This window comes from Bufo gargarizans, chromosome 4 (genome assembly GCF_014858855.1).
Source record: "Bufo gargarizans isolate SCDJY-AF-19 chromosome 4, ASM1485885v1, whole genome shotgun sequence".
NCBI lineage: Eukaryota > Metazoa > Chordata > Amphibia > Anura > Bufonidae > Bufo > Bufo gargarizans.
This window is the reverse complement of record NC_058083.1, coordinates 532,240,498-532,461,199: the sequence shown is the minus strand read 5'-3', so window position 1 is coordinate 532,461,199 and position 220,702 is coordinate 532,240,498. Positions and strand designations below refer to the sequence as shown.

The 220,702-nt window shown below is 45.9% G+C and overlaps 2 protein-coding genes and 2 long non-coding RNA genes across 4 annotated transcripts; all 4 read right to left on the bottom strand.

Moving 5' to 3' along the window:
• Positions 1 to 19,445: 19,445 nt before the first annotated feature.
• LOC122935561 (zinc finger protein 84-like) lies at positions 19,446 to 129,897 on the bottom strand. Its single transcript, XM_044291328.1, has 12 exons — positions 129,845 to 129,897; positions 114,420 to 114,564; positions 74,160 to 74,327; positions 73,955 to 74,078; positions 73,741 to 73,838; positions 72,638 to 72,695; positions 66,793 to 68,161; positions 58,855 to 58,936; positions 26,596 to 26,635; positions 26,382 to 26,479; positions 24,802 to 24,859; positions 19,446 to 20,966 (listed from the first exon to the last, which is right to left on the bottom strand). Exons 2-12 carry the CDS (start codon positions 114,525 to 114,527, stop codon positions 19,732 to 19,734), a joined length of 3,438 nt encoding a protein of 1,145 aa, XP_044147263.1. The 5' UTR covers positions 114,528 to 114,564; positions 129,845 to 129,897; the 3' UTR covers positions 19,446 to 19,731.
• LOC122934851 lies at positions 27,445 to 36,779 on the bottom strand. Its single transcript, XR_006388708.1, has 3 exons — positions 36,722 to 36,779; positions 32,434 to 32,578; positions 27,445 to 27,486 (listed from the first exon to the last, which is right to left on the bottom strand). It is a non-coding gene; the product is annotated as an uncharacterized LOC122934851 (long non-coding RNA).
• A 15,318-nt stretch (positions 129,898 to 145,215) lies between the features above and the next one.
• LOC122934746 (oocyte zinc finger protein XlCOF6-like) lies at positions 145,216 to 169,129 on the bottom strand. Its single transcript, XM_044290424.1, has 5 exons — positions 169,108 to 169,129; positions 168,901 to 169,024; positions 168,687 to 168,784; positions 161,972 to 162,029; positions 145,216 to 147,107 (listed from the first exon to the last, which is right to left on the bottom strand). Exons 2-5 carry the CDS (start codon positions 168,983 to 168,985, stop codon positions 145,216 to 145,218), a joined length of 2,133 nt encoding a protein of 710 aa, XP_044146359.1. The 5' UTR covers positions 168,986 to 169,024; positions 169,108 to 169,129.
• Positions 169,130 to 169,746: 617 nt separating this feature from the next.
• Positions 169,747 to 189,969, bottom strand: LOC122934863. Its single transcript, XR_006388721.1, has 3 exons — positions 189,799 to 189,969; positions 169,904 to 170,047; positions 169,747 to 169,791 (listed from the first exon to the last, which is right to left on the bottom strand). It is a non-coding gene; the product is annotated as an uncharacterized LOC122934863 (long non-coding RNA).
• Between the last annotated feature and the right edge of the window lie 30,733 nt (positions 189,970 to 220,702).

Sequence of the window (220,702 nt, the reverse complement as noted above, 5' to 3'; positions counted from 1 at the left end):
GGTTCCCCCTCTCTCACACAGACCGCTCCCCATGGTTCCCCCTCTCTCACACAGACCGCTCCCCATGGTTCCCCCTCTCTCACACATACCGCACCCCATGGTTCCCCCTCTCTCACACAGACCGCTCCCCATGGTTCCCCCTCTGACACAGACCGCTCCCTATGGTTCCCCCTCTCTGACACAGACCGCTCCCTATGGTTCCCCCTCTCTGTCACACAGAGCGCTCCCCATGGTTCCCCCTCTCTCACACAGACCGCTCCCCATGGTTCCCTCTCTCTCACACAGACCGCTCCCCATGGTTCCCCCTCTCTCACACAGACCGCTCCGCATGGTTCCCCCTCTCTCACACAGACCGCTCCCCATGGTTCCCCCTCTGTCACACAGACCGCTCCCCATGGTTCTCCTCTCTCACACAGACCGCTCCCCATGGTTCCCCCCTCTCTCACACAGACCGCTCCCCATGGTTCCCCCTCTCTTACACAGACCGCTCCCCATGGTTCCCCCTCTCTCACACATACCGCACCCCATGGTTCCCCCACTCTCACACAGACCACTCCCCATGGTTCCCCCTCTCTGACACAGACCGCTCCCTATGGTTCCCCCTCTCTGACACAGACCGCTCCCTATGGTTCCCCCTCTCTGTCACACAGAGCGCTCCCCATGGTTCCCCCTCTCTCACACAGACCACTCCCCATGGTTCCCCCCTCTCTCACACAGACCGCTCCCCATGGTTCCCCCTCTCTCACACAGACCGCTCCCCATGGTTCCCCCTCTCTCTTCAGCATGTCATGTGACCCTGTAACGTCACAAGGTCCCTTGGATCGATATATACAAACTAAGAAGACAGGGTGGCATTAGCAGGAGGTGCTCAAACCCACATGCAGTCGTGCATATATACAGGGGAGCAAATCCTGCACTTGTGGCCCGTTGCTAATGGCGATCCCCAGCAAAATGCATACGGTGGAGGATGCCCGCGGCGAACCACAAGTACCACAATAGACATCTCACACAAGGTAACAAGTGCGCATGTCATAATCAATATAACAATATAACAAAGCAATAACAAATACAGGTGCACTCTGCAGTCTCACTAAACCCTCAAACTGATTTTAAAATTGAGAGATTAGTCAACATGTCCTACGGTGTAGAACATGTCTAAGCCCGGGCACCACGTCAAGGTTTCTCAAGTAGCCCGAGACCCTTGGATCGATCCTGTAGTCACTAGGAAATAAGAGCTACAGATAAGTTAGTGTAGTCTCCTCCAATATACAGCAGAGACTAGAAGGAAATGGGCAAAACTGTTCTCCATGGTTCCCCCTCTCTCACCCAGGCCGCTCCCCATGGTTCCCCCTCTCTCACACAGACCGCTCCCCATGGTTCCCCCTCTCTCACACAGACCGCTCCCCATGGTTCCCCTCTCCCACACAGACCGCTCCCCATGGTTCCCCCTCTCTCACACAGACCGCTCCCCATGGTTCCCCCTCTCTCACACAGACCGCTCCCCATGGTTCTCTCTCTCTCACACAGACCGCTCCCCATGGTTGCCCCTCTCTCACACAGACCGCTCCCCATGGTTCCCCCTCTCTCACACAGACCGCTCCCCATGGTTCCCCCTCTCTCACACAGACCGCTCCCCATGGTTCCCCCTCTCTCACACAGACCGCTCCCCATGGTTCCCCCTCTGTCACACAGACCGCTCCCCATGGTTCTCCTCTCTCACACAGACCGCTCCGCATGGTTCCCCCTCTCTCACACAGACCGCTCCCCATGGTTCCCCCTCTGTCACACAGACCGCTCCCCATGGTTCCCCCTCTCTCACACATACCGCACCCCATGGTTCCCCCTCTCTCACACAGACCACTCCCCATGGTTCCCCCTCTCTGACACAGACCGCTCCCTATGGTTCCCCCTCTCTGTCACACAGAGCGCTCCCCATGGTTCCCCCTCTCTCACACAGACCGCTCCCCATGGTTCCCCCTCTCTCACACAGACCACTCTCCATGGTTCTCCTCTCTCACACAGACCGCTCCCCATGGTTCCCCCTCTCTCACACAGACCGCTCCCCATGGTTCCCCCTCTCTCACACAGACCGCTCCACATGGTTCCCCCTCTCTCACACAGACCGCTCCCCATGGTTCCCCCTCTGTCACACAGACCGCTCCCCATGGTTCTCCTCTCTCACACAGACCGCTCCGCATGGTTCCCCCTCTCTCACACAGACCGCTCCCCATGGTTCCCCCTCTGTCACACAGACCACTCCCCATGGTTCTCCTCTCTCACACAGACCACTCCCCATGGTTCCCCCCTCTCTCACACAGACCACTCTCCATGGTTCTCCTCTCTCACACAGACCGCTCCCCATGGTTCCCCCTCTCTCACACAGACCGCTCCCCATGGTTCCCCCTCTCTCACACAGACCGCTCCCCATGGTTCCCCCTCTCTCACACAGACCGCTCCGCATGGTTCCCCCTCTCTCACACAGACCGCTCCCCATGGTTCCCCCTCTGTCACACAGACCGCTCCCCATGGTTCCCCCTCTCTCACACAGACCGCTCCGCATGGTTCCCCCTCTCTCACACAGACCGCTCCCCATGGTTCCCCCTCTGTCACACAGACCGCTCCCCATGGTTCTCCTCTCTCACACAGACCACTCCCCATGGTTCCCCCCTCTCTCACACAGACCGCTCCCCATGGTTCCCCCTCTCTCACACATACCGCACCCCATGGTTCCCCCTCTCTCACACAGACCACTCCCCATGGTTCCCCCTCTCTGACACAGACCGCTCCCTATGGTTCCCCCTCTCTGACACAGACCGCTCCCTATGGTTCCCCCTCTCTGTCACACAGAGCGCTCCCCATGGTTCCCCCTCTCTCACACAGACCGCTCCCATGGTTCCCCCTCTCTCACCCAGACCGCTCCCCATGGTTTCTCTTTTCTTGCACAGACTCATGGTTCCCCCATGATATTGAGGAGACTAAACTGGCTCTTGCAGCTTCTGCTGCTTATGGGAATGAAGATGGCCTCCCTTTCAGACGCACTGGTTGCAGGAATCTGCATCAAGCTGCTTATACAGTATTTCCTGGTAATAAGGTAATTTTGCCTACCTCTCTGCAGGAGGAAAACATTCCCCAAATTTGCTTTGGTAACGAGGATCTAAAAGCATGGCTATCAAGTAATCATCAGACTGCTTCATGTCAATGATATGCCTGTCAGTATGCAAGCAAGCAAGGATACAGCTCGCCCATTCTGGCCAGTGTACCCAAGGACCCAGTTCTTTCCAGCTCTGCCCGCACTGAGATGATTGGGTGTGTGGTCAGTGTCATCATCATCATCATCCTCCTGCTGCTACAACCTCCATGAGGTTTTCTTCTTGTGGGACTCCAACAGCTACAGGGCAGGCATCAAGATGCATTAGCTCGCCTTGAAAAGTAGTGGCGGCTGGGCACGACGTACTGTGGGACAGCCACCGCCATAAGGCTTTTAAAACTATCCGTCTCCACCAGACGGAATGACAGCATTTCAAAGGCCAGTAATTTAGAAATTCTGGCAGTCAGGGCTAGGGATCGCGGGTCGGTAGGGGGGTACTTCCTCTCCAGCGTTTGGGAGATGGAGAGCTGAACGCTTCTGTGGGACATTGTGGAGATGCTTACTGACGCAGGTGTTGGTGTTGCTGGCAGATCCTCTGTTTGCGGGGTGACAGGTGGCACTGTCACTCCAGAGGTGGATTAAGAGGCTAAGACTGCAGCAGAAGAGGAAGCAGGAGGAGCCAGAGACCTTTCTTGGTTTTGAAGGTGTCTACTCCACTGCAGCTTGTGCTTTGCACTTAAATGCCTGGTCATGCAGGTTGTGTTCAGGTTGAGAACGTTTATGCCTCACTTCAGGCTCTGATTGCACATCGTGCAAACCACTCGTATCTTGTCGTCGGCACATTGTCTGAAGAACAGCCACGACAGGAAACTCCTTGGAGTTGGCTTTGGTGTGCTCGGTCCCTTGCTGGGCAGTAGCAGGCGTACTGTCTAGAGGACGGCTGCTCCGCTTTTGCACCCTGCTCCCTCTTCTGCTGTGCTGGTGGCTCTATGCGACCACCGCCTCTTCCTCCAAACTACATAGGTCACTCGCATGACCTTGATTCCATGTGGGGTCGAGGACCTCATCGTCCTCCACATCATCTTCCACCAAGTTTTCCCCCCTGCCTTCCTTGCACCTGTGTTTCGTCATCATCCGAGACGTGCAGCGATGGTCCTCCCATGTACTCATCTTGAAAGATAAATGGTTGGGCATCAGTGCACTCAATCTCTTCCACTTCTGCGGCAGGGCTAGGTGGATGGCCCTGGGAAACCCTGCTAACAGAGTCATCAAAAAGCAGAAGAGACTGCTGCATGACTTGGGGCTCAGACTGCTTGGCTGATTTGCAAGGGGGTGAGGTGAAAGACTGATGGACATCGGCTGCAGGTGCCAACTGTGGTCTTTCAGCAGGACACTGGGTGGGAGACAATGTGAAGGAACTGGATCCACTGTCAGCAACCCAATCTACTATCGCCTGTACTTGTTCAGGCCTCACCATTCGTAGAGCCGCATTAGGCCCGACCAAATACTGCTGCAGGTTCTGTCTCCTACTCGCACCTGAGGAAGGGGTTTCACTTGTGCGTGTAGCTGGCACAGATCGACTACGTCCTCTCCCTGCAACAGGAGCTCCACCAGCAGCACCACGACCTGGGCCACATCCATTATTTGACGCTCTCCTCATATTTCTCGAATTTAGGATCTTGCCCTAAATGGGTGTTTAATTAATAGTAGAATAGGATGACAGTATGTAAAGGGAAAGAAGTTAAATCTGATCAAATAAGAATAATTTTGCCATTTAACAATGAATATAAAAAGATTCAGGGGATACTATGCAAACATTGGCATATTTTAAAAAAGGATAAAACTATAGGTCCCCTAATCTCAACTAGTCCCTGCATTTCGTTTACTAAAGCCCGAAACTTGGCAAATATTGTGGCACCTACAGTTAAAAGGGATAATAACAAGAAAAGTGTACCCACTGTACAAAGTTGGATTAATATGGAGGGATTCTATAGGTGCGGACACTGTGGAAATTGCAAAATCACTACATTTCCACGAAAGATAGGAGAGATTATATCAACAACGAATAAACATAAACATGTGATAAAAGACTTCATAACATGCAGCTCCGAAAATGTAATATATATTATAGAATGCCCATGTGGGAAACAGTATGTGGGGAGGACAAAAAGAACCCTAAGGAAACGCATCTCGGAACACATAGCAAATATCAAAAAAGGTCTAGAAACACATGTCCTGTCAAAACATTTTAAAACAATACATAATCAAAATCCATCGGGCATGAAATTTGTTGCAATAGATAAGGTTACTAAAGAATGGAGGGGGGGGAGACCACATAGGTAAAATGTCGAGACTGGAGACGCAGAGAATATATGAACTGAATACACTCATACCAGGCGGACTGAACGCAGAGTTCGAATTATTTGGATTCCTGTGAGATAGGTGGGTGCCCGCCGCTGGGGGTCAGACCCCTTCCAGTAACTATATGTCTGGGGGGGTCCGGCCCTTTGCGGTGGACATCCACTGGTCCTTCTTGTTCATGATCCGCCTAATTCATATATGAACCGCGTATCCATATACATACCTCTCCCCTATGCAACATATATGGCAAAACCAAGACTGAAAACATGTAGAAAATATGAATGAAAAAGATCTAACAATAATTATGAAGGGCTATGTGTTTTCGCACATGTGGATTCCCATATATTGAGAAAGAGGAAGAGAAGGTATTATAGAAATATCTCTGAGAAGGGCAGACTACATAAAAATATAAAGTATAAGGCCGCATGAATAATGCAGGTTTTTATCAAGGGTGCGGTTACCTCTTGATCACATACTGATGAGACTACCAGCGGATCTGTCATTTAGTATATCTCTTTATATATATATATATATTTATTGGTAACATGAATTTTGCATGTCTTTTTAACTTTGTAACTATTGGTATAAATTATAATGAAATTTAGAAGTCACAGAATATAATGTTTTAACGCTGCTAATTTAGATGGATGTGTAAGCAAATAGCCACTGGGAATCCAAACCAGGATTTGGGGAGGAAGAAAAAAAAAAAAAAAAAAAAAAAAAAGCTGCACAGCAGGTTTGCAAAATCCAATTAAGAATAGACTTTATAAGGAAGGCTACAAGGGGGAGTCATTACCACTGAGGAAGGGGTATTAACACCCCGAAACGCGTTTGGTGCAAAAAGACCCCCTGACGGACGTCAGTTTTACTTGCGGTGATACCTCCAGTGCCCACGTATATCCCAGGACGCGCATCTACAGAGGACTTGGACATAGAAGCACGAGACACCAAACACACGTGCAAACAAAGTCCAAGCGCGGAGTGCCGGCTCTTACATCTACGGAGCGGCAGTCACAAGGGATCGTGAGGATCAAGAAAAGCACGAGTGAGGACCAGACACAGACATCCAGTGTACCGGAACACCAGCAAGATAAAGCAACTTAACTTGAATCAAACAGTGAGTATAGCGGGACGCCGCATACCCATCACTGTAACTAAATCACCAACTGATATCCTCTGATAGCAAGAGGTTTTAACATTAGGATCGCATATCTCAAAGAGATTGCACTGCTGCACTTTTCCACAGACTTTGTGAACATTTTAGGACACCTACAACCCAAACATCTGGCGGTATTATACTGCTTTTAAAGTCAAAATTCCGGATTTTCCACTGTATGATTTATGTGTCATTTTAAGTGTTGTATGCATTCTATATAATATATCGACATACAGAGTGTTATAGTTAGATATTGTATCCATATTTAGTACACTGTTACTATAGTTAGATATTGTATCCATTTTAATATACTGTTATTTTAAACACTATCTAATTAAACGATGTGGTTTCACAGCTAGTGAGAGTGCCCAGTATTTTCTATTTTCTATATATTATATCTTGAGAGGAAGGGTGATTCCTCTTGTACTGTGAGCACCTCCACCAGAGATTTTGTCAGCCCTGTGCGCCACATATTACCTATATTAGTATGTAAAGGGTGTATCTCACACGGCCTGACCCACAGTAGGCCTGAATTAAAGATTTATTTGTCCAAAATGGCTGTATTTCAAATGCCTGAATCAAACCCCTGTCTGTAAAGGGTGTATCTCACACGGCCTGAACCAGTGTAGGCCTGAATTAAAGATTCCCTTACGTCTTACCAGCAGCACAGATGGGGTTAACTGCCCCCCCCCGTGGACTGGTAGGACCGGTGGAATTTTTAATGAGCCCAAAGAATAACCAATAGAAGAACTCAAGCTCCCTTAAGGGGAGAGGTTCGACCCCCAGCCCATCGTGTTATTTTCTGTCTTTTGGACAGGTGGACTGGCGAAGCTCTCCCTTTTTTGGGATCTGGAGACCATTATCACTATGTCTGTTTGGTCTCTCTTCTTTGTCACTTTTTCATCTTGCGCCTATATAGTTGCGCTTATTCCTTTCTATTTTTCCCCCCAGTCAGCTTCCATAGGCGTTACCTGGGGGCAATGTGTTCCTTTTTGTGCACTGGCTCCCCTCCTGTATGCTTTGGTTCGCCGATCCGGCGTGGTATGGGCGCCGCCATGACCGGAAGTGACCTACTTATGTACTATGTTACTATGTTATTGGCGGCGTCACTTCTGGTTTTTCTGGCTAATCTCGATTTTGTGGCTTTAAGCAAATCAGTCAGGCAGCCGGAGGGGTTATTCCCACAGGGAGTGGGGGCCATTGTAGGGCAGATTAAATGCCTTTCTTTACGTCTGCAAGGTTTTAATGCAAAGTGGCTTCACAGGGACTCCTGGGAGGGCTGATAACTGGCCCCTCCCCTGGCTGGAGCTGTTCACCTACTTAAGCTCCACAGTAGCTTCATTCTGTCTCTGGCTGCACTGCTTTAACAAGCTAACTACCAGAGTCTCCTGCGTTTAGTGAGAGATATTGCTATCATCCGATTGCTTTCTATTTCAGCTTTATCATTGTGCTTGACTTCTCCTCTGGTTTGTGCCGCTAGTTAATGTATTTCTCTCCCTTATTTTTAGGGATGCTTTTAAATTTTCTTCTTTCGTTTCAGCTATGGCTTCTCCTAGGGAGTCAGATCAGCAACGGAAGTCAGCGGCCAAGAGGCAAACACCTGGCCTGTTACGACTGCAACACGCCTCTGGTCGAAAATTGCCCCTTTTCCAGGTGTGACAGCTGCCGTACCGCCACTGCTACAGAACCTACTATGCAGGACATGTACCAGTGGGCAAAGACTTACGTAGACGACTCCATTAAAGGGGTCGTATGTCTTCTAAATGAGAGGTTACCAATTCCCTCTCAAACTCTTATGGAGGTGGTCGCCCCCACTGATAGACCAATGCCCCTTTCTGTGAGGTCATCTTCCTCTGATGAGGAAGAAGCAACTTCATGTTTCTTTCCACCCGAAAAGACACAAAAGCTACTAAAGTTCATCAGGTCGGGGGACCATGATGTTGACGTAGGGGAGTCTTCCGATCCCGCCTGCCGGACCCAGCGGGTCTTTAAGGCAGATGAGACCCTTCTCTCTGTGAGGCACACAGAGTGGAAAAAGCCGGAGAAAGGTCCAGTCCTTACCCGGAAATTTAAATTAATGTTTCCGATGGCTAAACCCTTAGTGGAATCATGGGGTTCCATTCCTAAGGTGGACATGGCGATAGCCAAACTGTCCAGACGTACTCTGGTTCCTGCAGACGATGGGTCTAGTCTGCAGGACCCTCTAGATTGGAGGGCAGAATGTACCCTAAGAAGGAGTTATTTGGCGGCCGCAGCCTCGGCCTCGACATCCATTGCAGCCACAGAGGTCTCTTCCTTTCTTAGGTCTAGATTGAACCAGATCCAGACGGATGTCGACCAAAGTGTCTCTCGGGACGATATCCTCGCCGCCTTCAAAGCCGTCAATCTGGCCATGGACTTCCTATGCGACACATCCCAGCTCCAGCTGAAGTTGGCGGCCAAAACTATGGCTCTAGCGTCTTCCGCTAGGAGACCTCTGTGGCTAAAGCCCTGGAATGCAGACAATGCATCCAAGTACAACCTCTGTGGGCTTCCCTTTGAACCGAACCGTCTATTCTGTTCAGAACTAGACACCATCATGGAGGGTCTCTCAGATAAAAAGGGGAGGAGTCTCCCTCAACAGCCCTTTCGGGGTAGGGGTAGACAAGCTTGCGGGGGCCGACCAGGACAGCAGGCTGGACGTAGAGACTGGGGGGGGCCATCTAGAAAGTTTTCTAGACGCTCCCGCAAACCCACCAGGGAGGCGAAGCCCTCCTGACTATGGGCCTCCCAGAGGCTCTTGGATAAACCCTGTTACCCCTGTCGTTACGCCTCTAGATTTTCCCGTACCCCTCCCTCACCTCCCTGTAGGGGGCGTCTTTCTTTCTTCAAACACGTATGGCCCCAGGAAGTCTCAGATCCCTGGGTCCAAAGTATAGTAGCTACAGGCTATCTAATAGACCTCGATTCTCTCCCCCTAGAAAGATTCATTGCTACGCACAGTTTTTCGCCGGCCAGACAAAGGGTCATAGAATCCTATATCCAGGACTACCTTTCCAAGGGAGCCCTGGAGGAGGTACCGGCAGGGGAGAGGGGTCTAGGATTTACTCTCCAGTATTTCTGGTACCCAAAAAGACAGGAGATCTTTGGATGATTATAGATTTGAGATTCCTCAATCGTTTTGTAAGGAGAACCAGGTTCTGCATGGAAACCATAAGGTCAGTCACCCACCTCCTCAGTCCTGGGGATGTGATGGCCACTCTGGACCTCAAGGATGCTTACCTCCACATCCCGATCCATCCTTCCTCCCGGAAATTTCTCAGGATCGCGGTCCAGATTTCAGGAGTGCGCAGGCATTTTCAATTTGCCGCCCTTCCCTTTGAAATCTCATCTGCCCCCCTTATCTTCACCAAGGTGGTAGTATCGGTGGTGGCAGCTCTGAGACTCCAGGGTCTGACCATTGTTACTTACCTGGATGATTGGCTTTTTCTAGCCTCTTCAGTCCCCCTACTTTCCCATCATCTTCATGTCGCAATTTCCTTTCTGCTCCGCCTAGGCTGGATTATAAACTGGCAGAAGACGAACGTGAGCTCTTCAACTTCTATCCATTATCTAGGATTCGTAATCGACTCTCTGGAGATGTCCCTCCAGTTGACACCAGAACGAACAGCGCGAATTCAGGACCTGGCAAGGTTCCTTTACGTACCACGACGAGTCGCCATATGGACCCTCATGAAGATGTAGGGGCTCATGTCAGCGGCTGCGGATGCAGTCCTTTGGGCTTTATGGCACCTCCGACCTCTTCAGTCGGAGGTCTTAAACAAATGGAACGGCAGCCCTGCGGGGCTAGATTCCTTGTGCTCCCTATCCAACCAAACCCGGAATTCCCTCAGGTGGTGGTTCCATCTGCCAGCAGGAAAGTCTATGACCCAACCAGTTTGGCTCATATTGACTACGGACGCGTCCCTTGTAGGCTGGGGCGCCCATTTAGACGGATCCCCAGTTCAGGGATCTTGGTCTCCTCAGGAGCGGCATCTTTCTTTGAATCTCTGCGAGATGCGTGCTATCCGGCTAGCCCTCCTTCACTTCGCCCCTCAGATTCGGGGCAAAGCAGTGAAAGTCCAGTCAGACAACATGACTGCCGTGCTCTACATAAACAAGCAGGGAGGCACAAGATCCTTACCCCTTCTTTCAGAGATTGGGGTAATTCTGCGGTGGGCAGAGCTGAACCTTTCCCATCTATCTGCCACTCACATTCGAGGCTCCCTCACATCATTGCGGACGCCTAAGTCGCGGCCTACCGACCATTGAGTGGTCACTGCATCCGGAGAACTTCAAACAGCTAGTCCTCAGATGGGGTATGCCAGAGGTGTATCTCATGGCAACCAGGTTCAACGCCAAGGTGCAGAGGTTCTGCTCCCTATACAGGGAGGACAACCCCCTGGCAATAGATGCTCTGAAAATACCGTGGAGGTTCAGGCTGGCGTACATCTTCCCTCCTTTTTCCATGATTCCGAGGGTATTGATGAAAATCCGTCAGGATCAGGCCTCGGTAATAGCCATCATACCATTTTGGCCCAGGAGATCCTGGTTTACCCAGCTCATTCAGATGAGTTGGGGACAATATTGGAGACTCCCCCCGGAGCAGACCCTGGTGTCGTGGGACACTCACCTCTGCCCAGATCTGCACAGATTCAACCCGACAGCCTGGAGGTTGATTAGTCCCTTCCTAGAGTGGATGGGCTCTCTGAGTCGGTCCTGAGAACTTTGTCGCATTCCAGAGCAGAGTCTACCAAGAAGGCCTACTCCCGGATTATGAGGATCTTCACCTCTTGGTGTAACTCCAACCAGGTGGCGTCTGCAGATCCGCCCCTCTCAGCGATTTTACAATTCCTTCAGGAAGGGATAGACAGAGGTCTCTCCCCATCTACCCTGAAGGTCCAAGTTTTTGCCATCTCGGCCTGTCTCAACAGGCCATATTCTCGGGACCCGCTCATCAAACGCTTCCTTAAGGGAGCGGAAAGATTGAAGCCTACAATACTGAAACCCGTTCCTCAATGGGATTTGTCATTTGTTCTCAGGGTGTTAGCATCTCCCCCCTTTGAACCTTTAGAGGAGGTAAGCTTTAAATTTCTAACTCTCAAGGTGGTCTTTCTTCTGGCAATAACCTCGGCCAAAAGAATTTCGGAGCTGCAAGCTTTTTCCGCTTTACACCCATACACCATTTTCCTACAGGATAGGGTCCTAAAATTTCTACCTTTTTTTAGACCTAAGGTTCCAACCTTTCAAAATATCAATCAGGTAATCTCTCTACCTGTATTATTCTCCGCCTCCTCCTCTGATGTTCCAGTCCGACATCCACTGGATATATCGAGATGCCTCCAGATCTATGTGGATAGATCCAGAGAATTCAGGATAGATGAGAACCTCTTCATCCTGTTTGCCGGTAAGTCTAAAGGCCGTAAGGCGTCTAATACTACTATTAGTCGCTGGATCAAGGAAGCCATTAGGGAAGCTTTCACCTCCCAATCCTTAGATCCTCCAGAGTTTGTGAGGGCCCATTCTACAAGGGCTGAGCGCTGCGATTGGCCAGCGCTACAGCATGGGAGAATGAGACGCCGGCAGGTTCCACTAAGTGGAGCCTAACTATGAAGATACCGGAGGCTATACCGGGAGAACGGAGCGGCGCCCAGGTATAACAGTAAGTGCAGGGAGATCCCTGGGCGCCGCTCTCCATGTCTGTATAGTTAGTTTAGATGTTTTGTTTTAGTGAAAGGTCCTCTTTAAATTGCACACTGATTAATCCAGATGTATATTGCCCAAAAAAATATGATTTTCAATGTCGCAAAAGCTCAGATGCAGTGCTGGTGCACTGAGCTTGCATAAAATGGCCGCCGCTGCCCACTTAACTGACTTATTAAAGTTATTTTTTTTCGGTAACTGGGCTCAGGGCAGGATAAAAAAATTGGGCCCTGCACCCACAAAACACAATGTATGTAGATCGCTGAGTTAGATTCTGATTTTGAACAAAGAGTCTCTCCTATTCTCTCCCTGAAATCACCAGCAGCATCCTCTCCCTACACTTAGCACAGCAGAGTGACGTGCAGCGCTACGTGACTCCAGCTTATATACAGGCTGGGTCACATGCTGCACTGGCCAATCACAGCCATGCCATTAGTAGACATGGCTGTGATTGCTTCTAAGGTCAGACAGTTAACCGCTTGTTCATTGGCTGCTCTGCAGCCTTTCAAAAAGCGCCAAGAAAGCACCGAACACAAACTTTTACTGAAATGTTCGGGTTTGGGTCCGGGGTCCAAAAATCCTAAAGTTCGGTACGAACCCGAACTTTACAGTTCGGGTTCGCTTAACCCTAGTCATACACACCCCAAAATGGTACCAATCAAACAGTCATCTCTTCTCGCAACAAATGAGACCCTACTTAAGACAATCACCCAAAAAATAAAAATAAATATGGCTTTTAGAAAATAAGGACACTAAAACATGATTTTTTTTTCCTTTCAAAAATGCTTTTATAGTGTAGAACTGAAATACATTTAAAAAAAGTATACATATTAGGTATCACCACGTCCTTTACAACCAGATCTTTAAAAAGATCACATGGCCTAGCCCCTCAGGTGAACACCATAAAAAAATGAAAAATTGTACCAAAAAAATTATTTTTTGTCACCATACATCACAAAAAGTATAATTCCAAGCGATCAAAAAGACATATGTACCCCAATATTGTACCAATCAAACAGTAATCTTTTCCCGCAAAAAATTAGCCCCTACATAGGACAATCACCCAAACGATAAAAAAATAGAGCTTTCAAAAAAATGGAGACACTAAAACATGATTAATTTTTTTCAAAAATGCTATTATAGAGTAAAACTGAAATACATAAAAAGAGTATACATATAAGGTATCGCCGCGTCTGGAAAAACCTGCTCTATAAAAATTTCACATGAACTACACCCTCAGTTGAATGCTGTTAAAAAATAAATAAAAACTATGCCAAAGTAGCCATTTTTTGTCACTTTTCCCCCAAAAAGTGTCATATTGAATTATCAAAAAATCATACCAATAAAAATGTCAGCTCTTCCTGCAAAAAAAGATCCCCTGCACAAGATGATCAGCAGAAAAATAAAAGAAATGTAGCTTTCAAAAAATGAAGACACAAAACATTATTTTTGTTTTAAAAAATGCTTCATTATGGAAAACTGAAACAACAAAAAAAATACACATATTTGGTATTGTCGCGTCTGTATTAACCTGCTTTACAAAATAAACACATAATCTATCCTGTCAGGGGAACTCCGTAAAAAAACAAAAAATAAAAACTCTGCCTCTACCTTGACTCACAAAAGCGTAATATCGAGCAATGAAAAATCATATGTACCCCAAAATAGTACCAATAAAACTGTTACCTCATCCCGTAGTTTACAAGATGGAGTCACTTTTTGGGAGTTTCTACTCTAGGGGTGCATAAGGGGTAGTGATGGACGAACCTCGGAAAAAAAAGTTTGCAAACCGCAAGTTCAGGGCGGGGCCCATTAACTTTAATGGCAGGCGAACCTGAAAAACCTTCAGGTCATATTTGCAGCCACCAAATACTTAATAGAAGTGCACAAATAGTCCCACAACATGGACAGTGACATACTACAGGGGGATCAATGACAGAAATTACCACAAAAAATATGTATTTTAATCATGGGCCATTTTTATGCATCTTAAAGGGAAATTCTCAAAAATGTGCCCTGCTGGAGCCTAGAAAATTAGGCATTCACCTGACATAATCACAATTCTTTTATGTGGCTGGAGGTACATTATGCGGTCAATGGATAAAAGTTTTACTGGAGCCTACTGGAGCACAGGCCCCAAACATTAGGCATTCACCGTACAGAAAAGATGAAGTGATTATGTGGCTGGAGGTATATTAGACGGTCATTGGACATCAATTGTACTGCAGGCGAGTACGAAATACATGTCAAATACATATGTTTAAAAGAACAAAATATATAAATTGGCTTGAAAACTTGGCTAACGAAATCCCCCCTCTTGAATAAACTCCAAATGATAATAGGTGATATTCGATAACACGTGGATGTCACAGGTGTTAAATTCCTCTGAGGCCCCAACAATTAGGCATTCACCGTACAGAAAAGATCAATTGATTATGTGGCTGGAGGTATATTAGACGGTCATTGGATATCAATTTTACTGCAGGCCATCGGAGTACAGGCCCCAAACATTAAGCATTCACCAGACAGAAAAGGCCTCTTATGCCGCTGCATTTACATAAGACAGGGACCATTCATGTTCTGGGTGGTGGCAGATATGTGTGGCTGGCATTAGGAAATTCAATTAAACGTGGTCATCACAGGTGTTGAATTCGTCAGAGATCCATGCCTCATTCATTTTTAGAAATGTGAGATAGTCCACACTGTCATGAGCTAGGCGAGTGCGCTTATCGGTCATGATCCCCCCACGGCTGCGCTTAACGCCCTTTCAGACAGGACACTCGACGAGAAGCAAGCCAAGAGTTCTATGGTAAATTGTGCCAGCTCTGGCCACAGGTCAAGCCTGCACACCCAGTATTCCAGGGGTTCCTCGCTTCTCAGAGCATCAACATCGGCCAATGTACTCGGACAACACGTCTTCAAACCGCCCTCTGCTTGCATGCGCGGTAGGATTGGTACCCGCAACTGTTTCTCTGTGGGTGGAAATTCCTCTGCCAGCGCCCGCAACAGCAAAATGCAGCATCTCTCACAGCAAGGCCTGGAAATGCTGCATTCTGACAGCCCTCTGTGATGCTGGTAACATATCCGCCATTTTGTGTTTGTACTGGGGGTCTAAGTATGTTGCCATCCAGTACTGGTCCTTGCCCTTCATGCATTTTATACGGGGGTCCCTCTTCAAACACTGGAACATCAAGGCCCCCATTTGCACTAATTGGAGTGCCCTGGCTCCTCCTCGTCACCCAGGACAATGTCGTCTTCGGTCTTCTCCAAGGCCCTCAATCAATATTTGGTGGAAGCCGGTATATCAATCCCCTCAATCAGTATCTTGTGGAAACAGGTATATAGAACCCATCAATGAGTATTTGCTGGAAGCTGGTATATCAAACCCCTTAATCAATATTTTGTGGAAGCTGGTGTATCACACCCCTCAATCAGTATTTTGTGGAAGCAGGTATATCACAACCCTTAATCAGTTTTTTGTGTGGCAACAGGTATATCACACCAGTTGCAATTAGTCATTCCAATAGCGTTTGTCCCTCTATCTAGCTGCGGTATCTCAGCTGAACCGTACACAACTGCTGTACAATACAAATGAACTATAACATACTTTCTATGTTAGAAAGTATATTATAAGTATATCACACCCCTCAGTATGTCACACCTATTGATAGCACACCTATACTAGTCCTTAAAAATACTTTTCTGGTCCTATTAGCTAGCGTTTGGTGTCCCTAACAGTCTGTCCCTGCTCCACAAAGCAACCTCTCCCTACACTGGCAAAAAGCAGAATGTAAAATGGCTGCCAGATCGGATTTAATTATAGGGTGTGTCCATGTGCTAAAACGTCTAAATTGGCTGTCCTGTCCCCTCTGATGGATAAGTCATGGGTCAAAGTTTGGCACTATGCAAAAAAATATGGAGCGTGCAAATATAGCCATATGTTTGCATGTTCGGCGAATCGCGAACAAGCAAAATTGCCGCAAAACGACCACCAGGCGAACTGCAAGTCCATCTCTAATAAGGGGGTCTTCAAGTGTGACATGGCAACTTAAAATGATCCCAGTGAAATCTTCCCTCCAAAACCCATATGGCCCTCCTTTCCCTCTACGCCCTGCCAAGTGCCCGTACAGCAGTTTACAACCACATATGGGGTGTTCCTATAAACTGCAGAATCAGGGTAATAAATATTACGTTTTATTTGGCTGTTAAACCTTGCTGTGTTACAGGGTAAAATAGATTAAAAAGGAAAATCTGCAAAAAAAAATGAAATTTTGAAATTTCACCTCCATTTTCCTTTCATTCTTGCAGAACACCTAAAGGGTTAACAAAGTTTGTAAAATCAGTTTGAATAACTTGAAGTGTGTAGTTTCTAAAATGGGGTCATTTATGGGTGGTTTCTACTATGTAAACCTGACAAAGTGACTTCATAACTGAAGTGGTCCTTAAAGTGGGTTTTGGAAATTTTCTTAAAATTTTTATGAATTGCTTCTAAAATTCTAAGCCTTCCAACGTCCTAAAAAAATTAAATGACGTTTACAAAATGATGCCAATATGAAGTAGACATCTGGGAAATGTACAGTAAAAACTATTTAATAGGTATCACAATCTGCTTTAAATGAAAAGACATTCAAATTAAAAAAATTGTGAATTTTTCAAATTTTCTGTAATTTTTTTTATTTTTTATAAATAAAGGTGAAACATATTGACTCAAATTTACCACTAACATGAAGTACAGTATGTCACGAGAAAACAATCTCAGAATCGCTTATATAAGTAAAAGCGTTCCAAAGTTACTACCACATAAAGTGAAACATGTCAGATTTGCAAAATGCGGCTTGGTCCTGAAGGTAAAAACTGTCTTGGTCTTGAAGGGGTTAAGAAACCTGACAACAAAATATACCATATTTTTCGCCCTATAAGACGTACCGGCCCATTAGACGCACCTAGGTTTTCGAGGAGGAAAATAAGGAAAAAACTATTTTTAACCAAAAGGTCTGCTTTTGGTGGGTTTTGAACTAATGGTGGTCTGTGCATGACACTATTATGGGGGATCTGTGGAGAAGGCACTGTTATGGAGGGGATCTGTGGATGGCGCTGTTATGGGTGGAATCTGTGGATGGCACTGTTATGGGGGGGATCTGTGGATGGCAATGGGGGGGATCTGTGGATGGCACTGTTATGGGGTGGGGATCTGTGGATGGCACTGTTATGGGGTGGGGATCTGTGGATGGCACTATTATGGGGTGGAGGATCTGTAGATGACACCGTTATGGGGGAGATCTGTGGATGACACTGCTATATATGTGTCACCCACAGATCTCCCCCTGCCGCTCACGGCAGTATTTCTTGTAATCACTACTCTAGTAACAGTAATCCTTAACCTCTAAAGTGTAACTAAAGTTGCACTCTCCCCTGTATCAGCAATTACTAACAAGCATCCGGAACAGGCAGAGCGGCTGGCACCGTTACGTCATTTACCGACTTTGCACGCCTGCTTCATTCATAAAGTGGGAGGAGCAAGCACACAACGTCAGTGAGTGACGTAATGCTACCAGCCGTTCTGCCTTATCCGGATGCTTGTTAGTAAGTGCTGATACAGGGGAGAGTGCAACTTTAGTTAAATTTATTAAGAGGTTAAGGATTACTGTTACTAGAGTAGTGATTACTAGAAATACTGCTGTGAGCGGTGAAGCCCGATGTAAGAGTACAGTGACTGCACCGGGCCCTGCCACAAGTTCCCGAACACCAGCCCCTCCTCCCTCCCCGCTGATACATCGCAGACTGCAATGTAAAATGGCAGCATTCGCCCCATAAGACGCAGGGGCATTTCCCCCCCCACTTTTGGGGGAATAAAGTGCGTCTTATGGGGCGAAAAATACGGTACATCACATTTAATAACTAGAAATATAATGGAACAATATGGAATGATCGCTCTTAATATCTTATGACATGATTATCCCATAGGAAGGAAACAGGATGATCATTACAGAGGGAAACTCAAGTCAACATTGTGAGTCTCTTCATCCACAAAGAAGGAACCTTCATCATGGGCACCAAAATACTTTCTTTCATATACGGTAGTCTGTTCTGTGAACTGGAAATGAGGGATTCAATTTGGTAATATTAAGAGTGGGATGTAAAAATGTAAATCCTCATAAGAATTGTGAACAATCCACAAAATGAGGCACATTAGCAGTCATACTGGGTCCTAGAATTTGACCATTCTGTGGTAAGAGCTTGTAACTCAGTAAATTAAATTCCATGTTAAGAAAACTTGAGATATTTAATGACAGATCAAAGATGAAAAATTATCTTTACTACAGCAGTACTTTCCCCCTTTAGTTGAGATTTTTTTATTTTTCTCAGACTAAACACTCATGAACCATTTGTTTGAAAAATTTACATTCTGATAGTAGGGTTCTCCACATCTTCAGCTCTATAGATCATATCTGTAATTCAAGTAGCCATTGATAAATCACTTCCAGTATAAGTGGTTGTGATGTGACAGTCACCTGTTATGGCCACGATGACAACACCTTTAGCAGCAATTGACAGCACCAGGGAACCCTGCCGATCAGCTCAGGTAAGCCTTGCGTCTGCTTTCTACGCCAACCGTCTCATTTATAATAATAGAATAATAAAATGTATTTATATAGCGCCACCATATTCTGCAGCGCTTTACAAATTCATAGGGTTCATGTACAAAACAAAAGTAACTGGCTAATATGCAACTGAAAAGACCTTACAATCTATGAGGAATTGGGGATGATACATAAAGGTAGTTGATTGTGATATGTAGGATTTGAGCCATTTTTGAACTGACAGGAGTGATGCCAGACGATCTGCTTTGGCTTTGGGACTACTAGAGGAACGAGTTTAGGCCAGAGGAGTTGGTGGGGGAAAGGTTTAGTCTGGGAAAAGTCATTTTAGCTAGCTTGATAAGCCTGCCTGAAAAGATGTGTTTTTAAGGCACGTTTGAAGGTGGAGAAGTTGTGAATTGACCTAGTATTCCGGGGCAGAGTATTCCAGAGGGTAGGTGCAGCTCGAGAAAAGTCTTGAAGATGGGAGTGAGAGGTACGAATTATGGAGGTTATGAATCTTAGGTTGCTAACAGAACGGAGAGCACGAGTAGGGTGGTAGATGGAGATAAGCGAGGAGATATATGGAGGTGCAGCACTGTGGAGAGCTTTGTGGGTGAGGGTGAAAAGTTTGAACTGTATTCTGTAGTCTCATTCATCGTTAATATTCCCTAGAAGCAGCTCAGTGATATTGAAGTGAATGAGACTGAGTTGCAATACCGAGCATTGGAAAGCATTGTGCTTTGTAAGCTGCAAGGAGGCCTCCTCAAGAAGCTAATCAGTGGGGGTCTCAAGTTTTGAAACACCCCCAATCTGATATTGATGACCTATCTTGAAGAAATGTCAGACGTCTCTCCTGTGTGAGCTCTCTGATGCCGAGTTAAACTCGATTGAAGGAAAAAACATATCCCACATACTGAACATGAAAATGGCTTCTCTACTGTGTGAGTTTTCTGATGCCTAATTAAAATTGAATTCCTACTAAAACATTTTCCACATACTGAACATGAAATTGGCTTCTCTACTGTGTGAGTTCTCTGATGCCTAATTAAAATTGAATTCCTACTAAAACATTTTCCACATTCTGAGCATGAAAATGGCTTCTCTCCTGTGTGAATTCTTTGATGTAGAACAAGTTCTGATTTAGTACTAAAACATTTTCCACATTCAATACATGAAAATGGCTTCTCTCCTGTGTGAATTCTTTGATGTGGAACAAGATCTGATTTATTACTAAAACACTTTCCACATTCAATACATGGAAATGGCTTTTCCCCTGTGTGAGTTCTCTGATGCTTAATTAAACTTGGTTTCTGATTAAAACATTTCCCACATTCTGAGCATAAAAATGGCTTCTCTCCTGTGTGAAATCTTTGATGTAAAACAAGCTCTGATTTATTACTAAAACACTTTCCACATTCAGGACACAGAAACGGCTTCTCTCCTGTGTGAATTCTTTGATGTGCTGCAAGGATTGATTTCACACGAAAACACTTCCCACATTCAGGACACAGAAACGGCTTCTCTCCTGTGTGAATTCTCTGATGTCTCACAAGACCAATTTTCTGACTAAAACATTTCTGACATTCTGTACATGAAAATGACTTCTCCCCTGTGTGCATATTCTGATGTTTCTTTATAGAGCATTTCCACATAAAACCTTTTCCACATTCTGAACATGAATACGGCTTCTCCCCTGTGTGAGTTCTCTGATGTCGAACTAGAATATATTTCCTGGTAAAAGATTTTCCACATTCAGAGCATGAAAATGACTTTTTATCTCTGCAATTTCTCTCATGTAAAGAAAGATTAGATTTCTTCTTAATAGGTTTCCCATGTGAAATATTTTTTCCACGCTTCTGTTTAGTTCTTGTTTTGCCAGTCAGTGATTGATACGATGAAGGCTTCTTGTGACCAGCAGTATCGGTGGATAGATCCCCACTCTGAAGGACTGAGGTTACATTAGGAGTTATTGAATTAGCTTGTGTGGTATTGTTATCTTCTGCTTTATCATAGGAAGATAAATGAAGATTCTTATGGTATACTCTCATCCCGTTTTCACCTAGAAAATTAAACAAAAGTAATTTTTTTTCCCAAAGCAAATTATTTTTTTATTAATCAATCAAGCTTTTTTGAAACAATATTAAGCCATAAAACATAAAATAAATAAGACATGTAAAATAACAGTATAGTGTAGAGTTTCAGTAAAGGTAGATTTAAAGGAACCAATAATCGCCTTAATTATCTGGAATGACAGTTCCTGCGAGCGATATTCCCGATAATCTCGCCATCTAAATGTGCCGCTGAGCACCCGATAAACGATAGCAAAACACTTGTTCATCAGGTGATCCTGCTGTTCATGCAGGCACCACCAATCATCGTTTCTGGACAGCAGATCGTGTGGTCTAAACAGCGATCTGCTGCCCAGAAATAATGATTCTGTATGAGGATGAGGGATCTCTATAGCATAGCGATCCCTCGTCCTCATACTATGAAAGAGTTCGCTGCTTGAAAATGCAGAGTTCTCCTTCACTGAGCGAGCAGCCAGCTGTCCGGAAAGAACGCTTCCTTCCTGACAACCAGTCGATCTATCAGCCCGTCTGATCTCGTCTTAAGTTTTTGGGAGTTTTTTGTTGTCCAAGAATATAATCCCTTGTAGAGAAGATGATAGATGTTTCTATGCAGACCATACAGTCCAATACATCCCAATGTCAACAGACAACAAAAGTTCCAGAAATTACAGATACTACAAAAAAATGTATATAATAAATATCATGAGAGGAAGTAAATTCAGCATGAACATGTACACACCACCTGTGTATACGCTTAATGTATGGCCCTATTTGCTTTACAAAACCATATCTCACCCAAGTGCGAATTATCAAAACTAGAGCTTCCAACTATAATAGGACAACCTTTTGGAAAATTAAATATGTGATTTGATTGGTTGTCATGGGCAGCAACTCCATTTTCCTTTCAACAAGCTCTGATACATCTTCTCCTCCTTTTGTTTTGATCGCTGTTGTGCCCTATTTGTGCTTTACATATTATGGCAACTTTCTTCTTTATTTTTCTTACTCCTTTCCTTTTTCCATTCTCAGCCCTGGTATCCCCCTTAACCCCTTTTTTTCCCTGTTGTTCCATTGCTGCATCTATATTTACTTGCAATTTTAGGGCACATACAACTTAATTATTTATTTTTGTTAACTCTTTTTGGGTGGGAATGTGAAAAAACAACAGCAATTCCACCACTGATTTTTGCATTTTACAATGTTTACCAAGTGGCATAAAAAATATGTTTGCTTTAGGCTTCATGCACACGGCTTAGAGGCGGACCCATTCACTTCAATGGGGCCGCAAAAGATGCGGACAGCACTTCGTGTCAAGTCCGCATCCGTTGTTCTGTTCCGTGGTAACCTATTCTTGTCCATTTTGAGGACAAAAATAGGCAGTTATATTAATGGCTGTCCGTGCCGTTCTGCAAATTGAGGAACGCACACGGATGCAATCCGTGTTTTGTGGATCCGCAATTTGCGGACCGCAAAGCACTCAACGGTCGTTTGCATGAGACCTTATTCTGCAGATCAGTATGATTGCTCGAATACACTTAAATAGGAAAAAGCCGTCCCATAGAAGTGAATAGGATGGCTTCTTGTAATTACACTGCTCACTGCTGCGATGTCGACGACAAGCGGGTAAACAATGAAAGGAAGGCAGCACTTGCACGAAGCGCGGCCTTCTCTTCAATCAACTGATTGGTGGGGGTGCCAGATGTCGGACCCCCGCCAATATGATATTGATAAACTAACCTGAGGATAGGTCATCAATATTAAAATCCTGGAAAACCCTTTAAGCTCCTGAACCCTGATCATGACGGTTGGATGGCAAAACATGTAGAGGAACTTTGGTCTTTGCTTTAACGTAAATTCAGAAAACTTGAGAATAAATAAGCTTATGCAGGCTAAGTGAATAAATATATTTACTTAATGTGATAAAAAATGTAAAACAGACAAATCATATACAGAGTACTAAAAGTAAATAATCACTGGCCTGTAACACTATACAATATGGGGGGGGGACTCCTGTCGCCATGTAGTCGCACATGGCCGACACCCCATGGTGATAAGAAACAGAGACAGATCTACAACATTCTACCTGGATGATGTTCAATGGAGTTCCCATTAACTGTCCTTCACAAGGTTTATCCCTTTCAGCCTCTCCCCCTAAGGACGTCCAGTGTGCGGCACGCAGGGCAGAGATAATGTGCGGCACGCAGGGCAGAGATAATCACTCAGGAATGCAGCCTTCTCAGTACAATGGGGGATACGTGCATGTTATCTAACGATCCCTGACTCACCACATTACAATAAATATCATTGCAAAAAGGGGATATAATATTTAGAGGGGACAGAACCAATCAGTACTTCATTATGTATGTAAAATACAATTACTTTAAAAAAAACATATTTTCTCTTACTGTCTGATATCATTGGCGGTGTTGTACTGCAGGCGCCCTGTCACCAGCCATATAGCCAGGACTGTGAGTGAAACAATTAAAGGGGTTGTGCAGCAATATATATTAATGATCTATCCTCAGGTCATCAATATCAGATTGGCAGGGGTACGACCGCCGGCACCCCCACTGATCAGCTGTTTGAAGAGGAGGCAGCTGCAAGTGAATGGAGAGAGTACCTGTCATTACACTGCGCCGCCCAAACTTTCAACATGACAGGCAGTATAATGAAGAAAAGCAGCGCTCCTCTACTAACAGCTTATTAGCGGGGGCACCGGGTGTCAGACCCCCGCCAATCTGATATTAATGACCTATTCTGAGGATGCAGGTAATTTTGAAAGGATAGGTCTCAGATTCAAATTGGATCCATGTTAAAACTGCTTCTTTATTGGAACATCATGTAGACATGACAAAATGCCACTTGGTACAACAGAATAGCGTTGACGCGTTTCGGGTACTAAGACCCTTAGTCGTAACGTAAGGATCAATAATATGAATTGCTGCATAACCCCTTTAAGAAAGTGATGGCATTCTGGTCTATTATATGAAATAGGCTAGGGTACTGATCGGTGACATCGGTTCAGAGTCAGATATGACGAATACACAGATAATGATTAGATAGTGATCGGCTCCCGGTTTTGGCGCTCTCAGGTGCCATTGTCACATTTGACCACAGCATCTGGGAGAGCTAAAACTGGGAGCCGCGAGCTTCCCGGACTGGGCCACCGTCCCCTGGCTGAGATCAAGGAAGGAGTCCCATACTAGTAATAGGCCCGAGCCTTCACAAGGCTTCCAGCTCAATTACTAGTATATTCCAATGCTGGCCTGCAGGAGGCAGCATTGCATTGCAATATATTGCATCTTGTATATGCATAGATATCCATTACGGAATAGAAGTGGCAATTTAATGATTGCTTGTTATAGTTACTTTGGGTGATTTAAAAAAAGTTTAAAAAGTTTTACAAAAATAAATAAATTTTAAATTCAAATCACCTGCTTCCCTTAGAATAAAAAAGTAATAAATTAAAAAATGAAACATCATGGGCATCACCGCGTCCAAAAACACCTGTACTATTTAAATAATACAAATACAGTGCAAATAACACCTAATAATAATAATAATAACACCCCATGGGTCCATATACTACAGGATTATAACTGAGGCCTATCGTATCATGTGACCTTTACTCAGAAACGGCATTTACCCTCCAGTCTTTTTGTAATTGTTTCTGTCCATATTGTGTCACATTGTACCGGTGCCGAGGAAGATAATGAATATATTGGGGCACTATATCCAGGAGGAGGAGGTTTCTCTGAATTTCCGATCAGATTTCCCATTAATAAAGACATTTACAGTCAAACGAGATTTATGAAAGGTTCTTACCATTCGCGGACACTGATCCGGGTTTTTTGAGCTCACTCGTCGTACCACCAGAACTTTCCTGCAGTAAAGATCCCACATTAAAGACATGAGAAAACAGAAAACTATACTGCACTGCTAGCTTATCTTATATCCAGGCGAAGATCAAACTCCCCTAGAAGACATGAACCTTTCTGCCCTGAAGAAGAAGGATCTCCTCACGTGGTGATCAGACAGGATCAACATTCAGACAAGTATCTTACACATATGAAATGTGACATTTTTCTGCATGAAATGACCTGATCCTATCCTGGAGAGGACGCTGAGCTCATCACCTCCAGTTCTTACATTACTGTATGGTAAAAAGCCTGTCATTGCTTCTGGAGACTGAACCTTATATCCACTTGCTCTCGTCCTTTGTGGTGACCTGATTCTAGATGAGAAGGTAATAATGTTTTGCAAAAGCAGGAAGATTCTGTACCTGATGAGTCAGTCACTGACTGTTAATACAGGACAGTATCTGCTGTAGATGCAGCTGACTGGCATTGTGCTGTCATTTAGGCTACTTTCAGACTTGCAGCAGAGTGATCTGGCAAAACGTATGCCAACTAATGGCATTAGTAAGACTTAAAAATACCTGATCAGTCAAAAAAATTGTTCCGGCATTTATTTTTTTCACCTTTTTTCTCGGTCTGCACCTGCGCAGACTGGAAGGACGGATCCGGTATTCCGGTATTTTGAATGCCGGATGCGGCACTAACACATTCCTATGGAAAAAAATGCCGGATCCGGCATTCAGGCAAGTCTTCAGTTTTTTTCGCCAGAGATAAAACCGTAGAATGCTACGGTTATCTCTATTGCTTCATCAGTCAAAATGACTGAACGGAAGACATCCTTATGCATCCTGAACGGATTGCTCTCCATTCAGAATGCATGGGGATAAAACTGATCAGTTCTTTTCCGGCATTGAGCCCTTTTGACGGAACTCATTGCTGGAAAAGAAAAACACTAGTGTGAAAGTACCCTTAGTCTATGACTTACATCTACTCTGCAGGACTTTACTTTTACCCACATTGAATCTCAGCTGCCAAGTGGATGCCCAAACAGGAGAACATTTAATACAATCTTTATGACACCAGAAACCATTTGTAGCCAATAACAAGATGCAATAGAGCCTACAGTATACTCCACTGCTGCTGGGGTTCCGGCATATAAGGAAGCAAAGAAAATCAGCTGTGGAAGCAGCAAAGAGCGATGGCCCCAAAGTAACCCAGAATGTCTGTAAGTGACAGTGTGTGTGTACTGTATATACTGTATAAATCCCATGCACCTTAAGGATCCTCTGATGTCACGGGGTCACATGACATTCTCAAGTGACGTGACTATGAAGCAGGTGCAGGCTTATGTGGCAGGAAGACCCTTTCATACACTTAGGAGGAGATTGAGCCGGGGCTTTTTTAAAGCCTAAATTTGTGTGTGGAGAGATGGCAACAGACGGCGACCTGTGTACTGGTGGGGGTTGGAGGAGATTCCAAGCTGCCATTTCTAGTTATGCCTCTGACATCAGTCTGTAGAGGATAGGTAGAAACCTCAGCTGCACTTACTTGATAATCCAGTGGGACATTCTGCTTTTCCTGTGGACAGTCCTGGGAATACAGAGGACTGGGACATCTCTCTGGTGGATTTCTCTGACTGGATCCATCTGTAGAAAATACACACAGCGACTGAATACATTGTCTATATGTGAAGATCAGATGATGGGGAATCTGACTCTCAGAACTGTTCCTATCTCTACAGTCATGGAAGGTCTCCTCTTACCTGGTGATGTGAGGGACTGGGGATTCTCCATCATGACGTCCTTGTACAGATCCTTGTGTTCTTCTAAATACTCCCACTCCTCCATGGAGAAATAGACAGTGACATCCTGACACCTTATAGGAACCTGACAACACAAGGACACAGTCATTACCAGACCCCTCCCTTGGCGTTATTGTATAATGTCCCAGCATTCCCTGCAGCGCTCACCTCTCCGCTCAGCAGTTCAGTGATCCTGGTGGTAAGTTCTATGATCTTCTGCTCATGCATCAGGGAATGAGGTGGAGGCCCGATGATGGGGCTCTGAGTCCTGCTCCATCCTCCTGACACACGGGGTGTCACACACTCACCAGACGACTTCTTCACTACTGTGTAATCCTGTGTACGGGGAGACGCCGATCACTACAGAGATTCTAAGAATCCTTCACCTTTCCAGTCATTTCCCTGTTTTATTACTAGAGATAAGAGTGATGTCATGTGAGACTCTCACCTCTCCAGTTATCAAGGAGATGATTTCCAGGGTGAGGTCTAATATCCTTGCAGCCATGTGGTCTCTGTCCTTGTACAGATCCTTGTGTTCTTCTAAATACCCCCACTCCTCCATGGAGAAATAGACAGCGACATCCTGACACCTTATAGGAACCTGACAACACGAGGATACAGTCATTACCAGACCCCTCTCTTGGTGTTATTGTATAATGTCCCAGCATTCCCAGCAGCGCTCACCTCTCCGCTCAGCAGCTCAGTGATCCCGGTGGTAAGTTCTAGGATCTTCTCCTCATGTATCAGGGAATGAGGTGGAGGCTCGGTGATGGGGCTCTGGGTCCTGCTCCATCCTCCTGACACACAGGGTGTCACACACTCACCAGACGACTTCTTCACTACCTTGTAATCCTGTGTATGGGGAGACGCCGATCACTACAGAGATTCTAAGAATCCCTCACCTTTCCAGTCATTTCCCTGTTTTATTACTAGTATCAGCGGCAGCTAGTGCTGATTGACACTATATTTGTTAGAATGGCTGTAAAGCCAATCCGGGCCGGCTCTTACTGGGAGTAGCCAAAGTGTTGGGTGGGTGGCTTCTCCCCACGCTCCAGGCCGGGTCTTTATTGGCCTATATAAACCCAGCCAGCAGTCTCAGCTGGGTGTGTTTATCCTTCATCTGACAGGGAAGCTGTAGAGACTCTGGTTTGGGATCTGTGAATTGGTGTGCTAAAGGCTTGGAAGCTACATGCTGGAAAACAGGCCCCTAAAGCCTGCTGTGGACGGCTAAGGAAAAGACTGCTAACCAGGTGAAGATTTTGTTCTATGGACATTGCATGGTGTGAACAAACACCAAGACTGTGAACGGTCATTTTGTGTTTCCTTATGTGTAAATAAACACTGAACTGTTTAAGTTAAAGACTTTGTGATTGCCTCTATACTGCGTCCGCTAGCCTGTCTATCAGAGCAAAACCCAACAATTGGTGTCGGATGCGGGCAAACGCAGTGAGGAAAGCCTGGCGAGACTGGGGGTAAATTTACAGCTCCGGGCTCAGCGGGTGCACCAGTGGGAATTTAACTCGGCTGAACCCGCCAGACCACAATATTATGACCTGCTATAGCGGTTGCAGAAATGGTTGCAGCCTGACATATTGACTCCCACTGCAATGCAGGACCGTCTGTTGGAGGATGAGTTTTGGAGGGCTTTGTCGTACCCTCTCCAGCACTAGATCGGCCAACCGTCTCCTGGTAATGCCTTAGAGATGGTCGACCTGATGGAGCGCTACAAGGCCACCAGAAATCTGCAGGGAGGTTCTTGCGGGAGGGGGCAAGTCAAATTTCCACCCCAGACCCGGCGGCCGGTGCCAGCCAAACCCGCCCGGGACGTATCCCCTGCAGACCCAGCCCTGGTGGTTTGCTGGCAGTGTCATGAGCCTGGACACATAAGGGCCGACTATCCCCATCGGGGGGAACCCATGGATACCAACTATGGCTACCGCCACTCATTGTATGCCAGGAAGCTGTTTGCCACAGGTACCTCCGAGACTGTAGACAATAGCCACCTGTGCCAGGTGAAAGTGGGGGACACTCTGGCGGTGGCACCTCTGAATTCAGGGAGCCTGGTGTCCCTAGTAAGAGCTTCCCTGGTGCGGCCTGTCGAGTATCCTGGCCGAAAGGTCGGCGTTGTGTGCATTCATGGGGTCTTAAAACTTAGACTATCCCACCGCCCTGGTTTCTCTATTAACGGTGGCCGGCAGGTGGACTAATGATTTGGCCATTGCCACAAAGTTACCGTATGAACTAATAATTGGGAGAGACTTCCCCGGTTTCCCGGCACTGTGGCCGGATATGAAAGTTATCGATACCCGTGAGACAGATATAACCGTAGCAGAGTGGCCCGGCTCAGGGGGGAGACCAGAACCCTGGGAACCTGAGTCCAAAGGGCCAGCGGTAGGGGTGACCGCCGCTTTGGTGGAAGAGGGGGAGACAACACCGCTAAGTGTGATGGTGGGAGACAGGGAGGACTTGCCGCCAGGTCCGGAGCTAGCCGACTTCAATGTCTCCGGGGATAATTTTGGTACTGCACAACATCGGGACCCAACCCTATCCTGAGCCTTGGAAAATGTATTAATAATAGATGGGGAACCACAACAACTGGGGGCAGAGTCGGTGTTTCCCCATTTTGTGGTTCCTCAAGATATGTTGTTTCGGGTAAACCAGCTGCGAGGTGAATCCATTGAACAGTTGGTGGTGCCTCAGGCTTATCGCAAGCTCGTGATGGAGTTAGCCCACCAGCATGTTCTCGAGGTTCATCTGGGAATGCAAAAAACGCAGGACCGGATTCTACAGCGGTTTTACTGGCCCAATGTGTTCAGAGAGGTAGAAGAATATTGTAAGTCTTGCCCAACCTGCCAGATAACCAGCCCCCAGCCACATTTCCGTAGTCCCCTGGTACCCCTCCCGATTATCGAGGTCCCATTCGAGCGAATCGCTATGGATCTCCTAGGCCCGGTACCGAAGTCTGCTAGAGGACACCAACACATCTTGGTCGTCCTCGACTACGCCACTCGGTACCCGGAGGTGGTGCCACTGCGGCATACATCAGCCAAACTCATAGCTAAGGAGTTAATGGAGATGTTTTCTCGCATGGGTCTGCCTAAGGAGGTTCTGACTGACCAAGGGATCCCGTTTATATCCAAGGTCATGAGGGAACTCTGTAAGTTGCTCCACATAAAACAGTTACGGACGTCCGTGTATCATCCACAAACGGATGGCCTGGTAGAGAGGTTTAATCAAACATTAAAAAATATGCTAAAAAGAGTGGTGTCTAAGGATGGGAGGGGTGCCCCAGGCCTCTACTGGGTTCTTGCCCTTTGAACTGCTATACAGCAGACGTAGCTAAAGAGGTGTGGGAACAACAACCCACACCGCACAAAAGTGTTGTTGAGTATGTCACCCAGATGCAAGGACGGATGGAAACAGTTTTACCTCTGGTTAGGGAGCATATGGAGGCAGCACAGCGAGTCCAGAGTAGGATCTATAATAAGCAGGCTCGGGTCCGGACCTTTAACCTGGGTGATGGGGTATTGGTTCTGGAACCAACCATAGACAGTAAGTTCCTAGCTAGGTGGCAGGGGCCCTATGAGGTGCTTGAAAAAATTGGAGAGGTAGATTACAAGGTACACCAGCCAGGGAGGTGTACCATGTGAATCTCCCCAAACCCTGGAAAGATAGGGAAACTTGTACTGAAGACAGCCCACGTCCAGGGTTCCCAGGGGAGGCGGTTTTGGCCCCTCTGTCTGAAGTAAGGGAAGCAGCAGACACAGTGAAAAGTTCTGACAGCCTCTCCTCTAAACAGGCTCAGGAAGCCAGGGAGTTCATTAGTTCGAACATGGATGTGTTCTCGGACCTTCCTGGTCGCACTTCCATACTCCGACATGACATTATCACTGAGCCTCAAGCAACAGTCCGGTTAAAACCATACCGGGTACCCGAGGCTCTGCGACAAGCCATCACGGAGGAAGTGCAACTAATGCTCCAGCTAGGTGTCATCGAGGAGTCAAAAAGTGAAAAGGGCTAGTCCGTTAGTCTTGATACCCAAGCCGGACGGGACATTACCGTTCTGTAACGACTTCCGCAAACTGAATGAGGTGTTCAAGTTTGATGCGTATCCCATGCCCCGAGTGGATGAGCTTATTGAGAGGTTAGGCCAAGCCCGGCATTTTTTTGTGTTGGACCTCACCAAAGGGTACTGGCAGGTACCCTTGACGGAGGCTGCCAAGGAAAAAACGGCTTTCATCACGCCAGAGGGGGTGTATCAGTACAAGGTATTACCCTTTGGTCTACATGGCGCTCCCACCACGTTTCAAAGGCTAATGGACATTGTACTCCATCCACATAGTTGGTACGCTTCGGCGTACCTGGACGATATCATTATCCACAGCACCGACTGGGAAAGTCACCTACCTAAAGTACAGGCTGTAGTGGACTCCCTTAGGAAGGCTGGCTTAACTGCTAATCTGAAAAAGTGCATGACAGGGTTAAGAGAGACCAAGTACCTGGGGTATTTTATTGGGCGCGAAATTATCAAACCTCAGGTAAACTAAATTGAGTCAATTAGGAATTGGCCCCGACCTGTCATTACTCGGCAAGTAAAGTCGTTCCTGGGTATGGTGGGGTACTATATGAGGTTTGTCCCCCACTTTGCTACAGTCGCCACACCATTGACAGGCTTTTTGAAGGGACGCAAGTCAGTGACGGTTCAGTGGAATGAGCAGGCGGAAAAGGCTTTCTCCGCTTTGAAGTCTGCTCTGTGTGGGTCCCCAGTATTGGTGATGCCTGACTTCAAGAGGGAGTTTGTGGTACAGACCGATGCCTCTGAAGTAGGCCTCGGAGCTGTACTCTCTCAGGACATCAATGGGGAGTAACATCCTGTTGTTTTCCTAAGCTGGAAGCTTACCCCAGCCGAGACTAGGTACAGTATAGTGGAGAGAGAGTGCCTGGCCATCAAATGGTCACTCGAGACTCTCCGCTATTATCTGTTGGGGAGAAAGTTTTGTCTGGTGACCGACCACTTCCCTCTCAAGTGGATGAGCCAGGCCAAAGAGAGGAATGCTCGGGTTACCAGGTGGTTTTTGTCATTACAAAACTTTTAATTTTCCATGGAACATAGGGCAGGCAGGTTACAGGGAAACGCAGATGCCCTGTCCCGGGTACACTGTCTGGCGGGTGTTTACCTCCTCCAGGGTTGAACAAAGGAGGGAGGTATGTAGGAAGGCGCAAGGAGCCGTCATTGACGGAAGGTATGTGTCACCGAGGTTCCTGGCCTCGGTGAGGTAAGAGCTGGTAGTTTTAAGTGTCAGTGGCAGCTAGTGCTGATTGACACTATTATTTGTTAGTATGGCTGTAAAGCCAATCCGGGCCGGCTCTTACTGGGAGTAGCCACAGTGCTGGGTGGGTGGCTCCACCCCACGCTCCAGGCCGGGTCTTTATTGGCCTATATAAACCCAGCCAGCAGTCCCAGCTAGGTGCGTTTTATCCTCCATCTGACAAAGAAGCTGTGGAGACTCTGGTTTGGGATCTGTAAATTGGTGTGCTAAAGGCTTGGAAGCTGCATGCTGGAAAACAGGCCCCTAAAGCCTGCTGTGGACGGCTGGGGGAAAGACTGCTAACCAGGTGAAGATTTTGTTCTATGGACATTGCATGGTGTGAACAAACACCAAGACTGTGAACGGTCAATTGTGTTTCCTTATGTGTGAATAAACACTGAACTGTTTAAATTAAAGGCTTTGTGATTGTCTCTATACTGCGTCCGCTAGCCTGTCTACCAGAGCAAAAGATATCATGTGAGACTCTCACCTCTCCAGTTATCAAGGAGATGATCTCCAGGGTGAGGTCTAATATCCTTGCAGCCATGTGGTCTCTGTCCTTCTCCATCCTTGGTGGGTCATTGATGGAAAGGACCATTGTCTTTCAAAAGAAGAGAGTCCTGAACGTAAGGAACCTGAGGGAAACAAGTGAGTGCAGGTTAGGAGTGCACAGTCAGTGACTTGTAGGTCAGGGACGCCTTGTAGATTAATCTGGCACACCGGCTATGGGCATTTCTCTGTTTGATTAACTTAAAGGCAGACTGTTTTACTATGTTATTTTATGTTTTATTATTTGTAGATTATAACCTGGACGTGCGGAGAATATAACTGATATAATCTGCTGATCTTCTGATTTGTTATCCTTTTAACCTCACTACACTAAAAAGGAAGCATATGTGGATTTCTTATTCTACAATAATATGGAGATCTGCTGGTCAGTTTTGGCTTGGACATTTCTGGTGTTGGAATTGAGCTTTATAATGTAATCTACTTATTTACATGTGTAATTTTATGTGTTTCTGTTTTGATTTTTGTACCTCATTGTCCCCTGATGAACCAATAGTATTGAGGAAAAGTGTTGGGACCCAGAGGAGACCTCGTGGCTCAGTTAGTCATGTAGGTGTATTGGGATCTCCACTGGGGACATTGATGATCTTATGGTCATCACTGGGATCTTTATGAATACACTTTCACACTTGGTGTTTTTATTAGTGTTGTGTATATCACCGATACATCTTGTGTTTTATATTTATTATTTATTTATTTATTATTAAACCCCCACTGAAATTGAGTGTTTTGGCCCGTTTGACATTGATTTTGATCATTTCAGTCATCTTGTTTACAATTAAATCAAAGAGGCCCTTGTAAGTCAGACAAATATAATATAACATTTATAATGAAATAACCACAAATGTCTTTTCTGTGCTCACATCATTATCAGTTTTATTTAACCCCCAAGTGACATTCAATCTTAGTACTTAGTACAACATCCTTTTCCAGTTATAGCAGCTTTGAAACGTGAAGCATAGCTTGACACAAGTGTCTTGCAGCGATCTACGGGTATCTTCGCCCATTCTTCATGGGCAAAAGCCTCCAGTTCAGTCACATTCTTAGGCTTGCCCGCTGCAACTGCTTTCTTTAAGTCCCACCAGAGGTTCTCAATCGGATTTAAGTCTGGTGACTGCGATGGCCACTTCAAAATGTTCCAGCCTTTAATCTGCAACCATGCTTTAGTGGACTTGGAGGTATGCTTGGGATCATTGTCCTGTTGAAAGGTCCAACGTCTCCCAAGCCTCAGGTTTGTGACGGACTGCATCATAATTTTCATCCAATATCTCCTGGTACTGAAGAGAATTCATGGTACCTTGCACACGCTGAAGCTTCCCTGTACCTGTAGAAGCAAACAGCCCCAAAGCATGATTGACCCCCCGCCATGCTTCACAGTAGGTAAGGTGTTCTTTTCTTCATAGGCCTTGTTCTTCCTCCTCCAAACATAGCGTTGATCCATGGGCCCAAACAGTTCTAATTCCACAGAACACTATCCCAAAACTTTTGTGGTTTGTCCACATGACTTTTGGCATACTGCAGTCGACTCTTCCTATTCTTTGGAGACAGCAAGGGGGTGCGCCTGGGAGTTCTGGCATGGAGGCCTTCATTACGCAGTGTGCGCCTTATTGTCTGAGCTGAAACTTCAGTACCCACATCTGACAAATCTTTTTTTCAGTTCCTCACCAGTCACACGGGGTCTTTTCTCCACTTTGCGCTTCAGGTAGAGCACAGCAGTCGAAGTCAGCATCTTCTTTCTGCCACGACCAGGTAGCGTTTCAACAGTGCCCTTTGCCTTGAATTTGCGAATGATGCTTCCTATGGTGTCTCTTGGTATGTTTAACATCTTTGCAATCTTCTTATAGCCATTGCCCTTCCTGTGAAGAGAAATCACCTCTTCTCTTGTCTTCCTGGACCATTCTCTTGACTTCACCATGTTTGTAAACACACCAGTAAATGTCTAGAAGGAGCTGAGCATCACAGTCCTTTTAAATCTGCCTAATTGGTGCTTATTATGCTTGATTGCTGCTCCTGATATCCACAGGTGTATTTAATACCTGATCGAAAACACTTGAATGAACCTCTGTTCTTAAGAGTGGTAGTCTTTAAGGGGTTGAATAATTGTGTCAATAAAGAAATCACAAAAAAAACATTTAATACTGTATTACAAAAACAATTGATGTCATTTTAGTTGCATTTGGTTCTTTAAAAAGTCCTTGTAAGATTTCATTCTGAACACAATTACAAATGTACACTAAATTCCTTAAAACCCTTTACAGCATTGGGGGTTGAATAATTTTGAACACAACTGTATTTATTGGAGGGATTCTTCTGCATTATGCAACGTTCACCATGATCTGTGTTTAGCAGATGGCTTATAGTCCGTATCTCTGTAACCTGTAATCAATTTACATAACAGTCCCAGATATTGTCGGCTGTTCAGGAAAGACTGCAGCGTGTCCCAATACGGACGCAGATACGGTAGTCATATGAAGAGAAATATAAAAAAATAAATAAAAAAAAGCAGTGTCTCCAGAAAGGCTGGTAGTAAACAAACAAAAATGCAGAAATGGAAAATTGCAGGTTACTGAAGGGGTTAATGTTTAGTAATACAATCAGCCCCATTACATGTCTATGGACACACAGGTATATAGATCCTTACACTATAGCGGTCTACACACCTGTATTATATAACTACAGATACACAGATAACTAGCGTCACCAGCGCTGGAAATAGTCATCTATGGGGGAAATAACCTGGGGGTTCTGATTAACCCCTTAATGATCTGACAATTTTGGGCTTTCACCTGTCAATTTTTTCGTCCTCAATTTATAAAATCCATAATGTATATATCACATTGTAAATGATTCTGTGGAATACAATGATTGCAGCGATACCATGGATATTTTTTCTTTACAGTTAAGACACTTTCTGGAAAAAAAAGAGTTTGTTTTTGTGTCTCTTTGTACTGAGAACGACGACTTATCTGTTCTTCCATAAATAGAGCAGTGGGGGGGGGGGGGGAGAGTTGATGGTATCATGGGTACCATTCTGGGAAGATGACCTAAAAACAGCAATCCTGGCATTATGTCATCGGAAGACGGTTCCAAGCAGAGCACCTTCCGTTTCTCTCCACCATTAATAGACCTCGCTGTTGTCAGCCATGTTTCCATTACATTTCCTGGGAAAGAAATAACTGAAACCTGATAAAACCGACACAAACCGAGCGCAACTGACGCTCCGAACAACTCATCCAGACAGAGCAGAACTGAGGAGACGAGCCCTTATGTGTGACACGTTGGTCGCTGCGGTCACGGTGATACAACCACAGACAACACTGATTGACCTTGTGTGTAAAACCATCCGTTTTCTCAGTTCCTGACACAATCCGTATCGCTCGTGTGAAATAAGCCGAATACAGACGGACTCCTGCTGATCTCACAAGTGCATCGACCGCAGCCACCAGATCCACCAATATGTCCATCATCAGCGCAGGTCAGGAAGGAGATGAAGAGAAGTCCTGTCCCCGTCCTGTCAGTCGCCTCTTTCCTCTAATCGCTGGTGTTCTGCTCCGGGGCCAGTGATGGATCCGGGGTTTGTCCTACTGCTCGCACAGCTGCAGGTTTGTTACTATCACATGTGTGTGCAATTAGTTACCCCCAACTGTGCAAACCCCAATCCCTGCGGCCATCACTGAACCCCCAATATCACCAGCATTAAAGGGCTATTCCCGTCACATAACGTGAGGTTCTATCGCTAGGACTCGTCATCAGTGTGCGGTAGGTGGGGGCTCGTCTCTATCAGGACCCCACTAATCCTGAGAATGAAGGGGCTGCAGAGCTGCTTTACTGCTGAGTCTCCTCCACAGTCCCTGCTCATTAGAGCTCCGGCCTCCGCTGTGCAGGGACAGTGAGGAGAGGACACAGCGCTGCAGCCCCTTCATCTAGAAGAGGTTGTCCCCACCGATCACACACTGACTCCATATCCTAGTGACATCACAGAACAGTGTGTGATGGAAGACCCCTCTAATCCAGGAGAACAGCCCCTCTTACAGGGGTCTGGGGGGTCTCCTAATATTCCAGGGGGGGAGCAGACATGTCTGAAGAGAACTCCCCTCCTGTGAGCAGAGACTCTCTATGGCCGGTGCTGCCCCCTGCTGGCTGGACCTGCTATATATCACCTATAGAACCGCTCCATTCTAATAAACCCAGAACCAAGTCCAATAACTGACCTGCAGATCTCACCTCCTGGGGCTGCAGGACCTGCGATGACGTCACACTGGTCACATGACAGGAAGTGCTCAACTGTGAAAAACCTCCACTGCTTTACTCCTCCCCTCATGTGACTGATCACATGACCATGACATCATCAAAGGTCCTGTAGGGTAATGTCTAAACTCCATGCTGGGTAGAGACGAGGGTTGAGCGTATCGAGCTTCAGATTACTAATTTCATATGTTTTTAAAGATTCAGAAATGAAAACCGAATTAATTCACCAAAGTCTCACGTGACTTCAGGTGGAAAGATTTTTGGCTCCACGGAGACGGCATTAAAATCGAAGACCTTCTGATGTCTTACCACAGCACATGGGATGGAGATATGACCCTTCTGCTACATTCCAAACCCATGTGACTTTAGCATGTCATGCAGACATCCCAACCTGCAAAAACTCATTTCCGGGAGGTTTTCTTTTTTTTTTCTTTCACAAACTTTTTATTACATTTTCCAAACATATGCAGTGTCTGCACACTTTGCTCTATGGTGTGTGTGGAGGACTGGGCTCATTACCCTGCCCCAAATTATCATATTTATGTATATGATTAAAGCGATTCTGTCCCCACCTATAAGCCCTGTGAGCTAAACATCTGCTCATGTCCAGGGTAGCATTCTGATTTCTAAGGTGGCCTTATAAAAGCTTTATTCTGCGGAAAAACAGGTTTTACTAACCTGTCAATCATTGAATTAAGGTGCCCAAGCAGGGGAGGTCTGTGGATGCATGGTGCCCGGCCGCACGCATCGCCGTTCGTGCCCAGCGCCGCCTTCTACTCCTCAGTGCCGCCTCTCCCTCCCTCCCCCTCCTCCCGCTTTGAGATCCCGCGCGTGCGCACAGGCTCAGCCTGATGCGCCGTTGCAGACTGCTGGCATCGGCTTCTTCTTGCACTGTGCACACGCGCCGAGAAGGGGACACTGCTACAGGTTGCCGGAAAGGTTTACTGCGAGTAAACCTTTCCGGGTAATATTGTTTCACATGCGGGCGTCAGGGAGCCGCTATCTAATAGCGGGAGAGTCCCTGAATGTCCGGGAGACTTGAGATCCCTGTGTCATGTGACCCTGTAACATCCCAAGATCCCTTGGATCGATCCTGTAGTCACTAGGATATAGGTTCTACAGATAAGTTAGTGCAGTCTCCTCCAATATACAGCAGAGACTAGAGGGAAATGGGGAAAACTGTTCCCCATGGTTCTCCCTCTCTCACACAGACCGCTCCCCATGGTTCCCTCTCTCACACAGACCGCTCCCCATGGTTCCCCCTCTCTCACACAGACCGCTCCCCATGGTTCCCCCTCTCTCACACAGACTGCTCCCCATGGTTCCCCCTCTCTCACACAGACCGCTCCCCATGGTTCCCCCCTCTCTCACACAGACCGCTCCCCATGGTTCCCCCTCTCTCACACAGACCGCTCCCCATGGTTCCCCCTCTCTCACACAGACTGCTCCCCATGGTTCCCCCTCTCTCACACAGACCACTCCCCATGGTTCCCCCTCTCTCACACAGACCGTTCCCCATGGCTCCCCCTCTCTCACACAGACCACTCCCCATGGTTCCCCCTCTCTCACACAGACCGCTCCCCATGGTTCCCCTCTCTCACACAGACCACTCCCCATGGTTCCCCCTCTCTCACACAGACCGCTCCCCATGGTTCCCCCTCTCTCACACAGACCGCTCCCCATGGTTTCCTCTCTCTCTCACACAGACCGCTCCCCATGGTTTCTCTTTTCTTGCACAGATCGCTCCCCATAGTTCCCACTATCTCACACAGACCGCTCCCCATGGTTTCCTCTCTCTCTCACACAGACCGCTCCCCATGGTTTCTCTTTTCTTGCACAGATCGCTCCCCATAGTTCCCACTATCTCACACAGACCGCTCTCCATGGTTCCCCCTCTCTCACACAGACCGCTCCCCATGGTTCCCCCTCTCTCACACAGACAGCTCCCCATGGTTCCCCCTCTCTCACACAGACTGCTCCCCATGGTTCCCCCACTCTCACATAGACCGCTCCCCATGGTTCCCCCTCTCTCACACAGACCGCTCCCCATGGTTCCCCCTCTCTCACACAGACCGCTCCCCATGGTTCCCCCTCTCTCACACAGACCGCTCCCCATGGTTCCCCCTCTCTCACACAGACCGCTCACCATGGTTCCCCCTCTCTCACACAGACCGCTCCCCATGGTTCCCCCTCTCTCACATAGACTGCTCCCCATGGTTCCCCCTCTCTCACACAGACTGCTCCCCATGGCTCCCCATCTCTCACACAGACCGCTCCCCATGGTTCCCCCTCTCTCACACAGACCGCTCCCCATGGTTCCCCCTCTCTCACACAGACCGCTCCCCATGGTTCCCCCTCTCTCACACAGACCGCTCTCCATGGTTCCCCCCTCTCTCACACAGACCGCTCCCCATGGTTCCCCCTCTCTCACACAGACAGCTCCCCATGGTTCCCCCTCTCTCACACAGACTGCTCCCCATGGTTCCTCCTCTCTCACATAGACCGCTCCCCATGGTTCCCCCTCTCTCACACAGACCGCTCCCCATGGTTCCCCCTCTCTCACACAGACCGCTCCCCATGGTTCCCCCTCTCTCACACAGACCGCTCACCATGGTTCCCCCTCTCTCACACAGACCGCTCCCCATGGTTCCCCCTCTCTCACATAGACCGCTCCCCATGGTTCCCCCTCTCTCACACAGACTGCTCCCCATGGCTCCCCATCTCTCACACAGACCGCTCCCCATGGTTCCCCCTCTCTCACACAGACCGCTCTCCATGGCTCCCACTATCTCACACAGGCTGCTCCCCATGGTTTCTCTTTTCTTGCACAGATCAATCCCCATGGTTCCCCCTCTCTCACACAGACCGCTCCCCATGGTTCCCCCTCTCTCACACAGACCGCTCCCCATGAGTCCCCCTCTCTCACACAGACCACTTGTCACAACCAGACAGCTGAGAAGCTCTGACAGAGGCCTTTCAGAACCTCCTCCTTGAGTTTCTGTGTTGTGGTATTCAGCTTCCTCCTCTCGTTAGCCTCTCTCAGCTGTCATGTGTTGGACTAATTGCTTCCCTTTAAATTCTTCCCCAGAAGGCTTTTCTGGGCGGCTTATACTACTTCCTGGAGTGTGTGTGCACGCTGACTCTGTCCTCCTGTTTGCTTCAAAGCTAAGTGTTGTACCTTTATCTGTTATTTTCTGTTTGCTGGATCCCAGGTGACCCTGACTCCCTCCGTATCTTGTGTAGGGAGCCGGTGGTCGTGTCCCCTCACTATTGTAGGGTGCTCAGTGCTTTATAGTCAAGGTTCATGGATATGCAAACCTCCACCATTCGGATCTTTGCATAGGCTGAGCAGCCAGGGAAAGTGCCAGGTCTTCTGCAGGGGTCTCCCTTGGTTCCTTAGTTTTTGGATCCAGCGAGTCGTTTATACATGTTGCTTTGCCTTGTTTCCTGTACACCGTCCGTGACACCACTCCCCATGGTTCCCCCTCTCTCACACAGACCGCTCTCCATAGTTCCCACTATCTCACACAGACTGCTTTCCATGGTTCAACGTCTTAACCTTCTCTATGAAATCAACACATGATCTATCCTGTCAGGAGAACTCCGTAAAAAAATAAAAATAAAAACTGTGCCGCAACAGCCATTTTTTTGGTTACCTTGACTCACAAAAGCGTAATATCGAGCAATCAAAAATCATATGTACCCCAAAATAGTACCAATAAAACTGTCACCTCATCCCGTAGTTTACAAAATGGGGTCACTTTTTGGGAGTTTCTACTCTAGGGGAGCATCAGGGGTAGTCCGGGACGATTCGCGAACACAAAAAAAAGTTTGGGATCCGCAAGTTCGAACCTGCAAAACCTTCAGGTCATATTTGCAGCCACCAAATACTTACTAGAAGTGCAGAAATAGTCCCACAACATGGACAATGACATACTAGAGGGGGATCAATGACAAAAATTCCCACAAAAAATATGTATTTTAGGCTACATGCACACATGTTTTTTGTGGTCTGCAAATTGCGGATCCGCGTTCCTGTTTTTTTTACATCCACATCCTTTCCGTTTGTCCGCAAATTTTGTAGGTTGTGTTTCCTAATGTCTTCAGGTTTTTTTTGCTGTCCGCCCAAAAAAACCTGAAGGCTGTAATTCTTGAAATTTTATATATACAGGTTTCCCAGCAACCATCCGCAAAAAAAACAGATGCGGATACATTAAGATGGCTTCCGTTGGTCATCCAAATTTTTTTGCGGACCTATTGACTTCAATGGGTCCGCAAAAAACGTTTATTGCGGACAAGAATAGGACATGCAATACTTTTTTTGCGGACGGGAAACACAGACAGGGGACGCGGAAAATAAATGGTTGACTACACCGCAATTTTAACGGCTCCATAGAAATGCATGGGTAAGCATCCGATCAGCAAAAAAAAAACGGAATGGACGCAGAGAAAAACAACTGTCGTGTGCATGTAGCCTTAATCATGGGCCATTTTTATGCGTCTTAAAGGGAAATTCTCAAAAATGTGCCCTGGAGCCTAGAAAAATGTTATTTTAGGCCACGGGAGTACGGGCCCTAAAAATTAGGCATTCACCTGACATAAAAGAAATTGTGATTATGTGGCTCGAGATACATTATGCAGTCAATGGATACAAACTTTACTGTAGCCTACTGGAGCACAGGCCCCAAACATTAGACATTCACCGTACAGAAAAGATCAAGTGATTATGTGGCTGGAGGTATATTAGACGGTCAGTGGATATCAATTTTACTGCAGGCCAGTGGAGTACAGGCCCCAAACATTAGGCATTCACCGGACAGAAAAGGCCTTTTATACCGCTGTATTTACATAAGACAGGGACCATTCTATGTTCTGGGTTTTGGCAGATATGTGTGGGCTGGCATGAGGAAATTCAATAAAACGTAGTCGTCACAGGTGTTGAATTCCTCCGAGATCCATGCTTCGTTCATTTTTCGCGAGCTAGGCAAGTGCACTTATCGGTCACGATCCCCCCTGCTGCTCTGAACGTCCTTTTGGACAGGACACTCAACGAGAAGCAAGCCAAGAGTTCCATGGCAAATTGTGCCAGCTCTGGCCACAGGTCAAGCCTGCACACCCAGTATTTAACCACTTTAACCCCGCTAGCTAAAACCCCCTTAATGACCAGGCCACTTTTTACACTTCTGCACTACACTACTTTCACCGTTTATTGCTCGGTCATACAACTTACCACCCAAATGAATTTTACCTTCTTTTCTTCTCACTAATAGAGCTTTCATTTGGTGGTATTTTATTGCTGCTGACATTTTTACTTTTTTGTTATTAATCGAAATTTAACAATTTTTTTGCAAAAAAATGACATTTTTCACTTTCAGCTGTAAAATTTTGCAAAAAAAAACGACATCCAAATATAAATTTTTCGCTAAATTTATTGTTCTACATGTCTTTGATAATAAAAAAAATGTTTGGGCAAAAAAAAAAATGGTTTGGGTAAAAGTTATAGCGTTTACAAACTATGGTACAAAAATGTGAATTTCCGCTTTTTGAAGCAGCTCTGACTTTCTGAGCACCTGTCATGTTTCCTGAGGTTCTACAATGCCCAGACAGTATAACTACCCCACAAATGACCCCATTTCGGAAAGTAGACACCCTAAGGTATTCACTGATGGGCATAGTGAGTTCATAGAACTTTTTATTTTTTGTCACAAGTTAGCGGAAATTTATGATTTTTTTTTTTTTCTTACAAAGTCTCATATTCCACTAACTTGCGACAAAAAATAAAGAATTCTAAGAACTCGCCATGCCCCTCACGGAATACCTTGGGGCAGGGGTGGCCAACCCGCGGCTCGCGAGCCGCATGCGGCTCCTCGGACCTTCACTTGCGGCTCTCAGAGGAGCGCGGTCTCCTCTACATATGCGGCTCACAGGGGAGCGGGCCAGGGATTTCGCAGGTTTTCAAAATATTAGCAGCACGGGAGAAGGAAGAAGAAAGCAGTCCCCTCCTCCTCCCTGCACTGCTGCCACCAATGAGAATGAAGAGGGGAAGAGGAGGGGAGGGGCTGTTTCCACTGCCACCAATGATGTTAACTTACTCATTTATTCAAATACAGGAGGCGGGTTCTGGCTGCAAAATCATATAGCCCGCACCTGAGAGGTTAAGTGCCGGGGAACGCAGCATAGAGGCCAGGTGTCGGCTATGAGATTCTACCGGCACCCGCCCCCTGTATCTGTATTAAAGGTTGTCATTGGTGGCGTAGTGCACCCCTCCCCTTAATACATGCAGGCCCGCGCTCTGACCTGACGCTGTGCACGTCAGGTCACTATGGAGAGGTCGCCACAGTCTTCAGAACAGCGGCAGCAGAGGTAGGATAAGCCTCCATAGTTTTATTTTATTAAAGTACTGATCTGGGGGTCTTATCTGACATGGGGGTAGTATGAGCTCAGATAAGACCCCCAAATCCTCATCAGACCCACAAAATAAGCCTCTGCGGTGCTCACATAAGACACTAAAAATCAGACACCTCATGCTCACATCTCCCCTATGTCAAATCACCCCTGAGCATCTGAGCATGGGGCGGTCATCTGATAATAAGGCGGTCATCTGAGCATGGGGTGTCATCTAAGCATGGGGTGTCATCTGAGCATGGGGTGTCATCTGATAATAAGGCAGTCATCTGAGCCTAAGGCGGTCATCTGAGCATAAGGGTGTCATCTGAGCATGAGGCGGTCATCTGAGCATAAGGCAGTCATCTGAGCATGGGGCGTCATCTGAGCATAAGGGTGTCATCTGAGCATAAGGCGGTCATCTGAGCATAAGGCGGTCATCTGAGCATAAGGGTGTCATCTGAGCATGGGCGGTTATCTGTGCATAAGAGTGTCATCTGTGCATGGGCGGTCATCTGTGCGTAAGGATGTCATCTGTGCGTAAGGGTGTCATCTGAGCATGGGCTGTCATCTGAGCATAAGGGTGTAATCTGAGCATGGGCGGTCATCTGTGCATACGGGTGTCATCTGTGCATGGGGTGTCATCTGAGCATGGGCGGTCATCTGAGCATAAGGCGGTCATTTGAGCATGGGTGGTCATCTGAGCATGAGGCAGTCATCTGAGAAATCTTGAAACACATTGTGAAAAACAAAGATTGCCAGAAGTCTCACTAAAGCTGTCTACATTACAGGTAGGAAAGGTGGTTTAAATGCACTTTTAAATGTTTGATAATTCAATTGCAGTAATATTGTCGTGTGCACGCATATTTGTGTAAACGGATAGCTTGTGGCTCTTGGCAGTCATAAGATTTTTTTTTTGGCTCTTTGTGTCTGTAAGGTTGGCCACCCCTGCCTTGGGGTGTCTTCTTTCCAAAATGGGGTCACTTGTGGCGTAGTTATACTGCCCTGGCAATTTAGGGGCCCATATGTGTGAGAAGTAGTTTGCAATCAAAAGATGGTACCCCTTGCCGAATAAGGGTGACACCAAGTCCCAGACTGTCTTCCCACTGCTCCCCAGGTTGTCAGGGCAACCGACCGGCTCCAGGGTCTGATCTTTTCCCTCATAGACATGAAATTTGTGGGTATAGCCTGTGGCCCTTTCACAGAGCTTATACAATTTGACCCCATACCGGGCGCGCTTGCTTGGGATGTATTGTTTGAAGCCAAGGCGCCCGGTAAAATGTATCAGGGACTCGTCTACGCAGATGTTTTGCTCTGGGGTATACAAATCTGCAAATTTCTGGTTGAAATGGTCTATGAGGGGCCGAATTTTGTGGAGCCGGTCAAAAGCTGGGTGGCCTCTGGGACGGGAGGTGGGGTTGTCGCTAAAGTGCAGGAAACGCAGGATGGTCTCAAATCGTGTCCTGGACATAGCAGCAGAGAACATGGGCATGTGATGAATTGGGTTCGTGGACCAATATGACCGCAATTCATGCTTTTTAGTTAGACCCATGTTGAGGAGAAGGCCCTAAAAAAAAATAATTTCGGAAACTTGGACTGGTTTCCACCGGAAAGGCTGGGCATAAAAGCTTCCCGGGTTTGCGGTTATAAATTGTGTGGCATACCGATTTGTTTCTGCCACAACTAAGTCTAAGAGCTCCGCAGTCAAGAACAGCTCAAAAAATCCCAGGGCCGAACCGATCTGAGCTGTCTCAACCCGAACTCCAGACTGGGCGGTGAAAGGGGGAACTACAGGTGCGGCTGAAGTTGGGGACTGCCAATCAGGGTTTGCCAGCACCTCAGGGATTCTAGGGGCTCTACGGGCACGTCTTTGCGGTGGCTGCGACGGGGTAACTACTGCACGTGCCACCGTACCAGCTTCAACTGCCCTTCTGGTGCTCGCTACTTCACCATGTTCTACGGCAGTGCTGGTACTAGGTCCAGGAAGGTCTGCGCTGCTGGTGTATGCCTCACCACGTAATCCGACAGCACCAGCCCCACTCTGCTGCTCTTGAAGCGGATCCTGCGCAACCTGCGGTCTAGCGACACGGGGCCGGGTACGCCTGGTGCTATCAGGGACCTCAGCCTCCTCGTCCGAACTTTGGGTCAGAGAGCCACTGCTTTCTACAGGTTCGTATTCTGACCCGCTAGATTCATCAGATGAGGGTTCCCATTCCTCATCCGACTGGGTCAGAAGCCTGTAGGCCTCTTCAGAAGAATACCCCCTGTTTGACATGTGGGCAACTAAATTTAGGGGTATTCCCTGAGACTACCCAAGAAAAAAAGCAAGCCTGTCTTACAAATGGGAGGCTAGCGAAGTACCGGAGGCCGCTGCGGTTGATAAAAAATATCAAAACTGATTTTTTTATCGCCGCAGCGCGTGTAAAGTGAATGTGCAGTGATCAAAAAATATATATTTTTTGTCACTGCGGTGGGGCGGGCGTGGGCGAACGCACGTGTGGGCGACCGATCAGGCCTGATCGGGCAAACACTGCGTTTTGGGTGGAGGGCGAACTAAAGTGACACTAATACAATTATAGATCTGACCGTGATCAGTTTTGATCACTTCCAGATACTATAAAAGTACAAATGCTGATTAGCGATACGCTAATCGGCGAATAAGGGACTGCGGTGCGGTGGGCTGGGTGCTAACTGATCCCTAAACTACCTAACCAAGGGGCCTAAACTATACCTAAAACCTATCGGTCAATACCAGTGAAAAAAAAAAGTGACAGTTTGCACTGATCACTTTTTTCCTTTCACTAGTGATTGACAGGGGCGAACAAAGGGGTGATCAAAGGGTTAATTGGGGTGCAGGGGGGTGATCTGGGGCTAAAGTGTAGTGTTTGGTGTACTCACTGTGAAGCCTGCTCCTCTGCTGGATCCAACCGACGAAAAGGACCAGCAGAGGAGCAGGCAGCCATATAACAGATCATATTTACTAATATGATCTGATATATGGCTTCTGATTGGATTTTTTAAAAATCAGCAACCTGCCAGCCGCGATCATTGGCTGGCAGGTTGCTGACGAAATGCTCCTTTAACTTTTGCCGGCCCGCGATGCGCATGCGCGGGCCGGCTGTGACCGAAATCTCGCGTCTCGTGAGATGACGCACGGATGCGTCCAGGAGGAATGAATCAACCACCTTCTGGACGCATCCGTGCGTTGAGGTGGTTAAGGGGTTCCTGGCTTCTCAGGGCGTCCACATCGGCCGTTAACCCGATGTAGTCGGACACATGTCGCTCTAGGCGTTCCCTGAGGCTGGATCCGGGGGGCAGCTGTCGATGGGTTGGCTATAAGAATGATCTCATATCCAAAGTGAACAACACATCTTCAAACCGCCCTCTTCTTTCATGCGCGGTAGGATTGGTCCCCGCAACTGTTTCTCTGTGGGTGGAAATTCCTCTGCCAGCACCCGCAATAGCAGAATGTAGCATTTCTCACAGCAAGACTTGGAAATGCTGCATTCTGCCAGCCCTCTGTAATGCTGGTAACATGTCCACAATTTTGCGTTTGCATCGGGGGGTCTAAGTACGTTGCCACCCAGTACTGGTCCTTGCCCTTCATGCATTTTATACGGGGGTCCCTCTTCAAACACTGGAGCATGCAGGTGCCCATTTGCACTAAATTGGAAGCGGTGGAGCTCCCTGGCTCTTGCTCTTAGCCCAGGACAATGTCATCCTCGGTCTCCTCCCCCCATCCATGGACAACACCAGGGATCCCAGAAAAGTTTAAAGCCTGCTCTTCTTGCTCCTACTCCTCCCCCGAAGGCACCATCCTCCTCTGACTCCTCTTCAGACTCCTGCTGACTTGTCTCAGATAGAGTAGCCCCCCCTGGGAATTCATTCAGCATTGCGACTTCCTCATCTTCAAGCTCCTGCTTCTCGAAGGCTTGATCAATGACACAACGCAATGCACGCTCCAGAAAGAAGGCGTAAGGTACTATGTCACTGATTGCACCCTGGCTGTGACTGACCAGTTTGGTGATCTCATCAAATGGCTGAAGAAGTTTCAATGTGTCGGGCATGAGCAGCCACTGGCGTGGTGAAAAGAAACCAAGCTCCACAGAACCTGTCCTGCTGCAGAGTTCATACAGGTAGTCGTTAACGGCACGTTGCTGCTGGAGCAGCCTATCAAGCATATACAAGGTGGAGTACCAGCGTGTCCGGCTGTCACAAATCCGAAGTCTGACGGGCAGGTGGTGTCTCCGCTGAACGTCAGCAAGGCAAGCCATGGCAGTGTAAGATCTTCAAAAATGTTCCTGGTTGGCCGCAAGACGTCCTGGACCCCGGGATATTTGGCAACGAATCTCTGCATGACTAAGTTCAGGACGTGTGCCATGCACAGCACGTGTCATTTTGCCCTGTTTCAGCACACTCAGCAGATTGGCACAATTCTCGCACACCACTTTGCCAACTGTCAAATTGAGCGGGGTTAGCCACTGATCGGTCTGTGACCGCAGAGCTGAAAGCAGTGCAGGACTGGTGTGGCTCTTGGCTTCCAGGCATAACAGCTGCAGCATAGAAACATAGAATGTGTCGGCAGATAAGAACCATTTGGCCCATCTAGTCTGCCCAATATACTGAATACTATGAATAGCCCTTGGCCCTATCTTATATGAAGGATAGCCTTATGCCTATCCCATGCATGCGTAAACTCCTTCACTGTATTTGCAGCTACCACTTCTGCAGGAAGGCTATTCCATGCATCCACTACTCTGTCAGTAAAGTAATAATATTACAGCATGGCAATGTCTCACCTGGAACGTCGAAAAGGTCCTGGGGAGCTTGGGGAATGCAGTGGAAGAGGCGGCAGCAGTGGAAAAGGAGGAGTCAGCCGAGGAGGAGACGGAGGATGGAGTAGGAGGAGGAGAAGAAAAGGCAGGCCTGCATGCAATCCATGGGGGTAACACCAACTCCACACGGGGGCCACGGGTTGCATGCTTGACAGCCGTCAGAAGGGTCACCCAGTGGGCAGTAAAAGTTATGTACCTCCCTGCCCATGTTTGCTAGACCACGTGTCTGTGGTCAGATGTATCTTGGCACCGACACTGTGTGCCAGAGATAAATTCGCTTGCCCCTGAATGTGGCCATATAGCTCTGGGATGCCCTTTTGGGAGAAATATTTCCTTTCGGGGATTTTCCATTGCGGTGTGCCAATGGTCACAAATTTTCTAAAGGCCTCCGAGTCCACCAGTTTATATGGCAGTAGTTGGCAGGCTAGCAGTTCCAACAAGCCAGCGGTCAGCCGATGGGCAAGAGGGTTATCCGGCATCATCAACTTTTTACGTTAAAACATTTGGGCCACGGAAGCCTGCCTTTTGCCAGATGAACTCAACAACGGCACGGTGGAAGGTGGAGTGAAGGACAAATGGGAGGAGAAGGAGAAGAGGCAGGACATGGAGCGCCGGGAGTGTGGCTTTGTGGGTTCTGACAGTGTTGCTCCCTCTGGGCTCGATGATGGGAAGCCAGGTGCCTTCTAAAGGCGTTCATCCCTGAATGAGTGTTGGGCTTACCGTGACTTATGCTTTCACAGCACTGGCTACAGATGGCAACACTACTGTTAGCAGCTGACACTTTAAAAAAATCCCACACTGCGGAGCCATATGCCAGCATCCTGGGAGCGCAAGATGTGACCGTGCATGGTGGATGGCTCGCTCCAGATACATTTGCAGTCTGCTTTTTGCCTCCTGTACACTGCGAGTTCTGCCTGCTTCTCTTCCTTCTAACCCCTATCTGCTGCTCTGTCTCTCCCTCTGAACTCCCATCCTCTTCCTCTCTAGTGATGAGGGGCAATATTCGAATTCACAATATATCACTAATATTCGCCAAATATTCGTGCTTTCGTGATATTCTTTTCGCTATTATGCGCTCACACGTACACACGATTAGCTACATAAGTGCTGAAAATGGTTGGCAGCAACTTGTGAGATAGTGAGGAAGAACTCCTGATCACGGTAAGTAATTGTACATTACAGCACTGTTTTAGATTAAAATTCCATGCATGTCATAGCAATAGCTTTATATGCAGATAGAGTTTTTCAAAGTATTCGAGATCGCGCAAATTGCCACTATTGATTCGAATATTTTAGTGCAATACATACAACGTCACCTTTAATCAGGTCTGACAACATAATACTGATTGTTGAACTTAGCATTGTTGCGACATCACAGCACACAGCATGTATGTAGGGACAGCAGAGAAATCTCTCTCACATGCACATTTATTTTCCTGCCACACACTATAACCTATATACAATCTAACACTAACTATCTGGATTGTATATGTCAGCTAACTATCTCTATAACCTACACTACACCCTGCACTGGACCCTATCAGCTATTCAGCTACACAATTGCCTATTACTATGTAACACTAACTATCTGGAATATTTATATGCGATTTGGAATGTAATTTGAAAAAGCACAGCACAGTATTCAAGCTCCTCTCTCTCTCTCTTTCACATGAAATTCTACAAAATGGCTGCTGGGGAGTGTCTTAATTTATATAGTAAAGGGGTAGGCAACTTTTCATTTGGTTGCTAGGGATGTTGCTAAGCTGTCACAAAGCCTTCTCATTGGCCCACAAGCTAGAAGAAGGGAGGGATGATCACCTGATATGTACTGTGTCCAAAAAAAAAGAATATTCGTCATTACGAATATATAGCACTATATTCTAAATATTCGCGAATTCTCGAAGTGCCGATATTCGCGATAGAAATTCATAATATGAATATTCGCGCTCAGCACTATTCCTTTCTTGTGGGCACCCACATGACATCCATCGACACGTCATCATCATCACCTTCACCACCACTGACATTAAAGATCTCGGAGTAGGCCCAACAGCGGGGACCTCCGTCCTTGGGCTGATCTGGGTACTGTCGTCAGACAGCTGGGTGGCGGCCGAGGCTACCTCTTCTTCCTGATTTGACGCCAAGAATGGCTGCGCATCGGTAAAGTCTGGGAATGTATGGAAAAATAATTCCTCTGACTCAAGTGGAGGGTCTATGGTGGTGGTTGTGTCTTTGGGGGTGCACACAGCAGAGAATGAGAAGGGTGCAGATACAGAGGATGAGGAGGGTGTAGAAGCGGAAGGCACGCACCTTCTTCAACTTCCCACATAGGCTCCAACCTGGTGCACCTGCCCAACCCCTACCACCCCTGCGGAATGGCCTGCCTCTTCCTCTGCCTGTCATTTTCAAAATGACCCTGTGACACAGTCCCTATGGAAGAGCAGTATTTGTGGAAGAAGGTATATTGCAGGCCTCAATCAATATTTGGTGGAAGCCAAAATATCAATCCCCTCTATCAGTATTTTGTAAAAACAGGTATATAGAACCCATTAATGAGTATTTGTTGGAAGCTGGTATATCAAATCCCTTAATCAATATTTGGTGGAAGCTGGTGTATCGCAGGCCTCAATCAATATTTGGTGGAAGATGTTATATCAATCCCCTCCATCAGTATTTTGTGGAAACAGGTATATAGAACCCCTTAATGAGTATTTGCTGGAAGCCAGTATATCAAACCCCTTAATCAATATTTAGTGGAAGCGGGTATATCACAGGCCTCAATCAATATTTTGTGGAAGTCGGTGTATCGCACTCCTCAATCACTATTTTTTGGAAGCGGGTATAGCGCAACCCTTAATCAGTTTTTTTTGAGGCAACAGGTATAGTTGAAATTAGTTATTTTAATAGTGTTTGTCCCTCTATCTAGCTGCGGTATCTCAGCAGACCCGCACACAACTGCTGCACAATACAAATGCACTATAATATACTTTCTATGTTAGAAGGTATATCACACCCCTCAATGATTTATTTTTTTTTGGGGGGGGGGGGGGCAACAGGTATATCCCACCAGTTGCAATTAGTTATTCCAATACCGTTTGTCCCTCTAGCTAGCTGCAGTATCGCAGCAAAACTGCACAGAACTGCTGCTAAATACAAATGCACTATAATATACTTTCTATGGAAGAAATTATATTATAAGTATATCACACCCCTCAGTATGTAACACCTATCGATAGCACACCTATACCAGTTCTTAAAAGGACTTTTGTGGCTCTATAAGCTAGCATTTGGTGTCCATAACAGTCTGTCTCTGCTCCACAAAGCAACCTCTCCCTACACTGGCAAAAAACTGAATGTAAAATGGCTGCCAGATCGGATTTATTTATAGGGTAGGGGGTGTGTCGATGTGCTGAAACGTCTCAATTGGCTGTCCTGTCCCACCTGATGGATGTGTCATAGGTCAAAGTTCGGTGCTATACAAAAAAATATGGAGCGTGTGAATATCGCCATGTTCGGCAAATCACGAATGAGCAAAGTCCGCCGCGAAACAACCGCCAGGTGAACCGCAAGGCCATCTCTAATAAGGGGGTCTTCAAGTGTGACATGGCAACTTAAAATTATCCCAGTGAAATCTGCCCTCCAAAACCCATATGGCCCTCCTTTCCCTCTATGCCCTGCCAAGTGCCCGTACAGAAGTTTACGACGACATATGGGGTGTTTCTGTAAACTGCAGAATCAGGGTAATAAATACTGAGTTTTATTTGGCTGTTAAACCTTGCTGTGTTACAGGGCAAAATAGATAAAAAAGGAAAATCTGCAAAAAACATTTTTTAAAATTTCACCTCCATTTCCATTCTTGCGGAATGCCTAAAGGGTTAACATAGTTTGCTAAATCAGTTTTGAATAACTTAAAGGGTGTAGTTTCTAAAATGGGGTCATTTTTGGGTGGTTTCTACTATGTAAGTCTCACAAAGTGACTTCATAACTGAAGTGGTCCTTAACCACTTCAACCCCCCTAGCTGAAACCCCCTTAATGACCAGGCCACTTTTTACACTTCTGCACTACACTACTTTCACAGTTTATTGCTCGGTCATGCAACTTACCACCCAAATGAATTCTACCTCCTTTTCTTCTCACTAATAGAGCTTTCATTTGGTGGTATTTCATTGCTGCTGACATTTTTACTTTTTTTGTTATTAATCGAAATTTAACAATTTTTTTGCAAAAAAATGAAATTTTTCACTTTCAGTTGTAAAATTTTGCAAAAAAAACGACATCCATATATAAATTTTTCGGTAAATTTATTGTTCTACATGTCTTTGATAAAAAAAAATGTTTGGGTAAAAAAAAAATGGTTTGAGTAAAAGTTATAGCGTTTACAAACTATGGTACAAAAATGTGAATTTCTGCTTTTTGAAGCAGCTCTGACTTTCTGAGCACCTGTCATGTTTCCTGAGGTTCTACAATGCCCAGACAGTACAAACACCCCACAAATGACCCCATTTCGGAAAGTAGACACCCTAAGGTATTCACTGATGGGCATAGTGAGTTCATAGAACTTTTTATTTTTTATCATAAGTTAGCGGAAAATGTGGATTTTTTTTTCCTTACAAAGTCTCATATTCCACTAACTTGTGACAAAAAATAAAAACTTCCATGAACTCACTATGCCCATCACAAAATACCTTGGGGTGTCTTCTTTCCAAAATGGGGTCACTTGTGGGGTAGTTATACTGCCCTGGAATTTTAGGGGCCCAGATGCGTGAGAAGTAGTTTGAAATCAAAATCTGTAAAAAATGACCGGTGAAATCCGAAAGGTGCTCTTTGGAATGTGTGCCCCTTTGCCCACCTAGGCTGCAAAAAAGTGTCACACATCTGGTATCGCCGTATTTAGGAGAAGTTGGGGAATGTGTTTTGGGGTGTCATTTTACATATACCCATGCTGGGTGAGAGAAATATCTTGGTAAAAGACAACTTTTCCCATTTTTCTTATACAAAGTTGGCATTTGACCAAGATATTTATCGCACCCAGCATGGATATATGTAAAATGACACCCCCAAAACACATTGCCCAACTTCTGCTGAGTACGGCGATACCACATGTGTGACACTTTTTTGCAACCTAGATGCGCAAAGCGGCCCAAATTCCTTTTAGGAGGGCATTTTTAGACATTTAGCTCCCAGACTTCTTCTTACGCTTTTGGGCCCCTAAAATGCCAGGGCAGTATAAATACCCCACATGTGACCCCATTTTGGAAAGAAGACACCCCAAGGTATTCAATGAGGGGCATGGCGAGTTCATAGAAAAAAAAATTTTGGGCACAAGTTAGCGGAAATATTTTTTTTTTTGTATTTTCTCACAAAGTCTCCCTTTCCGCTAACTTGGGACAAAAATTTCAATCTTTCATGGACTCAATATGCACCTCACGGAATACCTTGGGGTGTCTTCTTTCCGAAATGGGGTCACATGTAGAATATTTATACTGCCCTGGCATTTTAGGGGCCCGAAAGCGTGAGAAGAAGTCTGGAATATAAATGTCTAAAAAATGTTACGCATTTGGATTCCGTGAGGGGTATGGTGAGTTCATGTGAGATTTTATTTTTTGACAGTTAGTGGAATATGAGACTTTGTAAGAAAAATAAAATAAAATATCTATTTCCGCTAACTTGTGCCAAATTTTTTTTCTAAATGGAGCCTTACAGGGGGTGATCAATGACAGGTGGGTTATCAGGGAGTCTGTATGGGGTGATCACCCCCCTGTCATTGATCACCCCCCTGTAAGGCTCCATTCAGACGTCCATATGTGTTTTGCGGATCCGATCCATGTATCCGTGGATCCGTAAAAAACATACGGACGTCTGAATGGAGCCTTACAGGGGGGTGATCAATGACAGGGGGGTGATTAGGGAGTCTATATGGGTGATCACCCCCTGTCATTGATCACCCCCCTGTAAGGCTCCTTTCAGACGTCCGTATGTGTTTTGCGGATCTGATCCATGTATCCGTGGATCCGTAAAAATCATACGGACGTCTGAATGGAGCCTTACAGGGGGGTAATCAATGACAGGGGGTGATCAGGGAGTGTATATGAGGTGATCACCCCCCTGTAAGGCTCCATTCAGACGTCCGTATGTGTTTTGCGGATCCGATCCATGTAGCCGTGGATCCGTAAAAATCATACGGATGTCTGAACGGAGCCTGACAGGGGGGTGATCAATGACAGGGGGGTGATTAATGACAGGGGGGTGATCAGGGAGTCTATATGGGGTGATCAGGGGTTCATAAGGGGTTAATAATTGACGGGGGGGGGTGTAGTGTAGTGGTGTTTTGTGGTACTTTACTAAGCTACCTGTGTCCTCTGGTGGTCGATCCAAACAAAAGGGACCACCAGAGGACCAGGTAGCAGGTATATTAGACGCTGTTATCAAAACAGCGTCTAATATACCTTTTAGGGGTTAAAAAAAAATCACATCTCCAGCCTGCCAGCGAACGATCGCCGCTGGCAGGCTGGAGATCCTGTCTCTTACCTTCCGTTCCTGTGAACGCGCGCGCCTGTGTGCGCGCGTTCACAGGAAGTCACGGCTCTCGCGAGATGACGTGTATATGCGTCACTCTGCGCAGAGCTGCCACCTCCGGACCGTAGATCTGCGTTAGACGGTCCGGAGGCGGTTAAAGTGGGTTTTGGAAATTTTCTTAAAAAATTCAAGATTTGCTTCTAAAATTATAAGCCTTCTAATGTCCTAAAAAATTAAATAACATTCACAAAATGATGCCAACATGCAGTTGACGTCTGGGAAATGTACAGTAACAACTATTTATTAGGTATCACAATCTGCTTTAACCCCTTAAGGACCAGGCTCATTTTCACCTTAAGGACCAGGCCATTTTTTGCAAATCTGGCCAGTGTCACTTTAAATGCTGATAACTTTAAAACACTTTGACTTATCCAGTCCATTCTGAGATTGTTTTTTCGTCACATATTGTACTTCATGACACTGGTAAAATAAAGTCAAAAAAATAAATTTTTTTGCATAATAAAATACCAAATTTACCAAAAATTTGAAAAAATTAGCGAATTTCAAAGTTTCAGTTTCTCTACTTCTGTAATACATAGTAATACCCCCAAAAATTGTGATGACTTAACATTCCCCATATGTCTACTTCATGTTTGAATTATTTTGGGAATGATATTTTATTTTTTGGGGATGTTACAAGGCTTAGAAGTTTAGAAGCAAATCTTGAAATTTTTCAGAAATTTACAAAAACCCAATTTTTAGGGACCACTACAGCTCTGAAGTCACTTTGCGAGGCTTACATAATAGAAACCGCCCAAAAATGACCCCATTCTATAAACTACACCCGTTAATGTATTCAAAACTGATTTTACAAACTCTGTTAACCCTTTGGGTGTTGCACAAGAGTTATTGGCAAATGGGGATGAAATTTGAGAATTTCATTTTTTGCCTAATTTTCAATTTTAACCCATTTTTTCCACAAACAAAGCAAGGGTTAACAGCCAAACAAGACTGTATCTTTATTGCCCTGACTCTGCCGTTTACAGAAACACCCCATATGTGGCCGTAAACTACTGTACGGCCACACAGCGGGGCGTAGAGTGAAAGGTGCGCTGTATGGTTTTTGGAAGCCAGATTTTGCTGGACAGTTTTTTTGACACCATGTCCCATTTGAAGCCCCCCTAATGCACCCCTAGAGTAGAAACTCCATAAAAGTGACCCCATTTAAGAAACTACACCCCTCAAGGTATTCAAAACTGATTTTACAAATTTTGTTAACCCTTTAGGTGTTGCACAAGATTTAATGGAAAATAGAGATACAATTTCAAAATTTCACTTTTTTGGCAGATTTTCCATTTTAATATTTTTTTTCCAGTTACAAAGCAAGGGTTAACAGCCAAACAAAACTCATTATTTATGGCCCTGATTCTGTAGTTTACAGAAACACCCCATATGTGGTCGTAAACTGCTGTACGGGCACACGGCAGGGAGCAGAAGGAAAGGAATGCCATACGGTTTTTGGAAGGCAGATTTTGCTGGACTGGTTTTTTGACACCATGTCCCATTTGAAGCCCCCCTGATGCACCCTTAGAGTAGAAACTCCATAAAAGTGACCCCATCTAAGAAACTACACCCCTCAAGGTATTCAAAACTTATTTTACAAACGTTGTTAACCCTTTAGGTGTTGCACAAGATTTAATGGAAAATAGAGATACAATTTCAAAATTTCACTTTTTTGGCACATTTTCCATTTTTATATTTTTTTTCCAGTTACAAAGCAAGGGTTAACAGCCAAACAAAACTCATTATTTATGGCCCTGATTCTGTAGTTTACAGAAACACCCCATATGTGGTTGTAAACTGCTGTACGGGCACACGGCAGGGCGCAGAAGAAAAGGAATGCCATACGGTTTTTGGAAGGCAGATTTTGCTGGACTGGTTTTTTGACACCATGTCCCATTTGAAGCCCCCCTGATGCACCCCTAGAGTAGAAACTCCCAAAAAAGTGACCCCATTGTAGAAAGTACAGAATAGGGTGGCAGTATTGTTGGTACTAGTTCAGGGTACATATGATTTTTGGTTGCTCTATATTACACTTTTTGTGCGGCAAGGTAACAAGAAATAGCTTTTTTGGCACGTTTTTTTTGTTATTTACAACATTCATCTGACAGGTTAGATCACGTAGTAATTTTATAGAGCAGGTTGTCACGGACGCGGCGATACCTAATATGTATACAATTTTTTTTATTTATGTAAGTTTTATACAATAACTTCATTTTTAAAACCAAAAAATTGTTTAGTGTCTCCATAGTCTAAGAGCCATAGTTTTTTCAGTTTTTGGGCGATTATCTTGAGTAGGGTCTAATTTTTTGCGGAATGAGATGACAGTTTGATTGGCACTATTTTGGGGTGCATATGACTTTTTGATCGCTTGCTATTACACTTTTTGTGACGTAAGATGGCAAAAAATAGCTTTTTTTACACAGTTTTCTTTTTTTACGGTGGTCACCTGAGGGGTTAGGTCATGTGATATTTATATAGAGCCGGTCGATACGGACGCGGCAATACCTAATATGTATACTTTATTTTTATTTATGTATGTTTTACACAATGATTTTATTTTTGAAACAAAAAAAATTATGTTTTAGTGTTTCCATAGTCTAAGAGCCATAGTTTTTTCAGTTTTTGGGCGATTATCTTGAGTAGGGTCTCATTTTTTGCGGGATGAGATGACGGTTTGATTGGTACTATTTTGGCGTACATGCGACTTTTTTGATCACTTTTATTACCTTTTTTGGGAAGTAAGGTGGGCAAAATTTCAATTTCCTCATAGTTTTTATTTTTTTATTTTTATGGCGTTCACTGTGCGGGGAAAGTAACATGACTGTTTTATAGATCAGGTCGTTACGGACGCGGCGATACCTAATATGTGTAGTGTATTTTATTTTTTTAATTTTTATTCAGTGATAAATGTATTTTTTTTTTATCTTAACTTTTTTCACTTATTTTTTAAATTTTTTGACCCAGACCCACTTGGTTCTTGAAGATCCAGTGGGTCTGATGTCTGTAAAATACAGTACAGAACCTATATAGGTTTCTGTACTGTATTTTACTTACACTGAACAGATCTATGCTTTCAGCACAGATCTGTTCAGCACCATGGACAGCAGGACGCCTGAGCAGGCGTCCTGTTGCCATGGGAACCTTCCCCGTCTGCCACAACTTTGCAGACGGGGAAGGGTGAGGACGGGGCTTCGGGGGGCTGTCTGGGGGCTCTCTCCCTCTCCCATCGGGGGGCTGCAAAGGCACAGCAGCCCCCCGATCGGAGAGGGAGGGAGCTCCCTCTTACTGTTAACTCTTTCCATACAGCGGTCCGTACGGACCGCTGTATGGAAAGGGTTAAACGGCTGACATCGCATCAACGATGTCAGTCGTTTATACCAGGGTGCCAGCAATGTGCTGGCACCCTGGTATACCCACTGTACACCAACGATTATGCAATGGGAGGCGGGCGGGGGATCGCGATCCCGCCTGCCGCACCGCCCGCCTCCCGCAACGCCCCCACCGCCTGCGACACCCCCCCTGCACCACCCGCCGCCATAAAATCGTGCAGGGGGAGGTGTACAATATTGATTTTAGGCACCCTGAAGTTTCTGATCCCCGCGGTCAGGGACCGCGGGGATCAGAAACTGCAAAAAGCGCAGCAAACCGCAGGTCTGAATTGACCTGCGGTTTGCTGCGATCGCCGACACGGGGGGGGGGGGGGTCACATGAACCCCCCCTGGCGTTTTAACAGGATGCCGGCTGAATGATTTCAGCCGGCATCCTGTTCAAATTAACCCCTGGGGCGCCGGAATGCCGATTTTAAAGTTAGGACGTACCGGTACGTCCTTGGTCCTTAAGGACTCGGGAAATAGGGCGTACCGGTACGTCCTATGTCCTTAAGGGGTTAATAGTAGAGACATTCAAATTTCAAACATTTTGAATTTTTCTAACTTTCTGTAAATTTGGGAATTTTTTATGAATAAAGGTGAAACATATTGACTCAAATTTACCACTAACATGAAGTACAATATTTCAGGAGAAAACAAACTCAGAATCGCTTATATAAGTAAAAGCGTTCCAGAGTTATTACCACATAAAGTGAAACAAGTCAGATTTGCAAAATGCAGCTTGGTCCGGAAGGTAAAAACTGTCTTGGTCTTGAAGGGGTTAAAAAACCTGACAACAAAATATACATTACATTAAATAACTAGAATTTAATAAAACAATATGGAATGATCGCTCTTAATATCTTATGACATGATTATCCCATAGGAAGGAAACAGGATGATCATTACAGAGGGAAACTCAAGTCAACATTGTGAGTCTCTTCATCCACAAAGAAGGAACCTTCATCACGGACACCAACATAGTTTCTTTCATATAATCTGTTTTGTGAACTGGAAAGGAGGAATTCAATTTGGAAATATTAAGAGACAGAATGTAAAAATGTTAACCCTTATAATAATGGTGAACAATCCACAAAATCAGGCACATTAGCAGGCATACTGGGTCCTAGAATGTGACCATTCTGTGGTAGGAGCTTGTAACTCAGTAAATGAAATTCCATGTTAAGAAAACTCGAGATATTTAATGACAGATCAGAGATGAAAAATGATCTTTACTACAGCAGTACTTTCCCCCTTTAGTAGAGATTTTCTTATTTTTCTCAGACTAAGAACCATTTGTTTGAAAATTAACATTCTGATAGTAGGGTTCTCCACATCTTCATCTCTATAGATCATATCTGTCATTCAAGTAGCCATTGATAAATCACTTCCAGTATAAGTGGTTGTGATGTGACAGTCACCTGTTATGGCCACGATGACAACACCTTTAGCAGCAATTGACAGCACCAGGGAAACCTGCCGATCAGCTCAGGTAAGCCTTGTGGCTGCTTTCTACGCCAACCGTCTCATTAATAATAATAATAATATGTATTTATATAGCGCCACCATATTCCGCAGCGCTTTACAAATTCAAAGGGTTCATGTACAAAACAAAAGTAAGTGGCTAATATGCAACTGAAACACTAGGAGTCAGGGCCCTGCTCGCAAGAGCTTACAATTTATAAGGAATTGGGGGTGACACATAAGGTAGTTGATTGTGATAAGAAGGATTTGAGCCATTATTGAACTGACAGGAGTGGTGCCAGCCGATCTGCTTCGGGTTTGGGACTACTAGAGGAATGAGTTTAGGTCAGAGGAGTTGGTGGCGGAAAGGTTTAGTCTGGGAAAATTCATTTGAGGTAGCTTAACCACCTCCGGACCGCCTAACGCACATGTGCGTTCCGGAGGTGGCAGCGCTGCGCACAGTCACGCATATACGCGTCATCTCGCGTGACGCGAGATGACGCGAGTATGCGCCCGCGCGTGCGCAGTTCGCGCCGGCATTTCGTTCAGGACCATTTCGTCAGCAACCTGCCAGCCAATGATCATGGCTGGCAGGTTGCTGATTTTTAAAAAAGCCAATCACAGAGCCATATATCAGATCATATTTGTAAATATGATCTGTTATATGGCTGCCTGCTCCTCTGCTGGTTCTTTTCGTCGGTTGGATCCAGCAGAGGAGCAGGCTTCACAGTGAGTACACCAAACACTACACTATAGCCCCTGATCACCCCCCTGAACCCCAATTAACCCTTTGATCACCCCTTTGATCACCCCTGTCAATCACAAGTGAAAAGAAAAAAGTGATCAGTGCAAACTGTCACTTTTTTTTTTCACTGTTATTGACCGTTAGGTTTTAGGTATAGTTTAGGTCCCTTGGTTAGGTAGTTAGCGATCAGTTAGCGCCCAGCCCACCGCACTGCAGTCCGTTATTCGCTGATTAGCCTATCGCTAATCAGCATTTGTACTTTTATAGTATCTGGAAGTGATCAAAACTGATCACGGTCAGATCTATAATAGTACTAGTGTCACTTTAGTTCGCCCTCCACCCAAAACGCAGTGTTTGCCCGATCAGGCCTGATCGGTCGCCCACACGTGCGTTCACCCGCACCCGCCCCACCGCAGTGACAAAAAAAAAAATTATTTTTTGATCACTGCACATTCACTTTACACGCACTGCGGCGATAAAAAAATCTGTTTTGATATTTTTTATCAACCGCAGCGGCCTCCGGTACTTCGCTAGCCTCCCCTTTGTAAGACAGGCTTGCTTTTTTTTTCTTGGGTAGTCTCAGGGAATACCCCTAAATTTAGTTGCCCACATGTCTAACAGGGGGTATTCCTCTGAAGAGGCCTACAGGCTTCTGACCCAGTCGGATGAGGAGTGGGAACCCTCATCTGATGAATCCAGCGGGTCAGAATACGAACCTGTAGAAAGCAGTGGCTCTCTGACCCAAAGTTCGGACGAGGAGGCTGAGGTCCCTGATACCACCAGGCGTACCCGGCCCCGTGTCGCTAGACCGCAGGTTGCGCAGGATCCGCTTCAAGAGCAGCAGAGTGGGGCTGGTGCTGTCGGATTACGTGGTGAGGCATACACCAGCAGCCCAGCCCTCCCTGGACCTAGTACCAGCACTGCCGTACAACCTGGTGAAGTAGCGAGCACCAGAAGGGCAGTTGAAGCTGGTACGGTGGCACGTGCAGTAGTGACCCCGTCGCAGCCACCGCAAAGACGTGCCCGTAGAGCCCCTAGAATCCCAGAGGTGCTGGCAAACCCTGATTGGCAGTCCCCAACTTCAGCCGCACCTGTAGTTTTCCCTTTCACTGCCCAGTCTGGAGTTCGGGTTGAGACGGCTCAGATCGGTTCGGCCCTGGGATTGAGCTGTTCTTGACTGCGGAGCTTTTAGACATAGTTGTGGCCGAAACAAACAGGTATGCCACACAATTTATCACCGCTAACCCGGGAAGCTTTTATGCCCAGCCTTTCCGGTGGAAACCAGTCCAAGTTTCCGAACTTAAAACTTTTCTGGGCCTCCTCCTCAACATGGGCCTGACAAAAAAGCATGAATTGGTCCACGAACCCGATTCATCACATGCCCATGTTCTCTGCTGCCATGTCCAGGGCACGTTTTGAGGCCATCCTGCGGTTCCTGCACTTTAGTGACAACACCGCCTCCCGTCCCAGGGGCCACCCTGCTTTTGACCGGCTCCACAAAATTCGGCCCCTCATAGACCATTTCAACCAGAAATTTGCAGATATTTATACCCCAGAGCAAAACATCTGCATAGACGAGTCCCTGATACATTTTACCGGGCGCCTTGGCTTCAAACAATACATCCCAAGCAAGCGCGCCCGGTATGGGGTCAAATTGTATAAGCTCTGTGAAAGGGCCACAGGCTATACCCACAAATTTCGGGTCTATGAGGGAAAAGATCAGACCCTGGAGCCGGTCGGTTGCCCTGACTACCTGGGGAGCAGTGGGAAGACAGTTTGGGACTTGGTGTCACCCTTATTCGGCAAGGGGTACCATCTTTATGTGGACAATTTTTACACAAGTGTGGCCCTCTTTAGGCATTTGTTTCTAGAACGGATTGGCGCCTGTGGTACCGCGCGAACTAGTCGCGCGGGCTTCCCCCAACGGCTCGTTACCACCCGTCTTGCAAGGGGGCAGAGGGCCGCACTGTGTAACGAAGAACTGCTCGCGGTGAAATGGAGAGACAAGCGTGACGTTTACATGCTCTCCTCCATTCACGCAGACACGACAATACAAATTGAGCGAGCAACCCGTGTCATTGAAAAGCCCCTCTCAGTCCACGACTATAACCTCCACATGGGAGGGGTCGACTTCAATGACCAGATGTTGTCTCCGTATTTAGTTTCCCGACGCACCAGACGCTGGTATAAGAAGGTGTCTGTATATTTAATTCAATTGGCTCTGTACAATAGTTTTGTTCTCTACAGTAAGGCTGGGAGAACTGGATCCTTCCTCAAATTTCAGGAAGAGATCATCGAGAACCTCCTGTATCCAGGAGGTTCCGTGGCCCCAACCACCAGTGTAGTTAGCCGTCTACACGAGCGACATTTCCCCAATGTCGTTCCTGGTACCTCAACCCAACCGTCACCCCGAAAAAGATGTCGTGTCTGTAGCAGGAGTGGAATAAGGCGTGACACCCGCTATTTCTGTCCTGACTGTCCGGACCACCCTGCCCTATGCTTTGGAGAGTGTTTCCGGAAGTACCACTCACAGGTACACTATTAGCATAGGGATCATCTCACCAGGATAGGCACACAGGGCTATTAGGGCCCATTCACTCACTGCTGCTGCAAACGTCTCCTTTCACATGGGACAAAGTGCATAACGCACTTCGCCACATCTTTGGGCGATTTGCTCTTTGCACATTGTCCCATGGGGAAGGAGAGGTTTGTTCTATAAAGGTAAAAAAACAAAAAAAAAACAAAAAAAAAAAACAGGTAAGCAAACAGGTTAATGTTTAGTTCCAAAAGTTAAAGTTACATGTTCTGTTCCAAAGTTAATAAAATTATTGCGTTGTGGCCTGGTTTTTTTTTTTTTTGTTTTTTTACCTTCCAGGTGGACCAACCGATCGACCAGCTGCAGCACCGATGTGCATTCTGACAGAAGCATTGCGCTGCTGTCAGATTACACGCAAGTCGGTGTATGCGGCGTTGCAAGACGGGATTTTCTCCTCTGCAGTGACAGATACGTTTGCCGAGGCATACGAGCTGAGGAGGAGGCGGCGTTCCTATGCTTTGGCAAGCACTTTGTATATATATATATATATATATATAAATAAAAAAATCCCGGCAATGATTTATTCATCCACATCGATTGATGTGAATGGAGAAATCTGGTTTGCCAGGGCATACGAGCTAAGTGGGTATGGATGTAGGGCGGAGCTCCTATGTCCTGGCAGACGCCTTTCCCCTCCATTTTTTTTTTTTTGCAGAGATTTTTTCATCCACATTGATCGATGCGAATGAAGAAATCTGTGCCGTTCATTTTTTTCTTTCAGCCCAGAGGCTGAACGGAAAAAAAAATCTCATTACCTGTATGCTCAATATAAGGAGAATAGCAGAAACTCCTAATGCTGGCCATACATGTAATGATTGCGGAGACCCTCAAATGCCAGGGCAGTACAAACACCCCACAACTGACCCCATTTTGGAAAGAAGACACCCCAAGGTATTTGCTGAGGGGCATATTGAGTCCATGAAAGATTTAAATTTTTGTCCTAAGTTAGCGGAAAGTGAGACTTTGTGAGAAAAAACAAAAAAAAAAATCAATTTCCGCTAACTTATGCAAAAAAAAAAAAATTTCTATGAACTTGCCATGCCCCTCATTGGATACCTTGGGGTGTCTTCTTTCCAAAGTGGGGTCACATGTGGGGTATTTATACTGCCCTGGCTTTTTAGGGGCCCTAAAGCGTGAGAAGAAGTCTGGGAGCCAAATGTCTAAAAATGCCCTCCTAAAAGGAATTTGGGCACCTTTGCGCATCTAGGCTGCAAAAAAGTGTCACACATCTGGTATCGCCGTACTCAGGAGAAGTTGGGCAATGTGTTTTGGGGTGTCATTTCACATATACCCATGCTGGGTGAGATAAATATCTTGATCAAATGCCAACTTTGTATAAAAAAATTGGAAAAGTTGTCTTTTGCCAGGATATTTCTCTCACCCAGCATGGGTATATGTAAAATGACACCCCAAAACACATTCCCCAACTTCTCCTGAGTACGGCGATACCAGATGTGTGACACTTTTTTGCAGACAAGGTGGGCAAAGGGGCACATATTCCAAAGTGCACCTTTCGGATTTCACCGGTCATTTTTTACAGATTTTGATTGCAAAGTTCTTCTCACACATTTGGGCCCCTAAATTGCCAGGGCAGTATAACTACGCCACAAGTGACCCCATTTTGGAAAGAAGACACCCCAAGGTATTCCGTGAGGGGCATGGCGAGTTCCTAGAATTTTTTATTTTTTGTCGCAAGTTAGTGGAATATGAGACTTTGTAAGGAAAAAAGAGAAAAAAAAAAAAATCATCATTTTCCGCTAACTTGTGACAAAAAATAAAAAATTCTAGGAACTCGCCATGCCCCTCACGGAATACCTTGGGGTGTCTTCTTTCCAAAATGGGGTCACTTGTGGCGTAGTTATACTGCCCTGGCAATTTAGGGGCCCAAATGTGTGAGAAGTACCTTGCAATCAAAATGTGTAAAAAATGGCCTGCAAAATCTGAAAGGTGCACTTTGGAATATGTGCCCCTTTGCCCACCTTGGCAGCAAAAAAGTGTGACACATCTGGTATCGCCGTACTCAGGAGAAGTTGGGGAATGTGTTTTGGGGTGTCATTTTACATATACCCATGCTGGATGAGAGAAATATCTTGGCAAAAGACAACTTTTCCCATTTTTTTATACAAAGTTGGCATTTGACCAAGATATTTTTCTCACCCAGCATGGGTATATGTAAAATGACACCCCAAAACACATTCCCCAACTTCTCCTGAGTACGGCGATACCAGATGTGTGACACTTTTTTGCTGCCAAGGTGGGCAAAGGGGCACATATTCCAAAGTGCACCTTTTGGATTTCACCGGTCATTTTTTACACATTTTGATTGCAAAGTTCTTCTCACACATTTGGGCCCCTAAATTGCCAGGGCAGTATAACTACCCGACAAGTGACCCCATTTTGGAAAGAAGACACCCCAAGGTATTCCATGAGGGGCATGGCGAGTTCCTAGAATCTTTTATTTTTTGTCGCAAGTTAGTGGAATATGAGACTTTGTAAGAAAAAATAAAAAAAATAAAATCATCATTATTTTCCGCTAACTTGTGACAAAAAATAAAAAGTTCTATGAACTCACTATGCCCATCAGCGAATACCTTAGGGTGTCTACTTTCCGAAATGGGGTCATTTGTGGGGGTTTTCTACTGTTTGGGCATTGTAGAACCTCAGGAATCATGACAGGTGCTCAGAAAGTCAGAGCTGCTTCAAAAAGCGGAAATTCACATTTTTGTACCATAGTTTGTAAATGCTATAACTTTTACCCAAACCATTTTTTTTTTGCCCAAACATTTTTTTTTTATCAAGGACATGTAGAACAATAAATTTGGCGAAAAATTTATATATGGATGTCGTTTTTTTTGCAAAATTTTACAGCTGAAAGTGAAAAATGTCATTTTTTTGCAAAAAAATCGTTACATTTTGATTAATAACAAAAAAAGTAAAAATGCCAGCAGCAATGAAATACCACCAAATGAAAGCTCTATTAGTGAGAAGAAAAGGAGGTAAAATTCATTTGTATGGTAAGTTGCATGACCGAGCGATAAACGGTGAAAGTAGTGTAGTGCCGAAGTGTAAAAAGTGCTCTGGTCATGAAGGGGGTTTCACCTAGCGGGGCTGAAGTGGTTAATAAGCCTGTCTTATTAGATGTGTTTTTAAAGGATAACTGTCACACTTAGACCCTAATTTCAATTTTCATATATGTAGTTACTAATAACAGGATATTCCAGAATCAGTTACTATTAGACTGACTTACCCCATATTTAATAAGATTCAGCCCTTAGCAACCAGTCTGCATAAAACTGCAATTTCACTATTCAGTTAAGACGGCCGCCAGTGCCTTTACCCTGAGGCTAATCCCGCCTGCCCTCACTAGCCAGTAACAATAGCCCCCCAAAAGTGTCAGTAACCAGAGCCCTTCCCCCTAAAGGGTTAATCTCCTGCAGCACAAAGGGATCCTCTTACCACATGTTGCTTTCATTTATACACTGAGCAGACGGCAGATCTCACTTCCCTGTTGTGCGCTTATTCGGCTCTGCATTGTCCCAGTCTGCTGAGTGAGGGAGCGTCTGCCAAGCGCAGGGACAGGGAGAAGTGCACACAGCCCAGGCACTGTTATCAGCTGCTGGGGAGGACCTTGCTTTAATCATTTACTTACAGTCCCTGGCTGTCTTTAATCTGACCTTGCAGGCTGCGTGCTTCTGCGTCCTCCGTCCTTCAACACAGAGGACGGACCATGCCTAGCAACCCTATTTTAAGCACAGGTAAAAGTAGGCAGTACAGGGAACAAAACTGTGGAATTAAGGGGTAATTGAATACACAGTGAAAAGTTGAAATAGGGCCACCAAGGAGATATTAATCACCACAATCCAATACTCCAAAAAAAAATAAAAAATAACAGTTATACTTTAAGGCACGTTTGAAGGTGGAGAAGTTGTAGACTGAGCTGCAATACCGAGCATTGGAAAACATTGTGTTTTGTAAGTTGCAAGGAGGCCCCCCGGTGGGGGTCTTGAGTTTTGAAACGCCCCCAATCTGATATTGATGACCTATCTTAAAGACAGGTCAGACTTCTCCCCTGTGTGAGCTCTCTGATGCCGAGTTAAACTTGATTGAAGAAAAAAACATATCCCACATACTGAACATGAAAATGTCTTCTGTCCTAAGTGGATTGCTAGATGTTTCACAAGACCAGATTTCTCACTAAAACATTTCCCACATTCTGAGCATGAAAATGGCTTCTGTACTGTGTGAATTCTTTGATGTACTACAAGCTTTGCTTTCATACGAAAACACTTCCCACATTCAGGACACAGAAACGGCTTCTCTCCTGTGTGAATTCTCTGATGTGTAACAAGATCTGATTTATGACTAAAACACTTCCCACATTCAATACATGAAAATGGCTTCTCCCCTGTGTGAGTTCTTTGATGTTTAACAAGATCTGATTTATGACTAAAACACTTCCCACATTCAATACATAAAAATGGCTTCTCCCCTGTGTGAGTTCTCTGATGCTTAATTAAACTTGATTGATGGGTGAAACATTTTCCACATTCTGAACATAAAAATGGCATCTCCCCTGAGTGGATTCTTAGATGTCTCACGAGATCAAATTTCTGACTAAAACATTTCCCACATTCTGAGCATGAAAATGGCTTCTCTCCTGTGTGAATTCTTTGATGTTTAACAAGATCTGATTTATGACTAAAACACTTTCCACATTCAGGACACAGAAACGGCTTCTCTCCTGTGTGAATTCTTTGATGTTCTGCAAGGATTGATTTCACACGAAAACACTTCCCACATTCAGGACACAAAAACGGCTTCTCTCCTGTGTGAATTCTCTGATGTCTCACAAGATCAGCTTTCTTACTAAAACATTTCTGACATTCTGAACATGAAAATGGCTTCTTCCCTAAGTGGATGTTTAGATGTGTCACAAGATTTGATTTCAGACTAAAACATTTACCACATTCAGGACATGAAAATGGCTCATCTCCTGTATGAATTCTTAAATGTGTCACAAGAACAGATTTCTCACTAAAACATTTCCCACATTCTGAACATGAATACGGCTTCTCCCCTGTGTGACTTCTCTGATGTCCAACTAGAATTAATTTCCTGGTAAAAGATTTTCCACATTCAGAGCATGAAAATGACTTTTTATCTCTGCAATTTCTCTCATTTGATTTTTTCTTAAAAGGTTTAACATGTGAAAATATTTTTCCACGCTTCTGTTTAGTTCTTGTTTTGCCAGTCAGTGATTGATTAGATGAAGGTTTCTTGTGACCAGCGGTATCGGTGGATAGATCTCCACTGTGAAGGACTGAGGGTACATTAGGAGCTATTGAATTAGCTTGTGTGGTATTGTTATCTTCTGCTTTATCATAGGAAGATAAATGAAGATTCTTACGGTATACTCTCATCCCGTTTTCACCTAGAAAATTAAACAAAAGTTTTTGAAACAATAGTAAGCCAGAAAACATAAAATAAATAAGACATATAAGATGACAGTATAGTCTACAGTTTCAGTAAAGTTAGATTTAAAGGAACCAATAATCGTCTTGATTATCTGAAACGACAGTTCCGGCAAAGATCTTCCCGATAACCTCGCCGATAATATGCCTGATGAACGAGCAAAACACTTGTTCATCAGGTGATCCTGCTGTTCATGCAGCCACCACCAATCATCGTTTCTGGACAGCAGATCGTGTGGTCTAAACAATGATTCTGTATGGGGATGAGGGATCTCTATAGCGATCCTTCGTCCTCATACTGTGAAGGAGTTTGCTGCTTGAAAATGCAGCTTTCTCCTTCACTGAGCGAGCAGCCAGCTGTCCGGAAGGAACACTTCCTTCCTGACAACCAGCCATCCTTCCTGACAACATCCATCAGCCCGTCTAATCTTGTCTTGAGGTTTTAGGAATTTTTGGTTGTCCAAGAATATAATACCTTGTAGAGATGATGACAGATGTTTCTATCCAGACCATACAGTCCAATACATCCCAATGTCAACAGACAACAAAAATTCCAGAAATTACAGATACAACAATAAATGAATATAATAGATATCATGTGTGTAAGGAAACTCAGCATGAACATATACACACCGCTGTGTGCATCCGCCACTGTATGCATTTTTGCTGGGGATCGCCATTAGTAATGGGCCACAAGTGCAGGATTTGCTCCCCTGTATATATATATATATGCACAACTGCATGGGTTTGAACACTTCCTGCCTGTTTAACACCACACCATTTTTTCAGTTTGTTTGTATATAGAGATGCCTAGAGGTGTATAAACTCCAAATTTAAATGAGCCTGTTTTCCATCCGCAGGCTACATTTAGGTGCACCTGCGAGGCCTGGGCCATATCATCCACTCTTCAGTGGGACTTGCAGACTCCTTCTCCTCCCATTGCTAGCATGGTTACATGCTGGAGGTAACTGGTGAGTTGTCTATGAGTCGGACCTCACACTCCTGTAATTCGCCCACTGGCACCTAGTATTGCCCATACGGCTCAGGTAGGTGAGTGTTAGGACCTGAACTACTAGAGAAACCTTGTTGCTGGGCTCGGGCTCAGACATGTCCTCCACAGTAGTATATGTTGGCTAATCTCTCAATTTTAACATCAGTTTGAGGATTTAGTAAGTCCGCAGAGTGCACCTGTCTTTGCTATTATTAACATGTACACACCACCTGTGTATACGCTTAATGTATGACCCTATTATGTGCTTTACAAAACCATATCTCACCCAAGTGCTTAATGAGCTTTGAGGAAAATTATCAAAACTAGAGCAGGTGGCCACCATTCAGATTCCAACTATAATAGGACAACCTTTGGAAAATTAAATAAGTAATTTGATTGGTTGTCATGGGCAGCAACTTCATTTTCCTTTCAACAAGCTCTGATACATCTTCTCCTCCTTTTGTTTTGATCGCCGTTGAGCCCTTTTTGTGCTTTACTTATTATGGCAACTTTCTTCTTTTTTTTTCTTACACCTTTCCTTTTAACCCCTTTTTTCCTGTTGTTTCATTGCTGCATTCTATATTTTTTAATTGCAATTTTAGGGTAAATACAACTTAATGATAATGTAAAAAAACAACAGCAATTCCACCACTGATTTTTGCATTTTACAATGTTTACAATGTGGCATAAAAAATATGTTTGCTTTAGGCCTCATGCACATGACCGTTGTTTTAGTCCGCATCGGAGGCGCAGTTTTTGCGGCTTGGATGTGGACCCATTCACTTCAATGGGGCCGCAAATGATGCGGACAGCACTTCGTTGCTCTGTTCCGTGGTCCGCAAAATAAATATAACCTGTTATATCAATGGCTGTCCGTGCTGTTCCGCAAATTTCGGAACGCACACAGACGCCATCCGTGTTTTGCGGATCCGCAATTTGCGGACTGCAAAACACACAACGGTCGTGTGCATGAGGCCTTATTCTGCAGATCAGTATGATTGCTCGAATACACTTTAATAGGAAATAGCCGTCCCATAGAAGTGAATGGGATGGCTTCTTGTAATTACACTGATAACTGCTGCGATGTCGACAGCAAGCGGGTAAACAATGAAAGGAAAACGTGCTGCTTTCTCTTCAATCAACTGATTGGCGGGTGTGCCAGGTGTCGGACCCCTGCCAATATGATATTGATGACCTAACCTGAGGATAGGTCGTCAATAATAAAATCCGGGAAAACCCCTTTACGCTCCTGAACCCTGATCATGACGGTTGGATGGCAAAACATGTAGGGGAACTTTGGTCTTTGCTTTAACGTAAATTCAAAAGACTTGAGAATAAATAAGCTTATGCAGGCTAAGTGAATAAATATATTTACTAAATGTGATAAAAAAAATATAAAACAGACAAACCATATACAGAGTACTAAAAGTAAAAAATCACTGGCCTGCAACAGTATACAATATGGTGACAGGAGTTCCCCCCATATAGTCGCACATGGCTCTCAGATGCCATTGTCACATTTGACCACAGTATCTGGGAGAGCTGAAACTGGGAGCCGCGAGCTTCCCGGACTGGTCCACCGTCCCCTGGCTGAGATCAAGGAAGGAGTCCCATACTAGTAATAGGCCCGAGCCTTCACAAGGCTTCCAGCTCAATTACTAGTATATTCCAATGCTGGCCTGCAGGAGGCAGCATTGCATTGGAATATATTGCATCTTGTATATGCATAGATATCCATCACGGAATACAAGTGGCAATTTAATGATTGCTTGTTATAGTTACTTTAGGTGATTTTAAAAAGTTTGAAAAAAATATTTAAAAAAATTAAATTCAAATCACCCGCTTCCTTAAGAAAACAAAAAGTAAATTTAAAAATGAAACATCATGGGCATCACCATATCCAAAAACACCTGTACTATTAACCCTTTCAACCCCAGAGTTTTTTTTGGGTGTTTTTGTTTTGCGCACCCTGCCTTCCCAGAGCCATAACTTTTTTATTTGTCTGTTTACATAGCCATATGAGGGCTTGATTTCTGCAGGACAAGTAGTACTTTACGCCATCATTTAATATTGCATATGATCTTGTGGAAAGAGGGAAAAAAAACAATTTAATGGGGTGCAATAGCAAAAAAATAAATAAATAAAGCAATTCAACTACAGTTTTAAGTTTTTTTTTATTTATGACGTTTGATGTACGATAAAACTGACTGTTTACTGTTACTTTTATTCTACAGGTCAGTACGAATCCGACGATACCTTATATGTATAGTTTGTATTGCGATTTGATAGTGATAAAAAAAAATTTAAGTGGAAAAAAATCTGTTTTATTTTGTTGTCCCAATTTTTTGACCCCTATAACTTTTTTGCAATTATGTGTACTCATTTTTTGCGGGGCTACCTTAACTTTTCATTGATCGTATTCTGGGGTGTGTATGACTTTTAGATCACTTTTTATAAAAAAAATTGTAGAAAAGGAAACAACCAAAAACGGCTAATCGGCCATTTAGAAGCTTTTTTCTATTTTGCCGTTTTTCATATAGGGAATATATTTTTATATTTTTATAATATGGGCGTTTTCACACATCACGACACCCATGATGTGTAATTTTTTTAAAAAAAATTTAGTTTTTATTTTGGGAACGGTGGTGATTTGAATTTTTATGTTTTTTTATTTTAAAAAACTTTTTTATAGTTCCCATAGGGAACTATAACATGCAATCAATAGATTGCTATTCTTATAGACTCCAATGCACTTGCTTGTTTCCTATGGAGCCCTATTACAGGCAAGGGCTCCGTAGGAAATACTATGCAGCAGTCATTCACAAAGACAGGGGCTGTTGCACACAAGCTCAGGGTTCTCCGATCACTGCACGGGGGAGCCGGAGCATCACCAGAAGCGCGTGCTTTGTGTTTTCAGCTCGCTCAGATGCCGTGGTCAGGATTGACCATGGCATCTGAGGGGTTAAATGTCCGCGATCGGCATTACTGACGGTTTCGGACATTGAGCCGTGGGAGTCTGCTATAAGAAGCAGGCGGCCACCCCCGGCTATGGCGCCTGCAGCGTTTAGGAGCAGGCACTATCTTTTAAGACCCGCTAGGCACCGTACTATTATGGCGTTGGTCGGGAAAGGGTTAAAATAATACAAATACATTGCAAATAACACCTAATACTAATAATAACACCCCATGGGTCCATATACTACAGGTTTATAACTGAGGCCTATCGTATCATGTGACCTTTACTCAGAAACGGCATTTACCCTCCAGTCTTTTTGTGATTGTTTCTGTCCATATTGGGTCACATTGTACCGGTGCCGAGGAAGATGATGAATATATTGGGGCACTATATCCAGGAGGAGGAGGAGGAGGTTTCTCGGAACTTCCGATCAGATTTCCCATTAATAAAGACATTTACAGCCAAACGAGATTTATGAAAGGTTCTTACCATTCGCGGACACTGATCCGGGTTTTTTTAGCTCACTCATCGTTCCACCTGAACTTTCCTGCAGTAAAGATCCCACATTAAAGACATCAGAAAACTATACTGCACTGCTAGCTTATCTTATATCCAGGCGACGATCAAACACCCCTAGAAGACATGAACCTTTCTGCCCTGAAGAAGAAGGATCTCCTCACGTGGTGATCAGACAGGATCAACATTCAGACAAGTATCTTACACACATGAAATGTGACATTTTTCAGCATGAAATGACCTGATCCTATCCCGGAGAGGACGCTGAGCTCATCACCTCCAGTTCTTACATTATTGTATGGTAAAAAGCCTGTCATTGCTTCTGGAGACTGAACCTTATATCCACTTGCTCTCGTCCTTTGTGGTGACCTGATTCTAGATGAGAAGGTAATAATGTTTTGCAAAAGCAGGAAGATTCTGTACCTGATGAGTCAGTCACTGACTGTTAATACAGGACAGTATCTGCTGTAGATGCAGCTGACTGGCATTGTGCTGTCATTTAGTCTATGACTTACATCTACTCTGCAGGACTTTACTTTTACCCACATTGAATCTCAGTTGCCAAGTGGATGTCCAAACAGGAGAACATTTAATGCAATATTTTATGACACCAGAAACCATTTGTAGCAAACAACAAGATGCAATGGAGCCTACAGTATACTCCACTGCTGCTGGGGTTCTGGCATATGAGGAACCAAAGAAAATCAGATGCGGAAGCAGCAAAGAGCAATGGCCCCAAAGTAACCCAGAATGTCTGTAACTGACAGTGTGTGTGTACTGTATATACTGTATAAATCCCATGCACCTTAAGGATCCTCTGATGTCACGGGGTCATATGACATTCTCAAGTGACGTTACTGTGAAGCAGGTTCAGGCTTTTGTGGCAGGAAGACCCTTTCATACACTTAGGAGTTTGAGCCGAGGCTGTTTTGAAGCACAAATTTGTGTGTGGAGAGATGGCAACACATGGCGACCTGTGTACTGGTGGGGGTTCGGGGAGATGCCAACCTGCCATTTCTAGTTATGCCCCTGACATCAGTCTGTAGAGGATAGGTAGAAACCTCAGCTGCACTTACTTGATGATCCAGTGGGACATTCTGCTTTTCCTGTAGACAGTCCTGGGAATACAGAGGAACGGGAAATCTCTCTGGTGGATTTCTCTGACTGGATCCATCTGTAGGAAATACACACAGTGACTGAATACATTGTCTATATGTGAAGATCAGATGATGGGGAATCTGACTCTCAGAACTGTTCTCATCTCTACAGTCATGGAAGGTCTCCGCTTACCCGGTGATGTGAGGGACTGGGGATTCTCCATCATGACGTCCTTGTACAGATCTTTGTTTTCTTCTAAATACTCCCACTCCTCCATGGAGAAATAGACAGCTACATCCTGACACCTTATAGGAGCCTGTCAATACAAGGATAGTAATTACCAGACCCCTCTCTTGGCGTTATTGTATAATGTCCCAGCATTCCCAGCAGCGCTCACCTCTCCGCTCAGCAGCTCAGTGATCCTGGTGGTAAGTTCTAGGATCTTCTGCTCATGTATCAGGGAATAAGGTGGAGGCTTGATGATGGGTCTCTGGGTCCTGCTCCATCCTCCTGACACACAGGGTGTCACACACTCACCAGACGACTTCTTCACTACTGTGTAATCCTGTGTATGGGGAGACGCCAATCACTACAGAGATTCTAAGAATCCTTCATCTTTCCAGACATTTCCCTGGTTTATTACTAGAGATAAGAGTGATGTCATGTGAAACTCTCACCTCTCCAGTTATCAAGGAGATGATCTCTAGGGTGTGGTCTAATATCCTTCCAGCCATGTGGTCTCTGTCCTTCTCCATCATTGGTGGGTCATTGATGGAAAGGACCATCGTCTTTCAAAAGAAGAGAGTCCTGCACGTAAGGAACCTGAGGGAAACAAGTGAGTGCAGGTTAGGCTACTTTCACACTAGCGTTCGATCGGATCCGTTCTGAACAGGTCCGATCATATTAATGCAGACGGAGGCTCCGTTCAGTACGGATCCGTCTGCATTAATTACTTAGAAAATTTTCTAAGTGTGAAAGCAGCCTGAGCGGATCCGTCCAGACTTTCAATGTAAAGTCAATGGGGGACGGATCCGCTTGAAGATTGAGCCATATTGTGGCATCTTCAAACGGATCCGTCTTACATTGTAAGTCTGGACGGATCCGCACGCCTCCGCACGGCCAGGCGGACACCCGAACGCTGCAAGCAGCGTTCAGCTGTCCGCCTGTCCGTGCGGAGGCGAGCGGAGCAGAGGCTGAACGGCGCCAGACTGATGCAGTCTGAGCGGATCCGCATCCATTCAGACTGCATCAGGGCTGGACGGAAGCGTTCGGGTCCGCTCGTGAGCCCCTTCAAACGGAGCTCACGAGCGGACAGCCGAACGCTAGTGTGAAAGTAGCCTTAGAAGTGCACAGTGAACTACACTGGGGAGAATAATAATCTTATGGTCATCACTGTGATTTTTATGTATACATTTTCACACTTGGTGTGTATTTTTAGTTTTTTGTTAGTGTTGTGTATATCTCATATATATAAAAATGAATTTCTGTCTGTCTAGACGTTCTTTATGCGCGACCAAACGACTGGACCGATCTTTACCAAATTTGGCAAACAGGTACATTAGGTGTCCGGGAAGGTTTTAGTTCGGGTCTGAGCTCTCTAGGGCGTACCGTTCCTGAGATATTCCCCAAAATGACCCACATTAGCCAATACAAGCCTGCAAGTCTTTCTCTTCAAATCCCAACTGCCATAAACACAGTTTTACTCCAGGTTTCCATATCAACCCTGCCGTTTTTCTTTACTGCTTAAAGGGGCGGTGTCACAGCAGACAGGATACAAGATACACAGGATATAAACAAACAAGTGTCTAGGCAAGAAGCTGGGGATAGAGGTCACCTCCTGACAAATCCCTACCAGCTCTCCCTAGACTTCTATGCCCAAGTTCAGACCCTGAAAATGGGAAAAAACATGTCCTCGTGCCTAGGCTGAAGATTCTCTAGAATCCCTAAGATGGTGAAAGGGGGAAAGAGGAAGCCTGCTCCCCCAGGACCTTGTGGGGGCAGGCGTCTCTCTAACAGCCTAGACAGACAACCACAAGAAAACAAAACCAACTTATCTTTACTGAGCAGGAACAGCAAATCCTTTCTTCATTTCTCTGAGCCAGACAGAAGCTATAACCCGCACAGGACACTGGGAGTGGGCGTAATTTAACGACCCCACCCAGTGCACCTGAAGGGAGGCGGATATAGCTCAATTTTAAAACAAAAACAAAAAGGCTACACGTGCTGCTAACCTGGCAGACCTCCGCACATAGCCTGAGCAGGGCATGACAGACGGGCACTGTGGAGGTCACTGTTAAAAGGGGCAGTCACTGTTAAAGGGGAGGTCACTGAAAATCACTGTTAAAGGGGCGGTCACTGTTAACCTCTTCCGGACACATGACGTACATGTACGGCATGTTTTCCCGGTACTTAAGGACACATGACGTACCGGTACGTCATGTGTATTTCCGATCACAGCTGCATACTGGATGTTTTTCCCTTTTCACACCATTCTTTGTAAACCCTAGAAATGGTTGTGCGTGAAAATCCCAGTAACTGAGCAGATTGTGAAATACTCAGACCGGCCCGTCTGGCACCATGTCACGGACGGTGTACAGGAAACAAGGCAAAGCAACATGTATAAATGACTCGCTGGATCCAAAAGCTAAGGAACCAAGGGAGACCCCTGCAGGAGACCTGGCACTTTCCCTGGCTGCTCAGCCTATGCAAAGATCCTAATGGTGGAGGTTTGCATATCCACGAACCTTGACTATAAAGCCCTGAGCACCCTACAATAGTGAGGGGACACGACCACCGGCTCCCTACACAAGATACGGAGGGAGTCAGGGTCACCTGGAATCCAACAAACAGAAAATAAACGATAAAGGTACAACACTTAGCTTTGTAGCAGACAGGAGAACAAGGTCAGCATGCAAACACACTCCAGGAAGTAGTATAAGCCGCCCAGAAAAGTTTTCTGGGGAGGAATTTAAAGGGAAGCAATTAGTCCAACACATGACAGCTGAGAGAGGCTAAGGAGAGGAGGAACTGAATACCACAACACAGAAACTCAAGGAGGAGGTTCTGAAAGGCCTCTGTCAGAGCTTCTCAGCTGTCTGGTTGTGACACACCAACAACCATGCCACGCTCAAAATGGCTTAAATCACCTTTCTTTCCCATTCTGACATTTAGTTTGGAGTTCAGGAAATTGTCTTGACCAGGGCCACAACCCTACATGCATTGAAGCAACTGCCATGTGATTGGTTGACTAGATAATCGCATTAATGAGAAATAGAACAGGTGTTCCTAATAATTCTTTAGGTGAGTGTATAATGCTCTTACTCACTTTCTTTCAGCAGTTTCTTCAAAAAACAGACTTTTATAATATGTAAATGAGCTCTCTACCAGCAAGTCGGGTGGCTACTTGCTGGTAGCAGCCGCATCCTCCTGTCATAAAGACGCCCCCTCCTCATGTTGATTGACAGGGCCAGCGAACTCGATCGTCCTCTGGCTGGCCCTGTCTGCGTTCAAAATCTGGCGCCTGCGCCGTACCTGTCTTCAGTCGGCCCAGGCGCACTGAGAGGAGGACGCTCGCTTGGCCGCTCCATCCTCAATGCGCCTGCGCCGATGACATCACATCTACACCCGGCGCAGGCGCACTGAGGAAGGAGCGGCCGAGCAAGTGTCCTCCTCTCAGTGCGCCTGCGCCGACTGAAGACAGGTACGGCGCAGGCGCCAGATTTTGAACGCAGACAGGACCAGCCAGAGGACGATCGAATTCGCTGGCCCTGTCAATCAACATGACGAGGGGGCGTCTTTATGAATGGAGGATGCAGCTGCTACCAGCAAGTAGCCACCCGACTTGCTGGTAGAGAGCTAATTTACATATTATAAAAGTCAGATTTTGAAGAAACTGCTGAAGGAAAGTGAGTAAGAGCATTATATATTCATATATCGCAGTATAAAGAATTTAACTAGCCCAAAAAAAAATAATAATGACTTTAGTGGGGTGACAGAAGCCCTTTAAAGTTATCACCACAAAAAGTGGCACTGGTCAGATTTACAAAAAATGGCCCGGTCCTTAAGGTGAAAATGAGCCCGGTCCTAAATGAGTTAAAGGGGCAGTCACTGTGTGTGAAGGTCACTGTTAAAGGGGCCTTCACTGTAAAAGTCACAGTGAAGGCCCCTTTAACAGTGCGGTCACTGTGGAGGTCACTTTTAAAGGGGCAGGCATTGTTAAAAGGGCAGGCATGCTGAAGGTCATTGTTAAAGGGTCGGGCACTGTGGAGGTCAATCTTAAAGGGGCGGGCACTGTATAGGTCACTGTTATGGGGAAAACTGTTAATATCTTTTTACGACACCCGGAAACTCATATATATATATAAAAATGATTTTCTGTCTGTACGTTCTTTATGCACGACCAAACGACTGGATGGATCTTCACCAAATTTGGCACATAGGTACATCAGGGTCTCAGCTCTCTAGGACGTTCCGTTCTTAAAATATTCCCAAAAAATGACCCACATTAGCCAATAGAAGGTTGCAAGTCTTTCTCTTCAAATCCCAACTGCCATAAACACAGTTTTACTCCAGGTTTCCATAACAACCCAGCCAATTTTCTTTACTGCTTAAAGGGGCGTTCACTGTGAAAGTCACTGTTAAAGGGGCGGTCACTGTGAAAGTCACTGTTAAAAGGGCGGTCACTGTGAAAGTCACTGTTAAAGGGGCGGTCACTGTGAAAGTCAGTTAACCTCTTTAGAACACAGCCTTATTTCACCTTGAGGACCAGGCCATTTTTTGCAAATCTGGCCAGTGTCACTTTAAGTGGTGATAACTTTAAAATGCTTTGACTTATCCAGGCCATTCTGAGATAGTTTTTTCGTCACATATTGTACTTCATGAGACTGGTAAAATGAAGTAAAAAAAAAAACATTTTTATTTATAAAAAAAAAAAATTACCACAAATTTTTTAAAAATTGCAAATTTCCAAGTTTCAATGTCTCTACTTCTATAATATATAGTAATACCTCAAAAATAGTTATTACTTTACATTCCCCATATGTCTACTTCATGTTTGGATCATTTTGGGAATGATATTTTATATTTTGGGGATGTTACAAGGCTTAGAAGTTTAGAAGCAAATCTTGAAATTTTTCAGAAAGTTTCCAAAACCCCAATTTTTTGTAACCAGTTCAGGTCGGAAGTCACTTTGTGAGGCTTACATAATAGAAACCACCCAAAAATGACCCCATTCTAGAAACTACACCCCTCAAGGTATTCAAAACTGATTTTAAAAACTTTGTTAACCCCTTAGGTGTTCCACAAGAGTTATTGGCAAATGGGAATGATATTTGAGAATTTACATTTTTGGGCAGATTTTCAATTTTTATTAAAAAAAATTCCGGTAACAAAGCAAGGGTTAACAGCCAAACAAAATGCTATATTTATTGCCCCGATTCTGTAGTTGGCAGAAACACCCCATATGTCGCCGTAAACTACTGTACGGGCACACAGTAGGGCGTAGAGGGAAAGGTGCGCCGTATGGTTTTTGGAAGGCAGATTTTGCTGGACTGGTTTATTTACACCATGTCCCATTTGAAGCCCCCTGATGCACCCCTAGAGTAGAAACTCCATAAAAGTGACCCCATCTAAGAAACTACATCCCTCAAGGTATTCAAAACTGATTTTACAAACTTTGTTAACCCCTTAGGTGTTGCACAAGAGTTATTGGCAAATGGGAATGATATTTGAGGGGTTAGTTTTTTTTTTTATAGAGCAGATTCTTACGGAAGCGGCGATACCTAATATGTCTACTTTTTTGTTAGTTATTTATGTTTTACACTATATTATCTTTTTATAAACAAAAAAAAAGCATTTTAGTATCTCCATAGTCATTTTTTTTTTGTTTTTAGCCGATTATCTTAGGTAGGGGCACATTTTTTGCGGATGAGAGGACGGTTTTATTGGCACTATTTTGGGGGGCATATGACTTTTTGATCGCTTGCTAAATTTTGTGATGTAAGGTGACAAAAAAAACTTTTTTTTGCACCGTTTTTATTTTATTCTTTTGAACGTGTTCATCTGAGGGGTTAGGTGGGGTGAATTTATATAGAGCAGATTCTTACGGACGTGACGATACCTAATATGTCAACTTTTTTTATTTTTTGTATTACTAAATAATATTTTTTTGTTTTTAGTATTAGTGTCTCAATTCTGCGAACCAGTTTTTTATCCGATTGTCAGTGGCTAAATTGGGATATAAATTTAGTACTCCATGGAAGTGTGGTACTCCCTGAAGCAACCAATAATGCAGAGGCGTGGTGTCCTTCCGTATCCCCCTCCTGTGACACACTCTGCACCTTTTTGGGGTCCGTCCCTTCTTTCTAGTATGGGGGACCACACCTGGAAGTGTGTTGGCCAGAGACAATCCGGGTGCCTCCAGTTCCCGAGGTCCTCCGGCCTGCTCTTTCCCGGTCAGAAAAGATCAGGTCCTTGAGGTCCTGATTTTGTACAGGCGGTCATAGGCAGGTTCACCTCGGGGGGGGGGACATGCTGCATTATCTGAATAATGCAGGCATTTTTGGATGGCCTCAAACCGGGAGCGTGTCATGGCCTTACTGAAAAGTGGGATCTGGTAGAGGACGTCCCCACTCTAGTAATGCCTGACACTAGGTTTCTTGACTAGGCCCATGTGCAGCACGAGGTCCCAAAACGTCCTCATCTCGGCTGCACTGACCGGGGTCCAGCCAACGGGCCTAGCCAAAAAGGAGCCCAGGTGTTGGGCGTACAGGTTCGTCTGCTCCACCATCAGATTTACAAAGTGGTCACTGAAAAAAAGACTAAAATAGTCATATTCAGTGAAGCCCACTGTGGAAATCTGGATTCCTGGTTGGCCTACAAAATCAGGAATCACGGGCTCAAATCTCTCTGGGGTACACCAGACAAGTTTAGCGGCAGGGGGCTCCGGTGGATTTAACTGGTGGGCCGGAAACCAGTACGAGCCCCAGAGCTGCTCGTACTAGAGTGGGCCACTGGTTCACTAGCATAGCGGTCCCCTTGCTCCGCCTTGGGGGCTTATCATCATCGCTAGATGATGAGGAGGATGCGGATGACAACTGGAAAGTGGGGTCATCCTCTTCCTCACTGGGACTCTCGGACTCGGAGGCAAGCTGGGCGTATGCCTCCTCGGCAGTGAACATCCGGCGGGCCATAGGGAAGTGTGTGTCTGCGTGTGTGTGTGCGTGTAAAACTTTATTCAGTGTGCGTGTGTGTGGGGGCACGGGTGTTCGCGAACTCACCCTAAACCGAACAGACAAAAAGACTAACTGAAAAAAGGTCAAAAAATGAGAAAAAATAATAAATACAAATTTCAAAATCGCTGATCAACGGTCCGAAGTTGATCAGTGGTGAGGTGTGCGATGCGCTAACAGTGGCCAGACGCTAAGAGTGCCGGCCACAGTCAGCGTATACACAAAAAAATGAAAATAGCTGCTTGTGCCCAAAGACACCCAATTTAGGGTGATGCAACAAAGATTAGTTTTTGTTTTTTTCCCTCACTAACTTTCCCTGAACATCCCTGCCTAACCAAACCTTTCCCTAAATACCTGGGGGGTGCTGGGGTGCTGCCTGGAGATGGCTCAGCTCTGGATCCGACGTGCAGCGCTCCTCTCTCCTCGGCTCCCGGACACAAAAGGAGGAGGAGAGGAGCGCTGCAATAATTTGAAATAGCCGCCGGCCCAGCCTACCAATGAGAACGATCCTGAGAGGTGATGTCACCATCACCTCTCAGGATCGCAGAATGCTGATTGGTGGTGTATTATCACACCACCGATCACCATCCTGTTCCGGGTTATCGGGTCCACAGAGACCCGAATAACCCGGAAACGCAGCAAATCTGCGATCGCCGACATAGGGGAGTCACAGGACCCCCCGGCGCATTTAAGTACCAGGACAACATGCCGTACCGGTACGTCATGTGTCCGGAATAGGTTAAAGGGGAGAACACTATGAAAGTCACTGTTAAAGGGGCGGTCATTGTGAAAGTCTCTGTTAAAGGGGCAGTCACTGCAAAAGTCACTGTTAAAGGAGTGGTCACTGTGAAAGTCACTTTTAAAGGGGCAGGCACTGTGGAGGCCTTTGTTAAATTGGCGGGCCTTGTGAAGTACACTGTTACCAGGGGTGGTCACTGTTAAAGGGGCGGGCACTGTGGAGGTCACTTTTAAAGGGGCTGGTACTATTAACGGGACAGCACTCTGAAGGTCATTGTTAAAAGGGCGGGCACTGTGTAGGTCATTGTTAAAGGAGCAGGTACTGTAGAGGTCACTGTTATGGGGGAAACTGTCTATCTTCTTACGACACACGGAAACATAAAATGAAATAGATGAAATATACCCGTGCGAAGCCGGGTCCTTCTGATGGTCTCTTATATATATAAATATGTTTCTGTCTGTCTGTCTAGACGTCTGTCTGGACGTTCTTTATGCGCGACCAAACGGCTGGACCAATCTTTACCAAATTTGGCACACAGGTACAACAGATGTCCAGAAAGGTTTTAGACTGTCACTGTGAAAGTCACTGTTAAAGGGGCAGTCACTGCAATTCACTGTTAAAGGGGCGGGCACTGTGAAGGTCACTGTTAAAGGGGCGGTCACTGTGAAAGTCACTGTTAAAGGGGCGGTCACTGTGAAAGTCACTGTTAAAGAGGCGGTCACTGTGAAAGTCACTGTTAAAGGGTCAGGCACTGTGGAGGTCTCTAGTAAAGGGGTGGGCACTGTGGAAGTCACTATTAAAGGAGCGGCCACTATTAAGGTCACTGTTAAAGCGGTGGTCAATGCAAAAGGGGCAGTCAATGTTAAAGGGGCAGTCACTGTAAAAGTCACTCTTAAAGGGGCGGTCACTGTGAAAGTCACTGTTAAAGGGGCGGTCACTGTGAAAGTCACTGTTAAAGGGGCGGTCACTGTGAAAGTCACTGTTAAAGGGGCGGTCACTGTGAAAGTCACTGTTAAAGGGGCGGTCACTGTGAAAGTCACTGTTAAAGGGGCGGTCACTGTGAAAGTCACTGTTAAATGGGCGGGCACTGTGAAAGTCACTGTTAAAGGGGTGGGCACTGTGAAAGTCACTGTTAACCGCCTCCCGACCATGTAACTCACGGATGCGTCCGGGAGGCGGTTGATTTATTCCTCCTGGACGCATCCGTGCATCATCTTACGAGACGCGAGATTTCGGACTGAGCCGGCCCGCGCATGCGCATCGCGGGCCGGCAAAATTACCATTTCGTCACCAGCCTGCCAGCCAATGATCATGGCTGGCAGGCTGGCAATTTTTTAAAAATCCAATCAAAGGCCAGATAACATTTCATATTAGTAAATATGATCTGTTATATGGCTGCCCTGCTCCTCTGCTGGTCCTTTTCGTCGGTTGGATCCAGCAGAGGAGCAGGCTTCACAGTGAGTACACCAAAACACTACACTTTAGCCCCAGATCACCCCCTGCACCCCAATTAACCCTTTGATCACCCCTTTGATCGCCCCTGTCAATCACTAGTGAAAGGAAAAAAGTGATCAGTGTAAACTGTCACTTTTTTTTTTCACTGGTATTGACTGTTAGGTTTTAGGGATAGTTTAGGCCCCTTGGTTAGGTAGTTTAGGGATCGGTTAGCGCCCAGCCCACCGCACCGCAGTCCCTTATTCGCTGATTAGCCTATCGCTAATCAGCATTTGTACTTTTATAGTATCTGTAAGTGATCAAAACTGATCACAGTCAGATCTATAATAGTATTAGTGTCACTTTAGTTCGCCCTCCACCCAAAACACAGTGTTTGTCCGATCAGGCCTGATCGGTCGCCCACACGTGCGTTCACCCACGCCCGCCCCGCCGCAGTGACAATTTTTTTTTTTTTTTTTATCACTGCACATTCACTTTACATGCACTGCGGCGATAAAAAAAATCAGTTTTGATATTTTTTATCAACCGCAGCGGCCTCCGGTACTTCGCTAGCCTCCCATTTGTAAGACAGGCTTGCTTTTTTTCTTGGGTAGTCTCAGGGAATACCCCTAAATTTAGTTGCCCAAATTTCAAACAGGGGGTATTCTTCTGAAGAGGCCTACAGGCTTCTGACCCAGTCGGATGAGGAATGGGAACCCTCATCTGATGAATCTAGCGGGTCAGAATATGAACCTGTAGAAAGCAGTGGCAGTCTGACTCAAAGTTCAGACGAGGAGGCTGAGGTCCCTGATAGCACCAGGCGTACCCGGCCCCGTGTCGCTAGACCACAGGTTGCGCAGGATCCGCTTCAAGGACAGCAGAGTGGGGCTGGCGCTGTCGGATTACGTGGTGAGGCATACACCAGCAGCGCAGCCCATCCTGGACCTAGTACCAGCACTGCCGTACAACATGGTGAAGTGGCAAGCACCAGAAGGGCAGTTGAAGCTGGTACGGTGGCACGTGCAGTAGTTACCCCGTCGCAGCCACCGCACAGACAGGCCCGTAGAGCCCCTAGAATCCCTGAGGTGCTGGCAAACCCTAATTGGCAGTCCCCAACTTCAGCCGCACCTGTAGTTCCCCCTTTCACCGCCCAGTCTGGAGTTCGGGTTGAGACAGCTCAGATCGGTTCGGCCCTGGGATTTTTTGAGCTGTTCTTGACTGCGGAGCTCTTAGACTTAGTTGTGGCAGAAACAAATCAATATGCCACACAATTTATAACCGCCAACCCGGGAAGCTTTTATGCCCAGCCTTGGTGGAAATCAGTCCAAGTTTCCGAATTAAAAAAAATTCTGGGCCTTCTCCTCAACATGGGTCTAACTAAAAAGCATGAATTGCGGTCATATTGGTCCACGAACCCAATTCATCACATGCCCATTGTCTCTGCTGCTATGTCCAGGACACGATTTGAGACCATCCTGCGTTTCCTGCACTTTAGCGACAACACCACCTCCCGTCCCAGAGACCACCCAGCTTTTGACCGGCTCCACAAAATTCGGCCCCTCATAGACCATTTCAACCAGAAATTTGCAGATTTGTATACCCCAGAGCAAAACATCTGCGTAGACGAGTCCCTAATACATTTTACCAGGCGCCTTGGCTTCAAACAATACATCCCAAGCAAGCGCGCCCGGTATGGGGTCAAATTGTATAAGCTCTGTGAAAGGGCCACAGGCTATACCCACAAATTTCGTGTCTATGAGGGAAAAGATCAGACCCTGGAGCCGGTTGGTTGCCCTGACTACCTGGGGAGCAGTGGGAAGACAGTCTGGGACTTGGTGTCACTTTTATTCGGCAAGGGGTACCATCTTTATGTGGACAATTTCTACACAAGTGTGGCCCTCTTCAGGCATTTGTTTCTAGAACAGATTGGCTGCTGTGGCACCGCGCGGGCTTCCCCCAATGGCTCGTTACCACCCGTCTTGCAAGGGGGGAGAGGGCTGCCTTGTGTAACGAAGAACTGCTCGCGGTGAAATGGAGAGACAAGCGTGACGTTTACATGCTCTCCTCCATTCACGCAGACACGACAATCCAAATTGAGCGAGCAACCCGTGTCATTGAAAAGCCCCGCTCAGTCCACGACTATAACCTTCACATGGGAGGGGTGGACTTCAATGACCAGATGTTGTCTCCGTATTTAGTGTGCAACAGAACCAGACGCTGGTATAAGAAGGTGTCTGCATACCTAATTCAATTGGCTCTGTATAATAGTTTTGTTCTCTACAATAAGGCTGGGAGAACACGATCAAATTTCAGGAAGAGATCATCGAGAACCATAAAGGTAAAAAAACAAAACAAAAAAAAAAAATCACCATTAAGCAAAAAGGTTAATGTTCAGTTCAAAAAGTTAAAGTTTATATGTTCTGTTCAAAAGTTAATAAAATTATTGCGTTGCGGCCTGATTTTTTCTTTTTTTTTTTTTTACCTTCCAGGTGGACCAACCGATGGACTAGCTGCAGCACTGATGTGCATTCTGACAGAAGCATTGCGCTGCTGTCAGATTACACGCAAGTCGGTGTATGCGGCGCTGCAAGACGAGATTTCTCCTCTGCAGTAAAAGATACGTTTGCCGAGGCATATGAGCTGAGGAGGAGGCGATGTTCATATGCTTTGGCAAACACTTTGTATATAAAAAAAAAATTAAAAAAAATCCCGGTAATGATTTATTCATCCACATCGATTGATGTGAATGGAGAAATCTGGTTTGCCAGGGCATACGAGCTAAGTGGGTATGGATGTTGGGCGGAGCTCGTATGTCCTGGCAGACGCCTTTCCCCTCCTTTTTTTTTTTGGCAGAGATTTTTTCATCCACATTGATCGATGCGAATGAAGAAATCTGTGCCGTTCATTTTTTTCTTTCAGCCCAGAGGCTGAACGGAATAAAAAAATCTCATTACCTGTATGCTCAATATAAGGAGAATAGCAGAAACTCCTAATGCTGGCCATTCATGTAATGATTGCGGAGACCCTCAAATGCCAGGGCAGTACAAACACCCCACAAATTACCCCATTTTGGAAAGAAGACATGAGGGGCATATTGAGTCCATGAAAGATTGAAATTTTTGTCCCAAGTTAGCGGAAAGTGAGACTTTGTGAGAAGAAAAAAAATCAATTTCCGCTAACTTATGCCCAAAAAAAAATATTCTATGAACTCGCCAGAAGTAGTTTGCAATCAAAATCTGTAAAAAATGGCCTGTGAAATCCGAAAGGTGCTCTTTGGAATGTGTGCCCCTTTGCCCACCTTGGCTGCAAAAAAGTGTCACACATGTGGTATCGCCGTACTCAGGAGAAGTTGGGGAATGTGTTTTGGGGTGTCATTTTACATATACCCATGCTGGGTGAGATAAATATCTTGGTCAAATGCCAACTTTGTATAAAAAAAATGGGAAAAGTTGTCTTTTGCCAAGATATTTCTCTCACTCAGCATGGGTATATGTAAAATGACACCCCAAAACACATTCCCCAACTTCTCCTGAGTACGGCGATACCAGATGTGTGACACATTTTTGCAGCCTAGGTGGGCAAAGGGGCACACATTCAAAAGTGCACCTTTCGGATTTCACCGGTCATTTTTTACAGATTTTGATTGCAAACTACTTCTCACACATATGGGCCCCTAAAATGCCAGGGCAGTATAACTACCCCACAAGTGACCCCATTTTAGAAAGAAGACACCTTAGGGTATTCCGTGAGGGGCATGGCGAGTTCCTAGAATTTTTTATTTTTTGTCACAAGTTAGTGGAATATGAGACTTTGTAAGAAAAAAATAAAATAAAAAAGAAATCATCATATTCCGCTAACTTGTGACAAAAAATAAAAAGTTCTATGAACTCACTATGCCCATCAGTGAATACCTTAGGATGTCTACTTTCCGAAATGGGGTCATTTGTGGGGTGTTTGTACTGTCTGGGCATTGTAGAACCTCAGGAAACATGACAGGTGCTCAGAAAGTCAGAGCTGCTTCAAAAAGCAGAAATTCACATTTTTGTACCATAGTTTGTAAACGCTATAACTTTTACCCAAACATTTTTTTTTTATCAAAGACATGTAGAACAATAAATTTAGCGAAAAATTTATATATGGATATCTTTTTTTTTTCAAAATTTTACAACTGAAAGTGAAAATTTTTATTTTTTTGCCAAAAAATCTTTAAATTTTGATTAATAACAAAAAATGTAAAAATGTCAGCAGCAATGAAATACCACCAAATGAAAGCTCTATTAGTGAGAAGAAAAGGAGGTAAAATTCATTTGGGTGGTAAGTTGCATGACCGAGCAATAAACGGTGAAAGTAGTGTAGTGCAGAAGTGTAAAAAGTGGCCTGGTCATTAAGGGTGTTTTAGCTAGCGGGGCTGAAGTGGTTAAAGGGGCGGTCACTGTGAAAGTCACTGTTAAAGGGGCAGGCACTGTGAAAGTCACTGTTAACCCCTTAAGGACTTAGGGCGTACTGGTACGCCCTGTTTCCCGAGTCCTTAAGGACCCAGGGCATACCGGTATGTCCTAAGTTTAAATTTATATTGCGGCGCGGCAGGGGTTAATAGGAACAGGATGCCCGCTGAAATCATTCAGCAGGCATCCTGTCACAACGCCGGGGGGGTCCCATGACCCCCCCCCCGTATCGGCAAACCGCAGGTTAATTCAAAGAATACATATTTGATATCGCCGCGTCCGTATTGACCGGCTCTATAACAATATCACATGACCTAACCCCTAACTTTTTTGTCACCTTACATCACAAAAAGTGTAATAGCAAGCGATCAAAAAGTCACACGCATCCCAAAATAGTGCCGATAAAACCGTCATCTCATCCCGCAAAAATCATACCCTACCCAAGGTAATCGCCCAAAAACTCTTATGGCTCTCAGACTATGGAAACACTAAAACATGATTTTTTTTGCTTATGTAAAACTTACATAAATAAAAAAAAGTATACATATTAGGTATCGCCGCATCCGTGACAACCTGGTCTATAAAAATATCACATGATCTAACCTGTCAGATGAATGTTGTAAATAACAAAAAATAAAAACTGTGCCAAAACAGCTATTTCTTGTTACCATGCCTCACAAAAAGTATAATATAGAGCAACCAAAAATCATATGTACCCTAAACTAGTACCAACAAAACTGCCACCCTATCCCGTAGTTTCTAAAATGGGGTCACTTTTTTGGAGTTTCTACTCTAGGGGTGCATCAGGGGGGCTTCAAATGGGACATGGTGTCAAAAAAAATCAGTCCAGCAAAATCTGCCTTCCAAAAACCTTATGGCATTCCTTTCCTTCTGCACCCTGCCGTGTGCCCGTACCGCTGTTTACAACCACATATGGGATGTTTCTGTAAACTACAGAATCAGAGCCATAAATATTGAGTTTGGTTTGGCTGTTAACCCTTGCTTTTTAACTGGAAAAAAGATTATTAAAATGGTAAATCTGCCAAAAAATCTCTATTTTCCATTAATTCTTGTGAAACACCTAAAGGGTTAACGACGTTTGTAAAATCAGTTTTTAATACATTGAGGGGTGTAGTTTCTTATATGGGGTCACTTTTATGGATTTTCTACTCTAGGGGTACATCAGGTGGGCTTCAAATGGGACATGGTGTAAAAAAAAAACTGTCTTCCAAAAAACGTATGGCATTCCTTTTCTTCTGCGCCCTGCCGTGTGCCCGTACAGCGGTTTACGACCACATATGGGGTGTTTCTGTAAACTACAGAATCAGGGCCATAAATATTGAGTTTGGTTTGGCTGTTAACCCTTCCTTTGTAACTGGAAAAAAATATTAAAATGGAAAATCAAAAGGTGAAATTTTGAAATTGTATCTCTATTTTCCATTAATTCTTGTGGAACACCTAAAGGGTTAACAAAGTTTTTTAAATCAGTTTTGAATACCTTGAGGGGTGTAGTTTATAGAATGGGGTCATTTTTGGGTGGTTTCTATTATGTAAGCCTCGCAAAGTGACTTCAGACCTGAACTAGTCCCTAAAAATTGGGTTTTTGAAAATTTCTGAAAAATTTTGAAAGATTTGCTTCTAAACTTCTAAGCCTTGTAACATCCCCAAAAAATAAAATGTAATTCCCAAAATGATCCAAACATGAAGTAGACATATGGGGAATGTAAAGTAATAACAATTTTTGGAGGTATTACTATGCATTATAGAAGTAGAGACATTGAAACGTGGAAATTTGCAATTTAAATTTTTTTGGGGTAAATTTTGTATTTTTTTTATAAATAAAAATGAATTTTTTTCACTTCATTTTACCAGTGTCATGAAGTACAATATGTGACGAAAAAACAGTCTCAGAATGGCCTGGGTAAGTCAAAGCGTTTTAAAGTTATCAGCACTAAAAGTGACACTGGTCAGATTTGCAAAAAATGGCCATGTCCTTAAGGTGAAATAGGGTTGAGTCCTTAAGGGGTTAAAGGGGCGGTCACTGTAAAAGTCACTGTTAAAAGGGCAGTCACTGTAAAAGTCACTGTTTAAGGGGCGGTCACTGTGAAAGTCCTTTTGAAAGGGCCGGGCACTGTGGAGGTCTCTGTAAAAGGGGTAGGCACTGTGGAAGTCACTGTTAAAGGAGCAGACACTATGAAGTTCACTGTTAAAGGGGTGATCAATGCAAAAGGGGCGTTCACTGTTAAAGAGGCAGGCACTGTGGAGGTCAATGTTAAAGGGGCGGGCACTGTAGAGGTCACTGTTATGGGGAAACTGTCTATCTATTTACGACACACGGAAACATAAAATGAAATAGATGAAATATACTCGTGCAAAACCGGGTCCTTCTGCTAGTCAATAATAAATCTTGTGTTTTATATTTCAGAACAGCTCGGTGCCTCTGGTATTTATTGGCGGGATTCTTCTGTGCCTATAGTCCAATTATCTTTGCATTATGCAACGTTCACCATGATCTGTGTTTAGCAGATGGCTTATAGTCCGTATCTCTGTAACCTGTAATCAGTTTACATAACAGAACCAGATATTGATTTTGATGCGGATTAGATGCAGTTCTGCCACAGATCTCGCACTTCATTGGAAAATGGTGAAATCCGCAGTTATAACTGCAAACATTATTGACATTCTGCGGATTTGGAAACCTGCGCGGCAGATCAATTCCCGCATGGAAACAATCCGCAAACTGTACATGAGATTTGGGTCACCGCATCCGTGTTTGGCTGATCTGCAATTTGCGGAGCGCAAAACACCCAGCGGTCGTGTGCATGAGCCCTTACTGTGAGAAGGTATGACTACTGAGTGGTGCACTAAGGGGAGTAACTACTGCGTGTGTTACACTGGTGTTCTGTGTCCGCCGCTGCCCCGCACTTCTTTTTCTTCAGCATTGGCATGATGTCATCGGAGGACGGTTCCAAGCAGAGCACCTTCCGTTTCTCTCCATCATTAATAGACCTCGCTGTTGTCAGCCATGTTTCCATTACATTTCCTGGGAAATAAATAACTGAAACCTGATGAAACCGACACAAACCGAGCGCAACTGACGCTCCGAACAACTGATCCAGACAGAACAGAACTGAGGAGACGAGCCCTTATGTGTGACACGTTGGTCGCTGCGGTCACGGTGATACAACCACAGACAACACTGATTGACCTTGTGTGTAAAACCATCCGTTTTCTCAGCTCCTGACACAATCCGTATCGCTCGTGTGAAATAAGCCGAATACAGACGGACTCCTGCTGATCTCACAAGAGCATCGACCGCAGCCACCAGATCCACCAGTATGTCCATCATCAGCGCAGGTCAGGAAGGAGATAAAGAGAAGTCCTGTCCCCGTCCCGTCAGTCGCCTCTTTCCTCTAATCGCTGGAGTTCTGCTCCGGGGTCAGTGATGGATCCAGGGTTTGTCCTGCTGCTCGCACAGCTGCAGGTTTGTTACTATCACATGTGTGTGCAATTATTTACCCCCAACTGTGCAAACCCCAATCCCTGCGGCCATCACTGAACCCCCAATATTACCAGCATTAAAGGGCTATTCCCGTCACATAACGTGAGGTTCTATCGCTAGGACTCGTCATCAGTGTGCGGTAGGTGGGGGCTCGTCTCTATCAGGACCCCACTAATCCTGAGAATGAAGGGGCTGCAGAGCTGCTTTACTGCTGAGTCTCCTCCACAGTCCCTGCTCATTAGAGCTCCGGCCTCCGCTGTGCAGGGACAGCGAGGAGAGGACACAGCGCTGCAGCCCCTTCATCTAGAAGAGGTTGTCCCCACCGATCACACACTGACTCCATATCCTAGTGACATCACAGAACATTGTGTGATGGAAGACCCCTCTAATCCAGGAGAACAGCCCCTCTTACAGGGGTCGGGGGTCTTCTAATATTCCAGGGGGAGAGCAGACATGTCTGAGGAGAACTCCCCTCCTGACCTCCAGACTGTGTGAGCAGAGACTCTCTATGGCCGGTGCTGCCCCCTGCTGGCTGGACCTGCTATATATCATCTATAGTGGGCATGCTCAACCTGCGGCCCTCCAGCTGTTGCAAAACTACAACTCCCATCATTCCCGGATAGCCTACAGCTATCAGCTTACAGAAGGGCATGGTGGGAGTTGTAGTTTTACAACAGCTGGAGGGCCGCAGGTTGAGCATGCCTGATCTATAGAACAGCTCCATTCTAATAAACCCAGAACCAAGTCACACATCCCCCGACCAATAACTGACCTGCAGATTTCACCTCCTGGGGCTGCAGGACCTGCGATGACGTCACACTGGTCACATGACAGGAAGTGCTAAACTGTGAAAAACCTTTACTGCTTTACTCCTCCCCTCATGTGACTGATCACATGATCATGACATCATCAAAGGTCCTGTAGGGTAATGTCTAAACTCCATGCTTGGTAGAGACGAGGGTTAAGCGTATCGAGCTTCAGATTACTAATTTAATATGTTTTTAAAGATTCAGAAATGAAAACCGAATTAATTCACCAAAGTCTCACGTGACTTCAGGTGAAAAGATTTTTGGCTCCACGGAGACGGCATTAAAATTGAAGACCTTCTGGTGTCTTACCACAGCACATGGGATGGAGATATGACCCTTCTGCTACATTCCACAGCTGCTTCACACCCATGTGACTTCAGCATGTCATGTGACCCTGTAACATCACAAGGTCCCTTGGATCGATCCTGTAGTCACTAGGAAATAAGAGCTACAGATAAGTTAGTGTAGTCTCCTCCAATATACAGCAGAGACTGGAAGGAAATGGGTAAAACTGTTCTCCATGGTTCCCCCTCTCTCACACGGACTGCTCCCCATGGTTCCCCCTCTCTCACACAGACTGCTCCCCATGGTTCCCCCACTCTCACATAGACCGCTCCCCATGGTTCCCCCTCTCTCACACAGACCGCTCCCCATGGTTCCCCCTCTCTCACACAGACCGCTCCCCATGGTTCCCCCTCTCTCACACAGACCGCTTCCCATGGTTCCCTCTCTCTCACACAGACCGCCCTCCATGGTTCCCCCTCTCTCACACAGACCGCTCCCCATGGTTCCCCCTCTCTCACACAGACCGCTCCCCATGGTTCCCCCTCTCTCACACAGACCGCTCCCCATGGTTCCCCCTCTCTCACACAGACCGCTCCCCATGGTTCCCCCTCTCTCACACAGACCGCTCCCCATGGTTCCCCCTCTCTCACACAGACCACTCCCCATGGTTCCTCCTCTCTCACACAGACCGCCCTCCATGGTTCCCCCTCTCTCACACAGACCGCTCCCCATGGTTCCCCCTCTCTCACACAGACCGCTCCCCATGGTTCCCCCTCTCTCACAAAGACCGCTCCCCATGGTTCCCCCTCTCTCACACAGACCACTCCCCATGGTTCCCCCTCTCTCACACAGACCGCTCCCCATGGTTCCCCCTCTCTCACACAGACCGCTCCCCATGGTTCCCCCTCTCTCACACAGACCGCTCCCCATGATTCCCCCCTCTCACACAGACTGCTCCCCATGGTTCCCCCTCTCTTATACAGACCGCTCCCCATGGTTCCCCCTCTCTCACACAGACTGCTCCCCATGGTTCCCCCTCTCTCACACAGACCGCTCCCCATGGTTCCCCCTCTCTCACACAGACTGCTCCCCCATGGTTTCTCTTTTCTTGCACAGACTCATGGTTCCCCCATGATATTGAGGAGACTAAACTGGCTCTGGCAGCTTCTGCTGCTTGTGGCAATGAAGATGGCCTCCTTTTCATACACACTGGTGGCAGGAATCTGCATCAAGCTGCTTATACAGTATTTTCTGGTAATAAGGTAATTTTGCCTACCTCTCAGCAGGAGGGAAACATTCCCGCATTTTGCTTTGATAACGAGAATCTAAAAGCATGGCTATCAAGTAATCATCAGACTGCATTATGTCTATGATATGCCTGTCAGTAAGCAAGCAAGCAATGGTACAGCTCGCCCATTCTGGCCAGCGTGCCCAATGACGCAGTTCTTTCTAGTTTTGCCCCTCATTGAGATTATTGGGCCAGTGTCATCATCATCATCCTCCTACACCTTCTCCAGTGACAGTTCCTCACCATCCTCCATGAGATTTCCTTCTTGTGGGACTCCAACAGCTACAGGGCAGGCATCAAGATGCATTAGCTGTTCTTCTTCCACCATCGTCCCCTGTTAAGTGAGCATATGTTCTAGGATAAATTTAAGTCTAAGTTTATCACATGCACTATGCAGGGAGCATGCGCTTTTCCCCCCAGGTTCAGCGTGGCCACTATTCTGTGGCTATAGTCACTGACCACCTTGTCCAGTTGAAGAGAGACAGCCAGCAGGAGGTTTGCTGCTTAATGCACTTTAGCAAGTGATCGGCTGTGCAGCCACAACACTGCATGGCAACACCTGACTTTACATATGTGATAGGAGGGAGGGGGAGTGGGAGCAACACTCTTCCCTGTGGTTGTTGGGTAAGAGAGGATGTCCATGGAAAAGTTCATTGGCAATATCAATCTTAGAGAGGACTGTTCTTCACCCATGGTCATCTCTCCAACTGACATATAAGTCCAGACTCCTGGACCTGAGGACAACATGATCTTTGCCTCCACAGACCATTGGAATGTCTATATGAGTATGTACCTCTTCTCACAACTTGACTGCATCCATCTGCACCTGCTCAGATACAAAAGTTGGTATAGCATGAAATAGAGTAGATGGTTTCTAGTTAGTAAGGCTTGATGATAAAGACTTCTCTTACTTGCCACCTCCTTGGCAAGCTCCCAGAAACGCAAGTCACTCTGGGTGTCTAAGGTTATCAGGCCACCTAGAGACATAAAAATATCTCGATCCGCCATCTCATCTTTAATATGTCCTGAAAGACCATCCCTAGAAGGCCACAACCAACACTTTTTCATTCCAGGCCATCTCTGAGGCCAAGGTTCGGAACTGTATAATGTACTGGTTGACTGTGAGAGCCTTGGTAAAAGGCCAAGTAGTGCAGAGGCCACCACAGTAGAATAATGACTTAGTTCCTCAAACAGCTTCCGAATTGAGCTAATTGAGAGTTTCAAATCTCTTGTGATTGATCCATTTCTCTCCCATACAGAACCTGCCCAGGCTAGTGTGTCTTTAGTTAAATGAGAAATAATAACACTTTAGTTGGATCAGATAAGAATTGATGAGAGAACAATTCAAAATGGATGATGCACCGATTTAATAAGCCATGGCATAACTTTGGGTCTCCATCATAATGTGGAGGAGGAGATAGTCTTGGACCAGAACCTCTAGTAGATGTAGCTTGCGGAGTAGGAACAGGAGCTAAGGCGGTAGCAGGTGACTGTTGAAATAACCTCTGGGCAAGTGGAGACATCATATAGAAATCAGCAGGATTCATGGCCTCAGCTTACTGTAATAGACACTGAGTGTGGACCCACTGTGCCAACTAACCGATTTGGCTACAGGTTAAACTGGAAGGGCGTTGTCCTGGTGGTACCCTGGTATTCACCATTTAACCCCTATATAGAGATCTTGAATTTGCAGAAATATTCCTGTATGCTGTTTGTGGCAGCTGACTGAAGGCGATCAGAGACACCTGTGCAAAGCACTTAAGAAACAGCAGTGCTCCAGACAAAATAAAATCTCAAGGAGCCATTGGCTCCTAATCTGAAAAATTTAGGAGCCAAATTAATTTTTTAGTCGCCAAATGTAAAATACATATAATTATAATAAAAAATAAAAGACTTGTCTGGCTACAGTGCGGGGACAGCGGACTGGGGTGACGTTACGCAGTCAGGCATGCTGCCCAGGTGTTGCATGGCACAGTAGGGCCCATCCCTTGCGGCTCTTCAGCGTACGGGGCCCCAGTGAACACTGAACAGACGTGTCCACTCTGGGGTTCACCTGAACCCCTACTTCTTTGGTTTAAGAGCGGCTCAGTCAGCCCCAACTCCGGCCCCAGCTGGCTAAGCAAGGCCTTCAGCTGAGCCCATAACCGGTAGTTATCCAGGCAGTTAAAGGGAAGGGCAGACTTCATGGGCCCCCTCGGAGGGAGGCTTCCAGTAGGGCCCCTTGGGTTTGTAGTAGGGGGGCTGTAGCCGGTAAGTGGGCCCATAGTTTGGGAAGGGCGGATAGGGAGGGTGCATGATCAGAGTCCTGCAAGGAGCAGGTGGGCTGTGCGGCTGCCCCTTATATCAGCCTAACGTTACTTTAACGACCGGCAGACCTGCAGCCTTAAAGGGAACCTGTCACCGGGATTTTTTGTATAGAGCTGAGGACATGGGTTGCTAGATGGCCGCTAGCACATCCGCAATACCCAGTCCCCATAGCTCTGTGTGCTTTTATTGTGTAAAAAAACCTATTTAATACATATGCAAATTAACCCGAGATGAGTCCTGTCCCTGACTCATCTCACATACAGGACTCTTCTCAGGTTAATTTGCATATGTATCAAATCGTTTTTTTTACACAATAAAAGCACACAGAGCTATGGGGACTGGGTATTGCGGATGTGCTAGCGGCCATCTAGCAACCCATGTCTTCAGCTCTATACACAAAATCCCGGTGACAGGTTCCCTTTAACACCTTCACTGCCAGCCACAACTGAGCTTCCCCAGCGTGGTGGCATCTCTGCATCGTAGGCTGTACAAACGGCGGAGTGCTCCCGCATACTGCTGCACGTGCGCCAACTGATGGAACTGGTCACAATCGCACTTATCAGGCTCACACCAGAAAAGGTTCCCCCCCACTTCAGCATAAAATAGGAGATGCGCAGAGAAAGTTAGGTAGGTAGGCGGGGGGGATACTGGGCAGCAGCAGCCATTAGCAAGTGGTGAGGTGATCATCAGTCATCTCACCACTTGCTAATGTTAAGTATGTAAAGGGTTATTAGGAGCCCCGCGCTGGTCAAGACACTAAAAAGCCAGTGAACCATATCTCTTTCAAAAGTCTGTGCTTAGTAGGAGGGGAGGTTATCTCCTCCTACTAATCACGATTATTGAAAGAGATATGGTTCACTGGCTTTTTAGTGTCTTGACCAGCGCGGGGCTCCTATTAACCCTTTTATTCCCTTATTAAGAATGTTTGTGAGCCCAGGCAGGGAGCTCACACGGAGCTCCAGCAGCGGCCCCCTGAGTGTTATCAGGGTTGTAAAGACGATAAGGATTAGCCTTTATCAGCGGCAGCGCAGGGGTGACTGTGACAGTCTGTTTGTGGATTGTTAAGTATTCGGTTCTCAAGCTAACCTCTGTTCTATGGCTCCCTGTCTTCATAACTCTGAAGATCAAGCTGCTGCTGTGTTCAGCGTGGGAGAATGGGGGGTGAGAGGAGCAGCCAATGGCAGGGCAGCCCGGGGGATACTATCACCAATCAGCAGCCTCCTCTCTAATAACAGAGCTCTATACTGTGCGGAGCTCTGTTATTGGATTGCTGCCTGCCTGCTGTATGAAATCCCGTTCTTCTTAAAGCGGCAGAGCAGCGGAGGGTCTAGGCGCAAATGGCGACAAGACTACAAAGTCTTGTCGCCATTTTGCAATTCTAAGTGGCATTGGCGACCATTTTGGTCGCCATCTGGAGCCCTGAACAGGCAATATGTGTATTCAGGGCAAGCAGTGTGCTAGTGTATACTAGAAAGCAATCCAAAGTTAGGACAGACAACATTCGTACGTATCCGAGAAAGCAATCCAACGTCAGGGCAGGCAGTAAAGAATCAGAGTTGAGAAACAGGCAAGTTTTGTATACAGGATGGCAGACAGATCCACAGGTCCACACTTTGTCTAAAACTGGCCCTGCCTTGGGCATTTTGTCCAGAGAAGTTCAGATCCTTGTATACAGGTTAAAGAATGAATACCAGACATTTCTCTTTATTTCACACCGGGTTTTAACCAGTGCTAATTGGATTGCAGCTGGGAGGGCCCACTGCTAGGATTAGCTAAAGCTTTTCGGACCACCCACTGCAGTTTCATGGGACATACAGTCATGTGAAAAAATTAGGACACCCTTTGAAAGCATGTGGTTTTTTGTAACATTTTTAATAAAAGGTTATTTCATCTCCGTTTCAACAATACAGAGAGATTAAAGTAATCCGACTAAACAAAGAAAACTGAAGAAAAGTCTTTTCAAGATCTTCTGTAAATGTCATTCTACAAAAATGCCTATTCTAACTGAGGAAAAAGATAGGACACCCTTGCCCCTAGTAGCGAGTGTTACCTCCTTTGGCTGAAATAACTGCAGTGAGACGGTTCTTGTAGCCATCTACCAGTCTTCGACATCGGTCTGAGGAAATTTTACCCCACTCCTCAACTTTTTCAGCTGTGAGATGTTTGAGGGGTTTCTTGCACGTACAGCCCTTTTCAAGTCACCCCACAGCATCTCAATGGGATTCAAATCTGGACTTTGACTTGGCCATTCCAGGACTCTCCATTTCTTCTTTTTCAGCCAATCTTTGGTTGATTTACTAGTATGTTTTGGGTCATTGTCATGTTGCATGGTCCAGTTCCGCTTCAGCTTTAATTTTCTAACTGATGGTCTCACATGTTCTTCAAGCACCTTCTGATACACAGTAGAATTCATCGTGGATTCTATGATGGTGAGCTGACCAGGTCCTGCTGCAGCAAAGCAGCCCCAAACCATGACACTTCCACCTCCATGCTTCACAGTTGGTATGAGGTTCTTTTCTTGGAATGCTGTGTTTGGTTTACGCCAAACATGTCCTCTGCTGTTGTGTCCAAATAATTAAATTTTGGACTCATCTGTCCAAAGAACATTATTCCAGAAGTCCTGGTCTTTGTCAACTTTATATCTGGCAAATGTCAGTCTGGCCTCGATGTTTCTCTTGGAAAGCAAAGGTTTCCTCCTTGCACACCTCCCATGCAAGTTAAACTTGTACAGTCTCTTTCTGATTGTAGAGGCATGTACTTCTACATCAACAGTAGCCAGAGCCTGCTGTAGTTCTCGAGATGACACTTTAGGGTTTTTGGAGACCTCTTTTAGCATCTTGCGGTCTGCTCTTGGGGTGAACTTGCTGGGGCGACCAGTCCTGGGCATGTTGGCAGTTGTTTTGAAAGCCCTCCACTTGTAGACTATCTTCCGGACAGTGGAATGGCTGATTTCAAAATCTTTTGAGATCTTTTTAAATCCCTTCCCAGACTCATAGGCTGCTACAATCTTTTTTCTGAAGTCCTCTGACAGCTCTTTTGCTCTCACCATGGTGCTCACTCTCACTTCAACAGTCAGGAGCACACCAAACTAAATGTCTGAGGTTTAAATAGGGCAAGCCTCATTCAACATGCAGAGTAACGATCTACTAATTATGTGCACCTGGTGTGATATACCTGTGTGAGATCTGAGCCAATTTAAGAGGGAATACATGTGAGGGTGTCCTATCTTTTTCCTCAGTTAGAATAGGCATTTTTGTAGAATGACATTTACAGAAGATCTTGAAAAGACTTTTCTTCAGTTTTCTTTGTTTAGTTGGATTACTTTAATCTCTCTGTATTGTTGAAACGGAGATGAAATAACCTTTTATTAAAAATGTTACAAAAAACCACATGCTTTCAAAGGGTGTCCTAATTTTTTCACATGACTGTATGTCCCTCCTGGACTTTACCTAGACCCGCTCTTACAGATGCTAGATTGCAAAAAAATATAAATTCTTTACATATAAATTTTAGGGATTCATCCTGTGTTGTCATGTATGAGGACAAACTGCAGGTCCTTAGCATCTCTATGGACTTTTCCTTCTATGGACATATCTGGCTGGTCAGTTTTCTACTAGATTTGAGGTTTCACACAAATACTACTACAATTTCATCACAGTTAGGCCGAATGCACACGGCCGTGTTCCATGGCTGTGAGCGGTCCGTGGTAACCCAGCCTGGATTCCTGCTGAGAGCAAGAGCGCACGGCCTCCTTGGTTGCTATGACGCCGTGCGCTTCATGCCACCGCTGCACTACAGTAATACACTCGTATGATCTATACGAGTGCATTACTGTAGTGCAGCGGCGGCATAAAGCGCACAGCGTCATAGCAACCAATCACGCCGTGCGCTCCTCCTCTCAGCAGGAATCCAGGCCGGGTTACCATGGACCGCTCACGGCCATGGAACACGGCCGTGTGCATTCGGCTTTATATGGACATTCATTTTTTATATTTTCTTTAAGAAACCTGACAACAAAATATACAATACATTTAATAACTAGAAATATAAGGGAACAATATGGAATGATCGCTCTTAATATCTTATAACATGATTATCCCATAGGAAGGAAACAGGATGATCATTACAGAGGGAAACTCAAGTCAACATTGTGAGTCTCTTCATCCACAAAGAAGGGACCTTCATCATGGACACCAAAATACTTTCTTTCATATAATCTGTTCTGTGAACTGGAAATGAGGGATTCAATTTGGTAATATTAAGAGACAGAATGAAAAAATTTAAATACTCATAAGAATTGTCAAATATCCACAAAATCAGGCACATTAGCAGGCATACTGGATACTAGAATTTGACCATTCTGTGGTAGTAGCTTGTAACTCAGTAAATGAAATTCCATGTTAAGAAAACTTGAGATATTTAATGACAGATCAGAGATGAAAAATGATCTTTACTACAGCAGTACTTTCCCCCTTTAGTAGAGATTTTCTTATTTTTCTCAGGCTAAACACTCTTGAAACATTTGAATGAAAATTAACATTCTGATAGTAGGGTTCTCTACATCTTCAGCTCTATAGATCATATCTGTCATTCAAGTAGCCATTGATAAATTACTTTCAGTATAAGTGGTTGTGATGTGACAGTCACCTGTTATGGCCATGATGACAACACCTTTAGCAGCAATTGACAACATCCTGCCAATCAGCTCAGGTAAGCCTTGTGGCTTCTTTCTACGCCAAACATCTCATTCATCGTTAATATGGCCTAGAAGCAGCTCAGTGATATTAAAGTGAATGAGACTGAGCTGCCATACCAAGCAAATCTGCTATCCCATGGAAAGCATTGTGCTTTGTAAGCTGCAAGGAGGCCTCCTCAAACAGCTGATCGGTGGGGGTCTCGAGTGTTGAAACCCCCCCCAATCTGATATTGATGACCTATCTTGAAGACAGGTTAGACTCCTCCCCTCTGTGAGCTTTCTGATGTCGAATCAAACTTGATTGAAGGATAAAACATATACCACATTCTGAACATGAAAATGTCTTCTCTCCTAAGTGGATTCTTAGATGTTTCACAAGATATGATTTCGCACTAAAACATTTCCCACATTCTGAGCATGAAAATGGCTTCTCTCCTGTGTGAATTTTTTGATGTACTACAAGCATTGCTTTCTCACGAAAACACTTCCCACATTCAGGACACAGAAACGGCTTCTCTCCTGTGTGAATTCTCTGATGTTTAACAAGATCTGATTTCTGACTAAAACACTTCCCACATTCAGGACATTGAAATGGCTTCTCCCCAGTGTGAGTTCTCTGATGCTGAATAAAACTTGATTGACGGGAAAAACATTTTCCACATTCTGAACATGAAAATGGCATCTCCCCTGAGTGGATTGTTAAATGTCTCACAAGACCAGATTTCTGACAAAAACATTTCTGACATTCTGAACATGAAAATGGTTTCTCCCCTAAGTGGATTTTTATATGTTTCTTAAGATTTGATTTATCAATAAAACATTTCCCACATTCAGGGCATGAAAATGGCTTCTCCCCTGTGTGAGTTTTCTGATGCCGAATAAAACTTGATTGACGGGTAAAACATTTTCCACATTCTGAACATGAAAATGGCTTCTCCCCTGTATGAATTCTTAAATGTTTCACAAGACCAGATTTCTGACTAAAACATTTCTGACATTCTGAACATGAAAATGGCTTTTCCCCTGTGTGACTTCTCTGATGTCCAACAAGGTGTGATTTCAGACTAAAACATTTACCACATTCAGGACATGAAAATGGCTTCTCCCCTGTATGAAGTCTTAAATGTTTCACAAGAGCAGTTTTCTGACTAAAACATTTCTGACATTCTGAACATGAAAATGGTTTCTCCCCTGTATGAATTCTTAAATGTTTCACAAGACCAGATTTCTGACTAAAACATTTCTGACATTCCGAACATGAAAATGGCTTCACTCTTGTGTGTGTTCTCTCATGTTTCTTTTGAGAGCATTTCCACATAAAACATTTCCCACATTCTGAACATGAATATGGCTTCTCCCCTGTGTGACTTCTCTGATGTCCAACAAGCTGTGATTTCAGAATAAAACATTTCCCACATTCAGGACATGAAAACGGTTTCTCCCCTGTATGAATTCTTAAATGTGTCACAAGAACAGATTTCTGACTAAAACATTGTTGACATTCTGAACATGAAAATGGCTTTGCCCTTGTGTGAGTTCTCTGATGTTTCTTTCGAGAGCATTTCCACATAAAACATTTCCCACATTCTGAACATGAATACGGCTTCTCCCCTGTGTGAGTTCTCTGATGTCCAACTAGAATACATTTCCTGGTAAAAGATTTTCCACATTCAGAGCATGAAAACAACTTTTTATTTCTGCAATTTCTCTCATGTAAAAAAAGATTAGATTTCTTCTTAAAAGGTTTCCCATGTGAAAATATTTTTCCACGCTTCTGTTTAGTTCTTGTTTTGCCAGTCAGTGATTGATTCGATGAAAGTTTCTTGTGACCAGCTGTATCGGTGGATAGATCTCCACTGTGAAGGACTGAGGTTACATTAGCAGTTATTGAATTAGCTTGTGTGGTATTGTTATCCTCTGCTTTATCATAGGAAGGTAAATGAAGATTTTTATGGTATACTCTCATCCCATTTTCACCTAGAAAATTAAACAAGTTATTTTTATTTTTTTTACCCAAAGCAATATTGTTTTTATCAATCAAGATTTTTTTAAACAATAGTAAGCCAAAAAACTTAAAATAAATACGACATGTAAGATAGCAGTATAGTGTACAATTTCAGTAAAGGCAGATTTAAAGGAACCAATAATTATCAGTTCCTACGATCGATTTTCCAGATAATCTTGCCATCGAAATGTGCCGCTGATTACCTGATGAACGAGCAAAACGCTTGTTCATCAGGTGATCCTGCTGTTCATGCAGCCACCACTAGTCATTGTTTCTGGACAGCAGATCGTGTGGTCTAAACAGCGATCTGCTGCCCAGAAACAATGATTCTGTATGGGGATGAGGGATCTCCATAGCGTTCCTTGATACATCTTCTCCTCCTTTTGTTTTGATTGCTGTTGTGCCCTATTTGTGCTTTACATATCATGGCAACTTTCTTTTTTCTTTTTCTTAGACCTTTCCTTTTTCCATTATCAGCCATTGAAACACCTTAATTCATTTTTTACTGTTGTTCGATTGCTGCATTCTATATTTTTTAATTACAATTTTAGGGTACATACAACTTAATCATTTATTTTGTTAACTTTTTTTGGTGGGAATGTGAAAAATCAACAGCAATTCCACCACTGATTTTTGCATTTTACAATGTTTAACATGTGGCATAAAAAATATGTTTGCTTCATTCTTCAAATCAGTATGATTGCTCAAATACACTTGAATAGAGATGGGCACGAATATTCGAATCACAAATTTTAATCGCGAACATTGCCACTTCGAGAATTTGCGAATATTTAGAATATAGTGATATATATTCGCAATTTCCGAATATTCTAGATTTTTTTCATCTGAACCCATGATCCCTCCCTGCTTCTTGCTTGTGGGCCAATGAGAAGGCTGCAATGTCTTTGTCTGAGCTTAGCAACATCCCTAGCAACCAATAGGAAAGTTGCCTACCCCTTACTATATAAGGACCTCCCCAGCAGCCCTTGTATGCAGTATTTTGCAGATCTTAGAGAGACAGCAGTGTTATTGCTGTGCTCTCTGCTTTCATGTGTCATTACATTAGATAGTTAGCATATATATATATATATATATATTTATATATATATATACGGGTATATTTCATCTATTTCATTTTATGTTTCTGTGTGTCGTAAAAAGATAGACAGTTTCCCCCATAACAGTGACCTCTACAGTACCCACCCCTTTAACACTGACCTTCACAGTGCCTGCCCCTTTAACATTGACCTCCACAGTGCCCTTCCCTTTAACAATGACCTTCACAGTGCCCGCTTCTTTGACAGTGTCTGCTCCTTTAACAGTGACCTCCACAGTGCCCACCCATTTAACAGTGACCGCTCTTTAGCATTGACCACCCCTTTAACAGTGACCGCCCATAAAACAGTGGCCGCCCCTTTAACTGTCACTTTCACATTGACCACCCCTTCAACAGTGACTTTCACAGTAACCACCCCTTTAACAGTGACTTTCACAGTGGCAGCCCCTTTAACAGTGACTGCCAATTTAACAGTGACTTTCACAGTCGCCGCCCCTTTAACAGTGACCGCCCCTTTAACGGTGACTTATACTGTGACCGCCCCTTTAACTGTGACTTTCACAGTGACCGCCCCTTTAAGCAGTAAAGAAATATGGCTGGGTTGTTATGGAAACCTGGAGTAAAACTGTGTTTATGGTAGTTGGGATTTGAAGAGAAAAACTTGCAGGCTTGTATTTGGGGGTGGAACTCATTTTTTAGGAATATCTCAGGAACGGTACGGTCTAAAACCTTCCTGGACACCTGATGTACCTGTGTGCCAAATTTGGTAAAGATAGGTCCAGTATTTTGGTCGCGCATAAAGAACGTCTAGACAGACAGACAGAAATTCATTTTTATATATATAAGATATATATGTATATATATATATATATTACAGATAGTGGGAGATAGTGTAGGTTAGATAGAGATATAGTGTAGCTGCTGTCCATACATACATGCTACAGACATAGTGCTGTGATGTCACAAGTTCACAACAATACTTGTGCACCAATCACTAATACAGTTGCAAGAAAAAGTATGTGAACCCTTTTGGAATGATATGGATTTCTGCACAAATTGGTCATAAAATGTGATATGATCTTCATCTAAGTCACAACAATAGACAATCACAGTCTGCTTAAACTAATAACACACAAAGAATTAAATGTTACCATGTTGTTATTGAACACACCATGTAAACATTCACAGTGCAGGTGGAAAAAGTATGTGAACCCTTGGATTTAATAACTGGTTGAACCTTCTTTGGCAGCAATAACTTCAACCAAACGTTTCCTGTACTTGCAGATCAGACGAGCACAATGGTCAGGAGTAATTCTTGAACATTCTTCTTTACAGAACTGCTTCAGTTCAGCAATATTCTTGGGATTTCTGGTGTGAATCGCTTTCTTAAGGTCATGCCACAGCATCTCAATCGGGTTGAGGTCAGGACTCTGACTGGGCCACTTCAGAAGGCGTATTTACTTCTATGCTTTGGGTCGTTGTCCTGTTGCAACACCCATCTTCTGTTGAGCTTCAGTTGATGGACAGATGGCCTTAAGTTCTCCTAAAAAATGTCTTGATAAACTTGGGAATTCATTTTTCCTTCGATGATAGCAATCCGTCCAGGCCCTGACGCAGCAAAGCAGCCCTAAACTATGGGATAAGGTTTTGATGTTGGTGTGCTGTGCCTCTTTTTCTCCACACATAGTGTTGTGTTTCTTCCAAACAACTCAACTTTGGTTTCATCTGTCCACAGAATATTTTGCCAGTACTGTTGTGGAACATCCAGGTGCTCTTGTGCAAACTGTAAACGTGCAGCAATGTTTATTTTTTTGGACAGCAGTGGCTTTCTCTGTGGTATCCTCTCATGAAATCCATTCTTGTTTAGTGTTTTACGTATCGTAGATTCGCTAACAGGGATGTTAGCATATGCCAGAGACTTTTGTAAGTCTTTAGCTGACACTCTAGGATTCTTCTTCACCTCATTGAGCAGTCTGCGCTGTGCTCTCGCAGTCATCTTTACAGGACGGCCGCTCCTAGGGAGAGTAGCAGCAGTGCTGAACTTTCTCCATTTATATACAATTTGTCTTACCGTGGACTGATGAACAGCAATGCTTTTGGAGATACTTTTATAACCCTTTCCAGCTTTATGCAAGTCAACAATTCTTAATCGTAGGTCTTCTGAGAGATCTTTTCTGTGAGGCATCATTCACATCAGGAAATGCTTCTTGTGAAAAGCAAACCCAGAACTGGTGTGTGTTTTTTTATAGGGCAGGACAGCTGTAACCAACACCTCTAATCTCATCTCATTGATTGGACTCCAGTTGGCTGACTCCTCACTCCAATTAGCTCTTGGAGATGTCATTAGTTCACATACTTTTTCCACCTGCACTGTGAATGTTTACATGGTGTGTTCAATAAAAACATGGTAACATTTAATTATTTGTTTGTTATTAGTTTAACCACCTCAGCTCCCCTAGCTTAAACCCCCTTAATGACCAGACCACTTTTTACAATTCTGCACTACACTACTTTCACGGTTTATTGCTAGGTCATACAACTTACCACCCAAATAAACTTTACCTCTTTTTCTTCTCACTAATAGATATTTCATTTGGTGGTATTTCATTGCTGCTGACATTTTTTAATTTTTTAGATCAAAATTGACTGAAATATTTGCAAAAAAATGAAAATTTTCACTTTCTGTTGTAAAATTTTTCAAATAAAACTACATTTCTATATACATTTTTCTCAAAATTTATTTTTCTACATGTCTGATTAAAAAAAATGCAATAAGTGTATATTTATTGGTTTGGGTAAAAGTTATAGCGTTTACAAACTATGGTGCAAAAAAATTAATTTACGCACTTTGACTTTCTGAGCACCTGTTTCCTGAGGTTCTACAATGCCCAGACAGTAGAAACACCCCACAAATGACCCCATTTCGGAAAGTAGACACCCTAAGGTATTCGCTGATGGGCATAGTGAGTTCATGGAAGGTATTATTTTTTGTCACAAGTTAGCAGAAAATGTTTTTTTTTTTCTTACAAAGTCTCATATTCCACTAACTTGTGACAAAAAATTTAATTTTACATGAACTCACCATACCCCTCACGGAATACCTTGGGGTGTCTTCTTTCCAAAATGGGGTCACATGTGGGGTATTTATACTGCCCTTGCATTTTAGGGGCCCTAAAGCGTAAGAAGTAGTTTGGAATCCAAAAAAGTTGGGACAAGTAGCAATAAGAGGCTGGAAAAAGTAAATTTGAGCATATGAAGAGCTGGAAGACCAATTAACACTAATTAGGTCAATTGGCAACATGATTGGGTATAAAAAGAGCTTCTCAGAGTGGCAGTGTCTCTCAGAAGCCAAGATGGGTAGAGGATCACCAATTCCCACAATGTTGCACAGAAAGATAGTGGAGCAATATCAGAAAGGTGTTAACCAGCGAAAAATTGCAAAGACTTTGCATCTATCATCATCAACTGGATGCCCGTGATCTCTGGGCCCTTAAACGACACTGCACCACAAACAGGAATGCTACTGTAAAGGAAATCACAGAATGGGCTCAGGAATACTTCCAGAAACCATTGTCAGTGAACACAATCCGCCGTTGCCAGCTGAAACTCTACAGTGCAAAGAAGAAGCCATTTCTAAGCAAGATCCACAAGGCGTTTTCACTGGGCCAGGGATCATTTAAAATGGAGTGTGGCAAAATGGAAGACTGTTCTGTGGTCAGACGAGTCACGATTCGAAGTTCTTTTTGGAAATCTGGGACGCCATGTCATCCGGACCAAAGAGGACAAGGACAACCCAAGTTGTTATCAACGCTCAGTTCAGAAGCCTGCATCTCTGATGGTATGGGGTTGCATGAGTGCGTGTGGCATGGGCAGCTTGCATGTCTGGAAAGGCACCATCAATGCAGAAAAATATATTCAGGTTCTAGAACAACATCTGCTCCCATCCAGACGTCATCTCTTTCAGGGAAGACCCTGCATTTTTCAACAAGATAATGCCAGACCACATTCTGCATCAATCACAACATTATGGCTGCGTAGGAGAAGGATCCGGGTACTGAAATGGCCAGTCTGCAGTCCAGATCTTTCACCTATAGAGAACATTTGGCGCATCATAAAGAGGAAGGTGCAACAAAGAAGGCCCAAGACGATTGAACAGTTAGAGGCCTGTATTAGACAAGAATGGGAGAGCATTCCTATTTCTAAACTTGAGAAACTGGTCTCCTCAGTCCCCAGACGTCTGTTGAGTGTTGTAAGAAGAAGGGGAGATGCCACACAGTGGTGAAAATGGCCTTGTCCCAACTTTTTGGGGATTTGTTGACACCATGAAATTCTGATTCAACATATTTTTCCCTTAAAATGGTACATTTTCTCAGTTTAAACTTTTGTTCCGTGATTTATGTTCTATTCTGAATAAAATATTAGAAGTTGGCGCCTCCACATCATTGCATTCAGTTTTTATTCACGATTTGCATAGTGTCCCAACTTTTTGGGAATCCGGTTTGTATATTAGACGCTGTTAACAAAACAGCGTCTAATATACTTTTTTAGGGTTAAAAAAAAAATCGCATCTACAGCCTGCAAGCGAATTATCGGTGCTGGCAGGCTGTAGATTAAGTTCTCAGCCGCGCGTCGCTGTGAACGCGCCGATGCGTCCATGAGGAATAAACCGGCCGCCCGCCGGACGCATCCCTGCGTTAGGCAGTCGGGAGAAGGTTAAGCAGACTGTGATTGTCTATTGTTGTGACTTAGATGAAGATCAGATCACATTTTATGACCAATTTGTGCAGAAATCCATATTATTCCAAAGGGTTCACATACTTTTTCTTGCAACTGTATGTAGTCAGACCTGTTAAAATGTGAAGTTGCACGTATTGCGCCAAAATATTTGCATCATTAGTGCCGAATTCGCAATCGCGAATATATTGGAGCACTCTATCTGCATATAAAGCTATTTCTGCCGTGCCAACCATTTTCTCCAGTCTCAGGAAACTTCTAGCAGCTTGAAAAATTTAGCTATAGTGACCCACGCCTGTATTGTGAGCGTATTACGTGCATATTACATTGCTGATTTTCGCAATCAAGACCATATTCGCAAATTCTCGAATTTGCCAAAATATGCCGAATATTCTACCAAATATTTGCGAAATATCGCAAATTCGAATATTTCCCCTGCTGCTCATCACTACACTCGAATAGGAAGAAGCTAAGGAGCTGTCTCATAAAAGTGAATGGGATGGCTTCTTGTAATTACACTGCTTATTGCTCCGATGTCGACAGCAAGCGGGTAAACAATGAAAGGAAGGCAGCAGTTGCACGAAGCGCGGCCTTCTCTTCAATCAACTGATTGGTCGGGGTGCCAGATGTCGGACCCCCGCCGATATGATGTTGATGACCTAACATGAGGATAGGTCATCAATACTAAAATCCTGGAAAACCCTTTACGCTCCTGAACCCTGATCATGACGGTTGGATGGCAAAACATGCAGGGGAAATTTAAGTTTTGTCTTTGTTATAACGTAAATACAAAAGACTTGAGAATAAATAGGCTTATGCAGGCTAAGTGAATAAATATATTTACTAAATCTGATAAAAAATATAAAACAGACAAATCATATACAGAGTACTAAGAGTAAATAATCACTGGCCTGCAACACTATACAATATGGGGGAACTCCTGTCACCATGTAGTCGCACATGGCCGACACCCCATGGTGATAAGAAACAGACAGATCTACAACATTCTACCTGGATGATGTTCAATGGAGTTCCCATTAACTGTCGTTCACGAGGTTTATCCCTTTCAGCCTCTCCTCCTAAGGACGTCCAATGTGCGGCACGCAGGGCAGAGATAATCACTCAGGAATGCAGCCTTCTCAGTACAATGGGGGATACGTGCATGTTATCTAACGATCCCTGACTCACCACATTACAAGGAATATCATTACAAAAAGGGGATATAATATTTAAAGGGGACAGAACCAATCAGTACTTCATTATGTATGTAAAATACAATTACTTAAAAAAAAAAAGTATTTTCTCTTACTGTCTGATATCATTGGCGGTGTTGTACTGCAGGCGCACTGTCACCAGCCATATAGCCAGGACTGTGCGTGAGAAAATTAAAGGGGTTGTGCAGCAATATATATTGATGATCTATCCTCAGGGCATCAATATCAGATTGGCAGGGGTACGACAGCCGGCACCCCCACTGATCAGCTGTTTGAAGAGGAGGCAGCTGCAAGTGAATGGAGAGAGTACCTGTCATTACACTGCGCCGCCCAAACTTTCAACATGACAGGCAGTGTAATGAAGAAAAGCAGCGCTCCTCTACTAACAGCTTATTAGCGGGGGCACCGGGTGTCAGACCCCCGCCAATCTGATATTAATGACCGATTCTGAGGATCAATAATATATATTGCTGCATAACCCCTTTTAGAAAGTGATGGCATTCTGCTCTATTATATGAAATAGGCTAGGGTACTGATCGGTGACATCGGTTCAGAGTTAGATAATACACAGATAATGATTAGATAGCGATCGGCTCCCGGTTTTGGCGCTCTCAGATGCCATTGTCACATTTGACCACAGCATCTGGGAGAGCGAAAACTGGGAGCCGCGAGCTTCCCGGACTGGGCCACCGTCCCCTGGCTGAGATCAAGGAAGGAGTCCCATACTAGTAATAGGCCCGAGCCTTCACAAGGCTTCCAGCTCAAGTACTAGTATATTCCAATGCTGGCCTGCAGGAGGCAGCATTGCATTGCAATATATTGCATCTTGTATATGCATAGATATCCATTACGGAATACAAGTGGCAATTTAATGATTGCTTGTTATAGTTACTTTGGGTGATTTAAAAAAAAGTTTGAAAAAAGTTTGAAAAAATATAAAGAAATTTTAAATTCTAATCACCCGCTTCCCTTAAAATACAAAAGTAAGCAATTAAAAAATAAAACATCATGGGCATCACCGCGTCCCAAAACGCACGTACTATTAAAATAATACAAATATAGTGCAAATAACACCTAATAATAATAACACCCCATGGGTCCATATACTGCAGGTTTATAACTGAGGCCTATCGTATCATGCGACCTTTACTCAGAAACGGCATTTACCCTCCAGTCTTTTTGTGATTGTTTCTGTCCATATTGTGTCACATTGTACCGGTGCCGAGGAAGATGATGAATATATTGGGGCACTATATCCAGGAGGAGGAGGTTTCTCTGAACTTCCGATCAGATTTCCCATTAATAAAGACATTTACAGTCAAACGAGATTTATGAAAGGTTCTTACCATTCGCGGACACTGATCCGGGTTTTTTGAGCTCACTCGTCGTTCCACCTGAACTTTCCTGCAGTAAAGATCCCACATTAAAGACATGAGAAAACAGAAAACTATACTGCACTGCTAGCTTATCTTATATCCAGGCGAAGATCAAACACCCCTAGAAGACATGAACCTTTCTGCCCTGAAGAAGAAGGATCTCCTCACGTGGTGATCAGACAGGATCAACATTCAGACAAGTATCTTACACACATGAAATGTGACATTTTTCTGCATGAAATGACCTGATCCTATCCTGGAGAGGACGCTGAGCTCATCACCTCCAGTTCTTACATTATTGTATGGTAAAAAGCCTGTCATTGCTTCTGGAAACTGAACCTTATGTCCACTTGCTCTCGTCCTTTGTGGTGACCTGATTCTAGATGAGAAGGTAATAATGTTTTGCAAAAGCAGAAAGGAGTCTGTCACCAGATTTTGACCTTATAGACAGCTTACATAGCGCTCTAGCATAGCAGTCTATGATTCTAATGGTACCTTTGATGTTTTCTTGTGAAGTTCCCCCAAGGCAAAAACTGACTTTTATTCATATGTAAATTAGGGCTCGCAAGTGCCCAGGGGCGGCGTTCACCTCGTTGGTGCCCAGGCTGTTCTGCCTCTTTTTGTCATATCCCCACCTCAGCCTCTTCCTCTGCCCGTCCCGCTCTTCCTTTGCGTCCTCCTTCTTTGCAGCGAGATCCCACGACTGCACTATCCATAGCTTTGCTGGGGCATGTGCACTGCGATGCCCATTGTGGGCACGGCATCGCAGTAGGTATTGCGCATGCCCCAGCCAAGCAATGGAGAGCGCAGGCGAGGGATCTCGCTGCAGAGAAGGAGGACGCAAAGGAAGAGCGGGGCGGTCAGAGGCTGGGGCGGGGATATGACGAAAAGAGACAGAACAGCCTGGGAACCAACGAGGTGAACGCCACCCCTGGGCACTTGCGAGCCCTAATTTACATATGAATAAAAGTCAGTTTTTGCCTTGGGGGAACTTCACAAGAAAACATCAAAGGTACCATTAGAATCATAGACTGCTATTAGAATCATAGACTGCTATGCTAGAGCGCTATGTAAGCGGTCTATAAGGTCTGGTGACAGACTCCCTTTAATACAGGACAGTATCTGCTGTAGATGCAGCTGACTGGCATTGTGCTGTCATTTAGTCTATGACTTACATCTACTCTGCAGGACTTTACTTTTACCCACATTGAATCTCAGCTGCCAAGTGGATGTTCAAACAGGAGAACATTTAATACAATCTTTATGACACCAGGAACCATTTGTAGCCAACAACAAGATGCAATGGAGCCTACAGTATACTCCACTGCTGCTGGGGTTCCGGCATATGAGGAAGCAAAGAAAATCAGCTGCGGAAGCAGCAAAGAGCGATGGCCCCAAAGTAACCCAGAATGTCTGTAAGTGACAGGGTGTGTGTACTGTATATACTGTATAAATCCCATGCATCTTAAGGATCCTCTGATGTCACGGGGTCACATGACATTCTCAAGTGACGTGACTCTGAAGCAGGTGCAGGCTTATGTGGCAGGAAGACCCTTTCATACACTTAGGAGGAGTTTGAGCCGGGGCTGTTTTGAAGAAAAATTTTGTGTGTGGAGAGATGGCAACAGACGGCGACCTGTGTACTGGTGGGGGTTGGGGGAGATCCCAACCTGCCATTTCTAGTTATGCCCCTGACATCAGTCTGTAGAGGATAGGTAGAAACCTCAGCTGCACTTACTTGATGATCCAGTGGGACATTTCGCTTTTCCTGTGGACAGTCCTGGGAATACAGAGGACTGGGACATCTCTCTGGTGGATTTCTCTGACTGGATCTATCTGTAGAAAATACACACAGTCACTGAATACATTGTCTGTATGTGAAGATCAGATGATGGGGAATCTGACTCCCAGAACTGTTCTCCCCTCTACAGTCATGGAAGGTCTCCTCTTACCCGGTGATGTGAGGGACTGGTGATTCTCCATCATGACGTCCTTGTACAGATCCTTATGTTCTTCTAAATACTCCCACTCCTCCAAGGAGAAATAGACAGTGACATCCTGACACCTTATAGGAACCTGACAACACAAGGACACAGTCATTACCAGACACCTCCCTTGGCGTTATTGTATAATGTCCCAGCATTCCCAGCAGCGCTCACCTCTCCGCTCAGCAGCTCAGTGATCCTGGTGGTAAGTTCTAGAATCTTCTGCTCATGTATCAGGGAATGAGGTGGAGGCTCGGTGATGGGGCTCTGGGTCCTGCTCCGTCCTCCTGACACTCGGGGTGTCACACACTCACCAGACGACTTCTTCACTACTGTGTAATCCTGTGTATGGGGAGACGCCAATCACTACAGAGATTCTAAGAATCCTTCACCTTTCCAGACATTTCCCTGGTTTATTACTAGAGATAAGAGTAATGTCATGTGAGACTCTCACCTCTCCAGTTATCAAGAAGATGATCTCCAGGGTGAGGTCTAATATCCTCGCAGCCATGCGGTCTCTGTCCTTGTACAGATCCTTTTGTTCTTCTAAATACTCCCACTCCTCCATGGAGAAATAGACAGCGACATCCTGACACCTTATAGGAACCTGACAACACAAGGACACAGTCATTACCAGACCCCTCCCTTGGCGTTATTGTATAATGTCCCAGCATTCCCAGCAGCGCTCACCTCTCCGCTCAGCAGCTCAGTGATCCTGGTGGTAAGTTCTAGGATCTTCTGCTCATGTATCAGGGAATGAGGTGGAGGCTCGGTGATGGGGCTCTGGGTCCTGCTCCATCCTCCTGACACACGGGGTGTCACACACTCACCAGACGACTTCTTCACTACTGTGTAATCCTGTGTATGGGGAGACGCCGATCACTACAGAGATTCTAAGAATCCTTCACCTTTCCAGTCATTTCCCTGTTTTATTACTAGTGTAGGAAGGCGCAAGGGGCCCTCATTGACGGAAGGTATGCGTCACCGAGGTTCCTGGCCTCGGTGAGGTAGGAGAGGGTAGTTTTAAGTGTCAGTGGCAGCTAGTGCTGATTGATACTATTATTTGTTAGTATGGCTGTAAAGCCAATCCGGGCCGGCTCTTACTGGGAGTAGCCAAAGTGCTGGGTGGGTGGCTCCTCCCCACACTCCAGGCCGGGTCTTTATTAGCCTATATAAACCCAGCCAGCAGTCTCAGCTGGGTGTGTTTTATCCTCCATCTGACAGAGAAGCTGTGGAGACTCTGGTTTGGGATCTGTGAATTGGTGTGCTAAAGGCTTGGAAGCTGCTTGCTGGAAAACAGGCCCCTAAAGCCTGCTGTGGATGGCTGGGGGAAAGACTGCTAACCAGGTGAAGATTTTGTTCTATGGCCATTGCATGGTGTGAACAAACACCAAGACTGTGAACGGTCATCTTGTGTTTCCTTATGTGTGAATAAACACCGAACTGTTAAAATTAAAGGCTTTGTGATTGTCTCTATACTGCGTCCGCTAGCCTGTCTACCAGAGCAAAACCCATCACTAGACATAAGAGAGATATCATGTGAGACTCTCACCTCTCCAGTTATCAAGGAGATGATCTCCAGGGTGAGGTCTAATATCCTTGCAGCCATGTGGTCTCTGTCCTTCTCCATCCTTGGTGGGTCATTGATGGAAAGGACCATTGTCTTTCAAAAGAAGAGAGTCCTGAACCTAAGGAACCTGAGGGAAACAAGTGAGTGCAGGTTAAGAGTGCACAGTCAGTGACGTGTAGGTCAGGGACGCCTTGTAGATTAATCTGGCACACAGGATATGGGCATTTCTCTGTTTGATTAATTTAAAGGCAGACTGCATTACTATGTTATTGTATGTTTTCTTATTTGTAGATTATAACCTGGACGTACGGAGAATATAACTGATATAATCTGCTGATCTTCTGATTTGTTATCCCTTTAACCTCACTACACTAAAAAGGAAGCATATGTGGATTAATCTTTCTACAATAATATGGAGATCTGCTGGTCAGTTTTGGCTTGGACATTTCTGGTGTTGGATTTTAGCTTTATAATGTAATCTACTTATTTACATGTGTAATTTTATGTGTTTCTATTTTGATTTTTGTCCCTCATTGTCCCCGGATAAACCAATAGTATTGAGGGAAAGTGTTGGGACCCAGAGGAGACCTCGTGGCTCAGTTAGTCATGTAGGTGTATTGGGATCTCCACTGGGGACATTAATGATCTTAGTGCCACTAATAATTGGTCCTTGGGACCTGTCTGCGTCTTTTTTCATGTGCCGTTCTTTATTTAAAACTTCACTTTTATTTATATACTCTCAGTGGCAACAGATAATCTCCCTCTCTTGATCAGCAAACTTCCTTCACAGCAGCGTGCTCAAATCTGTTAATCAGTAGCAGCTTCAGCCTCAAGCGCTCCGGCTGACAGTCTGTTCCTACCTAGCTATATTGCTATACTTGCTGTAATTTTACTCCTCTTACGGAGCTCCCTATCTGACTGCTACTGATACTAAAAACACACACACATATACATCCTGCCTCCCGACATGTTTTGCTGGACACCCAGCGTCTTCAGGGGATCATGCAGGTATGTGTGTTGGGGGGGGGGGGGGGAGACCATCCTTTAAAGGTTCGGTGTCAAATGACATACCTTTAATAACCTATCATACTGCTTCTTTTGTGTCCACCTCTCTGTCATTGTGTTCGTCACCGGCTCTAATAGGTTAGAATATCTAAAGATCACCACTAGAGTTGAGCGGACACCTGGTTGTTCGGGTTCGACGGGTTCGGCCTAACTTCACAAAAAAGTTTGAGTTCGGGACCCGAACTTGACCCCGAACCGGAACCCCATTGAAGTCAATAGGAACCCAAACTTTTGAGCACTAAAATGGCTGTAAAAAAGTCATGGAAAGGGCTAGAAAGCTGCAAAAGGCAGCAAAATGTGGTTGAGAGCAGGGCAAGTGCTCTGCAAACAAATGTGGATAGGGAAATGACTTTAAATAACATAAAATACATAAAAATAAATAAATAATAATCTTGATCTTGGAGGAAGAGGTCCATATGGAGTAGGAGGTTGAGGAGGCAGTGGATGTGGTGGTGTAGGTGGAAGCGGCGGTAGAGGAGGAGGTAGCCTACACTGCTTTTTGCCTAAATTTTTTTTAAAAAAAATTGTTTAAATTAGGGTACACCCCAAAACATTGGGAAACATAACCTGTGATAACCAACTCCAGCCGTGCTAAACACACGTTCAGACAATACACTGGCTGCAGGGCAGGCCAGCACCTCCAAGGGGTAAAGGGGAAGCTCAGGCCATGTGCCCAATTTGGAGACCCAGAAGTCAAAGGGGGCAGACCCATCAGTCAGTACGTGTAGGCATGTGCACACATACTGCTCCACCATGTCGCACGCCCCCGTGATGTCCACGATCCAATTGGATATCTGCTCTATCAACTTTCGATGTTCTTTTCTGCGCCTATCATGTTGATCACGGTTAGCGGCGAATCAGGGTTCCACGCCGGAGAGGGAGCGTGAGAAAGGGAGACCACATCCAAGGGAGGTCAATGGCTGCAACGTGATCGAGCGGAAATGTGGGATAAGTTATTAAAGCAGAAGGATCGAATGAAAGGGCCAATTAAAGATGAATTTTAAAAATTTAGGTCCCTGTCACCTATGCAGAGCAGGGGTTTATTCACGGCAAAAATTGTAAAATGTCACCCAAGAATGTAACAGAAAAATTTGTGAAATTTATTAACCTGTCTACTAGGTAGAGCAGGGGTTTATCACATCCAAAAATTGGTGAATGTCACCCGAAAATGTAACAGACAAAGTAAAATGACATAAAATAAAATGCGTACAAATTAAAAAAATTATAATCTTGACCTAGGAGGTGGTAGTCCATATGGAGTAGGAGGTTGTGGATGTAGCGGTGTAGGTGAAAGCAGCGGTGGAGGAGGACGAGGTAGCCAACACTGTTTTTTTGTTTTAATTATTATTATTTTTTTATTAGGGTACACCCCAAAAGAGTGAGAATTATCAAAAATACAACAATGAGCTATTGCGCTGTAGTATAACAAACGCTGGGTAAGGCCGGTATTCATGTCTATTCTGCACAAGGTACAGACAAGTCCTGTGGGATCCATGCCTGGTTCATTTTAATGAACGTGAGTTTGTCCACATTGGTTGTCCTTGTAATGGGGATCCAGCAGCGTGGCCACCCAGTAATCAGCACAAATTAAAATGTGGGCAACTCGGCGGTCGTTGTGGAGACACTGCAGCATATAATCGCTCATGTGTGCCAGGCTGCCCAGAGGCAACGACAAGCTGTCCTCTGTATCCCCCCAGCCATGCACCAGTGATGGCCATAAGCTGGTTTGGGTGCCACCCTGCTGTGAACACGGTTCCTCCTCCTCCATCTCTTCCTCCTCATCCTCCAGAACTGTGCCCTGGCTGGACAAATGTGTACCTAGTGTTTGTGGGTGCAGGGACCCAGGAAGGTGTTATGCTGACCGGGTGAGGAGGCGGTAGAGGATGAGGAAGCGAAGTAGGAGGAGGCAAACTGAAGTGTCCTGCAACCCTTGGTGGTGGAAAGACATGCGCCAAACTGCTATCCACCTGAGGCCCAGCCGACACTGCATTTACCCAGTATGCTGTTAGGGATATATAGTGTCCCTGACCGTGCTTACTGGTCCATGTATCCGTAGTTAGGTGGACCTTGCCACAGATGGCGTTGCGCAGTGCACACCTGATTTTGTCCCTCACTTGGTTGTGCAAGGAAGGGATGGCTCGCCCGGAAAGTAGTGGCGGCTGTGCACGACGTACTGTGGGACAGGCACCACCATAAGGCTTTTAAAACTCTCCGTCTCCACCAGACGGAATTACAGCATTTCAAAGGCCAGTAATTTTGAAATGCTGGCATTCAGGGACAGGGATCGCGGGTGGGTAGGGGGAAACTTCCTCTTCCACTCGAGTGTTTGGGAGATGGAGAGCTGAATGCTTTCGTGGGACATTGTGGAGATGCTTGGTGACCCAGGTGGTGGTGTTGCTGGCAGATCCTCTGTTTGCGGCGTGGCAGGTGCCACTGTCACTCCAGAGGTGGATGAAGAGGCAGAGACTGCAGCAGAAGAGGAAGCAGGAGGAGCCAGAGACCTGTCTTTGTTTTTGAGGTGTCTACTCCACTGCAGCTCGTGCTTTGCACTTAGATGCCTGGTCATGCAGGTTGTGCTCAGGTTGAGAACGTTTGTGCCTCGCTTCAGGCTCTGATTGCACAGCGTGCAAACCACTCGTGTCTTGTAGTCAGCACATTGTCTGAAGAACTGCCACGCCAGGGAACTCCTTGGAGCTGGCTTTGCTGTGCTCGGTCCCTTGCTGCATTGGGCAGTAGCAGGCGTACTGTCTAGGGGACGGTCGCTCTGCTTTTGCACCCTGCTCCCTCTTCTGCTGTGTTGGTGGCTCTGTGCGACCACCGCCTCTTCCTCTGAATTACACAGGTCACTTGCATGACCTTGATTCCATGTGGAGTCGAGGACCTCATCGTCCTCCACATCATCTTCCACTCCGTCTTCACCCCTGCCCTTCTTGTCAGTCTGAACACTGCAGAAAGCCACAGCAGTTGGCACCTGTGATTAGTCATCATCCGAGACGTGCTGCGGTGGTCCTCCCATGTACTCATCTTGAAAGATAAGTGGTTGGGCATCGGTGCACTCAATCTCTTCCACTTCTGGGGCAGGGCTATGTGGATGGCCCTGGGAAACCCTGCTAGCAGAGTCATCAAAAAGCAGAAGAGACTGCTGCATGACTTAGGGCTCAGACTGCTTGGCTGATTTGCAAGGGGTGAGGTGAAAGACTGATGGACATTGACTGCAGGTGCCAACTCTGATCTTTTAGCAGGAGACTGGTTGGGAGACAATGTGAAGGAACTGGAGGCACTGTCAGCAACCCAATCTACTATCGCCTGTACTTGTTCTGGCCTCACCATTCGTAGAGCAGCATTAGGCCCAACCAAATACTGCTGAAGGTTCTGTCGCCTACTCGCACCTGAGGAAGGTGTTTCACTTTTGCGTGTAGCTGGCACAGATCGACCACGTCCTCTCCTTGCAACAGGAGCTCCACCAACAGCTCCATGACCGGGGCCACGTCCCTTATTCAACGCTCTCCTCATTCTCCGCAAATTTAGGATCTTGCCCAAAATTGGTGTTTTTTTAATAACAGAAGATAACAGCAGTATCTAACGCTTGTATTTCACACTGACAGATGCAGCAAAGGCTGCAGATTTTGTATTCTTCCCAAAATGGGTGTTTTTTTAATAACAGAATATGACAGTAGTATCTAATGCTTGTATTTCACACTGACAGATGCAGCAAGGGCTGTACAATTTAGTATTTTGAGCAAAAAGGGTGTTTTTTTAAAAAGCCAGAAAATGATTGCAGTATTACAAGCTTGTATTTTACAATGACAAATGCTGCAAAGGCACAAGATGTAGGGTCTTGCCAAAAATGGGTGATTTATTTTAAACCCAGAATATAATTGCAGTATTTCAAGCTTCTATTTGACACAAAAGCACATATGCTGTGCTGGTGCACTGAACTTGCATAAAAGGGCCGCCGACGTCCACCTAACTAACAGACAGATAAAAGTTATTTTTCTGTGTCACTGGGCTCAGAGCAGGGTAAAAAGATTGTGCACTGCACCCACAAATCAAATTCTAGGTAGATCGCTGAGTTAACTTCTGCTAAAAGATTCTTTCCTATTTTCTCCCTCACAGCAGCAGTATCCTCTCCCTACACTTGTAACAGTAGAGTGATGTGCGGCGCTAGGTGACTCCAGCTTATATAGAAGCTGGGTCACATGCTGCACTGGCCAATCACAGCCATGCCATTAGTAGGCATAGCTGTGATGGCTTCTAAGGGCACACAAGTTAAACGCTTGTTGATTGGCTGCTCTGCAGCCTTTCAAAAAGCGCCATTAACTCGCCAAACCCGAACTTTTACTGAAAAGTTCGGGTTTGGGTCCGGGGTTCAAAAATCCTAAATTACCTCCTCTTAGCCACGTCACTACGTACCTCCCACTCCCTCTCTCAATGTTCGGAGAGGTCTGAGCGTGGGCGTCAACTTAGAGACTGAATTTCTTCCAGAGCACTATGTTCTGGAGAAGTGCACACAGGCGCGCCAACTTAGAAACTTCTCTTATCTTCTTCATTTCTTGGGGAGAACTGCGCTTGCTAGTCAACTTAAAACTAGAAGTTCTTTATTTTCCCATTTTCTATTTTCATTTGTAATTAATGTATTGTAAGGGGTTACACTCTCAGGTAGGGCGGCGATGACAGATTCTCTTGCAGACCACAGGGTTAAAGTCCAAATGTTGCTTTATTTATCACACTCCGGCAATACAGGCAGACCCAGTTATAATTCACTGGGTAAGCTGAAGGTCCAGCACCACAAAACATAAACCAAAATAAACACCTGCCCGTCTGGGCCCTGGCTAATACAGTGAAGTTCCTAACTCACCTATTGAACACAGTTCACACAGAGAACTTGGCTTCTCTAGCCACCAGTGCAGCCAGCTTCCTAGACTTTCTCCAGGCCTCACTCTCCTAGACTGACAGCCTGGACTATGCTTTATTTCCCATTGATGATCCCAGCTGGCTTCAGCTGGGATCCCTCAGGCTAGGGGAAAACCTGTCCCGGAATGGGGTGGACTGGGGAGGTCCCTCTACCAATCCTACCTTCTCCCAGTCCAATAAAATCCAGCCCATAAAGTTAACAAAACTGTCTCAGCAACATACACATTGCTGAGACCATTTTAACCTTCTGGATTATATTTACCTCACCCAGTTGAGGAAGCTGGGTGGGATACACACCCCTTCCAGGACTCTACCATACACTTTTATGTTCTCCTTACCACATATCCCCCCCCCCCCTCTTCTCCAGACCGGAGGTCTGGATATTTTTAGCCAACAAGCAGTGTATCCTGGACAAAGCATCTGTGTTCCCCTGTAAATTCCCCAGCCTATGTTTAACCTTGAAGTTAAAATTTTGCAGGGAGAGAAACCACCTGGTCACTCTAGCGTTTTTTTCCCTGTTTTGTTTCATCCACGTTAAAGGAGCGTGATCTGTTACCAACTGAAATTTCCTACCCAGTAGGTAATATTTAAGTGACTCCAGAACCCATTTAATGGCCAGACACTCTAGTTCCACTATGGCATAATTTTTCTCTGCTGGGGTCAACGTCCTACTTAGGTACATCACTGGGTGCTCCTCCTCATTTATCACTTGTGACAGGACCGCTCCCAAGCCTGTCTCAGATGCATCAGTCTGGACCAGAAACTCTTTTGTGAAATCAGGGGAAATGATAACCGGCTGTTGACAGAGAGCGGACTTTAGGCTTTGAAAGGCCTTTTCTGCCTCTGGGGTTCACTTCACCATTACTGACTTAGGGCCTTTCGTTAAGTCAGTCCATGGTGCTGCCATCGAGGCAAAATTCGGTATGAACTGGCGGTAGTACCCTGTTATGCCAAGGAAGGCCCTGACTTGTTTCTTTGTTAAGGGCCTAGGCCAGTCTTGTATCTCCTCTACTTTATTGATTTGGGGTTTAACTAGCCATTTACCAATAATGTAGCCCAGATATTTAGCTTCCTCCAGACCTACTGCACACTTCTCAGGGTTTATCGTTAGGCCAGCATCACTAATGGAGTCTATAACGGCTTTTACCTTCCAGAGGTGACTTCTCCAATCAGATGAAAAAATGACCACATCAAGGTAACCGGCCGCATAGTCACGATGTGGCTTCAAGATCAGGTCCATCAACCTCTGAAATGTAGCGGGGGCTCCATGTAACCCGAACGGCATCACGGTATACTGGAACAGCCCCTATGCAGTAGAGAATGCCGTCTTTTCTTTTGCATCATCTGATAATGGTATCTGCCAATACCCTTTTGTAAGGTCAAGGGTCGTGATGTACCTTGCTTTCCCAAGCCTCTCAATTAGTTCATCTACTCTGGGCATGGGGTACGCATCAAATTTCGACACCTCATTTAGCTTCCGGAAATCATTACAAAATCTCCAAGTCCCATTAGGCTTCGGGATTAGGACAATTGGGCTTGACCACTCATTGGTAGATTCCTCAATGACCCCTAACTCAAGCATGCGCCTGACCTCAGAGGATACCGCTTTTCTGCGTGCTTCTGGTATCCTGTAGGGATTTAGATTCACCTTACTGTGGGGCTCAGTTCTCACGGAATGTTTTATCAGGTGGGTACGGCCTGGAAGGTAAAAAAATCTCTCTATTTTTCTGCAGAAACTCCTTTACTTCTTGTTTCTGAGGTACTGACAGTACCTCACTAATTTTTACCGGAGGAATTGGTGGTGACAACTCATGGTCTGTGCGGCCACCAATGACTCCCGATCTTTCCATGGCTTGATCAGACTTACATGGTAAATCTGGTAGGGTCTTCTCCTTCCTGGTTGGTGCACCTTATAGTTCACCTCGCCCACTTTTTCCACAACCTCGTAGGGACCCTGCCACTTTGCCAGAAACTTACTTTCTACAGTGGGAACTAGAATCAGGACCCTGTCTCCGGGATTAAAGTCCCTAACCTTGGCAGACCTGTTATAAATTCTGCTTTCAGACTCCTGAGCTCTTTGCAGATGTTCTTTAACAATGGGCATCACTGTCACTATCCTGTCTTGCATATCAGCCACATGTTCAATGACGCTCTTATAGGGAGTAGCCTCAGCCTCCCAGGTTTCTTTAGCTACATCGAGTAAACCCCTTGGGTGACGGCCATATAGTAACTCAAATGGTGAGAACCCTGTAGAAGCCTGAAGCACCTCCCTAACAGAGAACATAAGGTAGGGTAGGAGGCAGTCCCAGACCATCCTTTTTGACCACTTTTTGTTTTTACATCTGTTTCAGCTTCTTGTTAAACCTCTCAACCAACCCATCTGTCTGTGGGTGGTACACCGAGGTACGTATCTGGGTGATTTTAAACAACTTGCACAACTCTTTCATGACCTTTCGACATAAAGGGGGTACCCTGGTCCGTGAGAACATGAAAAATAATTCCCGGGCAATATTTTTGGACGCCATGTTTCGTAAGGGTACCGATTCCGGGTATCGTGTGGCATAGTCCAATACAACCAAGATATACTGGTGTCCCCTAGCTGACTTAACAATGGGACCCACCAAGTCTATGGCAATTCTTTCAAAAGGTACCTCAATGATGGGAAGAGGCACCAAAGGATTTCAGAAATGTGAGGTCGGGGCACTTATCTGGCAGGTGGGGCAGGACTCGCAGTATATTTCCACTTCCTTGTATACTCCAGGCCAGAAAAATCTTTGTAGTACCCTCTTCTGTGTTTTGCTAACACCCAAATGACCCCCAAGTACGTGGTTATGTGCGAGATCTAGTACCATACGTCTATAAGGTTTTGGCACCAGAAGCTGCTCCACAATTTCATTGTTGCATTTATTAACTCGATGCAGCAGGTTTTCATTCATGGCAAGATGCGGAAATTTCTGTTCAGCTTCTGGTACCTGTGGTACACCATCTATCACAGTAACATTTCCGTATGCACTCATGAGAGTGGGGTCTTTGAATTGCTCTGTACCAAAGTTACCCCGAGACACCCCTAAGTCCAACACATTTTCCCCAGTTGGGGAAGCTTCATCTTGCATCTTGCACCTGCAATGGAAAACTGTCATTATCAGGTACGTCACATAACCCCACATTTTCAGAGATTTCAGTTAACAAGACATCTTCATTTTGCACCTTATCTGCATTTAATGGTCTCTAAACCATGGCCTTTAAACCATTGGATTCAATGGGCCACTAATAGCAATGATTATTTAAAGGAGAAGGCACAGATTCTGCAGGAGTGTTTTTCCTCTCCCACAACTTTCAAAACAAGGGGAAGTCCCGGCCCAATATCATATCATGCATAAGTCTTTTGACAACCCCAACTTCATAGGATACAGTCCCAGCTGGAGTCTCCACCGGGTAGGATTTTGCATCCCCATGGATGCATAACACATTAGCTCTTTTGTCCGGCACATAATTCCCAGCCACGAAGCTGACATGTACTAAGGTGACCAGACTACCGGAGTCCAAAAGAGCCCTGACAGAGCAGTCATTTATCAACAGGGTACACATCTGCGGCTCAGTCTCTAGTCCTGGGTAGGCCACACACACTGGCACCACAGACAGCGACTGTCTCCGGCTCCTGCCACACTCCATGGGCTCTGAGGTCAGAGGGCAATAGGCAGCAATGTTTCCCCACTCACGGCACCTCCAGAACTGGGACGCCCCGGGTCTCCTAGGTGAGAGACCTCTCCGGGTCCAAACTGCCCGAGAGACTCAGCCTTATGCCAACGCCCAACCTCTAGAGCCTTAATCCCTCTTTCACCCTTCCACACACCCCCAATAGCCGGAACTCTCTTACCCACAGAGGACACGGGTCGGGCACTCCGGGGAGGTGTTGGTGCGGTAGGGACATCACGGAGGTAGTCCTCAGTCGACAGGAACCTTTCCACCAGGTTTACGAGCTGATCCGGAGTTTTGGGGTCTCCACGTCAGACCCACCGTTGCAGCTCCGCTGGGAGGGCTCTGAAGTAGTGATCCACCATTACTTTCTCCACAATCTGGTCTAGTGTAGAAGTCTGAGGTTCCAGCCACTTCCGTACAAGATGGAGGAGGTCAAACATCTGAGATCGGGCAGGCTTGTCCATGGTGTAGCTCCACATGTGGACCCTCCGGGCACGAACCACTGGTGTAACGCCCAAACGAGCGAGGATCTCCATTTTTAATTTGACATAGTCCCGGACATCCTGCTCCCTGAGGTCATAGTAGGCCTTTTGTGGTTCGCCGGACAAAAAGGGCGCAAGGACCTCTGCCCACTCTGCTACTGGCAGCCTTTCTCTTTCCGCCACCCTCTCAAATACGGTCAGGTAGGCCTCGATATCATCATCAAGTGTCAGTTTTTGTAAAGCCAGCTGCACAGCCCTTCTCACATTTAAAGTCTCTGGGGGGCTTACCTCCACACGTGGGGATGGAGCTACAACAGTCTCTCTCAATACAGCAATCTGCTCCACCAGTAAACGATTGTTTTCCTGCTGCCGGGCCTGGGTCTCCTCATGTCTCTTTTTATCCTCAGCATGTCTTTTTCTTTCCTCCAGATTGGCCTGTAAAAACATCTTCATCATTTCCTCCATGGCATTCGGTGAACTTTGCAAAGCTGCAGCAGCTTTCACCCAGGACATTAAATCATCAACTGTCACGCCGTTACCCTTAGCAACCTGCTATTGCCTTTTCAGCAGGAACGCTTGCCCGCATCCGACACCAATTGTAAGGGATTACACTCTCAGGTTGGGCGGCGATGACAAATTCTCTTGCAGACCACAGGGTTAAAGTCCAAATGTTGCTTTATTTATCACACTCCGGCAATACAGGCAGACCCAGTTATAATTCACTGGGTAAGCTGAAGGTCCAGCACCACAAAACATAAACCAAAATAAACACCTGCCCATCTGGGCCCTAGCTAATACAGTGAAGTTCCTAACTCACCTATTGAACACAGGTCACACAGAGAATCCGGCTTCTCTAGCCAGCTTCCCAGACTTTCTCCAGGCATTCCTCTCCCAAAACTGACAGCCTGGACTGTGCTTTATTTCCCCTTGATGATCCCAGATGTCTTCAGCTGGGGATCCCTCAGGCTAGGGGAAAACCTGTCCTGGAATGGGGTGGACTGGGGAGGTCCCTCTACCAAGCCTACCTTCTCCCAGTCCAATAAAAACCAGCCCATAAACTTAACAAAACTGTCTCAGCAACCTACACATTGCTGAGACCATTTTAACCTTCTGGATTTTTTTTTTACCTCACCCAGTTGAGGAAGCTGGGTGGGCTATACACCCCTTCCAGGACTCTACCATACACTTTTCTGTTCACCTTACCACAGTATGTTATCGGATTTTTTCTTTCCAGGAGCCGGAGAACTTCACAGAGGAAGAACTGTGAATTTTCCTCATGGTATGTATCATAATTTTTGCATGAACTGCACTAATTGTTCCCTTTATATTTCATTTTCTCATGTTTATTCTCATCCCAATCGGATGGTTCCTTATCTATCCTCAGTATTTCTATTTCCTAATTTTAGTGGTATTCATTACTAAGTGTATTATTTTATATGTATTTTAATTATTCATATTACAGGAACAAGGAAAATGTAAAACACACATACCTGCATGATACCCTGAAGACGCTGGGTGTCGGGAGGCAGGATGTATATGTGTGTGTTTTTAGTATCAGTAGCAGTCAGATAGGGAGCTCCGTAAGAGGAGTAAAATTACAGCAAGTATAGCAATATAGCTAGGTAGGAACGGACTGTCAGCCGGAGCGCTTAAGGCTGAAGCTGCTACTGATTAACAGATTTGAGCACGCTGCTGTGAAGGAAGTTTGCTGATTAAGAGAGGGAGATAATCTGTTGCCACTGAGAGTTTTAGCCTGTTACAGTATTTGGTGTTATTAGAGAAAAGTTTTAATGAATACATATAAATAAAAGTGAAGTTTTAAATAAAGAACAGCACATGAAAAAAGACCCAGACAGGTCCCAAGGACCAATTATTAGTGGCACTATTGAAGTAATCGTCGTACATGTGCTGAGAGGTCCTATCAGTTTGTATGATTATTGATGATCTTATGGTCATCACTGTGATGAGGGCTGAAATGATTACTCGATTAAATCGAGTAATTCGACACCAAAAAATCCTCGATACTAATTTTTTGCATCGAGGATTCGTTTGTGTCATGTGACCACGAAGCGGGAGTGAAGCGCTTGCTATTACTTGCCGGCCCGTACCACGCTGCACTGGATCCTGACACATCGTCAGTTCATAGTGCGCGCTTACGTCCCAATGCTGTGTGAAGGTTACGAAGAGTCAGGCGGCACTGCGTGAAGGGATGGGTGCGCGGTTAGCAGACATCACTCCGGATGCTTAAATGAAGGAAGAGACCGGCACTCCTTGGTACTGCAATTATATCGGGTTTATTCGCCACTCATAGAAGAGGTGACGCGCGTTTTGACACATGCAAGTGCCTTTATCAAAGCAATGTGAGCAGCAGGATACACCGATGCTGTGTGAAGTCAGGACAACAGCGCAGCGCGCAGAGAAGAAAATGGAGGAGCTGTGGAGCGGCGCCCCTACAGGAAAGGTAAGTACTGTTGCGCTGGAGATGGTGACCAGAAGCAGTGAAGATACCAATAAATGGCATAGTAGTTCCAAAAATAAGAGAGGTAATGGCGTCTTCAATTGGGTCAGTGTGGCCTTGTTCTTCACAACACCCTGGGTCCCAGGAAACTGAAGTGGGAGCTCTCCTCGCCTCCTCCGCACACTCCAACAAACGCCTAGCAAACAGCGAGGTAGATGGCTAGAAATGCCCCCGTGTGAGTGGATTCACCAGAACTGGATGAGGAGCGCTCTTAAGATGCGGCCATATGCAATGTCCTGTCCCCGGAAGTCTAGTCATTTACATTTTTTGAGGAAAATGATTCAATATAATGTGACCCCCCCCCCCCTTGTGCAGTAATGAATGCTACTAAACATTTCCACTTAGGGCTGATTCACATCTGATGGCACTGAGGGGGCAAGCTGGTGGCACGGATTTGGAAACCTGCGCGGCAGATCAATTCCCGCATGAAAACAATCCGCAAACTGTACATGAGATTTGGGTCACCTCATCCATGTTTGGCTGATCTGCAATTTGTGGAGCGCAAAACACCCAGCGGTCGTGTGCATGAGCCCTTACTGTGAGAGGGTATGACTGCTGAGTGGAGCACTAAGGGGAGTAACTACTGTGCGTGTTACACTGGTGTTCTGTCTCCGCCGCTGCCCCGCACTTCTTTTTCTTCAGCATTGCAAGGGTTAATCCCTCCTTGAGTTCTGTGTGGAGCCATCAGGCTGCTGCTGATGAGTTAGGGGGCACGCACACGGCCGTAGTTTTGGTTCTCAACCGATCCATTCATCTCAATCCGTGAGTGTGTTCTGCGGCCCCGGACGCCAAAAAAGATAGTACATAGAAAAAACACATATTCAACATGCGCTCGGCCGCTATCCGTGTTTCCGGATCACCAACTGAGCGCATGAGCCCTTAACCAGCTTCTGTTATAAGCCGGGCTGTTTGGCTCACAGGGGGCGGTCTACGTTCTCCGGTGCTGACCTGCCTATCTGTGCCTGATGCCAGTCTGCCCGCCACGTGGATTCCCGTGGCTTAGTGTAAAAAACTGGAGCCGATATTCTCCCTCCTTGGGCTTTTCAAAAGAAGAGAAAAAAAAAAAGTATTGTCTCCGGAAAGGCTGGTAGTAACCAAACAATAATGCAGAAATAAAAAATTGCAGGTTGCTGAAGGGGTTAATGTTTAGTAATACAATCGGCCCCATTACATGTCTATGGACACACAGGTAGATAGATCCTTACACTATAGCGGTCTACACACCTGTATTATATAACTCCAGATACACAGATAACTAGCGTCACCAGCGCTGGAAATAGTCATCTATGGGGGAAATAACCTGGGGGTTCTGATTAACCCCTTAATGATCCGCTAATTTGGGGTTTTCACCTCTTAATTTTTTCGTCCTCAATTTCTAAAATCCATAATGTATATATCACATTTTTAATTATTCTGTGGAATACAATGATTGCAGCGACACCATGGTCATTTTGTTTTTGTGTCACTTTGTACTGAGAATGATGACTTTTCTATTCTTCCATAAATAGAGCAGTGGGGGGGGGGGGGGGGGGGTATCATGGGTACCAATCTGGGAAGATGACCTAAAAACAGCAATCCTGGCATTATGTCATCAGAAGACGGTTCCAAGCAGAGCACCTTCCGTTTCTCTCCACCATTAATAGACATCGCTGTTGTCAGCCATGTTTCCATTACATTTCCTGGGAAAGAAATAACTGAAACCTGATGAAACCGACACAAACCGAGCGCAACTGACGCTCCGAACAACTCATCCAGACAGAGCAGAACTGAGGAGACGAGCCCTTATGTGTGACACGTTGGTCGCTGCGGTCACGGTGATACAACCACAGACAACACTGATTGACCTTGTGTGTAAAACCATCCGTTTTCTCAGTTCCTGACACAATCCGTATCGCTCGTGTGAAATAAGCCGAATACAGACGGACTCCTGCTGATCTCACAAGAGCATCGACAGCAGCCACCAGATCCACCAATATGTCCATCATCAGCGCAGGTCAGGAAGGAGATAAAGAGAAGCCCTGTCCCCGTCCTGTCAGTCGCCTCTTTTCTCTAATCGCTGGTGTTCTGCTCCGGGGCCAGTGATGGATCCGGGGTTTGTCCTGCTGCTCGCACAGCTGCAGGTTTGTTACTATCACATGTGTGTGCAATTATTTACCCCCAACTGTGCAAACCCCAATCCCTGTGGCCATCACTGAACCCCCAATATCACCAGCATTAAAGGGCTATTCCCGTCACATAACGTGAGGTTCTATCGCTAGGACTGGTCATCAGTGTGCGGTAGGTGGGGGCTCGTCTCTATCAGGACCCCACTAATCCTGAGGAATGAAGGGGCTGCAGAGCTGCTTTACTGCTGAATCTCCTCCACAGTCCCTGCTCATTAGAGCTCCGACCTCCGCTGTGCAGGGACAGTGAGGAGAGGACACAGCGCTGCAGCCCCTTCATCTAGAAGAGGTTGTCCCCACCGATCACACACTGACTCCATATCCTAGTGATATCACAGGACAGTGTGTGATGGAAGACCCCTCTAATCCAGGAGAACAGCCCCTCTTACAGGGGTCTGGGGGTCTCCTAATATTCCAGGGGGAGAGCAGACATGTCTGAGGAGAACTCCCCTCCTGTGAGCAGAGACTCTCTATGGCCGGTGCTGCCCCCTGCTGGCTGGACCTGCTATATATCACCTATAGAACCGCTCCATTCTAATAAACCCAGAACCAAGACCAATAACTGACCTGCAGATCTCACCTCCTGGGGCTGCAGGACCTGCGATGACGTCACACTGGTCACATGACAGGAAGTGCTGCACAGTGAAAAACCTCCACTGCTTTACTCCTCCCCTCATGTGACTGATCACATGATCATGACATCATCAAAGGTCCTGTAGGGTAATGTCTAAACACCATGCTTGGTAGAGACGAGGGTTAAGCGTATCGAGCTTCAGATTACTAATTTATTATATTTTTAAAGATTCGGAAATTATAACCGAATTAATTCACCAATGTCTCACGTGACTTCAGGTAAAATGATTTTTGGCTCCACGAAGACCTTCTGATGTCTTACCACAGCACATGGGATAGAGATATGACCCTTCTGCTACATTCCAAACCCATGTGACTTCAGCATGTCATGTGACCCTTTAACGTCACAAGGTCCCTTGGATCGATCCTGTAGTCACTAGGAAATAAGATCTACAGATAAGTTAGTGCAGTCTCCTCCAATATACAGCAGAGACTAGAAGGAAATGGGTAAAACTGTTCTCCATGGTTCCCCCTTCTCTCACACAGACCGCTCCCCATGGTTCCCCCCCCCCCTCTCACACAGACTGCTCCCCATGGTTCCCCCTCTCTCGCACAGACCGCTCCCCATGGTTCCCCCTCTCTCGCACAGACCGCTCCCCATGGTTCCCCCTCTCTCGCACAGACCGCTCCCCATGGTTCCCCCTCTCTCGCACAGACCGCTCCCCATGGTTCCCCCTCTCTCGCACAGACCGCTCCCCATGGTTCCCCCTCTCTCGCACAGACCGCTCCCCATGGTTCCCCCTCTCTCGCACAGACCGCTCCCCATGGTTCCCCCTCTCTCGCACAGACCGCTCCCCATGGTTCCCCCTCTCTCGCACAGACTGCTCCCCATGGTTCCCCCTCTCTCACACAGACCGCTCCCCATGGTTCCCCCTCTCTCACACAGACTGCTCCCCATGGTCCCCCTCTCTCCCACAAACGGCTCCCCATGGTTCCCCCTCTCTCACACAGACCGCTCCCCATGGTTCCTCCTCTCTCACACAGACCACTCCCCATGGTTCCCCCTCTCTCACACAGACCGCTCCCCATGGTTCCCCCTCTCTCACACAGACCGCTCCCCATGGTTCCCCCTCTCTCACACAGACTGCTCCCCATGGTCCCCCTCTCTCACACAAACGGCTCCCCATGGTTCCCCCTCTCTCACACAGAACGCTCCCCATGGTTTCTCTTTTCTTGTACAGACTCATGGTTCCCCCATGATATTGAGGAGACTAAACTGGCTCTTGCAGCTTCTGCTGCTTGTGGCAATGAAGATGGCCTCCCTTTCATACACACTGGTGGCAGGAATCTGCGTCAAGCTGCTTATACAGTATTTCCTGATAATAAGGTAATTTTGCCTACCTCTCGGCAGGAGGAAAACATTCCCCATTTTGCTTTGGTAATGAGGATCTAAAAGCATGGCTATCAAGTAATCATCAGACTGCATTATGTCAATGATACGCCTGTCAGTACGCAAGCAAGGATACAGCTCGCTCATTCTGGCCAGTATGCCCAAGGACCGAGTTCTTTCTAGCTCTGCCCCCACTGAGATGATTGAGTGTGGTCAGTGTCATCATCATCATCCTCCTGCTGCTACACTTCCAACTCCTCCTCCAGTGAAAGTTCCTCATCATCCTCCATGAGATTTTCTTCTTGTGTGACTCCAAAAGCTACAGGAAGGCATCAAGATGTGTTAGCTGTTCTTCTTCCACCATCGTCCCCTGTTAGGTGAGCATATGTTCTAGGATAAATTTAAGTCTAAGTTTATCACATGCACTATGCAGGGAGCATGCGTCATTTCCGCCAGGTTCCACTATTCTGTGGTATAGTCGATGACCATATTGTCCAGTTGAAGGTGGCAGAGAGACAACCAGAGGATGTTTGCTGCTTAATGCACTTTAGCAAGTGATCGGCTGTGCAGCCACAACACTGCATGGCAACACCTGACTTTACATATGTGATAGGAGGGAGGGGGAGTGGGAGCGACACTCTTCCCTGTGGTTGTTGGGGAAGAGAGGATGTCCATGGAGGAGGAGGTGGATAAGTACTGTCCCTCTCTGTAACAACTGCTCCAGGTGTCCACCATGGCGAGCACGTTGCCACACAGTGACAACTGCAAGAAGTGGCTTACATTCTCCTCCACGTGAGATTACAAGTTGGGGATGGCTTTTTGGGAGAAATTATGCCAGCTAGGTATCATCCAGCAAAGCAGAGCGCACACCATCAGCTCCCTAAAGGCAGCATACTCTACTAAATGGTACAGCAAAGACTGCACCAAAAGCAACATGGCCAAATGGAAGTTACAATTGCGCACAATCCGGTTTCTGGGAGTGTAGAGTTGTTCTTTTGCCACACATTGTGTTATTAATGGCTAATCACAGAGCGGAGGAGGAGTCTGAGCATGAGAAGGAGTAACTGATGATGACGACAAAGACTCAGTTTTGCCCATGTATGCAGTCTGGCTGCCGCAGCGGAGTCTGAGAGAGGAAATAAATTCTTGTTGCACTTGCTCGGGGTTGATGCCGCTCCATGTGGTTCAATAGAGTTGTGGTGCCTATGTTTGTGTTTTACTGATCACTAGTGATGATCGAGCACCAAATTATTCAGGTGTTCGGCCCGAACACAATGCTATAGTCGTGTGCTTGGTCAAGCACCCGAGTATAATGGAAGTCAATGGGAACCATGTAGTCCGAGTTGAACACCACTTTTACAGACTGACAAAAATGCGCACAAAACCCCCCCAAAAAAATTTTTTACTGGAAAAATTGTTAGGAAACATTATTTCCAGTATATTCAATTGTATGTAAAGTGGAAGCGCTGCCAAAAATTACAAGGAACCGGCACTCCAAAACACCCTTTGTTACACATAAAGGAGGACATCATACACAGCCTTGAAAAATGATGATTGATGGCCTGCTGGTGACCCTCAAAAACATTTGGAGCAAGGGCCTGCTGATCTGACCATCTAAAACCTTAGGGCCAAGGGCCTGATGCCACATTGGTGACTCTAGATAACCTCTGGGCGATTGCACGTCCCCGTGACGGCGACGATCCGTTTGGATGTCTGCCCTATCAACTTTCGATGTTCTTTTCTGCGCCTACCATGGTGATCACGGGTAACGGGGAATCAGGTTTCGATGCCAGAGAGGGAGCTTGAGAAAGGGATACCACATCCAAGGGAGGTCAATGGCTGAAATATGATTGGCTGTTGTTGCCTTGCACCTTTTTTTTCCTAATTGTGAACCACCCAGAGAGGTTGGGTCAAGTTATCAAAGCACAAAATTTCAAGGAAGGCAGCAGGCGTGCGGAAATTACCCACTCCCGACTTGGGGAGGTAGTGACGATAAATAACAATACAGAACTCCTAAGCAGCCCTGTTATTGGAATGGGTACATTTTTCATTTGATTGGAGGGCAAGTCTGGTGCCAGCAGCCAACTTGCTCCCGGCCTCCACAACGTTCACCCAGAGTGCCATTATGGTGAGGATTGTGTTGACTAGACTCTTGGCTACTGAGACTGGACTTGTAGGTGAGGGCCTGCTGCCGCTTTGTTGACTCTAGATAACTTCTAGGCGATCGCACGGCCCCGTGACTGTGACGATTCATTTTGATGTCTGCCCTATCAACTTTGGAGCAATTTTTCAACAAGGACCTTCTGGTATAGCACAGTTTTCCTTGTCTTCTCCACCAGAGGAATTAGAGATGAGAAGTTCTCTTTGTAGCGGGGGTCGAGAAGGGTGAACAACCAGTAATCTGTGTTGTCTAAAATATGTATAACGCGCGGGTCGTGGGAAAGGCAGCCTAACATGAAGTCAGCCATGTGTGCCAGAGTACCAACAGGCAAGACTTCACTGTCGTTATCAGAAGGTGAGCTGACCCTGTAAAAGATTGCAGCTAGAGTTGAGCGGACACCTGGAAGTTTGGGTTCGGCCGAACTTCGCAAAAAAGTTCGAGTTCGGGACCCGAACTTGACCCCGAATCCCATTGAAGTCAATGGGTACCCGAACTTTGGAGCACTAAAATGGCTCTAAAAAAGTAATGGAAAGGGCTAGAGGGCTGCAAAAGGCAGTAAAATGTGGTTAAGAGCATGGCAAGTGCTCTGCAAACAAATGTGGATAGGGAAATGACTTCAAATAACATAAAATACGTAAAAATAAAAATTATTAATCTTGATCTAGGAGGAGGAGATCCATATGCAGTAGGAGGTTGAACATATAGGAACATATATATAACTGTTCTAAATACCTATTTTGGCCTCTTTGCTTCCATAAAACTGAACTCTGGCTGGAACTGTGTGTCTGTTCAGCTCCTCTCTCTGGTGAATAATGATTTCCAGCTAGGGGATTTCCCACACAGACTATGTGTGAGGCTGGCTATGAGTGGCCAAGACTCCTGAGCAGTGTGAGGCTGGCTGTGATTGGTCCAGACCCCTGCTCAATAACAACAGTTTAACTCTATGCTTTCTGTTGTGTCTACTGTGTCATTAAGCTTACCTTACATTTATATAATGAATATTAAAAGGCATATTATCTTTTCTGCTTTTATGAACACAATATATATAACGGTTACATAACAAAACATGAAGTCACAGTAAATAACTCTGCTTTTGTCTTTAACATATAAACATGTAAAGTGTTTTACATTATTAGCAGGCCTATCTGTATAAACATATACCGTATATACTCGAGTATAAGCCGACCCGAATATAAGCCGAGGCCCCTAATTTTACCCCCAAAAAATGGGAAAAATTATTGACTCGATTATAAGACTAGGGTGGGAAATGCAGCAGCAACTGGTAAATTTCAAAAATAAAAATAGATACCGTACCAATAAAATTACATTAATTGAGGCATCAGTAGGTTAAAGGTTTTTGAATATTTATTTCAAAGAAAAACAATATGGTATCAACAATAACTTTAACAGTACAAAAACCAACTAAAGCGAATATTCGATTTTTGGGAAAATACCAGTTCATGCGAAAATTTGAATGCGATTTTTTTTGCGATTTTTCGCAATCAAGACCTAGACTCGAGTATAAGACGAGGGGGCTTTTTGAGCACAAAAATATGTGCCAAAAAACTCGTCTTATACTCGAGTATATACGGTAAGCTGTATTAGCAACATAGGAAAGGTCTTAGCTGGCCAGCTACACCACAGACAGTTGATAATACAATTTGACCAAGTTCTTGGGACAAGGGCTTATGTGTAGGGATGAGCGAACCCGAACTGTATAGTTCGGGTTCGTACCGAATTTTGGGGTGTCCGTGACATGGACCCGAACATTTTCGTAAAAGTCCGAGTTCGGGTTTGGTGTTTGTCGTTTTCTTGGCGCTTTTTGAAAGGCTGCAAAGCAGCCAATCAACAAGCGTCATACTACTTGCCCCAAGAGGCCATCACAGTCATGCCTACTATTGGCATGGCTGTGATTGGCCAGTGCAGCATGTGACCCAGCCTTTATTTAAGCTGGAGTCACGTAGCGCCACACGTCACTCTGCTCTGATCAGTGTAGGGAGAGGTTGCAGCTGCGACTGTTAGGGCGAGATTAGGCAGTGATTAACTCCTCCAAAACACTTAAGTCAGTGATCGATCTACAGCTGTGGATCATTGAACTGCTGCTATTCAATTGCTCACTGTTTTTAGGCTGCCCAGAGCGTTTTTCAGTCACTTTTTTCTGGGGTGATCGGCGGCCATTTTGTCTTGTGGTGCGCCAGCACAAGCTGCCACCAAGTACATTTAACCATCAATAGTGTGGTTATTTTTTGGCTATATCCTACATCAGGGGCAAGCTGTCACCAAGTACATTTAACCATCAATAGTGTGGTTATTTTTTGGCTATATCCCACATCAGGGGCTTGGCTGTGCTTGCTATTTTATTGAGGGGTGAAATACAATTGCCAAAATAGCAGTACCCTAAATCTGGTGTTTCAGCTGTGGCCAGCCAATTGTAATACTGTCTGCTGTCTGGCAAAGGATATATTTTTGTTCAGGGTTGAAATACAATTCCCAACTTCCTAAATTAGTGTTTTCTGCTGTATCAGACCTACTTTAAATCTATCCCTAAAAGGGTATATTAGATTCAAGGTGCAGATAGGGTCATTCTCAATAACTTCACACACACGCTACTGTGCATATCCCAGTCTAATTCTGTCCGTAAACGTATACCTGTCACCCAGCGCCTAAATAATAGGCCTCAAATTTACATTCATCTAAATCTGTGGTTATTGCTGTGGCTGGTCAAGTTATTTAGTGTCCGTCAAAGCACAGTTTTTGTTCTGGGTTGAAATACAATTCCCAATTTAGCAATTTCCTAAATTAGTGTTTTCTGCTGTATCAGACCTACTTTAAATCTATCCCTAAAAGGGTATATTAGATTCAAGGTGCAGATAGGGTCATTCTCAATAACTTCACACACACGCTACTGTGCATATCCCAGTCTAATTCTGTCCGTAAACGTATACCTGTCACCCAGCGCCTAAATACTAGGCCTCAAATTTACATTCATCTAAATCTGTGGTTATTGCTTTGGCTGGTCAAGTTATTTAGTGTCCGTCAAATCAAAGTTTTTGTTCTGGGTTGAAATAAAATTCCCAACTTAGCAATTTCCTAAATTAGTGGTTTCTGCTGTATCAGACCTACTTTAAATCTATCCATAAAAGGGTATATTAGATTCAAGGTGCGGATAGGGTCATCCACAATAACTTCACACACTACTGTGCATTTCCAAGTCTAATTCTGTCCGTAAACGTATACCTGTCATCCAGCGCCTAAATACTAGGCCTCAAATTTATATTCAGCTAAATCTGTCGTTACTGCTGTGCCTTTATTAGTGTAATACGGTACCTAAATAGATAGCCAGATAGTGTTAGGTGTCTGTAAAAAAGGCCTGAATTTGAATTCAATACATTGGGCCAAATAATATTTTTCTTATTGTGGTGAACGGTAACAATGAGGAAAACATCTAGTTAGGGATGCGGACATGGTCGTGGTGGTGTTAGTGGACCCTCTGGTGCTGGGAGAGGACGTGGCCGTTCTGCCACAGCCACACGTCCTAGTGTACCTCAGGTCCCAGTAGCCGCCAGAATTTACAGCGATATTTGTTGTGGCCCAATGCCGTTCTAAGGATGGTAAGGCCTGAGCAGGTACAGGCATTAGTCAATTGGGTGGCCGACAGTGGATCCAGCACGTTCACATTATCTCCCACCCAGTCTTCTGCAGAAAGCACACAGATGGCGCCTGAAAACCAAGCCCATCAGTCTGTCACATCACCCCCATGCATACCAGGGAAACTGTCTGAGCCTGAAGTTATGCAGCAGTCTCTTATGCTGTTTGAAGACTCTGCTGGAAGGGTTTCCCAAGGGCATCCACCTAGCCCTTCCCCAGCGGTGGAAGACATAGAATGCACTGACGCACAACCACTTATGTTTCCTGATGATGAGGACATGGGAATACCACCTCAGCACGTCTCTGATGATGACGAAACACAGGTGCCAACTGCTGCGTCTTTCTGCAGTGTGCAGACTGAACAGGAGGTCAGGGATCAAGACTGGGTGGAAGACGATGCAGGGGACGATGAGGTCCTAGACCCCACATGGAATGAAGGTCGTGCCACTGACTTTCACAGTTCGGAGGAAGAGGCAGTGGTGAGACTGAGCCAACAGCGTAGCAAAAGAGGGAGCAGTGGGCAAAAGCAGAACACCCGCCGCCAAGAGACTCCGCCTGCTACTGCCCGCCGCCATCTGGGACCGAGCACCCCAAAGGCAGCTTCAAGGAGTTCCCTGGCATGGCACTTCTTCAAACAATGTGCTGACGACAAGACCCGAGTGGTTTGCACGCTGTGCCATCAGAGCCTGAAGCGAGGCATTAACGTTCTGAACCTTAGCACAACCTGCATGACCAGGCACCTGCATGCAAAGCATGAACTGCAGTGGAGTAAACACCTTAAAAACAAGGAAGTCACTCAGGCTCCCCCTGCTACCTCTTCTGCTGCTGCCGCCTCGGCCTCTTCTGCTGAAGCCGCCTCGGCCTCTTCCTCCGCCTCTGGAGGAACGTTGGCACCTGCCGCCCAGCAAACGGGATGTACCACCAACACCACCACCTCCGTCACCAAGCATCTCAACCATGTCACACGCCAGCGTTCAGCTCTCCATCTCACAAACATTTGAGAGAAAGCGTAAATTCCCACCTAGCCACCCTCGATCCCTGGCCCTGAATGCCAGCATTTCTAAACTACTGGCCTATGAAATGCTGTCATTTAGACTGGTGGACACAGACAGCTTCAAACAGCTCATGTCGCTTGCTGTCCCACAGTATTTTGTTCCCAGCCGGCACTACTTCTCCAAGAGAGCCGTGCCTTCCCTGCACAACCAAGTATCCGATAAAATCAAGTGTGCACTGCGCAACGCCATCTGTGGCAAGGTCCACCTAACCACAGATACGTGGACCAGTAAGCACGGCCAGGGACGCTATATCTCCCTAACTGCACACTGGGTAAATGTAGTGGCGGCTGGGCCCCAGGCGGAGAGCTGTTTGGCGCACGTCCTTCCGCCGCCAAGGATCGCAGGGCAACATTCTTTGCCTCCTGTTGCCTCCTCCTCCTACTCGGCTTCCTCCTCCTCTTCTTCCACATGCTTATCCAGTCAACCACACACCTTCACCACCAACTTCAGCACAGCCCGGGGTAAACGTCAGCAGGCCATTCTGAAACGCATATGTTTGGGGGACAGGCCCCACACCGCACAGGAGTTGTGGCATGGTATAGAACAACAGACCGACGAGTGGTTGCTGCCGGTGAGCCTCAAGCCCGGCCTGGTGGTGTGCGATAATGGGCGAAATCTCGATGCAGCTCTGGGACTAGCCGGTTTGACGCACATCCCTTGCATTCACAACTACCCCGACATGTCAGAGCTGCTGCATAAAGTGCGGGCCGTCTGTTCGCGCTTCCGGCGTTCACATCCTGCCGCTGCTCGCCTGTCTGCGCTACAGCGTAACTTCGGCCTTCCCGCTCACAGCCTCATATGCGACGTGCCCACCAGGTGGAACTCCACCTTGCACATGCTGGACAGACTGTGCGAGCAGCAGCAGGCCATAGTGGAGTTTCAGCTGCAGCACGCACGGGTCAGTCGCACTGCGGAACAGCACCACTTCACCTGTGTGCCCTGTTGCGCTGTTTCGAGTACTCCACCAACATGGCCAGTGGCGATGACGCCGTTATCAGCGTTACAATACCACTTCTATGTCTCCTTGAGAAAACACTTAGGGCGATGATGGAAGAGGAGGTGGCCCAGGAGGAGGAGGAGGAAGAGGGGTCATTTTTAGCACTTTCAGGCCAGTCTCTTCGAAGTGACTCAGAGGGAGGTTTTTTGCAACAGCAGAGGCCAGGTACAAATGTGGCCAGCCAGGGCCCACTACTGGAGGATGAGGATGAAGCATGGTCACAGCGGGGTGGCACCCAACGCAGCTCGGGCCCATCACTGGTGCGTGGCTGGGGGGAAACGCAGGACGATGACGATACGCCTCCCACAGAGGACAGCTTGTCCTTACCTCTGGGCATCCTGGCACACATGAGCGACTACATGCTGCAGTGCCTGCGCAACGACAGCAGAGTTGCCCACATTTTAACGTGTGCAGACTACTGGGTTGCCACCCTGCTGGATCCACGGTACAAAGACAATGTGCCCACCTTACTTCCTGCACTGGAGCGTGATAGGAAGATGCGCGAGTACAAGCGCACGTTGGTAGACGCGCTACTGAGAGCATTCCCAAATGTCACAGGGGAACAAGTGGAAGCCCAAGGCCAAGGCAGAGGAGGAGCAAGAGGTCGCCAACGCAGCTGTGTCACGGCCAGCTCCTCTGAGGGCAGGGTTAGCATGGCAGAGATGTGGAAAAGTTTTGTCAACACGCCACAGCTAACTGCACCACCACCTGATACGCAACGTGTTAGCAGGAGGCAACATTTCACTAACATGGTGGAACAGTACGTGTGCACACCCCTCCACGTACTGACTGATGGTTCGGCCCCATTCAACTTCTGGGTCTCTAAATTGTCCACGTGGCCAGAGCTAGCCTTTTATGCCTTGGAGGTGCTGGCCTGCCCGGTGGCCAGCGTTTTGTCTGAACGTGTATTCAGCACGGCAGGGGGCGTCATTACAGACAAACGCAGCCGCCTGTCTACAGCCAATGTGGACAAGCTGACGTTCATAAAAATGAACCAGGCATGGATCCCACAGGACCTGTCCGTCCCTTGTGCAGATTAGACATTAACTACCTCCCCTTAACCATATATTATTGTACTCCAGGGCACTTCCTCATTCAATCCTATTTTTATTTTCATTTTACCATTATATTGCGGGGCAACCCAAAGTTGAATCAACCTCTCCTCTGCCTGGGTGCCGGGGCCTAAATATCTGACAATGGACTGTTACAGTGTTGGGTGACGTGAAGCCTGATTCTCTGCTATGACATGAAGCCAGATTCTCTGTTACGGGACCTCTCTCCTCTGCCTGGGTGCTGGGCCTAAATATCTGACAATGGACTGTTACAGTGGTGGGTGACGTGAAGCCTGATTCTCTGCTATGACATGAAGACTGATTCTCTGCTGACATGAAGCCAGATTCTCTGCTATGGGACCTCTCTCCAATTGATATTGGTTAATTTTTATTTATTTTATTTTTATTTTTATTCATTTCCCTATTCACATTTGTTTGCAGGGGATTTAACTACATTTTGCTGCCTTTTGCAGCCCTCTAGCCCTTTTCTGGGCTGTTTTACAGCCTTTTTAGTGCCGAAAAGTTCGGGTCCCCATTGACTTCAATGGGGTTCGGGTTCGGGACGAAGTTCGGGTCGGGTTCGGATCCCGAACCCGAACATTTAGGGAAGTTCGGCCGAACATCCAGGTGTTCGCTCAACTCTACTTATGTGGTCTGGTCTCCAGATGGACAGCTGTCCCACCTACTGCACAGAAGGGATATTAGGATAAGATAACTAGTTTTCTTACCTTTCTCGGAGCTGCGCAGTCTCCTCCCTTGTATGTGTCCAACCCACCAGTGGATGATTTCTTGCAGCTGCTCAGTCTGAACAATTTCACCCTTGCCCCACGATGGGCGCCAACTGTTTTCGATGCACACAAGCTGTGCTATCTTATCAACTGTCTGCTCCAAATTGCAAGTTGTTAGTAAGTCGTGCATGATGGAGAAAATCACACTGATACCTCTCTAGGATCAAAGCAGAATTCTCTCATTTATTAGAGGAAGTTAAGCACTATATATGTATATCAGAGAATATCTCGTTGCTCATTCTGACAAAGTCTAGCTCTCTGTTGGTAGGGCTACCCTGGCTCTGTAAGCATAGATGTTCTGGATTGGAGTTCTATTGAAATTCTGCACTGTGATTCTTCCTGCCTTTTTAACTGCTTGACCCCTGTACAGCTTTTTGATCCTCCAGCTACACCACAAAACCTTCTTGGTCTGCCAGAAGCATATTATGGTTTAGCAAATATTTTGTACAAGAAAGAAGCTGAATCCCTGCCACCATATCGTCCTTACCACTGTGCAATAGAATTGATTCCTGGGACCACACCTCCTCCAGTCCTTCTATATCTTTGTTCTCCCTTGGAGACTCAACCTATGGCAGACTGTATTAATGAAAATCTGCACAGAGGTTTTCTTCACAAATTATTATCATCACCTGGAGCTGGGTTTTTCTTTGTAAAAACAAGAAAGATGGGTCTCATCAACCCTGCACTGATAGTCAGGGATTTAAAAAAATTACAGTCAGGAATAGATACCCACTACGAGATCCCAAAACTGTTTGATAGTCTATGTGGAGCTAAAATCTTCACAAAAGCAGATTACTGCAGTACTGCAGGGACTGTTGAAATAACTTCCAAGCAAGTGGAAACATCATATAGGAATGATTGGATCTGTATTTTTCATGCGATAGTTAAAAGAGTTCTGGTAGTCCTATCTGGAGTGGCTCAGTGGGATGCATGGCCTGAGCTTACTGTAACAGACAATGAGTGTGGACACACTATGCCAACTAACAGATTTTGCTTTGGGTTAAACCTAAGGGCATTTGTCCTGGTTGTACCCTGGTATTTACTGTTTAACCCCTATATAGAGATCTTGACTTTGCTGCAGAGAACCAACATGGCCGCTACTGTAACATCCTGGAGTATGTCACTAAACTCTTTTTCCCTGCTACAACATGTCAGGTGCATATGTATTGCCATCTTGTGTAATCTAACAATGCATTTTCCATTATATGTATTTTTCAAGCCTGTTATATACATATTTGCTGTAATTTCCATGTACACCAGCAGGTGGCAGCAATGTGTTCAGTTCAGTTTAGTATAGCTAGACTGGAATAGTTCATTCCAGTGTTAGCTCCCCCTCTTCTAGGAGCAGAAGTGGGCTGGTCGCATGTCCTGTCTCATGGGGAGGAAAGAAAGTTCTAGTTAGTGTACCAGCCACCCCGGCTAGGGGAAGGCTGTGTAATTAGGAGCTCACAGAAACAGGGATCCCAAGACAGGATCAAGCCTCGGCTGAGGCCAAGATCACTCTTCCCAGCCTGAGCCATCAGCCTCAGCTGGTTGACAAGAAAAGCAGCCATCTCCAGCCTCCAGGAAGAAGCATTCCCTGTGAGCCAAGCTGTGAGTACATATCCAGAGACCAGGAGAAGCCAAATTCCTCCTCAGCTAGTCAAGCCCATATCAAGCAGAAGACAGACAGAGCAGAAGATAAATACCTGCCAGATTCTCCGGGCATATAGTGTAGGAGCAGAAGAGGCATTAACCCCTGCCATACATTGCCAATACCTGCTGGGACCTAAAGACTATTGCTGTACTCATATGGATTTATGCTGCACCCATTAAGTAAAGACAAGTTGGATTATATCACCAGTCTGGATCTCATTTACTATTACCCAAGTTCCTCAGTTGCTCCTATTAACAACACTCATTTTATTGCAAGTGAGCCAGGATCCAGGAGTCCAGCCGTACCCAGGTAGGAGACACCGTTGACATTACACAGAGACATTATCCCCCTCTGGCATTCCTCACCTGGTACGTGAGTTATAACATCTTAAAGGGCCCTGAGACTATAACCTGCGCACATTGCAATTGGCGTCACAAACTAAAAACCATTAATTTTGCGCCAGTTTGCATTGGTCACAATCCAGCTTACTGCACTACCTCCTGGAGTACTCCCAATGTATGTGGCAGCTGACTGATGGAGATAAGAGACACCAGTGCAAAGCACTGAAGAGTCAGGCAGTATGCCTAATCAGGAGACGGGCCGAGGGCAGGACAGGCAGCATACTAGTGTATACGAGAAATAAATCCAAGGTTAGGGCAGGCAGTGTTCATATATATCCGAGAAAGCAATCCAAAGTTAGGGCAAGCAGCGAAGAATCAGAGTTGAGAAACAGGCAGGATTAATACACGGGTCTCAGACAGAAAAAGCATACCTTCCGTTTTTTCCCAGGTCCACACTGTCTAAAACTGTCCCTGTGTATCTGTCTTGGGCATTTTGTCCAGAGAAGTTCAAATCCTTGCAAACAGGTTAAAGAATAAATACCAGATATTTACTTATATTTCACACCCAGTTTTAACCAGTGCTAATTGGATTGCAGCTGGGAGGGCCCACTGCTAGGATTAGCTAAAGCTTTTCTGACCACCTACTACAGTTTCATGGGACATATGTCCCTCCTGGACTTTACCAAGACCTGCACTTACAGATGCTAAATTGCAAAACAAATGTCTCTAAAATCTTTGGGATTTCCCCTTAGTTGTCAAGTACGAAGATAAACTGCAGGTCCTTAGCATCTCTATGGACCTTTATTTCTATGGACATATTTGGCTGGTCAGTTTTCTGCTATATTTGATGTTTCACACAATTACTACCATAATTTCACCACAGTTATATGGATATTTATTTTTTATATTTTCTTTAAGAAACCTGACAACAAAATATACATTACATTTAATAACTAGAAATATAGAGGATCTGTCAGGCAGCCAGACGCAGTCTTGCCAAAAGCATGTCACCACGCTGACTTGTCTCTCATTCTCCCAGGGGGTCTCTGGCCCTCCGGCGGGGCATCCCTCACCCCTTGCGGAGCGCAGAGCTAGTAAAGGTTTGCGCTTTATGCGCGCACATCACGTGCTGCTGGGAGACAAAACGCCATCATTCCCAGCGCTGAAGCTGGTCAGGGGTCCCAGGATGCTGGAGCCCCTAGCATCAGCTGTTGCCATGGAAACTCTGTTTTCATGTCTCCTGACTTAGACATGTGGTGGGAGTTTCCTTCCTCTGCACACTCTCAGGACCCACCTATGCTTCCCTGGGCTGAGGGTGGTGATTGCGTGTGATCTCAGCAGTGTCAGGTGATCAGTGGAGGGATATTTAAACCTGGTCTCCCCCCCCCCCCCCCTGCCCCCCACACACTTACTGCTGTTTATTCAGTTGCTTCCCTAGCTCTGTATCTTAAGTTATCTGGTGAGTGGTTTCTCTGGTTATTGTCTCTGGCTTTGGTTTTGGTTGTCTTCTGGTTCTTATGCCCTAGCTTACGTTTACTGACCATTCTCATGTTTCACTATTCACCAGTGCACAGTGTCATGGTATTTATTTAGGGTTTTTTCTGCCCAACTGCAGCCGGTGTGCCCAGCTGCCCTGCTATTTGACACCTGGAAAGGGCTCTGCCAAAGTCCCCCTTCCTGCTGGAGGTGGGTGAAGAGTACCCTGGCCCTCAAGGGTGTTCAGAGTGTGATTGCTTGCGCAAAGTGTGTCTCGTATGCCGCGTTTGCTGGCCGTCAATTTGGCTTTATCATTTCATTAGCATTACAGGAACAATATGGAATGATCGCTCTTAATATCCTCTCATATTCAAGTGAATGAGACTGATCTGCAATACCAAGCACATGCGCTGTTCAATGGAAAGCATTGTGCTTTGTAAGCTGCAAGGAGGCCTACTTAAACAACTGATCGGTGGGGTTCTCGAGTGTCGAAACCCCCCAATCTGATATTGATGAGCTATCTGGAAGACAAGTCAGACTTCTCCCCTGTGTGAGCTCTCTGATGCCGAGTTAAACTTGATTGAAGAATAAAACATATCCCACATTCTGAACATGAAAATGACTTCTGTCCTAAGTGGATTCCTAGATGTCTCACAAGACCAACTTTCTAACTAAAACATTTTCCACTTTCTGAACATGAAAATGGCAACTCCCCTAAGTGGATTCTTTTGATGTTCAGAATGTCAGATATGTTTTAGTCAGAAAGTTAGTCTTGTAAAAAGACTAACTTTCTGACTAAAACATATCTGACATTCTGAACATCAAAATGGCTTCTCCCCTAAGTGGATTTTTAGATGTTTCACAAGATTTGCTTCCTGACCAAAACATTTACCACATTCTGAACATGAAAATGGCTTCTCCCCTGTATGAATTCTTAAATGTTTCACATGAGCAGATTTATGACTAAAACATTTCTGACATTCTGAACATGAAAATGGCTTCTCCCCTGTGTGAGTTCTCTGATGTGCAACAAGAAGTGATTTGAGTCTAAAACATTTACCACATTCAGGACATGAAAATGGCTTCTCCCCTGTATGAATTCTTAAATGTTTCACATAAGCAGATTGATTACTAAAACATTTCTGACATTCTGTACATGAATATGGCTTCTCACCTGTGTGAGTTCTCTGATGTCCAACAAGTTGTGATTTCAGAATAAAACATTTCCCACATTCTGAACATGAAAATGGCTTTTCTCCTGTGTGAATTCTTTGATGTACTACAAGCATTGATTTCACACGAAAACACTTCCCACATTCAGGACACAGAAACGGCTTCTCTCCTGTGTGAATTGTCTGATGGTTAACGAGAATTGATTTACAAGTAAAACACTTTCCACATTCAATACATGAGAATGGCTTCTCACCTGTGTGAGTTCTCAGATGCCGAATAAAATGTGATTGACGGGTAAAACATTTTCCACATTCTGAACATGAAAATGGCTTCTCCCCTGTGTGAGTTTTCTGATGTCTCAGAAGAACAGATTTCAGAGTAAAACATTTCTGACATTCTGAACATGAAAATGGCTTCTCCCCAAAGTGGATTCTTAGATGTTTCACAAGATCGGATTTCTCGCTAAAACATTTTCCACATTCGGAGCATAAAAATGGCTCCTCTCCTGTGTGAATTCTTTGATGTGCTACAAGCTTTGATTTCACACGAAAACACTTCCCACATTCAGGACACAGAAACGGCTTCTCTCCTGTGTGAATTGTCTGATGGTTAACAAGACTTGATTTACAAGTAAAACACTTTCCACATTCAATACATGAGAATGGGTTCTCACCAGTGTGAGTTCTCTGATGTCTTACAAGACCATATTTCTGACTAAAACATTTCTGACATTCTGAACATGAAAATGGCTTCTCCCCATAGTGGATTTTTAGATGTTCCACAAGATATGATTTCTGACTAAAACATTTACCACATTCAGGACATGAAAATGGCTTCTCCCCTGTATGAATTCTTAAATGTGCCACAAGACCAGATTTCTGACAAAAACATTTCTGACATTCTGAACATGAAAATGGCTTCTCCCCTAAGTGGATTTTTAGATGTACCACAAGAGATGATTTCTGACTAAAACATTTACCACATTCAGGACACGAAAATGGCTTCTCCCCTGTATGAATTCTTAAATGTGCCACAAGACCAGATTTCTGACTAAAACATTTCTGACATTCTGAACATGAAAATGGCTTCGCTCTTGTGTGAGTTCTCTGATGTTTCTTTCGAGAGCATTTCAACATAAAACATTTCCCACATTCTGAACATGAATACGGCTTCTCCCCTGTGTGAGTTCTCAGATGTCCAACTAGAATACATTTCCTGGTAAATGATTTTCCACATTCAGAGCATGAAAATGACTTTTTATCTCTGCAATTTCTCTCATGTAAAGAAAGATTAGATTTCTTCTTAAAAGGTGTCCCTTGTGAAAATATTCTTCCACACTTCTGTTTAGTTCTTGTTTTGCCAGTCAGTGATTGATTAGATGAAGGTTTCTTGTGACTAGCGGTATCATTGGATATATCTCCGCTATGAAGGACTGAGGGTACATTAGGAGTTATTGAATTAGCTTGTGTGATATTGCTATCTTCTGCTTTATCATAGGAAGATAAATGATTCTTATGGTATACTCTCATCCCATTTTTACCTAGAAAAGTAAACAAAAGTTTATTTTTTCCCCAAAGCAAATTTTTTTCTCAAGCTTTTTTAAAACAATAGAAAGCCAGAAAACATAAAATAAATAAGACATGTAAGATAACAGTATAATGTACAGTTTGAGTAAAGGTAGATTTAAAGGAACCAATAATCGTCTTGATTATCGAGAATGACAGTTCCTGCAAGTAAGGTTGAGCGAACCTGTACTGTAAAGTTCGGGTTCGTACCGAACTTTAGGATTTTGGAACCCCGAACCCAAACTTTTCAGTAAAAGTTTGGGTTCGGGTTAGGTGTTCCGCTATTTTATGGCGCTTTTTGAAAGGCTGCAGAGCAGCCAATCAACAAGCGTTTAACTCGTGTGCCCTTAGAAGCCATCACAGCCATGCCTACTAATGGAATGGCTGTGATTGGCCAGTGCATCATGTGACCCAGCCTCTATATAAGCGGGAGTCAGGAAGCGCTGCACGTCACTCTGCTGTTACTAGTGTAGGGAGAGGATGCTGCTGCTGTGAGGGAGAGAATAGGAAAGAATCTTTAATCAGAAGTGCATGTTAACTCAGCGATCTACCTAGATTTAGTTTTGTGGGTGCAGTGCACAATCTTTTTACCCTGCCCTGAGCCCAGTGACACAGAAAAATAACTTTTATCCGTCTGTTAGTAAGGTGGGAGGCGGCGGCCATTTTCTGCAAGCTCAGTGTACCAGCACAGCATATGTGCTTTTGTGACATTCAAATCCCAGCTTGAAATACTGCAATAATAATCTGGGTTTAAATAATCTGGTGCCTTTGCAGCATTTGTCAGTGTGAAATAAAAGCTTACAATACTTCAACAATTTTCTGGGTTTAAAAAATCACAAATTTTTTTGCAAGACCCTACATCTGGGGCCTTTGCAGCATTTGTCAGTGTGAAATACTGCAATCATTTTCTGGGTTTAAAACCCCCCCAATTTTTGCAATATCCTACATCTGGTGCCTTTGCAGCATTTGTCAGTGTGAAAGACAAGCTTGAAATACTTCAATAATATTCAGGGTTTAAAAAAAACAAACACCCATTTTGGGCAAAAAACTAAATTTGCAGCCTTTGTTGCATATGTCAGTGTGAGATACACACGCTAGATGCTGCTGTTCTATTCTGTTATTAAAAAAACACCCATTTTGGGCAAAATACTTAATTTTGCAGCCTTTGCTGCATCTGTCTGTCATGGGACGCCTAGGCGCTCGCTCTCCTCAGCGTCCTCGTCTCCTTGGTGATAGGGGGTGGGAACTGCCGCGCATGTCTCCTCCTCGCGGCCGGCGTCCCCAGTTCACCCAGCAACCAGGCGAGGTCTGAGCACCGAGCTGGGCACTCGGTGCTCAGCTCTACTTCCTAGTGCGGGTCATGTGACGCTGGCCACGTCACATGACCCCAGCTAGCTAGTATTTAACAGGCAGCCTGCTGGCCACAGGTTGCCTGTTAATTTTCATTCCTGGCGATTGTTTGATTCCTGTATACTTACCTGTTCCTGTTCCACGACGATCCTCTGCCTGCTCCTCCTGTACTGCGCATCCCTCCTGGCATTCTGACCTCGGCTTCCACTTGACTACTCTCTGCGGACTCCTGTTGTACTTCACTACTCTCCTGGTATTTGACCCCGGCTTTCCCTGACCATTCTTTGCTTATCCCTCTGTACTACGCTGCTCTCTTGGTATTGACCCAGTCCGTCCACTATCCGTTATTTGTCCTGTCTGTCCTCCTAGCACGTATCCTAAGTTAGGGACTGCCGTCCAGTTCTCCCCTGTCATTAGGACTCGTGAGGCAAGTAGGCAGGGCCAGGGGTGAGGGTGGGGCGCAGTGGTCACTATCCTCCCCCCTGTGTGTGTGTGTGTGTGTGTGTACGTGACCGTTACAGATTAACAGGCCCAATAACCACTTTATAATGAATCCTCTGGTGACCCTGACTGACCATGTCTCTAACCTGACGCAGATGGTGCAGGAGCTAAGGGAGAAACTCAGTTCTTTTGAGCTAGGACAAGGTTCTTCCATCAGGCCTCTAGTCTGCATTTAGAGCCCCAGATTAAGCTCTGAGAACCCTTTTCTGGAGACCGGAATTTTTTTTTCTCCTTTAAGGAGAATTGCAAACTTTATTTCCGTTTGCGCCCCGTGTCCTCTGGCCCCAAGAGTCAACACGTGGGCATTGTCATTTCCCGACTACAGGGGGATCCCCAGGACTGAGCATTCTCTTTACCTGCTGGCGCCAGTTGTTTTACATCAGTGGAGGTTTTTTTTCAGGCCCTGGGTACCCTCTATGATGAACCAGACAGGGCTCTGGTAGCCGAGACGTCTCTAAAGGCACTGGTTCAGGGCAATCTACCTGCGGAGGAGTATTGCACCCAATTCAGAAGGTGGTGTGTCCCCTAAGGATGGAACGAACCAGCCCTTAAGAGTCAGTTTAGGTCCGGTCTGTCTGATAACTTAAAGGATCTTCTAGTCAGTTATCAACTTCCAGAGACCTTAGAGGAGATGATGACCCTTGTTGTCCGTCTTGACCGACGGGTTAGAAAGAGAAGAGAGGAGCGACAGTTTTTTTCTCAGATGGTGGTCCAGCCTGAGGCCTATCCCAGAGAACGCGATGAGGTCTCTACCAAAGAACCCATGCAGGTTTGCATGACCCGAGGGAATCTTTGCCGCAGACGTGGAGTGTGCTTCTACTGCGGAGATCCTGACCATTGGATCAACCAGTGTCTTAAGAAGGCCCTCTCTGTCAAGTCTCCTAAGGCAAGGCAACCTAAAGACCAGGTACATCCTGATTTTACTAAATGTAAGCTTTTGGTACCCATTACGATTTCTCTGGGGCTTAATAAATGGCCGGGTAAGGCTTTTATTGATTCTGGCTCCAGCGGCCAGCTTTATTGACTCAGAGTACGCTGTTAAACTGGGTATTCCAATGTTTGATTTACCTACACCTATCCATGTTATGCTACTCCCCTGATTGGTGATATGGTGAGGTCATGTACCTCAGAGGTTTCTCTAACTGTGGGTGTGTGCCACTCTGAGAGATGTTCCCTTTTAGTCCTTGAGAACCTACCGGTTGAGGTGGTACTAGGGTTGCCTTGGTTCCGATTACACAACCCCACTATAGATTGGTCCAAGGGGGAGTTGGTGAGATGTGGACCTAAGTGTGACTCGTGCTTGTCCGTAGTACAGGCTGGGGTCTCAGTGAAGTCTGATTCATTACCCACAGTCATTAGGGAATATTCTGATGTATTCTCATCACCAACTCCGGAGGTTCTACCACCCCATAGGCCTTATGATTGTGCCATAGAGTTGTTTGAGGGTGCCAAGTTACCTAAGGGGCGAATTTATAATCTTTCTAAGCCCGAACTCAAGGCCATGGAAGATTATATTAAGGAGAGCCTTGGTAAAGGGCACATTAGACCTTCTGTCTCTCCTATGGGAGCGGGGTTTTTCTTCGTTAAGAAAAAGGATGGTGGTCTTAGGCCTTGTATTGATTACCGGAGATTAAATAAAATCACTGTCCAGAATAGATACTCCCTCCCATTGATTCCGGATTTATTTAACCAGGTTCTGGGGGCAACCTGGTTTTCCAAGATTGACCTGAAAGGGGCATACAATCTGATCCGAATCAAGGTGGGAGACGAATAGAAGACGGCGTTCTATACTCCGGCAGGACACTTTGAATATAAGGTTATGCCTTTTGGACTCAGCAATGCCCCAGCTGTGTTCCAAAATTTTAGGAACGATATTCTTAGGGAGTTCTTAGGTAAATGTGTTATTGTTTATCTTGACGACATTCTGATATTCTCTCCTGATTTCAAATCTCATGTTTCTCATGTTAAACAAGTATTAGAGTTGTTGAGGGGGAATCGGTTATCCGCTAAACAAGAAAAATGTGTCTTTGGTGTACAAGAGATACTGTTTCTAGGGCATGTCCTGACTCCTCACGCCTTCAAGATGGATCCTGGTAAGGTACTAGCAATTAAGGAATGGGTAAGGCCTTCATCTTTAAAGGCCTTACAACAGTTCTTAGGTTTCGCCAACTACTATCGTAAATTTATTATGAATTTTTCTGTAATTGCTAAACTGTTGACCTCACTAAGAAGGGGGTGGATTTGGAGAATTGGTCTACTGAGGCCATTTCTTCATTTGAAACATTAAAAAAGGCATTTAGTAGCTCTCCCATTCTGATCCAGCCTGATCAGGAGAGACCATTTATTGTGGAGGTGGATGCGTCCGAGGACGGCTCAGTAGCAGTCCTTTCACAAGGTCCTGCTAGCCTCACTAATCTGAGACTGTGTGCCTTCTTTTCCAGGAAATTTTCTCCACTGAAAGAAACTACGACATAGGGAATAGGGAGTTGCTGGCCATTAAATGGGCATTTGAGGAATGGAGTAATTTTCTGGAGGGTGCAAGGCATCGTGTAACTGTTGTCACTGACCATAAAAACCTAATGTTTCTCAAGTCTGCTAAGAGGTTGAATCCCCGTCAAGCCAGATGGGCTCTGTTTTTTACTCGTTTTGATTTCTACATTACGTTCAGGCAGAGAAGTAAAAACGTGAAGGCAGATGCATTATCTTGGAGCTTCCATGCTTTTCAACCCACTGAGGCACCGCCTGAATCCATCCTACCAGCAAATATCTTCGTAGCAGCTCTAACCCAGGATGTCTCAACTCTCATTAAGGCTGAACAACATCTGGCACCGGTATCCACCCCAACAGATAAGTTGTTTGTTCCCATACAATTTCATCTCCAGCTGTTGGGTGAGTGTCACGATTCTGCCTTTTGTGGACATCTGGGTTTTGAGGGCACTAAGGATCTGGTTTCTAGATCTTATTGGTGGCCCACTCTAACTAGGGATGTCAAGTCCTACGTGTCAGCCTGTGAGGTTTGTGCCCGGTCCAAGACACCTAGGACTCACCCTGCTGGTAACCTATGACCCCTGCCCATTCCCAGTAAACCCTGGTCTCATATCTTGATGGACTTTATAACTGACCTACCGCCGGCAGAGACGGTGGTTTGGGTAGTGGTCGATAGGTTTGGCAAGATGGTCCATTTCATTCCCCTGTCTAAAGTCCCGAATGCCAAAACCCTGCCATCTATTTTTGTGAAAGAAATTGTTTGATTACATGGTATCCCGGAAAATATTGTGTCTGACAGGGGTGTGCGGTTTGTGTCCAAATTCTGGAAGGCCTTCTGTCAAAGATGTCAAATTTCATTGTCTTTTTCCTCCGCCTACCACCCTGAGAGTAACGGGCAGACTGACCGCCTTAATCAGTCTGTGGAACAATTCTTGAGGTTGTATGTTGCTAATGACCAGCAATTATGGGTTATATACCTTTCATTGGCTGAATTTGCTTTGAATAACCGTGTTAACTCTTCTGCTGGGGTTTCACCTTTCGTTTGTAACCATGGTTTCCATCCCCGTTTTCATTCTGGGTCATCCGTCTCCTCCTCTAACCCTGAGGTTGATAGGCTCTCCTCTGTACTGTGCACAGTTTGGGCCCGGGTTCAAATGAACCTAGAAAAGGCTCAAAGTTCTCAGAAACTCAAGGCTGATAGGAGACGTTCAAAGGGGGTGAATTTTCAGGTTGGGGTTAAGGTGTGGTTGTCCTCCAAGAACCTCTCTCTCAAGGTAGATTCTAGAAAATTTGCTCCTCGTTTTATTGGTCCGTATAAGATCATGGAGGTGATTAATCCGGTATCGTTTAGGTTGGAGCTGCCCGAGTCATTCCACATTCATAATGTGTTCCATAAATCTCTACTTAAAAAATATTTTTTACCGGAAGTACCATCGAAAGCCTCGCCTCCGCCGGTTCTTGTTAATGATGCTGTCGAGTACGTGGTGTCTAAAATAGTGGATGTCAGAAGAGTGCGTAATTCCTTGCAGTACCTGATTCACTGGAAGGGGTGTGGACCTGAAAAGAGATCTTGGATAACTGCTAGGGAGGTTCATGCTCCTAGACTTGTTCGAAAATTTCATTTAGAACATGAAATTCTTGGGTCTTGGGTCCGGTGGCCCCGCACGAGGTCTGAGCACCGAGCTGGGCACTCGGTGCTCAGCTGTACTTCCTAGTGCGGGTCATGTGACGCTGGCCACGTCACATGACCCCAGCTAGCTAGTATTTAACAGGCAGCCTGCTGGCCACAGGTTGTCTGTTAATTTTGGTTCCTGGCGATTGTTTGATTCCTGTATACTTACCTGTTCCTGTTCCACGACGATCCTCTGCCTGCTCTTCCTGTACTGCGCATCCCTCCTGGCATTCTGACCTCGGCTTCCACTTGACTACTCTTTGCAGACTCCTGTTGTACTTCACTACTCTCCTGGTATTTGACCCCGTCTTCCCCTGACCATTCTTTGCTTATCCCTCTGTACTACGCTGCTCTCTTGGTATTACAGTCCGTCCGTCCACTATCAGTTATTTGTCTTGTCTGTCCTCCTAGCACTATCCTAAGTTAGGGACTGCCGTCCAGTTGTCCCCTGTCATCAGGACTCGTGAGGCAAGTAGGCAGGGCCAGGGGGTGAGGGTGGAGCGCAGTGGTCACTATCTGTGTGTGTGTGTACATGACCGTTACACTGTCAGTGTGAGATACAAGCTTGAAATACTGCAATAATATTCAGGGTTAAAAAAAACACCCATTTTTGGCAATACCCTACATCTGGGGCCTATGCTGCATTTGCTAGTGTGACATACAAGCTAGAAATACTGCAATAATATTCTGGGTTTCAAAAAAACACCCATTTTGGGTGAGATCCTAAATTTGAGAAATATGAGGAGAGCGTCAAATAAGGAACGTGGCCCCGGTCGTGGAGCTGCTGGTGGAGCTCCTGTTGCAGGGAGAGGACGTGGTCGATCTGTGCCAGCTACAAGCACAAGTGAAACACCTTCCCCAGGTGCGAGTAGGCAACAGAACCTTCAGCAGTATTTGGTCAGGCCGAATGGTGAGGCCAGAACAAGTACAGGCGATAGTAGATTGGGTTGCCGACAGTGCCTCCAGTTCCTTTACATTGATTCCCACCTAGTCTCCTGCTGAAAGATCAGAGTTGGCAACTGCAGCCGATGTCCATCAGTCTTTCACCTCACCCCCTTGCAAATCAGCCAAGCAGTCTGAGCCCCAAGTCATGCAGCAGTCTCTCCTGCTTTTTAATGACTCTGCTAGCAGGGTTTCCCAGGGCCATCCACCTAGCCCTGCCCCAGAAGTGGAAGAGATTGAGTGCACCGATGCCCAACCACTTATGTTTCAAGATGAGTACATGGGAGGACCACCGCAGCACATGACGAAACACAGGTGCCAACCGCTGTGGCTTTTGAAAGTGTGCAGACCGACAAGGAGGGCATGGGTGAAGACTGGGTGGAAGATGATGTGGAGGACGATGAGGTCCTCACCCCACATGGAATCAAGGTCATGCGAGTGACCTGTGTAGTTCGGAGAAAGAGGCGGTGGTCGCACAAAGCCACCAGCACAGCAGAAGAGGGAGCAGGCTGCAAAATAGGAGCGGGCGTCCCCTAGACAGTATGCCTGCTACTGCCCACAGCAGCAAGGGACCGAGCACACCAAAGCCAGCTCCGAGGAGTTTCCTGGTGTGGCAGTTCTTCAGACAATGTGCTGACGACAAGACACGAGTGGTTTGCACGCTGTGCAATCAGAGCCTGAAGCGAGGCATAAACATTCTAAACCTGAGCACAACCTGCATGACCAGGCATCTAAGTGCAAAGCACGAGCTGCAGTGGAGTAGACACCTCAAAAACCAAGAAAGGTCTCTGGCTCCTCCTGCTTCCTCTTCTGCTGCAGTCTCGGCCTATTCAGCCACCTCTGGAGTGACAGTGCCACCTGCCACCCCGTAAACAGAGGATCTGCCAGCAACACTAACACCTGGGTCATCAAGCATCTCCACAATGTCCCACGGAAGCGTTCAGCTCTCCATCTGCCAAACACTGGAGCGGAAGAGGAAGTTTCCCCCTACCCACCTGGCCCAGAATGCCAGCATTTCAAAATTACTGGCATTTGAAATGCTGTCATTCCGTCTGGTGGAGACGGAGAGTTTTAAAAGCCTTATGGCGGTGGCTGTCCCCAGTACTTCGTGCCCAGCCGCCACTACTTTTCCAGGCAAGCCATCCCTTCCCTACACAACCAAGTGGGGGAAAAAATCAGGTGTGAACCGCGCAACCGCATCTGTGGAAGGTCCACCTAACTACGGATACATGGACCAGTAAGCACGGTCAGGGACGTTATATCTCCCTAACAGCACACTGGGTAAATGCAGTGGCGGCTGGGCCTGAGGAGGATAGCAGTTTGGCGTATGTCCTTCCACCATCGAGGATTGCAGGGCGCTTCAGTTTGTCTCCTGTTGTTTCTTCCTCCTACTCCGCTTCCTCATCCTCTACCGGCTCCTCATCCGGTCAGCGTAACACCTTCACCACCAACTTCAGCACAGCCAGGGACAAACGACAGCATGCAGTTTTAAAACGTATCTGTTTAGGGGAGAAACCCCACACCGCGCAGTAGCTGTGGACGGGCCTCGATGAGTGGTTGGTGCCAGTGAGCCTCATGCCCGGCCTGGTTGTGTGCGATAATGGGCGAAATCTCATAGCAGCTCTGGGACTAGCCGGTTTGACGCACATCCCTTGCCTGGTGCATGTTCTGAATTTGGTGGTGCAGAGGATCCTTAAAAATTACCCCGATATTACCCCGATATGTCAGAGCTGCTGCATAAAGTGCGGGCCGTTTGTGCGCACTTTCGGCGTTATCACCCTGCTGCTGATCGCCTGTCAGCGCTGCAGTGTAACTTCGGCCTTCCCGCTCACCACCTCATATGTGACATGCCCACAAGGTGGAACTCCACCTTGCACATGCTGGCCAGACTGTGCGAGCAGCAGCAGGCGATAGTGGAGTTTCAGCTGCAGCACGCACGGGTGAGTTGCTCTGCAGAACAGCACCACTTCACCACCAATGACTGGGCCTCCATGCGAGACCTGTGTTCCTTGCTGCGCTGTTTTGAGTACTCCACCAACATGGCCAGTGCCGATAACGCCGTTATCAGCGTTACTATCCCACTTCTATGCCTCCTTGAAAAAACGCTTCAGGCGATGATGAAAGAGGATGTGGCCCAGGAGGAGGAGGAAGAGGGATAATTTCATAGGGTTTCCCGCCAGTTATTCACAAATGGCTCTGAGGGGGGTTCCTGCATCCACAAACGCCAGGTACACAATTGTCCAGCCAGGGCACAGTTCTGGAGGATGACGAGGTGGAGGAGGAACCGTGTTCACAGTAGGGTGGCACCCAAACCAGCTCATGGCCATCACAGGACACAGACGATACACCTCCCACAGAGGACAGCTTTTCATTGCCTCTGGGCAGCCTGGCACACATGAGCAATTACATGCTGCAGTGTCTCTGCAACAATCGCCGAGTTGCCCACATTCTAACTTGTGCTGATTACTGGGTGGCCACGCTGCTGGATCCCCGTTACAAGGACAACGTACCATCCTTAATTCAGTCATTGGAGCGTGATCGTAAGATGCGCGAGTACAAGCGCACGCTGGTAGACACGCTGCTGGTGGCATTCCCACCTGACAGCGGGGGCACAGTGGAAGCACAAGGCGAAGGCAGAGTATGAGGAAGAGGTCGCCAATGCAGCTGGGGCACCGCCAGCACCTCAGAAGGCAGGGTTAGCATGGCCGAAATGTGGAAATGCTTTGTCAGCACGCCACAACAACCAGCACCACCAGCTGATATGGAACGTCTTAGCAGGAGGCAGCATTTCAGCAACATGGTGGAGCAGTATATGTGCACACGCCTACACGTACTGACTGACGGGTCTGCCCCCTTCAACTTCTGGGTCTCCAAATTGGGCACATGGCCTGAGCTTGCCCTTGACGCCTTGGAGGTGCTGGCCTGCAGCCAGTGTATTGTCTGAACATGTGTTTAGCACAGCAGGGGGCGTTATCACAGACAAGCGCAGCCACCTGTCCACAGCCAATGTGGACAAGCTCACGTTCATTAAAATGAGCCAGGCATGGATCTCACAGGACTTGTCCGTACCTTGTGCAGCATAGACATGTATACCGGCCTTACCCAGCCATTGTTATACTGCAATTGTTAATTGTTGTATTTTGGATATTTCCCACTCATTTTGAGTGTAACCTAATAAAATAAAATAAAATTTAACAAAAAACCAGTGTTGGTTACCTAGTCCATCCTCCACCGCGGCTTCCACCTAGACCGCTACGTCGGCCGCCTCCTCAAACTCCTACTCCATATGGCCCTCCACCTCATAAATCAAGATTATTTTTTTTAATATGTGCGTATTTTACTTTATGTCATTTCACTAATTTGTCTGTTACATTTTCAGGTGAAATTCACCAATTTTTGGGTGTGATATACCCCTGCTATACCTAGTAGACAGGTAAACAAATTTAACTAATTTGTCTGTTACATTCTCGGGTGAAATGCACCAATATTTGGCTGTGATTTACCCCTGCTCTGCATAGGTGACAGGGACATAAATTTCTAAAATTCTTCTTTAATTGACGCGCGCCACCTCCTATTTATTCAGTGCTTAAACTTTAACAACTTGTCTCACATTTGCCCTTCAACCTCCCTTGGATGTGGTCTCCCTTTCTCACGCTCCCTCTCCGGTGTGGAACCCTGATTCGCCGCTAACCTTGATCAACATGGTAGGCGCAGAAAAGAACATCGAAAGTTGATAGAGAAGATATCCAATTGGATCATGAACATCACGGGGACATGCGACATGGTGGAGCAATAAGTGTGCACATGCCTACACGTACTGACTGATGGGTCTGCCCCCTTCAACTTCTGGGTCTCCAAATTGGGCACATGGCCTGAGCTTGCCCTTTACGCCTTGGAGATGCTGGCCTGCCCTGCAGCCAGTGTATTGTCTGAACGTTTGTTTAGCATGGCTGGAGGGGGTTATCACAGGTTATATTTCCCGATGTTTTGGGGTGTACCCTACTTTAAAAAAAAAAATTTTAATTAAAACCAAAAACCAGTGTAGTTTACCTGCCTCCTCAACCTCCTACTCCATATAGACCTCGTCCTCCTAGATCAAGATTGTTATTTTTTATTTTTATGTATTTTATGTTATTTTAAGTCATTTCCCTATCCACATTTGTTTGCAGACCACTTGCCATTCTCTTAACCACATTTTGCTGGCATTTGCAGCCCTCTGGCCCTTTCCATGACATTTTCAGAGCCATTTTAGTGCTCAAAGGTTCGGGTGCCCATTGACTTCAATGGGGTTCGGGGTCAAGTTCGGGTCCCGAACTCAAACTTTTTTGTGAAGTTCAGCCAGGTGTCTGCTCAACTCTAATGGTGACAGGTGTTTCTATCCCGACCATACAGTCCAATACATCCCAATGTCAACTGACAAAAGTTCCAGAAATTCAACAGATACCACCAAAAATAAATATAATAGATATCATGAGTGGAAGGAAATACAGCATGAACATGTACACACCACCTGTGTATACGCTTAATGTACGGCCCTATTATGTGCTTTACTAAACCATATCTCACCCAAGTGCTTAATGAGCTTTAAGGAAAATTATCAAAACTAGAGCAGGTGGCCACCATTCAGATTCCTATACTATAATAGGACAACCTTTGGAAAATTAAATAAGTGATTTGATTGGTTGTCATGGGCAGCAACTGCATTTTCCTTTCAACAAGCTCTGATACATCTTCTCCTCCTTTTGTTTTGAGCGCTGTTGTGCCCTTTTTGTGCGTTACATATTATGGCAACTTTCTTCTTTAATTTTCTTACACCTTTCCTTTTTTTTATTTTTAAGCCCTTCTATCCCCCTTTTTTCCCGTTGTTCCATTGCTGCATTCTATATTTTTTAATTGCAATTTTAGGGCACATACAACTTAATGATTTATTTTTGTTAACTCTTTTTGGTTGGGAATGTGAAAAAACAACAGCAATTCCAGCACTGATTTTTGCATTTTACAATGTTTACCATGTGCTTCATTCTGCAGATCAGTATGATTGCTCGAATACACATGAATAGGAAGGAGCTGTCCCATAGAAGTGAATAGGATGGCTTCTTGTAATTACACTGCTAACTGCTGCGATGTCAACGGTAAGCAGGTAAACAATGAAAGGAAGGCAGCACTCGCAGGAAGCGCGGCCTTCTCTTTATTCAACTGATTGGTGGGGGTGCCAGGTGTCGGACCCCTGCCAATATGATATTGATGACCTAACCTCAGGATAGGTCATCAATATTAAAATCCTGGAAAACCCCTTTAAGCTCCTGAACCCTGATCATGACGGTTGGATGGCGAAACATGTCGGGGAACTTTAAGTTTTGTCTTTGTTTTAACTTAAATTGACAAGACTTGAGAATAAATAAGCTTACGCAGGCTAAGTGACTAAATATATTTACTAAATGTGATAAAAAATATAAAACAGTCAAATCCTATACAGAGTACTAAAAGTAAATAATCACTGGCCTGTAACACTATACAATATGGGGGGGGGGGGGACTCCTGTCGCCATGTAGCCGCACATGGCCGACACCCCATGGTGATACAAAACAGAGACAGATCTACAACATTCTACCTGGATGATGTTCAATGGAGTTCCCATTAACTGTCGTTCACAAGGTTTATCCCTTTCAGCCTCTCCTCCTAAGGACGTCCAGTGTGCGGCACGCAGGGCAGAGATAATCACTAGTGTTGATCGCAAATTTTTATCGCAAATTAAGGCACTTTAAGAATTAGTAAAAATCTAGAATATAGTGCTATATCTTCGTAATCGCGAATATTCTAGTTTTTTCCCATCAGTCCCCATGTGATCCCTCACTGCTTCTTGCTTGTGGGCCATTGAGGAGGCTGCGATAGCTTTGTCTGAGCTCAGCAACATCCCTAACAAGCAATAGGAAAGTTGCCGACCCCTTACTATATAAGACCCTCCCCAGCAGCCATTTTCTGCAGTTTTTTGCAGTTCGGAGAGAGAGAGCAGTGTCATTGCTGTGCTCTGCGCTTTGCTGAGTCATTACATTAGATAGTTAGCTCCTATATATAATACAGATAGTTAGTGGGAGGATAGTCTGTGGAGGTTAGATAGTGATATGGTGGAGCTGATAGCTTCCAGTGCAGGGTGTTATTTCTCTGCTGTCCGTACCTGCATGCTACATACATAGTGCTGTCATGTCAGTAATAACTACTCAGACCTGATAAAATGCAAAGTTGCACGTATTGCTCAAATACATTTGCGCATCATTAGTGCCGATTTGCGCAATCGCGAATATATTGGAACTCTCTATCTGCATATAAAGCTATTGTTCTGCCGTGCATGCGAAATGTAAACTTACAGGGATCAGGAGCTCTTCCTCACAGTCACGAAAGTTGCTGCGAACCATTTTCTCCAGTCTCAGAAAACTTCTAGCAGCTTGGAAAATGTAGCAATAGTGAGCCACGCCTGTATAGCGCGCTCAGTATGCGCATATTACATTGCCGATTTTCGCAATCAAGAAATAGATAATGAATTCTCGATTTTTGCTAATTTATTGCGAATATTCGGCCAAAAATTGGTGATATAATATTTTAAGGGGACAGAACCAATCAATACTTAATTATGTATGTAAAATACACTTACAACACAGTCTTTTAAAAAAAATATAAAATTTCCCTTACTGTCTGATATCATTGGCGGTGTTGTACTGCAGGCGCCCTGTCACCCGCCATATAGCCAGGACTGTGAGTGAAACAATAAAGGGTTGGGCAGCAATATATATTGCTGATCTATCCTCAGGGCATCAATATCAGATTGGCAGGGGCACGACAGCCGGCACCCCCACTGACCAGCTGTTTGAAGAGGACGCGGCTGCAAGTGAATGGAGAGAGTACCTGTCATTACACTGCGCCGCCCAAACTTTCAACATGACAGGCAGTGTAATGAAGAAAAGCAGCGCTCCTCTACAACAGCTTATTAGCGGGGGCACCGGGTGTCAGACCCCCGCCAATCTGATATTAATGACCGATTCTGAGGATCAATAATATATATTGCTGCATAACCCCTTTAAGAAACTGATGGCATTCTGGTCTATTATATGAAACAGGCTAGGGTACTGATCGGTGACATCGGTTCAGAGTCAGATATGACAAATACACAGATAATGATTAGATAGCGATCGGCTCCCGGTTTTGGCGCTCTCAGATGCCATTGTCACATTTGACCACAGCATCTGGGAGAGCTAAAACTGGGAGCCGCGAGCTTCCCGGACTGGGCCACCGTCCCCTGGCTGAGATCAAGGAAGGAGTCCCATACTAGTAATAGGCCCGATCCTTCACAAGGCTTCCAGCTCAATTACTAGTATATTCCAATGCTGGCCTGCAGGAGGCAGCATTGCATTGGAATATATTGCATCTTGTATATGCATAGATATCCATTACGGAATACAAGTGGCAATTTAATGATTGCTGGTTATAGTTACTTTGGGTGATTTAAAAAAAATATTGAAAAAATATAAATACATTTTTCAATTCAAATCACCCGCTTCCCCTAGAATAAAAAAAGTAAACAATTAAAAAATGAAACCTCATGGGCATCACCAAGTCCAAAAACGCCTGTACTATTAAAATGATACAAATATACTACAGGTTTATAACTGAGGCCTATCGTATCATGTGACCTTTACTCAGAAACGGCATTTACCCTCCAGTCTTTTTGTGATTGTTTCTGTCCATATTGGGTCACATTGTACCGGTGCCGAGGAAGATGATGAATATATTGGGGCACTGTATCCAGGAGGAGGAGGTTTCTCGGAACTTCCGATCAGATTTCCCATTAATAAAGACATTTACAGTCAAACGAGATTTATGAAAGGTTCTTACCATTCGCGGACACTGATCCGGGTTTTTTGAGCTCACTCGTCGTTCCACCTGAACTTTCCTGCAGTAAAGATCCCACATTAAAGACATGAGAAAACAGAAAACTATACTGCACTGCTAGCTTATCTTATATCCAGGCGAAGATCAAACACCCCTAGAAGACATGAACCTTTCTGCCCTGAAGAAGAAGGATCTCCTCACGTGGTGATCAGACAGGATCAACATTCAGACAAGTATCTTACACACATGAAATGTGACATTTTTCTGCATGAAATGACCTGATCCTATCCTGGAGAGGACGCTGAGCTCATCACCTCCAGTTCTTACATTATTGTATGGTAAAAAGCCTGTCATTGCTTCTGGAAACTGAACCTTACAGTTGCAAGAAAAAGTATGTGAACCCTTTGGAATGATATGGATTTCTGCCCAAATTGGTCATAAAATGTGATCTGATCTTCATCTAAGTCACAACAATAGACAATCACAGTCGGCTTAAACTAATAACACACAAAGAGTTAAATGTTACCATGTTGTTATTGCACACACCATGTAAACATTCACAGTGCAGGTGGAAAAAGTATGTGAACCCTTGGATTTAATAACTGGTTGAACCTCCTTTGGCAGCAATAACTTCAACCAAACGTGTCCTGTAGTTGCAGACCAGACGTGCACAACGGTCAGGAGTAATTCTTGACCATTCCTCTTTACAGAACTGTTTCGGTTCAGCAATATTCTTGGGATGTCTGGTGTGAATCGCTTTCTTGAGGTCATGCCACAGCATCTCAATCGGGTTGAGGTCAGGACTCTGACTGGGCCACTCCAGAAGGCGTATTTCTTCTGTTTAAGCCATTCTGTTGTTAATTTACTTCTATGCTTTGGGTTATTGTCCTGTTGCAACACCCATCTTCTGTTGAGCTTCAGCTGGTGGACAGATGGACTTAAGTTCTCCTGCAAAATGTCTTGATAAACTTGGGAATTAATTTTTCCTTCGATGATAGCAATCCGTCCAGGCCCTGATGCAGCAAAGCAGCCCCAAACCATGATGCCCCCACCACCATACTTCACAGTTGGGATTAGGTTTTGATGTTGGTGTGCTGTGCCTCATTTTCTCCACACATAGTGTTGTGTGTTTCTTCCAAACAACTCAATTTTGGTTTCATCTGTCCACAGAATATTTTGCCAGTACTGTTGTGGAACATCCAGGTGCTCTTGTGCAAACTGTAAACGTGCAGCAATGTTTTTTTTTGGACAGCAGTGGCTTCCTCTGTGGTATCCTCCCATGAAATCCATTCTTGTTTAGTGTTTTACTTATCGTAGATTCGCTAACAGGGATGTTAGCATATGCCAGAGACTTTTGTAAGTCTTTAGCTGACACTCTAGGATTCTTCTTCACCTCATTGAGCAGTCTGCGCTGTGCTCTTGCAGTCATCTACACAGGATGGCCATTCCTAGGGAGAGTAGCAGCAGTGCTGAACTTTCTCCATTTATAGACAATTTGTCTTACCGTGGACTGATGAACAGCAAGGCTTTTGGAGATACTTTTATAACCCTTTCCAGCTTTATGCAAGTCAACAATTCTTAATCGTAGGTCTTCTGAGAGCTCTTTTGTGCGAGGCATCATTCACATCAGGCAATGCTGCTTGTGAAAAGCAAACCCAGAACTGGTGTGTGTTTTTTTATAGGGCAGGGCACCTCCATTCTCATCTCATTGATTGGACTCCAGTGGGCTGACACCTCACTCCAATTAGCTCTTGGAGATGTCATTAGTCTAGGGGGTTCACATACTTTTTCCACCTGCACTGTGAATGTTTACATGGTGTGTTCAATAAAAACATGGTAACATTTAATTCTTTGTGTGTTATTAGTTTAAGCAGACTGTGATTGTCTATTGTTGTGACGTAGATGAAGATCAGATCACATTTTATGACCAATTTGTGCAGAAATCCATATCACTCCAAAGGGTTCACATACTGTTTTTTTGCAACTGTATATCCACTTGCTCTTGTCCCTTGTGGTGACCTGATTCTAGATGAGAAGGTAATAATGTTTTGCATAAGCAGGAAGATTCTGTACCTGATGAGTCAGTCACTGACTGTTAATACAGGACAGTATCTGCTGTAGATGCAGCTGACTGGCATTGTGCTGTCATTTAGTCTATGACTTACATCTACTCTGCAGGACTTTATTTTTACCCACATTGAATCTCAGTTGCCAAGTGGATGTCCAAACAGGAGAACATTTAATACAATCTTTTATAACACCAGAAACCATTTGTAGCAAACAGCAAGATGCAATGGAGCCTACAGTATACCCCACTGCTGTTGGGGTTCCAGCATATGAGGAAGCAAAGAAAATCAGCTGCGGAAGCAGCAAAGAGCGATGGCCCCAAAGTAACCCAGAATGTCTGTAAGTAACAGTGTGTGTGTACTGTATATACTGTATAAATCCCATGGACCTTAAGGACCCTCTGATGTCACGGGGTCACATGACATTCTAAAGTGACGTGACTCTGAAGCAGGTGCAGGCTTATGTGGCAGGAAGACCCTTTCATACACTTAGGAGGAGTTTGAGCCAGGGCTGTTTTGAAGCACAAATTTGTGTGTGGAGAGATGGCAAAAAATGGCGACCTATTGTCACGACTGACAGGGTATAAGATACACGGAAAGATAAACAAACAAGTCTCTAGGCGATAAGCTGGGGATCAAGGTCACCTCCTGACAAATCCCTACCAGCTCTCCCTATACTGCTATGCCCACGTTCAGACCCTTAAGGTGGGAATAACGTGTCCTCGTGCCTGCGCTGAGAATACCCTAAAATCCCTGAGATGGTGAAAGGGGAATAGAGGCAGCTTGCTCCCTCAGAACCTGGAGGGGCAGGCGTCTCCCTAACAGTCTAGACAGCAAACCACAATAGAACAAAAAAACAACTTATCTTTCTGAGCAGGAACAGCCAATCCTTCCTTCCTTGCATGCACAGATCCAGACAACCTTTGACCGTGCACAGGTCTCACAAGCTGCCACGTAATCCTCAACGCTCTTACGAAACCCGGGCCACCAGAACCTCCGGGACACAAGATCAAAGGTGGACTTACCACCAGGATGTCCAGCAAGGACAGTATCGTGATGTTCCTTAAATACCTTGTATCGCAGTCCATCAGGAACAAACAACCTCCCTGGAGGACAAGTACCAGGAGCCCCCTCCTGGGCTCCCAACACCTCCATCTCCAATTCGGGGTACAGAGGGGAGACCACCACCCCATCAGCCAAAATCGGAGTAAGATCCTCTGAATCACATCCCCCAGGAAAACTGCGAGACAACGCATCTGCCTTAACGTTTTTAACCCCCGGGCGAAAAGTAACCACAAAATTTAACCTGATAAAAAACAGTGACCATCTGACCTGTCTAGGGTTCAGATGATTGGCAGATTGTAGGTAAGCCAAATTCTTATGATCAGTATATACTGTAACGGGGTGAGACGCCCCCTCCAAACCAGTGACGCCATTCCTCACATGCCAATTTGATGGCCAGCAATTCTCTATCTCCTACATCATAATTCCTCTCGGCGACCGAGAGCTTCTTGGAAAAAAAAGCACACGGAACCCATTTGCCAGGAGATGAACCCTGTGATAGCACTGCTCCAACCCCCACCTCTGATGCATCAACCTCCACCACGAATGGCTGAGACACATCGGGCTGCACCAGAATGGGAGCAGACGCAAAACATTCCTTAATAGTCGAAAAGGCCTGCAATGCCTCATCCGACCAGACAGAGACATCAGCGCCCTTCTTAGTCATATTGGTCAGAGGTCTTACAATGGTAGAATAGTTCGAAATAAATTTTCTATAATAATTAGTAAACCCCAAAAACCGCATCAAAGCTTTCTGATTCTCCGGTCGGTCCCATTCCAGAACCGCCTGGACCTTTTCGGGTCCATACGAAAACCAGAGTCAGAAAGCAGATATCCCAGAAACGGAAGCTCCTGCACAGAAAACACACATTTCTCCAATTTAGCATATCATTTATTCTCCCGAAGGATCGTCAAAACCTCTCTCACGTGATCCTGATGGGTTTTCAGATCAGGAGAATAAATTAAAATGTCATCCAAGTAAACTACCACGAACCTCCCCACAAAATGATGGAAAATGTCATTGACGAATCGCTGAAATACCGCTGGCGCGTTCGTTAACCCAAAAGTCATAACCAGGTTCTCGAAATGACCCTCATGCGTGTTGAAGGCCGTTTTCCACTCATCCCCTTCCTTGATTCTGATCAGATTGTAGGCCCCTCTTAAATCCAACTTGGAGAACACCTTGGCTCCAACAATCTGATCAAAAAGATCGGAGATCAAAGGAAGGGGATACGGATCACGGACCGTAATACGGTTCAATTCCCGGAAATCCAAACAAGGTCTCAGTGATCCATCCTTTTTCTTTACAAAGAATAAACCCACTGCCACCGGAGACTTAGATGGCCTAATATGACCTTTTGCCAAACTCTCGGCAATATACTTCCGCATGACCTCTCTTTAAGGTTGAGAAAGATTGTAAAGCCGAGACTTTGGCAACTTAGCCCCTGGGATGAGATTAACTGGACAATCATAGTCACGATGAGGGGGCCCCACCCTCTGAAAAGACATCAGCAAAATCTGAGAGATAAAGAGGTAGAGCCGTAGTAGACACACCAGAGATAGATGTGCCAAGACAATTATCCGAACAAAACTCACTCCAACCAATGATCTGTCTCGCTTGCCAATCTATAATTGGGTTATGTTTTGTCAACCACGGTAACCCTAAGACTATAGGAGCGGGCAAGTCCTTCATGACAAAACAAGACATAATCTCAACATGTGAATCACCCACCCTTAACAGAATACCATGAGCAATATGAGTTAGACTCCTTTGAGAAAGAGGGGAAGAATCAATTGCAAAAACCGGAATCTCTCTTTCTAAAGTGCAAGTACTTAGACCCAGATTTTGAAGAAAAAGAAAATCGATAAGGTTTACCCCAGCACCACAGTCAATGAATACTTCAACAACAAAAAATTCTTGAGTCTAGCGCCACCATAGCTGGAAGGAGAAAACAAGTACTACAGGGAGCTTGCATACCTGCTTGCTCCACCACACCATTCACACTCCCAAGAGTCAGGCATGTCTTCTTTTTCTCTTTAAGTAAACCTCTTTGTGATTCTTTCTCATCAACATGCGGTTTAACAAAAGGACAAGCAAAAATAAAATGACCACTTTTTCCACAGTAATAACATAGTTTATGCAACCTCCTAAAGTCTCTACTACCATAACGGAAAGATACCTGACCCAGCTGCATGGGTTCCTCCCCTACCCCAGAGTTACAAGTAATATCACCCTGGGGAACAGGTGAGACGAAACCACTCACAGGAGGGATCCCTTGCTTGGAGGGAGCTTTACACCTCTCTCTAATACGTCTATCTAACCATACTGCCAAAGACATTGCATTCTCCAATGTATCCGGGTATTCATGAAAGGCAAGGGCATCTTTCAATCTCTCAGATAACCCCTGACAAAACTGACTACGTAATGCGGGGTCACTCCACTTTGACTCGGTAGCCCATCTCCTAAACTCAACACAGTAAGCCTCTGCAGTATGTTCACCTTGTAATAAATTGCGCAATTTAGATTCCGCCATCGAGACCCGATCTGGATCATCATATATTAATCCCAAAGCTTTAAAAAATTCTTCCACCGACCGGAGGGCCAAAGAACCAGGCGGCAGAGAAAAGGCCCAGGATTGCGCATCCCCTTTAAGCAGAGAAATGATTATAACAACCCTCAGACTCTCATCACCAGAGGAAGATGGACGCAGCCGAAAATACAACTTGCATGATTCTTTAAAGCGGATAAAGTCATCCACACCCCCTGCAAATCTATCAGAGAGAGCGACTTTAGACTCCCCATAAATTTGACTTGCACCTGATGCCAGAGCATTCTGACACCGTGTGACCGAAATACGCAGATCTGCAACCTCTAGGGATAATCCCTGCATGCGATCAACTAGCGCATCAATTGACTCCATCTCAAAACCGCTGAGCAATGGCAGTCAAAGTATTGGCGGGTTATAATGTCACGACTGACAGGGTATAAGATACACAGAAAGATAAACAAACAAGTCTCTAGGTGAGAAGCTGGGGATCAAGGTCACCTCCTGACAAATCCCTACCAGCTCTCCCTATACTGCTATGCCCACGTTCAGACCCTTAAGGTGGGAATAACGTGTCCTTGTGCCTGGGCTGAGAATACCCTAAAATCCCTGAGATGGTGAAAGGGGAATAGAGGCAGCTTGCTCCCTCAGAACCTGGAGGGGCAGGCGTCTCTCTAACAGCCTAGACAGCAAACCACAATAGAACAAAAAACCAACTTATCTTTCTGAGCAGGAACAGCCAATCCTTCCTTCCTTGCATACACAGATCCAGACAGAAGCTATAACCCGCAGGGAACACTGGGAGTGGGTGTGATTCAAACTGAAACCAACGACCCCACCCAGTGCACCTGAAGGGAGGCGGATCTAGCTTGACTCCAAAACAAAAGGCAAGACACGTGCTGCTAATCTGGCAGACCTCCGTACATAGCCTAAGCAGGGCATGACACCTATGTACTGGTGGGGGTTGGGGGCCAACCTGCCATTTCTAGTTATGCTCCTGACATCAGTCTGTAGAGGATAGGTAGAAACCTCAGCTGCACTTACTTGATGATCCAGTGGGACATTGTGCTTTTCCTGTAGACAGTCCTGGGAATACAGAGGACTGGGACATCTCTCTTGTGGATTTCTCTGACTGGATCCATCTGTAGAAAATACACACAGTGACTGAATACATTGTCTATATGTGATGATCAGATGATGGGGAATCTGACTCTCAGAACTGTTCTCATCTCTACAGTCATGGAAGGTCTCCTCTTACCCGGTGATATGACGGACTGGTGATTCTCCATCATGACGTCCTTGTACAGATCCTTATGTTCTTCTAAATACTCCCACTCCTCCATGGAGAAGTAGACAGCGACATCCTGACACTTTATAGGAACCTGACAACACAAGGATACAGTCATTACCAGACCCCTCCCTTGTCGTTATTGTATAATGTCCCAGCATTCCCAGCAGCGCTCACCTCTCCGCTCAGTAGCTCAGTGATCTTGGTGGTAAGTTCTAGGATCTTCTGCTCATGTATCAGGGAATGAGGTGGAGGCTTGGTGATGGGGCTCTGGGTCCTGCTCCATCCTCCTGACACTCGGGGTGTCACACACTCACCAGACGACTTCTTCACTACTGTGTAATCCTGTGTATGGGGAGACGCCGATCACTACAGAGATTCTAAGAATCCTTCACCTTTCCCGTCATTTCCCTGTTTTATTACTAGAGATAAGAATGATGTCATGTGAGACTCTCACCTCTCCAGTTATCAAGGAGATGATCTCCAGGGTGAGGTCTAATATCCTTCCAGCCATGTGGTCTCTGTCCTTGTACAGATCCTTGTGTCCTTCTAAATACTCCCACTCCTCCATGCAGAAGTAGACAGCGACATCCTAACACCTTATAGGAACCTGACAACACAAGGACACAGTCATTACCAGACCCCTCCCTTGGCGTTATTGTATAATGTCCCAGCATTCCCAGCAGCGCTCACCTCTCCACTCAGCAGCTCAGTGATCCTGGTGGTAAGTTCTAGGATCTTCTGCTCATGTATCAGGGAATGAGGTGGAGGCTCGGTGATGGGGCTCTGGGTCCTGCTCCGTCCTCCTGACACACGGGGTGTCACACACTCACCAGACGACTTCTTCACTACTGTGTAATCCTGTGTATGGGGAGACGCTGATCACTACAGAGATTCTAAGAATCCTTCACCTTTCCAGACATTTCCCTGTTTTATTACTAGACATAAGAGAGATATCATGTGAGACTCTCACCTCTCCAGTTATCAAGGAGATGATCTCCAGGGTAAGGTCTAATATCCTTCCAGCCATGTGGTCTCTGTCCTTCTCCATCCTTGATGGGTCATTGATGGAAAGAACCATTGTCTTTCAAAGTAGAGAGTCCTGCACCTAAGGAACCTGAGGGAAACAAGTGAGTGCAGGTTAAGAGTGCACAGTCAGTGACTTGTAGGTCAGGGACGTCTTGTAGATTAATCTGACACACCGGCTATGGGCATTTATATGTTTGATTAACTTAAAGGAAAACTGTTTTACTATGTTATTTTATGTTTTCTTATTTGTAGATTATAACCTGGACCTACGGAGAATTATAACTGATATAATCTGCTGATCTTCTGATTTGTTATCCTTTTAACCTCACTACACTAAAAAGGAAGCATATGTGGATTTATCTTTCTACAATAATATGGAGATCTGCTGGTCAGTTCTGGCTTGGACATTTCTGGTGTTGGATTTGAGCTTTATAATGTAATCTACTTATTTACATGTGTAATTTTATGTGTTTCTATTTTGATTTTTGTCCCTCATTGTCCCCGGATGAACCAATAGTATTGAGGGAAAGTGTTGGGACCCAGAGGAGACCTCGTGGCTCAGTTAGTCATGTAGGTGTATTGGGATCTCCACTGGGGACATTGATGATCTTATGGTCATCACTGGGATCTTTATGAATACACTTTCACACTTGGTGTTTTTGTTAGTGTTGTGTATATCACCGATACATCTTGTGTTTTATATTTCAGAACAGCTCGGTGCCTCTGGTATTTATTGGCGGGATTCTTCTGTGCCTATAGTCCAATTATCTTTGCATTATGCAACGTTCACCATGATCTGTGTTTAGCAGATGGCTTATAGTCCGTATCTCTGTAACCTGTAATCAATTTAAATAACAGACCCAGATATTGTCGGCTGTTCAGGTAAGACCGCAGCGTGTCCCAATACGGATGCAGATACGGTAGAATACAAGGGTGAGGCAAGGAGTCGTCAGCTCCCGGCTCCACCATTCCCCGGCCTGTGCTCTCCCTAGCAGGCAGGCGCGATGCAGCGACATCATCTGTGTCTGCTGAGCAGAGAGGCAGAAAGCACAAGCCGGGGGGTGATGTGCTCCGTTCACTGGGGGGACGGGGCTAGGGAGTACTTTTATATTTTATGAAAAATTCAGGGGAAACGCTATTTAAACGGGGGCACCAAGGGGGGTAAAACTCTACGCTGAGAGGAACTCTAAGGCCGCCTGCCCACGATGTGGGTGATCTCACATAAGATCTGCATGAATTTCTGTACGTTTCTGCATCAGAATCCGGAATCTCTAATTGCGGATTTTGATGCGGATTAGATGTCGTTCTGCCACAGATCTCGCACTTCATTTGAAAAGGGTGAAATCCGCAGTTATAACTGCAAACATTATTGACATTCTGCGGATTTGGAAATCTGCGCGGCCGATCAATTCCCGCATGGAAACAATCCGCAAACTGTACATGAGATTTGGGTCACCTCATCCGTGTTTGGCTGATCTGCATGGTATCATGGGTACCATTCTGGGAAGATGACCTAAAAACAGCAATCCAGGCATTAGGTCATCGGAAGACGGTTCCAAGCAGAGGACCTTCCGTTTCTTTCCATCATTAATAGACCTCGCTGTTGTCAGCCATGTTTCCATTACATTTCCTGGGAAAGAAATAACTGAAACCTGATGAAACCGACACAAACCGAGCGCAACTGACGCTCCGAACAACTCATCCAGACAGAGCAGAACTGAGGAGACGAGCCCTTATGTGTTACACGTTGGTCGCTGCGGTCACGGTGATACAACCACAGACAACACTGATTGACCTTGTGTGTAAAACCATCCGTTTTCTCAGCTCCTGACACAATCCGTATCGCTGGTGTGAAATAAGCCGAATACAGACGGACTCCTGCTGATCTCACAAGTGCATCGACCGCAGCCACCAGATCCACCAATATGTCCATCATCAGCGCAGGTCAGGAAGGAGATAAAGAGAAGTCCTGTCCCCGTCCTGTCAGTCGCCTCTTTCCTCTAATCGCTAGTGTTCTGCTCCGGGCCAGTGATGGATCCGGGGTTTGTCCTGCTGCTCGCACAGCTGCAGGTTTGTTACTATCACATGTGTGTGCAATTATTTACCCCCAACTGTGCAAACCCCAATCCCTGCGGCCATCACTGAACCCCCAATATCACCAGCATTAAAGGGCTATTCCCGTCACATAACGTGAGGTTCTATCGCTAGGACGTTGTCATCAGTGTGCGGTAGGTGGGGGCTCGTCTCTATCAGGACCCCACTAATCCTGAGAATGGAGGGGCTGCAGAGCTGCTTTACTGCTGAATCCCCTCCACAGTCCCTGCTCATTAGAGCTCCGGCCTCCGCTGTGCAGGGACAGTGAGGAGAGGACACAGCGCTGCAGCCCCTTCATCTAGAAGAGGTTGTCCCCACCGACCACACACTGACTCCATATCCTAGTGACATCACAGAACAGTGTGTGATGGAAGACCCCTCTAATCCAGGAGAACAGCCCCTCTTACAGGGGTCTGGGGGTCTCCTAATATTCCAGGGGGAGAGCAGACATGTCTGAGGAGAACTCCCCTCCTGTGAGCAGAGACTCTCTATGGCCGGTGCTGCCCCCTGCTGGCTGGACCTGCTATATATCACCTATAGAACCGCTCCATTCTAATAAACCCAGAACCAAGTCCAATAACTGACCTGCAGATCTCACCTCCTGGGGCTGCAGGACCTGCGATGACGTCACACTGGTCACATGACAGCAAGTGCTTAACAGTGAAAGACCTCCACTACTTTACTCCTCCCCTCATGTGACTGATCACATGACCATGACATCATCAAAGGTCCTGTAGGGTAATGTCTAAACTCCATGCTTGGTAGAGACGAGGGTTGAGCTTCTGATTACTAATTTCATATGTTTTTAAAGATTCAGAAATGAAAACCGAATTAATTCACCAAAGTCTCACGTGACTTCAGGTGAAAAGATTTTTGGCTCCACGGAGACGGCATTAAAATCGAAGACCTTCTGATGTCTTCCCACAGCACATGGGATGGAGATATGACCCTTCTGCTACATTCCAAACCCATGTGACTTCAGCATGTCATATGACCCTGTAACGTCCCAAGGTCCCTTGGATCGATCCTGTAGTCACTAGGAAATAAGATCTACAGATAAGTTAGTGTAGTCTCCTCCAATATACAGCAGAGACTGGAAGGAAATGGGTAAAACTGCTCCCCATGGTTCCCCCTCTCTCACACAGACCGCTCCCCATGGTTCCCCTCTCTCACACAGACCGCTCCCCATGGTTCCTCCTCTCTCACACAGGCCGCTCCCCATGGTTCCCCCTCTCTCACACAGACCGCTCCCCATGGTTCCCCCTCCTCTCACACAGACCGCTCCCCATGGTTCCCCCTCCTCTCACACAGACCGCTCCCCATGGTTCCCCCTCTCTCACACAGGCCGCTCCCCATGGTTCCCCCTCTCTCGCACAGACCGCTCCCCATGGTTGCCCCTCTCTCACACAGACCGCTCCCCATGGTTCCCCCTCTCTCTCACAGACCGCTCCCCATGGTTCCCCCTCTCTTTCACAGACCGCTCCCCATGGTTCCCCCTCTGTCACACAGACCGCTCCCCATGGTTCCCCCTCTCTCACACAGACCGCTCCCCATGGTTCCCCCTCTCTCTCACAGACCGCTCCCCATGGTTCCCCCTCTGTCACACAGACCGCTCCCCATGGTTCCCCCTCTGTCACACAGACCGCTCCCCATGGTTCCCCCTCTCTCACACAGACAGCTCCCCATGGTTCCCCCTCTCTCTCACAGACCGCTCCCCATGGTTCCCCCTCTCTCACACAGACCGCTCCCCATGGTTCCCCCTCTCTCACACAGACCGCTCCCCATGGTTCCCTCTCTCTCACACAGACCGCTCCCCATGGTTCCCCCTCTCTCTCACAGACAGCTCCCCATGGTTCCCCCTCTCTCTCACAGACCGCTCCCCATGGTTCCCCCTCTCTCACACAGACCGCTCCCCATGGTTCCCCCTCTGTCACACAGACCGCTCCCCATGGTTCCCCCTCTGTCACACAGACCGCTCCCCATGGTTTCCCCCTCTCTCACACAGACCGCTCCCCATGGTTCCCCCTCTCTCTCACAGACCGCTTCCCATGGTTCCCCCTCTCTCTCACAGACCGCTTCCCATGGTTCCCCCTCTCTCACACAGACCGCTTCCCATGGTTCCCCCTCTCTCTCACAGACCGCTTCCCATGGTTCCCCCTCTCTCACACAGACCGCTTCCCATGGTTCCCCCTCTCTCCCACAGAACGCTCCCCATGGTTCCCCCTCTCTCACACAGACCGCTCCCCATGGTTCCCCCTCTCTCACACAGACCGCTCCCCATGGTTCCCCCTCTCTCACACAGACCGTTCCCCATGGTTCCCCCTCTCTCACACAGACCGCTTCCCATGGTTCCCCCTCTCTCACACAGACCGTTCCCCATGGTTCCCTCTCTCTCACACAGACCGCTCCCCATGGTTCCCCCTCTGTCACACAGACCGCTCCCCATGGTTCCCCCTCTGTCACACAGACCGCTCCCCATGGTTCCCCCTCTGTCACACAGACCGCACCCCATGCTTCCCCCTCTCTCACACAGACTCCTTCCCATGGTTCCCCCTCTCTCTCACAGACCGCTCCCCATGCTTCCCCCTCTCTCACACAGGCCACTCCCCATGGTTCCACCTCTCTCACACAGACCGCTCCCCATGGTTCGCCCTGTCTCACACATACCGCTCCCCATGGTTCCACCTCTCTCACACAGACCGCTTCTAATGGTTCCCCTCTCTCACATAGACTGCTCCCTATGGTTCCCCCTCTCTCACATAGACAGCTCCTATTGGTTCCCCCTCTCTCACACAGATCGCTCCATATGCTTCCCCCTCTCTCACACAGACCGCTCCCCATGGTTCCCCCTCTCTCTCACAGACCGCTGCCCATGGTTCCCCCTCTCTCTCACAGACCGCTGCCCATGGTTCCCCCTCTCTCTCACAGACCGCTCCCCATGCTTCCCCCTCTCTCACACAGACTGCTCCCCATGGTTCGCCCTCTCTCACACATACCGCTCCCCATGGTTCGCCCTCTCTCACACATACCGCTCCCCATGGTTCCCCCTCTGTCACACAGACCGCTCCCCATGGTTCCCCCTCTGTCACACAGACCGCTCCCCATGGATTCCCCCTCTCTCACACAGACCGCTCCCCATGGTTCCCCCTCTCTCTCACAGACCGCTTCCCATGGTTCCCCCTCTCTCACACAGACCGCTTCCCATGGTTCCCCCTCTCTCACACAGACCGCTTCCCATGGTTCCCCCTCTCTCACACAGACCGCTTCCCATGGTTCCCCCTCTCTCCCACAGAACGCTCCCCATGGTTCCTCCTCTCTCACACAGACCGCTCCCCATGGTTCCCTCTCTCACACAGACCGCTCCCCATGGTTCCCCCTCTCTCACACAGACCGCTCCCCATGGTTCCTCCTCTCTCACACAGACCGTTCCCCCTCTCTCACACAGACCGCTCCCCATGGTTCCCCCTCTCTCACACAGACCGCTTCCCATGGTTCCCCCTCTCTCACACAGACCGCTCCCCATGGTTCCCCCTCTCTCACACAGACCACTCCCCATGGTTCCCCCTCTCTCACACAGACCGCTCCCCTTGGTTCCCCCTCTCTCACACAGACCGTTCCCAATGGTTCCCTCTCTCTCACACAGACCGCTCCCCATGGTTCCCCCTCTGTCACACAGACCGCTCCCCATGGTTCCCCCTCTGTCACACAGACCGCTCCCCATGGTTCCCCCTCTGTCACACAGACCGCACCCCATGCTTCCCCCTCTCTCACACAGACCGCTCCCCATGGTTCCCCCTCTCTCTCACAGACCGCTCCCCATGCTTCCGCCTCTCTCACACAGGCCACTCCCCATGGTTCCACCTCTCTCACACAGACCGCTTCTAATGGTTCCCCTCTCTCACATAGACTGCTCCCTATGGTTCCCCCTCTCTCACATAGACAGCTCCCATTGGTTCCCCCTCTCTCACACAGACCGCTCCCCATGCTTCCCCCTCTCTCACACAGACCGCTCCCCATGGTTCCCCCTCTCTCTCACAGACCGCTGCCCATGGTTCCCCCTCTCTCTCACAGAACGCTCCCCATGCTTCCCCCTCTCTCACACAGACCGCTCCCCATGGTACCACCTCTCTCACACAGACCGCTCCCCATGGTTCGCCCTCTCTCACACATACCGCTCCCCATGGTTCCACCTCTCTCACACAGACCGCTTCTAATGGTTCCCCTCTCTCACATAGACCGCTCCATATGGTTCCCCTCTCTCACATAGACCGCTCCCTATGGTTCCCCCTCTCTCACATAGACCGTTCCCCATGCTTCCCCCTCTCTCACACAGACCGCTCCCCATGGATTCCCCCTCTCTCACACAGACCGCTCCCCATGGTTCCCCCTCTCTCTCACAGACCGCTTCCCATGGTTCCCCCTCTCTCTCACAGACCGCTTCCCATGGTTCCCCCTCTCTCACACAGACCGCTTCCCATGGTTCCCCCTCTCTCACACAGACCGCTTCCCATGGTTCCCCCTCTCTCCCACAGAACGCTCCCCATGGTTCCTCCTCTCTCACACAGACCGCTCCCCATGGTTCCCTCTCTCACACAGACCGCTCCCCATGGTTCCCCCTCTCTCACACAGACCGCTCCCCATGGTTCCCCCTCTCTCACACAGACCGTTCCCCATGGTTCCCCCTCTCTCTCACAGACCGCTTCCCATGGTTCCCCCTCTCTCTCACAGACCGCTTCCCATGGTTCCCCCTCTCTCACACAGACCGCTTCCCATGGTTCCCCCTCTCTCTCACAGACCGCTTCCCATGGTTCCCCCTCTCTCACACAGACCGCTCCCCATGGTTCGCCCTGTCTCACACATACCGCTCCCCATGGTTCCACCTCTCTCACACAGACCGCTTCTAATGGTTCCCCTCTCTCACACAGACCGCTTCTAATGGTTCCCCTCTCTCACATAGACTGCTCCCTATGGTTCCCCCTCTCTCACATAGACAGCTCCCATTGGTTCCTCCTCTCTCACACAGACCGCTCCCCATGCTTCCCCCTCTCTCACACAGACCGCTCCCCATGGTTCCCCCTCTCTCTCACAGACCGCTGCCCATGGTTCCCCCTCTCTCTCACAGAACGCTCCCCATGCTTCCCCCTCTCTCACACAGACCGCTCCCCATGGTACCACCTCTCTCACACAGACCGCTCCCCATGGTTCGCCCTCTCTCACACATACCGCTCCCCATGGTTCCACCTCTCTCACACAGACCGCTTCTAATGGTTCCCCTCTCTCACATAGACCGCTCCCTATGGTTCCCCTCTCTCACATAGACCGCTCCCTATGGTTCCCCCTCTCTCACATAGACCGTTCCCCATGCTTCCCCCTCTCTCACACAGACCGCTCCCCATGGTTCCACCTCTCTCACACAGACCGCTCCCCATGGTTCCTCTTCTCTCACACAGACCGCTCCCCATGGTTCCCCCTCTCTCACACAGACCGCTCCCCATGGTTCCCCCTCTCTCACACAGACCGCTCCCCATGGTTCCCCTCTCTCACACATACCACTCCCCATGGTTCCACCTCTTTCACACAGACCGCTTCTAATGGTTCCCCTCTCTCACATAGACCGCTCCCTATGGTTCCCCCTCTCTCACATAGACAGCTCCCATTGGTTCCCCCTCTCTTACATAGACCTCTCCCCATGGTTCTCCCTCTCTCATACAGAACGCTCCCCATGATTCCCCCTCTCTCACACAGATTGCTGTCCATGGTTCCCTTCTTTTATTGATAATTGCCCATGGTTCGCCTCTCAAACAGAACACTACCCATGTTTAACTCTCTCATACAATCTGTGACGGTCCCAGGTGTAGCTGTCACGCCGTGCCCTGTGGGGGTTCTGAAACGATCAGTCAGAGTTGCTGCACGTGACTCGATCTGACAGTTTGTTTTGTTTTGGGTTTGAACAGAATCCCACCTCCTATCAGGTGTGGTTCGTTTGGTCATTGGGGAGGCTATTTATTCCTCCCTCTCCCTATAGCCTTTGCGGGTTATAATTCTTTCATGTTTGTGTGCTGGAAGTTTTGGTGGATTGTCTGCTCCAACTCATCTAAAGATAAGTCCTTTTCCCTTTTTTCTTCTGTGTCCGTTTTTACTAGGCCCCTAGAGTGACGCTAGGTCCTTCGGTGGTTAAAGGAGCTGGTAGTCTCTTTCCCTTTTCCCTACTGCTGAGGGTTTGGTCCAGTGTGTTTCAGCTTAGGCACGTGGGCATGTGCATATCTACCATCAAGATATGCACATGGGCATAGCAGCGTAGGGAAAGTCTTTTAGGGATTGCTAGGAGGTGACCCCTTTGTTCCCTTGCTTTTTGGGCCTAGTCAGTTGTTTTGTTTGCTTTGCCGTTTCCTTCCCTTATCTTACCTACTGTGACACTACCGTGACAGTAGCTTGTGGTCTTTACTGCTCCTCTATTTAGTCTGGACTCACACTTCATACCATGTGGTTGATATTCTCTGCCTGGAGTTGGAATAGCTGGTGTGTTGTCCTCTTCTGAGTTCCTGCTGATCCATTTTCTATTGAAGACAAGTGTTCTTTTCTTTGTATTTTGTTCTCTATTGCTCGTTTTCTAGGCCTCAGGGAGACGTTGGTTCGTTCATCTGGAAGGAACCAGTAGTCTCAGACCCTGTCACTACTCCTATTGATATTCAGGGTTACCAGGGCCTAGGTTTACGGTGTATGAATATTCCCACCTTCAGGGTCTAATCATACTGACAGGAGTCAGGGCTAGGTTTAGGGTTTCCATAGGTGTGACCGTTTCCCTTTACCTAGCCTTGAGGCCTAGTTCCTGGTCCTTTTCCTTCTGTTGTCATTCTGGTGTTCCTCCCCTCCCTTTACTCCATGACACAACCCTCTTCATGGTGCCTCCTCTCTCACACAGACTGCTCCCCATGTTTCCACTCTTACATAGATCACTCACCATGGTTTTCCCTCCTGTATTGATTACTTCACTCTCTCACACAGACCACTTCCCATGTTTTCCTGTCACAGACTGCTGCCCATGGTTTTCCCTCTCTTGTAGAGACTTCTCACCATGGTTCTCCATCTGTTGCACCAATCTCTCCCTATGGTTCTGTAACACCCCAGAGTGGTGTTACCACTCCTGCACCCTGCTACTGTCTTTAATGGGCTAACACAATGTCATCTTATGTATTTTTGTCCAGGTCCTCCACAATGTGCATTCCTAATCTTATTTAGCAAATGTTCTTATGTAATATGCTTGGTTCACCAGCCGGTGGCAGCAAACACGACACAGCTATAGTAAGATAGAATGGAACTCACAATTCCATTCTCCCCCCTTTGGTCAGAAGTGGGCCAGTCCTGCTTGCTAACAGAAGGAGCATGAGTTTGCCTGCCAGTTTAAAGCTAAAGCCTGCTGGAACCAAGACAAAGCCTGTAAACTGTTTGAAGAAAAGTTTATTCAAAGTAAAGCTGCCATTGAACTTCATCTCAAAGTCTGGACTCAAGTTATTCTTTCCAATCCCTCAATTATTTTCCCTATTAAATTCCCTGTTAAAAGTGTCCTGTCTGACCCAGGAAGAAGTACAGCGGCGTCTTAAAAAGATTAAAATAGACAAATCGCCAGGACCAGATGGCATACACCCCGTATCCTAAGAGAATTAAGTAATGTCATAGCCAGTAGGGATCGACCGATTATCGGATTTACCGATATTATCGGCCGATATTCAGGATTTTGAACGTTATCGGTATCGGCATTTATTTTGCCGATATTCCGATAACGTCCTGGGAACACAGATCGCGCTGCTGACAGCGCTCTCCGTGTTCCCTCAGCAGCAGCACAGGGGAGAAGGAGCAGTGTCTCCTCCGCCTGTGCTGCTGCTGCCGCTCCAGCCAATGGGAGGACAGGGGACAAGAGGAGGGGAGGAGCTATGGCCACTGCGCCACCAATGAAGCTTAATCTCACATTAATTTATATACAGGAGGCGGGAGCTGCAGGATCACACAGCCGGCTCCCGACCTCTATGAGCTGTAGCTGCGATCTGCGGTAGTTAACTCCTCAGGTGCCGCGGATCGCAGCTACAGCTCATAGAGGTCGGGAGCCGGCTATGTGATCCTGCAGCTCCCGCCTCCTGTATATGAATAAATTAGAGATTAAGCTTCATTGGTGGCGCAGTGCGCCCCCCCCAAGCCCCCCAGTATCAGACATTGGTGGCGCAGTGCGCCCCCCCTCCCCCCCAATATTAGGCATTGGTGGCACAGTGCGCCCCTCCCCCCAGTCGCAGTGCGCCCCCCCTCCCCCCCAGTATTAAGCAGTGGTGCGCCCCCCCCCCTCCCCCCAGTCGCAGTGCGCCCCCCACAGGATTCCCTCTCCCCTGCTCCTCCGATCGGAGCCCCAGCAGTGTAATGCTGGGGCTCCGATCGGTTACCATGGCAGCCAGGACGCTATTGAAGCCCTGGCTGCCATGGTAAGCTCCATGCTGCTGTGTGCACAAAGCACAGAGCAGCAGGGACAGTGTGAGCTCCTATTCACCCTGATAGATCTCTATCAGGGTGAATAGGACAAGGGTTCTAGTCCCTAAGGGGGCTAAAAGTTAGTTAAAAAAAAAAAAAAAAAGTAATAAAAATAAAAACACCAAAATATTAAATATAAATGAAAAAGAAAGATTTACAAAAAAATAAAAATACACATTAACAATAAACATTAATTTTCAGCAGATTTGTGGGAATTTTAATTTTTTTATCAAAAATTAAAATTCCCAGAATATCGGTATAAATTATCGGCTATCGGCCTGAAAGTTCACAAAATATCGGTATCGGCCCTAAAAAATCAATATCGGTCGATCCCTAATAGCCAGACCCTTATTTCTGATATTTAAGGACTCGATACTGACAGGTAGTGTTCCACAGGATTGGTGCATAGCAAATGTGGTGCCAAAATTCAAAATGGGTCCAAATTACAGAGCCTGGAAACTATAGGCCGGTTAGTTTAACATCTGTCATGTGTAAACTGTTTGAAGGTTTTCTAACAGATGCTATCTTGGAGTACCTCAATGAAAATAAGCAAATAACGCCATATCAGCATGGCTTCATGAGGGATCGGTCATGTCAAACTAATTTAATCAGTTTCTATGAGGAGGTAAGTTCTAGACTGGACAGCGGCGAATCAATGGATGTCGTATATCTGGACTTCTCCAAAGCATTTGACTCTGTACCACATAAAATGTTAGTATATAAAATGAGAATGCTCGGACTGGGAGAAAATGTCTGTATGTGGGTAAGTAACTGTCTCAATGATAGAAAACAGAGGGTGGGTATTAACGGTACACACTCAGATTGGGTCACTGTCACTAGTGGGGTACCTCAGGGGTCAGTATTGGGCCCTATTCTCTTCAATATATTTATTAATGATCTTGTAGAAGGCTTGCACAGTAAAATAAAAAAAAATGAAGATGACACTAAAGTCAGTAGCCCCCCCTGGGAATTCATTCACCATTGTGACTTCCTCATCTTCCAGCTCCTGCTCCTCGATGGCTTGATCAATGACACAATGCAATGCACGAAAGAAGGTGTAAGGTACAATGTCACTGATTGCGCCCTGGCAGCGACTGACCAGTTTGGTAATTTCATCAAATGGCTGCAGAAGTCTGCATGCGTTGCGCATGAGCAGCCACTGGCACGGTGAAAAGAAACCAAGCTCCCAGAACCTGTCCTGCTGCAAAGTTCGTACAGGTAGTCGTTAACGCCATGTTTCTGCTGGAGCAGCCTATCAAGCATATACAAGGTGGAGTTCCAGCGCGTCGAGCTGTCATAAATCAGACGTCTGACGGGCAGGTGGTGTCGCCGCTGAACATCAGCAAGGCGATCCATGGCCATGTAAGATCTTCTAAAATGGCCCGAGATTTTACTGGCCTGCCGAAAGACATCCTGGACTCCAGGGTATTTGGCAAGTTCAGGACGTGTGCCATGCATGGCATGTGTGTCATTTTGCCCTGTTTAAGCGCGCTCAGCAGATTAACACAGTTGTCACACAACACTTTACCAACTGTCAAATTGAGCGGGGTTAGCCACTGTTCGGCCTGTGACCGCAGAGCTAAAAGCAGTGCAGGATCGGTGTGGCTCTTGGCTTCCAGGCACAACAACTGCAGCACAGCATGGCAATGTCTCACATGGCACATCGAATAGGTTCTGGGGAGCTTGGGGGGCGCAGCGGAAAAGCCGGTAGCAGTGGAAAAGGAGGAGTCAGCCGAGGAGGAGACAGAGGATGGAGTAGGAGGAGGAGAAGAAGAGGCAGGCCTGCATGCAATCCGTGGCAGTAACACCAAATCCACACGGGAGCCACGGGTAACATGCTTGACGGCCGTCAGAAGGTTCACCCAATGAGCTGTAAAAGTTATGTACAGTACCTTCTCTGCCCATGTTTGTTAGACCACGTGTCTGTGGTCAGATGTATCTTGGCACCAACACTGTGTACCAGAGATATATTCACTTGCCGCTGAACGTGGCCATGTAGCTCTGGGATGCCCTTCTTGAAGAAATATTTCCTTCCCCTTCATTGCGGTGTGCCAATGGTCACAAATTTTCTAAAGGCCTCTGAGTCCACCAGTTTATATGGCAGTAGTTAGCGGGCAAGCAGTTCAGACAAGCCAGCAGTCAGCCATTGGGCAAGAGGGTTATCCAGTGTCATGAACTTTTTACGCTCGAACATTTGGGCCAGGGAAGCCTGCCTGCTGACAGATGAATGCAACAATGGCATGGTGGAAGGTGGAGTGGAGGCCAAATGGGAGGAGAGAGGAGAAGAAGAGGCAGGACGTGGAGTGCTGGGAGTGTGGCTTTGTGGGTTCTGACAGCGTTGCTCCCACTGTGCTCAGTGATTGAAGGCAGGTGCCTTCTTAAGGCGGTCATCCCTAAGTGAGTGTTGTGCTTACCGCGACTTATGCGTTGACAGCACAAGCTGCAGATAGCAACACTATTGTCAGCAGCTGACACTTTAAGAAAAGCCCACACTGCGGAGCCATGTGCCGGCATCCTGGGAGTGCCAGGAGTGACCGTGCATGGTGGATGGCTCGCTCCAGATACATTTGCAATCTGCTTTTTGTCTCCTGTGCCCTGTGAGCTCTGCCTGCTTCTCCTCCTTCTCCTCCCTCTCTGCTGCTCCTCTCCCTCTGAACTCCCCTCCTCTTCCTCTCTTGTGGGCACCCACGCGACATCCATCGACACGTCATCATCGTCACCTTCATCACCACTGACATCTCGGAGTATGCAGCAACAGCGGGGACCTCCCTCCTTGGGCTCATGTGGTTACTGCCGTCAGACCGCTGGGTGGCGGCTGTTGCTACCTCCTCATCCGATGTCAAGAAAGGCTGCGCATTGGTAAAGTCTGGGAATGGATGGGAAAATGATTACTCTGACTCGAGTGGAGGGGCTATGGTGGTGGTGGTGTCTTTGTGGGTGCACAGAGCAGAGAGTCAGGAGGGTGCACATACAGACGATGAGGAGGAGGGTGCAGAAGAGGAAGGCTGAATGAGCCACTCAACCAACTCTAGTGTGTCCTTTGAAGTAATTGCACACGCCTTCTCCAACTAACCACTTAGGCTCCAGCCTGGTGCACCTGCCCGACCCTACCACCCCTGCGGAACGGCCTGCCTCTTCCTCTGCCTGTCATTTTCAAAATGACCCTGTCCCTAGAGAAGAGCAGTATTTTTGGAATCAGGTATTTTGCAGGCCTCAATCAATATTTGGTGGGAACAGGTATATCGAACCCCTTAATCAGTATTTTGTGGAAGCAGGTATATCGCAGGCCTCAATCAATATTTGGTGGAAGCAGGTATATGAAACCCCTTAATCAGTATTTTGTGGAAGTAGGTATATCGCACCCCTTAATCAGTATTTTGTGGAAGCAGGTATATCGCACCCCTCAATTATTTTTTGGGGATCAACAGGTATATTACAACCGTTGCAATTAGTTGTTCCAATAGCGCTTGTCCCTCTATATAGCTGCACACAACTGCTGCACAATACAAATGCACTATAATATACTTTACTTTCTATGTTAGAAAGTATATTATAAGTATATCACACCCCTCAGTATATCACACCTATCGATAGTACATCTATACCAGTCCTTAAAAGGACTTTTGTGGCTATATTAGCTAGTAGTGTTGAGTGTGAATATTCGAATAGCGAATTTTGATTGCGTATATCGGCACTTCGAGAATTCGTGAATATTTATAATATATATTTGCAAAAATGAATATTCGTCTTTTTTTTTTTTTTTTCATCTGAAACCATTATCTGCCTGCTTCTTGCTTGTGGGCCAATGTGAGAAGGCATTATTTCATTTATTTTATGCGTAAAATAGGCAATGTAATATGCACGTTAATCGAGTAAGGGCGGGTTATAGGCAACCTTCCTATTGGGTTGGCTTGCTCGAATTCCCGAATATGTAGAATATAGTGTGATATATATTCTTAAAAACGAATATTCGTCATTTTTTTCATCTGAACCCATTAGTAAATGTAATGCTCACACTCCTCCTGTCTAGCTTAGGACTAGAACTCCAACTAACTGGAAACTTCTGCCCCACCCTTCCGACAGGAAGCAGGACTGGCCCACTTCTCCCCAGAGGGGGGAGAATGGAATGGCGAGTTCCATTTTATCTAACTATAAATAAGCCATTTTCACTGCAACCTGCTGGTGAACCAGGCATATTACATGTAATAACAGTTGAATAATAATATTAGGAACTAGCTGAAGGACCCTGCTTCGCTCGGGTATATCTAATCTATTTAATTTAATGTTTGTGTGTGTCATTAAAAGATATCGACAGTATCCACTATATCAGTGACCTCCACAGCCCCCCACCCCTTAACACTGACCCCCCAACAGTGCCCCATCTCCTTAAAATGGGACCGCCACAGCAGCCCACCCCCTTCACTTTGACCTTCACAGCAGCCCGCCCCTTTAACAGTGAGTTTCACATCACACCACTCCCTTGACAATGACCTCCACAGGGGCCCGCCCCCCCTAAACAGTGGCTTTTACAGCAATCTGCCCCTTAACACTGACCTCCTTAGCGGACCATCCCTTAACTGTGATCTCCACAGCAGCCTGCCCCTAGGGTGGCCAGAGGTCCAGTTTTAGGCCGGACAGTCTGGCTTTCAGACTACCTGTTCTCCGTCTGGCGCAGGGCCTGGATGGACACAAGGATGTCCTTTTGAACAGCTCACTCTCAGACAGCAGCCCTGTACCTAGAAGTTGATTTTTAACTTAATTTTTCAATCCCTGTCGGCTGAAGAGTGGGAGGGGCGTGGCCTAACAGGATCTTGGGCGTGGCTTAGCTGGACCTAGAAGTTGTATTTTTTGCTTCATTTTTTCAATCCCGTGGCCTAACCAGATCAGAAGCATGGCTTAGTGGGACCTGGGGGCGCGTCTTTTCAGGGTGGCCTGAATGGCCACACTATCTGCCCCCTGAACTGTCACCGCCACAGCACTCCGCTCCCTTAACAGTGTCATCCACAGCTATTAAGCCATGTCTTTACTTCAATAGCGATTATTCTTGTGACAGATTTCCTTTAAAGCTCACCTACAGCAGCGAAGAAAAATGGCTGGGTTGTTATGGAAACCTGGAGAAAAACTGTGTATGTGAAGGCTAATCACCTGCAAGATTCTATTGGTGGATAAGGCTGATAAGGGTCATGTGACCAAGCTTCTATTTCTCAATAATCTTTTTGTTTATCAGTCCTTAGCAGTGTCCCAGACCACATTCACTCCAGCTGTATCCCCTAATAATGTGAAAAAAAGTGTCAAATCCTTTATTATTTGATCTTTACCTATTAAATTGAGCCATATGGGATTTATCATGTAGTTTTTACATTTCACATTCAAATACTCGACTTTCAAACCCACCTTTACCAATACTGGGGAGTGATCCGAGATACATCTCGGTTCATACATTACCTCTATATTTTTTTGGTAGTGTTAACTGGTTACCAAATATCAAGTCTATTCTTGACAGAGAATCATGACTTTTACTATACCATGAGTACTGTTTTGCTTCTGGATTCTGAATCCTCCATATATCCCACCAGCCAAGTTCTTGAGTTAGTTTTTTCAGCGGAGTATTTTTTTTTTTTTTTAGGGTTCTCATTTTTTGTTACTCTATCTAAGTCATTATTCATTGTGCAGTTGAAATCACCCATTAGTATTAATAAAGAGTCGCTTTTGTCTAGCAAGAACTCATATAGTTTTAGGAGCACCTCGTGTCTATAAGGTGGAGGGATGTATACCCCAGCTAACACACCTTTTACATTTTCTAAATAACCATATAGAAATATATACCGTCCCTCCACATCAATGTTCTTCGAAATTATAGAACACATAATATCCTTATGAATAATAATGCTAACCCCTCTGCTATACCCATTGAATACAGAGAGGAATTGATGAGCTATCCATTTTCTTTTAAACAAGTTTAATCTGTCTTTAACCATATGAGTCTCTACCAGACAAACCAGCGCTGGGAGATATCTCCCAATGATATCAAATACTGCAAAAAAATTTAATTTCTCCCCAAGACCTCTCACATTCCAAAATAAAATGTTAGTATTGATCATATTTTTTTCCTCTCATAATATATATCCAAGGACCAATAAGGGAGAAAAAAAAAATAATATAAATCTCTCCTTAACCTCCCCTCCACATCCACCCCCCCCCACATCCACCCCCTCCCAACCCTCACATGATGTCCTCGAACCGTATGGGACTTGAACATCCTACCCAACTGGATTTTCCTCGTTCTCTTTGGGTTGTTACAGACTAGTCTGGGTATATTGAAACCCTTGAGCCATTAATTTCAACCAATTCTAATGCTCTTATTCTCCTCATAACCAGTTCTTTATCCTTCAATGGAAAAATGTTTGCAATAATAATTCTAGGTAGGTTTCCTAGTATATTTTTCCCTGGAATTCTATGTGCTCTCTCAATTATAAATTGGCTAGACAGGTTTTCCCTTCCTACCACTTCAGTAATCCAGTTCTGGATATATTGTACACAGTTCGTACCCTCCTCTTTCTCTGGTATACCAATAAGCCGGATATTACTTCTCCTATCCCTGTCTTCTAGGTCAGTGATCATCTTATTTAAATCTGTGTTTACCGTTTTCAAAGCTCTAAGTTCCTTTGATAATTCAAAGACTTGATCTTCTACATCACTAATTCTTTCTTCCGCCTGTTTTACTCTCTCATCTAACTTTCTAGCATCGTCTCTAACCAATTGAACTTCTGCTTTCAGTTCACTCATCTGCGTCATAATTACTTCTAAGACACTATTGGATTTTTTTTACTGCTAGCATAATGTCGCCCAGTGTCGGTCTTTCCAAAGTATCTACTTGAGATAATTCATGGGTTTGCCCACTTTCCCCGACCATGGGTTTATTTTGAATATTAGATTTCAATTGGCCTCTACTTGAGACCGTATCCGTGGTCTAAAGAAATTTATCAATTTTTCTTTCCCGTTCGGCTCTAGTTCTTCCCATATCCTGCTTTGGGGAACCATACCCACCAGATCTTCTCAATTTCCCCCCCCCCCCTTCTCCTTTTCAGTTCTCTTACCCATCATTGCTCTTACTATAGAGGGGGTCTTAAGGGTACAACTAAGTTTAATATAAGATAGAAGGAACTATTTATAACATATAAGTCACCTGTAAAACGTGGGTCCTGTATGCATACAAGGCGCAGTCTATACACCGAAAATAGGGTCACCAGGTGCAATACATATGCGCAAATGAATGCAAACCAGTATAGCCCATACACCACTTATAACACCTAGACCCCCTAACTTCACACAGGTTAGTTTAGTTAAATATGGTAAATATATCACTTATAGTTCGTATATAACATTTAACACATATAACCTATACGCCAGTGAATTCATTTAGTGTTTACCATATTGCACAAATGTCCACTATTGTACACATGCATAGGACACAGAAAACCTTTGTGTCCGCAGCGTTAGGTCATTTCAATTAATGTACATATATAATTTATCACAAATGTGTCCATAATTGTACTTGAGACACATAAAGCATAATTGCCTGTTATATCCACAGCAGTGAGTTCGCTTTTACTTATAGATAGCACATGTCACATATATCCATTACTGCTCGTAGGTGATATACAGTACAGACCAAAAGTTTGGACACACCTTCTCATTCAAAGAGTTTTCTTTATTTTCATGACTATGAAAATTGTAGATTCACACTGAAGGCATCAAAACTATGAATTAACACATGTGGAATTATATACATAACAAAAAAGTGTGAAACAACTGAAAATATGTCATATTCTAGGTTCTTCAAAGTAGCCACCTTTTGCTTTGATTACTGCTTTGCACACTCTTGGCATTCTCTTGATGAGCTTAAAGAGGTAGTCACCTGAAATGGTTTTCACTTCACAGGTGAGCCCTGTCAGGTTTAATAAGTGGGATTTATTGCCTTATAAATGGGGTTGGGACCATCAGTTGCGTTGAGGAGAAGTCAGGTGGATACACAGCCGATAGTCCTACTGAATAGACTGTTAGAATTTGTATTATGGCAAGAAAAAAGCAGCTAAGTAAAGAAAAACGAGTGGCCATCATTATTTTAAGAAAAGAAGGTCAGTCAGTCCGAAAAATTGGGAAAACTTTGAAAGTAAGGGCTATTTGACCATGAAGGAGAGTGATGGGGTGCTGCGCCAGATGACCTGGCCTCCACAGTCACCGGACCTGAACCCAATCCAGATGGTTTGGGGTGAGCTGGACCGCAGAGTGAAGGCAAAAGGGCCAACTAGTGCTAAGCATCTCTGGGAACTCCTTCAAGACTGTTGGAAGACCATTTCAGGTGACTACCTTTGGAAGCTCATCAAGAGAATGCCAAGAGTGTGCAAAGCAGTAATCAAAGCAAAAGGTGGCTACTTTGAAGAACCTAGAATATGACATATTTTCAGTTGTTTCACACTTTTTTGTTATGTATATAATTCCACATGTGTTAATTCATAGTTTTGATGCCTTCATAGTCATGAAAATAAAGAAAACTCTTTGAATGAGAAGGTGTCCAAACTTTTGGTCTGTACTGTATTTCGCGGCTGAACAGAGTGTGCAAAGACGTAGGTAGATTCGGTCACTACCCCTTGATAGCATCTGTCTCATATGCACATTTTACCTGCTTATACCCCCGGGAGTAGCTAGAGTTGTTCATAAGACATAAGTAGGATATAAATAACATGTGCCCCATATGGTTATATTCATCCGTTGTTATATAAGGTCCTTTATGGCACATATATCGATCTCCAATGCTCGCGTCCGCACGTTATATGTGCACAAAGCTTAGTGGCAGGTAGGTATAGTCAAGTAGATATAAACACACTAAACTCATTCAAACTCATTCATTGGTAAAGTTAGTAAAGGGTTAAAAAAAAAAAAAAACAGGCCACAGTATGAGCCCAGAACAGCTGTCCTTCAAGTTCTCACCCCTCTTCATCCCCCCCCTCATGGAATCAGCAGTTGTCACCTCTAGGGTAATAAAAGTCACAGCTTGAGAAGTAATTTAGCAGCGCTTTAAGTGCAGAGGTGCACAAATACCAGTACGCTTATAAACATCCACAGGAGGGGAGAGTTGAGCAAAGTTAGTCAGTTAGTGTTATAGGAGTTAATATAAGTCAGTCAGCCAACGCATAGGCCTGCCATTCATCACTACTCCGCAAATCTCACCAGTCTTCAGCCACCTTATCGGTCCTACAGAGGTCACCACTGTTTCTTATAGTAGGTACACCGACTTAGTAGGTACACGTAACTGTAGTGCTCAGGAAGCAGGCTCATACATCATGGAGGCGGCACACTCCCGAACAAGCGCAGAGGAAAATCAACACTCTTCCAGCTCTGAAGCTTCACTCACTTCCCACGACCAAGAGAGGAAAGTCACTGCTCAGTCTGCAGGAGTCACGTGCCACCCATCCCCCACGATATTTCTATTTCGAGCTGACCCATCACAGTGTGTTGAGACACATTTCTTATTGGATATTTACAAATGGTCACTTGGACCAATAGTTGTCTCCAGGGGCGTAGCTAACGGCTCATGGGCCCTGGTGCAAGAGTTCAGCTTGGGCCCCCCTTCCCTCGTGCGTTGTGTGTCTTCTTATGTGGCACAAGGGTCTTTGGGCCCCCTCAGGCTCCTGGGCCCGGTAGCGACTGCTACCTCTGCACCCCCTATAGCTACGCCCATGGTTGTCTCTAGGTTTACACGTGTGATCTAATCTAAAACATAACGTTTATTGCAGGGGCGTAACTAGAAGTGACTGGGCCCCACAGCAAATTTTTGTATGGGCCCCCCCCCCCCCCTTCCCCCAGAAAACTACTGATCGTTAAACAAAAACAAGCCCTCACATAGACCGAAATATAGAAAAGTAATTTTTTAAAGTAATTAAACCAAATAAAAACCATACAAGTTTAGTATCGTATATTAAGACGGCATTTTTAGTGAACGCTGTGATGTGAAAACCTCAAAAATCTTGGCGGAATTGTGTGTGTTTTTTTTTTGTTTTGTTTTTTTAACCCACAAATATATTTTTTTCCTGCTTTCTGATACAAGACATGGTAAACTAATTGGCGGCATTTAAAAAATGCATCTTGTCCCACACAAAATAAGCCCTCATATAACTGTGAATGGAAAAATAAAAAGGTTATGGCTAATGTACAAATGAAAATGGGGCCGGTCTTTAAGGGGTAAAAGGTATCAAACTACAATGTTTTATATTGCTTGCTCTTTTTGAGAGCATCAGGGTTTTTGCACATTTTACATACACAGCTCTGCTACATGCGCACACACACACACAGCTCTGGGTGCCACATTATATATCACTGTGTTGCACATTTTACATACACAGCTCCGCTGTGCACATTATACATTCCTCTGTCTCACACAGCTCTGCTACATACACCACACACACTACTGTTCTGGATTCACACTATACACCTATCTTTGCTGCATTATACACATGAAGCACCCTCAGCTCTGCTACATGCACCCCACACACAGCTGCTCTGGGTAGGCAGACACACACAGCTATGCTACAAGCTCGCTGTACATCTTGTTTTCAGATTTGACTAAATCTGCAATGTGTGAATGAGGCCATACACATCATCCCTGCATTAACCCCTAAGTACCCGGAATTGTAAGTGCTAGGGTGCTAACCTCATATGTTCAACAGTTCAAGCCAAAGTCAGGAGCAGATGAGGATCATAAAGGCGCTACCAGTCCACAGCCTGGCTCCTCCCACCCACATGACCGGTCACATGGTCATGACATCATCAAAGGTCCTGTAGCTTAGAAGGATCTGGCATCTACACTGAGCTGCAGGGCGCAGAGCCCCTATGTCTGGTATACTGGGAAATGGGGGTGCAGAGCTGAGGGATCCCCATATGTTTAGCTCTGCAGGGATAGACAGGGCACGCTGCCGGGGGCCGGGCCCCTTGTCAGCCCGGGCCCCGAAGCAGCCGCTTCCCCTGCTTCCCTGGTAGTTACGCCACTGGTTTATTGTTTATTGGTAAAACACTACACTGAACTCACATTTAAAATTTTCAGCTATGTCTGCAATATACTTAGTCACTGATGGTGGCGCTATAGGGATGGCTGGAGGTTCTGATATCTGCCCGGCTTCCCTTATCTGCTGTACTGCTGCCCTGTAGTAACTACTACAGGCTAATGCTGGTACTTGCACTGTTATTGCCACAGTGTAAAGTCACTAGCGGTCTCCGGGGAACACTCTCTAAAGCAGGCCTCCCTGTCTGTCTGGCGCTATATATTATTCACTAGTAATTGGACGCAGACATAAACTAGAAAGGATAATCCTAAAACATGACATTTAATTCAATATGCAGATAAAATAATCCTAAATATAGTGTGCAAAGACGAACATTGGGATACAGGGTTAATAACCACTAATCAATATTGCCAATGATTATCCCAAATGAAATAAAGTACAATAATTGGAGTGCACGGCGGCACTTAGTAACCAGCAGGTCCTACCGGTACCCAGGGACGGTCACCAGATGCTACACCACACGCTGTGTTGATAGTTGCTCATCCTGTATGGATATCCGGATGAACATCAGGGAAAAGAAGGCTGGCAATATACACATGTGTGTAGGGTCCCTATGCGGTCCCTATAGCTGTCTAGCCAGTCAGCCCTGATACTAAAGATATGGTAGCAGCCTGACCACAGGGCACTCGTCCTTATAAGGACGACCCTCCTGATGGATCCAGATGTCCGTGATGTTTTGCATGAATACCCACAGGTGATGTTTAGGAGAGGCCAAAGTCTTAAGGATTTATTGGTGCATAGTCACTTTGCTCCACCGGTTACACCAAACACCTGGCTGAGTCGTCGCCCTGTGGGTAGTTTTAGATGTAGTGGCTGCGTGGCTTGTAACAATATCAACCCTGGCAAAACTTTCTACAGTACTAATCTTAAACGCAGCTTCAGCATCAAAGACTTTATTTCATGCAGGACTGTGGGGGGAAAAACCATGTGAGTGGTTGAGAATCCTGTCTACATCAGTATCCGAGAGGCTTATGCCAAGGTCAGATTCCCACTGGGTAATATAGGGAGGTCTCTTAGTATCCCTTGGTTCCAGTATTTTGTTATATAGACATGAGAGTAGTTTGCTTCTAGGGTTGGGGGACTGGAGAATGGCGTCATACCAAGAGGGAGTGTAACCTTTTTGAGCTTTACTCAGATAATCTGTGCATACTTTACTGAAATGAAGGTAATGCAAGTGCGACCATTTGTGTATCTTATAGGATTCCTTCAGTTTCTCTATTTCTGGAACCTTGTTTCCCTTCAGTACGTCACCCACAGCTATATTTCCAAAACTAGGCCACAGATTAAAAACGTCATCAAATCCCAAATGCAGGTGAAATAGAACTAAGCAGATAGGCGTGAAAAGAGAGAGGCCCCTTGGGAGTGCCAGTTGAGAAGAAAATTTCCTCCATGCCCTATACACCCCTACAAATGTGGGATTTAGTGAATTATCTCCAACAACAGCCGATGGGCGTGGTCTCCTATAATCTGGCTAGTTCTGAGGGGTCCCATGAGTTATTGACTATCTGACAGCCTAGCTTGCAGGAATAAGGGTTCAGAATTTCCGAGTGTAATCTAATCAGATTGGCCAAGTAGTAACTTTTGACATCTGGGAGGCCAAAACCACCTCTGGCAATAGGTTGGGACAAGAGACTATAAGATATCCGAGGTCTAGACTTCCTCCATACGAAAGCCGAGAAGAGTTTTTGTACCTGAGATAAATAGGAAGGGAAATCGGCAGGGTCTGGAAAAGATATAATAATCTAGGGAGGACGTAAATCTTCAAAAGGTTTTTCCTACCGATCCAGGACAGGAAGGGGATCTTAAGGTCATCCAATTGTGTCTTAATGTCTGTTAGTAGAGGGGAGTAATTTAAGCGAAATAGTTGACTGGGGGTAGGTGATATATTGACCCCAAGGTATTTAATATGGGATGTGGACCATTGGAAGGGAAATTAGCTAGTTAGAGTAGCGATGGTGTTCTGAGGTAAATTAATACCCATGGCAGAGCATTTAGGGAGATTTATTTAAAATTAGACATATGGCCAAATTCCTCTAATAATTTCAAGACTTCTGGGAAAGCTGTGACAGGATCGGACATAATCAACAGCATGTCATCAGCAAAGGCAGCCACGGTATGTTGTATGGAGCCAACTTTAACCCCTTTGATGATGTCACTCTGTCGGATTCTTTGTATAAGGGTCTCCAGGCAAAGTATGAAAAGGGAAGGGGACAATGGGCACCCCTGGCGAGTACCATTAGAAATATCGAAATATGGGGATAGTATACCATTGACCCTCACTCTTGCATGAGGGGCTGAGTACAGGGACATCACCGCGCCCACAAATTTAGGGTGGAAACCAAACCTGTAAAGAGTGGCCTCCATAAACCTCCAGTCTACTCTGTCAAACGCCTTTTCGGCATCCGTGCTCAGTAGGGTCAGCATATTCTTATGCCGCAGAGCGTGTTGTATTAACATCTGTACTCTAAATGTGCTGTCCTTGCACTCACGCCCCCCAACGAAGCCTGTCTGGTCAGGGGAAATAAGGTTGTTTAAGAATGGGGCAATTCTGTGTGCCAATAGTTTGGCCCAGAGTTTTATGTCAGCATTTAAAAGGCATATGGGCCTGTAGCTAGATGGAACTTCTGGATCTTTGGTTTTGGGAGGACCACAATGTGAGCCTCTAGTGCCTGTTTAGCCGGAGAAGCACCATCAAGTAAGGAGTTGAAGTAGGACACAAGGTGAGGGCCAAGTACATGGAAAAATTTCTTATAGTACGCAATCGGTAGGCCATCAGGGCCTGGGCTTTTACCTGAGGGGGTGGAGTTGAGAATTTTTGAACTTCTAAGAGGGTGGTAGGAAAAGTCAGGGATTCGCTGTCCACTTGTGACAATGTTGGTAAGTTAAGCGAAGATAAAAAAGTGTTGGTGAGGGTATTCCTGTCCTGAATGGCATTGGAGGACTCATTTTTACGTAAGTTATATAGAGCAGCGTAGTATGAATTAAATATTTTGGCTATGCTTGGGGTGTCCGACACTGAGGTACCCTTGTCACTACGCATTTTAGCTATATAGGACTGATCATTTCTCTTTTTAATAAGGGCCGACATTAACCTATTCCCTCTGTTCCCATGTGCGTATTGTTTATGTCGAATTTTGAGGTAGGCCTTAGTTGCTTTAACATTTAAAAGATCTTTCAGTTCCCTCCTTAGAACTGACAAAGCCTCTAGGTCTGCATCCGACATAGATCTTTTATGGGCTTGTTCTAGAGATGAGATTTCGGAAAGCAGGGAATTCAGGCGCCTATCACGTTTCTTTTTTAAGTAAGAGCCCAAAGCTATGAATTCACCTCGCACAACGGCTTTATGAGCTTCCCAGAGTGAAGCTGGAGAGGTCTCAGCCACAGCATTAAGTGTGAAATAATCTGTCAACTTATTCCCAAATGAGTCAGTGTCAGCGTGGGTATTCAGAAGCGTAGGGTTAAGAGACCAGACCCACTCCTTGCCAGAGGCCCCAGGGACCGTAAAGGAGAGGGATACCGGGGCGTGGTCTGAAATTGTGATATTGTGTATTTCAGCTTTACTAACCTGAGGTAGTAACCTGTCAGAGATGAATAAGTAATCGAGGCGTTGGTAAGATTTATGAGGGTGCGAATATTAGGAATATTCCCTTCTGTCGGCATGAATGGATCTCCAAACGTCACACAGACCCATATTCTGTCACAACCAGACAGCTGAGAAGCTCTGACAGAGTGTCACAACCAGACAGCTGAGAAGCTCTGACAGAGGCCTTTCAGAGCCTCCTCCTCTCGTTAGCCTCTCTCAGCTGTCATGTGTTGGACTAATTGCTTCCCTTTAAATTCTTCCCCAGAAGGCTTTTCTGGGCGGCTTATACTACTTCCTGGAGTGTGTGTGCACGCTGACTCTGTCCTCCTGTTTGCTTCAAAGCTAAGTGTTGTACCATTATCTGTTATTTTCTGTTTGCTGGATCCCAGGTGACCCTGACTCCCTCCGTATCTTGTGTAGGGAGCCGGTGGTTGTGCCCCCTCACTATTGTAGGGTGCTCAGGGCTTTATAGTCAAGGTTCGTGGATATGCAAACCTCCACCATTCGGATCTTTGCATAGGCTGAGCAGCCAGGGAAAGTGCCAGGTCTTCTGCAGGGGTCTCCCTTGGTTCCTTAGTTTTTGGATCCAGCGAGTCGTTTATACATGTTGCTTTGCCTTGTTTCCTGTACACCGTCCGTGACATTATAAGCCGCCATAACCGTCTCAAGCATGGATCCGGTTTCACTTTTGGCTGAACGCCTTCAGGGTCTTTCATTGGAGGTAGCTGATCTCCGTAAGACTTTTTCTCAGCTTCAAGTGACCGGTTCAGCTTGCGTTCATGGAGTTTGTTCTGAGCCTAAGATCTCGCTCCCGGATACGTTCTCCGGGGGTAGTGAGAATTTTGTGCGTTTTAGAGAGGCTTGCAAACTCCATTTTCGCCTTCTTCCCCACTCCTCTGGTAATGAGGAACGGAGGGTGGGGATCATTATATCGCTGCTCAGAGGTAACGCTCAGTCCTGGGCCTTTTCGCTGCCGGAGGGGGCACGGCCTCTCCGTTCAGTGGATGAATTCTTTTTAGCCCTGGGTCAGATATATGATGATCCGGATCGTATTGCTCTGGCTGAGTCTAAACTACGTCTATTATGCCAGGGTAAACAATCCGCAGAAATATACTGCTCAGAATTTCGGAGATGGGCAGTTGATACTGGTTGGAATGATGCTGCGCTCCGAAGTCAATTTTGCCATGGTCTTTCAGAGGGATTGAAAGATGCATTTGCCTTTCATGAGAGGCCTAGTTCTTTGGAGTCTGCTATGTCTCAGGCCGTTCGTATTGACAGGCGTCTTAGAGAGAGAGTGGAGAGATGTCCCCTTCCTGTCATACTCAGTCCCAGGACAGTGCAGCGGTCCCATTCTGTGCGCAGGGGTCTCAGTCGCCGTCAGCCCCTTCTGAGCAGGAGCCCATGCAGCTGGGGTTGATTGCTTCTGACAATAGAAGATTCAGCCCGCATGGGAGGGTTTGTTTTTGTTGTGGAGGTATAAATCATTTGGCAAATATTTGTCCCTCTAGGAGATTCAGGCAGTTTTCTGGGAGTAATAAAGAAACAAACAGGAAAAAATCTTTTAAAAATGTTCCGTCTGTTACTATTGGCAGGGTTGAGGCGGAAATTGAAGGTTTTCCATTTGCTTGTAGTTCCCGTTTTGTCCTGCCGGCTAGGGTGGCGCTAGAGAGCAAGAACATTTTTTGTGAGATTTTTGTGGATAGTGGAGCAGCGGTTAATCTCATTGATAATCAATTTGCGATAACTCATGGTTTCCAGGTGCGCACTTTGGGAAAGGATATTCCTGTTTTTGCTATCGATTCCGCTCCACTTTCTCAAAAATCATTAAAGGGCATAGTTCACAATATCCGTTTAATTGTGAGTGATGCTCATGTTGAGGATGTGTCATGTTTCGTCCTTAGCGGTTTACCCACCCCTCTGGTGTTGGGGCTGCCCTGGCTCACTAAGCATAACCCCACCATTGATTGGCAAGCGAGGCAAATAAATGGTTGGAGTGACTTTTGCAGAGAGAATTGCCTCATGACATCTGTTTCTGAGGTTGCTACTAAGACTGTACCATCTTTTCTCTCAGAATTTTCGGATGTCTTCTCTGAGAGTGGAGTTCAGGATTTGCCCCCACACAGGGAGTACGATTGCCCTATTAATCTCATCCCAGACGCCAAGCTGCCTAAATCTCGTTTATACAATCTTTCCCAACCTGAGAGGATCGCTATGCGTGCTTATATCTCTGAGAGTCTGAGAAAGGGACACATACGACCCTCGAAGTCACCTGTTGCCGCTGGTTTTTTCTTTGTTAAGAAAAAAGATGGTTCTTTAAGACCTTGTCTGGATTTCAGGGAGCTGAACAATATCACAATTCGTGACCCTTATCCGCTTCCTCTGATCCCGGACCTATTTAACCAGGTTGTTGGGGCTAAAGTCTTTTCCAAATTAGATTTAAGAGGGGCATACAACCTGGTCAGGGTCAGAGAAGGGGACGAATGGAAGACGGCCTTCAATACCCCTGAGGGCCATTTTGAGAATTTGGTTATGCCTTTTGGTTTGATGAATGCCCCAGCCGTTTTTAAGCATTTCGTGAACAGCATTTTTTATCATTTGATGGGAAAATTTGTATTGGTGTATTTGGATGACATTTAGATTTTTTCTCCCGATTTCAAAACTCATAAGGAACATTTACGTCAGGTCTTGCTCATCCTGCGGGAGAATAAATTATATGCGAAAATGGAAAAATGTGTGTTTGCGGTTCCAGAAATTCAATTTCTGGGGTTTCTTCTCTCCGCTTCTGGTTTTCGCATGGACCCCGAGAAGGTCCGCGCTGTGCTTGAGTGGGAGCTTCCTGAGAATCAAAAGGCGCTGATGCGTTTTTTGGGCTTTGCCAATTATTACAGGAAGTTCATTTTGAATTATTCTTCTATTGTTAAACCACTCACTGATATGACCAGAAAGGGGGTAGATTTTTCTTCTTGGTCAGTAGAGGCGCGTAAGGCTTTTTCTGATATCAAGGAGAGTTTGGCTTCCGCTCCCATCTTGGTGCAACCTGATGTTTCTTTACCCTTCATAGTTGAGGTTGATGCTTCTGAGGTGGGTGTGGGGGCGGTACTGTCTCAGGGTTCCTCTCCTGCCAATTGGCGACCGTGTGCCTTTTTCTCAAGAAAACTCTCCTCCGCAGAGAGAAATTACGACGTGGGAGATAGGGAATTGTTGGCCATCAAGTTGGCTTTTGAGGAATGGCGCCATTGGCTAGAGGGAGCCAGACACCCTATTACCGTATTTACTGACCATAAAAATCTGGCCTACTTGGAGTCAGCCAAGCGTCTGAACCCGAGACAGGCCAGATGGTCGTTGTTCTTTTCTAGGTTTAATTTTGTTGTCACGTTCCGCCCTGGAGTTAAGAATGTGAAGGCAGATGCTCTGTCACATTGTTTTCCGGGAGGCGGGAATTTTGAAGACCCGGGTCCCATTTTGGCTGAAGGTGTGGTGGTCTCTGCTCTTTTTCCTGAATTGGAGGCAGAGGTGCAGGCAGCCCAGTCAGAGGCTCCTGATCTTTGTCCTCCTGGGAGGTTGTTTGTGCCTCTCGCTTTAAGACACAAGATTTTTAAAGAACACCACGATACGGTCCTTGCTGGGCACCCGGGGGTAAGAGCCACACTGGATCTCATCGCTCGGAGATTCTGGTGGCCTGCGCTTCGTAAGTCGGTTGAGGGTTTTGTGGCAGCCTGCGAGACTTGCGCTCGTGCCAAAGTCCCTCATTCACGGCCATCAGGTCCTCTCCTTCCCTTACCTATTCCTTCCCGTCTTTGGACACATCTGTCCATGGACTTCATAACGGACCTGCCTCGTTCCTCGGGGAAGACTGTGATTCTGGTGGTGGTGGACCGTTTTCGCTGGCGCAGGCATTTGTTGATCACATTGTCAAATTGCACGGTATTCCTTCAGACATAGTCTCTGATAGGGGCACGCAGTTTGTTTCCAGATTCTGGAAGGCTTTCTGTTCTCGCTTGGGGGTTCGGTTGTCATTCTCTTCTGCTTTCCACCCGCAGTCGAATGGCCAGACAGAGCGCGTCAATCAGAATCTGGAGACATATCTGCATTGTTTTGTGGCGGAGAATCAAGAGGATTGGTGTTCTTTTTTGTCCCTTGCTGAGTTTGCTTTAAATAACAGTCGTCAGGAGTCCTCTGATAAGTCACCATTTTTTGGTGCATATGGGTTTCATCCACAGTTTGGGACTTTCTCGGGAGAGGGGTCTTCTGGTTTACCTGATGAGGACAGATTCTCCTCGTCTTTGTCATCTATTTGGCAAAAGATTCAAGATAATCTAAAGAGCATGAGTGAGAGATATAAGCGTGTGGCTGATAAGAGACGTGTGCTTGGTCCGGACCTGAATGTTGGTGATCTGGTGTGGTTGTCTACCAAGAATATCAAATTGAAGGTTCCCTCCTGGAAGTTGGGTCCTAGGTTTATTGGGCCTTACAAAATCCTGTCTGTCATCAATCCTGTTGCATACCGTCTTGATCTTCCTCAGACTTGGAAGATCCATAATGTTTTTCATAAGTCCTTATTGAAACCTTATGTTCAACCCATTGTACCCTCGCCTTTGCCTCCTCCTCCGATTATGGTTGATGGGAATCTTGAATTTCAGGTCTCTAGGATTGTGGATTCTCGTCTTGTCCGCGGTTCTCTTCAGTACCTCGTTCAGTGGGAGGGGTATGGTCCTGAGGAGAGGATGTGGGTCCCAGTGACGGACATTAAGACCTCTCGTCTCATCAGGGCTTTCCATAGGTCCCATCCTGAGAAGGTGGGTTCTGAGTGTCCGGAGTCCACTCGTAGAGGGAGGGGTACTGTCACAACCAGACAGCTGAGAAGCTCTGACAGAGTGTCACAACCAGACAGCTGAGAAGCTCTGACAGAGGCCTTTCAGAGCCTCCTCCTTGAGTTTCTGTGTTGTGGTATTCAGCTCCTCCTCTCGTTAGCCTCTCTCAGCTGTCATGTGTTGGACTAATTGCTTCCCTTTAAATTCTTCCCCAGAAGGCTTTTCTGGGCGGCTTATACTACTTCCTGGAGTGTGTGTGCACGCTGACTCTGTCCTCCTGTTTGCTTCAAAGCTAAGTGTTGTACCATTATCTGTTATTTTCTGTTTGCTGGATCCCAGGTGACCCTGACTCCCTCCGTATCTTGTGTAGGGAGCCGGTGGTCGTGCCCCCTCACTATTGTAGGGTGCTCAGGGCTTTATAGTCAAGGTTCGTGGATATGCAAACCTCCACCATTCGGATCTTTGCATAGGCTGAGCAGCCAGGGAAAGTGCCAGGTCTTCTGCAGGGGTCTCCCTTGGTTCCTTAGTTTTTGGATCCAGCGAGTCGTTTATACATGTTGCTTTGCCTTGTTTCCTGTACACCGTCCGTGACATATTCCTAAACTTACTGAGAATCCCCTTCAGCACCCCAGAGGAGACCGCGGACCTGCGAGTGGAGGCATCCAAAAAGGGGTTTAAGGTTAAGTTAAAGTCTCCACCTATAATTAGCATACCAGAAGTAAAAACTGATATTTTATGTAAAATCTTGGATAATCATTTAGAAGTGTTGTTATTAGGGGCATACAGGTTACATAAGGTGACCTCTGCTCCACCCAATGTGCCCTTTAAGAGTAAATACCTCCCCTCGGGGTCCGCAATCTCCACCATTACACACAAGGGGTCACTTTTATGCACACCGATACTAACCCCTCTGGATGATGCAGATGTGTTACATGAGTGGAACCAAGTTTGAAAAGAGGATCGAGCAAGATTGGGGACCTGACCCTTTTTAAAATGCGTCTCCTGCAGCATAGCTATTTGTGTCTTGCCCAATCTCAAAATCAGAAAAATACGACTTCTCTTAATAGGATTATTACCCCCATTAACATTAAAGGTGGTCACATTTAGTTTTAGAGCTGTCATCTGAGTTGAATTAGACAAACAAAAGGCTTTTGACGATGGCTCTATGATCCAACTGTGAAAACCAAACAATAACTAAGAGGAGCCTTACAGAACTTAAAGCTCCGTAGATGCGCAATCCAACTATGCGCATAGATGTGTGGGTTGGGGAGAACACCAACATGTGTTAGCCTGATCTGCCCAAGCCTCAATAACCTAAGCCCATATCAGATGGCGAGGTAAATGGACTAACTCCATAAGAACAATAAACCTTCGCAATACCAGAACATATAGACTCTGAACCAAAACGAGTTCAAACGGTCCGTGAGTGCCATATACACGGTGGGAAGGGAATAATAAGAGAAGGGGGGGAGCAGGAGGGGGGGGGGGTTGTAACTGGACCATCGTAACTAGACCTGTGTGACCTAGTCACGTACGGACAAATTCAATAGTAAGGACTAGAATGAAAAGGGACACTATTCTGTGTCAGAATCAGATAGGGTGACGCGAACACATTCAATCATTAGTGTCCATCCTCGAGGGGCCACCAGATCTTCTGTACTTCTGCCTTTTAACCGTGGACCATTTTGACGGGACTTCTAGCGGGGGTAAGTCCTCATCCAGGGGAACCGGCATCCAAGAAGATAGGACCATAGGCTCCAGGTTCAGTGGCTCCCAAATCTGTCTTAGGTCCTCTGGTGCGTGGATAGTGTAGCGCTTATTTCCATGGGTGATGAGAAGGCCAAAGGGAAACAGCCAACGGTATATAATTTTAGAGGAGCGCAGAAGATCCGTAAGGGGTTTCAACAGTCTCCTTTTCTGTAAAGTGGAGGATGCAAGGTAATTCCTGGTGAGGGTGGTGGGGTCGCCCACCTCTGGGTGTGAGGGGGAGAACTCTGCTGCAGCATCGGCGTCCGGCGCCGGAGATTCAGGGTGAGGAAGCGCTGTGTCTTTCAGCCGAGGCGCCATCTTAGAAGCGCGCCCAGCCTGCTGGAGAGTTTGTCGGCTGACGAACTTCTCCATATCCTTCTGGGGTTGAGAGTCCTCCAAAGTAGACGCTGTGCAGCCCTGAGAGTTCTTCGGCTGGATTTCCACCATTCCGCAGGGTTAGTGTGCTGAAATAGAGGCTTAGGAGAGGCTTGGTTGCGGGAGCGCTACTCTCTGGCTTCCACCATCCAGCGCGGTCAGGCTCCGCCCCCCACGTGGCATTCATTCAACAAGGTGCTGATAGCATTCTTTAGAAATGTTGGCCCATATTGATAGGATAGCATCTTGCAGTTGATGGAGATTTGAGGGATGCACATCCAGGGCACGAAGCTCCCGTTCCACCACATCCCAAAGATGCTCTATTGGGTTGAGATCCGGTGACTGTGGGGGCCATTTTAGTACAGTGAACTCATTGTCATGTTCAAGAAACCATTTTTCCAGTCTTCAACAGTTCAATTTTGGTGAGCTCGTGCAAATTGTAGCCTCCTTTTCTTATTTGTAGTGGAGATGAGTGATACCCGGTGGTGTCTTCTGCTGTTGTAGCCCATCCGCCTCAAGGTTGTGCGTGTTGTGGCTTCACAAATGCTTTGCTGCATACCTCGGTTGTAACGAGTGGTTATTTCAGTCAACGTTGCTCTTCTATCAGCTTGAATCAGTCGCCCATTCTCCTCTGACCTCTAGCATCAACAAGGCATTTTCACCCACAGGACTGCCGCATACTGGATGGTTTTCCCTTTTCACACCATTCTTTGTAAACCCTAGAAATGGTTGTGCGTGAAAATCCCAGTAACTGAGCAGATTGTGAAATACTCAGACCGGCCCGTCTGGCACCAACAACCATGCCACGCTCAAAATTGCTTAAATCACCTTTCTTTCCCATTCTGACATTCAGTTTGGAGTTCAGGAGATTGTCTTGACCAGGACCACAACCCTACATGCATTGAAGCAACTGCCATGTGATTGGTTGACTAGATAATCGCATTAATGAGAAATAGAACAGGTGTTCCTAATAATTCTTTAGGTGAGTGTATATGCTCACTTATGCGTTTTTTTAAACACCCTTTTCACAGGGGCATTTTATGGCGTAAATTACTCTCTGCGTATTACAGGTTATGTGATCTCTAATCTTATATTCATATGTGCCTTCTATATTCTTTATGGACGTTTGTTTAATAGTACCCCCCATTGTTTTTCTACAGCCCATACATTTTTTACAAGGAAAAAAGCCCTTTAATGAGTTTTTATTAATTGTTACACATTTGCTTAGGGCCGCACATTTTTTTGTTGGTGCTACTATGTTTCCTATATTGGCTGCTTTTTTATATACAAAGGCCGGGGTTGTTGGTATCATACCCCCTATTATTTTATCTTCTTTTACAGGGCTTTTTTTCTCAGAGAAAAGGTGGTGGAACTCACCCCCCCTCCCCTGGCCACGTAACCTACCCACCCCTAGGACCGCCCCCTAAAACCGCCCCTTTAGAGATCAGGGGCTGACTGATTCACGCGCATAACAAAGCACAAGGTGCATATTAAAATATATAACACTATATAACGACTATATAAACTGACTATGGTCTCTGCTGCACTGGTCTCTGCTGCACTGGTCTCTGCTGCACTGTACCGTATTTTTCGCCCTATAAGATGCACCTAGTTTTAGAGGAGAACAATAAGAAAAAAATATTTTTCATTACACCTCAGGTCAGACCAGCAATCAGACCCCCAATGTTAATCAGACATCAGATCAGACCACCAATGGCTCAGATAAACCCCCAAACCTTTAGCCATCTATCAGCCCCCAATGTCAGCCATAACCCCCCAATGTCAGCCATAAACCTCCCCAATGTCAGCCATAAGCCCCCCATTAGCCCCTCATGTCAGCCATAAGCCCCCCATTAGCCCCTCATGTCAGCCATAAGCCCCCATTAGCCCCTCATGTCAGCCATAAGCCCCCCATTAGCCCCTCATGTTAGCCATAAGCCCCCCATTAGCCCATAATGTCAGCCATAAGCCCCCCATTATCCCCTCATGTCAGCCATAAGCCCCCATTACCCCCTCATGTCAGCCATAAGCCCCCCATTAGCCCCTCATGTTAGCCATAAGCCCCCCATTAGCCCCTCATGTCAGCCATAAGCCCCCCATTAGCCCCTCATGTCAGCCATAAGCCCCTCATGTCTGCCCAATGTCCCCCAGGTCAGCCATCAGCCCCCAGTGCAAATAAAATAAAATAAAAAAAACACTTACCTCTCCTGCTCCTAGTCACCATCGCGATCCTCTTCATTCTGCTGTCGGCTGGCTGTGTATAGCGGCGCACCGTGTGAGGTCACAGAGAGACCTCCCGCTGTGCGCAGCCATGCACAGCCGATAGCTGAGCCGTGGACCAGGAAGTGGTGAGTACAGATCCTTCACCGCTTCCTGGTCCTTCTGTACTAATGAAGCGCTTCCATAATGGAAGCGCTTCATTAGTACAGCGTTAAAGACTGCCCGCCGGTGGGGACCGCTGATGTAAACTGTCTGTACTAAAGGGGGGCGGGGCGAGGAAAATAGGTGGCGGAACGCCGTTTCAGGGCGTTCCGCCAGAAAAAAAGCCCTGTTCTTTTAAAATGTCCCAATATTTCCTCACTATTTTCCTAAGCATATACGTCTGGGCATTATATGGGACAATTATAGGTGGAATTTTTTCATCATTTTCCATTGTATTCTTATTACTTTTTTTTACCTATTCCCTCTTTCTCTGATGCTTCTTCTAAAAGTACTCTCCTATCAATCTGTTTAATCTCATTCTTTTGTTCTCTGAGTTTATCTGCATTATAACCCTTAGCTTCAAATTTATTATATAATATCTCTGCCTCTTTTTCAGATTCCGCCACCTCTGTACAATTTCGTCTAATACGGAGGAACTGGCTCCTGGGTATATTGTCCAGCCACTGTGGTAGGTGACAGCTACCCCTTGTGATATAGCTGTTTGAGTCTGTCGGTTTCTCATATGTTTTTGTAAAAATATTATCCCCAATTATATAGATTGTAAGGTCCAAAAAATGTATCTCGTTCCTACTGTATGTTAACGTGAATTCTAAATAAAACTCGTTTTTATTAATCTCCATAAAAAATTCCAACAGTGCTGTTTCACCCCCCTCCCAAATAAAAATCATGTCATCAATAAAACGTCGCCAGAGGACGAGGCCCGCCCGGAGCTCGCCATGGAGGTGTATAAAATCATGTTCCCACCGCCCAACGTATAGATTAGCGGCGAACCCCGGTGCGAACCTCGTCCCCATCGCAGTACCCGTCTGTAGGTAAAAATTTTGCTTATATTTAAAATAATTTTTTGGTAAAATAAATAAAATACACTCCCCTATGTATTCTACCTGGGTACTGGCCAAGTCGCCTTTTTGATAAAGGAAATATTTAGCTGCTGCACAGCCTTTTTCATTTTTAATTACGGTATATAAGGACTTGACGTCCAATGTACCTATAATGTAGCCCTCTTTCCACTTGATGCCATTTAAAACCTGCAATATATGCTTAGTGTCCTTGAAATATGTTGGTAATGTTTGTGCACAAACCGCTGGTGCTGCTACCTATTTCACTTGTCTGGGGCGATCCCTTAGGCGATATGGGATTCCCCCCAGTTCTAAAACATTTGAGGGCAAAATAGATGATCCAGAGGAATGTGATTCCTCGGGATTTTGTTGATCGTTTTTGTTTTGGTTTCCCCATCTCCTATTCCTAGAGCCTTTCTGTCCTCTGTTTCCCCTAAATCTGGATCTGCCTCTGAAAGAAAAGTCAGCAGATCTATCAGTATCGGAGGTTTCTAATCCTGATGAAGATACTTCTGTTATATTAGATTTATTTTTATCCCCTACACGGTTGTAAGCACGTTTTTCTTTAAACTCTAGTTCTTTTTTGTATTGCTTGTGTTTTCTTTCTTTAATAGAGGTGTGATAATTTTCTATTGATGTTTGAAGATTACTCTCCTTCCGGGGGAAATCAGGGTCGTTTTTGAATTGTAAGTGTTTGTTCTATTACTTCATTTCATTTGGATGAAGTACGCTCTAGGGTCACCTTCTCCTCGGCCAGTAATAATCTCATTAAATTCAATGAGGTGCGGCTTAGTGTGAAAAATGAAGTCCCTCATTGGGCTTTTTCAAAGTTGGTCGGTCTAACAACTCGCAGAGGGACCTCCCCGAATTCAGAAGTAAATGATATCCACGTTTTAGAAACTATGGGGGCATTTACCAAACTGGTGTAAAGCACAACTGGCCTAGTTGCCCATAGCAACCAATCAGATTCCACCTTTCATTTTCTAAAGCAGCTGTGCAAAAGGAAATGTGGAATCTGACTGGTTGCTATGGACAACTAAGACAGATTTCCTTTACACTAATTTGATGAATGGTAGTGTCTAAACTCCAGACACCAAACGGACCTTCTGACGTCACACTATCACGTGACATTTCTAGGTCACGTGGGTCGGCAGCCAGCGCGCGCTTCAGAAATTCTATTACAGCAGGAAGGTCAGGCATGGCTGCTCTGCGCACCAGCGTCTTTAGCACTGACAGGGGAGAGTGTCTGCCTGAGAGGTACATGTGAAGCCTGTGGAGGGGGCTGCCATGTGGGATGGGGGAGACTATGGTGTGGGATTGTATGATGGGGGGGACTATGGTGTGGGATTGTATGATGGGGGGGACTATGGTGTGGGATTGTTTAATGGGGGGGACTATGGTGTGGGATTGTATGATGGGGGGGACTATGGTGTGGGATTGTATGATGGGGGGGGACTATGGTGTGGGATTGTATGATTGGGGGTGGGGGACTATGGTGTGGGATTGTATGATGGGGGGACTATGGTGTGGGATTGTATGATGGGGGGGACTATGGTGTGGGATTGTATGATGGGGGGGACTACGGTGTGGGATTGTATGATGGGGGGACTATGGTGTGGGATTGTATGATATGGGGGGGGACTATGGTGTGGGATTGTATGATGGGGGGGGACTATGGTGTGGGATTGTATGATGGGGGGCGCTGCGGTGTGGGATTGTATGATGGGGGGGCGCTGCGGTGTGGGATTGTATGATGGGGGCGCTGCGGTGTGGGATTGTATGATGGGGGGGCACTGCGGTGTGGGATTGTATGATGGGGGCGCTGCGGTGTGGGATTGTATGATGGGGGGGCGCTGCGGTGTGGGATTGTATGATGGGGGGCGCTGCGGTGTGGGATTGTATGATGGGGGGCACTGCGGTGTGGGATTGTATGATGGGGGGGCGCTGCGGTGTGGGATTGTATGATGGGGGGGCGCTGCGGTGTGGGATTGTATGATGGGGGGGCGCTGCGGTGTGGGATTGTATGATGGGGGGGCGATGCGGTGTGGGATTGTATGATGGGGGGGGCGCTGCGGTGTGGGATTGTATGATGGGGGGGCGATGCGGTGTGGGATTGTATGATGGGGGGGGCGCTGCGGTGTGGGATTGTATGATGGGGGGGCGCTGCAGTGTGGGATTGTATGATGGGGGGGCGCTGCGGTGTGGGATTGTATGATGGGGGGCGGGTGCTGCTGTGTGGGATTGTATGCGGGGGCGGAGGGGCCCCGTATAATATTGGATGCGGGGGGGGGGGCAAAGTAATATTGGATGCGGGGGGGGGGGGCAAAGTAATATTGGATGCGGGGGGGGAGGGGAGGCGCTGTGTGATTTTGTTTTCGGGCTGCTATCTGGGAGGCCACGTTGTATGTCACATGTTTTACTGAATAGAACAGGTTTCCATCTTCTCCGCACCCGATATTTATTCTTATATATTTTCTACTGTACAAGTCGAAGTGAAAACTGCAGGTTTTATTGTTTAATAAAAACTTATTGTTGAACCCCAAAAAAAGGTATTCTATATATTTATGTTCATTTCTCAATTTTTATTATTTTTTATTGCACTTCTGTATTATCGGCGCTTGTAGCTGTGCATAGAGACGGGCGCAGACGTCTGTAATGGTCAGTGTTGAGTGAAGCTTCAGATGCTTCATTCAAAACTTGTGAGTAATACTGTACAGTGATTCGTCTCTGTACAGTCTTAGAATGTATGGGCTCCGAGGAGCCAAAGTCAGTTATTCACAAAGTTGCGCGACCCCATTGAATAACTCGAGTAGTGGATTTTTAAAGTGGAAAAACACTTTGACCCTGGGTTCACACCTGAGCGTTCTGAAAGGAGCGCTCTGTATGCGCGATTGTACCGGCGTTTGCAATCGCGCATACAGAGACAAGCGAACGCCCATTGTCGCGCGTTCCCGAAAGTCTATGTACGGGAACGCGTGACAAAACGCCCCAAAGAAGCTCAAGAACTTCTTTGAGCGTAGGGCGTTTTACAGCGCGTTCAAACGTGCTGTCAAACGCTCAAGTGTGAACCAGGGCTATAGGGAAGCATTGGTTTTCATGTGTTGAGCGTTTTACAGCGCGTTTGAACGCGCTGTAAAACGCTCAGGTGTGAACCCAGCGTAAAACTTTAAACAGAACTCTGCTTCGGTTCAGAGGTTCTATGCGGGACCGAAGCAGAGTTTGGTTTCAAGTGTTTTTCCACTTAAAAAATCAACTACCTGAGTTATTCAATGGAGTCTCGTGCAACTTCATAAATAACTGACTTCGGCTCCTCGGAGCCCATATATTCTAAGACTGTACGTAGTCTAATCACTGTACAGTATTAATCCGAAGTTTTAAACAAAGTGCCTTCGGATGAAGCCTCCAACGCTCACTGCGCTTGACACTGACAATGTCCTAACGGACGCTCACATTACACCGCCCCGCGGATCTGTGAGGAACAGCATTTACTGCTACAAGGGGACTCCCTGTACAATGCTTTAACCCCTTTCTGACCACCCAACGTAAATATACAGTCCTGATCAAAAGTTTGAGACCACTTGAAAAATGGCAAAAAATCCTATTTAGCATGGCTGGATCTTAACAAGGTTCCAAGTAGAGCTTCAACATGCAGCAAGAAGAAATGGGAGTGAGACAAAACATTTTTTGAGCATTCAATTTAATGAAAACAACGAATAATCTGAAACCTGCTGTTTTTCAGCTGATCAAAAGTTTAGGACCACACCTCCCAAAAAAAAAAAAAAAAAAAAACGGAAATCCAACTTCCAAACATGAACTCGGTAATGAGTAGCTCCGCCGTTATTGTTTCGGCATGCTTGATGCAAGCGTTTCCATGAGGTGAGTGGGAACATTTCTCCAAGTGGTGATGACGGCCGCACGAAGGCCATCTACTGTCTGGAACTGTTGTCCATTTTTGTAAACTTCCCTTGCCATCCATCCCCAAAGGTTCTCAATTGGATTTAGATCAGGGGAACACGCAGCATGGGCCAAAAGAGTGATGTTATTCTACTGGAAGAAGTCCCTTGTCCTGCGGGCATTGTGTACTAACACCATCAACGGTCTCTAACTCAAGAGGTGCACTCCTCAAATATATGAAATCACACAAACGAAAAAAGAGTGCGACCACATCAATTTCTGAGATTAAAAATTAACATTTTATTTATATCATAGTAAAACAACATGCATTATTGTACATAAATATGTGTACACGGGGACAAATCACAGATATAAATCACCTTTTCAACAGACCCATAGCACTAATATTGCCGAGATCTACCCCCTTACACTATACTCTCCGGAAACTTCCAGCAAAAATGGATCACACTGAGGGGATCTGAATCAAGGCAAACAATTCAATTGCACGCATGCTATCCATCTAAATCTGTGCCTCACTTATGCAGCTCTAATCATCAGATTTAACAAAGCCGAAAGATGCACTACATGAGTGTTACATACCAAAATGCAGGGGCTGCGGGCAAGGTGAAGTTACTCCTCAACGCGCGTTTCGCGTATAGTTTGCTTCCTCAGGAGGAGTTGAGGAACTCCTGTTGTGTACTGTAGCGTTGTCCTGTTGAAAAACCCAGTCGTCACCACACAGACGAGGGCCCTCAGTCATGAGGAATGCTCTCTGCAACATCTGGACATAGCCAGCGGCCGTTTGACCAGGGCTGTGGAGTCGGTAGATAAATGGTCCGACTCTTCAGTTTTTGGTACTTCCGACTCCAACTCCTTTGTATTTAATATGCGAATGTCATTACCACAGAAATACTGGCTGGGAGCCGCTGCCCTCTCCTTTGTGTGCTGATCTTCTGCTGTAGATCGGGCAGTGGGGGATCCAGGAAGGGACATTTATTGTAAAACCTGATTTCCCTAGTAGAATCCCATAGTCATGTGTAAAGTTTAAGCTACAATCTGAGTTTACAAGTTTTTATAGCCTCAGCTGAATGACAGCAGTTTTTCAAATGGTTTACAGCTTCAGTCTTGAGCTATTGACCATCCATTCCCTTCACTTATACAAATGTCTAGTCCTGCAAAAAACATATTTACTTAATCAGTTATCAGTGAGAGGCTAGGAGGTTAACCATGGGCGTTGCGTTCCCTGTAACAGCGGAACACAATGGAAAGTATAAATATAGCCGCTCCTTAACTGTGCGTTGCGTGCCATATAGTGAAGCATATAATAAGCATGCTTCTTCATGGTCACTTACCGTGTTCGTTTTGCGGAAACGTGACGCACTGCATGCATTGGCCTTTATTCTTACAGTAGAGAAGTACTGTATTTATCGCAAAAGTGGGGGGAAAATAGCAGTGCGTCTTATGGGGCGAATGCTACGACCGTCCGGTGAATAGGCTGAGAGGGAGGAGGGGCTGGCATCTGTTTCTGTAATTGCAGCAGGGCCCGGTGCAGTCACTGTATTCTACTACACCGGGCCCCGCTCACTGTAGTAAACAATAGCCATATCTAACGTGTGGCTATTGTTAAAGTATTCCAATCATCTTAAAAACTTCTTGGCAGTCAGGAGGCCGGGCGGGTGCTCGTAGCGTAGCTCACTATGTCACGTGCCTGCTCCGCCCACTTTATGAATGAAGCAGGCACCGGGCCCCGCTGCCATTACAGAAACAGATTCCGGCCCCCATTCACTACACTGGGACACTGTTATGGGGGGGGATCTGTGGATGACACATAAGATAAGATGCTATATATGTGTCATCCACAGATGCCCCCACAATGATCCCCCATAACAGTGCCACCCACAGACCACCATTAGTTCAAAAGCACACCTTTTGGTTAAAAAAATTTTTTTTTCTTATTTTCCTCCTCAAAAACCTAGGTGAGTCTTATAGGGTGAAAAATATGGTAATTATAACTTTTTGTGAATTGGGACATTTAAGCTTGCTTTTTTTAATTTTTATTCCAATTTAAATCTAGTAGGGATCGGAGTCGGTTCATTTTTTTGCCAACTCCGACTCCAGGTACCCAAAATTGCCTCCGACTCCACAGCCCTGCATTTGACGCCCCTGCACTTCCTGAAGCTCCATTGTTCCACTGAAGGAAAAAGCCCCCCAGACCATTATGGCGCCCCCTCCACTGTGGCGCGTAGAAAACATCTCAGGTGGGATCTGCTTGTCATGCCAGTAACGTTGGAAACCATCAAGGTTACATTTTTTCTCATCAGAGAATAAAACTTTCTTCCACCTTTGAATGTCCCATGTTTGGGGCTCTCTTGCAAAGTCCAAACGAGTAGTTCTGTGGCGGGAGACGAGGTCTTTGAAGATGTTTTTTGTTTTTGAAGCCCTTCAGTCTCAGATGCCGTCGGATGGTTATGGGGCTGCAGTCAGCACCAGTAAGGGCCTTAATTTGGGTCGAGGATCGTCCAGTGTCTTGCCGGACAGCCAATTGGATCCTCCGGCTCAGTGCTGATGAAATGCTTTTGGGTCTTCCACTTGACTTTTTTTTGTTCCATAACCTTCAGGATCATAAAATAAATTCCAAATGACTGTCTTACTGCGTCCCACCTCAGCAGCGATGGCGCGCTGTGAGAGACCCTGCTTATGCAGTTCAACAACCCGACCACGTTCAAAAAGGGAGAGTTTTTTTGCCTTTGTCATCACAATGTGTGACTACCTGACAGAAGATGACAATGAATCCACAGATTTGGCCTTTTAAGGCCCCTTTCACACGGGTGAGATTTCTGCCCGGGTGCAATACGTTCACCTCACGCACTGAATCCAGACCCATTCATTTCTATGGGGCTGTGCACACGAACAGTGATTTTCACGCATAACTTGTGTGTTGCGTGAAAATCGCAGCATGCTCTATATTGTGTGTTTTCCACGCAACGCATTCCCCATAGAAGTGAATGGGGCTGCGCGAAAATCGCAAGCAAGTGCGGATGCGGTGCGATTTTCACGCACGGTTGCTAGGAAACGATCGGGATGGAGACCCGATCATTATTATTTTCCCTTATACCATGGTTATAAGGGAAAATAATAGTATTCTGAATACAGAATGCATAGTAATAATAGGGCTGGAGGGGTTAAAAATAATAATAATCATTTAACTCACCTTGATCGCGCAGCTGGCATCTCTTCTGTCTTCTTCTTTGCTGTGTGCAGGAAAAGGACCTGTGGTGACTTCACTCCGGTCATCACATGGTCCATCACCATGGTAAAAGATCATGTGACGGACCATGTGATGACCGCAGTGATGTCACCACAGGTCCTTTTCCTGCACACAGCAAAAAAGAAGACGGAAGAGAAGCCGGGCTACGCGATCAAGTGGATTAAGGTGAGTTAAATTATTATTTATTTATTTTTTAACCCCTCCAGCGCTATTGTACTATACATTCTGTATTAAGAATGCTATTATTTTCCCTTATAACCATGTTATAACGGAAAATAATACAATCTACCGAACACCGATCCCAAACCCGAACTTCTGTGAAGAAGTTCGGGTTTGGGTACCAAACATGCAGATTTTTCTCACGCGCGTGCAAAACGCATTACAATGTTTTGCACTCGCGTGGAAAAATCACGCATGTTCCCGCAACGCCCGTGTGAAAGAGGCCTAAAGGCATGTGGTTAGTGATGAGCGAACTTGTGTTTTAAGTTCGGCGTCTAAAGTTCGGGTTCGGGTTAGCGGAGAATCCCGGATTTCGCTACTATGGACCATAACGGAACGTCTTGTCGCGCGTTCCCGTACATAGACTTCAGCGGGAATGCGCGACAAGACGCCCCAAAGAAGCTCATGTACTTCTTGGGGCGTTGGGCATTTTACAGCGCGATCGTACGCGCTGTAAAACGCTCAGGTGTGAACCCAGCCTTAGAATCCATAACGGGATACTTCGATAACCTGAACTCGAACTTTAGACGCCGAACTTAAAACACAAGTTCGCTCATCACTACATGTGGTCCAAAACTTTGGATCAGCTGAAAAACAGCCTGTTTCAGTTTAATCGGTATTTTTAATTAATTGAATGCTCAAAAAATGTTTTCCCTCACTCCCGTTTCTTCTTGTTGCATGTTGAAGCTCTACTTGGAACCTTGTTAAGATCCAACAAGTTAAAATAAGATTTTTTGCCATTTTTCAAGTGGTCTTAAACTTTTGATCAGGATTGTACCTCGGTGGGTGGGTATTTAAATATGGAGGCCGCTCGCGAGCACCATAGCTGCTGGGTGCTGTTTTAACCCCTTAAGGACCCATGACGTACATGTACTTCATGAGGTCTGGGGGAAGATCGGGGTGGAATCGCTGCACCATGGCTGCTCTTACCGGAAGGCAGCTTTGCCGGGAAAGAGCAGCATGGTGCCGATCCACTCCCCTGCAGCTCCAAGCGCTGTGATTGGATGATCAATGTGTCGTCACATCGCAGCACAGGAAGCAGTCAGCAGCTGCGGGGAGGGTTGGGAGGAGGTCACCTCCTGTAGTAACGTTTTATACAATCAGTCGTGTGCTCAGTAGCATCTGCACATTTGAGTTTTTTTTTTTCTTTTTTACATTTGTGTGTGAAAAAATAACTGCAGTTAGTGGTAGTTAGTTAGATACATATATATATATCCATCTCAATTTCAGTTAGTGTCAGTTTAGATTTCAGCACGAACGCACCATCTGTGTACGTGCCTTTTGCAACCACTGAGCACCGACCAGTAGTGTCCATTACTGATCGCGTCTGCTCAGTTTGCGCTGCAAGTAATTTTTTATATTTTTTGCAGAAAATGTTTTTTTTTAATTTTCTTCTAAATTTAAATTTCTAATTTATTACAAGCCCCTTCACGTGTGAAAACACTACATACACTCCTCACACTAAATAAAGGTTTACACGTTTCACACGTCACACCCCAATAAAATAAAAATGTCCCATTCATCCCAACGACTGTACTCAGCTGAAGAGGCATACGCTATGCTTGCCTCCGATACAGAGTCTGCCAGTGAGGAAGAAGAGGATGCCACTTTCCTCTACCCCCTCATCATCATCCGCTGATGAGGGACCCTTTAGAACAGGCATGCTCAACCTGCGGCCCTCCAGCTGTTGTAAAACTACAACTCCCTCAATGCCCTGCTGTAGGCTGTTTGGGCATGCTGGGAGTTGTAGTTTTGCAACAGCTGGAGGGCCGCAGGTTGAGCATGCCTGCTTTAGAAGGTGCCACAGGGTAGCAGCGGAGGCAGCCCCCCAGATTGAGCCCACATGGACCCCACCCCCCTGACCATTATCAGCCCCAAATTCCGGAGTTCGTGGGCCACTCAGGAATTCTGATAGATTGTGCGGACTTCACTGAGCTAGATTTTTTCTAAATCTTCGCTGAAGATTTTGTAAATCTAATGGTAACCCAAACCAACTTAGACGCCCAACAATTCATTGCTCAGAACCCGAGTTCGCCATACGCTGGACCCCTAGGTTGGACCCCAGTAGATGCAGCAGAGATGATGACGTTTTGGGGACTCGTGCTGCATACAGGCGCAGTAAAGAAGCCAAACGTTAGACAATATTGGAGTTATGACATCTTCTACCAGACTCCAGTTTACAGTCAGATCACGACCTGGGAGCGATTTGAATGGCAGCTAAAATCCATGTCTGCAAAAACCATATTTTGCACTTTGCCTGTAGAGGCCTGCTGTGCGCTAATACAGCAGACTACGAGCACATATGGGGTGTACGCAAAATGGGGAACATATACTGGGGTGCATTTTCTCCTTTAATCCCTTGTGTAAGTGAAAAATTGGGGTCTGCTAGTAATTTTTCATTTTTACAAATATGTGCTTTGAAATCCTCTCTCTAGTATTTCTTCCTTCTGTGAGACATCCGGTTTGGTAAAAAGTACCCTTACCACCACTTAAAATGTTGATACAGGGGTGTAGTTTCTGGAATGGGGTCACTTTTGGGGGTTTCCACTCTAGGGCCACCTCTGGGTGTCTTCATATGCGACATGGCTCCCAATTACCATTCCAGCTAAATCCTCTCTCCTAACCGCCATATGGTGCTCCTTCCACTCTGAAGCCTGCCGTGCGGCCATACATCATGTGGGGTGCATTTTGTCCTGTTACCCCCTTGTGAAAGTGAAAAATGTGGGTGTAAAGCAACTGTTTCTGGAAAAAATTGTGTGTGGTAGACAGAGGTAGATTTGGTTAGCAAATGTTTGGCAAAAGAAATTCATTTCTAGGTTCGTCCACTAGTAACATGTCCGCTCCTGCCGCCACTGCAAACCCACCACAGCCAGACATCATCTCCTGCACCTTGTCCGTGATGTTCCACACTGTACTGCTGCAACCAACTGCTACTACAACTGCAAAGCCAGACATCTTCTGCACCTGTATTACCGTCTGGTGTATGGGAAATAGACAGTACACTGTGAGCAGGCTTAACTCCATGTCTGAAGAGGACCTCACCAGCAGGAGAACCTCTCTGTATATAACACATAGAAAAGGTCCGTCTGGTGTATGGGAAATAGACAGTACACTGTGAGCAGGCTAAACCCCATGTCTGAAGAGGACCTCACCAGCAGGAGAACCTCTCTGTATATAACACATAGAAAAGGTCCGTCTGGTGTATGGGAAATAGAAAGTTCACTGTGAGCAGGCTAAACTCCATGTCTGAAGAGGACCTCACCAGCAGGAGAACCTCTCTGTATATAACACATAGACAAGGTCCGTCTGATGTATAGGAAATAGACAGTACACTGTGAGCAGGCTAAACTCCATGTCTGAAGAGGACCTCACCAGCAGGAGAACGTCTCTGTATATAACACATAGAAAAGGTCCGTCTGGTGTATGGGAAATAGACATTACACTGTGAGCAGGCTAAACTCCATGTCTGAAGAGGACCTCACCAGCAGGAGAACCTCTCTGTATATAACACATAGAAAATGTCCGTCTGGTGTATGGGAAATAGACAGTTCACTGTGAGCAGGCTAAACTCCATGTCTGAAGAGGACCTCACCAGCAGTAGAACCTCTCTGTATATAACACATAGAAAAGGTCCGTCTGGTGTATGGGAAATAGACAGTTCACTGTGAGCAGGCTAAACTCCATGTCTGAAGAGGACCTCACCAGCAGGAGAACCTCTCTGTATATAACACATAGAAAAGGTCAGTCTGGTGTATGGGAAATAGACAGTTCACTGTGAGCAGGCTAAACTCCATACCTGAAGAGGACCTCACCAGCAGGAGAACCTCTCTGTATATAACACATAGACAAGGTCCGTCTGGTGTATGGGAAATAGACAGTACACTGTGAGCAGGCTAAACTCCATGTCTGAAGAGGACCTCACCAGCAGGAGAACCTCTCTGTATATAACACATAGAAAAGGTCCGTCTGGTGTATGGGAAATAGACAGTTCACTGTGAGCAGGCTAAACTCCATGTCTGAAGAGGACCTCACCAGCAGGAGAACCTCTCTGTATATAACACATAGAAAAGGTCTGTCTGGTGTATGGGAAATAGACAGTTCACTGTGAGCAGGCTAAACTCCATGTCTGAAGAGGACCTCACCAGCAGGAGAACCTCTCTGTATATAACACATAGAAATGGTCCGTCTGGTGTATGGGAAATAGACAGTTCACTGTGAGCAGGCTAAACTCCATGTCTGAAGAGGACCTCACCAGCAGGAGAACCTCTCTGTATATAACACATAGAAAATGTCCGTCTGGTGTATGGGAAATAGACAGTACACTGTGAGCAGGCTAAACTCCATGTCTGAAGAGGACCTCACCAGCAGGAGAACCTCTCTGTATATAACACATAGAAAATGTCCGTCTGGTGTATGGGAAATAGACAGTACACTGTGAGCAGGCTAAACCCCATGTCTGAAGAGGACCTCACCAGCAGGAGAACCTCTCTGTATATAACACATAGACAAGGTCCGTCTGGTGTATGGGAAATAGACAGTACACTGTGAGCAGGCTAAACTCCATGTCTGAAGAGGACCTCAGCAGCAGGAGAACTGATGGGGCCACATGTTGAGCTTTCCTTTGACCATGATGATGGTGAGATCCCAGGTTACCTCCAGAGTCCTGCAATCTGAATGTTATACTTTGATGGGAACATTTCACAGATGACTCTTGATGAATAGAGAATTTGAGCCGATACTTTAGTTTCCTCGTACACTGGAAGGCGGACATTTCTCCGTGATCAGAGGCTCCTCTGCAGCATCATCTGAGCTCAGACCCTGTTCTCACAGGACTCGGGGTGAAGGGCGTCCATGATACGGATTCACGGTTTATGGTGATATTACAGTTAGGCCTTGTTGGACTCTATATATACGGACCCCTTTACCTTAGTGTCCCTCTAAATGATCTCGGCAGCAAGCTTGGATTAAGGCTTTCTGGTACCAGGAGGTGAATGAATGACAAACATGTGCCTTGTTCAAATTCACTCTGTTTAATGGCAGAAGAGCACAAGTAGATATAGGAGGGGTTGAACTTTCTTTACATCCAATCATGTGTTAGCATTTATCACAACCTATAGTATTCATACACATGAGCTCTGCATTAACATAAAGGATGCAGTAGTAACAGCACTTGACCAATCAGGTATGGACACATGGGCCACTATGCATCTAAAATCCTGATGACCTTATAAGGTGAAACTTCCAACTTTTAGGAATGTTTGGGTATTCTTGAAACCGCTCAGGAAGTGTCTCACATTCCAAAAGGGGGATGGAGATCTTAAACAGATGTACTGGTCAACTAAGAGAGACAAGATGGAGTTACCTATATCCCATCAATCCTCTCTTTAGAACATATATATATCTTATCTATATGGTTCTTTCTCTGTTCTCCCTTGGGTTGCTTGTAAGCCTTTAGGTATTCCATATACCCTTCAGGAGTATAATCCTCATGCTTTGTTGGGGTTGTGTTTACCTCTTCTACCTCTACCGGAGTATAGAGGAATGCTGAGTGTACCCCTCTTTCGGCCACATTTTTACATATGGCAAAAAGGGAGGGCACACATTGTAAACAACAGCAGAGAAACACTATTGCAGCGATCACAACGAGTACCACTCCTAAAACATACCTTATTTGACCAAAGTCAGGTATCCAGCCAAAAAGCCAGTCCCACCAACCTTGGTCAACATCCTGTTTTATATGTTTTATCATAGAACAAACTAGTTTTTATATTGTCCTGTGGTTATATATGGCCAACCCTGGTACCCATATATTCTGCTCTAGAGAGGAGATTCACAATTTTCCGGTAGCTGTAGGGAAGTGTCTCTCGTGTGTCGTGTCTGCATTGCTGGGAATAGTGGTAACATTGCTAATGTCAGCCTAGCTATTGTACAGGGTCCCTCTGTAATATTGGCCGGTATATACGTGTAACTAGAATTTCCACAGGCCAATATCCATCCTGTTGGTAGAGGTACATGTTTATCTAGGGATGGTACTGTTTTGGTAATATTGCATTGCATATTATTTCCTGTTACTATCTTTTTACAACTACCTAGATCTCTATCACAAATACTTGGCCTAGTCTTATTCTGCATTTTTACTTGTATGCAGGGAGGCAATAGTGTCTCATCACAGATGAAATTATAACATATTTCTGCTGCTGTAACAAGACCTGTAATTATTTCTATCATATTACTTTGCAGAGTCTCATATGTAGGACAATTATGGCAAGCATGATAAGGATTTATATATCCATATCTAACATCGTGACCCTCCAAGTCTGTGTCATTCCATTGGGAACGTAGGAGCCCCGTCCACACATCTACTGGGGTGGGGACTGCTACCAGACATGTCTCCAAAATGTTAGATGCAGATAAAGTGGTTCGGAGACAAAAGTCAGTTAAGTTCAAAGTTCTGGCCAGGTACAGCCATAAGTTCTCCTTTGTCTTCCATAGATTGTCTTCCCCTCTGCCTTCCGTTTTCAAGTATGTCTGTCTGTTCCACAGCCGTGGGACAGTAAGTAGGAGACAAACAAATGCAAGTATTAAGGCACTGTATCTCAGCCATCTCGAGGAATGCCCTGACTGCGTCATCCTGTTGGGGGTCAAGGCTGTCTGCCTCCGTTAGCACCCCTCCTGTATCTTGTTCGAGGTCAAGGCTGTCTGCCTCCGTTAGTACCTCTGGGCCTTGTTGGAGGTCAGGGCTGTCTGCCCCCGTTAGTACCTCTCTTTTCTTCACCAACTTAATCCTTGTGGCGTGGATCCACGTGGGCGACTGTTCAGTGAGGACTGCTGTTCTGGTGATCGCGACTACCTCGGTGGGTGGTCCGTAGGTGAAGCTTCCTGGTTCCTTTCCCTTCTTTAAGATCTTGATCATCACCTTGTCGCCTACCCGGAATGGACGGGTTGGTTCCTGTGAAAGAGAAGGAGACTTACAAGTAACTTATTCTTCAGTTTTACTGAGGACCTTGATCAGATTAGTAACATACTCCTCTCTGATCAGGTCCTAGTCCCCTTCCTGCACTACCAAGGGGCGTCTGCTATTTAAGATGGAAGCACTATGTTGGGGAATGCATAGCTTCCTCTCTTTACAGAATAATCCTGTCTTAGGATTTTTCTGCAATACTAGATAACACCAGTCTTACTGTTCCTGTTCAGTGGCATACCACTGAAGATCAGTAAGCATTTGCAACATCTCAGGGGTTGGAGGTGCCAAACATGGCATCTCCCAATGGTTACAAAAACCTGTGAGGTTGCATTTGGCCACTCGTTTCGCCACCTCATATGCCAGCGCATTGCCCTGTGAGACATGACCATCTGCTGCCGTGAATCCTCTCTTTTGCCAAATCATACCATGGTCTCACACTACCCCATCTGTGTACCTACTATCAGTATGTAAAATACATGCCCTAGTATGTGTAATGAGCTCAGCTGCCTGCTGTATTAAGTGTGGATGCCCTTAAGTAGACCTACAACATCATGAGTGGTGTGCAAAATGGTGTAATGTCACATTGTAAAAGAAGTTGTCAATTCTACCATCATAGCACAGGCTGCAAGAGAACACAGACATGCCGGCATCCCTTGAACAGGGGTGGGCATTACCTTTGAGAAAAAAACGCACAAGGACGCAACTTGCCTCCGTTTCTTGTGTCAGTACACCCGCCATGGTTTTACAATTTTGGCATGCAAACATGTAGAAGGGCATATTATAGTCAGGGAGGCCCAGCCCTGGACTCGACATGAGCGAACATTTCAGATAATCAAATGCATTGTACATTTCAGAAGACCATTTAATCAAA

Excerpts from the sequence above, each read along its gene's own strand:
- LOC122935561 (XM_044291328.1), bottom strand. The coding sequence starts at position 114,527 with ATGGTCCTTTCCATCAATGACCCACCAAGGATGGAGAAGGACAGAGAC. Across the intron at positions 74,328-114,419 it reads TCTCCTTGATAACTGGAGAG|GATTACACAGTAGTGAAGAA; the intron begins GTGAGAGTCTCA and ends CCCCATACACAG. Across the intron at positions 24,860-26,381 it reads ATGTCCCACTGGATTATCAA|GAAAGTTCTGGTGGTACGAC; the intron begins GTAAGTGCAGCT and ends TCTTTACTGCAG.
- LOC122934746 (XM_044290424.1), bottom strand. The coding sequence starts at position 168,985 with ATGGAGGAGTGGGAGTATTTAGAAGAACATAAGGATCTGTACAAGGAC. Across the intron at positions 168,785-168,900 it reads CCAGTCCGTCATATCACCGG|ATGGATCCAGTCAGAGAAAT; the intron begins GTAAGAGGAGAC and ends TATTTTCTACAG. Across the intron at positions 162,030-168,686 it reads ATGTCCCACTGGATCATCAA|GAAAGTTCAGGTGGAACGAC; the intron begins GTAAGTGCAGCT and ends TCTTTACTGCAG.